Consider the following 218,713-nt stretch of genomic DNA (forward strand, 5'->3'; position numbering starts at 1 on the left):
ATAAATGGCAAGCCACTGTAGCTGGTGCTTCCCCACTGCTGTTGGCAGCTGATAAAGGTCCAGCTTCTCTTGTCATTATAGAATTGACTTCGTTTCCTCACAGCAGCATCACTCCAATAAAGGTATCTGCAATTAACTCTTCCGAACCATCTCCAGCAACGTTTGTCTCTTTACAGACCTCATTGAAATGCAGTTTCTTTCCCTGTGTGATTTTCATGGTTTTTTCTGCCTTGGGTTTGTACCCTGAAGAGGCAAGTCCAGGAGGAGGACTTCAAGAAGTCCTGGAAATTCAAGAATTCAAGAAGGTCTGGGCAACCAAGAGCAGGACAGTTTCCTACAACCCGTACCCAGGAGAGGCCCGCCCTCCCAGTCTTTCAGCAGCAAGGATTAGCTTTAACTTTGTCATAGGGACCTGTATTTAATCTAGCTCTGTGACTCAGTGGCAGGGGCAGGGAATGTCTGAAGTGAACTGAGCTGAGCTCTGTGCATCCTGGTGATGGCAAAGCTGCAAGCTCAACCCTGCCAACTGCCTCCCAGGCTCACGTGCTGTTCCCTTCAGTCCTTTCTCCCAAATTCCCACTGGGCATCGTGCCCAGACAGCTCAGTTTGGAGTAGTGAAAGGTTACCCCCTTCCCCTACATCATTCCTGGTGTACTTCAGGGATCAGCAAGAAGCCTGGGCTCCAGCCCCAGCTCTAGCTCAGCCTCTGGTCCCTTGAGGCACGAGAGAGTCACAGCAACTGATCTTGTGCCAGTGATGATGCAGTTTCCAGCAGGAACTGGGCTGACATCAGTGTGACAGACACAGATTCCAGCTAGTGACAAAAGAGGAAGGTGCTACAACCCATTTCCATGACTCACCCAGCCTTTGGTCTCAGCTGCCTCTAAATCAGCCCTTCAACACCACAGACACCTTTGCATCTGTGTGGAGTCCAGACACCATTTCCAGGCTTCTGCACTGCCAGTGGCCAACTGCTCTTTAGATTTCAATGCATGTCCCTCCTTCTTTTTTGCAATTTTCCTAAGCTCTTATCCCTTTCTGGATTGACATTACCTCCCCCAGGCTCCCCCTCTTGTGACATCTCCCAGACCCAAGTCCTGCCTGTAGCCAGGAGGAACCAGCTGGTGCTGTGCCCCAGAAAACTCTCCTCTGCTTCACTTCATAAACAGCCTCTGCTGATGCTGCATCTTGCAGCACATCTCAGTTATTAACTGGCCACCTGGCAGCTCCCTAATTGGTAATATCAGTAAAAGCACATTTTTCTCTTCTCTTAACTCTCCAGATAAAGCAGTTAAATTTGATCTAAGATCCTCACATCCTCATTGCCTCATATAATTTGTAATGACCTTGCCTATGCTACCAAAAAAAAAAAAAATTTACAGTTACTTTTTTTTTTTTTTTTCCACTCACACACTTCCTAGTTTCTCTTTAACATACACTCTGGCAGGGAACTGAATGACACAGCATAATCTGCTAAAGCTTTTTTCTATAGTAAACAGAGATAAAAACCACAGCCAAAGGGCATGCAGGCTCCGAGGAAGCAAGCACCGTGTGTTATTGTACCAAGCAGTCCAATCCGAGTTCCTGCTCGCAGGAAAGCTGTCCCCGGAGGGAGCTGTCACCACCCAGTGAGGTCATGCTCCATTCCAGCAGCTGACCACGGCCCAGCTCTGGTCCGGCACAGCAGAGCCCTCGGTGGCTTCACACAGTGTCACCTGTGTGAACCCAGTGATATCAGCAGAACGTGTTGAAGGGGCGCGGTGGCTGCCAGGTCAGATGTATAAACACGGATTTGAGGTCGTGCTCTTTCAAACGACCTCGTTTTGCACTGGAGATGGGACCTGTGTGACCTGTGACTCACTCGGTCCCCCCTGGAGGAGGCAGAGCCTCGGCAGGAGGAGAGCCTGGAGCAGGCACAGCGCCGCTGAGACTCTTCTGCTTTGGAACTCATTCCCCGCACTGAGGCCAAAAAAGCTTGGATACGGCAGGCTTTGGGTCAGGCTAAAAAGCCTAGAGTATTTTCAGACTTCCGAGGAGAGAACGTTGTATTTATAGGGAAGTTTAGTTCTTCAGTTGCTTTTGTAATTCGTTTTGTTTATGACCGGTTTATTCAAGCTGTAGAGCTGAGGAGTTAGCTGCTAGATTTCTTTTCCAGGCTCACATTTCTAACTGTTTGCAGACAGAGGACAGAGCTATTTTTGTAATATAAATCGTTACATAGAGAATATCTCACAGTCCCCACTGAAGCAAATTCCTAAGCAAGAGAGCTCTATTTTAGAAGTAAATATCTACTTTATGTTTTTTTCAATTTAATGACTGAGAAACAAGGAACACCAGTCTGACGCCAATCAGTCTCCCCATTTCTCAGGAAGACAAACTCAGTGACACAAGAGTCACTCCTACCAAGAGGAGCTGGGTGGGAGCTGCAGATGTGGCTTCCACAGCCCCGGGGGATTGAGTGCGATCCTGGTGAAGAGGCTGAACAAATGGGGACAGAACTCAGACTTCAAGGTGACACAACTTTAGAGATAAATGTACTCAAGATACTTTCAGTGCCCACCTTAAGAAGTAAGATAATATCTTCTAAAAAGGCCAGAGTGTGGGATTTTATAGAATAAGACAAACTCTGTCTCAACATCATCTCTCTGAGACTCAGGGACAAAGTTGTAAAATAAATGCTGAGAGCTTTGGTTGTGTTACAGACTCATGGATGACTTATTTTAGAAGAACTCATCCCCTGGAAGTTGTTTGAATAACTGGGCCATGACTCTTCCCAGTTAATTCACACTAATTTGGCAAGTCACAATTCATATTTATAGTAGCATCAAAAACGACATCAAACCTAGCAAGTGGACAGGGAAGGAATTAGAATTTACAGGTCTCTCCTTTCCAGCAGCGGCTTTAAGATGTAAATTAACACAGAAACAGATGTGGTCAAGCACACTTTATTCAACTGAATCTACAAGGCTTTATAACTGAGCCCAGGGCCATGCAGCTGTGAAATACAGGAAAAGTTATCCAAAGCCATTTCAATATAGCTTGTAAGAGAAAAGCTTTTAAATTATGAAACAAATTAACAAAACAGAAAAACAGAGATTGCTTAAAGCCTTTGGAAAAAAACCAATATCAATGGCAGCAAAATCCACTTCTGCTATAAAGGAACAGCTACAAGAATATGTGCAGGATCATTCAGCTGCAAATATCAAATCATGATTTGCAAAAATATGCTCAAGGTAGCTTCAGGACTCAACAGGTTCAGAGGGCCATGACTGTTTTTATGACAAAAGGTTCTCTTTCCAGTCGTCTCCTCACAGCAGCAGAGACCATTACAGCTGGTTTTCCCATTCTGCACATCTCATTAAGCAGATGTGCAAAATACTGTATCGTGCAGTAGAGCTAAACTTGCTGGGCTAAAGGGGCAATTTGCATTCTAAAGCGCTGCAGTGCTGTAGCTGAGAAATAAATGGAATTCCTGAATATTTCTGCCTTGTAAGGACCCCAGTTTCACCTGTCTGGTTCTGTTGTAGAATTCTTTCCCTCCTCTCCATTCTACGCATTTACCCTTCAGCGTTTTCAGTGGGACACAGCTCTGCTGTGGAGGAAGGCTGCAAATCCAGCTGAATGCAATCAATACAAAGGAACTGAGTCCTTTCTAAATTTCCTTCTTACAAGGAATCTCTTCTTTGGACATTAATGGAAACTAAAATCACTACACACACAGCAACACACACCATGATCTCTGCCATTCAGAGCTGAGCTTGGAATGCAAACCTGTATTCATCACAGACCGAACTAGGCTCCCATGCAAATGTCTGCTAAAATCCAGGTGATAACATTCTTCCTTGCTGCTGGGAGTTCCCTCGGGTGTCTGACTGAAAACCAAGTTCTTACAGATCAGATAGGAACACTTTTGATCTTGGGGCTGCTCCTTATATCCTGCTACATAGATAGCAGCATGTTATGTTCCTCCCCCATAATGTGCCCTGTAACTTGCAGTTGGTTGAGCAGTGCTGTCAGGGGAGATGTCCCTGCTCCTGAGCAATGTCCTGGTGTGGGTCCAGCCCCACCCTGCACCTCATCCCACGATGCCAAGAGCTCATTCTGTGTCACCTGCCATAGCGGGGGACAAACTGTTTCCACTGGCTCCAGCAAAGCAGTTTCTATGAGTCAAGGACTGCTTCAGCCCTCTCCCAAGGGAGGAAGCTTGCTTGTCCTCCTCCCTGCGGCATCCCTTTTACAGCCTTGGACTGGGGACCTTGTTAGCAACACAAATAAGTTTCCAAGCAGAAAAGGGACAGAAGTAAATCTGATCTCATCCCGGCTTCCTCCCCCACTGGAAGAACGGGAGCGGCTGTGGCCAGCACGTGACTGCCATCTTGTCCCCATTCCACAGGGATGCCATTGAAAGGTTATGAAAATACTGTGCAGGATGGAGAAAGGAGGCATCCATCTGCTCCCTTGGCTGCAAGGGCCTGCTCCCTCTGTGAGCCTGGACCAGGGAGATCTGCTGAAAAAAAACCCCTAGGTGCTCTCGAGGGGCAAAGATGTGCCAGAGCAGTCAGGACAGCATACTCTGGTGTGTGCAGGGTCCTGTGTACAATCAGAGAAGCAACTTATTTACTCAAAATTAACCTTCTGCTCTGCAGCTTGAAAGTTTCTGGGGTAGCTGTGTTTGCTGACCTCTGAGAGTGAGCAGTTTTATACAAATAAAATACCTGTGCACTTCACATACAGCTACTCTAGTGGCAGTCAGGCAAACAGGTACTCAAACTGCTGCACTGCCAGAGCCCTTTGAAATGAAAGGCTCATTATGAAGGTCTTTATCAGCCAAAGAGAAAAATTTCACCACTGAAATGACCCTTTTTCACGGTCCCTCCAGCTGCCAGAGACAGGTGAACAGCACTTTGGCCAGCTGACATTTCACAAGGCAGGAAGCAGGGCTCACACCACATCTCCTTTCACAAGAGTTACAAGCCCTGACAGCTTTGGCTGAAGAGGTTCATGCAAATCCCATGGTTCTCCTTCAGAAAGACTGTCATGTTTTCCACTGAGGGTTGACTTCTGATGACCATCCAGGTAGTGATCATGTTCCCCAAGGTGATCACCTGTCCCTCCTTGCAGTATACCTGCTGCCTTCCCTTTCTCCCACCATCTCCCCTCCAGCTTATCTGTGTGGATGTCTCTGTTGTCATTCTAAGTCAGATACTAATCTCATCCCACAGCATCTCATTATAATTAGCTCTTAATTGCCACTTAACACAGGGATCGTTTTGGAAGGCCATAACAATTCTTCCTTGAGGAATTGAGAGTTAAAAGCTTGTTATGGGCCCCTATACACCCTTTGGGTAATGAAAATGATTTCAAGAGGCAAATTTAAAATGCTGCTGTGCACACAAACTCTGCACACAAGATTTATATGGTTTCCTGGAGCACTAGTAGCATTTTCAAGGAGCAAACCACAGAAGTCAATGTGTTTTGCTACCAGTCTCCCTCTGTCCCTCTCTCTCACACACTCACCATGTCTGTAAGTCATGCCATGTAACTGAGAGTGGGAACATTTCAAGAAGCACCTGTAAAATGCAAGGGGTTAATGTCACAGTAAAGTTGCATTGCTGCTGCTCTGCTGGGACTGGTGCCCTCAGCCAGGTGCAGCACATCGTGAAGTCTGCATTTCAAGGCAGGCAGTACTCAAAGAGCCAGGAGATAAACAGACTGTCAGATAAAACTCATCCTTTGGCAGATGCAGAGCTTCAGCCAAGACTTCCTTCATTCCTGAACAAGTCAGACTCCTGAGAGACTTGAAAATGGACCATTTGCCAAATTCTCCCCAAGGGTTCCCACAGCAGAAGCTACAACTGAGTGCCAGTTCACTTTATTTCATCATCTATCTGTCAGTGAGGAGACAGAGAGACCTGATGCTTCTCGGGTACTGCCCCATCCACACTGTGCCAACAGGCACTTCAATGTCTGTTCACAGCGCTCTGGAAAACACCACACTGAAATAAAAGGGGAGAAATGGGCCTGTTGCTTTCTCAGTGTCTACTGCTTCTGTTCTCCTCCCCACTCCCCTCTTTTTTTTTACTATTCAGGAGATGTCATTATTTTTGGTGGGGACTGAGTGACTGCTGGGCTCAAGTGGCTTCTGGGGAAAGCATAAAGACTCTGTGCAGAAATATTTTTTTGGAGAAGTGCCCGTGATTCACAATCCCTATGACTAGCAAGTTTCTCTTATTTGAAACACACTTCAAGCTTCCAACAGGGCATGACAAAAATGTCCAGAAGATGCTCAGAAGACACACTCATACCCCCATACAATGACCTCTTGGGCAGCCCCTCCACCAGCAAACAGACCCAGAGGTGAGAACAGCACAAAGTTCAGGGTTCCTGAAAATCCCTCCTGTAGAAGCCAAGCCTGCACAGCCGGTTTAAATGAAGAAAAAGTCTGTAACGTGCCTGTTCATCTGCTGATGTTTTTATGCCTAAACGTGGTCCTAGGAGAACTTCCAAGAAGCAGTAGGAATATATTCCTAAATGCATTGCACAGCACAGAGAAGTCTTTTGCAACAGAAATAGAGGAATGACTCATTTCCTCTGTAGCGGCTGCTCCGGCATTTCACTTGCACAGGCAGTGGAGCAGCTCCCTGTGCCATGTCAGGAGGAACTGGAAAACTCAAGAGCAGTTTCCAGCGTGTGTAAACCTAACTGAATTTTGACTTGCCTTCGAAACCAGTGATTCCTGATTGTCATCTGGAGGAGCACAGGAGACAGATTGGCAATCCTGCCCAAACACTCCCTCCCTCGATGGGAGTTTCATATTTCAGCATTTTAATTTTGCACAGGATTAAACCCTGAGAGAGCCAAGAGTTGCCCTCTCTGTTGCCATCCCCTGAAGCAGTACACACATGGATTTGCCAGTGAATTCAGCTCCAAGTTTCTCTTCTCCCCTGCTTGAAACTGAAAGGAGTGGACTGAAATTGCTGGGGAGAAGTGGGCTATGGGTTGGACTTCGCTGCTGTCCTTCCTGTTTCTACAGCTAGTTGTTTTCAGTCAGTGCAGTGAGACTTCTCAAAGCAACACTTCGACTTTCTCCCCTAGGAACCTGTCAGAACTTTTTGGTAATTTTTGGTAACTTTTCTTCTTTAATTTGATAGCTGGCAATCTTCACAGCACTACCTCCATCAAGCCTGTCTGCTCGTTTCCTTACATCCCTTTTTCCCTCCACCTCCACCCCAGATTTTCATGGGGACTCTGTGGAAGGGATAAAAGCCAAGTATCATGAAATCACTAACAAACCCTTGTCACATCCAGCCCAGCCCAGAGAGATGAGTATTGTCTATGCAGCTCTGGTCCCATTTTTTTAGGGGTTTGGTGGTTGGTGGGTTTTGTTTGTTGTTGTTGGTTTTGTTTGTTTTGGTTTTTGTTTTCTTGTTGGTTTGGTTTGGTTTTGTGTTGTTTTTTTTTTGGGGGGGGGGGGAGGGGGAGGAACTCCCAGAGGTATCAAGAAAAGCAGCTTGTCATTGGAGTATACCAAATTCTTCCAAGTCTCTGAATCACCACTGCTATCCTTTAAACATAAAAAAAACAAGGCTTAGCACAGAGCCTGGTACACGATGGCATTTGATGCACACACGTTGGTAACAACCTTTAAGCGTTTTGCATATAAATCGTTACTTGAATCCACAGGCTGTTTACAGACACAGAACACACATTACCTAAATAGCTCTGCTGCCGATCTCTTATAAAGCAGTTGCAAATATGCCAGTTCTTGGTTACTTATTTAAAAGAGGACACCGAAGGCACATGCACAAGAGCAGAGGTAGTCTATTAATTAGCCACCTCATATGTTTGAGACACCCAGCCAGATCTAGCCATGGTCAGCCCTCCATGTCCTGCTTATTTTAGAGCTGGGAGCTACTTCAGGCCTCTCCATTAAGGACAACACAGTGCTCCAAAGCATCAGCACTGAAGGAGAATCCTTGTGCTTGAAGGGGTGCCAGTCCTTATTCCTTCCTCTACCACCAGCTTCCCAGTGCTGTTGGCCCAAGAAAAGTGGGACTGGCTGCTCTTCTGCCAGCTTATGTCACTTACCTCAGGGAAGACTCACCAGACAGACATTTAAAGAGGTGACATGAGAAATAAACCAGCCTGGACAGGAAATTTCCTGTGTCTGAAATCTTTGGGACCCTTTCGAAAATGGGATGCACAAATAAGTCTCCCTTCCCTTCCAGACAGCTTTAACTTGCATTAGCAGTATTTAATCAGCAATTCACTGCTGACCTTGGCTGCATTACAAGGAGGTATTTGCAAAAGGATGGAAAGATTTTAAACAGTTTATCCAATGAGTTGGATGCAAACAGGCTTTTCTTTAAACACCAAGCATGCAAGTCCTTAGGCCAGTTAATTTTTTGTTAACAGATTTATCACAAAAGGAAAGTACTGTGTTTCTTCCCTGTTGAATAGGAACTCAGGCTTCAAACAGAGAAAAACTTCAGAGCAAGGATTGACTGGAGACCACAAGATGGCTATTGCTTTTAAGGAAGGCATTAGTAAGAGATAATATTAGAGGTAAAGTACTAAATACATTTTCACCATGTCGACTTGGGTGGCTGAGTGTTGACACTAAATGTTGACATTTTTCCAGACTTTGCCAGCAAGAAGCCCATTAGCCACCCTGTGCCAGCAACAGCTGCCCCTCTCACAGCAGCAGCTCCTGCAGGGTAAAAGCAGGCACACAAAGACCTGGAGATAGCCACTTCCAGCCTGGCTTTGATTCAATGATTTAAAAGCTCAGGGTCTTGCTGTTATTTCATTAATAGGGAATGCCAGCACAAGCCATGTGTATAGTTCTTGCATCTTACCAAAGACTAATAAAGGACAGGTAATTTGCTGGCCCATCCACCAAACTCCAGCTAGCTTCAGCAGGACTTTTCCCATACTTAATAAAAGCATGACCCACACGGTTTGGAACGGAGATGTGTCTGGACATGCCATGCTGAAGGATCACACCAATACTGTGAAATGAAGTCCTTGCTTTTCATCAAGCACCAGAAAGAGCAGACTTGCAGCAACCCCACACTGGAGCCAAGCAAACAGGAACTCCGAGCAAGCCAACCACAAACCCCAACATGCTCCATTTCAGAAGTCAGCACCAGCACAGACAGTGCCAGCCGTGCTCCTCTCTCTCCTGGCTCTCCTCCACATCCCTCTGCACAACTCCCAAGGCGTGGACTTCCTGCTTTTCCATCATTCTGCCACTTTAGTAGTCTTCTCAAGAGCACATGAACCTGCCAATTACAGTTCTGTTGGCTGCAGGTAGCTTTTAGTGAAAAAAAAGGCAATAAGGAATATAAATCTGGAGGCACAGATGATTTTACACAGTTGTTTATTATTACAGTGAAATATTCAAACAAAACCACCAACTTTTCATGGAAACAAAGTGCAAATGTATTTTGGAATTAAATAGGAAATGAATTTATAAATGTTTCATTAAAATGGGCTGACACCTTGAGCCTCTAAACAGTTTTAAAAAACCAAAACAGTAGCAGCTGAACACTTCAGTTTTATCTTTGGTCTTTTGATTAACCAGCAAAAATTAGTTGTACCAGGAATGTCCATTACAAAGAGATACTTAAAATCTACATTACTCTGCAGAGATTCAATATCAAAAGAGGAATGTCTGCAAGATATTTGGTCAGATAAAATGTAATGCCTTTGAGAAACAGACAGCATTTTTCAATACAAAATGAAATTACATACGTGAATTTTGGTACTTGCAGTTGTGACTCCTCTTCCCAATCAATGTTCAATAAAAACAACTTCATTTGCACAGTCTTTGCAAAATCAGGTTGCAGGGAAGAGAACCAAGAGCCCATGTTAGAGCTAAATAACACTCTCTTTTTCCTGTGTTTGTGTTTCTGTTTACACACACACAGGCAACCCTACTGAATCCACGCTACATTATAACAGCTACAGCCTTAGCAAACAGGTATTCATAACCTTGTTGTGTATCCACGGGCTGGAAGAGGAGGAAGAAGGCAAAAGGGCCACAGGATTACTCGTATGGGTCAAGTCCCTCCAGATAAGGCCCTGTAACAGCTCCAGCACACAGCAGGCACCAGTGCTGTCATGTTTCTGTGGAATAAGATGAATGTTGTAACAGAAACTCAATTTCTATCAGCTCCTTTCCTCAGTCATATTCATGAATGCATGCTTTAGAGCAGATAAGGAGAATACATTTAATATCTCAGTTGTACACCTGAGCCACCAAGTGCACACACACTGCTTCATGGCAGGATGCCCCCACTTCAGGAAGGCTCACCCAAGCTTAAGGTGAGAGCACACATGCATTTTCTCCATCGCAAACCCAAAACATGCCTTGCTGAGCAAAAAACTCCCACTGAAGATCCACCTGCATAGCTAATGAACTGAGGGTTTGCCTCACTTTTTACACTGGTGGACTCAACTGCTTTGGAAATATTGTCAAAACAAAACCCACTTAAATCTCTTTACCCTACACTCCAAAACCACTTGCTTTTAATAGTTCTCCTCCAATTTTACCCCATGTCCTTTGGCTTGTTTGCAGTGCATCTTCACCAAGAGTTTACCATCATTGTCACTCACCCCTCAGCCCAACTTTCATTTTCTAAACTATTTACATTCCCCACCATCTCTTCTTGTCACGTATTTTCCAATGCAACTCTCATCTCCTGACCTTACTACATTTTAGTGAGGAGGTCCTTACCAAGTCCATTACAGGTTTCCACGTTATTGTGGCAATACTAAGCAAATGTACACCCCTTTCCAGAGAACAGATCCCTTTCCAGAGACAGGGATGCAGTGATATAAACAGACACATAGCTGACTGAAGTGATCATGATGCCAGATTTAACAGCTCAAGGGTTTTCATGTCAAGAGTTCGGGGAGCCACAATAGCCTGGGCTGGCCACCTAGTTCTTTGGGCAAAAGACTCAATGGCTTTGATTGCAGAACTGCATCTCATTTTAAATACCAAGAAACACGAACCTGCAAAAATAGTACGTATCACGGTCTGCTACAAAAAAACCCAACAACCCAGAAACACCAATGTAGCTGACTTAGTCTTAAATACCATGTGCAAAGAACATCTGATCAATACTACCTATAAATACACTATTTGTATTTGTAGAAAGAAGCACAGTGCTTCGAATACAAAAATAACCCAGCTTGTGGGTGTGACCTATGCCATAATTACCTGAAAATATGACTGCAAGAGCAGTTAAAGAAATAGACAGAAGTAGGCAAACATCTGCCTAGGGAGTGTTTCCATTTAGAAAAATAGATTTGTATAAAGCTCCATAGATTTTGAAAATGTTTATGTTCTGAGGCACAGAACTGTAAGGCACACCAATACATCAGGGAGAGGAAGAGCAGGTTAGTAACTTCAGGCTATCCTAAAGCTTCCCAGAAGTTACACTTGGTCCTTCACAATTTGAGAGTGCTCATCTGGGACACAGCATTGCCGGTAACAAGGCACATGCTCAGCTTCCTGAGCACCAGCAATTTAGCAACGCATTTTGGGACTTAATCCATCAAATACCTGAGCAGGTGACCAAAGAAAAGCAAGGACTTGAAATTCTGAATTCTCTGACACCCTGGCACACCTGCAGTAGTAGCTAAGGACACTTGCAAACCTGGCTGCATCACAACTCACCAGGTTATTCCAGCAACTGGGACATAACCAGACAAAAAGTGGCAATTATCTGCCTGATATTTATACTCAAGAGGACACCAGAATCTGTAGCCCAAGACTGCCACTGTACCACAAATCAGTGCTAAATAATTCTGAAGTACCCTGAAATCTTTTACTTCCTTCTCCCCATAATAAAATAACAATTTGTTATTGTACAGCACTAGAAAATCCCATCAAGGTTATTCGGTTCAAACACTGACACAATCAGACAACTGGTTAGGCAGTCATCTAAAGATCCCACCAAACTCCTACCAGGGAGCAGGAGGGTGCCACGGCCAACTTACGGCACGGAGACTGGGACTGGTTTAAGGTTTGTTCCAAAATATAATACAGAATTTCTCATCCTGTTGTTGGTCCTTGAGGTAAAGCATAGTCTAAGAAAATAATACTTGAATACAGAAAGAAATAATAAAGCTCAACTAGAACCCACAAACAAATGAACCTCAGAGTATTTCTTTAAAAGGTTTTCCTTGGGGTAATTCAAACATCACTCCTTTAACAAAATACTAATGCCTCCTCAACAGCAATATTTAGTGCAGCCAATTATCCTAAAAATAAGGCCTTTGTGAAAATAAAGTGCTATTTTTTTCCTTCTATCCGCATTTCAATCCTTCAGTATAACCTTCGCTTGAACACAAATGTGAAGCTAGATTCTTCATCTTGTTATCAGAGCAGTTTCACTTCTTCCCTCAAGTTTACGTTAACATGTGTTACATTTCTACTTAGCATAATGTGCTCGATTACCCAGGAAATTTAAAGCATGGCATTGAGCATTTCAAACTGTGATCCACACCCATGCTCTAGTGCTTATCACATTTTAAGAACATCTTGGTACATTGATGGATTGGGGGAGGGGGCTGTTTGCACTTAGATTTTTAAATCCCACATGGATTTTGCATCACAAAAAAAAAAAAAAAAACCCTCTCAGAAAAAGCTCTATTTTGCCACTAAGACAAAAACTTAACACGGATTTCTAAAAATGTCACTTTGAACCTTTTAGTTTACAAATCGTCAACTGGAGGCAACACTTGACGACTACGGCGCTACCCTAGAAATGTCAGAATCCTCCCACGTACAACCAATGAGAACGAGAATCACAGTCTCACTAAGTCTTGGCCTGGTCTTCTCATGTCAGGAGCAAAACCACAGAAGCCCGTTTCACCAGCCCCACCATCCCCAGGCAGAGGCAGGCTCCCGGAGCACCGGCGATGCCCCGGAGATCGCCCGGGTGCCGGCAGCTCTCCCGGCACAGCTCACTCTGCCGGGGGCTCCTGCTTGTCCTCGGCCGCGTGTCGGCACGGGGCGGGCGCCGGGCGCAGGTACCGGGGGCTGCTGTACATCCTGATGATGTGCGGGGCCTGAATCCAGGTGCTGATCAGCTGGAAGGCCACCAGGTCCAGCGTGGGCCCGTCGAAGGCAGACAGCAAGTTCACGGGGGCCGCTTCCTTGAGGAACCGCGGCAGCGCCACGGCCTCGGGGACGCTGCTGTTGCCCAGGAAGAAATCCATCAGCACCCGCTTGCGCAGGCGGTCCCTGAGGTACAGCACCAGGTCCTCCAGCCGCTCCACCAGGAACCGCTCATCCCAGGCCTCCAAGGGCCCCTGCAGCAGCAGGGAGAAGAGGGCCGTCTTCAGTAGGTAGGAGGAGAGCACTCGGCCCCACTGGGAGGAGAAGGGCTCCTCCAGGCCGTGCCTGCGGAGGTCCCGCAGGCCCTTGAGGATCTGCAGGCACTGGAGGTGGCAGGAGGCGGCCGGGGCCTGCTCCTTCAGCCAGCCCAGCAGCCGCTGCTCGTGCCGCGAGGCGTTGAGGCCCCAGAGCGCCTCGGCGGCCGGGGAGCCGTGGGGGCCCTCGGGCGGCAGGGCCGTGAGGTAGAGCGCGTCGCCGAGAGGGATGGCCGGGATGAGGCGCACGGCCATGGAGATGTGGCAGCAGACGTAGTCGGAGCAGGGCAGGATGTGCAGCGTGGGCGGCTGCCCGGGGCACGCCGAGAGGCTGACTCGGCACCGCTCCTGCAGCCGATAGCGCACGGCGCCCAGGCAGCGCTGCAGATGGCCCTGGAACCAGCGCAGCACCAGCCCCGAGGAGAGGTGGCTGCGGCCCTGCAGCTCCACGCAGAAGCCCTCGGCAAAGGGCCGGCAGCGTCGCGTCCAGCCATCCCTCGCCCGCAGGCCGCAGACGAAGGCGCCGCACGGCCCCAGCCCGTCAGCACGGCGCGGCTGCGGCTCCAGGTGCGGCGGCAGCCGCAGGGGCACCAGGATGTCGAAGCAGTCGGGGCTGCGGACCTTGTGCTGCTCGTAGGCGCTGCCGATGCGCACGAAGTCCCCGCGCAGGCTGAGCGCCAGCGGGCCGGGCTGCAGCCCCTGCGCCTTGGCGGCGCGGACCAGCTCGGCCACCACCCGCCCCACGTGCGCCTTGCTGTGCCCCAGCACGTGCGGCGACACCCGCAGCTGCCGCGCGTGGAACCGCTCCAGGGCTCCGCGCCGCGGCCCCGCCGCCCGCCGCGCCCCGCCGCGCCGGGGGCCGCCGCCCGCCGCGCCGCAGCAGCGGGCGAGCAGGCAGCCGAGCAGCAGCAGCGCCGAGCCCTTCAGCAGCGGCACCCCGGAGCCCGCCGCCTCCGTCTCCGAGTCCCCCGGGCCCCCCGCGCCCTCGCCGGCCGCGCTGCCGCGCAGCGCCTGGTAGAGGAAGACGAGCGCGGTGCAGAGCGCGGTCAGCAGCGGCCAGAAGCCCCTCACGCGGAGGGGGGAGACGGGCAGGGCGCGGCGGGGGCTCGGGGCGCGGGGGGAGCCGCCGCCCAGCCCCGCGGGCGGGGAGCGCCCGCCCCCGCCGGCCCCCTCCTCCGCCGCCCCGGCCGCCCCCAGCGCGGGCCCGCCGCTGCCCCTCGCCCCGCCGCGCCCCTGCCTGCCCCGGCCGCCGCTCCGCTCCGCTCCGCCGCCGGCTTCCTCTTCCGAGGGACGCGGCCCCGCGTCAGCCGCCGCCTGAGCTCAGAGGAAATGCCGCGGGCGGCGGCCCGAGGGCCGGGGGCGTTGTCCGACGGGGGCCGGCCCGGGGCGGGGAGCGGCACCGCCCGCGAGGTCGCGGTTTCCCGATTTCCCGCTTTCCCGATCTCCCGCTTTCCCGATTCCCCTCTTTCCCCATCTCCTGATTTCCCGCCTTCCCGCCCAGGCAGGCAGAGTCACGGTTGCCCCCGGCCCGGGCAGAGCCCCCCGCAGCCCTGCCCGTGCCGCCCTTAAAGAGAAGCGAGAGTCGGGTTCCGCGCCCCTCTCACTGCAACAACGCCCTGCAGCGTGTTTTGGTGTAAAACTGCGAGTTTCTGTACCCCTACGAGGGGACGGCGGTGTCAGGGGGAGCACTCCCGCCCGCGCTGCGGTGCCGTGCCACAAGCTCCACGTTGCACGTTTTTCCTCAAATCAGTGTTCCAGGCCAGTCCCACTGCAGGGGAGTCCCTCCCGTTCCCAGCTCCCCCTGAGGGTCTCGGTGCCAAAGGAGCAGCAAAGCCATCAGTGCCAGTGCACCAGGGTGTGTACGGGCTGCTGCTGCCGTACTAGCAGCTGCCTGCAGTCATAGAATCATTCAAAAGCCTTGGGTTTTTTACCTTGTGCCCAAATTATTAACAAATTAAGAGAGAAGAAATAACCCCGGGGGTTAAATCTACACAGATACTTGAGATAGTTTTTAAACACATAGTTTGCTGGAAGTATGTGAAAATGTCTCAATTATTGATGGGGACAGGGTCATCATCCTCAGCTTCTGTTTGCTTAATAAATATTTACAGAATTTTGAAGCTGTTTGCTGAAGTTTAAGGACCATTCATGTAAGCATTCTGCTCGGTTTAATTTCGGGTGATAAAGTTCCTGCTGCTGCATCTGCACGGTGTCCTGGGTGGCTCCACGAAGGTGAAAAGCAGTGCTTGAACACAAGAGACTGAACCCAGCAAGCTGCAAATGCTGTAACAAGGAATGGGTCAGAGAATCAAGAGATATGCCAGACAAATGTTTGGTTATGTCATTTGTGTTTATATGAAACAAAAATATGACTTTAGGTACATAAAAATCATACCTGACAGGATGTGGCATATGTTGCATAGCCAAGATGCTGCACACAAAGTCAAACTAGGTAACCAAGGTCAAGAAGCCTGAATTAATTCACGGACAACCAAACTAGGGTGAGAGTCAAGAGCACACTTGAGAGATACAAAGGGAAGTCCTAATCACTCCAACTCTGACTCTTGGAGTTACAATCAGGAGATTGGGGATTTTTAAAATTAAAAATAGAGCAGATGTAAAGGCAAGAAACCACAGGCAATTTTATAACAGCTCAGCCAGCAAAATATTCCATGCCCTACAACCGAAAGCACATTTTCTGACAGCTCCAGCCAGCTAAGTCTATAGCCTTGCTACTCAGAAATATCATCCCACAAGAGCTATATCTTGCAATGAAAACCCAGGAAATGAAAAGCATCTTTTTTCTCACTCCTTGTTTCATATTTTCCTGTATTTCTTCACAAGGCTGAATGAGGGGACAAAAACATTCATTGTTCTGCTCATTGCCTGTGACCCATCACTTCACTTTGTCCTGCACCCTCAAAACTCCAAACTGTTTAAATAACACAGCTGTCCTGGTATTAACCCGATCCTTCAAGATGTTTTATTGGAAAATATTGTTGAACTCTGTGAACCCTTGGCTCATCCATTCAATTTTTTACTAGCCTGTGGGGTTTTTTTCACCCTCAAGCCCAGCATGTTTCACAAGCCTTCAGACCTTGCTCCAGGCACACTGATTTTTCAAGACAGGCTGGGCTCTCTTTTCATGCAGGGTTGATTTGATTAGCTGCACAGCCACGCTCCGGAGACAGACAGCCACATCTGCAGCAGCTGGCACAGCCCTTCACGCCTGCTGCCCACGGGGGGGACCTGGAGCTTCCCAGCACAGCAGTGATCCCTGTGGGACTTCTGCACAGGGCACTGTTGCAGCTTCCCAGCCAGCTGTGAGCCCCAGGGGCTGGAGGAAATGCAGGTGTCACCCCAGCCAGTGGCACAGGCCCAGGGGACAGCTGGCCCAGAGCGTGTGACCAGCCACACCAGGCCTGGCAGTGCAAACACAGGCTCAGCACATGCCTCTACCTGCCCAGGTGGTGCTGGGGAAGACTCTCTCAGGCTGCAGAGCAACAGGTTGAATGCTAATAATGTGACCTTAACATCAGAACCAGAATGAGTCCACAGCACTGATTAAATTACTAGCTAGTCCTTTCTCTCCTCCTCAGCCAGAGGCAAGATGAAATCTGTAGAGCCTTGGGCTGATAAAAGATGGCCAGTGGCCTGTTTTCTGAGACCTTGGCTGCTTCATTACTCCCTGAGCACAGGGTGAGTCTCTGGGAAAAATGCTGATTATGTCAGAGCTAGGAGACATCCCAGAGGTGCTCAGCTTTATGAAGTTTTTAATAGCAATTGCGTACTCAACAAAAATAATAGGTTGTACACTAATAAACATGACCTCAAAATTGTGACCAGAGAGAATTCATAACATCAATTTTTACTACCATTGTTTGAATCACCCATTGTTTAAATTGATATTATCTAAACACTCACTCCAGAATGTCCCATATACAGGATATCCTGCTCACTAAATAAGGAATAATGTTATTCTTAAACAAGTTGAGCTAAAAATAGCTCATGATAGCTCTGGGGGACATTTTCAGAGGCCAAGGAAAGCAGTGGGTCAGAGCATCCATTAAAGTTTTTCCACAGTTGGCAGTATTTCATACATCTGTGAGACTGATCTGTTCATGCTACAGTACACCAGCCACTGTCAGATGCAGGCAGAGCACACCACATGAGGAGATATAAAGAAGTGGTAGAAAGACAAAAGGCACAAACAGGTGATGTTATTTGTCAGGTGCTTTTATAATCTACCTGAGACACAAGCCTGAGATTTCCTCCCAGCTGTCCCGGGTCAGTATCTGCCCTGCTGAAGCAGAGCTGCACAGTCTGCTGCAGGTGCAGGAGGAAGTCTCTGGGCATCCCTTCCTGCACCAGTGCTGTACAGCTGCTTCTCTACAGCAGCTGGGTTATACCCCCATCTTCTCATAATGCACTATTAAACAGTCTATAGCAGAAAAGTACAATAATTGATTGCAAAAGAATACAAGTCTGAATGGTCGGTCACTTGGGACTTCATGTCCCAGTAATTACTCTTCTAATTATTTCCTCTGAAAGCAAAGCTCCAAGGCACATCTCTCCCACAGCCCACTGGATGGTCCAGCCAAGGAGATGCTATAAATCAAAATAAACATCCTTTGCCTGCCATTCCTCTGACTCCCAGATTTTATGGGATACTATTAACTACGATACAAACCAACAGCATCACACAGACAGAAATCCGTTTTTTATTGTGGACTAATGAATCTCTGCCAGTCACAGCAGCAGGGGATGAGAAAACAGGAGAGGGTGTCTTGCTGCCACAAATTGCTGAGGGAGCCAAACCTCCAGAGCAGTACATGGACATGAAGGAGTTTGGGGGGGATAGAGGTGTTACTGCACATTCTCTGTTAAAATGTTTTCTGTTTACTAAGTCTGATGTGCTTACCACCTCTGCCAGTCTGTTTGTTCACTATCAGCAGGGTGTAGCACTTCTTAATCCGATAGCCTGCAAGCAGATTGGGTTGCTGTGAACCACCCACAGCCCAATACAGGATTTCCTTTCTCTAGAAGGATGGCTTCCTGAGTAATTCATACAACAATCTCTTGTCCAAGCCTGTCCTTGTCACAAACAGAAATACCCTGGCTCTATACTGGTGATCAGTACCAGAATCAGCTGCTTCATTTCCAGCTTATCCCACATCATTTGAAAACCCTCAAAGATTACTTTTTTTGCATAGAAACTTGTTTGAGCAGGGCATTTATACTTACCCATTACATGGCATTCAGGAAGATATGCCTATGTGTTTCCAGCTAAGCAATGAATCAGGAATGAAACCCCCAGCTCATCTGCATCAGTGTCATTGGCATGCTGAGTTCTGTCTGACGAGCTGTGAGTGTAGCACCCTGCTGTCCCATGGTCTCCATGAAGCTGAAGTGGCTCATGTTGTGAAGAATTCCAACTACAGCATCAAGAAAAGGAAACGTCTTTCAGCAAGGAGTGTGCAAGTACACAGCCATTATACAGAAGGGTTATCAGCAGTAATGGGAATGTTTCTTACATTGGAAATGGAAACATGAAAACTCTCCAGGTCAAGACCATAAGTCTTGCAAGTTGCTCTTTAAGTTCAGTTTTTGATGTAATCCACATTTGAATGACAAGAGTCACAGCTTCCAGTGCTGTATCTAAACACTCCAGCCAAGAAGGCCTGCCATCTCTCCCAGGGCAGCAGAGGAGGTGATCACGCTGTGCTGGTGACAAGGCCCCAGTGTGTCACCTTCCATGCAGGAGCCTCCTCCGCCTTTCCTTTACCCCAGCACCCCCAGGACTCAGCAGATGTTGTGGGTCTGAGGATGCCCACTATGGAATCCCCAGGTTTAAAAAGCATCAGATAGAGCCAAACCTTGCATGTGCTTGTGTTAAAATAGTTTAACAAAAAACGGTTTAATATCGATCTAATTAAACTTGGACGCATTTGTGTGTGTTCAAATGTAAATTTAATCACTGACTGAAAGAGTTTAGCTTAATTAATGGTAAGTCACTGAAATGTGAATTTGCACCATAACTTGCTTAACTAATACAAAGTGATCACATAGCTGAGCCCTAATTTACTGATTAAAGCCGAGTATTTTAAATGAGGATTGTAACAGTTTCATTATACCAGTTTGGGGTTGTTGTGCCATTTCTGTTTTTCACAACCAGTGCAAGGGAGCTGGAGAAGAGACACCAGGCTTGTCCCTCAGCTCTGTGCTGGTTTCAGCAGGGCTGTGTCAGTGTCACTGGTGGCTTTCAAAGCAGCAGCAGCTGCCCATCCCCTCCAATGCCTGTCATTACTGGGTCTTTCTGCTTGGGGTTTACGTACCCCTAAGCTTGCCATGAAATTAGAGAAGGAGTTTTGTGCCTGACATATACCCTGCAGCAGCAAGCTACAAAGACGAAGTTTAGGCACAAAGCGATGAGATACAGCTCACAGAATCAAAGCAAAGCACACAACAGGAAACAAGCTCTGTTATCGGCTTACAGCCCAAATAATGAGATGATCCTGGCTCAGCTGACACTCTCCTGATGACTCTAAGGTGGATCCCCCACCCAGGGAAAAGCAGGAAAAATACAGAGTGGGAGGAAACCTGAGTGAGGGAGGATCTGTCTGGGGAAACTGGCTTATCAGCACTCAGCAATTAGGGTGGGTAAAGCTGATGCTCTGGCTCACAGCACCTGTTCTGCAGGGCTGGAAGGCAATGGTAACCCTAGGAAGCCCTGTCCTAGACCCTCACCTCACCCTGCCAAGCACAGGGAGGGTAAAGCTAATGGTTAAAAGGAAAATGACCTGCAGAGAAGGCAAAGCAACCCCAAACTATCAAAGGACCCAAGCCAGCACTGTTTCTCACTGCATTCCCAGAGGGATTAGGAGCAGAGGTCCTTGGGCTCAGGGAGGTTTCACACCACACCCAAACCCACACCTGGAGCCTGGCAGCAATCCCCAGCTGGATTATCTCCATAAGGAAACATCACTCCAGTGACACCAGCCCACACAGGGCAATGTCCTGTGCACTGCTCTGGCCCACCTGATTTGGGTGGAAAAATGCTGCAAGCACTGCTCAGCACCAGTTTAAATTCAAACCTTGCAGCACAGTGCCTAGGAGATGTCTGCACAGGGAGTTGTTGAAATCATGGCTAAAAATCAGCTTCAGTCATTTTATCTTCCTGGTTCAAAGTAAATTCTTTACCTGCTTGGCTGCCCTGTGTGAGGATGAGCATTACAGTGATGGAGCCTGAAAGCTCACCAGCAGGGCTAAATTTGATCTCTTCCCAGTATCTCTCCACAGTGATTTCTCAGGCTGTGCCCCTTTAACTAAGATTAAACTTTCCACTGATCGATGCAAAGCAACACAATTACTTCATTTTCAAGGCACCAAGGGCAGCATACTCCTACCTTTAAGGCCATTCAGATGAGCTCACTTAATGACAGCTATTTTAATGTCTGGTGTCATAGGTTTCATTATTACAGGGTCAACCACTTGAACAGAGGTGGGAGCATCTTTCATGTTCTACCTAATTGAATTTAAATCTCTTTTTTTAAATTGATGATACAGAAGGCATCATATTTACTCCTTGGAATTGTAAAATACAAGATTCCCACATAGATACAAATGTAAAGCAAACCCACTGAAACAACAGGAATGGCCCAGGCTCCCCTAAGGGAGACTGAGGTCAAGCACAAACTGCCTTTACAACAAGCTGGTTCATGTTTGAACGTTATTTCTTTACTTCCAGAACACATTCTTTCTTCTGTTCCCTTTGCTATCCCTACCCCCTAAGGTGGTACCTGCAAACAAGGGAGGAGAATGCTGAATGCAAAAGGTTCACTTTCCCCATCTCAGCATTTGTGTGAACAGACACATCCAGGACCTGGCTGAGGTCCTACCAGTGCAAGGGAGTGGATCCCTCACAGGGGCTTTACAAACATCTCATCAGCGTTGGGTTCATCTTGCAGTGCCCAGAACCAGCCCCTTCCCTCCCCGGAGGATCACCAGTGCCCGTGGGATCTTTATAGCTGAATGGAAAAGAATATGCTTGCAACTGAAGGAGGACATAAACGTCAAAGAAAGCACGGAGCAGTAAAAGACTTGAGCCCATTGCAGCATCTCTCTTCAGGGACTGTGTATGTGGTGCTGCAGAGCACAGATGTGCCAAGCCACCCCTGCAATAATTTTCTGATCCCCAGGGTAGCATAGAAAAGGGATATCTGTGGTGGGCAAAGAATGAAGAGCGTGGATTGAAAAAAACAAAGAACTGAGCCTACCCAAAACCAAGCTTCTACTCAGATTGCATCTCTTTAAATGACACAACACTGTCCTCATATTAATGTGTTTTTCCCTCCATCTCTCTGCTCTGCCTGCTGCCACAGCATGACAGATGACAGAGGCTTGGGGAGAGCTGCCTCTGGCTGCACGAATCTCAAGCTCTCTCCGAGAGCACTTTGATACTGGAAGTTATACACTTGAAATTTCCATACCTTGTGCTCTGCTGTGGTCACAGCTTTTCTGGGATCTGCTCCGAGCTCCGAGGGGAGCTTGAACAGCTCATCTCTGTGGGAAGATTTTTAGTCATTTAAGAAGTATGAAATACTAAGGGTTGCATCTGAACTTGCTAAAATATTTCAGTTCACACAATTTCAGCACTTTAGTCTTTGGCTCTGGAATAAATAATAAACCCTCTTTCTAGATCAATTTTTTGACAGGTTTATGAATTATAAGCCAAATAAATGCATTTTAAATGTCACTTCTAAATATATTAGAGAATAATGAAATATTCATGATGATTGAGTGCTTCATGGAATTTATTTCCCTTGATTTAGCTCCCCAAGTAGATTAATATTACAAAAAATAGGTATGTCCCAAGACAGCCAGGCAACAAGTCCATTTACAACCTCTCCACTGATCAAAGACAGGGAGTGGAAACATGCATAGCTTAGTTTTAGTGCCCGTCCTCATCCATCAGAAAATGGCAAGGAATCCAGCTCAAAATACACCTGAGCATACAGTGGCCCACTACGAGGAAGCCCAGTGGCAGACAGGTTGTCCTTCCCTGTCCTCCAGCCATGCTTGCAGGTCATTGGGACAGCACGAAACCACCTCTGCAGCTCCAGGGAAACCCAGCTCCTGCTCAGCAGTGCAAGCTCACCCTTTGTCACCAGCTCACCAAGAAGGGCTGGAAGGCTTTGAGTCCAGGACAGCCATAAATACACCCGTGTGCTCCCTGCATGCTACAAGAGCCAGTGGAGAGCACCCAGCAGACATGAAGATGGGGCCAGAAAAAGGGTCTTGCCAGCCCTCCTAAATGTAAACAGCTCCAACTACAGTGTGTTCCAGCCACCACCTGTCCCCTTGTCAGCTCTCCAGGTGCAGCTGAGCCCACCCCAAACATGGCTCAGGCCATAGCAGCACTTACCTCTGTGAGCAGAGGGTGCTCTGCTCTGAGAGAAAGGCACATCGCCCACTCTGTGAGTCAGCAGAGCTGTATGATACAGAAACACACACTGATATGTACTTGCACAGCTACTTCCACCAACCCATCAATAATGACAGTCAATTGTCATGATAATGCTTCCACTTGTAATTTGTTACCTTTGGAGCAGACTTTGATTGTGTGTGTAGCTCCCTGACGCATTGCTGGGTAAGGGGCACAGTTGGACTTGCCAATGACCACATGATTCAAATAAGCAACACCTTATAAAATTATTTTAGAAGCCAAGGAAAGCAAAGCCCACAGAAAAATCAGACCCAAGTTATGTCCAAGAATGCAAAGAGAAATGAAACACCTAAAATTCATTTAAGAAGTTGATTGATTTAAGGCAAATACAGATGGGTAGTGGCTATGACTTCTGAAACCTCAGAGCATGCAAGTCTAAACACAGGGGTGCTAAGTAGGGGCATGGGTGCAGCTCCAGAGACCAAATGGACTTTGATCCACTCTGGATTCTTTCTCCTTAACAACAAACAAAAGCAAGCAAACAAAAACAGATACTGAATCAAGTCCATGCTGGTGTGCTGCAGCAATTTCAGATCACTGAGTGTTTGTATTAGAAGCAGATTAATATCTTGGTCTGTGAGAGAACTCAGGAATGAGTAAGTGTTGCCTAAGATGAACAGGGGGAACATTGAGCAAGAGCAGAGTATGGCATAATAATTGTCAGATGCAGGAAAATTTATCATTGGTTTTACAACGTGGATGAATATTCCCTAGGAAATATCCTCTGCAAACTTTTTCTCTTGGTTTTATGCAGTTTTCATAACCCATGCAGGTCATGTGCATAATTTGTTCTATTAGCTTCTCTTGGCTGTGATAATAAGGCTGTTTGAGCTTAGGTTTTTAGGGTTGTTTTTTTTTTAGTGAATCAAAGACAAATGTATTAAGAGTTCTGCTGATTATTCCTAACTCACTACAGGTCAGTACAAGATGCCACATCATCTAAAGACAAAGGCTGTAGCAGTATCACACGTATTTTGGAAAGTGTAGGGAGATAAGAAGAGGGAAAAAATATAACCACGAATTTTCTTGTCAGTTGGGAAGTCGTGGAAAGCAACACACACGGCTTTCACCACTGGGTCTGTTGAGTTATTTCTGTTTGAAAGCCTGTGGAGAATGATGGAAAGAAAGAATGAATTATCAGGTCATTCCAAAGCAGTAGCTTCATGTAAGTATTTTTATCCCAGGAGTTTGCAACATCATATCCAAGCAACGTATTGATGCCTTAAGTTTTAGCTTTCATGTTTTTGAGATTCTGTGCTGGCAAGGGGTGTAGTTCTGGCCCTCAGATTAAGTGTTAGTCAGCTCTCTTCATAGAGTAGGTAGACAAAACAAATCCTTTCCCAGATGGAGACCAAGGACAACTGTTAAAAGTTTTCAGGCCCAAAAGCATAAACAAGGGTGGACTGAAGAGAGAAAACAAGAAGGATGGGACTTCATAATCTGAAGCTGTAATTGGACAATTAATCCCCAATAAGCAAACAGACCAAAACTTATTAAAGTGTGGGACCTCATGACAGGTTGTCCATCTTGTGACCATTTTAAGTCCATCTTGTGTGTAGCCCTGGCCAGGCTCTTGTACTGGCCAAGGTGTATCCTTAAAGGACTTTTAATAACGATATTCTCTAGCTCTGTCCAGCGTCTGTTCCAGGTCAGCCTTCCCAAGGCACCAGTTTCAGACGAGTCCAGGTAGCTGCTTCAGCAGCTGCGAACTGCCAGAAATACAAGCTGAAAACCAGACCATACTTTTTCTGCCCTTTCCATGGAAAACCCCAAATGGAGCAGCAATCCACAAGAAAGCTTCAAGAATACTCATACCAGCTTACCAGGATAAATCCTCTTGCTGGTCATCAGCCTGAAACGTCCAGTGAGCGTTGGAATTCATGTCACATCTGCTGGAGAGGACCATATGTTCCAGCTTATGCTGAACTAGTGCTCTGTGCTGTCTCTGCATTTATGACAAATGATAAGCAAACACAGCCAGCTCTAGAGTCTGTATATAAACACATGTATCTGTCATCTTCCTCTGCAAGGCTTGGCTCCCTGAGAAGGCAGAACTGATTCTCATGCATTATCTCCCTAAGCATATGCCCCATGTCTTACAAGATTCTCACATTTTGTGTAAACAATAGCACTTGTGTCACTTAAAACTGAGACATAATTATTTCTCATTAGCGAGTACTGCTGTGATATTTGGGTGGGAGGAATTGAAAAGAGGACAGTTATTAATTTTTAAAAAATCACATTTCAACCATGTCTAAAGTCTTCTTTCAACCACCTTTGAAGTATTCAAGTAAACAGCATTTTTCCTGCCCAAGTCAGAACAATGAGAGCCGACAAGATGAGGTGTGGAAGACAGCTCCTCATCTGTCACTAGCAGTTACCTTTCCAGGTCAGGGCTGGAATCAAGCCATTAAACTACACTTGCAGAATAATCTCACCAGTGATTTTAAATCCTGCTGCTGTTCTTTTGCTGGATAAATCCCAACTTAGAAGCAGCAAGGTCATCACATTTTCACATACCAGGAGTGCTGTATGGTTAGGACAATAATGCAGCCACAAGGGAGATTTAGCTCCTCTCAAACTGTACTTCCAGTGTATTCCTGCCACAGACCTGGTAGGAGCATGGCTGTGCCCCACAGGAGGGGGGAAACAATCTACCATCAGCAAGATGAGACACAGCCCTAAATTAGACATAGTCTACTGCTTAAAAAGGAAGCTCACTTTAATGCAGAGATAGCAACAAAGATCAACAGGACTGAGTCATCTGCCTTGACACTGCACATCTGTCTGCACCTATAAGCAAAGGCTTTTCACTCTACTAAATGTTTCATCCATTTACATACAGTTAGCAGCCTCTGACTATACAGGTGCCCTCAAGCCACATGCTTGAGATAAATTCTTGACAGCTTGCTAAAAGATTGCTGGCAGAGCTTGTCTTCAAAATGAACTGCAAGAAAATTCAAATCCCCCTCACCCACTGCTGCCTTTGCTCTGACCTGGACAGCCCAGGCAGGTAGCTGGCCGGTGGCCACAGACAAAACAGCAAAGCACTTTTAGTGCCAGAAATAATCTATTTATTACAGTCCAGAAAAGGTATTTTAAATACGAAAGCCACCCACTGTATGTATGAGTTGCTTTCGTTAATATCTTGGGCTACACATGTCCACCTGTACCACAAAATCAATAAATCCATCTGTCCTAGGCACAAGTAACACTGAAAAACAAACCCCTGACATTCAAACAGTTGGGTGGAAAATACCTGCAAGGAGAGAAGACATCTGAAGCCTGAAGTCTTAAGCAGACAATGAGACTGTCAAGGTGGTCATTAGAGGCATCCTTTCCTTAGCTCTGTGCCAGGTCAGGAACCAGGCACTGCAAGGACAGCTAATCTGAATGATCTAATAGTTGTCTAAAACTACTCAAAGGGTATTTACCAAGATATGGAGGCAAACTCTTCTCCATGATGCTAACTTACATAACAAGCAGCAGCAGTGACAGTCTTGGAAGGTACAGGATAGATATCAGAAAAAAACCTGCCACTGGTTCATGCAGGACCAGACCAGGCTTCCCAGAGAGGCTGTGAAGTTTCTCTCCTTGGAGGTTTTCATCACCTGTCTGGAAAAAAATCATGGCTGACCTGCTTTAGTGCTGGCCACAGTCCTGCTTCCAGCAGGAGGTTGGACAAGATGACCTCCAGAGCTCCTTTCCAAGTAACACTGCAGGACTCCTGGGCTTCCATCAGAACATCATTTACTTCCAGCTAAGAACAAGCACAAGTAAAGCCAGTGCCACAGCCAGAGTTTGTGAGACAAAGACCTTCAGAACCAAAAAAACCCCCATTTTTTAAAATATCAGCATAAGTGTATTAATCTGCATCCTAATACAATGAAACACTGCTGCTGCCATAAGCTGCAGTTCTGGACACAGAAGTACCACCCCCTGCTCTGCAAAACTGTAGCAGAAGGTAATTTTTCTCAAAAACACCTGAAGTGAGCAGGAGGCTGCATTTATTGAAAGCACCTAACAACAACAACAACTGGAATTTTCATTCTAACACAGTCAAGCTATCAGAAATACATTTCCCACTGAACCTGAACTGTTAATTCATTTACTCAACATTAGATTAGCCCCAAAAAATCTGAAAAAGAATATCAGCAAGTGTTCTCAACACAAGCTTAAGTTCTGCCACTCTGGAAGTACAACTGCAAAGCTGCTATCATTCTCCTAAATCCATTCAGAATTTTCATGTCAGATACAATAGAAAGGGAAGTAACAAATAAAAAAATGGTACCTTTAAACAATCTCCTCCCTTGTAACACACATTCCTTCTTTAAACTGGCCAATATTTCTGCCTTAGCCCATTAAGCCTCCCAAGCAAAAAAATATGTGCAGAATTCAATGCAAGTGACATGCCACAACTTCGAAGCTAGAGACAAGAAAATGACTGCCATTTGAAATTATGTCTTCCCTAAAGTCAAGTTACAAGGCAGATACATATAGATTAAATAACTCCTGTAATACTAAGAACAAATAGAGATGTACAATCCATGCCATCCCCAGCACAGGGACTGTATGGCACATCCTCAGCTGATCACAAGCCTAGCTCTGTGTGCTCAAGTGAGCCACACAGATTTATTCCTGGCAAAAATGAAGCCAAACCCAGGCAATGATTTAGCTCTCTGCCAAACAATCCCGTGAGGCTCATTTTACATAATTTGCATCATAAATCACAGAATCAGAGTGGGTTGGGTTGGATGGGACCTTAAAGCTCACCTCATTCCACAGCCCTCTGCCTGGGCAGGGGCACCTTCTGCTAGCCTGTCCAACCTGGCCTTGGACACTGCCAGGGATGGGGCAGCCACAGCTTCTTGAAAACCTGTGCCAGGGTCTCACCACCCTCACAGTGAAGAATTTCTTTTTCTATCTAATCTAAACCTGCCCTCTCTCATCATAAAGCCATAAACCCTTGTCCTATCACTACATGCCCTTGACAAAAGTCCATTCAGCTTGTGTCAGCATCACCTCGTTAATCCTAGCCACGGGGATTTGATTTCTGCCTGGCTGCTGCTGAAACGTGTCCTGGCACAGCCGGAGCTGCACGTCTAAGGCATCACACGTGCCCTCTGCAGTGCCACAGACGGTGCAGAGATCCTGCTCCAGAAACAGCCCCAGTGCTCAGCACAGGGACTGCACCATCTGACGGTGTCACTCCCCTCCAAGCACCATCTCACCTTTATCTCTGACTTGGCAGCTTTGGAGAATAGGGGCCAGGTCACCCCCAGCACTGACTGCAGAAGAAACCAGCAAGAGGCAAGATGCTGTTCAAAGAGCAGGTAACAGCCCTACAGCCCTGCACACACACGGGTGGGTACCTGCTGCTCCTCCTCACGGAGAAATACAACTGCTTCTGCAGGAGAAAATTGGGATCAGATCCTGGCTTATCACAAGAGCTACAAAAAGACCTTTGAGGGGAAGGACTTCATCCCACTGTGTATCATAAAACCCAAATTATGTGTGTATTTTATCATTTACAAGGAAGTCACAAAACTCAAAGGCACAGTGAAGATGCTGTCATCCTCTCCACTCCCTGTTCTGCAAATGCAGCATTTCACAGCCTTTCTCTGATCCAAGCTCCTCTTCCTCTGTCAACACGACCAGAGTTCATTGAGGATCACTATGATAACAGACTTGTATAAGCTGTATACTTTGGCCTCTGCCTGCCATTAACCCCTGCTGGGATGGCTGATATTACTCAGCTTAGTTCTACCTCAACATAAAAAAGTAACTACAGCCTTGCAGCAGCTGTACAATAGAATTGTATAGCACTAAGCACCTCTTGTTCTTTTTAACATTCTACCACTTTCTTTAGGCTTTCAAAATCTGAAACAGGTTTTTAAACAAATAAACAAAGAAGTCCCTTTTCCATGAGAAAAATGAAAAGCAACTCCATTTTCTATGTAAAACAACAACAAAAAAAGAGTAAAGTTCCAGTGAGCAGGAAAATGCACAAGCTTTGGAAGTGGCAGAACAGCCCACCCACACTTTAATGGATGGGTAGAAATCTGCTGCTCCATTAAAGAATGAACAAACCCTGCTCAGGAGCATAAAGCAGATTTGATCTTTCAGTTCACATTTCATGCTTGCAGCTGGAGGCAGTGTTACTGTCTGACACCCTTCTCAAATGTGCAGGATGTGTTCAGCTGGTGAGGACAAAGAACTCTCTATGAGCACTTTTGATTACAGCAGATATGACCAAACACAGGCGTCACATGGCAATTTCTTGGTATTTGATGTTCTCAGCCCTTGGCCAAACGAAATACATTTAACATGAGATGTGTCTCTTAAAAGCTGTTGCCCCAAGTGAGCAGTGTGTGATGGACTCAGGGGCCACCCACATCTTGGACAATCACATGAGCATGTCTCTGTGTCACTGTCACAAGCTAATCCTGCCACTGCTGAACACCACCACAGACTTCTTTAGAGAATCTCTGCAACCACAGCCTTGGAGAACACAAGGCTTCAGCTGAGTACCAGCTCTCTAGGAAACCCCCACAGATGCCTCGTCCAGCTTTCAATCCTGATGTAATGGCTCAAAGAGCAGGAACTGTCTGGCTCAGTTTCCAGTTTATCTCACAAGACCATCGTATGTATGGGCACGCAGTGTGCAGCTTTGAGTCAAAATACACCATGCCCTGTCCTCCCTCCCCTGCAATAATGGACTTATAAAAGATGCCATCCCATGCTGCCCCCGGTATGAAAGACTTTACAGTGGACTATTCATCAAGCAGTCTTTTTTCCTTCTTTTACTCAGGTATTAAAGCCCGTGACTTACACAGCTGCACTGCACAGGCTTCCAGCAGCACTTGTTACCCCTCCAACCACTTTGTTTAACCATTCTTTTGTGCTGATTCCTCTCTCCTCCGTATTACCTGGGAATTTTTCCACATGCATATTGAGTACTTTAGAGAAAAAGGCAAGAAATCTGCTAGATGTAAGTTTTGTTCAGAGAACAGGTCAAATTGGGGAAGATATTGCATTAGTGTAATAGGACGGACCTTTAGTAAACTTGAGTTTTCACACACACTGCTCACAACTGGTGGGGGCTGAGGCAAGTAAAATGAGACTCCCTTAGAGTTATCTTCTGATTATGCAGTCCCTGAGAATCTGTGATTTAGCTCTGAGTTCCTTGAGTCAAGTTATTCCAGTGGGTGTGCAAACCAGTCAGACAGAGAACCAAATGCTACTTTGATTGAACAAAGCAAATAACATCAGTAGTTTGAGTCTAACAAGGTGACACTTGCAACAGTTTGAGAGACATTAATTTTAAAGAACATACAAAGTGACAGTCATAACAAATCAGAGAATAGGAATTTCTCTGTATTAAGATTTAACCTTCTGCCTAAGCTCCTTCACCAAAAAAAAGGGTAAATAATCCTCTTTAAGAAGCCTTTAATGTCAAATTACATACCAATCAGTACCTACAAACACTAACAGAGCTACTCAAAAAGACAAGCTTAGATGCACCTGGATTACATGCTGTCTGAAGCAAAATAAGATACGCTTGAAAGCTCTAACAGAATATTGAATGCAATTCCACAGTTCTCCAAATTGTTCTCTCCACCTGATTTATGGCAGGGATAAATTCCTTACACGCTCAGGCAAAAAAACAAAACCACAAACCAAACAAACCCAAGAAAATACCAAAAAACAAAAAAAAAAATCCCCACCACCACCACAACAAAAAAACACAGTAAGTAAAATTCTACTTAAAAGAATTTGGAACTGTGCCTGAAAAAAAGCCCACCCCAAAACACAAAGACATTTATAAGTAAAACTGGTCTTATAATACCAATTTTTATTCAAGATGGACTGAAAATAAATACTATTACTTGACTCACCCTGAGAACAGAAAAAATATTCTTCTTTGTCAGTATTAACTATTTTAAAATGAGCTGCTCCAGCTTATTTCAAGTACACATTAATTTGAAGGCAACAGAGAACGTATTTATCATTTTTATCTGTGTGCATCCACACACAAATATTGTATATATAAACCATGTATATACATATTTTGCTGCCACCTTGTGAACAGTTTCTGAATAGGGAGGTTCAGTTCACTCAATTCTGCCACCTCTATTCACCTTTAGCTCAACTGACTTTAATATGGATACTTTTTAAATGGGGACTCAGGGTGACAAAGGATGGCTAAATCAGGTGCTTAGTGCAGAAAAATTTAAAAGGCTGAATAAAATAGCTGAGTCTTCCACAATTTCCATACACTTTTGTGTCACAGTTTATTGCCACAACTATTATAGAAAATATAACTAAATTCTTTCTGATAAAAATATTGCAGCTTTACATCCAAGTTGTATGGCTGTCTTCAAAACAGAATAAGCTGGTGTCTGTAAAAAGAATAAAAGATTAAATACATCTACTGAAGTGTTTTGCTTGAACCAGACTGTGATAAAGAACAGTAGGCACTATTAAAAAAAATCAAAGTAAAAACACATGCACACCAAGAAAACCCCACGTTTATTTGCAGTCTAATCTATCCTAGAGAAAACTAAATTAAAATTTATCAGCTTTTCAGAATATCTCAATTTCTCTACAAGTATAAGTCAAGAGAAAAAACAGGAGAGAAGTCACACATTCCCCATACAGTATCCAAGGGAGCACAGAATTTAGTTCAGTATTTCACACTTCCTAATAAGATGATGCTTCCAGTTCTCAGCAATGTATGGATAGCACTTATTAGCCTTAGTTTCAAAAATATTTAATTTAAACTGAAATTAAAAGAAAATCTATAAATTTGCAGAGAACACCTCTTAGGAAAAAAATCAAAACACTTGAACACTTGACAGGAATTTGAACAGATTCAGTTCTGGTCTAGAAAAATGGAAGTTATAACATGCAGGATATTCTTATATGTATCTTTGCAAAAGAGTATCAAGACTTATTTTCTGCTTCTCAAAGAACTACATCCCAATCTCTAAGCAAGGAAGGTAAGAGCAACACATCTACATCCTCACAGCATCAATTAGTTAACATTTTACTCACAGCTTCTGCATCGTGCTCAAGCCCAATGTCGTGGTGCTCCTGCTCTTCATCCCGGAATTGCTTTATTACCTTTAAAAAGAGCAGTCACTGAGCCTGCTTTGCAGAGAAATCAAGGCAGCCAGTACAGAAAACTAGATGCTGTTGTCCATTGTGTGCACCATAGCAAGCCAGGATTTCTCAAAAACTTCTCAAAGATCTGAACCTCCAATTCGGCAAGAACGGAATTATTTACAGCATTCCCCTAACCTGAAGTTCTTCTAGTGGTCTCTAAAGAAGCCTTCAAGTTCAAACTGCTGTTTAATTAATATATCACTATCCTTTTCACTGTTTCAAAAAAACCTATAGCCATAGTAACTTTTAACACTGACTAGTTTCACATCCCCCCATTATTCTGACAATTTGAATAAAGGAATTAAGGTCCCTGCCTTGCTAATCAGTAAGGGTGCTCCCCTATAAGCTAACCAGGTTTTTGTCCATTCTAGAATACTCTATAGAACAATTGTCTTCTAATTTTTCAGCTGGGACACAAAGGTTTAGAGGATTTTCTCCTGAGATGCCTGCAGATGACCGGGATTGCTTAATGAAGAGCTCAGCACTTACAGACACCTGGGCACTGTCCTTGCCCAACAGGTTTGCACTGCTGTGTCCTCGCTAGTTCTCCCCACAGTGGCACTGTGAATACACTCACTGCCTGGAATTTTCTCTTTATTTTGTGCCATCTCTATCTATTTCATTATATCATTATCTTCAGGGGTGGTATTTCCCTGGTGGGCCTCAGCACAACCCTGGTTAGTTCACATACAATTTCTGTAACAATAGGATACATTGGAATAATCAGGTTTTGCTACACGTTACACTATGCACAATTGAACACACTGGTAGCCAGCAAGGCTGGAAATGAACCAATTCCAGGTGCTGTCTGTGGAATCAGCTCAATCTCCCACACCCACCTTACAGGAATGTGTCCTGATTTGATATCCAAAATGCCTGGAAATTATTTTCTCATAGAACTGACAAACATCAGCTCCTCACACCCTCTGAGAGCACCCAGGACTAGAACATGAACAGGGTGCTGGCTGGCAGCAGTGCCAGGAGGGCAAACCCCACCCTGGGGTGTGTCAAACACAGTATGGGCAGAACAGGGGGTCACCTGGAGCTCATCCTGAGCACTTTGCGTAGCTCTGGGCTCTACAGGTTAAGGAGCATGTGGAGGTACTCGAATGCCTTCAGAGAAGGGCAACACAGCTACAGTGCAATCAATATTGCCTCCTTTTGTTTCCCCTCTAGACCCTTCCTTTCAATTAAAATTAATCAAAGCATAATTCTCCCAGTTGAAAAGGAAACACTGCTTTACTGAAAGAATGCTGAAGATAATCCAACATATGTTTTAATTTTGGTGCTTAATCAATTTAGTGCTGCTGAAGGATAAAGCATCCTTTTACTTTAATAGCTTCTGTTGACTTCAGCATTCTAAGTGGCAGAACAAAAAGATCCACTGTAAATTCTAAAAGCATGTTATCTTTAAAAGACTAAATCACATTGGACAATTCAATCAATTTGTTAAACTGCTTTTAAGTCATGGTTAAATACCTGCAATAGCTCTTTGTACTTTTCTGGATCCTTTTCAATTAGAGTTCGGATCTGGTTGTTGTAGTGCTCTGATATACTCTCCTCCACAGCCACTGTGCAAGCCATTGCTCCCTTCTTTCCAAGTAAAGCACTTCCAGCCCCTGGGATTGGGGAACCAGACACATAAATACAGTGAAATCTGAAGCAAAACAAATAATTTAACACAACGGAAGGTTTCACAGAACAACAATAATAGTAATTATACAGACTCACCTAGAACAAAACCTGCTATGTTCCAGAAAGGCAATAAAACAGTAGGTCGAACTCTATATGCAATCATGAGCTCATTGAACTTTTTCAGGTGAACTTTTTCTTGATTCCACATTTGCTGCAAAAGAGCCATTTCACAGAGAAGCATAAAACCACCACAAATAAATATTTCCAGTAATAAAACCCAAAACAGCTCAGGCCACACATGCTGTGATAGCTGAGGCAATACTGTAACACTGTAACATCACAGAGAAGAAATGGTGCAGAAAGGCAGGTGCAGATCGCTAGAAAAAGGACAGACGAGGATAGTTATAAGAAGATAACATAGAAACATTTGCAAAATAGGGCAATAATATTAGTAATTCCCTTACCAAGTACTCCCACCACTCTTTATAAACCCGCACGTTTGGAAGCGCACAGAAAAAACCGGACAATAATCTTGCCATGAGGGCTACGATCTTCCACCGTCACCCGGCCGCCGTTAGTGAAAGCCAAATCAAACAGAAGCACGGGGACGGCTCCGAGGCGCGCTCACCTGGATCACGGGCCCCACGCTCGACCGGCCCAGCACGGCCATCTGCCCCGCATAGATGCGGTTGGCCCCGTACTCCCCGGCATGGTCCACGCGGATGATGCGGTCTATGACGGGCTTGTTGATGCCCTCCTGCTCCACCCGCGTGCTGCACAGCCTGAGGGCAGCCCCTGGGCCGGGCACAGGCCGCACACCTGCCGGAGAGACAAAGGTGACGCGAGCTCCGCCGCCGCCCGGTCCCCGTGAGGGTGGACGCTCCCACCCGCGGAGCCGAGCGGCCTGAGGCGGCCCCGAGCGGCGGCACGGGGGCCTGAGGGGCGGGCAGGGAGCGGAGCCGAGCCCGTACCCGGCCCGCAGCGAAGGGGCCGGCGCTGCAACAGCGAGCACCTCACGGCCGGGACCGCGGCCGCCGCCATCGCGCCGAGCATCGCGTCATCATCGCACGCCGCCCTCTCACCATCCCGATTGGCCCCGCGCCGCCGCCGCGTGGATAGCGCAGCTGTCAATCAAAGCCCGCGTCCCGGTTGCCATGGGAACGCGGGGCGGCCCCTGGTGGGCGGAGCGGGAGCGCTGAGGGCGGGCGGGGGCGGGGCCAGGCCGGCCCCTCACAGCCACGGCGGGATCGTAAAACATAGAGCGTTTATTGCATGCTCATTCCTTTACGGCGAGCACAGAAAACGTGCCGAACCGTTACGCAGAAAGGATGGCGTCTCTCATGAACTAAGAGCGGGCTGATGCAGATTTCAAACAAAAAACGCAGTTTTGTACAGAAAATCCTTAATTACAATCTTTAAATAAAGGACTGGGTTAGTAGCCCACAGGGACACACGGTTCTCTGAGACACGCGCTCCCAACAGTTCAGGTAAGAGAGAGGAAATGTGAAATTAAGGGGTACTGACGCACAGTCTTGCCAACCAATAATTTAACTGAAATATTCACATTTTAGAACACATAAAACAGTAGTCAAGACGTTCGTACAAGAATAAAACACAACTAATAATGACTGAAAACATTAAAAAAAAAAAAAAAGGCCCTTCCACAGCAGCAAGGCTGGTGCCCCAGCAGTGCTGTGCCTGCTGGCTTCTTCCTACCCCAAGTGTTTATTCAGAGCTTTTTTGTCAGCTTGTTTTCTCTGAACCATTCTGTGACCAGTTATCCAGTGTTCAACTGCTCTTACTGCTTCAGAGCAGCATAAATAGCAAACCCTTGCCTCTAAAAATATTTAGAATACTGATTTCAAACCCATGCCGTATTTTCTTTTCCTAAGCACTATTTCAAAATACTTCCATACATACTTCTTTTTTAAAACCAAAGCAAATGAAAGGCATTGAGAACATGTAAAAGCATACCTTTCTCCTCTCTCATGATTCTTATAGCATAATTTGTAAAAACAGTACAAAAGAGTTTCAGTTCTGATCATATTTTACCCAAACTCCCTGAAAAAACAGGGATGCAACAAATCCCAGCAACCCTGAAGCTGTATCAGCATTAAAGTATCCTTTTTTGAACAGCGCTATCACAGTGTAAATCAGCTGAATTTCCAAGTTTTGGAAACCTTAAGTCGCACTAGCTTAATCAAGACTCAGACCACAAGCACCCATCACAGAGATCACAGTCCCACGGTGCCAGTCAGCTACTCAGTTTTTAGAAGCTGCAAATGCTTCTGCTGTTATCTTGTTGTCCTGGGAGTTTCAGGAAGTCAAGTTCTTTTGGCTTGCGTGGTTTTCAAGGATTCCTCTGAGTGTCTGCTATCTTCCTGATCAGGAACATCTTGTCACGACTAGCCTGGAAAGACAGAACAACGAGTCTGCTCCACACGAACAGTGTTAATACAAGTCATCTACAACAGCTCATTTCTTCATTAGAAATAGGTGCACTCCACCACGTTGTACTCACCACATTGTACTCCTGCCACACTGAGCACACTCTCAACTGCCTGAACAATTTCAAGTCTACAGAGGCCTTGACTTCATTTATCTCACCTCAGGTCACACATTAACAGTTCTGAATTGAGCCTAGTAAAAACATCTCACATACTTCAAAATTTAAAACCATGCTTCCAGGAAGCCAAACAAGAGCAAGCAAACAAAAACAACAACAACAAAAAAGAACAGAAGAATTTTCAGAATTCCCAGCTGATTTGTGAACCTTTCAAAAAGCAGGAAGACTTTTGTTCCTAAATTCCACGCTCTTTAAAAATCTCCCCCAGTAATGTTTTTCTGCACACAGGTTGTTAAATGACATATCTAAAAGAAGCATTTATCAAGAAATGGGCTACTTCACAAGAAAGTGAGAAGTCTCACGACTGAGGCTGAGTTCTGACTCCAGCAGTTTGTCAGCTCACAGCACACGAATGCTGCCAAACCTGGCAGTGGCTTTTGATGGCCACAAAGCAGCACTTCTGCACTGGCAGTCTTCTCCAGAGGGCTGATTAGTGGTGACTTGTTCCACTTTCAGTACCTGCCTACACTCAAGAACAAGACCAGAAAAGATGCAGTAGAAATACAGATGGGAAGGGTAGGGAGTTGGGTGCCTGTTTGTGAGGGCAGAGAAGTGGAGGTTGTGCAAGATGGTGGAGGGGAGAAGAAAGACAGGATTCAGGTTCTTCTCTGGCAGAAAAAACCCATGCAGATAAGTGGGTTTCAGCAAGACAACAGATGAAAAACAGAGACACAGCTTCTCAGGGGCGTATCTCTTGCATGATATAACCAGACCCTGTTGTAGTTGCAGCTAGTACCCAAAAAAATCAACTCTACTGAGATATATCACAATGCTTTGGTTATTTTTTCCTGGGTAATTCTTCACTGCCTGTAGCAAACACCAGTTTTCAAGTATCCAGGGGACTGTGAAAACCAGTATTCCTCTGCATGCCTCATTTCTGTACCCCTAAAGTTCTCTTTGTTGTGTCAGTAAAGTGTTGGGTCAGATCTTACCAAAATCAGTTGTTCTCTCAGCTGTTCAACCACTCGTTTGTGTGCTCGAGCCAAGGCAATAACATAGAACATAATGATGCTGTAAACAACAAACAAAAAGGGAGGACTTGAGATTTCCAACATACATAATAACAAGTTCAGTTCAGGAGAACACATAAATGTGTGCTACAAAAGGAAGGGCTGGGTGGAGTCCAAAATAAGCCACATAGTTTTTCAAGCACAGAAGTTTTAGAAAGTATCAGGTAATAAGGCTCCAAAATTTGCAAACAGTTTAGTTAAACTGAAATGCAAAAACCTCCATTTAAACTTAAGAAAAAAAAAAAAAACCCTGACTGACCAGCCACAAGAACAGAGTATTGTGGAGTCTCCATATCTGTGGAGATACTGAAATTCTAACTGGGTACAGCTCCTGCTGTACCTGACCCTGTTCTGAATAGGAGAGTTGTGTTAGATTCTCTCTACAGGAGACATCTAACCTTAAAAATTCTATGATTCTACATTGAATTTCATCTTACAGAATGACTGTTTGGGGAGTTTATTTGTTTTTTCATGCTAGGGGTTGTGGATAGGAATTGAGATGACAGGGCTTACAGTACTAATTTGCAGGGGATTCACAGGTAACATTTTTGAGACGGACACTGTTGAATATGGGATGTGCAAGAGGAAATGGAACAAAGCTGATGAGTGTGAACACATGGGCAAACACATAAGGGATGAGGATTCATATGGGTTTTGATGCTTTTGACCGCAAATGGAAAATCTGGTCTAAGAGATGCTTGGTATGAGTTCAGTAAGCAAGGAAATGAAGCTGCATAAGTGAATAAGTCTGCACAGTACTCACCAAAGGATCACAAAAAAAGGCACTGCAAAGGCTTCTGATGCCATGCCATAAAGGATCTGCTGCAGACCTGTTGGAAACTCAAGAATTGTATCTGGAATAACTTCCCATGAAGTGTTGAAACTCCTGAATGGCCCACATGCCTTGGAAGAGGGGATACTGCCAAAGAAGCAGAATAGAAAGATGTTACACCAAAATGTAAAAATAAAATAATCCAGCACAAGCCCAAAAGCAGTTTGGTGATGCAGTAAAAGTGTCCTATGTCTACAAACCTGTAATTTCTCTTTATATGAACTAAGCTATAAGTTTATGTGTTATACCCTATATATTTTATTCCATTAATCATTCTAAAGTTGTGTGTCTGCTTTTACAGAACTGACAACCTTAGAGCAAGTGTCAACTTCACAGAACTTAAATTTGTCACGTACCGTGCTATGCTGACTCCCAGAGGGACAAAAGCCAAGAGGAGCCCAATCAACAGCACCACCAGAAAGAAGAAGTTGGAACTTGATGCCCTTATAGGCCTTGCTGCAGGTTTGCGTGTGTGTATCAAAACAATCTGAAGAGGGAAGGTGAGTAAAACTGTTACCAGCACATCTATATAGATATTCATCCAAATACACTTCCCTCGGCAACTGAGTTTTCCATTCTCAAACACGCCACCAGCTATCACAACATGCCACACAACCGCCTCCTTTGATGTGCATGGGCTGAGAAGGGCTAAGACAAGACTGCCTCACATTTTGGCATAAGTCAATGTCTCCTAATTTGTGTAAGAATTTGATGCAGAGGGCCTCACACACTTGCACAGAGTCAATGGAGACAGCCATTTGCACTGCCCTTGGCTTTGTTCTGCCACATCTCCACTGGATACATCCCCTCTTGCAAGACCTAAAGTATCAGCAAGAATTGGATGCACAAAAGGAACTGTGGTCACTGAGCAAAACTCCTGGTAGTCAGAAATCACACACACATCCAACCCAGCTTGGATTTTCCATTTTGCTCTCAAATTTGTAGCAGTTTTGCAAAATTCTGTCCAAGTTCTAAGCTGTGTTGCTAGTAAATAGATTACTGCAGGAAAGTGTTATAAACTGGCTTTGTTACATTAAAAGGTTTTCTTTAAAAAAAAAAAGAAAAAAAACCTTAGAAGTAGTAATTGAAATGTGGCTTTGCTTGATTCCAAAGCAAAATTCTACCTTCTGTTAAAAGTACAAAACCTTACTGAAAATGGAGTATCATTGGCTCATTCCATCCACTGCATCCACAGGTGGTTTTAGGGTTTTTTGTTTGTTTTAGATCACCTGCATATCTATATGCCTGCATTACAAAAACCAGAGATGTACTCAGTCCTTTATCAACCCCATGCCTTCATTACCTTTTTGACATAGAAGATGATGAAGTATTTTATAGTTGCTATTGCAGGGAGAAGTGGTGAAAAGAAAGTTCCGATCCAGCAAATAGTCTGCCCATAAATGATTTCCAGGACATTGTCAGAAATTTCAAATTCCTTATGTCCAAACAACTGAACTAGCTTCCAAGAGCAATGAGTAACTAACAACCTAAAACCAAAGAATATTATTAGTCTGAAATTGAAGTTGCAGAGTTTAAATGCATTCTAACACATTTGAAACACACAGAACTTAGCATTTAAGCATTAGAGAAAATGTCTGAAGAAAAAAACTCTCAAGTATCAAAACCTACACAGCCATCTGAATAGCAAACAGGTGCTCAAAACACCAGAAATATATTTATGCTTTATTTTAAAACTAGTAATTTGGTTAGAAACATGGGGAATTTAAAGTAGAAAAAAGAAAATGTGTTTCATATGTCATTTGTAAAAATATGCTCAAAAAGCTGAGATACATACTTTCTGGGGAAGTCCACAAACAGGGCCACAGCAAGAATTACAATAAAATCAAATATCATCAGTTTGTACATTTCTTGCCCAACATCAGATTCCCAGCACTATAAAGACAAATCAGGAAAAACAAGATTAGCAGTCTAAATAAACAAGTGATAAATGCGTCTATCACTAAAGCAATAACTGTCTCAGTTAACATCATGAAGTTCAAAAGTTATTGACTACAATTTCTAAAATATTCAAGTGTTTCAAAGTTCCATGCTAAGCTTTTCACTTTTTTTTGTTTTGTTTTGATTTTGCGGTTTTTCTGTGAGGTGGGGGTGGGGGGATGGCTGGATGTGTTTGGTTTGGTTTCGGTGGTTGGGTTGTTTTTTTTGTTTTTTTTTTTTTTCTTTTGAGGAAAACCATTTGCCTTAATGCCACAAAAGGCAGTAGCACAATGCCTCCAAAACACTCAGACAATCTTCATGGTGAACAGAAAGTCTGTGCACATGAATCATCTGTTGCTGGACTAATTCTAATCAGAATTTTAGACAAACAAAGGATATATATGTAACACCTGAGCAGTGGAAACCAACACCAGGTATAGCATAAATGGCAACCCCAGGGCTGATACTGAACACCTCTAGACAAGCAATTCTCATGGAAAACAAATCTCTGTTCACAAGCTCAGATGATTAAAGACCAAGATAAATCTGCTTACAGGATAGAGTTTGTAATTGTATCCACAGGGCTTACACTTGTCACTGCCACAGTCGGAGATCTGACTCCACAGTGAGAACAGCAGAACGCCAATACTGGCCAACCGCACGAAGACACACCTGGAAGAAAGGCAAAACCTAACTCCAAACATGCCAAAAAATAGCCATGTTGACACCTGGCTCACCTTGTACAGGAGTCCAAGGAAGCCTTAAAACACAAAAGGGTCATGCTGACCTTTAACAGGGCAGCCAGCCAGATAATAAACACATTTCTTTCCTTAGTAGTAAGTTAAAATTACTTTTAACATTCCCAGCTTTAAGCTACAGTCCCCTTGTTTCTTTTCTCAGTAGTGTTCTTAGATCAGTCATTTCAGTTGCAGATCTTGATGCTGAAACGAGCTGCAATTCCCTCAGGTACAGGTCTGTGTGCAGCATTTCCATTTCATGTAGCTTCAGGCCTTCTGAGGCACTTGGCCAAATCAGAAATACAAAGCATGGACTTGCAGAGTTCAGGTGCTTCAACCCAGATCTTACTGCCTTAAACTTCCAAACATCAGCTCTTACACTGAAGTATCTTTTACCCCAAAACTTTTAACTTCTGCCTTGAGCAAAGCTGTGCTTCAGTCACTGCTGCACACACACACATTTGCTCTTTCAGGGAACTGCTGCATGCAAAGCAGTGAATCCACAGCTCTGAAGCCACAAGTTCTCTACTGATTATTTATTCATGTTGAAGATGTCCAGACCACACAGCTAAATGGGACCAAGAGAAAAACTTGGACACTGAGATGATTGCACTGCACTGTCATCAAAACATATTGTTCCCAGATTTAAAGTTTCCAACTAAACACTGGCCAAACAATGCCTCCTTGGTTTCCAGTGCCAACTTCTCTGCCTCTTGATGTTTCAGTGTTTACAATATATATAGCCTACCAAGAGCAAGTTGTTGAAACCTCCAAGGCCACAATAAAAACATCTTTACCTCAAGAGTGTCAGCTTGATTTCAAAGGCTGGTGTATAGTCTTCAAATCTGATCAGAAATGAGAAGATCAGAGGACCGATGAAGTTGGCCGATGTGATCACTATGGAAGGCAAATACTGCACTAAGAGATTAACCTGGGAGTTTGCATTGTCAATGTCCTGCAGAAGAAGAGAAGAAACATAACACTTAGAGAAACACCTTCCTTTGCATGCTGTCTCCAGCTACACACCAGCCTGCCTTGTCCAGGATTCAGGCAGCATCTTTTACTCCTTCTTCATCCTCCACTGACATTTGCACCAGGCAATAGGAATCAACACCAGGTCTAACATGAATGGCAAATCAGGGCTGATTCTGAATACCTCTAGACAAGCAAGTTTCATGGAAAACAAATCTCTATTCTTTATACAAGCCTGCTCACTGCTATCTCTGCAGTTTGCTGCTACACACCCTTGCTTTCTCCTTCTCCCTTCACCAGGAACTCCCTCCCCCTCCAGGTAAGAGTATTTCTGTGTCTCCTCAAAGCTTCTGTTTAAAGAGGCTCAACTCACCAAGGTTTGTATCCGACTGTTGCTAACCAGCACCAAGGCTACCAGGTTTTACAACTATTCCAAGTGCAGACACTTTTCAATTTATTCTCACTGGTGCCAAGCAGCTCCCTTGACTTTCCTACCATCCTGAAAGCTCCTCTAACTGCTCATTAAGACAAGGTCAAGATATCAATGCTTCTACTTAATGCCCACAGTAAGTGAAGCTGTTCTTGAAGTGTTCAGTGTTGTGCAGTTCTCTCCTCTGCCCTCAAACAATACCTCTGACACAAACTCATTTAGCCCCCATTTCCTGCTTCGGTCTGCAATACTGGCAGTTTACAGAAGTTCAGAGTTAGGTCCACCATGAGCACATGAGCACAGCTTTCCTTGTGAACAGCTAAGTCCATCACACCAGCAACTTACACAGGGGAAGGAAAATTCGTGGTCCCCATTTCTACCAGATTATCAAACCCTGGGATCCTACAGAGAAGTCAATTACTTTTGTGGAGCTGTCACAACCAGAAGCTTGTCTGCTTTGTTGTGCTTCTGAACCCCTTTTTCCATCTGCTTGTCCTGCCAGAGGTGAAACTCACCCAACCTGATTCTTTCTGCTTGTGATGTAAGTACCTTTGCTTCTGAAACCCTGTGTTCAAAGCCTTCCTGTTTCCCCACACAGTAGTAACTCAAGCCACAAGACAGATCACAATCTTCACTCTGCCTTCCCCTGAAGTGCATCACTCAACACTGAGGCCTCTGCAGCAATGGGAGACATTACTGGGGAGGCTTTTTTGGCACATGGTTCTTCATCTTTCCTGCTCCCATCTACTAAAAAAAAATTTAAGTCTTTAGGAAGTATTTTCAGATCCCTGCATGAAAGGTGCTATATTAAGATACTTGACTCTTTCACAATAGTTCCTCTTGCTGTAATCGCCAGCCTTCACCAAATCTGTCCTAGTGTCATTTCTTATACTCACATTAGAGTTTTCTTGAGAGAAGACAGTTACTCTATAAATAGAGTAAAAACATCCTGATAAAATGGCAATGACAATTATATTTATAAGTATTCTCAGAGAGTAGATGCGTAGCTTTTCTTCCATGCTCCTCTCAGCTATTTTTTGCTTCAGTTTTTCTTCCTGCAAGTCCATCTACAAAGAAAAGAAAAAAGAGATGCAATTTTTTGGCACAGCGTACAACACTTAACTCCGTGTCCTCTACCCCTAAGAAGTGCAAATCTGTAGCCTGTTCTAGGAGAGTCACTCCAGTGCCCACCCAGGCACACAAAACTGAGTGTCTTTTCTTTGACAAAACAGACCCAGGCAGGAATAGAAGCCCCTGTGTGCTCGGTCTCCTCAAGCTGAGGGCTCTGTACCCAAAGGCAAGTGTCCTGCAATCCTCTTATCTCTACTGTATCAGCTACACATTTCCTTGTGGACAGACAGTTTGCCTGTTAGTTGAGAGAGACTGATCTCAGCTTGATACTAAACCCTGAAATGAGTAAACCAGTTACTTATCTCATTACTTCTGCGGGTAAGTAACCACCCCTCACCACTATGGCTCAAAATTCCTTCTACTCTTTGTGAAGGAAAATTGTGAGATGGCACTGAAAGAAGGAAGTACAGTCTTGAGCAGCTTGTCATGTAAACTTGGTGTATTTCACCTTAACTGACATGAAAATACAGTATCTTCTATGAAGGCAATTTAACATGGGCAAACCCACGTAACACCCATATGAGTCTATTTTCTGAGGACTTATGTCTATTAAACAGTAATATTAAGGGGCTAGTTCCTCTAAGATATGTGTTCTGGAGGCAAAAGTGTGGCAAGTGAAGGAGGTTCTGATTCTATGATGAAAAAAGATGTCTGTGAACTTCACTAGTGCAGAAAGCAACTCACTGTAATTTATGAAATCTGTAATTACCACATTGTGGTTTGAAGTGGAAGCATTTTCTCCAATGTAATTTTTTCACTACACAAATCTCTGCTTCCAGTGTACAGAGAGCAAAAAGAACGTCTTTGTTTTACCAAAACAGCCTTTCAGACTTTTTTCACAGCTTTATGATTTGGGAAATCTATAGCTGCATCAGCATTTTGTACGTGCATGTGTGCTAAAGACACCTGGCAAAAATCTTTCAGTATCTTCTTACTGCAACAATACTCTCAAACAGTACAAAGAGCACCATCTGAATTTTATTTCTCCCCAGACTACTCCTTACAGCACAGCACGCTTAAACCCCAGAACACTCAAGCTAATCCCTGCAGGGTTTTGCCTGCAGCTGGGACAGCTTTTCCTGTTGGACTATGCAGAAACTAACACAGGAAGCAGGACTGGAGTGTGAGGAAGAGGCAGATAAGACAAGTAGCTAACAGGCTGGCGTGGGTCCCCAGTGGATGGGGGAAGGGCCAACGACATCCCTGCCAATCCTTCTCATGTTACACCAGACTCCAGCTACCTAGAAAGCATGCAAGAGGATGTGGGCTGCACCCCCAAAACAAGTTACTTCAATCCTTCTTAACTTTATTCCCTTACCTACAAAATTACACACATCTTTTTTTAGCCATCTTGGCTGCATGAAATTATAACCACAAAAAGGCAGAAGTTACTCACCTGGAGCTCATATTGCAAGCTGCGGTGTTTCAGCCGGGCTGCATTTGGATCTGTAATGCAGAAGTCCCAGCCTGCAAAGACTTTGTTACAGTAACTCTGAAAGGGGTCTGCATCATGCACTAAGTTGTGCTTAAAGCCTTCCACAGACCTAGAGGAAAAATTCATAAGAAGTATTTTATGCACAGGGAAAACACACACAAGCAACCTGGCTGATCAAAGTAAATGACCCCCTCTGTGAGCAAACTCTCACCGTTGCTTAGTACCAGCCAGTGTCTGAGACACTTTCAGTGTGAGATTCTGCAGCAGCTGACCCTGACTGATACAGGTTACTGCCACCTGCACTTCACCAGTCACACCTCCTCACCTCACCCAGACACAGCAAAGGAAACTGAGGTGGCACAAATAAAACTCAACCAAAAACCCCTAAAGAAAATCCTCCAACAAATTCAGTATAGTTGAGGGGCTTTTACTTAGAGGTATGCATACATACGAAAAACTGATACTGCAAATGGTTTTCTTTTTCCCAGGCACACCAAAGGTTACTGTGGCATTGCATCCTCAGACAAAAGACTCCACATAAACAGCTTTAGAACAGAGTATGTTCCCTTCAAGCAGGAATACAATGTAAACTGTGCAACAAGTAACAGTAAATAAACAACACCAACATCTTTACCTCTTTATTATCCAGAGGAAACTTAAGGCAAGGTAGGCAAATGTAGCCAGCAGGTATGCGAGTGGCAAGTTGTACCTCCCGATACTGCTCCATACAGCATCTTTTACGTAATAGCCGTAAAACAAACTTGTCACTTCAAGGAATCCCTGTGAAAACGAAGTTGAAATAGAATTTGTAACAGCAGCAAAAACTGCCTCAGTAAAGCCAACCTGGCATTAAGCAATCATTTTGTAAATTTAAAATTAGGACCCCCAGCAAGCTACAAGTCTGAAGCTTCTAAATACTGGCATTGCCTCTACCAAACTGTAATGTAGGCTCTGTGTGCTTAAAATCCCTTCCCTCTCCAATCAAAGAGCTGCAGGACACAGATACTGGGACCCAACACAGAGAGCACAATAGGCAGTGTGCTCCAGAATAATAAGGGGTAGCAGCTGGGGAGGAGAGGCACAGGCTGCAGCACGTGGCCAGGCAGGCCTTGTGGTTGCCCAGTAAAAGTCAGTTTGAAAACTGCCCTTCCTAGAGATAACACACCCCAGTGATGCATACACCTTACCATTTTTCAAAATTATCAAAGCTTCATTCCACAAGTACGTGTTTTTTTTTTTTTTTACATTTTAAATGCTATGTGAGATACTTAATTAAAAAAAAAAAACAAACCAACAACTAATTACTTACAGTGCCACTGAGCAAATCTTTGAGGTAAGTATAGAAGTAAACGAGTCCCTTATTACCATTAGGTTCATAAATTGTGCAGATATTGTCTGTCAAAAGAAAGGCATGAAAAGTCACTCAAATGGTAATGCCCACTGAACTGCAGATCATGTTAATTCAAACATGCCACACTCTTATAAAAAGGTTTTCCTTTTTTTCTGGGAGATGGAGAAGAAGCTGATGGAAAGGGGGAATGTTACAACAGCTGTACATAGAGAAGATGTTTACCTATGTTCTTTGGAGAAATGTAAGCAATGGTACTGTTGAATATTCCATATTTAAAAATTATGGTGGGAAGAGTAACAAAACTGAACATCAGGATAAAAATTATAAAGTTCAGCAGGACCAGAAAGCGCAAGAAGGAGAAGTAGGACTGGATGCCAGTACCAAATTTCCCTGGGAATAAAAGAAACATATGCCAATAATTAGGATGACAAAACCATAGAAAATATAGAGAGAGAGCAGATTACAAAAACAGTTTCACTGAACCAAAGGAACATTGTTAAAGCTAGTTTTAAGTACTACAGACTTTTAGCAATATAATTGAAATGCAGGTTGGACATATTAATAATTTTTTTCCAATATATTTCCTTCTACCATAATACGGATTTTACATTCAGCAATAATAAGGGAAGAAAGTAACTTCTTAAACATATGTAGTTATATCTGAAACTAAGCTCACAAAGGTAAAAGTGCCTATAACAGAAGCAACTTTCCAGAGGAGAAATGGACATCAGACAAGAAATACCTTCTATGCTGTGAATATCATGTCGCCAAAGCACCAGGTAAGATGACAAGCCCTTGACTTCACTGAGTGCTTTTTTCAATGATTTACTGCTAGTTCTTCTCCATTTCTCCCATCTAGATAAATGTTCTGTATCAGCCTGCTGAAAGTCCCTAAGAATCCAGAAATACAGTTGCTGAGCACAAGAAACAATTTTTCACTCCCCACAGCAGGGCTTAGCAGGATGGAGCCTGCCCGCAGCCTTCAGGGGGATAGCTACAATAACACACACAAGCTCTCCCCATCTGATCCTGCTGGTAATGGCAACATCAACGCAATTCAAATAGGGCAAGCTCTCTCATGAAAAACACTCACCTCTCTTGGAGGGGAAAAAAAAAACCCAAAAAAACAAACCAACAATTCACAGCAATAGCTTTTTGAAAAATTTGCTGGATAGTGCCAGTTCCATGAATTTGAGAAAATATTTTTTGCCAACACCTCTGGGGATGCACTGTTCTAATAACAAGCTGCAAACAAACACTGAGAATGTGCCACTGTCCATATATATTAACCACTCACTTATGGATTTTCATACTCTGTGAATACATTTGCATTTTAAAAATTGCTGCCTAGTCAGCAACAGCATCAAGGAGAATTCTGAGTGGCTCAGAGTTATCATTTTGTTGTTTCTGTTAAGAAACCTTAAAACTGGACAAAACTTCACAGAAACATAGCTTGAAAATGGATTCATATGCAGCAAATTCTATTCCAGACTCTGATGCCACTGAAGAAGGGCAGCACTTAAGTAAGTACCCATGAGGACACGGTGCTGGGGCATCAAGGTTTCAGTTTTAAAAGACTCGTACTCAACCCTACTCATGTACCCAAGGGATGCGCTGCTGTGTGTGCTCTGTGTTGCCTGTTTCCTCATCCTTCCAGCATTTTGGCAGGAAGCCAGATTAAACCTATACAAACAATCAAATAGGCAGCAGATGACCTCAGCTTTAAGAGCAAATGCAGCTCCTCTCCAGAGATTTCATTCTGTGGAAACCACAGGCTGCAGTTTGCAGTGTTTTAAACTCTGCAGAACTGTCTGGCCCGTGTTCGGTTTGCATTTTAAATAGAGGCGTGGGCTGCATATTCATCTGAATTACAGAAGTCGAGTGTTCGGCTCTCAGGACGTTTATGCCAAGCACTTTGTGTTGGCAGCTGCTGCACAAATGCAGATCACCGACCTGTAGAAGCGCCAAGAAGCTCCACCAGAATCTCTCAGTGCTAACATGTGTAAACAAGTCTGGACATTGCAACTCCTCTACTCCCTCCAGTTCCTTTTTCTTGAAGAACTGAACTTTAGATACTCAACTTCAAATAAAAATTCAAGGTATCGAGCACTTTCCTTTACCATGACCTAGATCTTCTACTGTTTCTGGGCTACAGGGTTAAACTCCAGGGTCAGGCTGTTGGCCACTGCTCTTGCAATAGAGTAGTTCTTGTTCTCTCTGGAGTACCAGACATTAATTGTACTTCCACCTCTCTCCTGGTTCATGACTAAAACTACAATGTACCTGATTTAAAGGTGCAGCTATTCTCTGACAGTGCAAAACCACATCCTGTATCCTCTGTCCTCAAAGCAGCTTTCGGCCCAGCAGTGAGACATAAGACAAGCACTGAAATTCAGGCGGGGCAAAGCAAGGTCTTTGCAATCCCTCCCTCTGGGGGGTTACTACCCGGGGGGCAGGAACAGCGCACAGGAAAGAGTCGTTTAAAAAGGAATGGGGCGGGGGGAGAAGATAAGAAGCATAGGTCCTGGGAAGCTTCCTATCAACTGTACAGAGCCACAGCAGAGAGAGCACATTACATTGTGTAAGTGCAGCTAAGCAGACTCAAGAGCAGCAGCACTCGCATAGCAGCGGCGGAGGGGGGAGAGGGGGGGTGCTCATGCAGATAACTCCCAGTGACCCTTGAAAGCACAAAACACTGAGAGGAAAAAAAAAAAAAAAAAACAAAACAAAAAAAAACCACCGGAAAACAGTGAGAAACGCGTTTGTTTGCTACAGGTAATTCTCAGTTTTGACTAATTCCTTCCAGTTCAACCTACTTCTGCCCCAGTCAGCGACTCCCTCGCGCCAGCCAAGAGCACTGGGGCACCTTCTTGTCAGAATCACATGCCACCGGGCGAAACGGATACAGCCAAACCCAGTCCCGCTTCAGCCTTCCAGCGCACCTGGGCTGTGTTTAGGAGTCATTTAAAAACAAAAAACAAACCAAGGAAGAAACGCGTGAAGATTAACCTTGTTCTCCTCTTCTCCGCCATGCACTCCGGGCGCTCTCTGGCCGGGCGATCAGGCGGTTCACCTCTCTCCTGAGGCAGCGCCCGGGCCGCGGCCCCGCGGCTGCCGGCAGTGCCCAGCAGGGCCGGCCGGCGCTCCTGGGTCCCCCCGCGGCGCCTCCGCGCCGACTGGCAGCTGGGCAGCTCCTGCAGGAAATCCACAGGTGCGGCGCCGTGCGGCTCCTCGGCGAGCACAGAGAGCCCTGCGAGGGAGAGACGGGGGCTGCGGGTTAGGGGTCGCCGCGGCAGGGCAGCCGGGACCCCGCAGCGCCGAGGCGGGGGCGGCGCCGCTCCCTCCGCTCCCGTCCCTCCATCCCGCCGCCACCTGCGGGAACCGCCGGTGCCGCCGCCGCCTGCCCCGCCTGCCCCGCGCCCTCACCGCCGCCGTCCCGCTGCCAGCCGGGCCCCGCGGCAGCCCCCAGCCCGCTCATGTCTGCGGGGGAAGCCGGAGCCCCGCGCCGCTGCTGCCGTTTCCGGGCGCGGCGGGGCCGTGGGGCGGCGGCTGACGGAGCGGGGCTGGCGGGCGGGGTGAGGCTGCCCCGGGGCCGCCTTCCCCCGGCCCACGCCCGCCGGGGGCGCCCGCAGCCAGCAAGATCGCGTTTTGGGACATCAGAGTCTTTCTGTTCCTCTTAGCTCAGGCTTGTTTTAAACTTTCCGTGAAGATACATGGCGAGGTGTAAAAGGCTCCTGCCACCAGCCGGCCCTCTCCTCTGGAAGGGGCTCACGCACCCCCAGGTGCAGGGCTGGGGGTGTTCTGGCCGCTGGGCATCTCTCACCGACGTTTGGTTTGGAAATAAGTTTTGTTTCAATGTCTTCCGTCGGTATTAACTGCCCGTGTTGGGTGCTGTAAAAACTTACAAACTCCTACACTAGGTGAACTCTGATTAGGTCACAAGCCCGAACTCCCCAGCTTGTTCTGTGACTGATTCCAGTGGCACAGGCTGCAGTGGAAACCACACAGCTTTACTCTTGAATGTGAAAACTTGGTGTAAAGTCAAGTCAGTAGATGCTGAATCTTTCTTTCCCGTCGAGAGTGAGGGTGGGTTTTGTGTGAACTTGTAGTAAACGTCTCAGAGAGACTTATTCCTAGGAAAAATTCTTGCCTTTTGGGTGAAAATAATGATATGTGTGACAAATAAGGAAAGGATACCTCCAGAAGTCTCAAGAGCCTTATGTGGTGGGGAAAAATAATTTCTAGCCTTTCTTACTTTATTCTACTGATAGTTAAAAGATAGCCAGATTTTCCTGAACATTTTTCATGCACTTTCTGCAGTAGTTTTAATAATAAGTCATTATTAGGCTTCAGAATGCTGACTCAGACACAAATGAGTATGTTTCTTCCATCAGCTGTGTGTCATCAGCTCAGGTATGTGATTTTCAAATTGCTTTTATAGCAGTAAGAATCTATGTGGGTAATCTGTTTTCGTAATAAAACCATAAAATGTTGTTGATAAAAATAAAAGTTCTCAAAGTAATTTAGATGTACATGTTTCTAATCTGTGTTACCAGCAGAGGTGAAAGGTATATCTTAAGGGGAATTGTTGTGAAATACAGAGATGTGGAATTAAAGCACAGCAACTTCCTTATTGCACTGAATGACTTAAACAAACAAACGAAGAAACACACTTTGGAAGTGTGCTTGCCTTGGTGCTGGCAGGTTTGTCTTTGACAGTTGGACTTGATGATCTCAAAGGTTTCTTCCAGCCTTCATGGTTCCATGGTTCTATAACTAATATGGATTTTTATCTATTTTTGATGAGAAAAGCTATAAATTTCCCTCATCCTTCTATAAGTCACTCTGGAGGCCTATTACTTTTTTACCTTCTCCTTTTCACAGATCTCCAGGATGGTTTTTGCCAGCTGGGATTTTTTTGTATAACAAAAGCTGATGCGGTGAGAGTTTCAGCAGGATCGGGGTGTTGGTAACAGAGCTGGACACCTCAGTGATACACATTTGCACAGGTGATTGTGGTTCCTTGGTTGAGTGCCGCATCTCATGGGATTCATTTGATCAACTCCCAGGTGATCATTCTGAAAAACTCAGCGGACAGAAAAGAAAACCCCTCAGCAGCATTTCTGAAAAATCATTTAGTGTTGTTGAGCATTTGTGCTGAGTGTGTGATTCATGTGCTGGATAAGAATGTGCATTTGTACTCACTGTTACTGGTGCCTTGAAGCCACCCAGGCATGGGCTGTCTTTGTGTGGCCCCAAATAGGAATATTTATGGGGTAAGGCTGCCCTGGGGTGTCATCTGGGGTGGCAGTTTCAGTTTTTATTTCTGTTTCTTTTTTTGCTACTAAGAATACAAAGAGGAAAGGTGAATAATACACTTGAGGTTAATTAGACTCTTTCTGAAACTCTGTGTTCTAGAGAAGTATTGTGTTAATGACCCCTTGAGAACAAATTTAAATAAAGATTGGAGGAATTGAAACAAGATTGACTTCCCCAGGAATTTTGTGAGAACAATCTCTAATGTTATTTTTTTCAGTTGAGAAAGTTTATGACACTTGGAAATGTTTCAATGAATTTTATGGATCACAGAAATCCCAGGTGGAAAAACAGGAAAACAGACACGTTGAAGAGGAGAGAATGGATGATTCTACCAGAGCACAGCAGTCACGTACAGGGAGTGCAGTAAGTTCCATTTGTATATCATTTGTCCAGTGTTCCTTATCCACAAAAGCAGCAGCTTTCAGTCTGTGCTGAGCATGGAAGCCAGTGCCATCTCCTGTTTCCCAGGATGCTGGAGATCAGTCTGTGACTTTTAGCTACACCATCCATTTCCAGGACACTTTTTCTCTTGTATGGTTCCTCTTCCTAATGCCACAGCTCAAAAATGTTTCTAAACATTCAGGGAAGTTCTCAGTGATTGCTTTAATTTTGTGGGGGGTCTCATATTTGACTACTCTGGTACCTTGTGCTGTGGTGCAGGCAGCTTGTGCAGTTTGCAGGCAGCTCTGGGTCAGTACAGATCTGCAGACAGGTTCTCTGCAGCCATGCCAGGAATGTTGCTTTGGGCAAAACGTCATCTTAAAGTAGTGCTAGAAAACTTCACTTAAGTCTATGTAGAATGCTTCTGGTACAGGATAAACATGTTTTACCGAGTTTAGGAGCTGGAAGAGCACTAGTCATTCGGTAAAAGTGATCGTCAGCAGTTGCACCAGCACAGTTTCTGAACACAGAGCAAACTGATTTATTACCAGTTCCCTGCTGGAATTAATCCAAAGGCTGACAGGGGTATTTTTCATTTGTTTGTATTTTTAGTCTTGCTGACCAGAGAGGTTACTTAGGAATAGCTGGTAGAAATTTTAAGATGTGCGGTTTGCTGGGGAGATAAAATATGCCAAAATGGCATAACGAGCTATCAACACTAAAGCAGCTGGGGGAGGTCTATAATCTATACGCTATTAACAAAATGAAAAAGGCAATGGGCAGGCCACAGGCCTGGGGCAGGAGAGCCAGCCTTTTCCTTGCCCTGTTTCCTGCTTTGTATGTGCCCACCCCAGTGGTGGCTGTTTGGCCCCTCGTTCAGTTTGAGGATGCTCCTGCTCTTGGATGATCCTGCTCCTGCCTTGGCCCTTGGGAAGGGCCCTGGGAACACCCTGCCCGTGACTGTGGTGTGCTGGGTATCCTTGAGTCCAGCTGCAGGGGAGTCAGTGAAGGTGATGCAGGCATCTCTGCTAACCTGCTTTGGGATAGAAATTCCTCTAAGAGGCACCACCACAACATTTCGCTGGCTTCTGTGTGTTGCACCCTGTCTGGTGCTGAGCTGGAGCTTTGTCCAGTCTGTAGTTTTTCATACCTCTACATGAAATGGGAAGAAGAAGGGAAAGGAGAAAGGCAAGAAAAGTCAGTATCTCTGTGTCAGACTACAGGAGAAGTTCCTTCTGGTCCATGGAGAGTACAGGAAGGGCTGGTATTAAACTCCCTGCCCAGGGACTGTGGATTATCCTCTCTACTACAGTAAATTATTTTTTTTTCTACTAATTTTTCACCCTTAGAAGTGCCTTCCTTTAGTTCAAGTAAAAATATGTGAGGAAAGATCGTTCCTTATCTCAGCTCAATAAATGATTAATCCAGGAATAAAAGTAATGCATCCTGGATCTGAAAACTTCTTCTCTCTGTCCTTTTATTGTGGTGGTGTTGCTCTCCCAGAACTAAAAAAAAGCGCGCAAGTTTAAATTTGTGGGAGATGGAGAGTGAACGTCTTGGAGCTCAAACAGAAACATAACAACGTGTCGGTAACAGCAAAGAACTTCGCGGGGTTGTTTTTCTGTCTCGAGCTGAACAAGCAGGACCTCAGCTCCCCTTTCCGGCGGAGAGTTTCCGTTCACAGCCCGTTCGGGGGGAAGGGAAGGGAAGCAAAGCCGGCGGCCGCAGCGGATCCCCCGGCACGGTTCTCGAAGGCGGCACCGGGCGGCGGGAGGGGCGGCCGGCGGGGCGGGGCGGCGGCTCCCGGGCACCTGGAGCGGGAGAGCCGGGGCCGGGCAGCCTCTCGCAGCGGCCGGGTGGGGAGCGAGGTAAGCGGCCGCGATGGGCACCGCCGGGCTGGGCAGGGCCGGGGGCTGCAGCGGGCAGCGCTGGCCGCAGGGTCCGAGCGGGGGCTGCGCCACGGCGGGGCTGGAGGGAGGGAGGGAGGACACTCCGCGCACCGGAGCGGGAGGAGCCATCTCAGCCCCGACAGGTGGCTGCCGCTTACAAACGGCTGCTGCTCATTTAGAGTGATGGAACCGTGAGGGTTGGACTGCGGGCATGTCAGGGATGTACTCGGCTTCTGCTCGCTGAAAGGTGGATAACCCACCCAGCGCGGTGCCCAGAGCTTGGTGTCAGCCCTGCCGCACGGACGGCGCCTCGCAGCTTTATCGCCCCGTTAGTCACTCCGAGCTTCCTCTGCCTTCAGCGGGAAGGGCTGCTCCCGTGGGAGAACCAGCCACACTTCCCTGAGGTATTTAGCCAGTGTGTCACTCTCCCCTCTGAGGTGTGGCAGCAGCCTGCCTGGGATCACAGCCTACAGCGTGACATTTCACTGTGGTGTGGGTTGCATGCTGGTTTCTGCTAGCTAGCGAATGGATGTGGCACTGTATTTTCCAAGTGGCAGGCTGTGAGTTTTTTGTGTTACAATAGGTAACGGGAATTTGTACTAAATAGGTGGGGAAAATCTCGGGCTTCAATTTTCGTGTTCTTTGTGGTCCTTCACTCTGTCACTCCCTCAAAACACACAGACTTACTATTTAACCTTCAAAGGCTGGAACGTTTCTATGCAGAATACTTAATGCACATCTGAAAGCCAAATCTTCATGTCCTGTATTTTGTCGCTAAGCCGTTGTCGTTAGTAATGCTCTGTTGGTAAAGCAAACCTGCAGGCAGTGGCAGTGCACGGGAGCTGTGCTGACTTGTGCTTCCCCTGCCTGAGAGTCCCCACTGTCTCCTCTGCCAGCCCTACGACCTACGGCAGCCTGGCCCAGTTCTGCAGAAGCAGCCGGTCAGCGGCTCCAGAGATGAGTTCAAGGTGCGATAGTTCAGGTGTGGGTGCGTATCAGTCCCCTGCCCTTGTGACACAGCCCTAGCGCAGGATGAGGGTCAGAGCAGGCTGCGGGTGCTAAGGGATGGAGTTGAAACGGCACCTCTGCTGGGCTGATATGTCAGTACTCCGCCCAAAGCAATTGATCTCTACTTTTTCGAGGGTTTTTGTTGTTATTGTTTTGGTGGGGTTTTTTTTTTTGTAATTTTGGGTCTAGTCTTTTGGTTGTTTTTTCCTCCAAAGTAAGTTTGTCAGAAGGAGATTTACCCTGGAGAGTAATAAAGTTCTGGGGTGGTGTGGTATGGTTGTATGGGCAGGTATAAGAGGAACTGGAACTTTGCAGTGGTGTCCTCCTCATGTGTGGGTGAAAAAGTCTCTAATTGCCACTTGTATAGTCCATAGGTTGTGTATGTTCATTGTAGAATAGACCCTTAACGTGCTAATAGCCTACATTGGATTTTAATGGAGCTGCATTTTGTCTGGAAAAAGGGGTTTTCAGTTTATGCGAAATCATTTGTCAAACAATTTGAAAACTGTATATAAGAATCTTGACAAAACCAGTTCTCTTCTTTTGGCTGGTTCCTCCTAGCAATGTTCTGGTTTCTTGGTATTCCCAATATTCTGACAGATAAACTTTTTGTCTTCTCTCAGGGTCCTGTTAAATGCTGCTAGTGCAAATAGTAACAAGATAACTATTTCCTTAACAGGAAGTTATGCCAGAAATCACAAACAGAACAATGTCCTTTTTCAGTCCAAGATCCTTGAGTGTATGTAAACCCCTGTTTATTATCCAAGATGATCATATGTGCAGTCTTCATAAGCTTTTCTACTTGAACTGGTGAATGATACTCCTGTAACTGAGACTGCTCATTAAAGTATAATTTGCAGGTTGTACATGGAGAGGTATCCATTGCAAATGCAGAATAAACAGAGCTTTCTTTTAAGGTTTTAAGGCTTTAAGTCAGATTTGTTCTAGTAAGCAGTATCATCTAGACCTGGTGTTGTTGGCTGCCTTTCCACTGGAAGCAGAAAATTAATTCCAACCAGGTACTCAAAACCCACTTCCTTCTTTCCTTTTTTTTTTTTTTTTTTTTTTTTTTTTTTTTTTTTTTTTTTTTTTTTTTTTCCCCCCAGTTATTTCCTTCAAATACAAGTAGCTGGTTATGTTGGTTAATAGACTTAAAAAACTTGTTCTGCAAAGCAAGACTGAGTCCAGCTAAATGCAGAGAATGTGACAGTCTGCAGTTTGGAAATTTAGTCACAAGACTGACTTGCACTGATATGAAATGATTCTTGCTTCAGCCCTTTTTTCCCCATAAGGGTCAGACTAGGAGCTAGGTAATGTTTTCCAAGGGTTAAAGAAATAATGTAGAGTTATGTTTCTTATTCTTGCTAACCTTGCCTCTCTCTGCCAAGTATACTCTTCTTGCTCCTCAGTCCCCATTTTCTAATTTTAGTAGTTATATATCTCTGTGCTTCTGATTTTTCCAATGAATTAAGTTTGCCCTTGTGGTCAGAATTAGGAGAATAAAAACAACAAAGCAGCAAACACAGAGAGGTGCTCTCGAAGGAACCTTCAGGGAAAGGATTAGATCATTCAAAGTCATTGTCATATGTACTTCAGTCCACAGGAATTGGATCTGTGGGGCCTTTTGGGTGGAGAAGCAGGGATGTGTGTGGTAGATTAGGGAGAGTACTATGAATTTCACAGAATTAATGAAGTATCTGAACTTTCACCCACTCCATTTATACAAAAACTAAATGTGCCTCCGCTTAATAACGCTTTACTGGGCACTAAAATTTAACTACATATTGTAACGATTTTTAAGATGTTTCTGGGGGTGTTTATAATGCAGCGTTCTAAACTCAGGTGAAGAACTAGAAACCTGTCTGAGACACTGCATACACAAAGTAGCTGGCAGGCCTTCCCCAAAAACCCTATCTAAGCAACCACAGATGATACAAAGGATTTAACTTGCAAAGAAAGTGAACACGATGAAAATACTGTAGTCTTAGTATACTGTGGGGGAATTACAAGAGGAATGTTAAGTGGAAGGGATAAGGCAAAAAAGTGAGTAGGTGCAAAAAAAATAGACCAAGAGTAAATAAGGAGCAGAGCTCATGATGCTGGAGAGCAGGTGGAGGCAAACAGACACTTTTCTGCTTCCTTCTGCCTGGCTGCTCTCTGGACCCCGCTCTTACCAGGAGCAGCTGAGGGATAGGGAGAGGGGGATCTGGATCCTGGAAGGTGCCATTGCACTACAGGAGTAGGGAGTAAATCCATTTGGGCTCCAGATCCAACAAGCTGTTGGGAGAGACAGCAGCCTGCTGGCTGTGAGGAGGATGCTATCACTCTTCCTTCCCCGTTTGTTTATCTCTCCCTATGCAACAGTAAGTCTTTAGTGAGTCTTTAGTGCTACTGCGTGTCATCTGTCACCGGGAGGATCTTTTGTGGCAGAGGCACAATTTAGATTGCTTGAATTGATTTCAAGGTCTGAAATAGTAGAGTTGATGTTGGTTCCTGTAACTGACCCTGCTGACATCAATAAAAGCATAATGGGAGGCCTGTAAGAGGTGGTGTTTGTTGGTGCTGGTTGGGTACTTTGGCAATATACAGTAAAGATAAGTGGCTTTTGCTTCCGTGTATGATTCAGGCTGGTTCCATTGCTAATACATCATTTAGAGATGAGATTTTCTCCAGAGTAGTGTTTGATTAACGTCAATTCACAGGCCCTTTAGATTTTCTGAGAGGCTTTCCTGGTCTGTTGCAAAAGTGTTGAAACTGTTGGGACTGAGACAGCGGAGGGGTAGTGATCAGTACTGGAATCCAGCTGCTGATGCAGAATGTAAAACTCCAGCTTGTCTCTCAAACTCACTTTCGGCTTCCAGAAATCAGTCTGGTGTTTTGTTTTGGGTTGGTTTGTTTTTTTTTTTTTTCCATCATGAAGGTGCGTGGAACACATTAAACAGGACAAGGATTCATGAATAAAACTTGGGTAATGGTGAAACCCTGTGTAGTCATACTTAAAACTAAACTATCTTTATGGAAATAGAGCACATTCAGCCTTCTGAATCACTTCTTCCATGAGTTCTATTCCCTTCATTCACCATTATTAAGTTATCTATGATGTAGTTCTGGAATTCTCTGGTTTTATTCAATTTCAAGATGTGTGCAAATAGGATTTACTTCATGGAATCTTTTTTTTACTGAGGGATTACAGGTAAGGTGCTTGAAGGTCTAAGTGGCTTTCCTGAAACTTGATGCCAGGACAAAGTGCTATTTTGGCAAGACAGTCATGTTTGTTTTATTACACTCTACATAAGGATTAGTGTCTATAACAGAATATTACCTGTACAGGAAGGGATAACCTGGAATATTTTGTCAAGGCTGTTGATCTGTGACTTGAAGGCAGTTATTTTTCTGGGAAATGATCCAGAAGTACGAGTCTGCACTGTTTGGAGTTTCCTGGTCTATATCATTACAAGGTAGAACGATTTAAGCAGAAAGCACCCACCCTCCACAGATCTTCGAACTTATTTACGTACCAATGATCGTTAAATGCACTGATCTTAAACGCCTTTGCCCTCCAGAGAAGGTGCACAGGGTTTGTTTGTTTCAGCAAGATAAGTTGCTTGCTGAAATCCAGAAATGTAATCCACAAGTGGACGCCACTCTGTAAAAGGAAGATTTGTCAAGATCACGCTTTCTGTCTTTCACAAATAACCTCTGTCCTCCAGCTATTTTATTTTCCTTCTAAATAATTTTTAAAGGGAAAAACTAAGTCTAAATGTCCTATCTTTTCCCTGGCACTATGGTTTGCTGCATTCCATCATAGGCTGGAAGGAGATGGTTTAGTTTGAACATAACCTGCTTTGGGTTCTTTCCAGTGAGCTATGACTGGTCAGAAATGGATAAACTGCCAGATTTGAATTTGCCTCAGCATATATGGAAAATTTATTTCAAGTCCTTAAAACTTCATGAGTGGAGAAAAAGTGGTATTTTCAGATGCTGGGTTCAGTGTTAGAGTGTAAATGTCCCCGTGGATTTTCATAGTGATCCTGGCATGCAATGCATCATAAGACTCAAAGAAAATAAAGTGGATAATGATGGAGTCAACGGAGAACCCACCTTGGGCTTTTTTGAGTTTCTGAGGAAGCCTTTATGGGTACACCTTGAGGTCTCTCAAATGAGTAAGAGAAAGAAATGCTGGATGTATTTTCCAGCCAGGCTGATCTGTTTCTTCTGGTTGGTTGATGTCAGCAAGTTCATTGATATGGATGGCTGATGCTTTCTATCAGTTTGCTTCTGGGTAATGCTGAGTCTGCACCACCCATGCACTTCCATCAAAAGGTCTGGGCTCTCTACTGCTCCAATGAAGACCAGGCAAGCTGGCAAACTGTTTAGATCAGTGCTCAGCTTTCCAGCTGCCTTGCTGGCAAGCTTCCCAGCTTTTTTGGATAGCTGAGTCCGAGAAAGTTGGGTTCCTGGGAAACCAGTTTAAAAAAACCAGAAAAATGTAATTTTGCACACTCTTCAAAGGGAATTGTCTCAGAATTTTCTTCCCCCGAGAAAGTAATTTTTCCCTCTTTAGCTTTTCATTGCAGTTTGAAATATAAACCACATTTATAGGGGATGTCTAGTTTTCCAAGCAAGTCTTTGCAGAAGACCACGGCAGTCTTTTTCAAGAATCATTTCCATGCTTTTTAATAGAGTATAGGGACAGAATGTACTAATTCCTGAAGGGCTTCTACAAAAGTTCAGATATATTCTGAGCTAGCTCTCAAAAGATCACCGAGAGCTAAGTAGTTCCTGTCAATCTTCAAGAGATTCAGGCTTCTCATGAATCTCTCTTCTCTTTTAAGAGCCTTGGATTCATGGAGCGTTTATTAGTTTTTTTGGAGATAAGGAAAGAAGGCTCTGCTAATTACTCTTCTGCTTTCATGAGAATCTCACTCTGTCTCTAGGTGTGAAATTGTTGCCTGAAGAAACGCAAACGTCACTTAGGAGAGACTGTTTATGGTTTCTTTTTGGCAGCAGTCACACCCCGTCGTTTGCAGGAGCAGGGGTGATGCTTCGTGTGCTCCCATTGCCTGGTGTGCACTTACTGGATGTGCTGAATAGCTGGGCCTCAGAGCACCCTTCCTCACGCTGTGATCAAAGTGTAGTCAGTGCTCTGATTACAACGTAGGACTTCCAATTCAATCAATCCCTCGTGTTTATAACTCTTCAACTCAGGGTGCCAAACCTGGGCAGTGTTTTACAACGGTACCTCACGCTGCAAGATTTCAGACAGTGTTCCAAGCTCTTAAGGTGTGTAAATGACACAATAGTAATTTAAGAGCTTCTCTTGGCAGAACAAGATTTTGAAAAGCCCTCAGAAACTAGACGCTGTGTAAGTATCCATTTTGAAGATACTTTTCATATAATACTTCCTTTGCTGCAGTAAATATCACGAATAAAATCCACTGCAAATGAAACAGTTTGTTGAGACTCTACTGTTAAATGAGATTCAGCTCTGCTTTTCTAGGAATGGGGCCGAAATAAAAATAGGGTCCGATGGGCTTTGCCAGCCCTTTTGCCCTTTATTGTTTATTTTTCCCTTTCCTGCTGTGGAAGAGCTTGCCAGCTTAGGCAACTTGCATGGTGCCTTTAAGAACAAATGCTAAATTTTTTTTTTTTTGAATATGATTTTTGATTAATTACAAGAACTGCCTATTTAATTTGGTTTCTGTTTTTCTGATGTAACATTCCCTTTTTACTGACTCATGAGGACTCCCATTCAATAAATTCTAAGTCTGGCTTGTTTAATATTAAAATGGAGCACTCTGTAAGAAACCTAAAACTAGGCCTATTTAAAGGATTGAGGCATTAAACCATGAGGAGAGCCCTCATTAAGAATGAATCTCTAGATATTGTCAGCTCTGTACGAAACCATGGTACTGCAGGTCCCTTATTCACAACTAAGGCTTAGAGATGCCCTGCTAGCAAGGAACAGGGCAGGCTTCACGTCCTCTTTAGTTTTGGAAATGCAGTGAATTTTTTTGAGAAAATTTGTGCATTTGGCTTTTGCTGTTTAAGAAGGAGAGAGAGAACTTTGCGTTTTTTTCTTAATGCTTTGACATGCTTCTAAAACCTGGTCTCATTAGTGTTGGGAAAACTTCTGTGGCACTGCAGTTCTGTAGGTCTGGAGAGACCTAACTATAGAGAAATATGGGTTCCTATTTGACCTGCAGCCTCTGGTGATTTCCCAACGGTGATGAAGTTACAACCACTGCTGATTTATAGAGTTTTGTGTTATTTGTTAGTAGAATAGCAGAATCTTCTAAGTTGCTAAAATCTAGTTCCTTCTTTTTAATTTTTATGTACCTGCATCTGTTTCGTAATCAGGTCTGTAATCAGTCTTCCCATTAACATATTCATGAAGCAGTAGAGACAAAAATAAGGAAGATTTCATCCTTCAAACCAAGGACTTGTCATGTCTTATCATTACAATGAAGCCTTTGAAAATCCAGACTACCACTTCTCAGAGACATTGGAAATTGATAGAAGGTGAGTTTATTTAATTTTACTGTGGGACTGTGCCATAAGGAATAAAGTCATGTATATGCAGAAGATACTTCTTCTCTGGAGTTTTAATGTGTGGATTTATTTTAATCCCTCCTTCATGCTTTCATTCTCAGACAAATTTTTAAAACTGTTACCAGGAAGACAACGTTCAAGGGAAATGGTGTATTTACTTTTTACGTGTTGGATGAATTTCAGTTAAATGTATTTATGGAATAATGTTGTACATATTTTTTAGTTCCAGTAATTTTCACAATGGGCCATGACCTTGGATATCTTTGTTTTCCAAGCAGGTATTCCTGTTTAGTTAAAGTCTAAGCTAACTTCAGTTGAAGAAAATTTTAGCCTTCCTAATTCATTTGATGACCAAATCAGAACGACGGTGTTGAAGTTCTAAATACAAAATACCTCTCAGTATCAGAGTTTGTTTTATAACACACTCAATTTTGATGATAATAGGTAGCAAATTATTCAGGACACCTATTGAGGGTTTTTATGGCAGTCAGGGTTTTCTCTTTTTTTGCTTACACAGGGGGAGTTCTCAAAGGAATCCATTCTCTCACCAAACTCCTTATGATTCATCTCTGCACGGTTCCTATGGGGAACACAGAGGGAGGGAGCAGAACTACCCTGTGGCCATCCCAATGGCCTCCCTGGGACCTGCCTCTGACTACAGCCAGGATTTACCCAGCACAGGTCCATATGGGAATTTCACAGGTATGTAGTTCCTCATGTGACCAGCTTAGAGAATCCCTGGAACAAATAACAGTTGGCTCTGCCCCGAGGGAGCCCTGCAGCTCTGCAAAGCTCAGCTCTGTAAATATTTTTAACTTTTCTTTTTTTATGCAGTTCAGGTGTTTTATTAGCAAATCCATGGATTGTCTGTTGTATTAAGAGATCAATAAATATTGTCTTGTATGGACTGAGTAAGTTGTTGAGTAGTAGGATGTATATTGGAGTGGAATATGAGAGTTTTTTGAGGGAATAGGTTGCTGTGTTGGCAGTAGATCTGGATTTTGTCATAGGGTTGGCATTCTGTGTCTGTAAATAGCCCATAGCAGTTTGCAACTTTGTGTAACTCTGATTCCTTTCAACAGACAATCTTTCCTTTGAGCCTGAGCCAGAACTGACTTACACCCCACATTCCACCTTCCATCTTCTGGATTATCCCTATACTCATGGAATTTCCAGTGCATCAGAAGGTAAGGGTCGTGGTGCATCACAATATTGCATGTCAACCTCGCCCTCTATAAAATAACACTAATAAATATTTTAAAGCCTTCTTGTTCAGGTATACATATCTTCACATAATAAAAGGAGGCATAAATGGGGTGCTTCCACATCAGAGAGCTGATCTCCACACTGGGATGTGACACTGGGACTGGCCATTAGCTTACTGGGAAGGCCAGGCAAGGAAAGCTGTGGCTAAACTCATCTGTGTCATGGCTGGAAGGCAGATGCTTTTAGGGAGTGTTGTCACCTGTGTTTGAGTAAGTGGATGAAAGGAGGTGGAGAGAGCAGCTGTATTTTGGCCCCAGGGAAGTGGGAATTTGGCACATTTAACTCACTCAGCACGATGGACTGTCATTCTAAAATGATCCCCTTGAAGGCAGAGGGAGGATTTTTAAAGAAAGGTCTTGTCTACTAGGAAGAAAGTTTTGAATAATGAACATGCGCATCTGTGAATGGGTTAGATGGGATTCTCTATGACAGCTGAAGACTGGGCTCAGTTCTTCTCTTCCAGCATTTATCTGAAAAAGTGTTTGTGACTACCAAAGACAACCAGGGAAGAAGTGAGTGGGCGAGTGTGTTTGCATGAAGTTAGTGAGATGGAAGGGTAGACTTTTAACTTGTTCTTGTGAAAGTGAAATCTGGATTTCTGAAGTCAAATTGTCAGGGCTATCTTGGCTTCCTGTGGAATGTTTGTTATTTAGACAGCTTCATTCGGAGACGCAACCGAAGACCCCCTGATGAGACCTTCAGGACCTCTTCCAGCATGATTGAAACAGATCCAGAGTGCAGTGAAGGTAGGGGATTGGATAAGTGGTTCATTATTTCACAGTGTCTTGTATAAGGATGGTGTGGTTGATGCTGCTCTTAGATTCTCACCAGAATTGCATGTACGGCACTGCTGTGGCTATGGGGGCAAGGTTTGTGTTATGGTAGTGACTAATCCTTTGTACTTTCCTAACACACTCAAATCCCATGGTAAATGAAATGTATGAAGGTGTTAAATTGTAGAAAGAAATGCTAAGCTCTTTATTAGAATTTGTTTGACCAGCTAATAGACTGTTTTCAGCCCCTGTGCCTGGAATTAGCATCAAATTCCAACTATGCAGAAGCAGCCTGATTGTCAGGGCATAGAGATGTGTCTGTGGCATAGGTAGTGCTCAGTACGGGCACTAACATCAACTAAAATTACAGGAGAAATAAAGCAGAAGTTTAGCTTTCAAGTCAATATGTAACATCATAGAAGTGTAACTATCAAACAGTGATCAAGCAATGGACCAGAATCTTGGAGTCTTGTCAGTTTTTTATTTTCCTTTATATTGCAGCTCTTTCTATGAACATTATTGGACTACTTACTTGCATCTGATTTAGACTTCTGAGGGAGCTGAAGATATTCTGGGCAATATTACAAAGTCTCAGCTTGCACACCTTGGTAGCAGTGTAAATGGGGGATGTTGTTATATCCATTTCAGGTTGTGTGTAAAAATTACTGTATTCTTATCCCCAAATTTTGTTTTTTGCAAGGGTTTGATGCAGAGAAAGATTTAGTTGGAAGTCTTGCATGTATGTCCGCCAAAGAGAGGATTAAAGCAATCCAGAAGATGCCAGAGACCATGAGAAAAAAGAGAGAGATCAGGTAAAAAAATAGAAGTTTATCTGTTTTTTTTCAAAAACATTTATTTCTAGCAACATCTAGCTATCAGTTATGGGGAGTTGCCATTTGCTGAGCTTTGGTTTGTCACTTTATGACAAAGTACTTTTTAATGCACTTTAAAAAAGGTAATGTCTTGCAAGAGAAAGTAATTTAATGGTGGAGACAAGAAGAATCTCTCATGATAACATAAAACAGAATAGCAAGGTCCTGAGATTTAGTTATAAATGGTGACCTGAGATTTCTTTTCGAAGGAAACTTGGATGTTGGTCTGAGAAGAGACCACATGATCTCAACCATCCTTTTATCTCCTCACAAAATATATTTAAATTCTGCTGCCAGTATGAGTTAGTGGTGGGGTTAGAACATGCTGTCATAGCAGGGACAGGAGCCAAGGTATCAGCTAATATAAAATGAACCAGTAAGAACATCTCTGTGTTATACTAATTCTGTTCATGTGCATAGGGGTGAAACTGTATTTGCAGCATCTTCTTTGGCTTCTTGATTCAATTACAACTCATACTATAATTCTTGTCACCCCTGCCCTGCTCTTCCACAGAAATAAAGTTCTTAAAGAAATATCCAAAAAATCAAGGCACCGTGGTGCTCAGCCTTCCTGCTGTACACAGTGTCTGCAGGGAGCAGCAGTGGTAAGTGCCAGAAACTTCTGTCAGTCACAACAGAGCAAACCACTCCAGCTGCAATGTTATCACCGTCTCCAGAGGAATCTGGTGTCTTGCTTCATGTTACTTACCAAAGATCCAGTTAATTGCTGCGGTGTTCATTAATAATGACTTGCACTTTAGTAGCCCTTAGGAACACCAGTTAACCATCCTATGGTGCATGGAACGGAGCAAATCCATTCTTAACATCAAAATGAAGCTGTAACATTAAAAAGTGAAGCTTTATTATGTGAAATTGAGTCCTGTTTGCTTGCTGAGATTCATCTCTCTCCTCTTTTTCCCTCAGTCATTTCGGCGATTTGGAAACACCCTTTCAGAATATTTTAACCAACTGCGGGTGTGGCACAAGACTCTGAAGATCATTGGTGCTGAGTTTGGAACAAGTGTTCTTTCTTACTTTGTTTTCTTGAAGTGGCTGCTAAATTTTAACATCTTCTCATTCCTCATAAACTTCAGTTTCATCACAATTCCTCAGTTTCTTGCAGCAGAACCAAATAACCTTTCATTCACGGGCCTGGAGCTGTTCACTGGAGCTGTAAGTATTTCAATTTAATCACACCTATGGTTTCATGATAAGGAATAGGACAGCTCCCACCTCCAGTAATTCATCTTCAGATGATGATGCTTTCCACCACGGAGTGATAGCAAATATTCTGAATGATGTCCTTGTCTTTTCAGGGTTATTTTCAACAAACAGTGCTCTACTATGGCTTTTACACCAATGCTACAATCAGTAAAATAGAGAATGGTCCCTCTTACAACATGCAGCTGGCCTACATTTTCACTGTTGGGATATATTTTGTCATCTGTTTTCTTATCTTGTTGTTCAGGTAAACTGACTGTGAATTGCTATTTTTCTTATATTAAGTGGAAAATAGGCACACAATAAAAAACCCTATCCTGTCAGCAGTTAGAAGTAACAATTACTTGAGTATATTTCTGTAAGTCCTTATTTACAGGTGTAGAGTTTAAGTAGAAATTTCTGCTCAAAAGACAGTCTCCAGGAATCAAACCTTTATTACAGAAATTAAAAATAACTTCAAAATAGTAAGGGATATAAAGAGAATCCCACTTCAAACTGGGACTATTGTGACCCCCTTTAGCAAGCTGTTGGTCCTAACATTGTTTCTTATTGATGGGGACTTCCAGAGGTAAAGATTGTCAGCAACAATCTTGAGATGGAAATGCGAGGGTTTCTTACATTAAAGTTTATTTTCCATGTTGTCGTTTGTGACATGCTCTGACATAGGCCCAATAAACTTGTGATGGGATGGAAAATCTCCCTCCTTGCCCTGCTGTACACACTTGATGAATTTCCCTGTTACACATCTGACCAATTTAATTTTCATTGCAGCATGGCAAAATTCTTCTCCAGGAACTTGGTTAACCCTCACAAATTCTCTGTGAATGCCAGCAAGCTGCTCTGCACTTGGGACTTCAATATAACCAATGAAAAAGCTGTGAAGCTGAAACAAAAGAATCTCCACACACAAATAAAGGTACAAACCACAGGAGGCACAAAACTAATGTGTGTGAGTCATTCTTTTTAGAGACTTAGTTGTGCATGCAAATGTGTGTGAACACATCCAAGTCTCTGGCAGAGTGACACAATTGTGCTAGTCCTGTGCCTTAGAGATTTAAATCTTCCTGACTTCCTTTGTTTCATTTGGTCTGAGCTCCTGCCATTGGCTTAGCTGTTTGATTTCCTTTTCTCTTTAAGCTACACATAAATATTTATATGCTTCTGTTCTATTGAATGAATCTCTCTGACTATTAAATATTTGCCATACAGAGTACTTCTTCTGTTTTTTCTCCTTCCTACTATTTTAATACTTTATAAACAAAAGGCAGGCTAGAAATATTATCTGTGAAACCTGACTTGTAGGATAGGAACACAAAGTTGTCCAGTAAATGTTCCTAGGGTATTTCTCTCCCCATCTTCTAGAGCAATATTCTTTCATTCAGTTTCTCTGATAGTTCCTTGAAAAAAGTTTTGCCTTATGCTGTTGACTAAGAACTTCTTCATTAGGAATTGTTTCTTTACAGGAAGACCTCACTGAAGTAAACAAAGAAGTTCTAAATTTTTCTGTGATGGAGAGACTTCTTCGTATTGCTATTCACCTCATTGCTTGGGCTGCTTCCCTGGGAACAGCAGTAGCTGCTTGTACTGGTGTTTACTTCCTCTCCATTAATAACCTCGAGGTAAGGCCAGAATCTGCATTTTTCCACAGAGCTATTTCACACTGAGCACGAGCACCGGGCTGTTCACTACGAGGAGCACAGGGAAGCAGAGCTGTTGTTGCTGCCAGAGCACATACAAATTCTGCTGGACTTAAAGAGAGATTTTGCAGGGCCTGCCCCACTGGGGACTATGGCAAAAGTGTGGGACCTGAGGGATCTGAGCAAATCTCCCTCCTGTCTCCAGCAGCTGCTGCCTGGGCCCATGGTCAGCTTAGGGACAGGGCATCTGGTGACCTGGGGAGAAACAACAAGAGGCAGTTCCAGCAAAACCTGCCCCTTCTTCCCCATTTGGGCTGGGGCTCCTACCCTTGGTCTCACATACTTTAGGGGAAGGGAAGAGGGTCACTGTGCCCACAGAAACATGGCAGTCTCTAACCTGAGAACATACAGGGAGGTGAGCCAGGGGGCTTCCCTGTGGACACACCTTGAGGTAGCATTTTGGTTAAGCCTCTAAATTTGGGTTGTCTGATTATGTTCTTTTCCTTTCTAAGCTGTTTATGAAAGGGTATAGAAGTGATCTAGAGGGCCAAGCTGCCATGTTGGTGCTACCTGTGATTGTATCTCTTCTCAACACATTGATTCCATTCTTCTTCTCCTGGCTTGGGCATCTGGAGAAGTTTCAGACTCCTGGACAGCACATATATGTCACTATTACCAGGTATTTCTTGCTGCCACTTCTTAGTGCTTAAGGCCTGAAGTTGTCTGAGTTCTTTTTGATACAAAGCTGTGTCTGGGTGGTGTAGGGGGAATAGGGAGCTATGGAGGAGAATTCATCTTCTCCAAAGGCTCCTGTAAACTCTTGTCTCCGTGACCTTTTGTCTTTCATGAGCTTCTGGGATGTATGTGTCTGCATGAGGATGAGGAATGGTTTCCCTCCCAGCTGGGTGCACTGTGACACTGGGTTTGTAGCATTCCTTGATGGCCCCTCCCCAGGAAAGGAAGGGAAGTAGAGAGAGGACTGAGGTCATCTCACTTAAAAGCAGATGCCTGGAATTGACACTGTCTAACCCTGGTGTTCCTCAGCCCTCCCTCCCCTGAGGAGTCCCCACACCCAGCCAGCAGCCTGTTAAGCAGATGTTGTGCCAAGGTTGTCATGCCCAGCTCCCCTTCTGCCAGGACAATAGAACAATGCTACACCTGGCCTCCCAGGAGAGCTCCTGTTAGTCCTGGCACTCTGCAGTGCCAGGAGGAGGTAAAAAAGTGTAACCAACAGTCATCCTGCCATCACTCCCCCAGGTATGGACCCGCTTTTGGTGCAGTTACTGTTACTTCTTCTTTTTAGAAATATCATCCTGAAAATGTCATTTGTTGGAATACTGTGCTACTACTGGCTTAACATCGTGGCTACCTCAGAGTCACAGGTAAAGTTTCAAAAACACAAACCTCTGATTTGCAGTGCCAAGTTAGGAACCACTTGGATAAGTGACTTGCTTCAGCAAAGAGAAGTACATGTGGTGTCTTGGGAAGCTGAGTTTCCTACCTTAGTAGTTTTTATTAGCAACTTGAGAGAAATCAACTGTGGAAAAAAATGAATGGCCCAGCTCAAGTCTCAGCTGGACGGGAGCATTGTTCACTGAGAAGTCAACTATGATTTGCCAGGCTAATAGAATATATTTGATCAAGATTTCAGATCTTTGATCAAGTTTCAGATGCCCAAGCATTCGGGAACAATGTTTAAATCATTTTTAACTTCTCGTATGATTTTGTTTTTGTTTTCTTTTTCTTCTGTTTCTTAAAGTGCTGGGAAACTTTGGTTGGCCAAGATATCTATCGTCTTGTTCTAGTTGACTTCATATTTTGTTTGCTTGGCTCTTTCTTTGGGGAGTTTTTACGAAGGTGAGTACTACTTTTCTAATCTTGTTTTCATTCATTAACCAAAGGTATGATCCGTTTTCTCCATGTGAGAAAAATCCAGCAGAAGCATGGCTGTGGCGCCACTGAAGTTTCCTTGATTTTCCCTACCAGGCAGAGTCTCTGTGTACATGCCTTGAGTATACATTGCTGTTCCCCCTTAGAGGGAGGTCAAAGTGTCCTTTTTCCCCTTTGGAGATGGAAACATCTCCAGGGAGGGAAGGAAGGTGCAGGGAGGAAGCCACATTCTACTCTCATGGATTTCTTGAGAGTGAGGTGGCAACCAGTTGTCTCAAGTGTTAAACCCATCTTTTCTGCATAAGCATGGGCACACTGCTGCCTTTCCTTGGTGTACCCCACTGTGGCTTCTTCCCTCTCAGTTATGTCACTATAGTGTCCGCAAGTTTAAAATCTGATTTTATCTGTCTTATTAAACATATAATGAGTCTCTCAAATGTAGAGGTCTGCAGCATGACAAATGAGAAAGTATTGTGGACTGGATGTCAGTATAGCTCCATTTGTAAGAAAGAAGTCATTTGCTTCTGACATCTGCTGTGTGAACTTTCCTAGTGCCAAACATTGCTTATGGCTTAGGCAGTATTCAAGTGTTTGCCAGCTCTACAGAGCATTTAGATCCCTGGCCGTACTTTAGCGTAAGAGATCCATTGTTTGCTCTCTGCCCATGATTTGAATAAGACTGGTTTACAAGGTAGGGCTTTGTTAATTTTCTGCTAAATTAATACAAAACAATGTTGAGAAGTTCTTGAAGACTTTTGCTCCGTGGCTCTTGCCAGTATACTTTAATCCTCCTATTCTTGTGTTCAGTAGGAAACCACCTCCGAGAAAAAGGTCACAGAACTAAAACTGCAATGTTAGCTGTGATGAATTGCCTCCCCTAAGTTGGGCAAAAGCACCTGACATTGGCCCGTGAAAGGTTAAAAAGTACAATTGCTTTTATTTAATATTTTGTGCTCAGAGTAACCTCCTGAAAGCCCTGCTCTGTTGATGATGCAGTTGATAAGGTGGCATCAAGACGTGATAGTTACCAAAATCTTTATTGCTCTCTCTACAATAAGCAAAAAACTGAGTCTCCCCAGCTCAAGAAAAATGAGGTGGCTAAAAGGAATTGTTGGTCCTCAGTAGGAATCCTCTCAGTACTTGCTTACCTGTCTGTTTCAGCTCCTTGCAACCTCAGTTAGTTTGAAGTAGGATGTATTTGAGGGTACATTAAGAGTAGCAGTGTACGAATTTCATTATTTTCTTATTGAGCCTGAAAATTCTTAGGACCTGAGAAAGCTGTTACAGTTTTATCTGAGGCCCCTTGACATTTCAGCTGCTTAAGCACAAGGATACTTGAGCTTAAAGTAACAAGTAGTTACTATAGTGTAGGTATGTACTGACACAGCAAGAAATCCTTGTTGGTTTTCTGTTTCAGCTGTGTGAAATATATGCTAGGTCTTACTTCAACCCTGCTTTGTTTTACAGGATTTTTTTTTTTTTTTTGCCAAATTGTTTTGTTTTTGCTGTGCTGTCTAACAAATTAGCTGTGGCTGCTTTGCGTGACACTAATGCAACCTCTAAATAATTTGTCACTGATGCTTGTATTCAGAAGGTGATTTTCAGGGATTTCTACAGAGGACTTTGACATTTAGCAAATGCTTTTGTGCTACAGTTTTTGTTTTCCCCCACCCCAGAATTATTGGAACCACAGTCTGCGTGAGCCTGGGCCTGCCAGAATTTGATATTGGAAGAAATGTTTTAGATTTGATCTATGCACAGACTTTGACCTGGTAAGTGTTAAATTTACAGCCAAAACTTCATTTGCACATAGAAGTATCATGGAAAAACTCTTATTCTGATGTTTGTGGGTGCTTCCCAGAAAGAACAGGATAAATGACCAGGAGATGAGCTGTTCAGTGCCTTTGGCAAGGATTGTGACTTGCCAAAGTAGTTACGTGGGCAGTAACAGTAACTTCAGTCAGTAGTTTACTTGGTGGCCACCTGGTCTGGGAGAAACCTGATAGGTTCCTGCAGGAATATGCTCGAGTTTTGTTTACTTCCCCACTGGGATGATGTTCTTGTTCAAATAATCTCAGTCTTAAATGCTGCAAAAGTTGCCTTACTTCTAACAACAAGTATGTTATTCCAGTCATAAGAGGGTTCTGCAGATCTGTACATAGATATGTGTGATTACAATTGTGTATTTTCCAACGTGTACTGCTAGGGGATCAAGAGTAGCAAAATCACATTTCAAAATAATCCCAAGCTATCTGTATATGAAGTTATTGTGGTATTTTTCTGCTTTCAGTGCACTGAGAACTGAATGATGAATGGTGAATATGTAATTTTTTTCTCCTATAAATCCTTTCTTGTAGGATTGGTATCCTGTTCTCTCCCCTGCTGCCTGGCATCCAGACAATAGCAATTTTTATAGTCTTTTTTGTGAAAAAGGTAACAAACTTTACATGTATTCATCATAAATAATAAAGAAGTAAAATTAAAGGGTGGAGAACTTACAGTGGACAAGTGCATATGTCAATATAGAAACTCAGCCTCTAGCTGTGACTTTGGCCTCCCAGTTACTCCCCAGCAATTCCCCCCCTGTGAAATTATCTAGGTGTAAGCAGAGTGATTCAGCTAAAGATCATGGTGGAAATGTCTTCTTTTCAGAATTCTTTGTCTCAGTAGTATGACCAGATAAGTTGTTTGTTGGGTCATAAAGCAGTTTGTGGTGCTGAATATAGAACAGAGCTGTAGGTAGAAAGATGGATTCGAATTTCCCTGAACCCTGAGTTTGCATATGCTACAAAAACCAACCCTACCCAACAGATTTCTGAAGAACCCATCAGAACCTCATTTTGCCTCTTACTATTTTAAGACTATATTCTTGAAGTTTTCTAAAACTACACTATGTCTATCAAATCCACATAAAAATTTTTCTTGGAAACTTCTGATAGGTGCTCTTTCAGCAATTTCAGTGGGATTGACTTAAACCAAGTTGAAGTGGCAGGGAACAGCATTCCAAAGTACCTTCATCTCTTTAAAGGTCAGTCTGATGAGGAATTGCCAGCCCCCTCGCAAAGTCTGGACAACTGCTCAAATGGCGACATCCTTCCTTTTCCTGCTGTTTTGTCCTTCCTTCCTTGGAGTCCTGTGTGTCATTGGAGTCACTGTCTGGAGGTATGGAAGATCACTGGCATTCAAGCCTACTAAATTATGCTGTGTGACCTGATACTGGGCAGAAGAGTCTGCACTTCTCTATAAAAGAAATTATATTAATTGCTGGTGGAAGGTTTCAGTGTTCATGGGATGTTCTGTATTCTGAAAACAAGACTTGCTCCCTGAGCTTGCTTGGCTCACTGAGCAGCTTGTCTCATGAGAAAGTGGGGGGGAGAGACAAAGTTGCATTGAAGTTTTAGATTCCTAATTAAATGCATCAAATTTTACTTTTCTCTCCTCTTAAAAAAGTTTCTGTGACCAAGTCCTAGTTCCTAGCTTACTTATAGTATAGGTGATTCTGGGTCTGCAGCAGAAAAACACCTGGGAAAACTCAGCTGAGATCAGCTTCTGGATTATTTATGAACTTCAGAGTCTCTTTCTGCAGGCAGTGCTGATCTGTAATAATGCAGCTGAGTTGTTACCAGTATTTCAAAGATGCTTTGGTTTTGTGTGTGTTACTCTGGTCACAGGAAGAAGGGCAGCATGGATACACTTTCCTCTTGACAATAGTCAGCATCATTATTTCGATGTTTAGTGAGACAAGTGACTACACATGGAACCAGATGGGATGAAAGCTATCAGAGCTATCATTTCCAGATGGCAAGTGGAAATTTCAGACTGTCTGGAGCGGTTCAGTTTCAAAGCAAACACTTTCCTATTTCAGTCTACCTGAAAATGTTAATTCTTAAAATGGGCTGTCTTATCTTACCACATTCTTTTGTTGCTGAAGATCTTCAGTGACTCATGTCTCTGAAGGCAAGGTGAAATGACGGTTCCTTGTGGTGAAATGTTAAAAAAATCCAGTTTTTCAATTTCCTATAGCATGTGCTACAGTGGTTGATGTTATATTTATGTCAAGATTGTGCTTACAGGGCTTGGTACTGATCTATTGCAGCAAGGATTCATGTCTCACTGCATAGTCTGGGATGGGCATTTAATGGCTGGAGAGGGACACAAGTTAAAAATGACATACAGATCATGGAACTACCCTGGGAGTCCAAAGACAGTAGAGGGCTATAGAAAACTGAGGAGCATCTTGCTGTACAAAACCACAATATTAACTAATTCACTGGTTAACATAAGAGTTAAGCAGCTATTTTTTCACACTTTCAGGTTAAAACCCTCAGAAGAATGTGGTCCTTTCAGAGGTTTGTCTTCGATGTATGCTGCAGTTCCTGGGTGGATACAAACACTGGAAAGTTACACTGCCTCCAAATGGGTAGTGTGGATCTACCATAACTTAATTACGAGTGCACTTTTCTTCTTCATCCTCTCTAGTTTTGTACTGTAAGTATCTGCTAATGAAAATAACCAGGAAAAGGCCTTAAGTGGAAAAAACTGGAAATGACAGAGTCATTCTGTGTTATCTGAAATGCATCTTGTATTGTTGACTCACTTAAATGTACCTTAAATGTACTTGAGTACAAGTCCATGCATTTTTTTGTCTTTTCCCAAAGAATGTTTTAAGCAATTTCATGCATTTGCCATGTTTTAAGCAAACCCATGTGTTTGCCATCCCTTGTGTAATTGTATACATCTATTTTACGTGTGTGTGTGTGTATAGAGATACGTGTATGTATGAATTTTAATGGGTTAAAATGAACAAGATACATTTCTATCTAGACACTGACTAGAATAAAGTGCTCATATGTTGAACCTCGTTTTCTTTTGTTTTGTTTAGAATTGTTACTTATCTTTACTGGCAAATAATACAAGGAAGAAAGACCATGAGCAAACTCTTACGTCAGCAAATTACTAATGTAAGTTTGGCTTTCAGCTGTATCTTTTGTATAATTTGGCTTCTCTGTTGATTGTCTCATCCAGCTTTGTGGGGCTGTAACCTGTTTTTCCTATAACTGTGCAAAGGAGGGTGGGAGCCCTTCCCCATGGGAGTTGCAGGGAAATCTAACTAACAAATAGAGTTGTAGCAAAAGAATTTTATCTTCAAGATGTGCTGCTGCAGCTCCCTCTGTAGACAGATTATTTTAGAACAGAAGGAATTATTTTGATCACTTGTTACTTACAGGCCATGAGCCTCTCAAGGATAATTAGTGCATTCCAGCTAATGATCAAATATGTCTTGACTACAGGCAGGAAAAGATAAGATGTTTTTACTCAAAAAGCTACTGGCACAGCAAAGGGCACAACGAAGCTCATCTGCACTGGGAGGAAGAGGCCAGCAGGTCAGTCTGACTGCTCAGCTTCTGCTCTTTAATTGCTTGGTACAGTTCCATGGGGCTCCTCCAGCTGTGCAAACAGGCTGCTGGGGTTTGGGAAAGGTCTGTACTTTAAACTTCATCTAAATGTTTATTACTTAACTCCAGACAGCAAAAGGATGCTGTGAAAGTTCCCTCACTATTTGTGCCAGACTGGAATTCAACCTGATAAGGATATAGAAAAGTCCTTACCCTCACTAGACATAATTTATGGTTATGAAACTTCAAGGAAACATTCCTAATGTTTATGTGCAGTGATGGTCACCAAAGGGTTTGGTCACACTTGAACCTTGCCTAGGCTAAGAAGGAGGCTGCCTCCCTCCCTAGTTATGGATTTCCTTAGGAGATTATGATTTGTGGTTATCTTCAGCTGAGGTAAAACTGAGTGCTTTGACCTAACCCCATTTTGAATCCCATGCAACACTGATAGACATCTACTGTCCTGTTTATTTTTCAAGGCAGTCCTGCCTGCTGACCCATCAAATTAGTGTTAAAATATGGACATGGAAATTCTGTCCAGTGTTTTTATTTGGGTTGAGTAAAAACTGCTTGACCTACCTACTGATAAAGTGTTTGGTAGGTCCCTCTCCTTCCTTGCAAAGAACCAAACACCCTTGTATGACTGGCTATCATTAAAATGATTATACAAATAAAAAACCAAATATGAATAATAATTTGTATTGATCTATTGTTAACTATAAATATATGTGTAATAATACAAATAAATATTGACTGTAAAAAGGTAAGCTGAATATGAACGGGCATTTTCTGTGTGCTGGGGATTTTCAAACAACCTGTGCCCATCTTGAGTGTCACAAGTGGGACTCCTGAGAGGGAGATTTGGTCACCCACCAAGTGTGGATGTTCTTGTAGTTGTTAAGGTCAGATTTCAGAAGGAGAAGCCAGAATGATCTTATTGTGATTTAGGAGAAAGGTCATCTCCCTGAGACAAGGGGGATGAGCAGTGCTGACCATATAGTCACAGCTGGAAACCAGAATTCAGAGTGCTGATGACAAACACTGTTTTTCAGAGAAGCTCCTCTTCACACCAGCCATCCAGGCAACCTGCCCAGGAGATGCCAGCCTACCCAGGAAGGGAATTTGACAGAAACCAAAACACATCCTACAATGAGGTGAGATGGTCAAAAGAGGGAAATGTAGATTCCCCTATACAGAATCTGGGGCATGACGTAGGTGATGGGTGTATGTGTAGCAAAGCACTGTATGCATGGAAATAACTTTAAAGATTAACTTGAACAGATATAAAAATGTGATCAGGATAGCTATTGAACACTCATAATCACAGACCTGCTCAAGACTTGGTTTTGGTACAGATAACTGGTACCTTTTCAAATACAAGATAATGTACACAGGAAGGAAATAATGACCTAAACCTGCTTGTGAATTTTGTTTCCAGCATCCCTTTTCTGCTGAGATCATGAGCAACAGTGACTTTCTACCAGGTAAGCAACTATGATGAAACACAGAAAGCTCTTAAAAATTCAGCTCAGTAAAAATGTTGGAGGTACAGTGTATGACAGCTGCATGTCAGGGACACAGCATTTTAGCATCTTGTATGAAGAGAAAACAAAATGACTGGGCTTGTGGGGTGAATATTTTCTATAGGTTGTGCTTTTTGGTAGCTTGTTTTGGTGTTGGTGGTGGCTTCTAAAGACCGACCACCAGCTTCTGTGTACTGGAGAGTGAAATTCCTGGGTAAATGAGCTATTTTCTCTTATGGGAGCACCCAACAGACAGGCAAGAACTTTAAATCACTTTAGAAACAGACTTCACATCTTGGCATGAATCTCAGAAGCGATTACTAATGCTGTAGAGTCCCTAGAACATCATCATGCTCAGCATAAAATTAAGCCAGGGGATCTTGCGCGGTAGTTTGAACTTCCACGTAACTTCATCCCAAAAACTTGTCAGAGGAGATCCCTAAAGAGCGCGGGCCGTTCTGGCGGGGGCGGCTGTCCCCCAGCAGCGCAGTGACCGCTGTCGGTGTGCCCTGTGCCCGGCAGGCTCGGAGCCCGGCGGCTCCCGGGCCGTGGCGCTCGCCCTGCGCGCCCGGGCAGCGGCGCTGGGGGAGGACGGCGGATTGCAGCCCTGAGCCCGGCCGGCACCGAGTGAAGGCGCTGTCCGCGGAAAGCAACCCTCGCTTGGACCAGTGGCTGAAAGGATCGCTCAGACATCTGTTTGTCGTCTAAATGGAAGAAAAAAAATTATAAGAACGGATTGCAAAATGCGTCGGGACTTCGGTGTTTTACTGCGATAGGGAATATGCACCTGTTGGGGCTGTTTTTGCAGCAGTGACACCCATCCCCCGGGACTGGCATCACCTCGATGCAATAAGGCTCCCTCCACAGCTGCACGTGTTGTTGTCTAAATACAAGGAAACTTGTGCCTAACTGTAAATAAAAGTTCTGTTTTAAAAATATTTTTCTAACAGTTACGTTGTTTAAACAGCTTTTATCTGACCTAAACCAAACCTGAATTATTGGTCAAATAAACAAACATATTGAAGTGCAGTTGTTGTTGCTATGGAAAGAGGCACATCTTTTCTTTTGCTCATAATTTAGGCTAAAGACAACCCAAACCCAGCCACCACAGGCACAGAAAAAAAGGCCAAACTTTACACACGATGCAAGAGCAGAGATTTGTTTGCCTGCACCTACAGCTGTGGGCCTGGCTGTGGGTATTGGACATGGACCTGGTGTCTGCACGGAGGATGGTGACTCAGCAGAGCCAGAAACTCAAGCAGCAACACAGGCTGGACCTTTGGAGCAAGGGCCCTTTGCCATGAAGAGTCATTTGCCCTTCAGCCCTGTCGGGCTCAGCAGTAACAGCAGAGGCCACAGGCCTCAGGAAGGGGCAGGACAGGATCTGGACATAAACCTACACATTCTGCAGGCTGTGCACCAGGAGGCTGAGATTGCTGCTTCTGCAGTGCAGGGGGGTGAGTGAACAAATGGAAGAAGCTCTTGTCATCCTGACAGGGAAAAGCACCTCCTTTGTGCTTCTTTGTGCCTGGAAGGAGCTCAGGATACAAACAAAAAACTCAACCCCACCTCTGGCAGGTTCTAGCATGAATCTGTGGTATTCCTGAAGTTTGGATTTACCCTAATTGGGACAATCTGCACTAATTTTCACATTTTACATCAATGCCCTTCTGCACAGATGATAAAGAACATTTCCCCGTGAATTCTCAGAGACGTGTTTATTTTAACTGCAGATTCTTTGGAGTTCAAGTTAAATCTGGATTACAGCTTCCATATCCCTCTGAGTGCCCTTCAATCATGCAACCAAAGGCACACTAAAAAGACATTTCAGCTCCATTTGTTCTACTGCTTACCAGCACTCAATATACAGCTTTCTCTTAAAAATAAATACATTCATGTGCTGTGTCATTTCTTCATTAGAAGAAATAATTTCCTATCCTCCCTTGGTTCTCTTAAAAGGTCTGGAAGATAAGAAGCTACTCAAGTATTATTTGTTAATTCTCATAACCTTCACATCACAAATGGAAAGCTGGCTTTTTCTTCCTCATCAGGATTCAGCAGAGCCATCTTTCCAGGCAGGGCAGGGAAATACACTCATCTTCCATTTTGGCCCCATTATTTCCAGTTTCTGTTTTAAGAACAGTAATGCAAATAATTTTAAGGTGCTAGAAATCAACCTCAAATTAGTTTACACTCATAGAACATACTGTTAAAATTACTAACGCCAAGTTATGATTTAAAAATTTGACACCAAAATTGCTGATACAAATTTAGAACCAAAATTTTAACAAAGCCAAGGAATAGCCAGAGAATCATAAGGCCACCTGCACTGACAAAGTGCGGCCCAACGGGGTTGTCAAACCTGATCCTTTCACATTACAGTGATTTCCTCAGAGTGCGTGGCCAGTGCACCAGAAGGTTCCTGCATTTGAGATGTGAGCACAGGCAGAAGCCAACTGCTGCTCTGCCCTTCCCAGAGCTCTCCTCAGCACTGCTGGATGCCCCCACGGCTGCAGACCTGCCCCAGGAGGGCAGTGTGATGGGGCTGGGTCAGTAGTGAGGGTCACAGTCCTCCACCAAGCTGTCAGTGATGTAGCTGCAGTCAAGGACACTTTCGTAGTAGCTTTTCTCTGCAAAGGTGTTCACTGTCCAGGCAACCACTCGAATCCCTCTGGAAGACCAGTGCCTCACGTAGTCCCTGCAAGGAACACAGACACCCTGAGAGGAGCCTGGCACTACACAGAGTTAAAGCAGACAGTGCTGAGGCTACAGCTGAGTCTTGGTCTTGCACCAGCATCACATCAAGGAACAACAGTGTGTCACCTTCTGCAACATCATCTTTTTGTTTTCTCATTGTAAACAGGCAAAAGCAACAAACACATTTTGAGATTAAATGTAGGCTCTAACAGAAGGTAAAAATTCAGATAAAAAAGATAGAGGCTTAAAATCATAAAACAGCACGGAGTAAAGAAATGATCAAGACATCTTTTCCAAGACAAATGGAACATTTTGATAAGCACATACTGTGTTAATCCCACTCCATTTACTAACAGAAAAGAGTATCTCCTGATATGTGAGCAAACTTTAACACTTACTGAGAAACAAAATTTTTCTGTATGAGGAAAGCTGAAACCCCACACAATCTCCACAAGAAACTGTGCAGGCTCCAGTCCAGAATGACATCCATCACCATATACAAGAAATGCTTCCAGAAGGAATTGAATCGGGGTGTCCCATCTCCCAGGTGACTCAGCTGCCAGGGCCTGTGTGTCAGTGCTGTCACAACATTCCCGTCAGCTTGTCTCATCTGGAGGACCAAGGAGAAAAGATTGGAATTCATCCAAAAGCCCAGCTGCATTAAATACAATTTTTGAGAGATTAGATACAAAGTCCTGGTGTGCATTTACAACTCTACCAGAATCCTTCTGCCCTTCCCCTCCAGATCCTTTTATACCTCTTTCAGAAAGACGTTGATTTTTTATAGGTTTTTTTTTTCTTCAAATCATACTGAATAAGCACCAGCTCTTGCGTTAAAGAAATTACATAGCAGTCGTGCAATGTATAGAATGGGAAAAAAAATACGTAGACTTGGCAAGAATGAGGAAAGAGTTTTAGGAGTAATCTGGAATAAGAGTTTTATTTAGCAGGTACCTTGCACACAGACATCTGGCCAGACACCAACTAGAAAAGCAATGCACATTTGTCTGCACTGTTTTCAGAAGGGAGGGAATTGCTGTAGATTCCTGTTTGCATCTAAGGAGTAGAGTGATCTAATGAGACTATGCATTATGCTTCATTTGTTTTTAAAAGCCTTAGGAATTTGAAGAGCCCAAAAGTAACCTGGAACTGGGAGTTTAATACCATACTGAAATTCCCAGACAGGACTGAAAAAATAAAAAAGAAACTTTTAGGAAACATCACCTTATAAACAACATCTGGCATGAAAGAACAGACTATGCTGCTGTTGTACAACTGTGGAAATTCCTGGTACAGTTGTTTCAGGGCATCAACTGCCTGCAATTAGAGACACACAGAGATGTTATACATACATTCATATTTAATTTACACTGCAAAGTCATTTTAGAACAATCTTAGAAACACTTCCCTGTTGTGTTGCAAGACTGAAATAGAAAGGGAAAAGAAAAAAAACAGCATCTTGTTTATAGCATTAACACAGAAATGACATTTTGGTTTAGTGCAAAAGCATTTCTGTTCATTACTCTATTTACAAAAATGAGTAAAATTCTCAGTGTTTGAAATACCCTTAAATATTTGTGGATCTAATTTTTTAGTAGTACCTAGGCTTTAGTTCAAGAGGAGAATTATTTATTCCTATGTTTTGCTAGGCTAAAGAAAAAAATTATTCTAATTTATATAAAATATTAGTGATGGATCATTTGTAATGCATTTGTAATGCCTGCAGTAATGCAAATAACAGTTCCCTCGTTGGAGGCTGAAGATGAGGTTCTGACTCCCCTCAGCACAGCAGGGAATTCCCTTTGCTCTGTTTCACAGCAGTGCTGTGAGCTGAGTGCAGCACTTGCACAAGCCTTGTGCCAATTTTAAGTTGCAGCTTCCCAGGACAACTTTGGGTGACACAAGCAGCAGACCTGGGCTTGCTGATGTTAAAGAAGGGACTGTAGCACAGGAACCAGTCTGAGATAACACAACAGCAGGTCAGAAACCTAAAGAAGGGGTGAGGGGAGGTGTTATGCTGCAGTGAGCAGTACCTGATTTGCATGGCCTTTGACATCAAAGTAGATTGTAAGATTGTGATGCATAGACTCCACAACAGCTTCTCTCAGAGTTGGTACCTTTTCATCTTGGAATTGGCTCCTGTAGAAACAGAGAACTCATTGGAACCCAAGCAACATACATGTGCACACACATGGACCTGAATGTCACCAACCTCACAGGGCTGATTCAGTTTGCTGCTGCAGTGGCACTGCAGGTGGGATCCAGTGCTCACTGGCCCCACGTCCCACCCCAAAACAACAACCCCACTTCTTCACCCTCTTCCCCAACTCCCACAGACAAGCCTTCAGCCCCAACTGCTGCCTTCCTCCTGCTCCTACTGCACTCCCCAGCCCTGAGCCAGAAATGCAGATCCTGGCAGAACAGGCAAGACGAGCTGAGGATTCAGCAGAAGCAGCTTCACCCATCAATAAATCATTCCTGATGGCGTGACAGTTCATTCATTCCTGACGGTGAACAGCAGCTGCTCAGCAACCACTGCCTGTGGAAATTCCTGCTGCGTGGCCCAGGTGATCACCTTCCCAGTGAGACAGGGAAGATACTCCCTGTGCCACACATTTGCAGCTCTGGAATTCCCTAATGCACTGTCTCAGGAGTATATCACAAGTTCTCCTCTGAAATGGACTCACTTATGATATTGCACAAGTTGCATTGTTATCAAATTCTTAGTAATGTATAAAAATATTTTCCCCTGCATACCCCTAGGAAGGACCTAATCAGCCACTAGGGTCGCAGGGAGGCCCCCCAAAATCTGTCTAGCTACTCTTCAACAGAATAAACCTGATGTGTAGAATCTCCAAAACACAATCAGTCAAGAAATACATGGGAATAAAATTAATCTTATAAATAATTCCTCTAGCCAATTCTGACATATCATGAAGATCCCAGCACCTTTAGTGCCCTGCAGTCAATTCAGGACAAGCTCATGTAGAGATTGATCTGTTTCACATTAGATGCCTGTGGATTTTGTCCTGGAAAGCCAGTTTATCTTGACTCTGTTTCACTCTTTCTAATGTAGTGATGGGTAAGGAGACACAGTCTCATATGCCTCTAAAATCAAATTAGAAGTATCATATAGGACTAAGTTTTAAATTTAAAAAAAAAATTCATCAGTGATAGCTCAAATCAATAATTTTGTTCCAGAATTATTTCTCCACTATTGAGAGAGAAATTTCAGCACAGTTCATTTACCGCAGCCTGTGTTTTGCAGATGGATTGAGCTTCCTGATCTCCTCAAAAGTCAGGTCCTGCAGTCTCCCAGCCCCATCTGTTGTCCTTTCCACTGTGTCATCGTGCATGAGAATGGGGACACCATCTGCACTAAATTCAAGATCCAGCTCCACACCCGTTGCTCCATTCTCAGCTGCCTTAAAAAAAAATTTAAAAATCCACATACACAACAGAAGAGACAGCTTTATAGATTTGACACAGGTACAGCTATAATTAGCTTGTATTTCTGGTAAAAAATAATAAAATATTAATGTACTTTTCAGTAGTCTTCATCTGCAGAACAAAGCAAGATTTATCCAAGTCACTGTTAGAGCGTTCATAGATCAACTGAACCATCTAATCTATTTTACAGCTGAAACCATAATGATTCTGCCTCAGTCTTGGGACTGGAACTGTTTCAGGATAAAAATGCAGAAAAGAATCCTGCTCTCTCCTTCTGATGTAATAACCCTGGAGTCCCTAAGTTATGTTATTTTCTAAAAGACAAGAGAAGCAAATGCCTACAGTTTACATAACCTACACTTTAACACTTAGTCAACACTGTTTACCATGTGTGTACCAAGCAGTAGATGGACGCAGGCAAATCCCTGCTCCTCTCTGAGGAACGGCCTTATCAGAGAGCAAGAAGCAGTCAGACATTTCATACACCCTGTTCCTGCCCCGGATCTTTCCCAAGAACTCTTCAGAAAAACACTTGAGTGAAGTGCTACCAACACCAATTGCTCTGAAGGACAAACGCCCTCCTGGGAAAAGGGACAACGCAGCAGAAAGACAAAAACTGGGTATGAACTAGAGGTTACCAACAGGTGTCTGCTACGTAAGGATTGTGCAGCTTCTGAATTGATCAGGACTAAGAGCCCTGCCTCAGGCAAAGGTAAAGAGATCCTCAGAGCAGCAAAGTCTCAACCTCACAGAAGCACTACATTCCAGAGACTGATAATCACTATTTCAAATGATTCGCAGAAAGAGACTGTGACCCCTGGCTGTGCCTTGATGCCTTGCAGATGAGGCAGCAGAAAGTCATGGCAGGGCTGCACACAGCGAAGTTCTGCTACCAGATTTTCCCCCTAACTGTGGCTTCTCCCCACAGATCTTCAAGGTTTAAAAAAACCAAACAACCTGTTACTGAGCTGCTGTCCGTGTGCTGTTGCTATATCAACAAAACGCAGTATTTCATGATCGCTGCACTGCTGAAATATCCATCAGCACCAAGGCCGTAACAGCTCCCACAAGATTCAGATCTGATCTGAAATTCCCTTTGGGATGAAGCCTCAGCCAGCCACACAGCCTCCAGCAGGTCCCGGAAGAGCAGCCGGAGTTACTCACGGCGAGGAGGGCTCGGCGCTGGAGGGGATCAGACACAACCCGCCGGCCCCGGGGCCCGTGCTGACCTGTCGGATGGCCGCCAGCGTGTTCTCGGGCGCATCGTGCGCTCCGCCGCGGTGCGCGATGCGGGCGGCGGCGCCGCGGGGCCGCAGGACGCGCTGCGCGCTCTGGGGCGCCGCGGGCTCCAGCGCCAGGAGGTGCAGCGCCAGGTAGAGCCCGGCCGGCAGCAGGCAGGCCAGCGCCGGGCTGCGGCTCAGCGCCAGCGCCAGCGCCATCAGCGCCGTCAGGAAGCTCAGCAGGCCCTCCCCGTGGCACAGCATGGCGGGGCCGGGGCCGGGGCCGGGGCCGGGGCCGGGGCCGGGGTCAGGGCCGCTGTCGGTGCCGACCCGGAACCGCGGCCGCCGCCTCTCCCCGGGGCGCCGCCAAGGGCGACGGCGGCGCCATCAGCCAGCCAATCAGCACTCGGCTGTCACCGCAGCAGCCAATCAGCGCCCGCAGCATCCGCCCGGTGCCCGCCGGCCTCTCTGAGGGCGGGCCCGGGCCCCGAGCACCCGGTCAGGTAACGCTGGGAGAGACGGTGCGGGAATCACGGGCTGTTCCTGACAGAACACGGGGCACTGGGGAAAACAGGGGCTGTTCCTGAGAGAACACGGGGCACTGCGGGAATCACGGGCTGTTCCTGACAGAACACGGGGCACTGAGGAAAACAGGGGCTGTTGCTGGTAGAACATGGTGCGGATAAATATAAAGGGTGTTAATGGAAGGAAAGGTAGCGCTGTTCATGGAGTTGCAGAACGCCCGTGTGTGTGGAGAGTGTTGAGGGCTTTCCGCAGCTATGCCAGCTAGCTAATAAGAAACGTACACATCCACAGTGATTATTTTCCATTTAATTGCTGAGTTTGTTATAGACAACGTTATGTACTGTATGTTTTACGTATCTGACTCTGCAGTCGTGCCGGCCCACAGGCCGGGCCCGGGAGCCGTGGGAGGAGCGGGCGGTGTCTCCTGCCCGGACAGGGACCGCGGCTGTGGCCGCCCGACGCTGTGTGAGCATCCCCCGAGCATCCGGAGACACGAGCAACGAGGCACGGAAACAACCGGTTAAGTGAAGATTGCAGAAACTGGGCGTGTTTAGTGTGCAAGTGGAATAGCAAAGCCGAGGAACTAGCAGTTTGTGTTCACGTAAGTTGGGGTTTTGACCCTTTTTTTGGTGTCTGTATCTGTGGGAAGGATGGAAAGCAACTGACTTTCCAGTGAGGAGCTGTGACCGACTAGAGATTGAACAGGCACGAGGCGATCTTCTAAACTGTTGGGGTGGGTTATTTGGGGGTTGTTTTTTTGTTGTTTTTTTTTTAATTGCTGAGATGAATATTTGTCACATGGTGTCCTAGCTGGTTCTGATCATCTCAGATGCTCTGTCAGGGGTTTTGTGTTTCTGCCAGGTGTAGCTGATGAAAAATCATAGATATATATGGAGATGCACAACAAACAATGGACTGTCCAATTAGATGTCTAACATGTTTTAAAAACTCTTGCGATGAACAACAGCATTTGTTAAGATTAAAGATGAAGATTTAAAAAAAAAAACCCTCAGTGGTTGTTGAAAAGGTAACAGATGACGAAGTTGTTTTTTGAAACAAGAACGACAGCTTTAACAGCTCTAAATACTAGGAATTAGATGCTTCCATATATTTAAATTAATTATGCCTGGGCCAAGTGCTGGCAAACAAGTGCGGATTTTCCTTCCACATGACCTGCCTGACAGGTGAGTGTTACCTGCTCCTGGACTGGCTGGACCGGCAGCTGGCTGCCGCCGGGGCGGGAGGGATAAGGTGTCTGGGGTGATGCCCTCATGGATGCTGTCCTCACAGAGCACGGGGACAGGTGCGCACGTTTATCTTTCTTATCGCAGTGCGCTCGCTGAAACTGACACCTGCGGCGCCACGTCCGTGGTCCTGGGCACACAAGGACTGCACAGCCGTGCGATGTGTAATGGGATGAGGCAGAACAGCTTACACCCGTGCTACCAGGGGAATTCGTCTGCGAGAGCTATGGGTGGAAATGGCTGGAAATCGGAGCATGTCGCTCCATCGGCTCTCACGTGCCTGAGCTGGGGCTGCCTTTCCCGGGCGCTCGCCGGGACACGGCAGGGCTGTCCCGCGGCTGCGTGCGGGGACGGTGCCAGGCCACCGCCGGAGCCTGCCCGCGGCCCTGGGGCTCCGGGAAGGCGGCGGGGGCGGAGCGGCGCGGGGCGGAGCGGCGCGGGGCGCGCTGGGGGCCGTAGTGCGGCGGCCCGGCCCTTGTGGCGGCGGTTGCCGGGGAGCGTTGGGCAGCGCCGAGCCCCGCGCAGGTAGCGGGGCCGTTGGACGGGGCCCGGGGCCGTGCCGGGGCCGCGCGGGGAGCGCCGGGGCCCAGCGGGAGGCGTAGCATCGGCCCCGGCCTGGGGCGGGCTCGGTGTCCCGGGGCGGGCGGGCAGGAATCGGCCGAAGCGGCGTGCGAGGGAACAAAGCGTTGGCAGGCCTTGGCAGGCGGTGCAGGGCTCGCTCCGTTGGGGACTGGCAGTGACAGATATTTCAGATATTTGGGCGCTTTTTAGGAGACAAGGCTGTAATTTTTTTTTTTTTTTGTGGTATAAGTATTGGCATCTGTTCATACAGGAATGTATCGAGACGGAGGCTCGCGGGAGTGAGACACGAATTCCTCTCAGCCCCCGAACATGTTAAGGCTTTTTAAATTATTACTTTTTTATTATTTTTTTTTAAAAAATCCAGTTGGGCTGCAATTTTCTTTGGGCTGTTTTTTAGTTTTTTTTTTTTTTTAACAGTTGAGTGGATCTGTGTCGTTGTGGAAGATCTCAAAGGTTTAGTCTTTGATGGAAATTAAGATTATCTGTAGCTGGTGCGGTTTTGTAAATCCTGATTATTTCAATGCTTGCTCTCTTCTCTGTACTTGTGATCATCGTGTTTGCTCATATATGCAGTCTCCTTTTGTAGGGGAAGATAAAGAAAAGTTTTGGAGGCATTGTTAATGATAGAAAGAAGAGAAAATTCAGTTTTCTAATGTAGAATCTGCTTCCAAAAACATAGAGACACAGAATTAACGGTGATGTTTTCTCTTCAAGGTCTTGGAAGTAATGGAAGAGTAATGTTATTGTTCTTTGCAGCTTAGATAACATGAAGATGGAGGACTATGAAATATTCTGTAGGAAGCATCTTTCCAGAATCAAAGAAGAGGCAATAAAAAGAGAAACCTCTTTGATTCTTCAGAACAAAAATACTTCTCTCATTCAATTCTATGGAGTCCCTGTGCTTTCCCCTCTGGTAAGGCCTTTTTTTACCCCTTTTCCTCCCTGGTGTGCTAACTGTGCTATTGGCACTGGCTTTGATGTGCACATGTATGATTCTTCTGAAGGTGTCTGTGTGAGCTGTCATCTGACCTGCTGCTTAGTGTATTCTAAGCGTTCCTAGGCTTAATCTTACTAAGTTAAGGGGTAAAATATACATTTCCTCCCTCACAATGACTGCATTTCCTTTAATTTTTTAGACGTTTTCTTCCTAAGGGAAGCACAAATGTTGATGGATTTCAATAACATTACTGCTGGGCTTCATGTAAAATCATATTGACATTTCAAATCTTGAACATGTGAGTTAGTTTATTGGTGTAAAAAAAATGCAAATAAGAAATACCAGAATAGTTAAAAGCTTTTAAGGAAATTTTTCTGCATGAGTTTGCATCTTCCTCTAATGTATTCCACAGGCTCATCAATTATGTTAAGTCATTCTGTGCTAATGCAAACTGAGCTAAGCCGAAGATTGTTGGTAGTTTCTGCAATACTGCAGCTGACTTCCTTGTTCTAGTGATGGGAAGAAATGGGAGTGAGTCTTTAATAAGAATGTCCAGAAATCAGGATCGAGATATAAATTGCGGATATATTGTCATATTCTTCATTTACAAATACATGGATATTGTAAGGGTTTTAGAAAAAATGTCTGAATCCTGCATCAGATTGATACCATACCATGTAAGGTTCATGGAAAATTTTATAAATGCTGTTTTAAATTCATGTTCATTTGCATGTGTGCCAGGAAGGTATTTTGTACACCTTCCCTTAAAAAATTGGTTGAGGAGAAGCTGACATTTAACATGTGCACAAAATTTCAGGTGATTTCTGTTCTTCTGATTGTTTTGTTTTGTTGTTTTTCCTTTGAATTTATTTCTGTAAGTCTGTATTGAAATTTACATCTACTGTTACAAACCATGTTTCTTACACTCTGTTTTGCAGCTTAGCCTTGAAAAGAAAAAGGAAATGCAGCAGTATCAGGAGAAAGCACTGGACCTAGAGACCAGGAAACGGGAATCCCGGAAAAAAGCTTTATTGGATCGTGTTCAGGAGATTGTAGAAAGTGTCCAGGTAGTGTGAGTCCAAAGCTGCCTCATAGATTTACAGAAAGTCACTGCTTATAGACATTTTGAGAAAGTGTTGGGCTTTAAGTATTCCCCAATATAACCATGAAATGAATAGCAGCTAACTCTCCAGAACCAGCATTTGCTAGTATTTCGTGCTGTGTGTCCTGAGAATTGATTATTTGCTGATACTTATTGTAGTGCATGGGACTTGCTTTTCACCGCTTCTTTTGCTATGTGCAAAAGGCAGAGCTCACTGCTTCTTTTGTAAGAGTGTTGGAAACAACTAGATTGTTAAAACAAGTGAACAACTCCCCTGTGTTAGAGCTGCTTTATTTGCAAGCTTGTAGCTTAATCATAAAATAATCTATATTCAACTTTGTGATTACAGAATTAACATTACCTTCACAACAACTTGAAATTCTTTTTTGTGCTTTAAAATTTTACTGCAACATTTTTTTTTCTTTGCTGCTTCACTGATGAATTTTGTAGAGGTTTTAATTTAAAAGACTATTAAATACATCTAATCAAGGGGTTATTATATGTCTTTGGAACAGCTGTAATACAGCCTTTAGATTAAACTGTTGCTTAAACAGTTAATATTGAGTTTGTTGAGTTACCAAGGTGGCAAACAACACTTTGTAGTTTGCATTGTCTGCTGAGTGTGTGTGGCAACAGTCATCTGGTTTGGGGTTTGACCAGCAGACCAGGAAAGTATGTTGAATACAAAAATAATGTAAGTTGTTTGTTTGTTTGTTTTTTCCAAATGTGTCCTTTTGATAACTGAGACACAGCACATAGGGTAATTGTGTGAAAATCCATTTAAAGAAATGCTGGCTGGAAGTAACATGTAATTCTCACTTAAATAAAATTGGTTTTAAAGATTTCTTTTTAAGTTCAAGAGAAGTTTGCAGGAATCTGAGATTCTGAGATTTCATTGAAAATCTGTCATGTTTTAAAATTTTAATTTGCAGGTGAAGAAAGGACTTAGCATGAGTGACGTGAACACATTGGAGGCTGAGAGTTCTTGCCCTGATTTGGATTCAGAGGCTTTTATTGACATCACAGCTCTATCAGGTATCAATTCGGCATGTTCTTCTCAAAGGCAAGGTGCCATAGACCTGGAAAAGACACCAGAACTTAGACCATCAGATACTGCAGGACAAATGACATCAAATGTGACAGAAGTGGTTAAAGCAGCAGAACAAAATGTTTCTTCAAAGCCAAGTGAGAGTCGCTTCTCGGAAGCTGCAATGTGTGTGAGGGCTGCGTCTCCTGGTAAGATGTGTAACAAGCTCCCATCGCATGCTCTGCAGAAGCAGGAGGGACGAGTGGGGTCACCATCAGATGAGGATGTCCAAGATCCATGTGTAATGAGTCTTCAGAACCTGATAAAGAAGTCTAGGGAGTACATAGAGAAAGAGCAAAGCAAGCGTACCTCAAAAAGCAATTCCAAGAGGAGTACGAGTGAAAGTCATTCGGATAAAGAAAATGATGGTGTTAAAACAAGTGACTCTGTGAAAGAGAGGGCAAAGTTTACAGGCAGAAGTTGCACTGCCCAGACGCTTGATAAACCCAGTCTTAATAAATCAAATACCCTTCTCCAAGGTGCCTCTGCTCATACAAATAACACAAGTATGTCCACTTTATCCAGTTTTTCTAAAGTAGACATACCTATGAGAGTTGGAACACCCCCTTTGGTGGATTCAGATTCAGATGAGGAATTGAAAAAGAATTCCATGTTTGAGCGTGACAGTAGCATTGTCAGGAGCCTCACAGGCTCCTATGCCAAATTGCCAAGCCCAGAGCCAAGCATGAGCCCTAAAATGCACCGACGGCGCCCAAGACCTTTATCCATGGGACACATCATTATAAACAGCCCTGTGAGTGCTTATGAGTTAAGTCCTAAAGGTAAGGGTAGAACAATGGATTTAATCATGCAAGATATTGCAGATAAAAACAATGTGTCTGAATCGGTGCCAAAGTTCATGGCAGACTTCACTCCGGTTTGCCCTGGCAGAGTTCCTGGTGTCGGCAGGAATTCTTCAGGCCCTACTGATGGGTTGGGGGTTGGCAAAGCAAACCGCCATTCCTTTGGGCTCTTTGAGAGCAGAGGGATGGTGTCGGCTACGGTGGAAGGACAGCTGGTGATGGACAGCAGAGGCCTGTATAAAGTAGAGAGCAGCACGAGTGTGGCACCTCCAAGAGTGAATGAGCCCTTTGCCATCAGCCAGTCTGCAGTGACACAGAAGATCCTGGCTGTGAACGAAATGAAACCAGCTACTTTGCCAGAAAACACTAAATGTAATTCTCCAAAGGAGCTCAACAAATCTTATGATGTGGAAAATCCGTCTCCACTATTAATGCAGAGCAAGACTGTGCGACAGCAGATGGACAACACTCCAAATGTTTCCTCAGCAAATGAGCAGTTCCCAGAAAACTTTGAAAGGGTAAAACGTAGACTTGATTTGGACACTGACAACTGCCAAAAAGAAAACAGTTCCTGTGCTCTAGGAGTTGGAATGGAAGAACAAGAGAAGCAGTGGTTGCAAGAACAGAAATATCCTGTGGGATCAGTTTACATTACCAAGAATGCAGTCCTTGAAAATATGGCAAAAGGTAAGAGATTTCCTGTGCTTGAGGGTTACTTCTTAGTTTATAAATCTTTTAGGTGATCATTAGTCACTGATGTTTCTTTTCAGAAGCCTCATTTCTCTAATTTAATTTGACTTCACAATACTGATTTCCCATTTCAATCTAGAAGTTGGAATTTAGTTTTACAAAGAAAATTGTCTTGTGCCACGAGGTCTAAATAAGACTACTGAAAGAAAAGGTAGCCCATGTAAATGAAAAGAAAACCATATAGGTATTTTCTTCAAATTCAAGACTATGTTACTTCTGTATGTGTCTGCTAAATGAAGCTGAAGTGGCATAAATAATGCTAATTCACTCCAGCAAGTGTAACAATTCTTAGAGCTGTATTTTCCTTGTCCCTGTTTTAATATTGGCTTTTGGTGTTACTGCTGTTCCAGTTCACAAATATGAACATGGAAATATTTTGAAGGACTAGTAAATGCTGGGGTTTTGTGCAATACATAATGGGAACCTGATATCAAGGAAACCTGGTATCAAAGACATCTTTTTTACTTTTACTGATGATGCAAATTACCTCTGATAAAGGATGAATGTCTGTGGCAAAGATCATATAGAAGGTATTTAATATTTGATTCTCTGTTGCATATTTTCTCAGAAGATATTTTAAAAACTAAAATGCTGGCCTTTGAAGAAATGAAAAAGAGACTTGAAGAACAGCATGCACAACAACTGTCGATTCTGTTAGCTGAGCAAGAGAGAGAACAGGAGAAATTGCAGAAGGTGAGGTCAACAGGAAGAATTCTAAGCAAAGGTTTTGTGTTGTATGAAAGTTTGTCAGGAAGCAATTGGGTTTGAATGTAATATTCTGTTGCTTTGCAGAGTTAGAAAAATAGCCTCATGGTTAAATCTTCCTTTTGTAGGAACTGGAAGAACGGGACAGAAAGTTGAAAGGAGAGAAGGTTACTACAACGGAAATAGAAATTTCCAAAGTGAATATTAACAGTAGGATGGAGTTGGAGTGGAGGCAAAAGAGTGAAAGTGGCTTGCTGGAAAGTGTGCAGTCTCAGCTGGAGACAGTCCATAACACAAACTCCACCAGCATTGGTAAAACTCGGAGGGAAGAATATAGATGAAGTGTTGTGATGTAATTTGTTCTACAGTGCTTGACTGGATCATCCCCCCAGTGTGGATAAGTGCAGTGTTCCTGCTCAGGGTACACAGAGGGCTGCTGCCCTCAGCTGGGGAGAGCATTTGTGAAACAAAGTCTGTTCCATCTTTGTGTCACTGGCATTTAGCACAGATTCAGCCATCCTTCAACTGTTCCATGTACTTTATTTGTTATGTAACTGTTTTAGGGCACATCCAAGGAAAACAAGCTAAGAATAACCTCCTTTGATCAAGGATGAGGATCTGGATTTGCATCATGTCCCAGAAGGATTATCCTCATGCCATGTAGCTGCTCAGCACTGGGCCAGGTGGTCACGTTTGTGTAGAAGGTTCTGAGGGGCTCTGCCAAGGGTTCCTAACAGCAAGGCAATACAGCTGTAGCTGATGGAACGCCTCTCACCTGTTCCTGAACATTGTGAAATGTTTTGTTCTGTCTTCTGTTTAGCAAATTTTGCATGGAAATCAATCAGAAATATTCAGCTTGCTTCTTGCCTATAACTGACCTTGTAGACTAGGCCGTGAGCCCCGAGCTGAGTGTGTCCACAGACAGAAGCCTTCCTTCATTGGCACAAGTGTGTGTTCAACTGTGTGTTCTGCTTTCTGTGCAGGTTTTGCTCATACAACACCCAACACCTTTTCTTCAACAAGTGAAACTTCCTTCTATCTCTGGGGACCATCAGGTAGTGGAGTTATAAAAACCTCAGTGTGCAGGCCAAGTAGTAGGATCAAGACTAGGTGGTCTCAGGTAAGGGAAAAAAAATGATTCATTTTTATCTTAAAAGGCTCTCATGTTTTAGTAAGGCTCTGGTAACAGAAAATTTTAGTATCCACTCCTGTTTCAACTTTGATTACATAGGAGAACTGTGTAGGTTATTTTTCTTACTCATATATGCAAAATAATCATACAGCAATGTATTGCTTCTGCTAAATTTATGGTGGGTACTTTGAGCCTAGTCAAAGCTTTATCAACAGCTTTTTTCTTACCTGAAAATTTACCTCACTTGATGGATGTTATTTGATAAATAATTCATAATTCTTGCTTTTTAATAAAAAGTTTTGATTTTTTTTAAGGTTTTCAGTCCAGAGATACAAATGAAGTTTGACAAGATCACTGCAGTGGCAAAGGGATTTCTCACTCGTAGACTTCTGCAGACAGAGAAACTGAAACACCTTAAGCAAACTGTAAAAGTAAGATGAGCTTTTTTATAATAGGCAGCTTCTTTCCTGTTTGTTTTTGTTCCTGCCTTCCACTGACAGATGAAATCCTGCATTTTCTGCCCTCAGAAGATTTTGGGGCTGCACATGAACATGTTTGAGTGATGCATTGCTTAGTGTCATAAGGTCCAAGTCAAACAAAGAATCTGTTTGCTGTGTGTACCGTTTGTAATGATTGCTTTGTTATGAAGGGTTATGCCTGGTGCTTACTCTTTATTTTCCCATCTTTCCCAGGACACACTGGAGTTCATAAGAAACTTTCAGTCTGAAGCCCCATTGAAAAGAGGAAGTGTGTCAGCACAAGATGCATCTCTTCATGAAAGAGTAATGGCTCAGGTGACACGATTTAAACCTTCTCTTTTGTCTTTCGTAACTATTCTGCTTTTTTCACATAAATACATAAAACCTTGAGAGTGGCTTTGTTTAGAGTAAGATGTTTAAAGAAGAGAAGATTCCATTTTTTTTCTCGACACAAAAGTATTTGTGTTCAAAAAATTGTTTTCAAAGTTTTGAAGTGTTCTGTTCAGATTGAAAGCAAAAAGAGCTTGATGTTCAAAACCATGGGCATGTAAACTTGATTGAATATTTAATTAACATTTTAATGATTGTTTCCAGCTGCGAGCTGCTCTGTATGTCGTCCATGACATCTTTTTCACAATGGGGGCATCGGAGAGGATGAACATTCTGCGTCAAGATCGTGAAGTTCGTAAAGAGAAGATGCTCAGGCAAATGGTATGTTAGATTCCAGGGAATGTAAACTGTTCCAGGACTTTAAATACTGAGTCTTTTCACATTTAAGAGATTCTTCCTCACACTGTACAATGTTTCTTAAGTCTAAATTTTTAAGTATGCTTTTGTAGGTAACTTTCTTCTGTATCCTCGTTTTTTTTTAGGATAAAGTAAAGTGCCCAAGAGAGCGAGTGACACTTTCAACTGCTACACAGAAAACTCTGGACAGGAAAAAGTACATGAAGTATGTGCAGCTCTCCCTTGGGTGGGGAGGGGAGGTGGAAGGAGTTCAAGAGAAGGAGTAGGAGGCATAGGAAATAGGAGAAGTTAATGGGATAACAGTTTCCTTGCAAACTGGCATCTCTGCTAGGAAGAATGAGTAAAAAGCTTTCCAGGTGTGTAGTGTCTTGCTAATTGTATTTTGCTCTTCCTTCTAAGAGACTTCTTGTTTGTAAGGAGAAAAATGTTTGTTCTAAGTTGTGCATTTACCCTATAATGGAGTGGTGGATGCTTAGCTTATGGTTGATTTTGCAAACTGTAAAGAGTGCCCCAAGTGCTTTTATCTATCTAAAGTTCCTAGCAATAGAGACACTTGATAGAGTATCTCTGGCAAAGTTTTTCTGGGGAACGGTGGCAGGCATTATCTGGCAACACAGTGGACAGTTGTTACACTTGCTTGTGAGTAAAGAAGTGATAATGTGTAGGACTGCTCTGGCAGTATTACATGTAGGTGTAGTTCCTCTTGTAGGTTTTCTCTGAGTGTTTCTGTTCAAGACCTGGATGATGACTTGCTAATTGAAATATATTTCAATACTTTTGTTTCTCTAGGGCTTCAGAAATGGGAATACCAAGTAAAAAAATAATTATCAAACAAAAAGCTCCTGAAAACCGGTGGGTTACTTGTATTGAAATGCTTTTAAGAAGCTGTCTTGCACTGATGGATTCTGTGATCTGTACTGTTGGTTTGCCATCGATCAGCTCAATACCTGCTACTATTATCATGAAAATTAATGAAATCTGATTTATCATGGCCCAAGAAAAGGGTTTATTAGCTCATTATAAATTAGGAAAAAGATGTTTTCTTCAGAGTCAGTTCTGAAGTTTTATCTTCAGAAGTTATTTATTTATGGCATTAAGTCTTGGTGCTCAGGTTTAAAGTTTTTGTCTGAGATGCACTATTAAGCACTACTACTTTTCGTAATACCCCCTACTTTGCAGTGGAATTATTGGTAATGCTTATCTTTAGGAAGCTGTCAGAAAAGAAGTGGCTTTCTGTTGTGAAGAAAGTTTTGTTCCTTGACTGTGTGATTATTTGCTCAGATCACAGGAGTTACAGTGTTGAGTACATGTTGTTCAGGCAGCCAACAGCAGCTTTCTTATGAGGCCTGTTTGCACACTTATCTTGTATTAAAAGTCAGACAACTGGCATCCCTTAAAAACAGTTTTTATCCCATGTTTACCCAAAAGCTTTGAAGACATGCTGTCTACTCATAAAGTGCAGCCTTCAAGGAGTACTGTAAGCAATTCGGTCCCTTTTCCTGTGTGTTCTCATCAATGACGGGGAACCCAAGGCACTGTTGAGGGACATCTATCTGTGTGCTTTTTTGTTTCTTTGCTTAAAATAGTGGAAGTAGTAATCCTATTCTGGAATTTTAATTCCAGCCACTTTGCATTACAAAACCTGTTAGCCTTTCTGAAATTTTTTACTTGAAACAGGATGCATAATTTGGTATTTCTTGAGAGACTTTTATTTTAAAAGGGAAAAAGCACTAATAAAAGTTTGTGTTTTAACAGGATACTTCAACCAAACCAAGGACAGAATGCCCCAGTTCATAGACTGCTTTGCAGACAAGGGTAAGAGCACAGCATGTTTCCAGCCTAAAGATGAAACTAAATGCAAAGTGCAAGAACGGTGATGATGAATAATGTTTACACATAACAGTGCAACTGTTGTTCAGAGTAAAAATAATTACTTCTTTCACTATTTTGAGAGAGTGATGAAGCTTTTTTTACCTTACACTACAGGAAAGTATTTATTGTTGTCATCCTGTTAAATGTCTTCATTTACACTGTTCCAACATTTCTATTTGTAACATTCATTCCATGAAGCTTTGCTTCCACTTAATGAAATACGTGTATTTTTATATGTAGACTGTAATGCCATGGTATCTAAACTAAAGCAGTTTCTTGAATAGAGTTTTTCAATCTGTTCATGGGGAGATGTTCTCCTACTTAATGTGTCTATGTAAGCCATAATAATATCAATAGGAACTATACAGGTGCTCAGGAAGAGGCTCTGTGGGACATTGTAAAAATGTTTTCATGACAAACACATTTTGATAGTGTCTATATATTTGTATACAGCCTTTCAACTTTGTTGCAGGTGACTTATTAACTCTTTTATATTTAATTAGAACCCCTAAGACCACAGTGAATGGGGTTGAGCAAAATAGAAGGAAGGCCTCAGGGAGCAGAGTGTCTAACAGGCCTGTTACAGGTGTGTAGAAAATTGGTGCTTGGATCCTATAGTAAATAAGTTACTAGTATCTAGAAAAAATAAATTGGCAATATATTGTTTTCCTTTCCTTGTGCACCTGCTTTGCTATGCCTTAAATCTAACCTATCTCTTCAAACAAACCTGCTCTGGTAACTGAACCATCCACTTTCAAATTCTATAAACATACTATATAGAATGTGCTGCACAGCTCATTTGCTTTCACTCACCAGCTGCCCAGTCATAAAAAAGATTGCCAGATTTACTCACTGGAACTGTTGAGAAATTGATAGAAGTCAAAGGAGACTTGGATTAGAATCTTCATTTGATTCTTAGCTCTGTACACACATCTTCAGCATGGAGTGTATTGAAAGGGCAGGAAGGACAGTTTCAGACTCCTCCGTGGGTGTTCACTCATCATACAGTCCTAAAATTAATTATATTTATATTTATATTTATATTTATATTTATATTTATATTTATATTTATATTTATATTTATATTTATATATGTATATGTATATATTCCTGTAGCATCTTACAGCATGTTTGGGTCTTAATGACCCAAGTTCAAAAGTGGAGTATCTCTGTGCTACTATACAGAGATTACTGATCGGTTACCTTTTATATGAAATGTTTGATAATAGTGCTGAACCTCTAGTAAATCACTGTGAATGATCTTACACATTTTATTTTTTTTTTTTAATTAGATTTTAAATTTCTTAAGCGACAAACCTAGATTTATCTAAAGGTAAAGTCGTTGAGAGGTTTTAAAACTACTTAAGATCTGAATTACACTTCGTTCTCAAAGGCAAGTTCCACAAGTTAAGCATAAAAATTGGGCATTTTGGGGCTTAATAAGGGAAATGTGTAATTTAGTAGGATTTCAGATGTTTTCCATAATGTTTTAAATAATCTGTATGTATTAAGGATCAAACTTTTCCTTTAAGGGAAATGCTTATTTGTTGCTGCCCCAGAGCAATGCTGGCAGGGAGTCTCCGTGAGTTTGGAGGCAGCGTGTTTTCCACTGTTTAAATGGGATGTTTTCCCAGATGCTACTTTGTGAAGTCAAGAGAAGTGGCCACAGAAGTATGTATAGTGAGGCAGGATGCATAAACATAGATAACTGCAGTATCAGAGGGGGAAATAAAAGGCAGGTGATGAGATCACAACCAGAGTGTGTTCATTTATTTTTCTGTTGTTAGTTCTCTTGGCAGTGCTCTCACCACCAAAGCAGAGCAAGGCAGTTGTTTGGTTGGACTCAGTGACACTACAGAAAAATTAGCAAAGATAATAAATAATCTTTCTTAAATATAAAGCAGAAAATAAAGTAAATAATATAATTTTAGCAACCAGAGGTATCCATTGAGGCAAGTGTTCATCTGCAAGTTTGCTACTGACTAGTAAATGAGCACGCTGAAAAACAGGGACAACAAAACAATCAAAACCTCTACCACTTGCAGTATTACAGAGACTGTGAAAGAGCAGTACTGTTAGGGTGGTGTCAGAGTCAGGTTTGGCCCCATTCAAGGTTTGGATGCCATCCCCCAACTCATGTGATTCACACTGAGCTGGTAATGAACCACAGTGGTGTTCACATTGTGTCTGGCACCCGACATCCAGTGAAGCATTCAGCACTCTTCTGTGTTGGCAGTGTGTGCTGCTCGGCTAAGGAAGTCCCCGAGTTTATCTCAGTCATAACTACCAAAGTTGTGACAGGTCACACTTGGCAATGAAAAAAATCCTTTGGGGTAGATCTCCAAATTTCCCTTTGCCTTGTTGCTATTTGTCAAGTATCTGGAAAGTCACTGAAGGCCTTCTGCAGTGGCCTCCTTGGAACTTCAGGCAGATGTGGCTAACCAGTTGTATGCTGGTTAGTTCTGGTTGCTCAGTAACCTCATGTAGAGCTTGGGACATCACACACTTTCCTGTGGTGCAATACCAACACTTCTGTGTGCTCCTTCAGAAAAACCTTATACTTCTTGTACTGAATGAGTAGAAATGCATTCCGAAATTATTGCATAGGCATGAAAGAAACAATCTGCATAATTTTGCAATAATGAAAAAACTTATTTTGAATATATTTAACTAGAATATGGTTTCCTTTATATATGGATGAAATGTGAATAGTGAAAAGTCTGGGTTAATTAGGGTGGTGATTTAATTTCTTGTCTTCGTTCATTCCTGACTACCAAATTAATTGTGCTTATTAGAGGAGCAAAAAGGAAAGGAGGGCTAGTAAGATGCAGCTATTATAAATACATTCAGCTTCAATATGAGACAAACCCTCAGAAGAAAATGATAACATACTCGACCAATGTTTTTTTCTTTGTCCTCCTGATTGTTGTTTTAAATTCTATCTGCAGAGGGCTTTGTAGCTTTAATACCACTTAGACTGATTGTTGTCTTTTTCTGGCAAGAAGACATTTTGTTGAGGAATCAAGTGGCAATCCTAAACTTAATTTTTTTTGTTTTTTACTCCTTCAATCCAAAGTTCTGTGCTTAAGCGAAAAGTACTGATTCATAAATCAGTATTTTCTTTTTTAAGTTCAATTAGTTTAAATCAGAGCGAGATATTCCGTCAATAGCCTGCAAGGGGGGCCAGGCAGGGCATTTGATGAGGTCTGGTTGTGTTAGACAGAAGGTAGTTGAGATCAGGTTGCTCCTACAACAAGACCTACTCATCTCCTCTGCCCAGTTTCCTTTCCAGTGGAAAGGAAGCAGAGGGCAGGAGGCACACAGAATATCTGGGTGGTGGTAGCACTTGGCCAAGCCAAGGGCACAGCTTGCCCATGTGAGATGGTGGGGGCTGTGGAGTGTGTTGGCTGTGTTGGTGCTAATTGTTTTCAGAACTGTAGCTGTTTTTATTCTCATTTGCCTTCTGCAATTCCTTAGTCTAGATTGCAGTAGGATTTTTGCACACTCATATGCTATTACAGTAATATCCATTACTTGTGTGTGATTTTTATATAACTTGGAGGACACTTGAAGTGAGTTAAGGGGTAGTGTTAATCACTGAAAAAGCACCATGTCTGTCCTATGAGATCCCAGGTGATGGGAAGAGCAGAGCACTGAGGTGGGTTGGGCCAGTGAGAACGCCTTTTGTGTAGTGGGACCCTGGTGAGATGTGAGGGCTCTGGGCAATCCCAAAGCTGCTTTGGCCTGTGCTGATCATAGCCCCTGGACACCTGTAAGTAACCACTGCAGCTCTGATCAGGAGTAACAAAGAGCCTAAAAAGGACTGGCACTTCCTTTGTCACATTCATTTACTGCCTGGTAGTCATTTCTTTCCCATGGCTGTCTTCCATTCCCACTGCTCTGCACCCTGTGATATGATTTTCACTGCTTTGTGGAAATGTTTGCTCACACTGCTGCACTTTCTTGATAACTGCTTGAACCTAAAGAATTCTAAGTTATGCTAATTCTTAGCAGCCTGCAGTGCTGAACCTTCATTACTGGAAGATACTTGTGCCATGCATAGTATAATATGGATTTTTAAATGTTTGTATGTATATACTTGCTCCCTCTGGAAAGGAGGGAGTTTGTATATTATTTGCTTGTATATTATTTTTTTACTTAAGCATCCTTCCTTTTGTAAGGGCTCTGCCTCATGATCTTAATACTGCACTTCTAATTCTGGTTGTCTTATTGATGTATGGGAGCCTACAGCTGTCTCTTGTTTTAGTTAATCTGACAAAAGGAAAGAGTTATCTTAAGTATTCAACCTGTACAATATTTTTTGATTGATTATTTGTTTTAAAGTAACACATGGCATAGTTAAACTTACCAACCATTTCATCTATCTTGGTTATACGATAGTTCTTTTAAAAAATTGTGAATTGTGGTTGTATTGCATTGTTTTAGAGTACCAGGAAAGAAGATAGAATAGTTATCAAGTAAGGCAATAAAATGTCATTACTTTTAAACCTATAGGTAGTTTTCATAAGGCTTTTGGGGTGTAGCATTATGAAAACTGTCATTTTAAAAGTCGTCACTGAATGCATAATACTACTTTAAAAAAATTGTCCCAATTATTTTCAGCTATTTTTGTTGGATAATTTCAAACCCCATTACTATTAATTGTAATATGGTAATTTTTCTACTTATTTTTAGGAGCATATGCAGGAAGAACCCAAAGAAAGAAGCCAAATGTTGTGATAATTTGAGGAGACAACATTCACTGGGATAAAATGGCTGTGATTTAATGATGGCATTCTCAGCACTGTTTTTGATATTGCATCTTCTTTACATATATGTATATTTAGACATTATAAACTTACTCTGTCATTTTCAGGTGACACATTAACACAATCATATTGAAGCTGCTTTGAAGCTCTAATGCTTGTGGGGAAATTGCATGTTAAAATGTGTGTACAGACTAGTATTAATAGATAAAAGATTAATAATCTTGTTTATTTAAAGACTACCACAAGGCAACATGAAGGTTATTTGCGACTTTTTCACATTTTCTAATTCTAGTGTCTGACGTAGCTTTTTGCATTTTTAGATTTCAGTTTCTGTGTATGAGTGCCACCATAAGTAAGTCATGGGTATATATTTAGTTTCATACCATAAAGTTAAAGCAGGTAAGTGTGAATAAAACCCCCAAACTTAATTTAAACAAAAGTGAGCTTTCAAGGCAGTGAATTTGTCAGCAGCTGTTTTGAATGTACTTTCTGTAGGAATGAGATTAGCTCAATTTCAGTACTAAAGACATTGTACCAAATGTTTTGCATTTCTGCTGAGCTGGACAGACGTGGTCCAGATTCACTGCTGGGCTGATGGACATACTTCTATTGACCAAATCAAAAATGTGCATTTATATGTGTGGTAGATCAAACCACTCTACTGAAAGAGCCCTGGGTTTTTATTGCCCTGCTGTCTACTGCATTTTTTTATGGGAACAACATCTGTCCAATATGGAGATGTGTATGTTCTACAAACACTTCAGAAGGTAAGATTTTAACTGTCTTACCATTTCAGACTTAACTAGTTATGTCAGTCTGTAACAGTAATTCATATATGTTACATTTAATTGACGACAGTTGCAGTTCTGAGCAGTTTATCTTCGGCTGTGATCAACAGGCCCTTGCACTGAAATCATGATTTCTGCAGGTGGGGAATCCCTACCAAATCCCAACACTTCCACATTTATGAATATCTAACATTAAAGGATCATGGTCATATTTTACCTTAGTCTTCCAACTGATGGATATTATCCATCAACTTGAGGAGAGCATAATTCTCCACCTTTTAATGAACTTGGGACATGATATTAACAAAGTTCTAGAGAGAAAATCTTGGCTGTATAATCTTTGCAGAAGAGAACTGACTGCCAGAATGTAAATTAGGTTATATTTTGTTACTTTCCAGGGTCAGTACAATGCAACACATTAAACTTTGGAGGCTTTGTAATGTGTTGACATGAATGTAAGAGGAAAAAGGCTTACTGAAGATTTCATAGTGGTAAATCACGTGAAAGAGGAACATTAATAATGGGATGAGGACAGTACCTTCATGGGCAGTGATGAGTGGATTGGCTTGACTGTAGCACCAGCCTGTAGCTTTTATCTGCCACAAAAGTCTGTCCTCTGCAGCACATGATGCTGTTCAAAGCAGGTGTGTTATACCAGGCACTAAGTTACCCAAACTGCATGCTTGGAAAATGGCAAAAACACTGCCCAAGCACCTTGAGGAATGACACTGCTTGGTTTGTTTGAAAGCCTGGGGCCAGGGGGGCTCCCCTAATGGTGTAAATGCAAGAGCTACACCAGTGGAAGACCTGCCTCCTTCATACAAATGCTGTGGTGCTTTAAAATGTCCATTGGCATACAGAAAATGCCCAAGGCAAGTTTCCCCCTCACCCGGTGGGCATTAAAGCTGTGTCTCAGCTCCCAGCTTTCCTTAGGAGTGGAAAACATCCCAAGAGGTGAAGAATTTACAGTGACAAGAGTAACCTGCGTCACAGATGACAAAAGGTGCTGTTGATATAGCAGCACTAAAGATTGATGTTTTTAATGGATGTTTTATGTGCTGTAGTTATTATTAGCATAGGCAATATGTTGATGCACAGATAGGTTTAGTGTGTTAGTAGAAATGAATGTTTCCCTTCTCTTAGGGTTTCACATCTAAACCTCTTGTTCTTCAAGCATGTTTCCAGTGTGTAATAAAGCATTATAGCACAAGGGTATGTTTAATTTTTTTTAAACTTTCATGAGGCCTTTCTCTTGACAAGTGCCAGGATTTGGTTTTGTACTTGCTGTTTTGTACTTACACATATTTATCTTTTTATTTTGTGTGGAACTGTAATACCATTACAAAAGCCTATTTATTTTTGTACTTCGTTTCATTCTCACCAGCCTCGCTTTTTTCTCGAAGCATTCTGCACAATAAACCCTCAAACCTTTCCCAAGCAGTGCGTTCGTGCGCTCTCTGCGGGGCCGTGGCGGCCCGCGGGGCGGGAGCTGCCGGCGGAGGGCGCGGCCGGCGCCGCGCTCATGTGACGGCCCGCAAGATGGCCGCCTTCCCCTGGTGAGGCGCCGGGAGCTGCCCCTTCCCCCGCGGCGGGCTCTGGGGGCCGCGGGCCCCCGCGGCTGGGTGACGGCTGCCTTCGTGCTCGGCGAGCCTCGCAGCCGGGGCGGGCTGAGGCGGGGGCGGCCGCGGGTGTGCCGGAGGGGAAAGTGCGGGGCCTCTCCGGCCGCGGGGCTCGGGGCAGCTCGGGCGCGGGGGGGGGGGGGACAGGGACCGCCGCGAGCGGCGGGGGCGGCCGGGGCGCTGCCGTCTGAGAAACCCGAGGGTTCAGATCACCCTCTTAACACCCCGGCGTTACCCTGAGCTAGGCGGGTGCCGGGCCGGCGGTACAGCTCTGCTGAGGGTCGGAGCCGCAGCTGTGAGCCGGGTGGGACGCGACGGCCGCTGGCCTCCGGTTCTGTGGCCTAAAGCAAGCCGGAGCTCCCCGAGGGCGCGGCCTTTCCCGGTGTGCTGTCACGGAGCGAGCCCCGCCGGAGGCAAGGGCCGGAGCGCTCCGCCCGCCGCCCCCGGGCGGGGTCACCGCGGGCCCGTGTCCCGCCCGCCCCGCCGCTGGAGATGGAGGTCTCATGTGTGTTACTTGCGCAGTTTAGCCTCTCTTAGTTGTCTTTCTCAGGCTTTTTAGCAGCGGACAGGGGCTACAGGCAGAGCCAGAGTCAGTTTCTAGCAGCGTGCATTGACAGGAAAATGTGGACATCTCAGGAAGCTGCGCTGCGGAGGACATGGAATTACTCAGTGTAGTAATTGTTTGGTAAAGGAAGGATAGAAAAGGCACTCTTTCTCTGACAGACAAAAGCAGTTGGAAAATAGAGCGAAACCGGAGCAGCAGAGATGCTGAAAAATTGATTTTTACATAGCACAGCAATGAGGTGACAGCCTAATAAATAGGTCTAGCAACACTGGTGTAGAAGTGGGGAAATAACCAGACCTTTACCAGAGTAAGATGTTTCCGTCATGCTGTTCTCTAATACAGAAGATATTTTCATGGTTTGCGGTTTAGCAGAGCCCTAGTTATTTTTAAGCAGTATTAATGCTACAAAGCTGTTTTGCAGATTTATTGTCTGCATAGTCATCAGTCTGCATATGAGGGAAAAAATTGCACCTGTTGGTGCTGAAGAATTGTATTAACATAATATTCAAATTAAGCAGATTAAAAAAAGTTCAAACAAATTTGTTAAAGTAGTATATCAAATAATTTAAAGCGTAGGGCTGCAATGCATTTTTGTACTAGCCATGCATAAATATCTAGAGAAATTGTTTTGGTTTTATGTTTAATATTCAGATAATGATAGGTCACTGTAGGATGTGCCTCATTGCATTATCAATACCACTACATATCTAGTGTGGTAAAGGGACTCTCTTCTGTTTTATACGCCTGGCTCCTCTGTGCTCCCTGTGAGCTTTTTGAAGCACTTGCTTTAGGATAAGCCCTGGCTCTGGGAGGGTGCTGTGTGCCCGAAAGCAGTGCCAGGAACAAAGATGTTTTACCAGGAGGAGAGAAGAAGGTTGGTAGGCTGGCAGGTGTTGGAGGGGCAGAGTGGTGGCAGTTGCAGTGATGCTCATATGTGGAAAAGGTTGAAACCCACTGTTAAAAGAGCACCTGAAGCAGGGGTGTGATCATGCAGGATGCACAGAGGATGAAGCCCCAGCTTGGCCAGAGCCTTATTTTTATTTCCTCTCAAAAGTTGGCTGCTCTGCTGTGGCCAAGAAAGGAATGCTTAATCTCCTTTCCCTGGAGAGTAAGCAGAACATAATGCCAGAGCAAACTTGATCTTGTGTTCTGTATTAGCTCTGTTACAAGCTGTCTTATCACTTGAATAGCCACATTGTACCTTTAAAGACTTATTTGCAGGGTTTACAGCTCTTGTTCACTCCCACGTGTGTGTTATTACCATGTGCATTTACCCAGTGTGCTTACACAAATTGGAGTACGGTCTATTTTGGGTTGGGGATTCTGAGAGAGCTGTCAGCAGTTAAAGAAATGTTTTAATTGTGTAGCCAGAAAGAGTTTGGAAGATTTTCCACCCAGATGCTGATTAACCCATGATGCAAATGAGCAAGAAGAGTCATTGAACAATGGGACAATAGCAAAAAGAAAAGGGACTGCAGATCAGCAAAACAAATAAGCCTGTGGATTTCACTGGACTCTTTCTATTGTTTTTGCTCTGCCTCATTAGATGTCAAAAGTTTCTCCTTAGAGTGGCACAACCATAAATTATCTAATCCATAATTCATTATTAAGGATACTTGGATTTGGGGGGTTCATGGTATCTGTAGAAGAGCTGGCTGCTCTTTTTCAGCACTGCTGAAAATCTTCCAAATTAGTTATGTCTTTGAGTAGGAATGGAATTATTTAAAAGTTTGGATTAATTCTTGTGGGGAAGGTGTGTGTTATGTGGGGGAAGTGCTGTTTGCTTTTGTTAGGATCTGATTAAAGAATTTTTTGTGTATCCTCCGATTTTACTCATTCAGCTGAGGCAGCAGTGTGTGCCATAAACATTCTCAGGATCTTAAATGAAACAGAAAAGAACAAGTAGCAGCTCTGCATGTTTCAAAGGCTAAAAAAGGGTACAACGAAATGGCTGAAAGTAAAATTTCTCCAGTTTTAGTTTTATGTTATTGCAGTAGAGAGATATTTGGATCTTTATGCTTATTTTTCAAAATGCTTTGTTTTGTAAATAAGCATCTCTATAGATGTAGGATATGCATCTCCCTTAGTATTTGGTTATTTATATGCATGTATACTTTCCCTTCACATTTACTTTTTAAGGCATGCAAGATCAAGGAGCTATGTGTCAGAATCTGAAGTGTGCAAACTGGAATCCGTACCCTTGGATTTTGGTGACTACCATCCACTGAAACCCATTACAGTGAGTTTTTTTGTGCTTTTGGAAAATGAATTTGAATTCAGACTGGTTGTGTTCCTCTTTTTACATCTGTTCTTTAAAATTAAAAGGCATTTGGGTTGATGGTGGTACTTGTGAAGTTGCTTTCTGTGTTAGTGGTGTGTTTTAGTGGCATCGAGGTTTATTCTGTTTGCCCTTTACGGAAGTTTGCTGGTGCTGTCATGTGTCAGAAAGAGTCTCCTGACAAATACAACACCTTCAGCTTGTCAGTTTTCTTGGTTGTATTAAGGGCCAAATAACGGATAAATTTAAAATCAAATTGTTGCATTAGAAATGACCTGCATAATTGCTTGATGTAAGGTTTGGTTTTGGGTTGGCTTCCAGTCAGCTGTGTACTTTAAAACATTTATCATTTCTTTGATGTGTAAGAGGCTTTTAAAGATGTACAGGAAAAAATCCAGTTTCAAAGAGATGAGTTATCCACTAATGAATGATAAATGGGCAGTAGCTCCTGCTCAGGAAGGTCGGTAGGGAGAGGAGACAGGGGCCTGAGGTATGGATTTGATGTTCCAGGCTCCAGTGTCATAGGAGAAAAGATGAAACTGGCAGAGGAAATCAAATACCAAGAAAGAGTTGGGAGGACAGGGACAAACCTAGTAAAATAGAAGAGGGGTACTAGGAAGATATTCAGTGTGGTTGTTCTTAGAATTTTGTACACCTGGAATTGGAGGGGGGAAAAAAGCAGTGGGAATGCTGCTGGAGAGTGAATGCCTCCAGATTCAGGGAAAAGGGGGGGCTTCAACTGAAATGCTGGTGCTCACTCCAAAGAGTTTGTTTGATGCCTCCTTGCTTTCATTGCAACAGCACAATTTATGTAGCATGTATTTCAATAATTTATCAAAGAAAAGTGAGGGAAGAGAAAGCCTTTTTGTTTAATAGTTCTGACCTTTTCCTTTAGGTTACTGAATCCAAGACAAAGAAGATGAACCGGAAGGGAAGTACTTCCTCCACCTCCTCCTCGTCCTCTAGTTCTCTGATGGACCCACTGAGCAGTGTGCTGGATGGCACTGATCCCTTGTCATTGTTTGCAGCAGCTGCAGATCCTGTCACTACTGCTCCTCCCACGGTAACTCTGGGGGCAGTTGTCTCAACTAAGGAAAATAAAACCAAAACCAAACCAAAACCATAAAGCCAAGCCTGGATAAAATGTATTGTCTCACCACTGAAGAGGTTAATGTAGGAAATATACCATATTAATAGAATATTCTTTTGCATTTACCTGTTTTATCTGATTTATATTGACATATTTATTTAAATACAGATTATTTTTTTTTTAATATTGTAATTTTTGAAAGGATCAGCCAGCACTTGAAACATTAAGCTGACCTTTATCATCAGCCTTCTCTCCTTTTTCCAGATCTGTGTTTAACTTTTTCCCTTGTACCCCTGTCACAGGATGGTGCACGAAGGAAACGGGATAAAGATGAGAGCTCGGCAGTAGGAAGTGACTTTGAGCCATGGTCAAGCAAACGTGGTGAAATCCTTGCCAGATACACAACAACAGAGAAGCTTTCTATTGTAAGTGGTGGCTGCCACTGTTTTCTTTTTATTTGTACTAGACCTTTAATGGATTTTGGGTGTTTCTGTTTTATAATTCTTTCATGGGTAAATTCTGGTCCTCTGGATTTCAGTTTTAATTTTGTAGAAAACTGGATCACAAGCTCCCGCTTGTAAAGATTGTTTAGAGCTGAATCCAAGTCTTCTGTTATTTAGAAGCCATCACTTTGTCTTTTTGTAACAATGCAGATAACTCTTGGTCTTGTGTCTTCTTCTAAATGATTAGAGGGTTAATTAGCAGTGTAATTACCCTGTGCATTCTTGGAATGCTAGTGAGTAGCTGTTTTCTAACAGTCTGCTTCTTCTGCTTCCTCACAGAATCTGTACATGGGATCTGAAAAAGGTGAGCACTTTCTTTTCCAGTTACAGAGTTTGCTTGGGGCAGGGTGCAGTGACAGGTTTGTGGTCAAGAACAGCTGAAATGTCTTTTACTGCCTCCCCCATTCTGACATCATGCTCCTTGCTTTTTTTGTGGATGTCTGGATGTTTGTTTAAAATAATTATTGAAAATAAGCCACCCAACCACCTTGTCTTTTATTCCTGTGGGCTAATGAATTTGTGATAATTTCACTGCACTACCTTCCACTGTAGCTTAAAACTTCCTTCCATTTAAACTGAGCAATGATGTTTTGAGGATCATGTTTATCAGCTCTTCTGCTCGCTGGAAGGAAAGCAAACAAGTCCTTTGGGAACTTGTTCAGTTATTCTCTTTACATGAAAGTGAAATGATTTCAGTTGTATGCTGGGTGTTTAAAAAAGAACCAAATATTAAATATTTTATCATGTTTTCTAGCAAAGAGAAAATGGGCTAAGTAATCATAGCATAGTGAATCAGGATTTTTAAATATGAATAAACCTGTAGCATTTCAGCATCTGCAAAAATATCAAATACTTTTTTGCAATGAGAATGGTCAAACACTGAAACGGGATGTTCAGGCAGAGTGTGACATTTATATCCTTAGATCTTGTTAAATTGCCTGGATATAACCCTGTGCGACTGTTACAGCTTCAGAAGTGGACCTGCTTTGAGGAGGAGAGATGGACACAGACCTCCATGGAGCTTTTCTATCCTAAATTATCCTATGGTTCTGTGTGGTGATTCTTTTCTTACCAGTAAAGCTTGCAGGAAAATCCACTAATACTCAGTTTTGCTTACTTGTTATTGCCCTTGTTCAAAGTGGATGCACTGTAGGTATGTTTAGATGTGTGTCTTCAGGAATGGTCACTAAATGAATCAAACCACTTGTCTTCTGTCACAGAAGCTGACTGGTCCATGTCAGGCTCCTGCAGGTTTGTTTCTCTTTAGAAGTCCCAGTGTTTCAGTGTTAAACTTAAATCTGTAATTCTTTGCAGGAAAAGCCACAACTACTGGTTCAGCAGTTTCTGAAAAAGTGAGGACAAGGTTAGAAGAACTGGATGATCTGGAAGAGGTGAGAAAGTTTTCTGATGAAATTACAGCATCATTATAACAGTGAAAGGAATTTGTGAAATAAAAATCTTCTGTGAAACCTTTTAAAAAAGTCCTGATTCTGTAAGTGCAGTATTTAGATAAATATGTACTTTCTGTGGGAATTCTCTAGTAATTTTAATCCTTATTGTTACAGAATTCAGGCAGAATCATATTTTTGTACCACTAGAAATTGTCATGTGAAAATTCACCTGATCTATTGCTGTTGATTTGCCTTCTTACTTCTGTAAAATTTTGTGGAGCCCTGTAGTCTAAACATCTGATAATTCTGGTTGCCCCTGTATAGAAGCTGCATATGTCTACCTGAGTTTAATTTAAGTTACAATTATGAGCTTGATAGATAAACTGAGTACTGAGGTTATTTCTCAGGCTGCAGTATATTACTGTGCAAAGGTGAGATGTTTCATAACCTACTTTCCTGAGACCTGAAGGGAAGTTGTAATAAATTTTGTAGGATTCTCCCCCACAACATGGTGATTTGAGTCTGTAATAACAGCACTCTCCTTCCTTCCCTCCTGCTCTAATTAAGTGGGTTTGTGTTTTCTTGCCAGGGGTCACAGAAAGAGCTGTTAAATTTGACTCAGCAGGATTACATGAACCGAATTGAAGAACTGAACCAGTCTTTAAAGGATGCATGGTCCTCTGATCAGAAAGTAAAAGCTCTGAAGATAGTCATCCAGGTCAGTTTTATGTTTTGTTCTGTGCAGAACCAGGGAGTTTGCTGATATAATTTGTCCAATTTCCTTCTTGGGAAAAGAAGGATTTCTACTATTTTTCTTTTATTTTCTTTTGTTCTTCTCTGAAACACATTTCTTCCAGAGCTGAGTTTTATGGCTTCTGACAATAGTTGGATTTTCAACTTTGTTGTTATGTATTGGTTTTGACTAGGTTATGTGGGGTGGAATTCTCAATGAGTCACCTAATAAGGATAGTTAGAACAAATAGCATGTAGTGATAGTTAGCTCTTTTCAGGACATGTAATTTCGTTTCCTGTCCTCTTCCCCTTCAGCCCCTTGCTCCCAACAAATAATAGCAGAATGGCTTTTTGAACATCAGCATTTTACCCGTCCAAACTTAGTAGGGCAATTAAATAAAGGGATTTAGAACCTTAGCACGCTACCAAAAACAGCTCCAGGTTTTTAAAATTGTGTGTATGGGGTTTGTTTTTGTTTGTTTGTTTGAGAACTTGTCCACAGTCTTCCTTTGGGTCATCTGGGGTGATGTGCTTTGAGGAGGGCATGGGGAAACAGGACAGTTAAATGCTCTTTTGTTTAGCTTGGCCTTTAAAAAAGGCCTGAGGCAGAGTGCAGCAGAGGACAGATGAGATAATGACATCCTTAAAAGCTGTAAAACTGATGTAATGCTCATAGTCATCCAGTGGGGTTATATAAAGTCAGGATATTTTTTTGGTCATTCTTGATACTCCTGTGAAAACTGCTTGAAGTAATTTCATCTTAAATTGTGGTAAAGACAAAAAAGGAAATGAAACATTAATGAAGTGAGATCAAACAATTATATGTGACCTAGGGTGACTAATGTACTATTGTAATACTATGAAATCAGCACTATTATTGTTATTAGAAAAAAAATCCATATATAGGATTGTGAAGTGTGAATATTGTCTTTCGATGAGAAGAAAAGCAGCAGGGATCTACTGTACTTACAGTGTTTTGTGTCTAAACATATATATGTGTGTGTGTGTGTGTGATAATGCAGCAATAATCTATGCATTGATACTTTCATATGTTCTTTTGCAACTGGTTCACAAGCAATTTTGAAATAATAGAGTTTCTAACATGGGGTCCAGTGCTTCCTTTTAGGAAAGTGGTACCAAAGTTGAATGTGTTTTATCTCTGCGAAAGTGTTGTTCACTCAGCACTTAATGCTGCAGATGCTCATCACTAATTGAAACACTGGCTGAGAATGAAATAGGTACTTGTGTAATTAATGAATTTAAAAGTTCCGTGAAGGATAATAATTCTATAGTTACAGAGCAGGATAGGGTAGAAACCTCACTGAACTTTGTTCTTGCAGAGTGCTGTGTCCTCTGAAAGAGCTGAGCAGCTCTCTTGGCATCAGGCTCTGGTTATAGACGTAGTCAGTCATTATTATTACAGAGTAGTAATACAGTAGAGTATTACAGTAGGAGTGGGTTTAGGAACATTTCTTCACCAAAAGGTTGTCAGCCACTGGACCAGTCTGCCTGGGGCAGTGGTGGCATCACCATCCTTGGAGGTATTTAAAAGATGTGTGGATGTGGCACTTGGGGATATTTTTTTGTTGATGATCTTGGCAGTGATGGATTAAAGGTTGGACTCAACAGTCTTGAAGGTCTTTTCCGACCTAAGCAGTTCTATGATTCCTCAAGTGCCTTTTTGCAAGATGCTTTACTCGGCAAGATGGGGTATGCTAAGCTACTTAGAGTAAGCTGAAGTAAGGTGATTATGTGTGTGAGCTCTAAGAAAAGTGGTAGTGGTGAGGGAGAGAGAAAGGATCGAGCTCATAGAAAATACTGTCAGCCTTAGAGACCAGAGAAGACTCAGGGCCAGAGGCCACATTTGGCTTAAGCGAGGAAGAGGTGGATTTCTCTCCCCAGTCAGTCATTCACCTTTTTTCTTTTGGTAGAAGCTGTTTTTTTTGTGTGCATCCTTCTACCAAAGTTTCTGACTTCAGTTTAATCCTGTAAAACAAAGCAAAGCTTAATTAAATACCTAAGAAATATCTTCATTCCTCAGTGTGTATTTGGAATTCATACAATCAATGGGTTGATGTTCCTTCCTGGCCTGAACATCCAATGAAAGTAGAACTAAGTGGGTAATACATTTTCAGATGTGACTTTGTACCGGCCGTCATTATAGTCCAAATGCCATGATCAGGTTGTGTCCCAGTGGGTGATGATTGATTACAGTCCTCCCTGGAGCTGGCTGTGGATCATTCTGTTTCCAGAATGTTTGAACTAGTTATGTTAGCTGCAAAAATCCATTGGAAAGCTCATTAACTACACTTCTAGAATGGTTTCTTAGTTTAATCTATATTACATTTTGTGTTTGATATGGAGAGACAGGGAAAAACTGAACAGTGTCCTTAAAAAAAGTGATTTTAAAGAAGTGCCTTTTAATGCCTTGTCTGGGAGAGAATTTGTCTTGTCTGAGCAAATGCACAGCTCTTCATGGTCAGCTGAAACTCTGCATTGTAGATTACCCTGTATAAAGGAAAACCAGGTCTGTGTAGCTCTGGAAATGAAGAATAACCTGCAAATGACAAGAAGCACCCTGGTCTGTTATGTTGGATGTCCTTGTGCTTTTGCTTTGTAGTTCATGTTGGCTCTTTCCATCTGTGAATATTCATTCATTCCAGCTTTTCTGGAGTAAAAACACAAACTTGTGTTGGCCTCTAAAAATGTTTGTTTGTTTTTTTCTTCTCCTTCTAGTGTTCTAAGCTTCTTTCAGACACAACAGTAATCCAGTTTTATCCAAGTAAATTTGTTTTAATTACAGATATCCTCGATACTTTTGGTAAGTATCTACTGCACAATTGTAAATAAGATTATTTTTTTGTAATGTTAGAAAGCATCAAAGTTATCCAAAAAGAGCTGAAATGACTTTTAGTTTTAACATGGAATATTTCCAACATAAATGTTTGGACACCAGTGGTAAACATGGTATATAACTGTAAAAAATCTCCTAAGAGCGAAGTCCTCAAGATAAAAATATTTCATTTTGTGGTTCTGTGCTTTATGTATTAGTGAATATCTCGAACAAAATGTTAGGAAAAATCATGATCTCTGCATTTTGAAATTTAAAACACACTGTCATTATAAAAACATTTTGGGTTTTGGCAGCCTTTTGACTCCATATTTCATTATTTTTGTGTTTGAAGAGTTGAAGTCAGAAAGTTTTCTTTGGCTGAATAGGGCTATGAAATGATCAGAAAGGGACTATGAAATGATCAGAATATAGTTATTTATTTTTTAAATATATTTTTAAACTTGTAAGTGAAATTGTCATCCACTTCATGTGACTCTCTTATTTTTCTACCATGTTATGGAAAAGATTTACAATGGCATTCAAAGTTGAAGGGTATTTTGGTGCCAGCAGGATATGCTACGACAGAGATCCAATTGTTTTTTCAGGTCATGCTTCCTCTTTGTGCTCCTTCCTACTTGCTGAAAGCTGCTGGAGATAACACAATATCCAAACTCAGCAAAGTCAGGACACCAGCTGTCCTTTCCTGGCCTGGGAGAAATCTGACCTGTGTGTTACCTCTGCACTTTGGGGAGCCAGAGAATGTTTTTATAGTGGGAGAAGTGCTCAATCACACTGAACATTTCGGCCTCACTAGAGGGCAGCAAAATGTCAGTGTTCCAGGAAGTTTTTTCCATCTGGTTTCATTGTATGTTGGAAAGGGAACGTTTGTACCAACATTTTGTCTTTCACCGTTCGTTAATTTGTTTTGATTTTTAAATTTTATTTTTTTTAACCAGGGAAACTGGTGTATGAAAGAATTCTGTCAATGTGTGTGGACAACCGAGTGTCTCTGCCAGGTAACTTTGTGTTTGTTTCCATTGTGCTTCAGAAAAAAAATCATATCCAACCTTGAGGAAGGTTAAACAGGACCATTGCTACTCTGTCTCTGATAGAAAGGTTCTGATTTGAATCTAGTAGCTTTTAGTTTTTAACAGGGTAAAATCCTTTGCTTTCAGCTTCCACTATTCACAGTGTTCATGCAAGAAATACAGTTTAATTGTGAAGGACATACCTAAGATATAATAAAGTGTGCTTGTGGCTCTGCTGTTACTAAATGTTAACTGGGTCTTTCTGGGACTTGAAATCACAAAGAGTTGTGTAAGTTCTCTAATACAGAGTTTATTAGGGGGGCGGAGAATTAAACAGCAATAGCCAAATTAAATTAAGATTTTTTTTTCCTTTTTTTGTCTTAGCATCTGCCCTCTTCTGAAAGTACTACAGTTTAGTAGCTAAAATCGATGGTAGAAATGTAATAAAGCTAAGAGTCTCAGATTTTGGTAAATTGATGTTTTTGTTGCTATGCTGGAAGCGTGATAGTTTTGCTGTTATAAAAGAAGAATTTGGAAGTAGCAGCAGGCTGCTTCTAACATAATCTAACTTGGGCCCTTTTCCTTTCTTCAGTTTAAGTTCCAACACAGTGTAAAAATCTAATTTGACATTGCAGGTGGAAGAACCTCTTTAGCAAGACATTGAAATATTCCATGGAAAATACAGGCATTTCCGTGCAATTTGGAGTGCATTAAGTGCACATCCTTGCAAGATGAAACATTCTGTAGTTGGCAGTGGAACAGTACCATTAGTTTGCAGTTAAATCCATAGGATTGGAGCTGTAAACTTGAAAGAAGCAAATACTGAAATTTGAAATGAACCTAGAGAAGTTAGTTAAGATGATTTGGTTGTTGCAGACCTGACCAACTGCTTTTGCAAATATTAATGAAGGCAGGCAGTTCCCATAGCATGTCACAATTTCTGGGCACAGTTACCTCTGTTCTGTACAGCTGCCAGGGGCATTGCTGCTGGGAACTTCCCAAGCAGCTCTAAAAGTGGGAGGGAGAAGGCAAATCTGTGCTGTGCTGACTGTGCATGTGAACATTTGGGGGTTTCAGGCCCAACCTCTGAGCTTGTCCCTTGGGGAGCCAAGTGAAACCAAATTCAGTGACAGCTCCTGAGGTCCTGGATGAGAAAGATCCTGACTGAGTGCAGGAAGTTCTAACAGGTGGCTTCTCTTGTGTTGGAAGTTAGAAACTTTCTTGTGGATCTTCTCACCTTCTGGAGGCAGGAGTGGGAGAGCACTGGTGTTTTAAATAGTTTCACAAGGAGTTTGTAAGAGGATGTGTTCAATGTTCAGTTTACAGAAACAAGGTTTCTGTCCAGGTTCAGTATTTCCTACATCTTGCAATAGTATTATTTAAAATATATATTAGCCTTTTAAAATAAACAAGTTGAGTGCTTAAATCTCTTTTGTATGTTCTCTAGTTATTATAGATTTATATACAAGTGTTTGTTACAGATTCTTTATATTTTATTTTTTTCTTAATTTCTGATTTTGGAAGAGCAGAGGCAGAGCTTGGATTTCTCAGTAGCACCTCTGAGATGAGCTGTAAGTGCTTGAATTCAGGTTCTGAAATGTTATTTACTACAAGATTGTTACCTTTCCTTGTTATGAACTCAGTTCTGACTGCTGCTCAAGAGAGCTGAGAAGCAAATGTATTGCCTAGTTTATTGTTGTGCACTTAATTTCTTTGTGAATGGCAAGAGAAAAGTTTTAAACCTAACATGAAAAGTAACTTGTTTCCAGAAAGAATGTAACTATTTCTGGGTTGGTTTTTTTTCCCCCAGATAACTTTTCTCCGGAGAGTGTTAATGATACTGCTAAGGAGACTTGCTTAAACTGGTTTTTCAAGATTGCTTCAATCAGAGAACTCATTCCCAGATTGTATCCTTGTCAAATGAGACCCTCAGAGTGTGTCTGCAGGTTTTTTGTAGATTTTTCCAAAAGTGACCATGTTTGTTTCAAAAAAACCCACAGGATCTGATGTTTATACTGGTGGTTTTGTTTGTTTCAGGCTGTATGTTTGCAATGTACTTTTGAGTCGGGTTGCATAGTAAACTGAATGCTTAATTATTGGCTCTGAGCACTTTGGCAGTGACAAAATAGAGATGAAGAATTTTGAAACAAAATCTTACAGATAATTTGTAAAAATCAGCAAAGTGTAGTGACATTGATTACAGAAGGCCTTAAAATCGTTTGGACAGCATCCATTTGGTGTATGTTGTCTTCAGGTTTTTTCAATGGTGTGAATCTTAGTTTTGTTCCTTAACTTGGCTTCGATTCAGTTATGTGGAAGCAGCAATACTGAAGTGCAATAAGTTCCTGTCCAAAACGTAAGAATAATGTTAAGTATGGGAAGGAAGTGAATGGGCAGATTTAGGAACTAATTCAATGAATTAAGCATGAGAGGTCTGTGATTAATGGTGGGTAGGGCTTTAGTAGAACTGAGAAGTAGAGAGGTTTTGGAATTTTTAAGGAGAATACCATGAAAAAAATTGAAGGTGAACTGTGATACACTTTGAAAGACAACAGTGCTCTCAGTTTTCAAATGAATGTACAAATGTGATATCAGGTGTCACAAATCCCAATGCAAATTGAAAACCAATGGCTTCTGAGGGTGGAGGGGAAGGGAGATTGTTGACATGAGAAGTGTGGGAAATAGGATAGAAAACTGAAAGGAAAATATTGATGTCAAAGTAGGAGAGACAGAGTAGGAGAAATGATTTAGGAGCAGTGAACCACCATCTATTGAAGACTTTGGTACAGTTTTATTGTGTTGCCAAACAGTGCCAGCTGCTGAGGAGAAAATGTTCCTTCCCTTGTAATTGTCCCTCTTCAGTTATGTATTGAAATGAGTGTTGGAAGCCAAATTGCTGCTATGCTGACTACTTTATTATCCCTAAAAAGCAGTTCTTTTACTGGAATTAGTGGGCCTCCTATCCAGATACTAGTACACCTCTGTCTAAAGGGACCTGTGGGAAAATGAGACATGGAAGGAGTTCTGCCAGTTCTGCTTTAAGCATCTGCTTTCCTTACATTGAGTTACAGCTTTTCCACAGCTCTGCTGTTCTCCAAGCCAGAGGAGGAATTCTTCAGTTTTATTTGTCTTGCTCTGAATAGCAAATACTGCAATTTGAATATAGGATATGTATTACAGGACACAGAAAATTTTACTTATAGAATAAAGTTTTGTGCTGCTATCCTTTTTCTTTGATAGATATTTCTATAAGCCATGCTCAGCTGTTAGTCTACAAGGCAGTTACTGAAGTTACCTGTAGGTGATATAATTCTGGTTTTGACTGTTGAAGCTCATTTTCATTTCTGATAAAAACAGGGGCATTTCGGAATGTCTCCCACGGTTAACATCCATGATTAGAGGAATTGGAGATCCACTGGTTGCAGTCTATGCCAGAGCATACCTTTGCAGGGTAGGCTGTCACTTACCTCCTCTGATCTGTATCAAAGGTTTACTGCAGCCAGTGCTGCCACTGCTTCAAGGAACGACTGCTTTTATCTCAAGTAGTCAGCAGCCTGTCTCCTCCTTTCAACAAACAAACAAACAAATGATTTCTCTTCTGTTTTACGAATGGGGAATCTCTCTTTAAGTGTTTGTAGTAAGTAAGAATAATTTTATGTGCTGCTGTAGGCTGCTGCAGTGCACTGGAGTAGATGCTGATTTCCTCAGTGCTGACAGATCCTTGGAGCTGATGTTAGGATGGTGTTTAAAAACAGCTGTAACTGCCTCAGGGTGGTTGTTAGTGGACGCAGCTATAATAATAAGCAAGGCAATAATCAGTCAAAAGCATGTGATTCAATGCTGTTTGTTGATTTGATATGTGTGACTTGGGTGTATTCCTTCAGCAAATGCATTTTCATCTCACTCTGAAGGAGAATTGATAGATGCCAGTAAAATCTTTTTCTTTCAATATAGGTTGGGATGGAAGTGGCACCACAACTCAAAGAAAGCCTGAACAAAAATTTCTTTGACTTTCTCCTAACATTTAAACAAGTAAGCAAACAAGTGTTTTATTTGCAAAATCAGATAAATACACTCCTTAATCAAACTGCCACATACATAAAAAAATCTTAGAAGTTCTCAAATCTAGATTTAGGGGTGTTCCTGTATCCGGATATAGTATGGGAAGTTTTACATCCATTCTGATAAGTTGAAACTGCTCTGTTCAGCATGTTTCCAGACTTGAATAATATGTTAGGAGCTTGATATCTTTCCCCCAGCTTTGCAAGGAATGCCGCATAAATTTTGTACGTTTGTGCTGCTGTCTGTTGTCATTTCCATTCATACACAAACTTTGAGCAGTTTATCACATCTCCCGTTAAATACCTGTTCACAGCAACGTATTTTTGTCTCTTATTTCAACAGATACACGGGGATACAGTTCAGAACCAGCTGGTGGTGCAGTGTGTGGAGATCCCTTTGTATTTGACCCTGTATTCTCCTGCTATAGACTGGATTTTACAGTGTATTGCATACCACGCTCCAGATGTAAGTGAACGTGGTAATGCTCAGTACTAAAGGAAGTGTTGTGGTGAAGAATTAATTTTGCCTACTAAAGAAACCACCCCTCAGTCAGTTCTTACATGAGTGTGAAGGCAAGTAAAAAGAGCCTTCATATGACTGTCTGATGCTCTCTTCTGTGCAGGAAGAATGTTTGCTTCCACAAAGCTCAAGTGTGGCCACTTCAAGTTCATAGTCAGTATTCCTGTTTGTTTCATGCTGTCCTTTAGCTAGTTTAATCTTTATTTCCTGAATTCATCAGTTTCTTCTCTCATACAGATAGACTAATGGTTTAACTAAACTGTAGCTTAATGTAGTGAACAGACTGTTTTAATCTCTGTCGGTTTGGCAGAGTTTTCACCTCTCCTGCCAGAGATAACTGACCTGGCTGGCAAATAGTGATTACCTGGAGTAATGGCATGGATGAAAGATTGCAGATTTGACTTCCATAAAATGGTGGTTTTGGTTGAAAAGCCACTGTACCTAATCCAGAAGATGTGCTACACCATTGTTTTCTTGTGCTGTAAATATAGGGTAAGACAGGACTATTGCAATGTATTGGAGAGGTAATTAAAACAGCTTTTAGTAGATCTCAGTGCAGTAATTAAAGCTGAATATATTTGCAGAGTCTCTATTCACTAATTTTAATAAGTAATTTTTCCAGGTTCTGCTTACTGAGATGATGGAAAGATGCAAGAAGTTGGGGAACAAGTAAGTGTTGCAGAGTGTGGAAGGCAGGAGTCTGTAATGAGTACCCCTGAGTCCCTGGAATAATGTTCTCTCTCTCTATTTTGGAAACAGTCATGCATAGTGCAGCTTTCATTCTCCCAGTAGCTTACTAAATCATGATTATGAACATCTGTTTTCCAGAGATGAATTCTAAAATATGGTAGATTACTTGTCAAGCCAAAGTTAATTAGTTTTACTTGGTTGCTGCATTCTGGCTCCTAAGCCAAAGTTTAGGACATGTAATGTGTTCTCCCTTAGCCATGTCTTGAATTCCTGGTTTTGCTTCACTTTTCTGGGTTTTCCTCCCCTTCCTTTCCCCTACCCTCCACTGGCTACTGCCAGGCCATGTGTGCATTCAGCAAAGGAAATTACAATGCTGCTGGCAATCTTTGGAAGTTGGTAATACTTAGGGAATTACTTTTATCAACATTAAAATTAGTATCTCAGATGTCTCCTAGAAGTCTTTGTGCAGGGTAGTTGTGTTCAGTAGATGGTCTGCTCTGGAAGTTGGATGTACTTATTGGGTTTTGTGGATGCAATCTGGCCTGGTGATGGGCTCCTCTCTGTTCATTTTATTGGGTAGCTTGGCTGAGTTCTGTGGAAGTTTTCAGCTATCTGTTTTTTTTCTGATGTGCTTTACGCAGTCCAATTCTGCAGCAGCTGAGGAACTAAAATATGTTAATCACTTAGCTGAGGAATGCCAGCATTCTGTGACTGAGTTGAGGTGTGTGGGTAAAACATGATTTTAAAAATGTGCTGTGAAAATGCTATTGTATCAGAGTGTATAGAACAGATAAAAATAATTCACATCCTCTGATGTACAAATAGGTTTGTATAGGTGTTGATTTGTTTGTTTGGTGGAACTTACTTTCAAATCAGCTTCCTAGCCCTAGAAATGGGCTAGGTTCCTCTTCTTTGTTCCCGTTTGCTCTTTGAAGGAAGGATAAAATGTTGAGTATAATGAGGTGTTTTTTTTGAAAGAAATGATTTTGGAATATGTCTTTTTTTACTGGGAAGTTGAGTAATCCAGTTTAAAACAGTAGTCTTCTTTCAAAGTGGAGTTCTGTGTTTTGTGTCTTCTCATGACTGTCAAAACACTACAAAGCAAGAGGCATCAGTATATGAATGTTTAAATAATCTCAGTATGTTCCATGAGCTACTTTGCAGCCATGTAAGTGAACAGTGACAGCCTGCTCCTCTATATTGCAAAGCACAGACCTAGTGAACTGGAAGTGCTTGTCTAATGATAAAATGCTAATTCCAGTCAAATTGTGATGGGACCACTAAAGTTCAGGCAGAAACAGAAGCTGTTGGGTTATTTTAAGCACTCCACAGAATTTCCCTCAAGGTAAACTGCCCTGTATTCAAACTGTCTGAGACTAGTGAAGTGTTTTAGGAGGCAGCTTCTAGAGCTAACTCGTGGCTGAGTAAACTGGATGTTACAGTGATGCAGGGAGTTCAATCTTCCATTGGGGCTTTGATAGTAACACAAATACCTGTCTGAATGGTTAATCAGAAGTGTCTAAAAATGTCATTGCCAGTTATCACATGACCATGACTTTGGATTTATTTTAATCTTAACAATGCAGCTGCTAGAAATGTGGCTTTTATAGTGCATATATAATTAATGAGGAGAAATTTCAATAGGGATTCGCCCTCCCTAAGTATTCTTCTGAACTGTAGTTAAACAGAGAGCCAGTTTGTAAATGTCAGCTACTCCTGGTTTGCTTGATATTTCTAGTAAACTCCTGCTAAAATGATGGCTTCAAAAACACCTGGGTGGAAAAAGTATTTTACAGGCTGGGTTACCTTTTCCTTATCTGGTGGCTTAATGTTTTCTCGGTTTTTTTATGCATCATTAATCCTCATCAAAGCAAGCTCAGTTTGTGTGAGGGTCTTTTTTTTCCTTATTCTCTTCTTTTTTTTTTTTTTTTATTAACGATAGATGCCGGACAGTTGTTAGTCTAAAAAGTTCAGATGAATGTAAATGCAGGTACCAGTAAATGTGAGTTGGTGTTGAGCTGTATTGATCTGTGTTGTGTTCCTTGCAGTGCTTTGCTGTTGAACTCAGTAATGTCGGCGTTCAGGGCAGAGTTTATTGCTGCCAGATCAATGGACTTCATTGGCATGATTAAAGAGTGTGATGAGTCTGGATTCCCAAAGGTAACGTTTTCTATGGAATTTGTAACAATCCCTTCTCTGTGACAAAGGTCTTTGTGCTTCTAGTTGCCTACATAACTTGTGTGTCACTTGAATAAAATTATTCAAGTGGTTTGGTCGGAAAACCTTCTGCACACTGTACCTGCCAGACCAGTCTTGGATGGACATGCATTATCTACCTTTAATTAAAAATTTCTCATTAACTTTCAGCATCTCCTCTTTCGCTCCCTGGGATTAAACTTGGCATTGGCTGATCCTCCTGAAAATGACCGCCTTCAAATATTAAATGAAGCCTGGAAGGTTATAACAAAGCTGAAGAACCCACAGGTGTGTTACTGTCCATTCTGTTTCACTACTGATTCTGTGTTTAGAGCAAAGTTGTAGCCAGTTGTTCTGTAAGCATGTGCTTAGCATGACATTGTTTACCTTTTCTAAATACACACAGCAGCAAAAAAAAAGTGATGTCTGTAATATCTTTGGATCATCCCTGCTTTTCTTAGCTTTGCTGAGGCATAACTTAATTTTACATAACATTATTACACAAATGCAGCTTTTGAGTTCCAGGTGTTTAGGTCTGCATGAATCATACCTCAGGAGTTAATTCTTTTAAGTGTCATTTTTGCAAGTGTATTTCTCACAGTCTCCTGCAAATATTGGTAATGATAAGACACATGTATTTCTAGGATTATATCAACTGTGCTGAAGTGTGGGTGGAGTACACATGCAGACATTTTACGGTAGGTGAAAATTACTTTTTTTCCTTTGAATTTTTCTGATACAGACTAAGTGGCTGTGTTAAGCAGTCTGGTATTAAAGATGGAAAGGCTTTGACTATTCTGTATAAATGTATAGGGGAAAAAAAAGGGTTTTCTTTCATGAAAGATGAGTGGGGACAAAGATGCAGCTTTGAAGCTTTACTACCCCATACCACTGAAGGTTTCTTATTCTTCTGTTTTAATGGCAGATGGATCAGTTTAAGTAAAGATTTACTGGAGCTATGGTTAAAGTTCCTGGCTTAACTAGGGCTCCATAAAAAGCTGATGCTTTGGCAAATGGGAATAAATTATCCTACTCAGCTGGTGTTTAGTGACTTGATTTATGTGCCAATTTCATTTTGTAACCTTGTTCTTTGCTACACAGAAGCGGGAGGTCAATACAGTTCTGGCTGATGTTATCAAACACATGACTCCTGATCGAGCATTTGAAGATGCTTACCCACAGGTAAAGAGTTCATTTTGCCAAATCTGTAAAAATCTGATAGGCATTTTCTTAAATGGAATTAATTCTTAAACATTACTGACAACTCTTATAACAAAATAATTATTTTTAAACACTAGCTATATTTTGGGAAGCCTCTTGGAACACTGTAATGCTGTGATTTATTTCTCCTTTTTTTCCATGCACATCAGTCCTTTAATTCTGAGAAATGCTAGTTAACTCCTACATCAGCAGTGGTGTTTGCTGAAGGAAATTAGCACTCATGGTAGACTGTTTAAAACGAAGTAAACTATAAAATAGTCTATCCCTACTTGGCATTGTTAAGCCTTCACAGAATTATTGTGTCCAGTTCTTGAGACTGAATGCCAAATGAGATATGGATTAGTTGAGAAGGTTTTTGTGGTTACTTGGCGGGTAGAAAAAGTGCCTACAAGAGAATATTTAAAAAACTGGTTTGGGTTTTTTATCTTTGTTTATTTGGCTGAGTTTTTTACTGCAGAGAGCTAGAGGACATGAAGATTCTAAATGGAAAAAAAAGTGCCAAACTATGGAAGTGAAGAGCGAATGAAGCCTGGGCAGGCTGGTCAGCCTCTGTTCAATATGGGTTCTGAAGGGTATATTGGAAAATGTCAGAATAGCATAGCTATAGTTTGTCCTGCTTTGGGGAAAGAAATTATGTTGATGAATGCTTGAAGCATCTTTCAAAAGAGTTCTCTATGAATAACTAGAGAAGAATAATCTCTGGTGTGGATAGTCTTAATTTAATTCATATTGCAATCATTTCCCCTTTTTTAAAACTTTTCCTTTTTCTCCCCTTTAGCTGCAGTCAATTATTCAGAAAGTTATTTCCTATATCCATGACTTTGCTCTGCTTTTTTCAGTGGTAAGTGATATTCTGCTTAATAAATTTTAAAGAAAAACTGTTTGGCAGTTTTTCTGCAAGAGAATTTACCTTGACTGGGATATTTAGATTGTTTACAAGTTCAAAGAAGTGCAAGGACTTCTTGTCAAACTGCTAAGTGCAGAAATATTTTGTGAGCTTTCTGCTGCTTACTACTTAAGTCCTTATTATTCTAATTCCAGTTTTCTATACTGTTTTCATTAGGCTGTTAAATTCCCTAAGTTTGTTTGTTACTGTGGCCCAAATGACAATCAATGGAAGATGAAATAGCATTTATTTGTGTGTGTGTTAATGTAATTGCTGGTAGCTGTTTCTGTGTTGCGATATATAACATACCCTCTCATACCACTGACACTTGGCATTGAGACAGAGTGGAACTCAGAGAGGTCAGAGACTGTAAATGAGGTAGAAAAATAGCAACAAAGACAGCAGTCAGTGTGTGTCTAAGTACAGAAACCATTTGAAGAGTGAAACTCAGGATGGATGCTGTGGATTTGGGGTCAAGTCTTGTTCAAAAAATTGCTTGGATAATTCTGAAAAACTTACCCTCACTGTATTCTTGAGATGATACAGAAACCAAGTATTTTAGTATGTTAAACAACCTAGACCTTTGTTTTTTGAAGGAAATTTGAATGTCTTAGACCTTAACTTGCTCTGGATAGATGTGAAATAGTTGATGTGTAGACTATTTTAATTGTTTATAATATCTTGCCTTTTTTTTCCCATGGTTGTCTGAATTTGTCATGATCTTAAGCTGTTTGAAGCATATGTTTGCTTTTAAGAATAAAGTGCAACATCTGATTCAAACAGTTCTGTATTTTGTGTTCCCTTCTGGGTCTCTGCAATCAATAAATCGATACATCTTTCAGCCATACTCCATTTCCTTTAGTTCCACTTTTTCATCCTTTGAGATGAATTACTGAATTTTCAAAAAAGGTGAAAATAGCTTTACCTAAATAGCTGTGCTTATAAAACTTATCAAAAATATTTACTGTTTCAATATGTTGTTTGTAATATGCCTAATTTTACTTGTTTATGTATTTGTACTTTCAGGAGAAATTCTTGCCATTTCTGGATATGTTCCAGAAGGAAAGTGTGAGAGTGGAGGTTTGCAAGTGCATTATGGAATCTTTTATTAAGTAAGTGGAGACAGTTGAAGTGAAATGCACTCTGGAGGCTCTGAGAAACTTACTGAAAGATGGCTAGGGAAGAGGAGTCAGGATATTGGCTATTTAGTTTGTGAAGGTGTTCCAAGCTATGGGAAAGAAAAAAGAAAATGTGTCAGTTTTGTTAATCTATTGGTGGACTGTTTGACTGTTCACAAAGAAAGCTGAGTTGAAGTAATTATATTGATGCTGACTTGCTGTGGGTTAACAGAATAGTTGTTCTCTGAGGTTTTTGTTTAGTTTTTTGTTTGTTTGTTTGTTTGTTTTTGTGTTGCCTTTGTTGGTTTATGAAATTTATTTCACATTCCAGTTGCTGTGACAGCACAGAGAGTATTGCTACAGTGGAAAATTAACTTAGAAAACAAAAATATATTCACCTTTTAAAAAATATATTCACTTTTAAAAGTCCAGCAGCTCTTTTCTTTTCAAATAATTAACAGGTTTCTTGAAGCTTTTTTCTCATTTTCACCTTCCCTTCAGGTATTTCTGTTCTCTGCTGAGCCCCCCAAGCCCTCTCTCCCCTAGGGCACACAGGGCCAGCTCTCTTGGCTTTGCTCGTATGAGAGATGCTGTGGCCCCTTAATCATCTTAGTGGAGCTGCACTGCACATGTGCCTCTGTGCCTAAACCTGACACTGATCCTTCCTGTCTGTCCCTGAGTAGCTGAGAAATTGTATTTTATCTTGGTAAATCCAGGATTGCTTTGTTTTGATGTTCTTAGATTGCCTCCATATATCACATGTCCACCTTGCTGTGTCCCTTAAGGAATCAGAGTCTGGCTTGGCAGTGCAGCTGTGTATATTAAGATAATATTTCTTGGCTGGCATTTGTTGCAATTGTACACATATTAACCATGTGATCATTGGTGTTCCTGTGGTTCCCAAATGGCCTTAAATTTGTGCAGTGTCATACAGTGCTGGTGATTGAAATAATGCATTAAAAAGGTGCTAATCTAGTCACTGTTTTCCATTTTGACGGAGCAGGAGTTTTCATCACGTTTTCTAAAACTCTTTCTAGGCATCAGCAGGAGTCAACAAAGGATCCTGTGATACTCAATGCTCTCCTGCACATCTGTAAGACGATGCATGACTCTGTGAAGTAAGAGGAACTTCTCCTGAGAGCTCTCATTTATGCCAAGTTGGGCTGCCTGATGTGGTTTCGTGTTTCTGGGGCTGTTTGTTTCAAGGTGGATTAAGACATGAATCCAATTAGTGCTGAGGGAAGAGCTGTGCAGTGAAGTGGCAGCACGTACCATTTGCTCTTTAATTACTGCTGTATTTTGAATACTGAAGCAGAATTTTAAAAGGGAAGTAGCAGTGGTTTTGTAGTTTTCCAGTGAAGGAGAGACGCTTTACAATCCAATCTTCAAAACACTTGGGGAGTGCAACCAATGTAATCTTTGAGTTACAGTGAATAATAAGCTATTTCTGAGATTCAAGTGAATGCTAAAGCACAGACTGCCATACTCAGTTACACCTTTCTGTGGGTCACTGTTTTCAGTCATTACAAAGGGCTGTGAAATCTTAAAAAGGATACCTGGAAGATCTCTAGGAGCTTCAACATGGAAAGCTAGAACTGAGAAGCTGTTGAACCATCTGTATCTTTCCCCTAATTCCTTCTCTTCTGTTTTGCCCTTGACCTTGAGGGCTGAGGTTGTTTGGGATCCCCTGTGCCCTGTTGCACCCTCCCACTGTTTCAATAGCAGCTGTGCAGTGTGGAAAGCATTTTGTGGTTTGTAGGTAACTTGCAAAAATCACACCAAAATCTGTGTCTGAATGAAAACAGGGCCAGGGTCACAATGCTGCAAATTCTAGCTCTCAAGAGGACAAACCTTTTTTTCCTTCTGCTTTGGGTTGAATGGTAAGGGCACAGTCTCTTTTGCCATTCTGAGCCCAGAGCCCTTAATATGGCAGATGCTGCAAAGGAACTTAAAGCTTTCTCATCCTTGATAGGCCATGAATGCAAGATTTATTGTCAATAAAGAGATTTAGCACGTAATTTAAATTTATACCAGCTAGAGTGCGTTATTTTGGGTTAGAGTACCTTATTTGGCTGTATGTTGCACTAAAAGCCACTTCAGCCTTTAAATAGAACAATATATTGTACCTAAACGAGCTTGTTTAAAAAAATAAAGCAGTTTATAGCAATCCATATTTGGTGCTTCCTCTGACAGTTTGCCAAAACAATTTGATAGTTTACTGGGACCTTTAAAATCCCTTAAACCAGCAGTGCCTTGAGCTAAGATGGTTGTACATCTCTTGGTAAATCATCATAAATTTCAGTTATTTTTAAGTAACTCCTGCATCTGTTTTTGCATCCTGGCTCAGGAAACTCCCAGCTCATTGTGTGGGGCTCGCTGACCCCTGTAGCAGCTGTTGGAGGAGAACAGCCTTTAGACTGGTGGGGGTCTGATTCACAATTGAACTGGAAACCTATTACTGACCTGGAGATCTCATTACAAGCCTTCTGAGCCTTTCAGAGGCCATCAGTTGACTCTTTTTGATTGGCAATGCACTAATGAGCTAATCATGCTGAGGTTTTCTTTCCTCCCTCACTGAATTTGTATAGTAAAACTATTGTTCTCTTCCCATCTGGTGTCTGAGTTGGAAATTGGTAACTGATACACTAAAGGTCAAAGCTGGAGCCAAGCATATAATAGGAAAGGGATTAAATTGTATTAGTTAATTGTAATTTAACTTTCTGTCCATCCATTTTCAGTGAAACAGGTTTGACTGACTGGGGTTTTATGTGATGTAAATTTGTTTCAAATCAGATTTTGGACTCTTGGTGTAGAATGGGTATCTGTGATAGTTTTGAAAAGAAACTCCTTTTTACATATCAGTTTAGTTCAGTTCTTACTAAAACACAGGGAAAACCCAGCACTGTAGCAAGATGAAGCTAATTATTTTTTAAATTCTGAAGCAAGGTTAGTTAAAACAAAAAACCTTAAAACAAACCTCAGACTAAACAATAAACTAATGTTATACACTGTGTAATATTTAAAGGGTATTTCAAAAGCCTTACTCCTTAAATAGGTAAACTTTCTTCTAAGAATACACTTAGTAATTTCTTTAGGTTTTTAGACTTCCTTCTTACCTAAGTTCTCATGTTGCAACACAAGACTGAAGGCATTTGTTTGCTACAATAAAAAACATTAGTGTAGCTTCCTTCTCCTCATGCTAAAGTCAGTTTTTTAGAGAATCTAAAGACACTCAGCAATTTTTGCTTTTTTTTAAAATCTGGAATTTAATTTGGTTCATGGCTGACTTGGTGATATTCACATTAAAATTTGCTTTATACAGAAAAATTTATAAAATACTATGTATTATTTGAACCTTTATAGAGAAATAGGATAAAAAATATTCTAAAAATTACCAAATAATGTTTTTTTTCTAGTGCACTAACACTTGAGGATGAGAAAAGAATGTTAGCAGCTCTGATAAATGGATTCATAAAAATGGTGAGTGACAATTGTGTGCAACTCTTGGGTGCACCTTAGAGCTCAGATTTTTGTGCTCCATGAGGAGCAGGTGCCTGTGTGGCTGAATCAGAGCCCAATCTCTGACTTGCTTCAGAGCACTGAAAACCACAGACAGTGAAATAAAGTGTGTCTGTGTTCAAAGAATTGTCACAGTGCTGAAGCTGATACAGTGCAAGATGAAAGTTTAAAGTATACATGTTGTTTATTTCATCATATTTTCTGCTAGTTTTGTAAATCTCCTATAAAACAGAACATGGATTAAAAAATTAAACAGCCCCTGAAGCATCAGAGAGGTCACTGGTTTATGGGAAAGTAGTTCCACTACTTAGCTCTAAATGGAACCAATACCAGCTTTCAAAAATATAAAATAAGTGTAACCTTTTTGTTATTCTGTTTATCTTAATTCAGAAATAAGAGAATTTGTATCATTAAATTAGTAGTCCCAGGAGACCCTCCGGTCCTTTGTCTTGAAATTAGTTTTTAACCCTCACTCTTACTCCAATAAATCCTTTGTTGATCTCTGTTGGTTTTGAGATGTCAGGGTGTTCTAGGGAGACTTTCTCAAGCTTTTTGTATTCTCTAACCACTACTCTCAGTGCCTGATTTTTCTTTCACATAGAGCTGACAGGCTCTGTGTCTACTTGTCCTCTTTGTTGCAGCTCTGTGGATTTACTCTAGATGGTTGCTTCTTCTTCAGCTATAATAATTTGCTAATTCATGTTCTAATATAGTTTTGCTTTATTAAGCTTTACATGCAGTATAATATAGCATAATTTCCTTTAGGAGGATTGCCTGAATTGAACAAAATTTGATGTGTCTTGATAGTCCTGGTTTAGGGGGAAAAAAAAATCCCACAGCAGCAAAATGACATGTTATGAATTGAAACCAGCACACATTAAGATGTGGAGGGAAAAGTTACAGTCATCCTTACAGTCAGTCTTTTTGATGGGAAAATTTATATTTTTGGGTAAGTTTTCTTGAGACTAGGACTCAAGAATCTGCAGTTGTACAAATAGAGGAAAAGCAAAGACAGTTGTCCATAATGTGAGAAGCAATCCTTTGTATTCTGGTGCAGTTTCTTTGATCTTTCACTGTATGGATTAAATGTAAATTTTATTCTAATTCTGTAAAAAAAATTCTTTTGCATATGTCTTGAGAAATAATAAATAATGCAGCCTTCTATTAGAAAAAAAAATTGCAATAGAATACATAAACCTAGATTGCCTGGAGACTGTTCCTCATGCTCTGCTTTTAATTGACAGCTGAGACACTCCAGCTGACAGCACTTGGGTTTTTTTAAATATTCAGGGTTGGACGAGGGTTGTTTTCACACAAAGGTTGTTTTTTTGACTTCTTTCCTGCCAGAATGCAAGGGTACAGGCTTTTGCCTTAGCTTTTGTATAAGCATGTATTTATTAACCAAACTCAAGGAAAAGCTGCTTTTCTTACTGGTTTATCTAATTAGGAAATATGCTGTTTTCTGCTGGAGGCCCTTTATCAAGTAGAAATTAGAGGAATCTGAATACAGATTCACAGTTCTATTTTTCTGGGGTTTTTTGTCTTGCTTTCTAAGTATGATCAAAACCAAGCCTTTGCCTCTCCCATAAAGAATCAAGAGTTCTGCTAGTTTTGAAAACACTTCACAAAGCTAGGATTTAAGTTTTGTTTTTTTAAAAAATACCTGATCTGTAAAGGAGACCATCATGTGGAGTATAGACAGAGAAAACCCCAAAACAATAAAACTTTCATATGTCCCTGAAGCTCAGGTATTGCAGACAGTTATGAGAACAGAGATATTTGTTCTTACTGCTGGGTTTTCTCCTTAGCAGTATATAGGGATTTTGACTTTTGAGCATCTGTGCTTTATCTGCATGCAGTTTTACATAGATTTAAGGCTTACAGTGGTAAAGTCCAGGAGCCTTTTTTCTTTTATAGGTTTCATTTGGCCGTGACTTTGAACAACAGCTGAGTTTCTATGTTGAAGCCAGGTCAATGTTCTGCAATCTGGAGCCTGTTCTAGTCCAGCTGATTCATGTAAGCCACAGTTTATCTACGTTTCCTTAATAAATGAGGATATATTTGCAGTTCTCCCATTCCCTGCTCAGATTATTGGTCTATGGCAAAATAAATCTGAAATGTTTTAATCAGGTGTTTATAAAATGAACTTTGATCTTGTCTCTAGTTTTATCCCCTAAACACTCTGAAGTTCTTGCTTGACAGGCATGCATGGTATCATTGCAACAAAGAAAATGGGCTATCTTGCAAGAGATTTCATGTAAAATAAAATAAATGGCACTTCTGTGCATTCAGAATTTGGGTTGCCTCCTCTATAATCCTCCATCTAGGAAAGATTAGACTGTGTCTGGCTGCAGATCCAGGCAGAGTCCTGCTGTGATTGGGAAGGTTAATCTCTTTCCTGTATTGAGTCACAGGTGAGCAGTAGCTGCGTCCGATTCCTTAGCAACATTGTGTCTTCCCTTATATCCTTTTGTTATTTTGGTTTATGGTTTTTTAATCTGTGTAAGATAGAAATCATGATTTTTTTATGCTAGCAAGGAGGTGACAGCACTATAGCAGGGAAGGAAAGGATAAGCTAAAGGCTTGGATAAAACAAGTCTACTTTCACAAATTGAGTCATATTTGCTTTAAGGAACAGTCACTAAAATTCTCCCAGTAAAAAGCAAATAGTCCAGTGGGGACCCACTGTATCAGGGTTCCTTTGGACACTGGCTATTCTCTAAATGCCTGCAGTAAAAGGTGCAGGTTATTTGCCACTGAGGCTGTGCATTTTTCTTAATGGTTTGCTTTTGTTTTGTGTGTGTAGTCTGTGAACCAACTAGCAATGGAAACCAGAAGGGTGATGAAAGGAAATCATTCCAGAAAGACTGCTGCATTTGTCAGGGTAGGTCTGACTAATAAACTCTGAGCCTGCTTTCTTTGCAGTTAATACTGTCTGCTGCCACCTAAGTTTATAATTTTTGCAAAACCAGTATGTTAGTATTTTTTGGCACTGTTTGTAGTCCCATTTTTCTCTTGTTATGAGCACTCTTTCCTCTCCAAAGCCAAATGTTGCTGTTCAAGAAAAAAAAAGTCCCAAACCATCTAATAGCAGCTTTGTGCTGAAAAAGAGTGGCAAGATTGACTCCCTCTCCAAAGGAAGGTTCACCAGAGAGGTGTTCATGTGAATTCTGGAAAGCTCAGATTTTCAAATTATATTTGAAATAAAATGCCAAATTTCTCTGTAACTCAGTCACAGAGAGAATGGGAGATGGGGTATAAAATGTATTCAAACTTCTGTCTTACAATATCAATACAGATATGTTGAAATCAGGATTTGAATTTCAAATAAGGTGCTCCTTTCAGCTTTAGTGCCTCTGAGTCTATATAGAAATGGCCAAATGTGCATTAAACTGTGCACAGGCCATCACAGGATATTCAGGTTGCTTGTGTTCCCTTCTTCTAACCTGAAATGTGGCAACCAAGATGTGTCCGTCTGCTTCCATGTGGGAAGCTATTTGAGTGTGCAGTGGACTCCGGTTTAGGGCACCTGTGTGCTGTCCTGGGCAGAGGGTGGCTGGGCTGTGCCCATAGTTCCACCTGGGCTACCTCTGCTTCCTCCCAGTACACACAGGGCACCTGCTCTGAGCACTTTGGCAGATGGTTTCTCCCTGAGGACACTAATCTGCTTTTCTAGTTAGCTTTTGGTCTTGAGCTGCAAGGTGGTTACCTGAGGAGAGAGGAACTCTTTGAGCTACAGTCATATAGAGTCAGTTCTCAGCTTATCTAGTAATAGTAACAATTAAAAAAAACCCAACTCTGTAATTATTTAAAAACTTATTAGAAATTTAAAATTGCTGATTTTGAGCTTCATGTAATACTTGATTAGTATTGAAAATCTTTCCCAAAACTGATTTACAGGTTTTGATTCCTAATTGTGTATTAAATCAGTAAAGATAGTTATAACTCTGAGATAGGAATTTTATCTAATTTTTTTTTAAATTTTCTTTAGGCTTGTGTTGCCTTCTGCTTCATTACAATTCCATCTCTGAGCAGTATCTTCACACGTCTTAATCTGTATCTACACTCTGGGCAGGTTGCTCTGGCAAATCAGTGCCTTTCACAAGGTAAGGCATGAATTTGTCTACTTAAAGGCTCTCTGATTTCAGAAATATTTCCAACTGTGAATAATAACTTGGTTGATATCCTAAGTCATATGTATATTTATGATGCAATTACAGTACAGCTCTGTTTGAAACATTGTTAAAGCAAAACCGTGTCCTATTAAAGCAGCTCTTCAACGGGATCTCAAGAGCCAAGACAGCTGACTATAGTTGACATAGTCCTGCTCATGAGGTAGGTTATCCTAAATTACTTAGGAATTATGGAAAGCACGGAAGGTTTTTCTCCTGCATAATTATGCAAGCACTCTAATCACCAATTATGTGCTTTATTATAATTGAAAAAAAAAAACAACCAAAAAAAAACCAAAAAAGAAAGCATCTGTGTAGTAGTTCACAGGCTGACAAAATTCACTGATCAGCTGGAAAAGAATTCCAGGCTAGGTCAGTGACAGCAGAAACTTGCTATCAAAGCACCTGCATGATAAATGCTTAGCCAGGAAAATGTGCCACTGGATCAGAGTGAAACAATGGCATAATATCAGATCATGTGAAGACTGAAAAATGTATTTTCTTCTTTTGGATCTGAATTATTGATTGAAATGTGCCTGAGCACATTTTCAGCCGTCCTGTTTGTTCAGTGTTAGGTAATAGAAGATTCTGACAAAAAGTGATCTGGGGAAAAAAAATGGGAGCTATTCTGGCATCAGAATGAGCATTAAGTGTGTATCACCATTTGATATGATCTCGTTCATGTTACAAATGGAAGTCAGTCTATTCCAAATGTCTTCAGATACTTTTAACTGCTTGCAGTATTTTTCTTTTCCTTTTAAAAGTGATGTCATTCTACTTCATTTTGCAATTTTAATCCTGACTTTAAATGTCTGCTGTCTGATAGTAAATGCTTTTCTTTTACATGTTTCCAGTGGAGCTGTGAGGGTAATAAATTGGATTACTTTGCAACATCTTTTGTGGTTGCTATTAATTCTTTGTGTTAGCTCTGTGCTTCTTCACAAGAGCTTGTTTTTCAAGCTCTGCATTTACCAGCAAGTTCCAGCTGCACAAACAAGCTGACTTAGGATGCTGATTAAGACTTTTTAGTTCACAGTGACTGTTGTATTTCTTTGTTTTGAATCTGATGTTGCCCATACAGCAAAGCAGAGGGATTTAGAGTAAAGCCGACTGTTGTGTCCAAGTTTGTTGTGCAAATAAAAGATTTGCAAAGTCTGTTGTTGTGCAATTAGCACTGTGCAGTTTTTTCAGAGTTCACATAAATGGAATCACTATTTCTCTCTATGGTGTTTTATTTAATTGACCAGCTTACCTTATCCTGTATGGCAATTTTTGTTATTGTTGCTGTGTTGCAGTGCTTCTCTTATTGGAAGCAAATCCAAAGCAGTTTTTCTGTAATATTTGGTCTTTGAGAGTTATTCCCTGACCATGTTGAAACCCACTCTGTGATTTAATATCTTTTAACTTATAAACTGCTTTTCCACTGTTTTTGTGATCCATTTCTTCTCTGAGTGAGGCTCCCGGGCCCAACAATTGTCCATATTTTTCAGGGTGAGTGTTTACAAATGTGCACAGCTGTTGTTTGATACATGAATACAGAGTACTCACTAAACAATTACCAGGATCCCTATCCTGAAATCTTTTAAGGTAGCAGATATATACAAAGTATTATGAACTCAGTCTCTGAAATGTATGTTTATTAACCACATTCTCCTGAATTTTAGACCCACAAGCTATAGAGAGGAGCATTTGGTCCATCTCTGCTTGTGTTAAAATGAAGCAAAAGCAAAGCTGATGTTCTGTAACTTACTTCATTTACCAAGGTTTTATAGTTACTCACTTCTTTGCTCCCCTAGCAAAGCTATTTTGGGTATAATTTGTACTCAGAGACATGTCACTTGCATGAGTAATTTAGCATGTGTTAAACAGTTAGGCACTGTCTTGGGACATTTTTTGTGAACTGTCTTTCCATATGTTGGTGCTCTGAAGTCACATAATGTGTCCTTGAAAGTTACTTTTCACACTGTTTAATCTGTATCTCAACTGAATGAGTAAGAAGTAAGAAGTACTGATTAATTCATAACAGCAAATTTCACTCCAGTCAGTTAACTGAGTTAACTGGTGCCAATCAGACTCTGGTCTACTAAAACCAATGCAGCATGAAGTGAAGATTTAAGAGTGTGCCATTAATGATAGCATTAGGCCAGGAAGGGAAACTGTGCCTTTTCTGTAACTTTTATTTCATGCTGATTTGAATTAGCTTAATTGGTTTAAAATTGTGAGGAGAAATAAAGCTGAAAGGTAATGTACCTGATCTGATAGCTCAGTCAGCAGTGGTGCATGCATGAGTTTTGTATATGCACTTCCTCCTGAAAGGTTCCAGCTGGTGTTTGTAGCAAGGTAAAGTCTTGGATTTTTCTCAGTTTTAAGTTTCTATGGGGAGTCCAGCTGTTTCAGTGAGTTGACTTTTCACTTAAACACAAATATTGAGTTCCACGACTTGTGTTGGCAATAGGAAGACTTCTCTAAATTGCCAATGTATCTATCTTGAAAAAGGAGGATGTGCAGGTCATAACAATAAATGAATTTATGAGTCTGAGGATTGCACTGATAAGCTATCAGCAATTGGAGAGCCACAGCTAATCTGCTTAGAGCTGGAAAAGTTTGGATTTTGCCTCAGTTTCAAGGGTCAGCGGTCATAACCATCAGTCCTTGTGTATTGCTGCTTCCATTTCCTCTGCCCCAGCCTTGCTTGCTTGGATTTGCCACACTGTTAGTCAAATCACTTGTTTGAACTCATCCAAATACTTCAGTATTGGAAAATTGTAATGTTTTGTGGAATAGATTTTCTTTAAGACAATGAAGTTGGGTCAGAACTGTGAATTTATAGGCTCATGAAACTCCAGCATTAATACACTGATGGATGTCTGTCTGGGAACATCCAGAATGCATTAAAAATGACTGCTGTCTCTTTTGTCTCCACATCCCAAGACCTGCTTTAAATGAAATGAATCTGTAATTATGTTTAAAATGTTTTAGGTGAATTTGCTCTGGATGCATAGCTTGTATCTCTGGAGAGCCCATTAAGAGCCCATCTTTGAAAGGAAGATGCTGGATTTTGCAGAGATGAGCTTTTCATTTTTCTTAACTGAGCCACTGAGCACTGCATGCTGCCAGCAGAGAATAATAAATTCTCATTGGTCATGCTTTCTGTCATGGGGGTGCTTGGACTAAATTGAGATTAAATGTGTGCTCCATTGTGTCACTCTTCTGGACTTCTGAGATATAGGTATGATTTTCATTGCACACATTTCATTCCACATTTCTCCCTGTGGAAATGCTACTTTTGTCTGTCAGAAAAGAGACAGCATGGGTTTTTAATGTTTGGTCACAGCATTCAGCAGGTGGGTAGAGATGACATAATTTTCTGCTAATGTGTGTTAAGCAGCATTTTTGTTTTAAAGGCTGTGAAATCTTTGCCTCACTTGAAATAACATGCTGAGTGAATAAGGTAATTCAGCTGATTCTGTCTGACTAATTTCACTGGGATATTGTCAAACACTAAACTTTATAAAAATGGAGAGCCTGTCTCTGAGGTCAACTGTTGCAGACCTTTTTGCTTAGCATATGCAGATTTTAATTCTGAAGCATACAGTGCTTAATGCACTTGCAGGTATTTGTTTTGTTTTCCAGTTGTGGCTAAAACACAGTTACACCTAGTGGATTGCAAAGAAAATTTCTTTTCTACTGCAGAAAATGTTACTTTTCTATGAGTGTTCTCTACGGCTTCAGTCACACTCTGGGGAAAGTATGGTATGGAATATCTAATAAGTAATTTTAAATCATAGTCTAATAATGGTTTAGAGTATTTTCTCAGTACCATTAGATAACAATTTTTAGTATTTCTTCTTAATCTCCTGAAATCTTCATAGATCTGAAGAGTATAAATAGAGAGAACTTGAGGCAAAGAAGTTAGAGAAATAGGAACATGAAGAGATTTTCCTAATTACAGATACTAGGACTTGGCTCATGTTTCTCTGGTGAGAATGGTACAGGGTGACTCTGTTATCTTTTCATCTACTGCTTTCCTTGAAGGCAGTAAAAGAGCTTTGGGGAAAGAATGATGTCATACTGCTTTCCTTACAAGCAATGCTAAGTGTTGCTTCATTTGGACAGAACTGTGACCTCTTCTGTTACCTGGGACTTCCAGAGCTGGAGACTTCTCCCATTCCCTGAGCTTTTTCATGTTCCTCTCTTTATCCCAGCCAATCACTTTTCTGTATGATGTGACAGAGGTGACATCTCTGTCTCTGTAAGCTTTTCAGACTAGTACTTGATATCAGTCTGTCAGTTCTTCAAGTCTGTCTAGCCCATGACCTGTTTTTGAAAGTGTCTTGTAGCATCTACTAAGGAAACAATAATGTAGAATGATGCTTCTTGGCTTTCAGGTGCAGGTGGTTTAATACACCCTTCAACAAAGCTTGTGTATGGACCGGACCATGGCATTTAATAAAATAGTTGGACCAGTCCTTGGGAATTCAGTGTTTTTAATCAATTTTTACTTTTTGGCCTTTGTAACTTCATGTGATAGTGAGTTCCACAGTTACCTGCAACTTGGAAGTCTCATGTTTAGGGATTCACTTCTGTGAAATGTTAGGTGAGTGGCTCAGAGCATAGAGCTGATCTGCTGGAACAGAATTCAGTCATTCCTGATGCATATTCTTTTTGCTGTCTATTAGATAATGTAGTTGGTAAGTTCCTGAAGAATCTGCCGTCAGTATTGACATTTCTAATAAGGAAACAGTTCCATGCCCTAGCACCTTTTTAATCTTTTTATGCTTTTGGAAATGGGAAGATTAGAACTAGATTAGATTATTCCAGGTATAAATGCCCAACAGCAATATAAATGATACAAGGACGCCTCAGTTTTCCATTACTCTCCTAGTGATTCTAATAATTGCCTCGCTTTTTCAGCAGCTGTTTAGGATGTAGTTTTCAGGAAACCATCTATAATGATTCCAAAATCTTTCATGAGTGTAAGTAGCCTATTTAGAGCTTCTCTTTCTATAGTTATAGCAAAGGCTGTTTCTTTCCCCACATGCCATACTAATATTAGAGTTCATCTGCTGCTTTATTGCTCAGAATCATGAGATCCATCTGTGATGCTTTGCTGTCACGTTCCAGACCAGTCTGCAAACATTGTCACCTCCCAGCTCATCCTAAGGACATGTCTCTGCAAAACCTTAAGGAATGCAGTAGTTATTTTGCTCCACTGTGAAAACGTTTTATTCCCTCTCCTTTCCCCATCCACTCCATCCATTTTTAAGTTGTGTCATGAGGACCTTTTTCTTTATCTTCTTTCAGCTTAGTTGTTTAAAGAGCCGTTTCTATAAGAATAAAGAGTAAACGGTTTTTTAAACACTAAGTATTTATTAATGGAATTACTTTTAAACACAATCTTACTGGTTCTTTGGAAGACTTGAGAGACTTCTGAGAAATGATTTCTCTCTGCAGAAAACATATAGACTTTCCAGCCTTGTATCTTTTTTTTTTTGTATGTCTGCTCAATTGATTTTTTTTTTTTTTTTTGCCTCATAGTAACAGTAGAAACTATAGTATTTAACTGAAGCATTTATTACTTCGAAATTTTCAGTATTACTGGTGGAGCTTTCTTTAGAGTCTGCTGCTGATGTGGTACCTCACAGTCTTTAGGGATTAATTAGAATTTAGAGAGGCAGGCCATAATTTGTGGTTGGTTTTTGGGTTGGTTTTCTTTCTGGGTGAGAGGGGAGGCAGTGGGGTGGGGTGTGTGTTGCATTTACTGATTGCACCTTAAGAATAAAATATCTTGTGTCCAGTGTCCTTGCTGATACTGCCTGATGGCCCTGTACAAATATTCCACTTCTGCCTCTGTATGCCTTTGTCTCAAAGTACTAATGCCTTGTAACAATCTTTAACCAAGCTATGCCTAAAACTGGCTCTACCAAGCTTCATCCACATAATTACCTTTTTATCTGCAGCTACTTCACAGTATGAAATAGTATGAATTAGCATAGTACATTCCAGCTCACCAAGCAGCAGTGCATTCATTCCCTAATTTCAAGTTTCTTCCTTCCAAGAATTCTTGGTTGTTTCTGGATTGGAAGTGATGCGTAGAGATCTTTAAGATGCAGTAGTTCAAGGGAATGCCACATTTCAACAATGTGGCAGAACTCTCACAGTGACCTCACCAATGTGGTAAGAAGGGGATTCAAATGTTTACAATGCTTGGTTGTCAAAACAGTAATGGATTAATTTATTTAACAGAAAAAATGAGGTAACAAAACCCTCACGCTTGCTTCCCGATAGTTTTTTGCACTGAAGTACAAGCTTCATTAAATTTCCAACATCTGTTGGATGTGGAAGCAAAATCTTCAGAGTATTAAATTAGATTTGACAGTGTTGTAAGACAGGAAAGTGGTGTGGAATGCAGAAGATGTGCATGGTCCCTTTTTTTGTCCTTTGGGTGGACTTAGCCTGGTGTAATTGTAGCCGTGACTAAAAATACTTTGGGTAGGTATGTTAAACTCGCTCCCTTTTGCTCTTTGAAGGTGGACTTAAGGAGTTTAATTGTTTTCCCATCTCTGACTCTGTTCCTCCTTATTTTTGCCTGCCTGAAATCTTGAATTCATACAGTTTAATTGGCTGTCAGAGATACAGAAAATACAATGCAAGCTGAATTTTTATATGGAGAGAGATGGATACATAGAAATATATGGAGGTACATATAGTTGTGTGTAGGTATAATTAAACACGTGTGCATGTGCCATGGTGAATATTGTCAATAGCAGAACATTCAACACCAATTTCATTGGTTTTTTCTCGTGTAGGAGGCTATTTATGGAAGTGCTGACTTGGATATCCAAGATTGTTAGTTTTTGTAGCCTGAAGGTCAGCATGTATGCTTGGGGGAAAGATTTATAGGATTATGGTCAACCAAAATGAAGGAGCTGCTGTGAAAGGATGAATTTAGTGAAGCATGAAGTGTGTAACATTCAGAGCACTGCACAAGATATTAACAGCAGTCGGGGAAGGCTTCATCATGGTGATTTGTTGTAATGCACAGGCTGCTCTCCCCTTATCCAGTTTAACAGTGGTTCACTTAAGAAGCAGTATTGTACTTTAGGCAGATAAAGAAAACAGCATCCTTCATCAGAAGCAGCCTTTTTTTATCTTCTTTTTGGGTTTTTAATCAAGAACATAAGATTGTTGTGGTTTTCAGTGCTTTTTAAGTGGTTCTTTATATCTTTTGGAAGCCAGAAAAAGCAATGTATGGTTTTGTTTTAAAACATCTCTACAGTAATAGTTTTGAAAATTGACTTTTAAAGATACAGAGAAACCATCATTGCATAACCTCATAATTAATGTAATTCAGAATTAAACACTGATGCTCATTTCATACTTGAAAAAACAGCGTGTCTGTGACAGCCTTTTTACAAAGCCTTTTCTCCAAACTCAGAGCAGGTAATGTGTACTCTGACACCTCTCTGCCAGGATGGTAATGTTTGGAGGACAGGTCATTTTCTGCAGTCCGTAATAAAAACCTTTGCATTGATACACATTTATTTTTGCTTCTTATGAAGCACAAGCACGTATATCTAGGATAAATGTGCTTTTAGCCTTCCAGCATAAAACCATTTCATGGTTAGCACAGATTGGCAGGACTTACTGCAAAATGAACACATCTTCCTTTGCCAGTTCTTCTGGATGTACCAAAGTGAAACACAACTGTTTTGTGCTGCATTGCTTTTTTGGCCTGCCTTGCTGCATTGAGTGGAAGAAGCAGGGGGAAAAAGGCAAGGAACAAGGATTAAAAGCGTGGGGCAAGAGTCTCAACGGCACAGTGACAAGTGTGCGGGGTTTTCAGGGTGACCCTGCGGCCGTGGTGGCAGCAGCCGCATGGAGACAGCCCAGGAGCAGCAGCTGTGTGGCTGCTGTGGATAGGGAAGGCACAGATGGAAGCTCAGGGCGTTCGTGGCAGCCGAGGATCGAGGGAGCCCGTGGCTTGAAGGAGGGAGCTCTCCGAGGAACTCGGGGCTCTGAAGCCGCTCAGCTGGATGAGGAGGCAGCTCGCGTTCACAGCGAGAGAAAGGAAGAGTAAATTGAATCAAATTCCAGGTTTTCAAATTGAAGATAAAAGGTTCTGGGCTTGCGCTGTGGCAGAAGTTTAGAGGGGAACGTGGAGGATTGTGATTGCTGGGAGAGGAGAGCAGGCAGTAAATTAGGGTGAGGTACTTTCCAGCTCTTTTTCACTGTGATGCTGATTGCTGCACAGGTCATTCTCGTCCTGTTATGAAATAACTTCAGAAGGCAGGAGCATTCCCTGCACAGACATGGGTACTTTGGTATGCAGACTGTTCTCTAAGGCACATCTTTTCATTTGTCTGGTCACATGTTTTTATTATATGGTGATGTGGGACGTGCACTTTTTTGGGTTTTTTTTTTTTTTTTTTTGAGGAGACAACTGTGGAAGTGACAGCGATTCATTTTCTTTGTGCTAGAATGAACATCTGCTGCTGCCTTCCTTCCTCAAATAAAGTTCCGAGAAAGATTACTTACCTTCCTTTGGGTTGGCTGTCTAAACTCATAAATTGGAAATAAACATTCTTTCACCTCAAAACAAATGTGCAGAATCAAAGGAAGGACAATGTTTGATGGAAGATGTCTGCATTCCATGCACTAAAAAGTGCAGAAGGGCCTGAGGACTTAGGTGCTGAGAAGACAAGAGTGAGAAGAACTACAGTTTTTCCAAAGCACATGTTTCTCTGGTATTCCTCATAAGCTTAAATTAGATATCAGTTGGTACTATATTTAGCAAATTTGCTTGGAGTCTCAAATGAATTTTTCCAGGGCAAGCTGTGCTCCTGGAAATGCCCATGCCTGCCTGTCAGTGGTATCTCCATCCCAGCCATGTAACACCTCTTGGCTTTCACCAAGAATTCTCCTTTTGCCTTCGATAAAAGCTGATTACATGGCCTGGGTCTCTGTTCCTGTAAAATAAAGATCCGATATTAATTCTGAAGGTTGTTTTGAAGTATATGGCTCAACAGCTTGAGTGGGATGTGGATGCTTGGATATTCTGAAATGTTGCCAAGAAAGTGCAAAACAATGTTGCTGTCAGAAATTTTTTTGTGAACTCAGCATATATGGGAGGTCTTCTAGTGTCAGAGAGAAAATATTGTTGCTTTTAATTTGTGAATGTTAATAAACTGAGGGATAGATGTTCCAGTGTTTGGAGTTTGTTTTTTTAAGATTAGAGACATAATAAAGAGTTATGAAAAACTTCTTAATAGCTATTCTGCCAAGGCTGTAATGGTGGATGGTTTCTCCAATTCCTGTATTGTGATTCTTGGAAAAAGTCCTTTTATCTAGGTAACCAGCAATACCCCAGGTTCGAGAATATTAACATTTTACTTTTAGGGATTATAAATAATCAGAAATATGAAATGGTTGGTACTTCCTTAGAACTTTAACAGCCTTTTGTGAATGAACTGGTGAACAAGATAGCATGAACGTTTTCCCCTCATTGGATTCCCCATTCTCCTGTCATAAGCATTTCTTTGATAAGTCAATTTTGAACCATCTGCTAATTTCTTACTATAAATGCAATACATACGAAATGATGATGTCTCCTTGTTATGCAAAGGAGAAGAGTTATATTTTCAGAAGTTTTGATTTATGTGGGAAATTCCTTTGGAGAAACAGCATAATTTGAATTAACACAGACTTCTCAAGAATCAGACCACTGCTGAGTCTTGGGTTTCTCTACAGTCGAGCACATTCATTTTCTGTAATCTATTTGAAGCAAATTCAAAGCAACCACTGGGTCACAGGCATGGCTGCCATCACAGCTGGAGTGATATAACAGCAACTCTATTTTTATTTTGTAGCTGATGCTTTTTTCAAAGCTGCAGTGAGCCTTGTTCCTGAAGTGCCAAAAATGATCAGCATAGATGGAAAGATGCGACCTTCTGATGCCTTCCTCCTGGAATTCCTTTGTAATTTTTTTTCCACATTATTAGTTGTTCCGGTAAGTTGGGTGTGCATGAATGGCACATAGGTTAGTGTAGACTATTTTGATTTTCCTGATTAAAAATTTAGAGTAGACTGGGCTTCTGGAGTGGGAGGTGCAAGGATTAGTTTTCGGTGAAAAGATAAACTGTTCTGCTCACTGGCTGCAAAATCACTCGCCCCAGTGCAAAATGGGGAGGCAGAACAATTGTGTGGAGGTGGAAGTACAGCACTGCCACTCTCAGTAACACCTCTCACTAGAAGTGGATTTGAAGTAGAGTGACATCTCGCCATCATTTAATTGTGTCAACACCACTTACTGGTTTATTAGCTAAGTACTGAAAAAACTCTAATACATGAGGAGGGGAGAAATATAGAGCTCTAGTTTCTATTAGTTTCAGTTACTTTGGTATAGGTTGCCTAATCATTTGAATGAAAACAATAATTAGAAGATGTGTTTTGGCATGATCTTCCTCTTCTGATGAATATTTCACAAAGTACTAGCATTCTACGCCCTTCCAGTTGTTAACTAGCTGTCAAGTTTAGAGAGAGATGTAACTTTCCCTCTGAAATATTTTCAGTTATATCTAAAAGAAGAGGGAAAATTATAAATTAACCTGGGGGAACAGAAAAAGAAGTTTGAAGTATATTCATTTGTTCTTGGAGAGAGTGAGCTTTTCCTCCTCACTGAAACCTCCCTTATGGTTTTCTCCTTCCTTTTTCCTTTGACTGCCTGTTTGGTGAAGCAGCACGCAGTGAGTGCGGTGCTGTTCAAATCCTTGTTGTCAGAGCTGTGGATTCCCCCTGCTCCAGGGCAGGGCTCTCCCAGGTCATGCATGTTGAGACACGTGGAGGTGCTGTGTTAGAAGGGAAGGGGAAGGTGCCCCTGGGATGTGTCAGGCTGTGCACTGACTGCAGGAGTCAGGCTGTGCAGTGACTTGGGATCATTAACGGGATTGAAGAAGGGACTGATACAACCTCTCAGATCCAATAATGAAAAATAACTTGCAGCGAGATGCCAGGATTCAGAAAACTAGCTTCCTTAACTTTGTTCCCTATTTACAGAAGATCAAAAGGAAGTGTCCCCAGTGGACTGTGTTTTGTCCTCTGTGTCTTGGTGCCACTGATCCAACTGCCAGCTGGAATTAGCCGGGTGCAGTATTAAAGCTGCTTGTAAAAACTCCCCGCTTATGTAAAGCAGAGTGTTTCTTTTCATTTCATGTGAAAAGATTGTTGATTGTCTGTAACTGACTTCCCAGTGTAGGTGTTCTTCTGAAACTCATAATTACATGAGTAATACACTACAGCTTACTGATAGGATTTTAATAACGAAATCTACCCAGTGTTTAATTTTAGAGGCTTAGCTGTTAAGAAGCTGACAATTAATTTTGTACTGCTCCCCCATGACTACAAAACAAAGCATTCCAAAGTTTGTCTGTGGAGGCTGCCTGGATCATGTTCTGATTATGGGTCAAATGGGCATTTTAGATGGAAACTGGAAAAAAATTTTTGAAGGATTTGCAGGAAGCACACTTAAGAAAAGTAGCTGTCAGCTTTAATTATATTGTAGTTCTGCTTTTATAGAGCTCAAACTGCAGCTCTACACCACAGAATGACTGCAAATAATCCTATTTTTGTTCCAGGGTTGTGGTGTAGTTTTGACCCATCTTTTTTCTTCTCTGTAGGACCATCCAGAACAAGGAGTGTTGTTTCTTGTGCGAGGATTACTAAACGTGATCCAGGATTATACCTGGGAGGATAACAGCGATGACAAAGTCAGGATTTATACTAATGTTTTACATCTGCTGTCTGCAATGACTCAAGAAGCATTTATCTACCATGTAGATAAAGGTAATACCTAAGGGGGGCTCGGGCCCCTTGCACTCCACCAGGACGTTTGTAGTGTTGTCATACCACTATAGCCAGTTAATGAAGACTGGTGGCAATCAGTCTCACAGAATGGATTATTTTTCTATCCAGTTCCAGGTATTCTAATTTAGAATAATCCCAGGAGTTGGTTTCTGAGCAGGTGCAGTCTGTTCTTTAGAGTGAATCTGTGCAGAGTGGGTTACTTAGTTTGCTTCTGGTGATATTGGTGCAAATGCTTATAAATGTGAACTTTTCAAGTAGAGATTATGCATATGAAGGGTTTTATTTAAGTCTAAAGTATCAACTTGATTTATACTTACCGTTGGTGTTTCATCCACATTTATTAACAACTCCAGTTTTCAGAATGTAAAGCCTAGTCTTCATTATTTAAATGATGTATTTTCTCCTTTGAAGGCAGGCTTTCAGTTTTGGAAATTGCAGTGAGTTACAAAAATATTCACAATAGCTAGAAAATTTTAAAGATTTTACATTTTGTAAAATAGCTGCCATCTTTTTTGTAATAATTTTTGGAATATTTTGATATGCTCTAAAATTTGAATGTTTGTCTTCTGATTATAGATTACTAAATTAGGGTAGGGTAATAAATAAAAATCTTTTAAAGCATCCTGGAAGGTTAATGAATCAGAGAGGCCAAGATGGTTTGATTTTTTCTTTCAGTTGCACAAGACTTTCACAGAGGGGCAGGCTGGAATGTGTTCTGCAGTTCTTCTGGTGAATGATCTGTCAGATTTACCACCCATGACAAAATAGCTCTTGCAGTTAGCAGCACAGAAAATAGCTGTCAGTGGAAGTGCTACTCTGTAGTAAATCTGCTGTTCAAATTCTGTAAGGAAGTGTGCTTTAGATATTTCTTTCACTCAATTTTTTATATGACCAAAATAGCAGCATAATCCCAAGATGAGAAATCTAAATTAATTAGATTTTAATGAAGACAGGCATGGAAATATAAATTAGTTATTTTTCCCCTGTCGTAGGGCAATAGGGTTTTTTCCTAGGTGGACCTTGTACTTTAGTTTCTTAAAATGAAGTTAACTTGGAAATAGCGTATTATCTTTTATCTTTGGTGCTTTACCTAGAATACATTTAAACCTAAAAATTTCTTTTACCCACCTTCTTAATAGAACATAAATAAATTAGGGCAAAAGACATGTTTAAAATCACAGTTACATAAGCTGAAAAAACTTGAAGAGCTCTCTCCCTCCCAAAGATCCTTTAAGGCCTTTGAAACCGAAAATACACTTTTTGATTTCTGTCCATGATTTTGAGGTAACCATGGGTTTATTTTAAGGAAAAAAAAAAACTAAAATGCAGTTTCTTTTGAAAATCTGGTTATTTTTACTAAATAAAACACAGATTGTTTGGCCCAGTGCTGCTGCCATTGAAGATGATGGCCATACTCCTCTAAAGTGATGGGAGCAGGGAGTCTGTCTCTGTGGAAAACCTGAAAATTGACATGATATGTTGCTTAACATTAAATCTAGGAGATACTTGTGAGCCTGGCTGCATTCAGGAATACAGGACTGGCTTTAAGCTAAAAGATTCTTCTCAGTATTTTGTTCCTAAAATCAAAAGGACGCAGTAGGCAACCAAGTGGTAGGCACTTAAAAAACATAGTTCTGTTTGTGTTTCATGGAGGAGGATCATTTTATGACTTCCAAAGGTGGTTTTCTATCAATATCTGATGTTTTCAATAGCAAATAAATGTAGAGCTCTTTAGCCAGACCTAAGCTTGAATTCATCTCTGCAGTTGATTCCAATGACACTCTGTATGGTGGAGACTCCAAGTTCCTGGCTGAAATTAATAAACTGAGTGAAACAGTGGTGTCACAGATCCTGGATCATCTGAAAACCCTGGGAAAGGAGGAGGTATGTTCTTACTCAACTTGATTCAATACAAAACCAAAAGTAATTCAGAGTTGAAGAAACAGACCATCTTTGACCAGGACTTGATGTTTCCAAAAGCTTCAGGAACCTCACAACAAAAGGAAATTGGGGATTTTTACTTGTTTAGAAAGTGAGACCATCACATAGGCAGGCTTGTGGTGGAAACACCTAATGATGTCCAGTTCTGTAATGAGCAAAGTGAGAGTTCACAGTTAGTCTCTTACTGGGGAAAATACAATGAAAGCCACCTATAATGATAAAAGTTTCAGATCCCAGGCACTGAGATGATGTCAGGAGAGAGGTGCAGAGGGAGGAGATAGTTGTTTTGTCTCTACTCTGACTTCAGTATATTTGTTCAATATAAAATAACGAAAACTCTAGGCAGCTTATTGGATTTCTTGATTGGAATTCAGAGGCTCTGAGGGATCAAATCTAGCTTAATGGATTGTATGTGAAAGGCAGGTGACTGATGTTTACTGAAATAATGAGAACTCACTGTTCTGTTCATGTGCCTGTTTCTGAGAATGGATCCTTGCACAGCTTCCCAATCAGCCCTTACTGGATGGCTTCTATTGATAGAAATCTTGTGGCTCCTGGCCTGGAATGGGAGGGCAGGGCGTGATTGATTTGATGGAATTTTTTAGATGGGCTGTTTGCACGGCAGCCCAGAGTGTTTGCCAATACAGAATGTGTTAAGTGATACATATTGGGAGGACACTGTGCTAAGTTTAGCCTTTTCTCTGCTTTTGCTATCCTGTTTGTCCTTCCTGGAGCAATGGCAGAGCTGTAAGATGAAAATATCCTTTGCTCAAATCCTCTACATCATTGTACACATCAGCAGAAGGAACAGGAGTTCTTTTTCAGAACAGTAGCAGCACAAACAACCATTCTAGCACAGCTAAGAATGTCCAGCAAGGTCTTGGAAGGATTTGTAAACAGAGTTTTCAGGACTGTGGATTGTATATTAGAGATTTTTTTTGCATCTGACGCCTGTATGGAATTTGTGAGTAGGAATGTTTGAAGAGCTTGAAACCCATGGTTTCTGAAAGGCCTTTTTTTGTTTGTTTTCTCCTTTCAAGCCCGCTTCGAATAAGGAGATCTTACGTTAGTTCACTGAGGCTGTTGTTGCATAGAAAACTGGATTTAAGGCTAAGCAGCAGATAGAGGTGCTTGGCCTGCCTTTACCTCTGCAGCCTTGGATTTGCTCCTCTGTCCATCATTATTTACAAAGAGGGACCATTTGTTTTGCTTTGTTGAGTGAAAGTCATTGAGAGATTTAGATAAAAATTGCTTTGTAAGAAGGAATAGTTGTTTGAGGAAGGTGTTGTTGCTGAGGAAATAGAAGTGATGAGAATATTATCAGAGATCTCTAATTGTGTTAAAGCTGGTCATGAAATCACTGTGTTATTTGGATTGCTTCAGTGTTGGTGACCTTCTATTATTCATCTTCTTGGCTGCTCATTTAAATGAACAAGGCTTTAATGATTTTGTGTTTTTATTGGTTCATTTCCTTTAAAAGCTATAAAGGAAAATAAATTTTTCTCACAATAAAATCCTTTCACCAAAAGGGGAATTTGGAAGACAACAATGCATCTTATTGTTAACACAGTGTGGTCTTTTCACAGTATTAGAGAATGCTTCATTTATGTGACTGTGCTGGAATGGAAATTTTTAGTTCTGGACAGTTCTGGAAAGTTCAAGCTGTTTCTGGTCAAGAGAACATGTAGCAGTGAATCCTCTCTGCTTTGTGTGTGGGGAAGACTGCTCTTATGCTCCTTAAGGTCCCTTCTCAGCAATTTTAGGGGAAGCAGCTACAAATATGGTGCAAATTTGTTCATATCACCAGAGTTTCAGTGAAAGACTAGCAGGGGAAAACATCTTTGGTTAAACAACTAAATAAGAGTAGAATAGACTGGGGGGAAAAAAAGCCTGAAGTTGCATTAATTCAGATTGATGATAGTGGTTTCTCTAAAAATTTACAGCTAGGGTGCCCTGAGTGCAAGGTTGGTTGGTAGGAGGGTGATTTCTATGCAGTTGTTGGGAGTCTGGACTTGTAAATGTGTCAGACCTACATTCTGTGCTGTGCCAAAGTGAGATGTAGGAGTCTTGTGTAAGTATTTTATTTACAGCAGCTTATGTTGATTTACAGCTACTGCTGTTTGTTGCATTTTGAATGGAATATGAAAACTGTATTCCTATGTCTGTAACTCTTGCTGTGCGTTAGAAAATGAGAGCCCTTTGAACTTCTGAGGGTTCAGAGAAGCCGGTGAGGCTAACCTGGGCATTTTGGGATGAGTGTACGGTAATATGGGAATGTTTTGGTTTTCATTATAGACCCTGAAGAGGCAGAGCCAGCTGGCACTCTATTTCTTTAACACCATCCTGGCTCATGGGGACCTACGAAACAACAGACTGAACCAGCTTTCAGTCAATCTCTGGAATCTTGCTCAGAAGCATGGCTTTGCTGACACCAAGACCATGGTAAGGAAGGGAGACAGATAATGCAGAGGTTTTAGTTCTTATTTATTTGGGAAAAGGTAACATTTTCTTGATCTGAATAAACCTCATCTCTTTACAAGCTACTATCATTAAAAAAATCAAATTATCTTTAAAACCCCAACAACTTATTTTTTCTAAATACTTCTTAATGAACAAGCAGCTTCTCTCATTTCAAGTGGTCTGTATCTTTCTAGTATTTTAATAGTATGACAAGCATTAAGGAACCCGAAAGTGTTGGTTGTTCTTAACTTTTTGTTCAGTACAGAAAACTAGCTTTAAGAGAAATACTGCATTTTTATTTTGTGGAGGAACTGCCTGGTGAAAACTTGTGAAGTGGCATTTGAGAGCCTTTAAGAAACAAATACATAATAATGAGCTCTGGAATAAGCAATGCCAAGTGCTCACAAAACCAGTGAAATCTAGGGAAAATCCTGAGACTGGTTAAAACTCCTTCACAAAGATGAACTGATGGCTATGAAATGAGAAAACACACTGAAAATCTGCAAATACCTTTCTTTTCAAACCCAGGTGAAAACCCTAGAATACATCAAGAGGCGGAGCAAACAACCTGAAATGAGTCACTTCTCAGACTTGGCCCTTCGGCTTCCTCTGCAGTCCAGGACCTGATGGGAGCCTCTTCCAAGGTGTCACCTGCACAAGGGAGCATGGAACCAAGGCCAGAAATCACTCATCTACATTCTGACTGCAAGGACTTCAGTGTATTTTTACTTTTCTCAGTGAGACACATTTACTTGGGCACAGTAAAGGTAAAACTGTTCAGAGTGCAATAATTTAACCTGAGTTTCTGTATCCAGTTTTACCACAGTATTGTTATTTTAAATGCTGATTTACATTCAGTAAACAGTATTTTGAACCTTGCCTTTTGAGATCTGTTGTAATTCTAACAAAAAAGGAAGATAATCTGTACGTATGAGTCCACAGCCTCAAAACTTCATCCCTCTTGCAGAATAGTCTTTTTCCTCTGCAGAAAGCAGCATTTCAATGTAATAGTCAGACTAAGTTGTCTCTCTGCTTTGGGATTCTGCCAGCATTTGTCTGGCTGGTTCCAGTCTAGAGAAAAATGGCTGAGGTGTTACTGTTCTAATTTCTACATTACATTTTCACAGACATGTTTGTGTTTTCATTTTAGTCCAGTGATGTTTTGTAAAATGGAAGGAATCTTTAAGCACTGCAAAGGAAAATGGAAATTATGCAAAGTCCTCTATATTTGCAAAGTACACTATCACTGAATAAAACAATTTGCAGTTCATCTGTGTATTCTGGGGGAGTTTGTTTGTGTATACAAATCTATCACCTTACCCTTATGGAATTTAGTTACATGTACTGTTTTATTTCTAATAAAATTTCACTCTCACCACTTCTGCCCCATAGTAAGGAACCACATTGAGACCTTAAATCTATTGCTACTTAGTGGCTTTTTTTTTCCTTGCTAGGCAAGTAGCTAAGAGCTTGAATTCAGCATTTGTTTCAAACCAGAAGAGAAAACAGAACCTCAACTACCTGAATTTTAGTAAAACAAGAGCTAAACTCAAGAAGGGCCGGTGGAAGCTGGTGTTGAACACTGAGAGCACTGATGGAAAACAGCCTCACGTTGAGGTAGTGGTGGTTTTAAATGACACTTCAAAGGAGATGGTTTTCTCAAAGGCAAGTTTAGACCCTGCAGGAAGAGCATCTCCCTCTTCCCAGATACGGGAATGGATTCATGGCAACCCCTTGAGATGGATAATTTTCACTTCCTCTCAGAAGCTGCCCAAAATACATCAGAACCAAGCGCTGTTTTAAGTGTGTTTTCTGCTGGAGGCAGATGCTTTCAGGTAGAGGAATCCATTGCAGAAGACTGTTGTGGAAAATGAGGCTGTCTTAAAGAAATGTAGTAGTAGTTCTGCTGGTGCTACTCTCCAAAATGCGTATACTTTCATTTTTAGATAACAGCTGCTGATTGAAAATCCAGCTGCTAGTGCATAGTTCAAATACAGAGGATGTTCAATGCTATCCATTATTACAAAAAAGATGTTAGATTTTTAAGAACTACTTTCTGAGTTAAAAGTCTGCCCTCATCAAATCTGAGGGCACACCACTAATGTGTCTTCAAAGTAACACACCATCATTTTGTACCATTGAATATAAAAAATGTGAAGATTTTACAGAACAATAAAATCCTTTTGAATCACTTAAGATATAGATAAAACAAAGTTTATTAAATCAGCATTTAAAAAAATAACTGAATTTCAACGAATTGCAGGCATGGCACACATCTTCAGTCTTTGAAGGAGGCTGTCTTGCAGAACAAAAATGATAAAGGCTTCAAAAACTTACTGTTTGGATGAAGTGAGGACCCAGCTCCACTGGTATATGCAGTTGCAAACTTGTACTTCACGTACCTCATAAACGAAATTTCTTCAGCATTTTGTTATTTTATTTCAAGTAAAAAGAAATTTCACTCTTTTTATTACTTCTAAGTTTTAATCTTCGAATTTTATGGATCTAGATGCATATTTGTCTATGTATACTTTTTTGTTGGCAGTAGGTTGAAACCCAAGACCAATTCCTCTGTGTTGCTTCAAGTCCATTGCTTTATCGAACTCCATCTTCAGTGCCTGCTGTAACTTCTGCTCCCCTTCCTTGTTCAGAGCCATGTTTGGTTTGTTTGTAGTTGCTGAGGGATTTTGCATAGGCACAGAACCCTTTTTAAAGCCACCCATCAGTCTAAAAAACTTCATCTGTTCCTCAGAACTTTTAAAAGCAGCTGTACTCCACTGTCCAAGCTTCGTATCCTGTGAGGCAAAACAAAGTTAACAGTAAAATTAAGAAATACCAAAACCAAGGAAGACGATTTCTGGCTGTGTGCCAGGAGAACAGAACCAGCTACAAAAGCCTGACAGGGTGACAGAGAAGCTGTTATTCCACGGGCAGTACCTCTCCAGGGATGTGGTAAAAGACTGACCTAACTCTGCCTGAGTGCCCCTTCATCAGCATTTGAGGCCATTTAACCTGGAGCCAGGGGTTAATGTGCTTTGAGGATCTCCTTTCCCTCTGTCCTTAGGAATCTTGGCTTTCTGCTCTCTCTTCACCCAGCCCCAAGAGCCAGACAGCATCTCTTATTCTAAGAAAACTGTCAGACTTAATCCTCTTTCACTGTCACTTTGTAAGGTTATCTTTTCATTTTCCCACTGCCTAGTTTGGGAGCTGCTGTTTTCAGCGGGGTTTTGTTAGTTGAGGACACTGTTCAATCTGGCTTATGAGCTTTAAGTAATATTTGCATTCTCATTCCACTGATTACAGCTAGTACTGCAAGGGTGCAAAACCAGAGGGCCTCCCCTGTCCAACAGGACGAAGTGTAGTTCTCTTAAAGCCTCCCTTGCAGTTTGCTGTGTTCTTTGTATTTACTGTATTTGCATTTAACTGTACTCTGAACTAGTTCACTCCTTCGGGATTTTTCTTCTGTCTGCAGATTTTGGCTCCTTTCTGAGGAGGCAATGTCCAGCTAAAATGAGATTTCAGCTGTTTGTGGAAAACCCCAGATACACCACAGGATTTACAAAGTTCATGAACTTTTGGCTTACCTAAGAACAGGCTTCATTATTAAAGGGTATATTTGACTCCTGAGTTACAGCTATGCAGTCATTTATAAATATTTTTGGCAGGATTTCTACTCAGAATTTTTTCTTTAAAATTGGTCCTGATACTAAATGGCAGAATGTATGATTATTAATGAAATAGACTAAGCTGGCTACATCAAAGGAAAAAGAAAGGTGAATTCAGTGGTATGTTTATGTCAGCCTGAAATCCTTCCAACAGAAGAGTTGCAGCTTGTCATTCTCCAGCAGACAGCCAACATGACACACAGCACACTACACAACTGCAGGCAAGCTACAGCAGGGGTTTTTAAGGTGAAAAAAAAATGCTAGTCTGGAGTATCATTCACTATCACAGGCCAGAATACCTGGTGTTGAAAGAAAGCTACCCATAATACTTGAGCCTTTTGACCTTGCACAAGGGCAAGGTGCTCTACAAGCCCAGTCTGTGACACAGATACACGCACACAACCAGATACACACAAGACAGATAAATAAATGTAAGTCCTCCCTGTGCAATGGGAGACATCTGCACAGATGTAAATATAATTATGGCTTGTCAAAACTCTGATTTTAAGTGAGCTGCTGGCAGGCACTACATACAGCTTTTGCTGAAGCATTTCCAGCTCACTCTTTGTGGAGCTGATGAATTAGTTTTCACAGCTTCTATTCTTCTGCATACTACTAAACAGAGACAGATCAGTGCCAAAGAACTGAGATCTCCTGCCAAGGATGTCATTTTTCTCAATGACTTCAGAGACTATTAGACAGTTGTAGTTCCAGAGCTACACAGACTCCTTCCCACTATGTTAGATCTACAGAAGTTGTTTCTGGCATTTGTTTGAGGCATATTCCAGCTTTCTAGGCATTCTGGCAGTCCTGCAAAACAACAGGAGCCTGAATTACTAGCAAAGCTTTCTCTCCATCTCAATCTTCTTACCCCTGGTTAAACACTACTGCAAGTTTCCACTACCTTACTGTGAATCTGTCAGGAGCCAGGCTGAGTAGGATGAAAAAGCAAAGAATCAGGAAATCATCTTCCAAAGAGGTGGAGGAAAGATGCAGAAGCCACAAGAGAACTGACTCTAAATATCACACACGTGTGTTAACAGTTCCCACCCCCTGAATCGTTCCCTGTGTCCCTGTTGCTGAACATGTGCATTGGATACACTTCAGTGTCTGCTGCAGCCACAGCCCAAAAATTACTTGTAGTGAGCAGAAAATGCTTCTGCAGCAATTCTGGATGGCTCATTCTCCAGAGGAACCAGAGAAAATGTTGCTTTTGAGGACTGATGATGGGGATTAGAGGAATGTACAATGCCAAGGAGTTCACTGCTCAGCTCCCAGACTCCTGGCACTGTACCAACTTGTTCTATAGCATGACCTGAAATCTGCAGTCAGAAGGAACACTGTGGTACCTGAGCCACATACAAAAAAGAGCACAGTGTTTTTTCCACAGGAACTTGCCCTGGGACACAGTATTTCCATCAGGCTGAGGTCTAAACTCATACATTACCTGTCCCACTTTGGAACTGAAAGCCTTGGTTTTGCCAGATACTCTATCGATTTCTTCTTGCAGGGCCTGCCGCCTCACCTAGCGTGCAGAAAAATTACACATGCAGCATAAGACTCTTGTGTCCTATGGCAGTCAATTCACAATGAAATGATGTCAAATGACAATTAATTCAAAATTAAATAAGAAGAGAAAAATAAAATAATTAGTTATCTTCAGAATTTTGCAAGGATAATTCAAAGTTGCATGGGATCCTTTCACACACTCAGCATGAGAACTGTAATTTTTTTGTGTACGTTAAAAAAAGAGTGTTTTGCTGTACCAGGTAAGTCGAATTTTCTAACTGCAGGCAACAGCTACGCTGAAAGTGCCAACACTGATGAAAGGCAAAGAAATGTGTATTTAATTTAATAAGTTACTCAGTTCTGACATTGACTGGAGCTGTACATTTTGGACAACGCATGCATAAAGCACATTTTAAGCAGAGCTTTATTTAGGGAAATGCAGGCATAGGTGAGCAACAAAGCAGGTTTTTTTGTATCAATTCCTATGCATATGTTAAATGCTGACTTGCTTTAGGTCTTACCCAGTTAGGACAAAGCATACCTTGTCTATGCTAATTTCATCACAGTTTCCTTTCTTCTCCTGCACGATAATTACACCATCTAGTTGTTCCTGTAAAACAGGAAAAAGCTTGTATCATTATTTTTATCCATTCTGGTTAATTAGAATTTACGCAGCTCTTACCACAAAAATAGTTAAAACACCAAGCAATCAGCAGTACTATTCTGGGGCAAGACAAAGTAGTCAGATCTAAGATGAAAATGCCAATTAAATCTGTGTATTCCTATGGAAAAAACCTCACAGAGATTTTTTTCTTTTAATTATGATAAATGATTTTTAGATTTATTAAAAGGGACCTGCCAACAACACTGGCACACACGGTAATGTTTGCAGGCAGAGTAATTTCAAATTCAACCATTTTGTAAAAGCTTAAATTTATACTTGAAGAAAGGCACAGAGAGAGTGAAAGTTAAAAAAAAAAATTAGAAATTGGAGATAAAATAAATAAAGGTCTCTCTGAAACAAATAAATGAACAAAAACCAGTGAAGAGGCAGCTGCTCTGTGCTCCCTTGTGGATGACGGTCCCCAGGGAGCTCCCAGTCTGGAAGGAGCACGGGGAGAGGCAGGACACATACAAGAACTGTCTCCTACAATGGCAGCAAACAGCACATTATTATTCCACAGCTGAGAGCAAGGAACAGGGAGCTGATGGAAGAGACAGAGCAGCTCCAGTAGGGAATGGACGGGCTGGAATGGATGGCAGGAGCTAAATCTGGGCAGAGTCCACGCACAACCAGATCCTGGCCACACTCCCACAAAGCGCAGCCCTTCTGCAGCTTATGCTCCCAGTGACTGGTGTGTCTAAACCACTGCCCCCAGCCTTTCCCTTCCAAATCTGTCATTAGGAGAAGCTTTTTGGGCATCCAGTATAACAGGCTAAGTAACAAGTCCAGGACAGTGGTAAATGAGAGCCATAAGCTTTAGACCAGCCTGGAAAAAGTGGCCAAAGGGAAGATCTATTGATACAGCTAACATAATAAACCAAGCATGAAACAGCCAGGGAAACGACAAGGGAAAGATTTGTAACATACTTCTGTCAGCAGAACCTGCTGTTACCTTTTTGAGGCTTTAGTGATATTAAAAGCCATCGGTGATTTACCTCATTTTCCAAAGCTACCTTTTATGCATTGCTTTCACACGCACACAGGTACACGCACTATTAAAAATGCGAGAACGCTGTCTGCAGGAAGGAGAGCTCTTGGATGAAAAGAAGAAACCAAAAACAACCCCCAATTTACTTCTAGATGGCCTGGTACTGTCTGTTCATATCTATTAAAACAAGCAGGAAAACTGTCCTGACAGGATTCTGCAAACAACTGCAGCATATTTTTTTTCTTTTTAGCCAGAAGGAGGGAGCACCCCCATCCCTGCTAATTCCCAGCACGGTGCTGACCTGCTGAGGGCTACTGAGTGGAAAAAAATACCCCCATGGAGGTGTGCCAAGCTTCCTCCAACTCCATGGAAAAGGAGCACATTCACGTGTGGTAGGGCTGTGCTGCGGGCTGGCAAACAACATCAAAGCAGTAAACCGAGTCCTCACTCCTCCTCACTCTGCCCGAGTTGACTGCAATGGCATCCAGTGAGAAAAACACCAATCACTGATACTAAGTGGGTATCACCCCACACTGTCTTTACAATTTGCTCTTTTACTTGCAGGGCAAGCCCAACAGGATTTTTGAAGGCATGCAGAGCATGTGATGTGCTGTAGATTAAAACTTTTCAGGACTATGGCACAGTTAAATGGGAGTTAAATGCACACTATCAGCCATTTATTGGTGCAGTGTCTTTTGGCCTGGCAGGAGCTAGAACTTGATAGAACTGATTAACTCAGACTTCTCAATCTTCAGATTTTCTTTTGAGTCATTTTTTATGATTAAAGGAGCTGCCTATGGGGAAGAGGAATGAAACATGCATCGCCCTACTCCTTCTTTTTAACAGTTTGCAAGGTATTTCCTCTGGTTTCCATATTAACTGGTCATGAAAGTTTACATGTCATTGTAGGGCTTATCTTGCCTCAACACAATGCAAGCAGCTGCAAAATACAAATAATGTCCAACAATCTCAAAAAGGCAATGTCAATTTAATTAGAAAATATATCCAGCAATAAAACCACACTGTCCCTTCCAAAGGTCAAAAGGAGAAATCCAACTTGAAAGCCCCAAACATCTGCTCACCTCCGGACTGATAAGCATACACACTCCTCTCACAAACCCCTCTGAAAAAAAAAGCCTGTATCTGGGTCTCCACATGAATCTATATTTAATTATTAGCACTAGACACCAGACAGCTGCCAGGTTTCCACAGCACTTGAGGAAACTGCATCTGAGAGCATGACAAAGCAAAGCACACCATGAAGTGAGCTTGAGAAGCAGCACATTATGGTCTGCTCTATCCTTAGCTTCCAAAAATCTTCAATGACATCTTCTTAACTAGTGCTTGACATTTAAATAAGCCAAGCATTCAAAATTCTTGATAGAAAGGAACTGTAGAGCAGCTTCCCATTACCTACAGAAATAAAAACAACCTCCTAGTGACTTGCAATGTGCCATTTTTAAAGTTAAGTTTAAGCAGCTAAAAATACAGACAGATACCTATTGATTTTCTGAGCATCTCACAGCTTAATTCCCAATGGTAACAACAAAAGTTGGGAATGTGGGTACTAACTTTTGGCACCCATAGCTTTAAAACATGATTTTGATCAGATAAAGAAAAAACATCAGTAGTTCAAATATGTCATCAGTTCCTCCTCATGTTCATTTTACCTCAGAAATGGCAAGTACTGCAAGACCCTGGGATGGGATTTCCTTTACCAGTCAGTCAGGATACAATCCCAGTTACCCTCAGTTAAAATTTACAGTTCTTACGTTTATTTCTTTTCTTGCACAGATTCATTGTTTTAATTAGAACTGTGTGTTTAGGTTTTTAGTATTTCTCTATCAGAGTTTATATTTCAATGCTCTTGGCCCAGTCTACACTTAGGATTTCTAGGATTTTCTCTGAGGTTTTGTCGGAATTAGTCAACGGGCTTTGGCTAACTTTCCCCTTTGTTTCTAACATTACATAATTCCAGCACTGACAGCAGCAAAGCTCGAGGAAAGTCTAATAAACAGTTAGATGAACTCATGCTGCCACAGTTACCACCTGCTCAGGGTAAATGACATGGTATTGAACTCCTCTTCTATGAGGAGCGTTGCCACACTGCTAACAGCAACCCGACATTTATGACTGCACAAACCCACTTTCTTTTCGGGCCAATACTTGCTGCTAGTTGTAATATTTACATTTTCACAACCGAGACCCTGTGTGATTAGAGCAGCAGGCAGCAATGGGGGACAGGATCAGCTCAGCTGGAGCAGGTGCTGACAGTGCCCAGGTTTGATCCCCGTGCGGACCCTTCATTTCAGAGCTGCACCGGATGATCCTGGCGGGTCCCTTCAGCTCAGAATATTCTGTGCTCCTGGGAACTACGACCTGCTGAAACAGATCAGCTGATCCTGCCTCCCAGCACCCAGTGGGGGCCCTGGGGCCAGGAACAGGCAGAGCAGCCTGCGAAGCAGGAAACTGCTCAAAAGGCTTTCAGTCCCCTAGCAGGAAGGTGCAAAGCTGCCCTCCTCTCCACAACTTACCAGTGACTCATTCCATGGTGATTCTGTCTTTACCTTTTTTGTATCTGCTTTTGAAGCTGGTTCTTCAGCTAAGTCCTCTGGTGGTACTTTTTCCCTTTTTTTCTTTTTTCTGTCACATTGCATAGGATTATTATTGCATAATGTCCCATCTACAGTATCCCCTGTAACACACTGAGCTTGCTTCATTTCACTCTCTTTGTTCTTTTTATTTCTTTCTAATAGTATTTTTTGGCTTTTAGAGGCACTGTCATTGTTTAAAGAAACTTTTGAATATGTCATTTCCTTCTCCTTTTTCTGAATCATCTTTTTCTTCTTACTGACTTTGTTACTATCCTTGAAATTCTTCCTGTGTTTCTTTCCAGACAGCTCTTCTTGCTCAAGCTCAACTTCTTGCTGTGCTGGGAGATACTTATCAAGAAAGCTGTAACTGCAGTCTGGCTTATCTTCTTCATAGGTTGAGGAAGATGTATATTTTCTTTTCTTCTTCCTCTCTTTGATACACCCAAAGTTCTTAATTTGGTCCTCCTCCTCTCTGCTTGTCAATGAATACTCCCAGGAATTATGTTTCTTCCTTTTTCTGAAGTCACTCAATGCAGTGGGGCTACCAGCAACTTGATGTATGTTGTCCTGATTATCTGCCAGTGGTACAAAGCAGTCAGACTTACCTTTCTTTTTCTTCTTCTTTCTTCTCACAAAACTCTCCTCACCATTCTGGGCATTACCTGTGTCATTGTTTTCACCCATAAAAACCGCTTCTTGGGTGGTTTTATAAACTTTCGCATATTGCTTTTTTTCAGTGTCCTGGATGTCCTCTAATGAAAAACTGCCTTTCTTCTTTTTTTTCTTTGTTACCTCACCATCCAATTCCAAATCCAAAGCGGTTTTTTTTCTCTTTTTTTTAAAAGGCAATTCATTTTTCTTAGTACCATCTGTGTGATGATTTGAAAGCTCCACATCACTACTCTCATTATTCTCCAAGGAGAAATGACACTGGACTTTTTTTTTCTTCTTTTTGAGTATTTTAATTTGTTCCTCTGATTCTTCTTGAAGCTGTAAATCCACAGGACCTTTTACATTCACAAAGCTTTCTAAATGAGCTGCGGCTCTGAGTAATTCAGAGCCATCTTTCTTCTTCTTTTTCTTATTTTGCTTTGGTTGCCATTTGTGTAAATATTCATCTTTTAAATTTTCCCTTTTCTTTGTCTTCTTTTTTTTCTTGAGACGGCCATTGTCCTCAGTTTTACTGACAGTCTGAACATCTTCCTCAATTTCAACTATAGTCCTCAGCTTTTTCTTTTTCTGTACAGGCTCCTCATGAAATTCTTTTCTCTTTTTCTTTATTACCATTCTAAAAAAGGAAATGAACATGTTAGTGAACTGCTTCAAAGAGATGATGCAAGTCCTACTTGGTCTTCCTTTATTCTACAACCATTCCTTATCTCCCATTGTCCCTGACACTCTAATTTCAGTCTGCTTTCCATGATGGGGAACCAGAATATACTGATATACGGACACACACAGAAAATACTGTTTACTGGGGTGATCCTTTATATCATGTTGTTTAGTGTACTTTGTCCTAGTTAGTTTGCAAGGTTCGATTTGCCCGTTTCACAGCAGCAGAGCACACGTTTTCACAGAAAAACACCTACCCTCTAAAAATCTTCCCAAAAACACATCCTTATGTATACAAACACAATTAGAGTGGTTTCCCAGATACCTGAACTTCACACGCCTTGACTGCCCACTCAGCACTACCAGATCCTTCCAATGCATCTGAATCATTACCTTATACTTGCTTCTATCTGTTATTTCTTATCTTTGCTCTCCGTTTCTTTCCTCGGGACACTTACGCCAATAAACTGGTGACAACAGAGAAGCCTTTAGCACCCGCTTGCTGAGAAACTCGATTATTCCTATTTGTTTTGCAATAACTTAACACACAAGACGTCAACGGGGCATCCCGTTCAAAGCCCGTCAAGCACACCCAGCCCAGCACAGCCCCGGTCCCTGTCAGCCCGGGGCTGCGGCCGCTCAGCCCGGGCCGGGCCGGGGCACTGGCGGCCCCGGGGGCTCCCCGCGCCCACCCACCGGCGGGACCCCGCGGGCGGCGGGTGTCAGCCCGAGTCCGCCCCGCTCCGCGCCCCGGCACGGCCCGCCTGGGCGCCGCCGACCCCGCATCCCGTGCGGGCCGTGCCGGGCCGTGCCCTCCCTGTGGCCGGGCCGTGCCCTCCCTGTGGCCGGGCCGGGCCGGGCCGGGCCGGGCCGCGCTCACCTCCCGCGGCCACGTGCAGCGCCCTCCGCCGCCCCGGAAGGGATCGCGCCGAGCCCGCCCCGGCCCGCCCCGGGGCCGTCACCGCGGCAACGCGCCGCCGCGGCCATGGCGGCGCGCAGGCGGCGGGGCCGCCGCGGCGCAGGTGGGAGCCCCGGCTCCGCTCGGAGCCCCGGCTCCGCTCGGAGCCCCCCGGGCAGGCTTCCCGCGCTGCCTCCCCGGGCCCTCGGCGCCCTCCAGGCCGGCCCTCGCCGCCGCCTGGCCCGGCCCGCCCTCGGCTGCTGGGGCCGGGGCGCGGGGCTGTGCCCGCCCCACAGCGCGCCCAGAGCCGCCCCTCTCTCCGCCTCTGTCTCCACCGAGGCCGCGAGCGGTTCTGCTCGTGGGCGTTGTGTTGTTTTTGTTGTCACGACTTCCCGACTTGCCCTTTGTGTGTGCGTGTGTTTGTGCTGCGCCCAGCCGGCTGTGAGGGTGTCGGGGTTTGCCTGGCTGTGGGCTGCCCCTTGTGCTCTGCGTTGATCTGGATACCCGGTTAGATACTGCCTTGGGAAAGCAGAGAGGCCACTGTATCATCGCTGGTACAAAAGTTAAATGGATACAGAACGCCTGTTCTCAGAGCACCATTCAATAGCAAAGCGCCTTGGCTTCTCCCAAAGTCTGAGACCTCTGAGATGGGAAAGCTGGGAGACAGTGCTGCGGTTCCCCAGTGGGGTTCTTTTCATTCAGTACTCCAGAATGCCTGAAGCAGGCATTTTCCATTTAAATGCCCTTTTCCGATGTCGGAGTAAGGTTGATTATTCGAGCTCAGGACGCGTGTAGCACACGTGGAGTTGGCGATGCCATTAAACCTGACCGCAGTGGTGGGACTGAACCTGCTGCCTTTGGCTCGGGGTGGTCTGCACTGTGGAGTCTGTAGGTTTTCTCATTCCAGTTCATTGTCTTGGCCCTTTATTTTTCTTATCCTCAGTCGCTCAGTCATCCTTGAGGGTCAGGTACTGCTTTTAGTTCGTTGGTTTTTTGGTTGTTTGTGTAGGTTTGTTCGTTTTCTTTTTTTTTTCTTTAAGTGGAGACAGTAATACTTAGCAATGTCTGTAGGATTTAATTCCTTATAGAGGAATCCACTATGAAAAGCAGTCTTGTCTACTAGTAAAAAACAATGGTTAATTCTGTGCATGTGCATTTTATTTATGTTGGGATATTTTGTATGATTATTTTGGTTAAAAACCTTTTTCCCAAAAAAGGGTTCTTTTGTCAGTGAGAGCCTTGCACTTGATTTAAAGCTCGAGAGAGGCATGACGAGAGTCTCTAAAGTTGTTGCTTGTTCTAAAACGTTAAATTTCATGTTAAACAAATATTTATTGCACATTAACTTCTGTTCTTTCAAGCCTAAATAAATACCTTTAAAAATAATGTTGGTTTAGGCGGAAAATAAATATATTTTTAGGGTCTCCTGGTGAATGTTGTACGTTTTTTTACTTTTAGAGCATGAAGCAGAACACCCTCAAATTTCAGATGTTCCTCAACCAAAACAAGATCCTGAATCCAAACAAGAATCAGTGAGTACAGTTCAAGTAAAAAATCTGCACAGAGATGAATTTAAAATATTTTAAGCAACGAACTGTGAAAATTTGGTACCCACAGGGTAGACCCGTTCATAAAACGAAAACAAAACTATTGTTTTTCAAACAACTTATTTGAACCAACAAATGTAATATTCCAAATAATTGCTTGTATTTACAGCAACTTGGGTAATGCTAACAAGAAAAGTTTATTTTCTTTAAAAGGTGAATGTCAGTACTTCTGAACAATATGAGAGATTTTTAAGCTTCTGAGTGCAAAATACTTAGTCAGAAAATGCTACCAGTATTAATTTCCAAATAATTGCTATTTCTTACAATGGATGAAATATTTTAAAAATTGTGATATCTCACCATATTCTGTCAAAAGGACAGAATACCTTCTGTTAGGTTTGGATGGTTTTACTGTACTGGAAACTGCAGAAGTTTTTAAAGTGCATTTATATGTTGTCAAGTATTCAGAAAATACATAAATAATACAATATTTGAATTAGAAATCATAATTCCTTAATTTTTAATTGACTTTATAGGGTTTTTTTTCTGTTGAATAGATTTATTTATTTTTGTCTGGTCTGTTGAGGTATTTAGAGAGGATACATCTATTTTGAACAGGAGCCTGTGGAAGCAGCAATTCTTCCTATGGAAGAATTTTTTTCTGCCCCTGCAGCTGAATATGTGCTTCCCAAACTTGGGGAAGTTCCCCCTGGAGAACCCCCTGATCCAAAGAAGTGTAAGTAGGGGTATGTTGTCTTGCAGTGATTATTTTTCTTGCACATGGCAAGGGTTTGCAATTTATTTAATTTAGAGTGTTAACAGCAACGACACCTTTGCTTGTGTGGAATTGGCAGGGTTAGGCCTCTGGTCTGAAAACAGGGAGTCAGCTTGGCCACTTGGTCAATGGAAGAAATATCAAACTGCATTACAAACCAATAGCATTGAATAGCTAAGGTAGTTCTCTGCTCTTCTGAAGAAGTGACTTTTTATTTAGCCACTTAAATCAGAAATGGCAGGCATTTCTACCTCTGATTTAATAATGCGAAACTGGGATCAATAGACTAAGTAGACAATTGAATTTGAAAACTGCTGTCAAAATACTCTTCGCTCGTCTGATTACACATTAGAATGGAAACAGCTCTGAAGTGTTGTTCTTCTACATCTATCAATTCCTATACTTTATAATAAATTTACCAAGCAGCAATGTGTTTTTACTATGCATTTTAGCCCTTCATTTTGTCTTCTCTTCCATTAATTCTTGCTCATTAGGAATTCCTTATGCAAGTCAGAAGCAGTGTTACCCTTGGCTTTTATATAAATAGTGTCCTCCCAGTTATGAGCATTTTCTGGCAGTATATGAACCAAATAAAGCTGAGAATAAATCCAGTGTTTCCGCTGTGTTGCCAGAAGTGAACACTCCTATGAGTTAATCTTTGCTGATCACAGTAAAACCTGAATCCTTCCTGAGCGGAGAGAGGTGCCAGCCCAGACAGCCCTCTGGGAGGGGACAAGTTGGATACATGGAGTCATGTTTAAATCTCTGAAGGATCTGGCAAGTGTGAAGCAATTATGACAAAGAAATCACAGCACAGCTAAAATGTAACCTTTGGTTTTTCCTCTGTCTGGAAGTTCAGTTTTATGACTAACTCTGATAATGCAGATTGTAAAGGGCATGAGATACCAAAGTGGTCCAACTGCAACAGCACCGAGTTCAGCACAGGCTAATTTCTTCCTGTCAGGGTAAATTAATTCACACAGCTTTTCACTTCTGTGACAAAACTGCTTCTGGTGTCTGAGTTTATTCACTTAAAACAAAATCTGACATCTCTTAGGCACACTGAGTTTGCAGTGATTGGTGCACCTTTAATTTGAAGTTTAAAGTTTGTGTTGTGTTGGCTGAGAAGGGAAGACACACCAGTGGCTGTACGTGAAGGGAATGAATCTGCTTTGTCCAAGCTGTGATGGCGTTGACAAAATGCCTGGGACTGACTTTATGGTGTCTGTTGGCTGTGGTTTTGTGAAATCCAAGTGCTTAGCTCTAAGTGAAGGCTGTCCTGTTCTGCTCAGGTTCTCCTCGAGAATATCTGGAGTTTTACATATTCCCAGTGGTCTTACCCGGGCTGGCTGCACTTCTGCAGGAAGCAGAGAAGGAGAAGTGTTTTGAGGTTAGTTTGGAGTTTTCCTTTCAAATCACTGGCAGGAAATTGCAGCCTTTTATTTCACAGGCAGTATTTTTTTTTTTAATTTGGTCCTTTGCAAGAAAACCAGCCACAATAATGTGATATAACATGTCATGGGTTGCTTTGGATCTGGTTTTAAATGTTATTTTCTCTAGTTATTCAGTAATTCTATACATTCTACATTCTAATACGTACATGATATTCTATAACTTGTTCATCATGACAATCTCTAGCTCCCTCCAAATCCTCCTTAAATGTCTGATTGCATCTATCCTAATAGTGTTGTGTTTTAGAGGAACAGGCATCCTTTCAGATTAATACATTTCACTCATTTGAGGGTGCTCTACAGAACTTGAATTTTACTTTATAACAATTATTTTTTTCTGGTTCTGGCATTGTAATAGGGATAAATTTTCTATTTTAGCTTGTTTTTCTCTGTAAATTCCATTTAACTGGAAGACAGGGTATCCAGCATGAATGAGCTTATAAAAATGCAGGTTTAAAAATAATTGTTTGCATAAATACGTTCCTCATTGTATCACTGCAGCCTAGCAGAGCCCCAGCAATAGCTTGGGTACTGGGAGCTGGGGGGATTCCCATCAGTTCTGCTATTTTCTCAAACCATGGCAATTTGAATTTCAGATCCAAACCTGTACATTCAATACCAGTTATTTCAAAATTTTCTCCATCTTCACAAAACCCGTGTGTGTCTATAAATTGATGGATTTACAGGCGTGTAAATATGTATCTATAAGCTGTGATGAATACAGGTGAAATAGGAAAATGGGTCATTTACAGGACATCTATCATTCCTGTCTTTACCTTTACATTACCTAGCCAAGAACAGATTGAACATATGTATTATTCATCACACTTTTAATAAAATCTATATTGATTCTTTTTTTTTTTTTTTTCTTGGAAGCATGTGTCCTTTAGGAGAAAGGCATGTCCTACAAGTGGTTTAAAATGCAGGCTTTGATAGATGTTAGCTATTTCTGAAAGTAATAAAACTTAAATACAAAGGTATTTTAAAAATAATAAAATTCTTAGAAATATTTCCGTTTCAAACTCAGAACAAATCTAAGGTTACTTTGTTTTAAATCTGAGGAATTTTGCAGGTCTTCTGTGGTATATTAGAAAGTGTGTGTGCTGAAAATGGATTTTGTATGAGTCTGTGTGCTGCTTTGTAGAAAACTACTAAAACGAATTATTTTCTAATGTATAGAATCTTGATAAAGATAAGTTCAGCTTACAGAAAACACAGTTATGTGAAAAGATGCCCTGCTATTGAGGAGCCAAGCTTAGGAAAGCAAGCTGATGTCAGGTGATAGTTTTCCACTGTGACCTCATTTCTTCCTCCTTTTGAACAATAACTAGGAAAACAATAGCTCTTTATGCTTGCCATATAATTGAATATTTGTGTTCTTTTCCATTGCTGTCCAGGTGCTTGTACTTGCACATTCTGTTTCCTTATCTGATATGAATTTGTGATTTTTATTTGTCGTTCAGTTTAGTATGAAATGTGTTGTTCTGTATGGATTTGGAGGGGAAAAAATCCCAACTTGCTATAATTTTTGTTAAAATGGCTAATGAAAGAACTTGAACTGAATTTTAGGATCAAAAGCAGAGTCCTTAGAAACCCAAGGTAGGAACAAGGAGAAAGGAATTTGTGATAGGTACATTGGGAATACAGCTTCCAAAAATAAGAGGACAACAAGGATTCAAAAGATTCATGGGATTCATTAGACAACAGGACATGAAGAAGATTAATTGTGATTAAACTAACTGAAATCATGAAGGATGAGAGAAGAATACTGGGTTTGAATTCTGGCTAGACATGAGTCATTAAAGCCTGTAAAGGGCAGTTGTACAGAATAATCCAGGGGAAGATAAATGGAAGAAGCCCTGGAAGGAAGGGAGGAATACTCAAAAGTGACTACAATCAATGTCGAATGAGCCCAGGAGAAGAAAGAGGGTAATGGTGAGAGAGAATGAAGAGTGGGATTTTGATGAGAGGAGCTAAAGGTTTTCATGTTTTGAAAGGAAATTAAGATGAATGAGAAGAGGAGGAAAAGTTAAATAAGTTCAGTTTTGAGCAGATGAAATTGTGTTAAGGAAGATCAGATCCTGGGGCCAACAGGAATTCAAGGAAGAGACCAGAGAAGGTGCATCCATGTCTGGAGAGGAAGAACTGTACAATCACATGGGAAAGTCAGGAAAGGGAAATGGTTGTGCTGGAAGCAGAGATTTGTGTAAGAAAGATGTTTTTTGAAAGGTGATAAAGAAACACATCAATTTACACATTTAATTTAAAATAGGCTCTCTGGCATTATGTGTTGCATACAAAAAATCTGAAAAGCTAAAGCCTGGAAAAACCACCAGCTGATAGATATATGTGCAGACTTCAAACTGACATAAATATGAGAACAGTCTGCAGAAACTTCATTTTTAAATTAGAGATGAAAGAAACCTATTAGGTTTCCCAGTGTATTCCCTCACTGATTTTTTTTTCCTACCATAAGTTCTCCTGTGTTTTATCCCATCTGCTGTCAAATGCCTACAGGGGAAAGACTATTTTCTTAAATCTTTTCTCTCATGAGAACTGACTAATGCACTCATTTTTCAGCATTAAACTGAACAATGTATAAATGTTTTTATTAGAATAACTCTGACTTTTCTCTCTAGTTAGCCATCACAGGAGGAGGCTGTATCAGGCTCTATAATGGAATATATTGTATTTAAAATTATGATAGATCAGTGAAAGGGAATGGAAGAAGGTTTCCTAATGACTTTGCCATCTTCTGATCACCAGTATATTTTCATGATTATTACCAAGCACATCATATTTAAACTGAAAAATGGAAAATGAATTCTGAATATAAACAGTTTATAAACACATCTGCAGGTTAACAATGCACATTGTACAGATATTTCCTGTTTTTTATCCGGATTCATGCAGCATAGGAGGAATGTGTCAAAGGCAGGTCAATTTATGTAATTTTTTCCCATTATAAATGTTGACTGCTGTGCAACTAATGATTTAATTCACTAGCAAAATAAACTGTTTCCTGGCAAAGAAAATAAAATAAAAAAAAATATTCAGCTTGATTGAATTCCTCTCTGCTAAGTTCACTGCCTCTAACAAGGACAAAACAAGATGAATTTGATTCCTTTGGTGATGGCTGTTTTGACAACCCTGTTCTGACCATTTTTTCCCATTGCAAAGGAAAACCAATTTACTTAAAACAGATTAAATTACAACTGCTAGATTAAATTGAATTTTGTTGTCAAAGTGTAGAATTTATTCTCTGAAACAATTCCCTAAGTAATGGGACCCATTTTCATCCTTTGATTGAGAATAGCTTGCCTACAGATTCTGTACAAGTTGAGATTTGTCCATTTAACATCTGAGGTGACTCGTAGAAAGCTCTGCAGTGAAGGTCTCTTAAAGTTTAGGTGTTTGGCTTCTTGGAACAGCATTTGGTATAAGTGTGAAAATTGCATGAGGAGCTGTGTTTCTTTTCTTCCCAGCCAAGCACTTAATGGTGCCCTACCTGAACCCCAAAGCTTTGGTTGTCACAGAACAGATCATAAAGGCACGTGTGGCTCAGGATTAATAATTGTTTTATGATGATCTCATCTTCTGTTCTTCTGCTTTCTTTTTTTAAAAAAGCTCTTTTTTTTTTTTTTTTTTTTTTTTTTTTTTTTTTTCTCTTCTGGGCAGTCAGCACCTCCCACAATGTTCCTCTTCCACTTCACCTGTGGCTGACCCCCAAATTATGACATATACCATGAACTGAAAGAATTATGCTATGTAGAGCATTTTTTCCTGCCTCTCTGCTCACATCTGAGGATGATGCATAGAACAAAGTCGTTCTCACGCATTCGGTTTTCAATTACGTGTTTATTGTGTTTTCCTTAGCAAGTGGTAGTAGTATCTTTACTTCTTATATTTTAATCAAGACTTCAGCCTCTTTTGTGACATTAAGCAGTTTCACAAAAGCATTTGACCAGTGTGAATTGTTTTCCCAAGAAGCATTTATTACAGCCGAATCTCCTGTTTGACAGGGTAAGTGCTGGGATGGGAGCTCAGCTTGTTTTTAGCTCAGTGGCTGCTATTGTGATGAAGCACTTGGTGCCTCAGGGCTACAGGGGCTCAGTTCTTTTAGGGTTCACTCTGACTGTGTGCATCCAGACCATATCTCATGTCAGAGGGGTTCTGAAGATACTGATCAAGCTCTTCTGTTATTCCAACCACAACTCCGTGTTCTGTTCTCCACATTGTGGTTACTGGGGTTTGTGATAAGCAGAATGAGCACCTGTACTCATTTATACATTCAGTCTGTCAAGATGGAATGTGGAGAGGAAATCCTTTAAAAAAAAAGGAATTCCTAATCCATTCTGGCTTTATCAAAATTCAAGCTCTGACTGGCTGGCTGTGGTACTGGCTACATGAGTCCCTAAGGATAACTTGCTGCAAACCATTTTGCAAAATTCTCTTTGTTGGTTAAAACTGAGAACTGGGAGCAAAGGGCACAAATGTTTTGCTGTGAAGCTCCAGGCTTTGAGCTTTTTACCTGATTCTCTGGAATGTCCATGGTTTCTGTGGCTGTGGACAGACAAGAGCCTTCCTTTCTGGACCACCCAGCAGATGGTTCAGTCAGAGCAGGCACACAATACTTGCCTGTGTGTATTCATAGCGTCTTCAAGCTGGTTCCATGCAGGAGGAAACAATATCCAATCAACGTTCCTTCTGTGTTTTGGAAGAAATGAAGTATTTTGAGCATGATAATAGAAATTTAAACAAAATGGCAAGGAATTTACAACATGTTTTCATGTATGAATGAGTTCTGTAAATTTCTTCACAATGACATTGCCATTCAGAGCACCATTCAGAGATCTTTGTTCTAGATACACTGCAGCAAATATCAAGATAATATATGTAGAATTATCTCACTCATACTTTGTTTTGAAATAATTCCACAAAATTTCTAAAATTTTGGCCGAGCCACTGACTGTTGGCAGTAGCAATAAAGAGGACACAGAGTAATGGACTGTATATTTTATTTAATAAAAGCAGTCAATTTATCTTAAACACATGATCAATCCAAAGATAATAAATAATTTGAAACTCTCTTCTATCTTTAGGGAAAAAGAACCACATTTATTCCCTCTGATTTCCTAACTGAGTGGTTATACAAGTAAGTTAATCTTGTTTTTTGCTACTAAGTATGTTCAGTGATTCCAAGGCACTAATTTGCAAATTGAATAGCTGAAATTTAAATTAATATGAGTTGTTTTCCTTTTTCTTTAGCAACAATCCAAAGAGGAAAGATGAGTCATTCACAGAATTGTTCTCCATTCCTTTTGTTAAGGACTGGCTTAAGGACCAGTAAGTCATTGCAGTGCTCAGAATTATCTTTTCCCCTTTTATTCTTTTGCCCCTGCTATCCCAAAAAAAGTAATAGAGCCTCAATGTGTTGCAGCTGTGCCCTCAAAAATGCCCTTTACTCTGTGCAACAAAGAACTATGTGATAACTTCTAACTGGCTAGTGTATTACTTACAAGGTATTTTGTACCAGAATTGTTCACAGATGAATAAATTTTGAAGTCCTAAACATTTTAATTGTAGAATGCAGGACATTTGAATAGTCTGGTCGTATTGTGAACATCTTTGCACTAAGGAGTAAAGCAATGTTTTCAGTGCTGCTTCTTCCTATGGAAATCTTCAAGAGTATAGTCAAGAAATTCTTCTCTAACTGCAAGCAGCTGCTTTCGAAATACCTGTAACAATCCTTGGTGTCAGGGTGCATTTCTGCAGACACTTATGATTTTGAGAAATGAGCACTTGTTTTTGGCAGCCTCAATCGTATATTCCTTGTTATTTTTGTAGAACTAAGCAGCACAATAGTTTTGAGAGAAATGTTACTGTCCTTGAGACTGGATTTGTTTTAAAATACAGCGGCTGTGTGAGAAAAACAAAGGATTAGTTCAGAGTGAGGGAATAAGAAACTAACAGAGGTCAGATTTTAAGGAAAATTTTCAGTTTGAAAACTTAACTAGAATCTGGATTGGTAATTGGTGAAAACATAGATATTAATATATTTGTAGATATACTTACTTTGTGACACGATGGAAATTTAACTTTTTTGAATTGACGTGTGACACTTGGAACCTTGAGACACCAATGGAGCAAGAGGAAAGCTCCTTATCACAGGTCTTTGTGGATAAGCTGGCAATTGTGTCAGAAAGGTTAGCATTGACTCCCTGAGAATGTGGTCAGAGTTGTGCAGGACATTTCTGCAGTACTAGACCCCTTTGGAGAATGACCCAACTCTGATACCTTCAGCCATGGTGCTGTCCTGCCACTGCTGTTCAAACCTGCCTCTGGTGGGCCACATCTGTTTCATTCTGTCAAACACAACTCTTGCCAACAAGATGCTCGTTCAAGGCTGTGGTTTAGTGCTTTGTAAAGTGAGCGTGAACTGCAGCCTGGCTGTTGTACCCATTTCTCAAGCACACAGAAGAGCCCTTGGCCAGTGAGGCAGTTTTGATACCCCTGGTTTGTGAGGGTGGATGTTTGTACCAAAGATAAAATCTCAAAGATCACAGTTTTACAAACGTTTCTCTTGGAGGTAAAGCTGAACAAAATGTATCCTGCTCTCTCCTGTTCCTCACCCCAATCTGTTTGCAGGCACCCTAATACCACCTTGTCTGTTTGGTAGGGTGCTTGATTATTCTGATCAGGGCCCTAGTCTGAGTTAGGAATCTCTCTGCCAAAATATGTGAGGAGGGTTTGTACAGCTATTTAAAGCAGATAATTTCTCCAATCTCCTTCACCTTGGAGAGTGGCAAACCTGTGTATTGGCACAAACAAAGGATTTAAATGAAGGGCTCAGGGCAAGGTGAACAGAACAAATGAGCTGGTAAGATAGAGAGGTGATGGCAGGAACTGCTTAAGTCAGCTTTGCCAACAAGAGAAATACACTGTGGAATCACAGCCTGAATGACTCATAGCTTCTGTTAGTAGTGGTGCTCCTAAATAACGTAGTGACAGCTCCACAAGGACACTGGAGTGTCAGAGTCCTGCTTAAGTTGATATACTTCATCTTAAATCCTCTAAACAAGTAGGCCGTTAAAATAATAATTATTAAAATTATTATTAAATGACTGCTTCTAGTGAGCTTATCCTAAAATTACAGGTTTAAAAAATGCTGCTTCTGAAGTAAATATTGTTAGAGCGAAGTGAAAGGCTGCAATATTAAATAAGAATAAAAATAAGAGAATTTATTATTATGTCCTGGATATGTCATAAATAGTTTATTATTATATCCTTCCAGCTATCGCACTTAAAATGTAATTGATTCTATGCTTTTTATTGCCATTTCCATTTCTTTTTTTAAAGGAGTTTTCATTTTTTTAACAGGATTGAGAATATATGAGACAATGTACTAAAAACTGCTGGTCAAATTTTGATGGGAAACATCCTTATGCCAGCTTTTTAGATGGGTTTATCAGTGCCAAGCAGTCTTAATGCTTAAAAAAACTCCAACAAAAACCACCAAAACAAAAAAACCCCAGAGTAATATTGTTTTTGTTCTATCAGAGATCCAGCTTTTTTTTTAATATATTCCATACTTGAATATGACTTTTTTGGCTCTCCTCCAGTGCCTCCAGTTTCTTCTTTGAAGCTCAATTTTTTTTTTTTAAAGAATAGTCAAAGCCACAGTCTTATGAGCTTCACTTTCTGTGCAGTGCGTTTCTAAATGAGATCTTGCAGCCTACTTTTCCCTAATAAGGAGACCTAAATGCTGCATGGGTTTTCAGAATTATAAATGCAAACCTTGTACCTTCAAAACCTAGTTATTGAAGGTGAAGGAGCTTGTAAAATTGGAATTTGTTGCCAGCTTTAGTGTAATAATTGCTGTGACATCTTAGTAGAGGTACCTTGTCTTTCACCGAGTTCTGTACGTTACCAGGAGCGCTGACAAAATATTACATCCCTTGGGAATCTTCAATTCCCCAAGCAGATTTCCAAAGCAGTAGAAGGAGCAGCTTCAATGCTGACTGGAAATCTCCATATCACATGCCAGACATTTCTGTTGCCTTAAAGGACAGCTGCACCTTTCAGAGGGCAGGAAAGTGGAGTTTGAACACAAACCCAGCACACGTTTGCTGGGCACTTTGCTGAGATACAAACTGAGCTACCTGTTCCCCCATTCGAGGCTGCTGATAGAACCAAGTAAAGGAAATAAAATTAGAGCTGTGGATGTTTTGTAATGCTATAAATATGCTAATGAGCACCACAGTTGCCTTTTGTCAGCATTTTCCAGTGGTGTTTCTGGTTGAACAGCACTGAAGCTCAGTTGCAAGTAACCAAGCTCTGTGCACTGAATCGGGGCCAGGGAAAGTCAGTGAGCTCTGATTATGCTCTGATCTCTCTGAAATTTTACTCTTCTGGCATAGATAGCCCGAGTAACATGGCAGCATCATTTCCCAACCTGCTTTAGCATATTAATGAAAGAAATATGAAGAAACCTATAAAACACTGTACCCCTGCTCTGAAAAATGGTGATATCATAAAAGTCTGTCATGTAAATTTAATAATATGAAAGCATTGTTCAACATAACCCTTGACCTTACACCCAGTGAGAGAGAGTGGTATGTGGTATATGCACCTATGTTGGGAACAAGCATAAGTATTTCCTGGCTTTTGAAGTTCAGTTAAAAAATAATTCACAGGATTTTTTTTTTTTGGATCTGTATTTCCTCCTTTTTTATTAGAGATATTTACTTGCTACCCAGTTCAGAAGGACACATTTCCTGGTTTAATCTATCTGTATGTACCAAAACAGACACAGAGAAAATAACTTTATCATGGCTTTACTGAAGTGGGCAGCTAAGATATAAACGATTACTAAATTTGGAGTAGTGGCTTTTTGCCAGATATCTGTATACACATATATACACATTGATTATTTTTTCCTCCCTCCCCCAGATATTTTAATTGGGTGAAGCCTGCTGGTCTCAGCTGCCTTTACAGTTGACTTCATTGTCAGCTCTCAGATGGCCAATAGGGGTAATTTTGCATGGGTGACTGATTTTTTTTCTTTCCATAATATGCTCAGTTCCTACAGGCTGTGCTTTGTGCACACTGCCGTATTTCATTGGTTTGTGTCTAAACGAGCCATGTTTGGAGTATGCTTGATTTGCCTTATATATTCTTCTTTAATTTCCTTTAATAATTTGAGCTTTAAATAACATTTTATTGTAATAACCGAAAGTACAACGAATACATCTGCATGGATGCTATTCTGTGTGTTTCCAAGTAAAAACTGCCATTCAACTGTGGCAGAATTCAAGTTAACAAAGGAGAAATTTTTTATTAAAAAATTGTATGTTAAAAGACTGCAGAAGTTTTCTGTGTAAAATATTTATATTTTGCAGTGGTGCTTTATTGGGTTGAAGGTTTTATGGCTGTAATATCTGATGCATTAAAAATGCTTTAATTTATGTAAAGGTTGTCAAAACGGCAATGAGAAAACTGAAAACTTATTAGTGCTTTGTGACATCTTCCTAACGTTGCTGTTGGAGCACTAAGGGGAGTTTTTCATGTTTTCAGCATACAAAGTCTGACCTAAAGTACGCAAACATAGATGGAAACTTTCCCGTTGACATGAGTGGCCTTTGGAATAGGTCCATGTTTGGTTTCCTTCAGTGCAGGCCCACAAACACTCTCGCAGACTACATAAATACTGGTCCTACGAGAGAGAAAGCTGAGGCAATGCTTTGTGACTTCCAAAATATGTAGCAAGTATGCAAGCACAGGAGAGAGCTGAGTTGGAGCATTAAAATGGGCACGTCCTCCCAAGGGGAGCATGTTGAGGCAAGAAATCCACTGTGGTTTTCAGACAGAACTGAAGACAAAAGATTCTTGCTCGGCTATTTTTTTGGCATGTTCTCATTACAAAGACTTCTTGCTGTGCTTCCTCTAATTCCTCTGACATTCTTGTTACCAATCACCTGTTCTGCCTCGGTCTCCTGTTGGTTACATGACTCTGCCTCCCTGCATAACAACTTTCTCATGTTAGTTCCACACTGTCTTGTCTTTTTATCATGTTTTTTCTTTGTTATAAATAGATAAGCAAGTATATGCATAGTTGGTATGTGTTTAACAGTTGAATGCGTATTATCACTATGGTCACTTTGATAACACTCTCAAATGTATTTATAACATTTTTTAAATCAGTTCACTATTGACATTATAAAGGAGCTTTTATTTGGACAAGATGATAGAGAAGAAGAATTCTAGTTAGCAGCAGTCACACTTTAAGATGTCTACTTTGTTGCAGTTCCTCTTTTAAAAACTTTAAATTTGATTCTCACATTTACAGTCCTTCAAAAATGTACTCTCCACATAATGCACTAAAATGTTTTCTTGTATATTGTAAAGTTTCTTTTTTCTCAAATACTGATAATCTTATTGGAGTGCATTTAGATTGCTGCAAAAGAAAACTAGTGATTAGGAATTTATTTCTGATTATGGAATAATCGTATTAATACTGAAAACGTTACAAAGAAAAGTCTCAGTTCACACTCTGTTTGACCTGTGAAAATGTGCCAGGGTATTTTTGTCAAGTGTCTGTGGGAATATTTCCCTGGAAAGCTGAGAGGCTCATGCAGTGCCTGTGTAATATTTGATCAATAGATGTAATTGATTTTAAATACCAGGTCAGATGAATGAGTACTTCAGTGTCTGACTGATTATGAACCACCATTTCCCTGCTTTTTGGGTAAATGGCCTTAGTAGTATTTATAAGCAGAGATTTGTGAGACTTTTTCTTTTTTTAATCAGAACAATACTTTTTCATTATTGCACACTTTTGGAGATCTGGGTAGGCATGTAAAAAAGACATAAAGAAGGCAGCTGTTGCTGTAGTGTTTCTAGATTCTAAGAAATACTGCAAATATGAAAGATAACTACTTTGAGAAATTTCCAGCAGAGTTTTTTTTGGTTGTTCAGACCAGCATGTGATTTTTTTGAGTACTTCTCAAAACAAAGACTTTCTCAGAATCCTTTTTTAAAGAGCTATGCAGATCACCAGGGTCATTTACTTGCATGTTTTATATTTACCCCTATTCTGTGGTCTGTTCTTCTGGATTATGAATTTTTCAGTGACTCTGTCATTGCCTGCGTTCGTACATGATCTGAATACTCAAGAACAATAACCATCACAGTCAAACTAAAGGTGAAGTGAATGTGGCTGTGGCTGTTGCATTGAAACTTAGGAGGCCTCATCCTTTTCATTAGAGTTGCTCCAATATTTCTAGGGACGGGATTTGTAAAAGCAGAGAGAAACCCAGGCCGTTCTGTGACTGCACCTGGAGATTCCACTCTCACCTGCACACCAGAGCCCCAGGCACGGCTGCTCTCTGCAGGCACCTGGCTCTGAGGCTGCTGGTTAAATGTGAGGGTTGTCTGCTTCTGTTAGGGAGCAGATTGGAACAGGAAGAGCCATTACAAAACCCTGAATTATATAGGCTGAAAATTTTCTTGATTAATTTTTTTCTTGTATTTCGTTTCCAAGGAAAGAATCAGGCCTATTTGTAAGACAGATTGGGAATGTGAAGACAGTCAGAGTTTCCGGGCATTACTGTGTGGAAATACTGCCTGAATTCAGTGCCCATCACTGTGACTATGAACTCCCAGGGATTATTTAGTCTGTTTTGGAGACAAGATGATGAAGGGACTATTTCCCCCCATTTTTCAGAATTCATTGAAAATCCCATCTTCTGTCCATGAGGAAATCAGATACATGTCTTCATTAAGAACCTTTTTCAATACCCTGTACATTTATTTAATGCAAGACTGTTTTGTATCTTCTGGGTGCAAAATTCCAGTTGCATAATGTCATACAAGTAGTGAATATCTCACAGAATTAAGATCTGTACAAGTTTCCTCAGAAAGCAAGAAACGTTTTTCTGGAATTTAACTTTGATCAGTGCCTGCCTTATGCAGATTTTGTAAAATAAAATACTTGAGAAAAAATCATTTTTCTGATTCTCTTTTACAGGTGCAACAAATGTTAAACAATATACGTATATCTAAATAGATATCACTGTTTTGTATGTGGGCTTTTAAGATCGTGCATAATCAAGGACTAAATAAGCAGAATGTAGTTAGTGTACATTGTAGTGTCAGTTTGCATCTTGGAGGCATGCAGCTGTCCTCTGCCACAAATGACAGACTCCTTTTGCCCTCGTTCACTGCTGGGGGGTGATTGCCTCTGCTCAGATTCTATTTTTATTTGACCTGCAGACAATTGTGTATATTCTCCATTTATTCCCTTCGACCAAGCTGGACCCGGCATGACTTCTGGTCTTTAAAGCCGAGCCATTGAAAGGATTGATATCTGCCAGTGACTGTCATAGTAAAAATTAAATCCTATTTTTGCTTGATTTTTTATATTGCTTTCTCAGTTTTAGTGTTGGATTATAAGCTAGACGTTTTTATAATTTGAAAATGAAAGCAAAGAAATGCCAGGGTTGACCTTGCAGGCTGGGAGAAATCTCAAGTTGTTCTTTGGAGATGTACTTATTCTTAGAGAAAGTTCAGTGTCTTTGATATAACTGCTGTAAAATATGTAGGTCTTCCTGTGATTTTCCCTAAGTTTTGGTTTTCAAAAAGATCTAAAATAGAACAGAGGATGAAAGCCTATCAGGGAAACCAGCACAGTCCAACTTCAGATTTTTAGGTCTGATTATAAGAAGCTGTTATCTCAGGAAGCCTTGCTTGTCCAGCGCTTCTGATTTCCCCTGAGCGGGAGAAATGCTAATTAATGTTCACAGAGCTAAGACGGTTTAGCTCAGTGGAGAGACTGCTTTTTGTTTTTGCCTTATTTCGACTTTTCCAAACAGACCTAGGTTTTACTTCACATTTAAATAAATGTAGGCCAAAACCCAGCTGACATGATGATGAGACCAATTTAGCTGAGTACACAGACTAAAACGGTGGAGTCAGTGTAGCATTAGATAAGAGGTAAGGCTGTGCTCCAAGTTGAAATGCTCCCTAAGAGAAAGACATCACAGAGAACAGGAAGCTTACTAGGGCAGAGACTAATCTGAATGAAATTAAGTGAAAGGAAAATGGAAGCTGTCAAGCCTCCTAGCTTGGGCTGTAATATGCCATAAATAAATTTCCAAAAGATATTGCAGCATTTTAGCCAGAACATGTAAGACTGCATAAATAAATAGCTTCTTATTGATGGGCTTTGCAGTGCACGTGTCTGTATGATATAAATACTGTAGATCACATTCCTGCATGGGCTGTGTGTGTCTGTAGGTGGGTGCTGCATCCAAATTCATCGTGTTGTGCTCTTCCAAGTCAAGGCTGTGTTCAGTCTGTTCCCCGTGCAGGGAGAGTGGCTCTTGGCAGCCACTCTAATGCTGTGCCAAGGCTTCTCTTTAGAACTGGTGTTTTCATGAGCTGCAGTGTTATTACCCTGTAGTTCATTGGCTGCAAATTACATTTCTTATAATAGACAGAATAGGAACAAATTTTGTTTTGTCCTTTCCAGTGTGTGATTTTTTTATCATTGTGTCTGGGGAATAAATCAGCATCCCATAGAAAATGGCTTTTCAGGAGCAAGGTTTGATATAGTCATTTGAGATTTTGCTAGTGACGGCTGAATTTAATTACTAGCTTGTTCCCTTTAAAATTGGTCGCAACAGAATCACCAAATGTGCTTTCAAACTACCATATATTTTGGCTGAAACTGGTTGAGTTCACAAATGTATTACATTCTTATGTCACCAAAAGAAAGTGTATATGGTATCAAAAGTAAAATTTCAGCATTTTTACGAACTTGTTTAGACATTCCTAAACGTGGATTCACGCTTTGCAGATATGATAATCATTCTTTTTCAGCATGTTTTAATTTAAAGTGACACCATAATGTAAACGAATGTACTAAGATACGTTTATACTCTGGGTATTTCATGTAATAAACATTTACATCATAAGTCTGTTCCTTGTTGCACACACACTAAAACCTTCCCTGCTTTACAAATGGCAGGCTGCTTCCCTTGCCCACCTCCCACTGCCACCTCAAACCTTTCCATGATAGGGGGAGATTGAAATACATGCAGAAGAATAAGAAAGATAACTGTGCTTGATGTGCCATTTGTATATTATTGTTTTAAGAAGGAATTACTGTAGTGTATATAACAATATATTTGTAAAAGAAATATTCTTTGTGCATTTTGTTTTCAGGGCAACAAGAAATTGTGTCTTTCAGGCTCCTGAACGTTTCTCTTTTTGATAAAATAGACTGTTAGGGAAGAAAGTTTTACATTTATAAGCTGTCTGTTTAATTTTTTTTTTTTTTTAAGTCCTAGACCACCAATTCCTCTAACTCTGCTTCTATCAGAAGAAGAAGCAAGCATACTAATTCAGTCCTTCTGGAGAGGTTATCGGGTAAGAGTAATCTATAATTATTTTGCTTGATGTTGAAAACTGGAGGACTGTGAAGGCCCCGGGGAAAATCCTTACATAAATTTTAAGTAGGGGATACTATAAATAGCTGCTGAGACCCCTATGGTTCATTGGCTTTGGATGTTGCTCTGCCTTATGCCTAGTGACTACAATTTTTTTCACAGGCATTTATGCTGATGTAATCTCACTGTTTTCCTCAACAACAAAAAATCCACAGAAAGTCGATTTTCCAAAGTACAATTAACACTGAAAAATTTTCTTTCTTTAATTGAAAGTTGCTTTGGGTAGTTCTCAAGGATGGAGTGTTATTTTGCTTCATGCAGGGATATGTGAGTGAGTGTGGAGGTGCATGGGGAGGATTGGTGAGGTCTGCTGAGAAATGAAAGCATACAGAAAGAAAGGACAAGGAGTTGAGACCAAGAATGAGACGGGAGATTTATGAGAGGCACGAAGGCTGTTATTCAAGGAAAAGGGAAACAAAATGATAAGCAGATGTTGTAAGGCACACTATTAACACAGCACTAGTGCCAGTCCCAGTTTAAGGGGGAAAAGCAAGGTGCATAAAATAAATACAAAGAAAACTGTCCAGTGCTATTATTTTGGAGGGTAACAGCCATGCTAACCCTAGGATACTAAATAAATAATTTTGAAAATCCTGAACAAGTTCTGTCAAATACATTTTTTAAAAGCTCTAATACCTCCACACCTCAGGAAGAAATGGACTTGAAATTCAGGTGACTTTGGTGATGAAGAAATGTCTTTGACTTCCTTTATCAAAACTTAAGCTTCTAAGTAGCCTCCAGATATAGCAGCAATTTTGTTGTGATGGACGGGGAGACATCTCAGGATGTCAGGTGTTCTTTAAATAACAATCAGTATAAAACACTCCCTGTTAAGTTCTCTACTATTTTTAACAAGCATGAATATATAAGTGGCTCCTATAATGTGCTGTGCAGCCAAAGACAATGAAATACCTTGAAATGTTCTTCTTGACTGATGGGTTTTTTCGGCTCTGCTTGTTTGTTTTCCTTTATTTTTCTTTTTTTAAACAGGGACAGCATTGACACTAACATTAATTAGCACTGACAGTATCCCTGCAGGCATCCTTACAGTGGAGGCAACCATTATCCAATAACAGTTATGTTTGCTGAACACTGCAAGGTTGCTCAGATATCTTCTGCTTCTCTGCAAGCTTGTGAAGGGCACAATCCTTCCTTGTATAGATGAACTTCTGGATTTTCACACTGGTATTTATCATTCTAAACCAATTCCCAGAAACGAGAGAGAAACTCTAGCTATAAAAGGTAGGAGACATAAAAAATAATTCAGGCTATAAAAGTAGCTATTAATGTTCTACCTTATTCGAGGTGAAAGAACATGGGGTTTTAAAAATTAAAAATTGCAATCAGAATATAAAATAAAAATCATTAGTAACAGATTACTACATAGTGCAATGTGTTATCCTTGGGCTTGCAAATTAAGAGCACACTAAGCTGAAATGGGATTTCATCACATTAATGATAAGTATGTTATGAAAAATTACCAGAGAATTCAGATTATTTGCTTTTAAAATAAATAGCTCAGTCAGCTAGTGCTGATTTAATGTTAATGCTGATAATAATCGAATACTTACAAAAAATGCCTTTTTGCATTCTAAAGATATTATTGTGTCAACATTTTAAACTATTTTCTGAAGGTTTTCATTAAACCTTGTTTTATAATTCAGAGGATTTAGAACTTTGAAATACTGCTTGTGAAATAAAGATTTACGCAGTGTGATAATACTGGATAATGAAACATGAGCGCAGAGATCTGTGACACTGTGATGGAGAGACAGGGTTCTTCATCCTTAGTCTTCTAAGACACATCTTCTATGGACTCAGACCATTTTTTGAGGTATTTTGTTGACCATATTGATTTAGGCAGTAGGGTTTATCTAGTTATATAACTGACTGAGCATCATGTTCTTCTCTTGATACTTCACTTGCTTCTGCTACCTCCAGCTGTCTGAGCATGCCAGTATCAAAAACCCATGGCAAAAAATGTAAAAACGGATGAGGCAGTAAAGGTTTTTCTATGTAAAGGGGGAAAAGAAGCTATAGGTACAGAATCCTGAGAACTCTGATGCATGATCAAATCAGTAAATTCATCCTTATCTGCAGCACATTTCAGAAAAACACTTGTGTAATTGTTGTAGTAATAATTAATGGCTGCCATCAACCAAGTCCTTGCCACAATCTTTCATACAAAGACATTGATGGGCACTCTGTCAATTATTTCATGTTTAATCAAGAACTGAATTCCAGAACAAATAGCAGTGGAAAATACAACTGCTGAGTTCTCTGAAGAGATCACAGACAGGAAGACAGCATCTTGAGAGGCCAGGAGGAGCACTCAAGTAAGACTTGAGACAGCTCTGTCATCAAAATTCTCCCTTTTCACTTTCCACCATCCTTTTTTATTGAGGTTCCATTCATCAGTCACGGGCCAAGGCAGTATTCAGCTAGGTGTCAATTTTCCAGGCACTTTTCCAACAAAAGATGATATATTCCTTCACCTCTCTGCTGCAGAATCTTTGCTCAGTGCCATTTTTATGGGGTCTTTTTAATCTCTAAAATTTGCATAGCTATTCTAGACTAACAGAAATTTTTCATTAATAGAACTTCCTCTGATGTCTGTGGGTAAACCTTTTGTGTTATCCTTATCTGTTGTGCTACATGTTCTCACCTAGCACTGAAAGCATGGCGGTTTTGACTAAATCTTGTAATATCTTAGAGTTGAAATTGGACTGCATTATGTAAATATTCGGTGCACTTTTATGCACTCATGTCCCTTGAGCAAAAGTTGAAGATAAAAATGCTTCAATTTTGCTTTGTATCTTGCAAAGTGTAGTTGTGCTTTTGCTAGCACAAGTTGATATTGCTTTACGGCAAGCTGTGGCTACCAGCAAAGGCTTAAACCCAGAGGGTCACACAAATATTCACTGCAAGTGTAGGAGTGAACTCTCCCTTCAAAGCTAAGACCCCTCCAGGGCTTCAGGCAGTGCTGGTCTGCAGAAGAGGCATGTCAGTTGTTTGGACAAGATTCTTGACTCTCTCTTTATTTGCCTGGAGATTTTGCTGCTAAGTCATGGCTTTTTCATCATGCTAGCATTGCACTCTGGTTCAAAACAGAAGAACATTCTAAGGAATTATCAATGTGCTGAACTACATTATAACTATTCTAAACTGTAATCTATTAAGCATATTTGGAACGTTTTAATGTATTTTGTTACATTGCTGTCACGTTTTACTGCAGGTGGTATATCTGTGTTCTTTTTTCCTTTATTTGGTCACTTTTCTAAAAAGACACTTTGTTCTGGGAGCTCATTTTACTGCTTGGATTTAATGCTGACTTTGGAGTATTTGAGTATCTGACTCTGCCTCTATCTCAGAACTCTGCATTTCACTGTATTTCACAGCATTGTCACTGTGTTATTTGCTTAGGGAGACTAAACAGAATCTACTATATTTGCCTTCTATCTTTTAACTGTTAAGAATTATTGTCTTTATCTTCAATATACAGAGACAACCGTGGCCCTGTCATGGGCCAAAATACAGGCCTGACACAGCTGAAGTTGTAAATGGACACATCACGTTTTCAGAAATTTTATATTTAGATATAGAGGTAGTAATTTCTCTATCTCCCTGCCTCTTGCACTTCTGTCATTTATATGCTTGTGTCCCATTAGCATTTCCTTAACCCTTTCCTGTGCAAACAGACTCCAAGTAATAAGGAATTATTTGGCTTGTAAAAGCATACATGGCAGCATAAAACAAAAACAAAAAAAATCTCTTGCAAGCCTAAAGAAATTATCCTGTGTTTGGATTATATTTTATTTTTGCAAATATTTGATGGATTTAATAGAAAATTATCTTCTTTTATTTTTTTTAAATAGCTGAAGATGTCACTAGAAGCTGTAACTTCTTTAATTTTTAAAATTTCATGGCAACCTTGTAAGAAGCCCTTATGACTTTTATAGAAGATACTACAGAACCATATCAGTATAATGGAATATTATTGGAGGTCTACGATGTATCTGATCTCAAGTCACTGAGCCAAAGTCTTGGCTGTTTTTATTGCTCAAGTAACCTTGTACTGTATTTCTGCCCTGCCAGTGCACTGTCTGAAACATAGCAAGTGATCTTCTCCTAAGCGGATTGAAAAGTGCTATGGGAGTTCAGCCTCTGTTTATTGCATTCTTAGTTGCAGCACAGTGGAGAAATCCTGGGAGGAAAGAATACTTTTGATAAATAATTTATACTGTTTTCTTTAAGGTTTTGAGGTTTTCTATAACTAGTGGAAAACTAAGTCGTGCTCTTTTGCTCTGTATGTGTCTTAGCAAAGTGGGAGAAAAGCAGAGTGTAATGGAGAAGAGCATATAATAGAGTTCAAGTCACAGAGCAAACTCTTCACCATACCCTATAGGAATACAATAAATACAATTTAATTTAGAAATTTTCTAGGGAGCTTAGTGGTTATCTTCCTGCAAGCAAAAATGTCTCCAGGAGAAACTGAGCTTATTGCTGCTTGTTTCTCCCATGTTGTTCCATTTCAGACTGAATGACTAGGACACTGGATCTTAGAACCATGGAATGATTTGGGTTGGAAGGGACCTCAAAGATCATCCAGTTCCAGCCCTGCTCAGAGCCCCATCCAGCCTGGCCTTGGACACTTCCAGGGATGGGGCAGCCAAGCTTCTCTAAAGGCAGTCCTGAAACATAATGACATTTTTATTTGTAACATTTCGGGAGAAAACTCCAAACCCCAGGAACTGCATTTTTAAAATAATTCTATTACAATTAGAGTATGAACTCCAAGAGCAGAATCACCAGTGTAAGGTAATACTGGCACATCCCTTTCCACTGTTGTTCAGGATTGTGCACTGGAGGTAGTAATTGTGTGAATGCCAACAATGGGCAACACACTGCTAATTAATCAAATCCTGCTTACAAGTGTAAGTAGCAGAGTGGTAAAAGCTGTTGATGCAGAGCTAGTTCAATTCCATGCTAGTAGGAACTACACCAGTACAAAAACAATACTAGAAAAATTCAACTTACATCTAAATGAAATCAAGGCCTTTCACTGTTGTAATTCTTTTCGGGAAGCAGAATTATGCCTTTCACGGGGTGATTGACAAAGAATAGACATCATGTAATGCAGTCCAATTACTTTAAATAACAGATTAATGGCTCTCCTGTTGGTGAAAATTGTGTGGGTGGGATTGGCAGTCAGCCTATTTGCAGCTGATGGCAGGTGTGAATCAGGTTGATGGAATAAATTTTCTTCTGTATGACCCTTCACGCTCCTCTTCTGCTGTATTATTTTGGTCAGTGTTTTTCTAAAGGGACTAATACCCTTCAGCATAAGGCTTTAGATTTTAATTAACTCAAAGAATTAGCATCTCACTGCAATCTCAATCTCAGGAGTGATCTTCATAATCAAAGTGATCCCCTAATAGACGTATTTATATTTTCAACTGGATTTGTCAATTATGTGGATTTTATTTCTGTGTAAGCTGAAAACTGTAAACCTCTGGGATTTTGCTTTTACCTCAGGGCCAGCAAAGAGAATGGCTGTCACATATTTGCCCAGCCACAGCCTTGTGAAAAAAATTGTATCCTCATCCTGGGCAACACAAAGATTTATTATTATCGTTTTCTTTCCTGATTCCACTTTCACAGGTTCGTTGTGATAGCAAAATCCAAGAGCTACGTCAGTGGCAAAAGAAACTCAGGGACGAGAAGAACATTACTGAGGTAGTGAAAAAATTCTGGACTAAACAGGAAGCTAAAGGTAAATTAATGAAATTGTGGGGTGTTTTGGTTGGTTGTTTGGTTTGTTTTTACATTGTGTTGAATTTTTATACTTTGAGTTGTATTAAAAAATAGGCCACACAGTAGGACACTAATCCCCAGAGAGAAGGGAATGGCTATTGGAAATGCTTGGCTGTTTCTTTTTCAGTCAATACTTATTCTACTTGAGTTGCATGTGCAGCTGAAAATGGAAATGAAAAATACAATACAGGGCCTAAATTCAATAGTTTCAGAAAACTATGACAATTTGCTGGCACAGTATTTCCTAGGGCAGGATTAGACACCTACCAGCTACTCATCATGTAAAGCTGATTTTTACCAGATGGGTTGTAGTACAATTTTTCTGAACTGTGGGATTTCTGGTAAATATTCTATTGGCACTTTGCTGTAGTTATTTACTGCAGAACTTGGCCTGTACAGATCTTAAGAAAAAAAAAAAAACAAACCCAAACAACCTAAAAAATTGCCAAGGGAAATATGGCCAGATTGCTTCAAGAACTGGCACTGTGATGCGTTATTTTTTTGTCCTGTTTGTGGACAAGGCTTTACCGACAGGGCCAAGTTACCATTCACTTGGGCACACAAATTATGATTAATTGCCCAGCCTCCTTGTCTGTTAGTGCAGACTGGCTCTGCAACCAGTCTGCATTTTCCCAGCCTCTGTGGGCTGGCTCAACCCTGATCCATGCAGGGAAGTGACCTCCACAGCCATGGCAGGAGCTCAGAAAGTGTGAGGTCCTTCAGTTGTGATGTTCAGGTGTTGAAGAGAGGGAAAGTGATGCAGCAGTCAGCACTGTGTGCCCTCCAGTCTGATGGCAGTGTCACAGGTGTGTTCTCAGATGGCCAAACTTTGCCCTGAACTACAGGACAGTGATAATTTTTGGTGATAGGAGTTTGTTACAAGGGCTGTGTAGATTCTCCAAACATTAATTATATTTATGGTGCAGCTTTAATCTATGAAATATCAGGTTTTATTTACCAGTCCTTGAAATTGCCTAAGGGATATTTTATAGCTGAAAATAATTAATTCTGAGGTACACAATGATACATCACAACAGGGGAAATCTCTGTTTATATGTGTGTGTATATATATGGGGTGTTCATATGCAGTAAGGGAAGCAGAATTCTTGGTTTTAGTAGCTTAGACCTAGAAGATTAAATCATGTAGTAACAGTGCACAAAAATGATGAAAAGATAAAATCAGTGAGACATTAAGTTGTCTTCCGGCAGACTTGACTGACATTTAAAGAAAATTTTGGCAGAGCAACCAAAGTTTTCTTCAAGTGGGATTTCATAGCCTCTCTACTACAGTTTATTATGGGTTGACTTGGTAAAAAATGTAGGCATCTTTTCCTTTTAAAAGAAAACACAGATATCTCTGGCTTTAAGTATCTGAAAACAGAGAATTCAAATTTCCCATCATAAAATCATTCTCATTATAAATTTAAAACATAAAAGATGAATTTTTCTCTTTGTAATACATGGTTAATTCTGTCAGTGTTAATTGTTGAAAAATTGCATTCCTGGAGATAATGATAGAGGTTGACCTTGCAGGCTAATGCCTTTTAAGTGAGTGCAATTTGATGTCTGTGGCTTGGACTCTGTTTTCAATTTGTTAATATTTTTATCATCTCATCAAGGCATGTTTTTTCACACATGCCATTGTCCATGATACCAATAGAAGTTAGAGATGCATGTTTCCCACTTCTAAGAAACAAACCTATGTATTCACAACACACCGATGTGAAAAAGGATAAATATGCTATTAGATGATTACACAGTCATAGTTTGCAGTCTTCATGCATGTAAAATCTTAAAGGTGAAAATTACAAGTTGATTTTCAGAAGACAAGGTGAACCCATTCTCAAAACGCTGCAACAAAGAAAAATACGGGCTAAAAGTGGACTGTGACATTTGACAGTTGAATTGATTAAAAACCTCCTGTGTCTGAAGAAATTTAATCTTTCTATAAACTATACTTAAGTTGTTTTGGAGACTTATGTAGTGATAAGACTTCCTTTGCCAATTGTTTCAAGAGGAAAAACAAATTTCCTTTTAATCGCTCTCACAGAGCTTTCCTGTCATCAAATCATTTATTTTAGGATTCCAGGACACATAGCTGTTTCATCACTTCAAAGAAAGCTGCAAAGTTGCCCCTTTTCATTTTTTTTTTCTTAAACCAGTATAAGTTTATATTGTTTATATCAGCTTTCAGTATTATCACACAGTTTCTGTAATTCCTTAACTGAGCTCTGCTAAGTTAATTTAAGAGTATCCACACATCAAATAGCCTTGGGGCCCAGACAGATGGCTATTTGGAAACAGCTGGACTAGTCTCAGAAGTTACTGTCCAGGGGTTTTCATTATCAATCTCAGCTGTGATGGCATAATTCATTTTGTTAGTGCTCCAGCTGCTCTTTTTTTCTGCTGTTATTATCCTGCTGTTTATTAGTGTCCTTAAACCCTATTTCATTGTAAAGTCAGCAAGGTTAGTTTAACTGCTTTTACCAGTGATTCCATCCAACCCAGCTGACTTTGTGCTGAAGTGGATTGTGAACACTCGCACAATCATGAATAGCATAACACAACTACTTTTTAAGCTTGTCCTTCTAAGCATTTGGTTTAACTGAATTAATTAATTCAGTTAATTCAATTAATCCCCTTTAATTAAACCACTGAAGTCCTTGCATCAAGCAGACAAAGCATTTATTGTTACTAAAAACTCAGATCTCACAAATAAAGCATTAAGATTCATGGTCAAAGGAAAAAAGAGTAACATTTTTAAGCAGATACAGCAGTTATTGTGAAATTAACCACATTAGGAAAAGTATTGAAGGATCTCTTTAATTTGTATATAACTAACTCTGTTTATTAGATGCTGTAAACAGTGTTGAATCTAACTGTAGGGGATGAATGGTGAGCTGCCAAATAGCTTTTAGAAAATGATGACTCGAGCAGTAATGTGATTCTATTGACACTACTAGAAAGATCAGCATACCTTCCATGGAAATATCAGCCAAAGACTCAGTTAATGTGAGCGAACAGGCAGAGGCTGCTTTGTTGGGATTTGCAGCACAACGAAACCTTACTGCAAGGGTATGTTCTAGGTGAAAACATAATTTATGGAAAGGTGTTTGTGTATGATACTTCAGAAAAGAAGATAGTAAGACATTAGAAATGTAATTAACAAATCCCAAGTAATTCTGCATTTATTTTTTGGGTTTCAGAAAGTGTGTTAAAACATGTCCATTGATTTTAAAACAGGCAATTGAGTCTTCATTAGAACCACACCGGAACGAAACACTTCTGGAGGGTCTTTTCTTTTTCCAGTAGAGACCAAAAGTCTCTTTTTTTTAATGGAGTGACCCAGCCAGTTCCCCATTAAAAAGGCAGCCCTGTGCTCCCTGTGCCAAGGCTGCTGCCATCCTCCCCTCCCTTGGCAGGGACACTGGTGGCTTCCACAAGGAACAGCTCCTCCCCTCTGCTCTGCCACCCCTGGGGAGGCTTTTCTGCTGATCAGCCCGAGAAACTCACTCACCAATGACACAGTCCTTCCATCCACAACGAGGGAAACGGTGCACCAGAATCCAGGGGAGGAGAAGAGCCCATCTGTGGTGGCCACTCAGGGTCAGGGAGCTGCTGTGCCCTGGGAAGGCACGGCCACGTGGTCAGTGTGGTTTGTGGCAGGGCTCTGAGGGTGCCTCATGCAAACCCTGTCCCATAGCATGTTAAACTTCTCTGGTTTTTCCTGTGAAATTCTTTAGTCTTCTCTCAGTCCATCTTATATACTCGTTATTATTAGTTTTGCAAAGTGCTCTAGGATAGAATGTGTGGAAAAACTGCAGGAAAGTCACTTCGTGCATTAACAGCACCTTGCAGGACTGTTGACCTCTTTTAATGCGCATGCTGGCAAAATTTCTTTCCGAGTGCAAAGAAAAAAAGTGTGTTGCTTTCAGCATATATCCAGGACCATAAAACTACAGCATTCTTGGCTGACATTTTATTTGCTGTACTGCTCCACTGCTGTGTAAAATTACATTCCCCAAAATGATCTATATTTAAGGTATGACAGTCCTTACTCTGAACAATTTCATGAAAATGTAGAGATAAGCACAACACTTAAGACTCAGTTTAGTGGCTCACAGCTTTGGACTTGAAGGGAGAAAGAATTTTCTCTAATACAGCACAGCTGATGGGATAAATTTGTTCCAGAATTTTTTGCAGAATTAAAAAATTGTTTGCTTTCTACAGAAAATACAGTTATTTAAAACTCAACCTCCAGAGAATGTGAGTGAATAGCAGATTGTGGTTCTGAGAACTGTTTTGTGCAGATTTAGTACTGATAGGACAGCACTGGAAATGAAAAAGTGTCTGTCCTACAATGAAAAGAATTTGAAAAATATTTAAACTTTTAAATGAAAATACCAAAATCTTCATTAATCTCTTATGTGACCACAACACTCTGTTGCAATGGTTACTTCTCTGCTGTTGGATAGACCATGGCTGCTGTTACACAGACAGTACTTTCAGCTATGTTATGTCCTAAGGGAATTTTTAACTTCTTCTTCTTCTTATCTGCATAAAATTTGTAAAATTTCAGTTTTAAAAATCAGTATTCTTAGGTAAAATATTAAAATAAATAAATATTCCTGGGTTTATGGAAATAACCATTGTGAGCCTATTAGCTGGCAGGTCTTATAAATCAACAACAGCCTGGGCTTTGCAAGGCACTTGTGTAACAGAGGAGGCACAGTGTGTGGAGAATGTAGTTAAATCAAAATAAGACAGAAAGTAATCTTCACAGCAGGTGAGGGGGGTGATTTCCACATACAGGAGGGAATATTCTTTTACATTCAATTCAATTTTCAAGCTGTATTTTTCCTTTGGCAGTAAAAGTTATTACTTACCTATCTGGAGAGATTTTAAAAGTACCTCTTCCGTGGCAATAATCTTTTCCCTTGGGAAGATGCATCCAGCAATATTCTGAAGAACTCAAAATGGAGGTGTTCTGGAAAAATCCTTGCAAATATGAATGAGATACAAGGGAGAACAGGCTGCATATTTATGGTGCTAGAGCAGGAACAGATGCACAGTGTCAAGAAGCAAAGAAATGCAGTAACTCACTCCTTACACAGCTGTGATGTCTGTACCTGAACCATGAGGAAGGATTCAAAAGCAGTAAAGCTGAACAGGGGAAGTCTAGTCTGCATACTTTTGAAGGATGCCTGTATGCAATCATATTACATCAAAGCAAAATTAATTGGAGATGAGGAAAATGTTAAACTCTGAACCCAGAAAAAAAAATGGCTACACTGTGAAACTTCTTTAAATTCATTCCATAAACATCCTTATTATTGGGGCCATAAATGAAGTTATAACCACATGCATGTTTGTAGGACTGAGTCGTTTCCCAAAGAAAATATTGAAAAGAGGATATATTTATAAATGGGAAATCTTACACTAGGCTTAAGAAAATATTTAAAATTACTGCAGGTAATAATGTTGGATTAGGAAAAGGCATAGTCTGAATAGCTAACAGATTTCTTAAAGACTGCATCTGTGTGGTTTATTTAGGAAAATTCAGCCCTCTAAAATACAGGGAATTAATCAGTTTTATGTGAGAGTTTCTTTTTTCCCCCTGCCACTTTCACCAAGGGTGGTTGAAGTAATTGAGGAAGATTTTAAACAAAATAATTTGTTTGTAATTTAATCTTCCCTCCTTTTACTGCAGCTGTAATTCTTTAATTAATCTCATAATGGAATTCTTGTAAGTAGTAACCTCCTCAGATTCTGTGGTTTTACACTTTAAATCTTTTATATTATATAACAGATTTATATACACACACACATATATATTATATGTTGAATGTATTTTTTCTAATAATTTGGTTTCAAACTAAGCTTTAGAAACAGGTTAAAAGTGGAAGTCTGCTGCCTGTCACTAGGACACTGCACTTAAAAGAATTTCACACCCTGTTCTTTTTTTAAAACATGACTATTTACAGGTATTTGTTTTTTTCTTTCTGAAGCCAAAATGCTGCAGTCAAAATAGTTTAAAATGGGGGCAAATATATGATTGCTTTTGAATTAAAAGCACTTGTATAAAATTTGACTTACATAGAAGAAGACTTTCAAACTCTTTTTTTAAGGAAGCAAAAAAAGAAAATCAAAGAACAAAGCAGTACCGAAGGCTGAGTATGTGCTGGTGGTTTTCATCAAGCCTAATTCAAAATGCTTGAGATGTTTCTGAAAGTTTAATCTTGGCACTAACAGCTGAGAATGTAGTGATAAAAGTCATAAGACTCATGATACAGAATCCAATTTATTGGTCCACACCCTGGACTCAGACATCTTTGAAAATTTGTAAAGATTACAGTAACACTTAATTTCTGCAACTACGTTGGGAATGTTTGAAAAAATAAAAAGGGAAGATGATCTTTTAGATAAACGACAGCACGTGATCTTCTGAACTGTGCTTCCACAGGCCCAGCAGTGGGCCTGTGAGCACAAGTCTGAACTAATCCTCCAGTACCAAAGCTGTATTTTCACTCATCACTCTGCAGTTGTTAATAATCATTTGTAATGGAAAAAAAGGACAATTGCAATTTGGTAGTTTTTCAGTGATTATATAAGCATCTTTTTTGTTTTTGTTTTTTTCTTTTTTTTTAAGGAGAGGAGAAATTCTTCATGGGTTCTGCAGTCTTCTTTGTTTCCTTTTTCTGCTTTTAACCTTAAAAGTGAAAAAAACATCGGAGCATTTTTATTGAAAATGCTGCTGGTGTTTTTTGTAAGCCATTTAGATAAGCAAACCCCAAATTTCTATTTGTAACTATGGGATGTGTTGGAAGCCTGGAGAAAAGGCTGTCACCAGCTGAAGAATAAAGCCTCCAAATAGTCCTGCAGCAAAACTAGATTTGAGACTCTTGGTTAAAAAAAAGAAGGGGGGAAGTGAGGCAGGGAAAGAAAGACCACGAGCTGCTTGTGGAGTGTTAAAATATGACTGAGAGAATACAGAGAAAGGGGTGACAGATTGCAGAACACAGGAGCTGCTTGCCCTGACTCCCTTGAAACCTTCCCTGTGGCATCAGTCACCCAGATGTCTTTTCCAGTGTAACAGTCTGCTTTCTTACCTGATGCTTTGTTCTGGTCTGCACAAGAGTTTAAATTTGGTAACCTCACAGAACCTATCACATTTTGCAAGTTGGAACCATGTCAGAAATAAGAAGGGCTAATGGGTATAAATGCAGTTTTCATGAAGCTGCCCAGCAAATGTGGAATTCTGGGTTTCTGCCCATGTTGGTTCCTGCCTGTAAATCCCCAAATGCTTTTAGCTGAGGACCTGCTGCTCTGGAATTTGCTATTTCTGGTCAGCCCTTCCTGTTTTCATCATTCTCTTTTTCTATCTTGACTATTTACATTGAAAAATACTGCATTAATCAGATGCTCTGGAAATGCACTGTTTGCCTTCATTCTGGATTTTCTTCTCAGTCCAGGGTTGTGTTCCATAAACAGTTGTTTCTGTGGCTGTCTCTTCATAAATCTTAGGTCATTGAAGGATTTGGAGGACACTTGGACAACTGTAAGCAATAGTCTCCAGTACATCTAATTCTCTTTAGTTTTTTCTCTCCTAACTGAGGTGCTCATATCAGTTCTTCAGACACTCTAATACTTGTATCTTCCCACATTTCTCTTCTTTTTGTACACCTTGAATTGTAAAAATGCCATTCAAATATATTCTAATGAATTCTGAGTCTTCCTGTCAAAATACAAAGAAAGCAATGGTGCATTGCACAAACAAATTCTGCTAGAGATCTTTCAGCCCTTATTTCTCATATGCATCACTGAATGGAAGTCTCCTGTATTTCAGCTCTTGCTTTGCTAATCTGATTCTAAGCAAATTAAAAAATGCCCTGAAAGTTTTTGTCCTCTACAGTAATGAAAGCAAGACTAAGCATTTGACCAACTCTGCTCCTGATTTGGAGAATTAGGTTTGTCATGTCACTTTTAAAAATCCGTTTTGCAGAAGCCTCTTCTGCTGAGTGATCCTCTAACAGTTCCATTTCAGATTCATGACTTGCAGAAGTGTCTGTGGGTGTAATTTCCATTTTATCATTTATTTGGTTAATATATCTGTATTCAATAGATCATTTTCCTATCACTAGTGACTGAGTATTACCTGGAGTGAAAGGTTTCACTAATAATTATATACAGACAGACTTCCAATAGTAAGAGGCTAAAATTATAAACACTTTATAAAAAACCTGTCTCTTTAAAAGTCAGGTCTTATTTCAGCAAGATTGCTGGTGGCTCCAATTTCATGTTCAGGCTTCTTTGGCATTTCATTGGGAGGCTAGGGTGAAACTCCTTTCTATATATATTTTTTACTCTAAGCCCCTGCTAATAAGTTATTCCAATAGATTTTCTTTAATGGATTTTCATCTTCTTATAGTCCAAGTCCGTAGTATTTTTCATTACTGTTTTCAACTGTTTAAATTACTAAATGTAGTTTTAGGGTTCTGTGAAGAAGAAATGCGCTCTATAAAGAGTGTGGGAGCGTAAACCTTTCCTAAGCTGCTGTCACAAGCCACTTGGGTTATACAGCAGCGCACACAGTTGGTCACAGTTTATTCACTGTTATGTTGAAACAACCAAGTGTCAAACCAGAACATCAGTCCTGTACATTTAAGATGAGGGAAAATGACGTCTGCCATCCAAATTAGATGATAAGGAGGTTTGAACTTAATGCTTACATAAATTGGACAAAAGCTCCAAGTTCTGCAGAGTTTTGAATTTTCCCTTCCTGGGAGCTAATGAACAGTAAATCCAGATACATTCCAGTGCTTCCTTTAGCCATCATCTGTGCCTCAGCATTGCAGCACAGACATGATAAACTATGTCAAATGAGCTGCATTCCCAAGGAATGTGGCACAACAAGTAGTAGATGTCTTTATTGTAGGAGTAGCAAGTCAAAAATAGCAGTTAACAGTTGTGCTCCTCAAGAACGCCCCCACCTCACCTCCGAAGAAATTAATTCCAGTCCCAACTAGTGCTTATTATTGCAGTGGTGGCTCTAGTGTCCTGTGATTTAGAACCTGCATGTGACTAAAGCATAGTTTAATCAGGTTTTCTCACTATGAAAAAAATAAAAGTAAGGAGTTAAGAAGACTGAAAAATACAGTAAAGAGACTGAAACATAGTGCTAAAAAATTGAACTGTTCTGACAGGAGAAACCATATGAGCTATTCAGGTAGAAATACCAGTACTAGAAGAAATAAGTGAGATGTGAGATTTTATTTTTTCTTAACTTACCCTGTTACAGCACCTAAGGGCCTCAGTTCCTCTGTGTCTCAGGACTTCAAACAGGAGCTGATGTTTTAAAAGTATACAAAATACTGATCGTGCTGCCAGCGAGCATGATTGTGTTATTAAACTCTTATATTGTGCCTCCTTAAATTAGGGATTCTCTGTAGATAATTTTCATACATTCAGTCGCACAACCATCTTGGGATTTAAAGTGCTTGTAATTCTCCTGAATCCAGCTTTCTGTGAGAACAGTTTTCTTGGCATTGCCCCGAGACTGGCAGCCGCGCACAGTTGCAATCCCCACTGTGTAAATGGCATCCTGGGGCAGTTTGTTCTGCCCAGTTGTGTCCATTTCCCCAGCATGCAGGAAATCTCAGCAGAGAAAAGGGAACGGTTTCCACTGCAGCAGAATCACAGTTGTGATTCCCACAGTGGTGGGAGCTGGCCCTGCAGAACTGCACACAGCTGACTGTGGACACGGAGAGACACAATGGGAAGGGTGCTGTTCAAGTTCCGATTTTAATACTTGTTTAAATGCAGCTGAAAACTGAAATGGGTTTCTCACTCTGTTGAAAGAATGATTGGACTTCTAGGACTGGACTTCTAGGACTGAAATGGCTAAAATTCAGCATAAGGAATGGCACAGTTGTAAGCCAGGTCGTTGATGTTGACATTTACACTGTTCATTGGTTTAGATATGTGTTGTCTGAAAGAAACGGGCTTATCAGGTGGTAGAAGTTGTTCTAAACATCTTCCTTAGGCATTTCAAGATGTTTTAAGCAAGCTAGTTCAGTTTGAGGTGTCACAGCCTGAAAAATATATTTCTCCAATGGAAATTTCTAGCGAAAAAAACGTAGCCAGGGCAGCTCCTTTCTCCATCTTTCCAGCTTATCTGAATCCTGAGGACATCTTACTTTTCTATCTGCATAGGAAGCAAGTCTATGTCAAAAACTGTTTAAATAACTGCCTGAAATCCAGATTTATGCTGACAGCCTGCGCTTCCTGCTTGGTGTGATGTGATTGGAAATTGTTATGCTTAAGTAACACAGGTTATGATAAGACAAGGACTCTACTGACTAAAAGCACTGCTAGTAGATACCTAAAACACCTGCTCATTTTAATGTGAAAGTGTGTGAGCCCTGAGGTTTCTGAATGTTGCAGTTTTTGTTAAATATTTGCAAATGTCAGCCTCATCACATCAAGGAATATTAGATAAAATTCAATGCAATAGAAAGTATTTTGCTTACAGGACATTATAGTCGTATAGGATATTAAATCCACTCTGGACTTTTCTTCTTAACAGCTGTACAAACAGAAGCCCTAAAATCCGGAAAGGTCTTTTGCCATCGAGGCATTGGGCATGTATTGCCTTGACCATTGTAAAGCAGGGTTTATCCTGCTGCTGCAGTCTCATTTTGGGTTTTTAGGGGATTGCTGTGTCCCTCCTCATAGAGCACTTTTCCTGCGTGCTTTCCATGAGCTGAGATTCTCCAGGTTGGGAGCACACTGAGCACCTTAAATTAGCACATGGGCCTGTTGCAGCCCAGCATTCCCGGTATGTACCAAGAGGATTTTGTTTGCTGGTTTTCAGTTGCATGCCTTGGAAGGGTAACTAAGCTCTCCTGAAGCTGTACGTTCAAAAGGGGATTTTTTGGGGCTTATTTGGCTTTCTTTGCCTCTAGCATAGCTTTTATATATAAATCTCCCAACAAATTTGCTTGGTGTAAAAGGTGTGTATGGTACAGACAAATCTTCTGAAGTGTAGGAAATAGAAAAGCAGATTTTTTTTAAGTTGAAAGGCAGTTTGTAAAATTTTAAAATGTCAAAACCAGAATAAGATAGCAGAAATCACACAAGTAGAATGAGGGACCAGACTGTTGTATCAGCAAAAGAAAAACATTAGGTTAATCTGTATTAACAGATGTAACATTCTGAAAGAACACAGAGCTTTGAAAACAGCTTTCACTAGGGGGTGGGACATTTTACTTTTATGTAGAGCTTTTGTTCATTTAGAATTGTTTACTCCAGCAAGCAACCCTGTGCTCTTTGTTTGACTGATTTTTCCCATTTGGCAGACCCTTTGCAATCACATGGACAACATTCTTCTTTCCACTGAGACATAGAAAAACTATTCTTTATTGACCTTGCTTGTTATCCTAAATGACAAAAATATATTTATATGCTAGGTGAACTGTGTGGCTTCATCACTGACTTTTAATTGAAAATTCTTCAAAGCCGAAACCTCAAAGAGCTGCTTTCAAAATTTTTTTTTTTTTTTTTAACAATCCAGTGATTTCATACTAGCAAAAAAGCTCTGCCCTCAGCTACACATGCACAACTCCCACAGCTGGCACAGGGAACTGTGTGCAAGTATCTGAGTGCTGAAGCTGTGTCAAAACATGAAAAAAAAAGCCATACAAAGAAGAAATACACTTTTTGCATTGGGCAGGGGATTTGTATTTATTTATTGAACAACAGGCTATTTGCTGTGGAAGAATGGATGTTTTCTTTTTTGTTTCTGTGCCTGTTAATTTTTTTTTTTTTTGTGTTTGCAGTGGAAAGAAAAGCAGAAGAGCTGGACAAACGTACCTAAAATCCTTCAACATCACAATTTTAGTTACCTCACTAAAACTGCAAAGCACAGAGCTCATGGACTTTGTGATACTGATTTAGAAACGCTCTTAGCATTAAAGTTTTACATGTGAGGTATTGTAAATCAAAGGCAGGTTATATAAGGACCCAGCATGCCAAGACAAAATTCAGTGTTAGTCTCAGTGAGCACAATTCTGTTAAAACAGATGGAATGGTGCACATTTAGCCAAAAATGTTGAATCTGTGCTTGTGTTCCTGAATGCTCACTTAAAACCTTTTCTGACAGGAACAGAACTGGATGAAATTAAATGGGGTTCTACCCACATGTAGGTGAGTGTTAAATCTTCATTTATCATAAACTGGACTTCCCTGACTCCTGCAGAGCTGTGACAATTTACACAAATCCAGGCTCTGTTCAGAATGGTCTAAGTTGCAGAAATGCTGTGCCCCTGCAATTCCAATGGAAGGCAATGAGAGCTGGGGCTGCTCTGCATTTCTGCAGGGGAGAAAAGTCAAAGGCCCTTTTGTTACCACTTAGCACATGTGCTGAGAAAGTGCAGAATTAAGATCCCAGTGTCAGCATTTTCAGCAATCTTATGCAGGCTACTTACTTATATCAGGTCCAAGCACAGTAAAAATCAGATTGGGCCCCTTGCTAAGGAACCTTTATTGTTTTTTCAACTTCGCCCTGTCAAGCACAGTCCTATTTACGCCTTTATAATTTCACAATTAGAGAAGATAGTAGCAGAATTACAAATAATTCCATGTAAGTCAAAGGTGTAGTTGTTTTGACTGAACACCTAATAAAACATGGGTGGTCTCTAGCACTTGGTTCCACATGGATTTCTCCCATCACCTGCACAGACTTTGTCTTCACTGTTCCACCAGTACCCACCCCTTGGGTTTTTTCCTGGCTGGTGATGATGGTTCTGGAAAATCAAACCATTTGAAGAAAAAACTCTCATCCTGCACTCTTCAAGCCCAGCTGTATTCTCCTGTCCCCTCCTTTTCACAAGCACAAGCAATTGAACCAGAACAGGAAACTGCTGAGCCAACAGGGGGGAAAAAAAAATATCCCTTTTGTGTTAAGAGTTTGGCTGCTGAGCTCCTTGACTGGCTCACAGTGGGTTTGATAGGTGCCAGAGCTAAGGGTAGGAGTGGGAATGTGGCCAGAAGAGGAGGAATGTGGTTTAGGATCCCTTTCCTTTAGTTTAACTTTGCTTATTTTGAGGAACTGCACCAAGGGGCAATTCTGTCTGTAGGCACTGCTCACTGCAATGGAAAAAATCTCTGTGGATTTTAAAACCAAGTGGACGCAAACATTGTAAGTAAATAGTAAAGCCTTTATTCTCATTAAGAACAGCATTTTGAAAATAAAACATTTGCCCATGCTTTACAACCTTTGTAGTTTTGTATACTTATGTACAGTCATCATGGTACACATTGATTGTCTTGAAAATCTTTTAAAGATGTACCTAATAAGATACCAGTATGCAACAATCAGCGGAAAAAAGGGTACGTTATAAAACACACGTTAATACATTTAATAAATATATATTATCTATCAAAAATTGAGCTTTAGCTCTCATCAATTAATAAAAAGCACCTGCTTTGTAATCCTGTAAGTTGGTAGAACAATCCAATTGTTTTATTATAAAAGCTACAATGCTCCCTTTTGTATGGCCTTTGGTTAGACCCAAGGCATCGAGCTCAAACAAAGCCAGCCAAGATGCCTGTGTTTAGACTAAAAGCAGAAACAGCTAATTGTATAGTATTTCATGTACCTTGTTTATAGAAACAGCTGGATGTATTGAGAGTGTTTTTCTGAAAATGCTACATATTTTCTGGCAAGTGTCAAACACCCTCAACCCATCTGAGAGCAGGACAGGATCTGCATGATCTTGAACTCTTTTCCTGCCATTGATCAAAAGCTGGTCATTATAAATCTTGTTTGGGTAATAGATGCTTTTGTCAGATGCTTTGTGATTTCATTTTTCTGCATGGAAACACCATGAGCACATAACCATCAAGGGACAACATAGTAGCTTTTATAGTATAAAAGCTAATTATAATTAGGAGAACTGAGAAAGGCTTGTGCTTGCTTACTTATTCATGTTGTTCACAGATGCTCTACATTCTAGGAAACTTTCAAAAAAGGCAAAAGTAAACACTGTAACAAAAATATAAGTTAACATAAAGGTGCCTTTCTTCAATTACAGCTTTATTTTGGGGCATTTTACATCACAGACTAGTGACTTACAAAAAAAAAAAAAAAAGTTGCTCATTACTAATTGTATAAAGTTGGAAAATAAAGACCCTCCTAAATCTATTGCCACACTTTCACCACCACACATGAAACCCAATCCCGCTAATTTTTCGTTCAGTGAACAGTCCACATGACTAACCCAGTGAGATTAGTCACGTGAACAGCAGTTGGTAAAATCTGGCCATATCTCTGCATAAGCCCTGAAATTCCAAACAACTTCATCAGAAGCAGGATTGGGAACTCTATTTATCAATTCAGTCACATCTAGAAAAAGAAAAAGGAAGTTTCTTAAGATAACTATGTCTTGTATAGATTTTTGTCAAAGGTCTATAAAATGTGTATTAAGTCTTGGTTGTAGCATGATAAACTTTTTAAAAGAAAGCTGTCCTACCATTTATGCCATGGTCATCTTATATGTTTTTATGATAAGAGTTTTACGAGGGATTTTTTTTAAACTGTTTTTTAAAAGCAAAATTCTGCAGGCAAGTGACGGTAATAGTGTTTTTATTGTTCCAAATTACGTGTCTTCTGGGTGGCTATCATTATCTTAAATATTATCTCGATCAAAGCTCTGCTCGTAACAAGCAAAATGTATTTCTAAGTCACTGGATAGCATGCAATATCCACCCCTACCCTACTTGGTTACTAAGGCCATCTAGTTACATACAAAATGAAATAAAGGATCCCTAAAACAAGCACATGCTTCCTTTGCCTCGAGGAGGGAAGGGCAGGGGGGAGCTGACATACTCCTTCACTCATGCATGACAGAAAAACATTGCTTCTGGAGGAGAAGGGCTTTGAAATAAAACCCCATAAGATGATCATGGCAAGAATGGCAATATATAGTTTTCCATATATATATACATATATCTGTGTGCAACACTTAGGGACTGGTCTTGCAGCCTCTGTACCTGTACGTAGACCTACTGGTGTCGATGGGACTACAAGTCTGCAGGACTAGGTTCCTAATTCAGGAGAAATGGAGGTACATGAGGGATCAGGAAGACTCTTGAAAAATAAAAAGCTTGTCTTTCTTCTGCAGTATACAGCAAGTAACTTCTCTCTGTGAAGCTACTAAGCTATTCAGTTATTTGTACATTTTATCTTTTTTTAGTTTGAAAATATATATATTTTTATTACAGCATATGCAAAGTTTAATTGTTATATGTTTCCTATGCCTTCAAGTAAAAACAATTAGCTTTTAGTATTGAGGAAAGCTAAGATTAACATTGGCCAAACAGTGAGGATACAGTGATGTTTTCAATGTCCGATATGTATTAAATGTTAAAGAAAGGAATGATTGCTCGAACATAATGAAAAACCATGGCACAACAAATGGGCAATGGGAACTGTTTAAATAACCCAGAGAAAACAAAGATGAAAAGCTTTAAAAAGTCTGCCATATATCAACTCAAGAAAACGGATGGGGAGGGGAGGAGTAGGGAAGAAACCACCTTAAATAAACAGAAACAACAACAAACCACCTCCAGCACAGAGATTCTACTCTCTAGGCACTAAAATGCACAACCACATTGAAATGCACGAACAACTGCAGTTGAGGGGACTGGACTACTCGCACGACCAGGGGCTCCGGGGGTGTCACCCTCTCTGCTGCCCAGTGTCCCTGCCGAGGGTCAGCGCTGCCCAGCTGGCCCCGGCTCCTGCCTGACCCCCAGCCCAGCGCGGCCGGCTCCGGAGCGCCTTCCTTCCCTCCTCCAGCACCCACTGCTGCTGCCAACGCCAGCCACATCCTCTCCCAGCGCAGCCCCTGCACAAACGCATCCCTCCGAGGGATGGCTTTGCCTGCGGGAGCCGTGGGAGCCCAGCTTTGGGGCTGGATAGCAGGGAAACGATCCCACGAGGCCGAGGAGAGCTGGCCGTGCCGGACCTGCGCTTCTCCTCTCTGCCCCGAGGAGCTCCATAACGCACATGAAACATGCCCAGACCTTTCAGCCCTCCAGAACTGCACCTCCTAGGCCAGCTTGCGAAGAGCAGAGCATCAGCCTACAGAGCAACGGGGTTGCCACAGAGTGACGATGTCTGACTACGCACGATGCTGCGTGACTGTACAGTACAGCTAGGGAAGGAGCCAACAGGGGACTTCTCATGAGGCTGGAAACGACAGGAAAAGGAGCAAAATGGAAAGAAATCCTGCGTGTTTTCACACTCTAGTGGGCAATCTCTTGTGGCAACATGAATTAAGTTTAGGTGAGAGGAGGGTATTTTGCAAGCAACTGGCAACCACCAAAACCAGGCTGAGCCTGGCACACAAGTTACAGACAAGAGAATATCTTACACTTCAGAATACAATATCTCCTCTGCCAATTTAAGGTGTGCCTGCTTCTGTTTTAAATCAGATTCAGCTTCAGTATTACAATTTTGTTTTTGCAATTCTCCATTCAGTGGTGTTCACATTTAGGCAAAATCCTCAGTAGGATTTAGAAAGATCCTGGATGTTTTGTTGCTTTGTTCTGGTACTGTTATGGATTCCTTCCCTCAAAGACACACTGCCAGGGAACAACATCTGCAACAAGGATTCTTATTCTCTACAGCCTACAGCCTTTCACCAGAGGTGTCGTCCAGTGTAACTTGGCGGAGCAGTTGGTATCTGGAAATAAGGATAATAAACCCATAACTCAGAGATCTAGACTGTTCAAAAATCAGTGTTAACACACTACATGTACATGACAGCTTTCCAGATGGTAGTTCTAGAGCAAAGTGACACAAAGAAACTCATCTTCCACGCATACAAGTGCATTTTTCGCTCTGTAAAACCATGACTATATATACACATGAGCTTTGTATCCAACTCAGAATAAGCAAAACAAACAAAACACCGAATTCGCAAGCTTCTCATCCTTTAACTGCCTTATCCCTGAACTGCACATTCTGGTATCAGAAAACAGGCAGAGATGAATTAAAACATCAGAAGGACGCAATCTATTACTGATAGCAAAGCCAAGCCTTTTCATTTTACTCAAGTTGACACGTTTCACACAGTCTTACCCAGGAGAATTCTTGCATCTAGTCCCTCTTGTTCACTAAAATCAGCCAAAACTTTACTTACTTATAAACAAAACCAGACCTGCAATCAGTTCATGTTATTTGGTTTTAAATGTAGAGGTTGAGTTATGGAATCAGCTCATGATTCAAAAGAAAGAAAACCCAACTCACATGAGTACAAACTGGCTCATGAGTAGATTTTTAAGAAGCATGTAGATATGCATGAAAAATGTGGGGATGAAAATTCTTCTTTTTCAACAGTATGCCTCCTATATGAAATGTCTTAAGTGAAAATTATACATAATGTGATAAACATTTGTAAAGTCCGTTTGGCATCACTAAACCAATCTTACAACAACCAGGCTGCAAAAATACAGGTCTATCAAAGAATGTCATGCCAAACCATGGTCTAAGGAAGAAAAACTGATGCTAATAACATTAAAATATTCTATATTCCTCTTCTATGAATCCCGTTTCAAAATGTGTACAAATCTGTAAGTTACAAAGAATTACATATATTTTACAAGAAAAGGGAATATATGTGAGAGACCACCATTATCTGCATCAATTATTTAAAGTAATGTACTGCCTGAAAACATCTGCGTGACTCACACCATCCTGAAAAACATCAGGTTAGAAATGGTGTCACTTAATAGTTATGTTAAATACCTTAACACAAATTTAATTTAATTTGAAAGGGCCACTGAATATGCTGTCTCACAAAAAAAACTTGGTTCACTGAAGCTGCACTGCAAAATGTGAACAGCCAACTAAACAAATGCAAAATACTTGTTAATTACATATTTTCTAGAGGGAAGGGAAGCATTACATGCATACTTGCTACCTTATATTTTCATTTATAGCTTTCCCCCTGCTGTGAATAAGCTGAAGCAGGTTTTTCAATTAGCAATGGTTGTATATATCAGTACATTTCAAAGATTTCTTAAATCATCACATTTTGATACTTACAGTCCCACCATTTAGCACAACTGCCATCTCAGTTGGCTGATAAACATTGCTTCTAAAAGGAGCACTAGGCCGGCTTCCCAAACTGCCGTTCCGAAATCCTGCCGTCCTTAGCGCTGTGTTTGGAAAAGAGAGACCACTCTTAGAACACAATTAAAGCTGTGCAATCACACAGTATCTTCCTTCCAGTTCAGTTATTGGGAACCTTGCCACTGATTTAACTTCCACGTTGCTTTTGAACAGCTGTTTCTCTTGCACGTTGGGAATGGATTTCAGAAGAATCAGATTTAAATTAAACGAACTGCTTGCTAGGGAGGGAGGAAAAAGGAACCAAATTTTTGATGCTTGCTTAATCTCATTTCAGTGGGAGCTCAATGTCTTTAGTCACCAAAACTGTGAAGTATCTTGGACAAGGCGTTTTGCAAAGTGCTCCCTGTGCTGGTCTGGATACTGTGGGGTTAAGTAAAATGTGTTACATTTTGCTTTCTATCAAATTCAGTGGACAGGGATCCAAAGCCTTGCTCAAGCCAGTAAGCAATGCTCACAACCCCCTGAGCATTACTTCAGCATGACTAGCATATAAGGATTTTCCAGATGTTTCAGATTATATTTACTCTGAGAAACGAGAAAGATGGAGTAAATATTGCTTTTGAATAGCTTAAACATGGCAAAGCACTGAAGGCAAAGAGAAGATACTGATTGTCCTTTTGGATGTTTATACCGGGAATAAATCAGTTTCCCCATTAATTTTAGTACAAGTTTGGGTTCAAGATGTAAAATCTGAATGAGATATGCATAGTGAGGGATATGCTGCTCTCTCTAAAGCCGTCTGGGGATTGGCACATACAAACTCCCTCTTTAATTTTGAGGGTAAATAATGACTTCACTGAACTCAGGCATGGCCAGGGAACAGAGCTCATTTATCCGCACAACGTGCGTGGTCACAACGGGCAACGCTCATCTGTCAGCTGCTAAACAGAAACATGCCCAGTGCAGGCACCTGGGGCAAGAACTTCTCTTAGATTTAATTCAAATTACAATTCTACAGAGTCTCTGCCTGAAATCCTGAATGAGCTGAAGTTCATGAGAATTTCAGCACAGACTTTAATGAAGCCAGGATTTATCTCCAATGTAGTTGCTCTGTGTAGAAGATGATTTAAATGGATCCTACTGCCGTATGCTGTCCTCTATCCACTGCTACTCCTCTCTTTGGGAGTTGTGCACCAAGATGAAGAACAGTATTGATTTAGTATGGAAATTTAGAAATTCCACTGTGCAAATGCTCAGCTATCGACTTCAGATTCATATAGACCCTCACTTGCTCTCTATTTGAAAATTACGTATTTTTGCAGAAGACTGGGAGAAAAAAAATCATGAAAATGCCTAAACTGGAACTAAGAATTTTTTATTAGATATTTAACCATCTCAAGGTCAGTAACATTTTTTTGTTATTATTTGACTACTTCTTGTGCGATAAACACACATGACTGCACTGGTATTTGCTAGTACACACAAACACAAAAAAATCTTTATCATGCACATCGTCATTAAAATATTTATACAGAACATTTACACAAAATATACACAGTTATTTCAAAGCTATCTTAAAGAGCCAGTAAATTCAATTTCATATTGCTAAATTTTCTTTCCCTGTTATTGCAAACAGCCATGCTTTTTTTGACGTGAGAATCTGTGATAAAACTTGTAGACAAAATAGACATTTTGGATTTTTTTTTCATACCAGTTTTACCATTTTTCCTTGTCCTTTTGACATTACTATTAAATAAATCCACTTGCATAGGGTATGCATAGGTAAAAAAAAACAAGCAGTACTGAGGATATTTGAGCAAATGTGTCAAAGCTTCTTTTTAACACATTTTAAATTTTGTTCACTTTGCTTTCAGACATTGGCTGTGACGGAGACTGGTAGTACTAGAAGTTATTAAATGAAATTTAATGATACCAGAGCTGCTTAGGCTTGGGTTTCCTGACAGCTGGAGAATTCTGCATTTCACATCCAGATTTCTCTTGTTTAAGGCAAATTCCCTCAGCCTACAGAGGTTGCCCTACTAGTGTGCACTGCACTCCCAGAGAGCACTGAACTCAGTCAACTGCTCTTTGTCCAGGCTTTCTAAATACTTTAATGTAATTTTAGAAGGCACACCTATGAAAATAACTCTTCTAAAGAGATATTTCAACCTATCATATAAATATTTAAATCCCAGAGTAGTACGCTGTTTAAATGATGTTTAAGTTACTGACTTTAAAATAGATTTGCTTTATTAATGCTTAATGTTGTTCCTGGAATAGAGCAGCTCTCGTTGCAGTGCATAACTTGAAGCTACATTTTTGCTAAGAAAGAAAGAATCAAGGAGGACGTACGCTTGTTTTAACCTGAACGCTGTGCAGCTTCTTAAAATGCTGCTTAGAATCTTAAAAAGGAGCAAAGTATCTAAATTGTTTTATACAAGTATTAGTGAAATAACAAGAATAATGGAAAATATGTTCGTCCAGCCATGTTTTCTATTTAAAGCTAACTATTTACTGAAACAAGTATTACAGTCAGGGAATTGTTTTCTGCTTATCATGTCTTCCAAACTTTACAACTAGTACATCTTCTATTCTAAAACATCATTCTTAAGTATGAAGTAATTGAAGAAAGTACCCTTCTGGTAATTTCTGAACTCTTGGTGATGAATTCTCAAATTGAGTCTGATTAAATGGATGAAAGAAGAGAATGTTCTCTACATACCTGCAGAGCCAATTGCTCACAGACTCCAAGTGCTTTGCCACTGACAACCATCAACTTACTGACTTGGTTATTATTGCCTGTATCCACTTTCAGCCTGCTAAGTTTTGTCTCCAAACCCTGCTGTCCCAAGCCAGTCCTTAAAGAACTGCTGCAAAGGAATATTTAATCTGTTCTGATGTACTAAAAATGCCTATATGCCATGGGAATAGGAATGACAGGAATTTATTATGGTATACATTAATATGGGCATCGGATAAGGAAATCTGTTTTGTATTGTACTATAATTCGGATAGATTAAAGCAGAACATAAATTGCACTATAATAGACAGTATAATGATTTTATAGCTATCATACATCCATCCATTTCACAAAAAAACTTAATTATTGAATGATTAGATCAAAAAGGAGCTTCCAGTTCTTTTTTAAAAATGCATCCATGAATGGGAATGATACAGAATGAAAAATCCAATTTTGTTCTTAGATGTGCCTTAGCCAGAAATAGCTTCACTGAAGCCACTGCAGTTATTTTACTATGAAATTAATTTAACGGGGGATGCAGCACAGTAAAAAAAAAAAAAAAAAAGAAGAAAAAAAGCCTCTAAAAGCCTCTTGCTTTGGAACATTAGTAATAACAACCACTCTTTCATTCATGTGATTTTTTTGTTTTACCACTCCCGTTACAGTATCTACTCACAGAACAAACTTCCCTGCTAGAAGGAGATCTTTAAAGTTCCTGCTAAAACCTTAGAGGAAAAAGTGCCTTCCTGACCCAACATTGCGCCAAACAAAAGTGCTGTTTTCCTCCGTGTCTGGTCAGTTCCCAGGGAAACATCAAACCCAGAGGAAATCAAAGACACACAAAGATGAATAGGAAGGTGAAGTGCCTGGACCACGTGCCCTAAACCTTCTTTCAGGGGCTGCCAGAGCAATGTGGCAACTACTGCCCGAGACAGCAGGCCAGTATTCTTCTCAATTAGAGTGAATAAAAATCATTGTGACTCGTAACAAAATCCTTTCTCCAGGTGTGGGGCAGCACCAGACCACAACCCCCCTGAGAACACCACAGGGCTCCAGCTTCCCACTGCTGGTGACAGAGGCATCCCTGGCGTTTCTGACATGGGTTAAACGTTCACCAAGGGTCTGGATGTCTGGAGCACCCAGTTGTTGCTGGTCCTTTCAGCAATCACTCAAAAGCATTTCCCCTGCAAATTTTAATGATGTGTCATCACGCATCCTTCTATGACAAGGAAGGCAAATTACCTCGAAACCTCCATGAAACCTCAAGCCTTCAGAACAAAGGCTGTCTTTGAACTGTCCACAAGCCACTTGGCATTTTTTCTCCCACAGGGATACGAAGTGGCACCAAATCCATTTTAATGGAAATATAATTAATAATAATTATTTTGTTGCTCAAGTGGCTGAGCAATTTGTAACACAGGCCACTTTATTTTTTTCTGAGGTTTTGGGAAAGTATTTTGGGTTAAATGTTGATACCTGCTAATTACAAAAAATGTCATTTAAATAATTTAAAATAAAGGTTATTTTTTTCCACAATTAATTTTTTTTTTATTCTTTTGGTATTGGCTTTGCATTTGAAATTGTTCTGCTTTTCAAAGAAAAACTAACACACAGAAGAATTATCATAACCTAACATATGTCTTGTCTGCATTTTTTTCAGACAATAAAATGTCTCCCTCACTAGAAGATGTCTTAGTGAAAATTGTAAAAGGGAACAAGGTGTAGCGTGAAAATTATTGTATTTATCACGACCTTTCTTTTCAACACCTGAACAATGTCTCATACAGAGAGTTTTCTTGACACTACAAAAAAATACAATCCTTTAGAGCCAATCCTTACCTGCATTATGTTCATCCATTGAAAAGGCTTTATTTTCCATGTAGCTCCGAGGAAGCTGTATATCTTCCTCAAAAGCGGTTTCACGCATCCTCGGCTGTGAAGTATCAAAATAATTGGGGGTGTTTTCCTGCTGTGATGGAAGGATGGTACAGTGGACCTCTGGGATGGCATGGAAAATAACAAACACCCAACCACTGGACACCAGTGCAATAGCCAGAGTGGGATCACTCCATTTGTCTCTTCTCTGGAGCTCAGCGTTCCCGAAGAGGTACATAGTCATCCAGGCTACCCAAATCAGAATGGAGAAAAAAAGGGTTATAATGAGGCATACTCCGTTTTTCTTCCATTTCTTAAACTTCCCACAGAGAGTGAAAAACGAGAATCCCATGGTAAACACCATCAGGAACATGACGTAGATGGAAGCCATGGCGAAATCCATCGGCTCGTAGCTGCAGGCCAGCTTGTTATCCCTGACCACGGTCAGGATCAGCCACTCGGTCGCGATGATGACCTGCACCAGCATCAGGCAGACGGACACCCCAGCCAGGTGCCAGCCCGACGGGCTCTTCCCATGGCGAACCAGCCTGCGAAGCCTCCAGGCCTGGGCTAGCAAGCACGAGAAGCACAAGGCAAAGATAACTCCCCACAGAAACCTTCGGGTGGAGCACACCATCTCATCTTCCTGGATGATGAAAGCAAACGTCAGCCCAAACAGTCCCAGAGTCCCAAAGAGAAAGAGGAAGTGCATCCCCAGGGGGCTCTTCTTCTCTTTGTCCTTGATGAAGGGCAGCCTCACCAGCAAAATCAGCATCAGCAGCAACGTGGTCAGCACACCTGCCCCCGCCACCGCCTCCAAAACGATCCCCCAGATGGCATCCAGGTCACACAGGTAAACGTACTGAGGGAGGAGATCCAGTCCACACCCTCGAGGAGTACTGGAGTTTTCTGAAGAGCCATAGCTGATCACGAAGAGGAGGAAGAAACCAATGGCTCGGTAGGTTTTCATTTTTCTGTCTGAGACAATAAAATATTTGTTTAGCTAGAGCTGAGTTGGGAGGATTTCACAGCCACTGAAGCCCAGCTTGTTTCAGTGGCCCATATTTACAGTTTTTGCACTGGATTTGCAGCTGGCACAGCCTCCCCCCAGCCCCCTTCACTGCCCTCCCAAAAGCTGCTTTTGCCTGTTGCGCTCAGAATGCAAAATGACTCACTGCTCTGTTTGCACAGATTGAAAACATCATTTCCAAATTCTGACCCAGCAAATGGCCTAAAACACAGCCAGAAAAAATTACACACCCCGTTGCAAATATTACATTGTGTGCAATACTTAGACACTTACTACCTGTTTAAACATAATACCCCATTGAATCAAGGTGTTTAAAGCATGTTTAAGTTGCACTAGGCCTGATGGAGGTATAAGCTGTATCACAATTAGACTGTCCCACAGCCTTGCTCCTTTTACTGGAAGAAAAGCAGAGTCGAAACCACTTTTTAAATTATTACTTTTTAAAGGATAAACCAATCCAAGGAAAATAAACATTGTACATTCTTAAAAAAAGAAAAATCTTGTTTTCATGCTTGGTCAATAGGCAGTTATCATATTCACTTCTTTCATCCTCTTCCAAAGCCCAGATATTAGATTGCTTTTGGAAACGGGAATGGCAGTCTAGAAAAATCCCATATTCTGTGACAATGGTGCACACATGCAGTGTCATCAATCAACTAATCAAAAATGAATGCCTCATTGTGCTTCTCAGCCAGTCCAAAGCCATTCAAAGGAAACAAATAACAAAAACCAGAGCATCGCTTTCTTGGATCCAGAGCGTGGACAATGGTAAACTCTCCAGGAACACAACACATCCCACCTGACCATCAGGACCAAAAGCCTAGACAAATCCCAACTTAGTTTTAGGAAGAACACGGGTTAGGTGCTTTAAAAATCCACATTATGGCATTTGCTTTTATTAAGCAAAGCAGAGCAAAGGAGATGGTTAAAAATGTAACTTTAACTCCCAATCTGCCTGGGCCGCAGCCGCCCTGTAAGGGCAGCCTGCAGTAAACACTGTGTGAAGCAGATATGAAACCTGACTCTGTTAACCTTCACCAGCAGTTAGTGCTGCAGGTTCCAGCAGGATTTTCCTCATTGATGTGAGGAACGTTTCAGACTCCCACTTGTACTGTGTGACCATGAGGAAGAAAAGCACCACATAAGCAGGCAGTCATGTTAGTCAGTGTGAGTCACACAGCTCACGGGACATGTTCAGGATGCAAAATGAAAAGCAGAGGAACTATGAGGAGCTCTTTAGTAAGCCATACACCAGCCCTAAATGGTTACCCGCCCAAAGAGATTTTGTAGATTAGAACTGCTTTTAATGAAAACTTTGAAAACTTTAATGGGAGTTGAAAACGATTTAAAGTAGTGGTGCAATGTTGCATTGAGCACAATCAGTCATAACCAAGACAAAAGAACTGTTTACATAGACTGAAACTCTACTGTGTCTCTTAGAGCTGAGAACCGTGGATTTTCTCATGCATCACAACCCTGCGCTTTACAGTCCTGTAATGACCAAAGTTAAATCTTGAGGATCTCAATCTTCAAGCCAATGTTGCACTGTGTAATGACCAATGGTCTCTATCAGGAGACAGATGATGAAGCTTATGATGTTTCCTATTAGGGGCACCAAGACAGCAAACATGCCAATATAAATGTGTAATGACTCCATGGTCTTCACTCACACAGGACACAAAACATCCTGTTACAAACCTTCATCTCAGAAGTGGAAGCTGTGAAAAATAATGTGATCTGGGCTTGGACAAACAGGAAATGGGTAATGGGAGATCTTTGCCAGCCCACAGAAATTAATCTTTGCACTATTGGAAGGGCTGCAATGTTCTAACGATGCAATGACCTGCTAAGGACAAATGATTTGGTTTTTTCCTACCTATCTGTAATTTACTTTATGGTGGATTGGTAAAATATACACTTGTTTATATCTGATTTGTGTAACAGGTTCTTCAATGACTCCGTCGCAACACCCATGTTAAAAACACTGACTTTACAGACAGAAAACTAATCATCGGTGAAATATATTCATTTTTGTATTGAATATACGCTCAATAAATCTCCTCGCTCTTTGAGTACATAATTAACTAGAAGAAAACATTCCGAAGATAGTTCTCCAATTCCTTTTATGCACAGTCAATTCCTACTGCAACTGGTGAATTGCCTCTTTAGTGTGTTGGAAACGTCCAAAAAAGTGTGAAATGCTCAGCGCCTGCTGACACAAAAAGGGGAAATCCACCAGGATCTACCAAGGCAATGCTCCAAACCAGGGGTACCATTTCAAAAAGTAGGAGGTCATGTGGAAAATCATTCAAAACTCATTCCAAATGTCACCCAAACTAGAAACAATAAACAGCCCTGAAGTGAGGATCATGTTAATTTTCCACTTTTCCATCACTTACAAATTATGATAAGCATGAACTAAATTGCTTTCAATACTAGCTTTGTTTATTAGCTACTCTCCAAAGACCTGGGGGGTAATGAATTAAGTGCGAGTATCCCCAGTTCTAAGATATTTTCCAGTTTTCTGGTTACTTTATTCATGTCATGTAACCCTCATGTGATTGAGCTATTCTAGGACAGTCTGTTTCCATGGAGATTGTGCTGCATGGGTAAGCAGTCATATTGTCAGGCCATCATTTGTTTCCTCTTCCTATTTGGAAGTGTTTGGGAGGGGGAAGGGAGGGTTAATGAAATCGAGTATTTCTCCCTCCATGAAGAAGTGGTCAGTTTTGGAAAGGGGGTGTTAAGCTGTGACAAAATATATTTAGAATTCAAAATATGTGTTCTGAAATATGGAGGTGTTCAACTCAAGAGGAATTTTCCCAAGTTACTTCCTACTTTTGGGAAAGCTGATGGGACGCAATCAGTGGTCCTCTTAGAAAGGTCCTAGACAGCCGCAGTACTGACCAAGAAATCTCTAGGACTGCTGACAGTTATTCCTGGTGTGAAATAATTTCCTACCCAATGTCAGTGTGTCCCACTAAACACTCAACCCTGCCCAAACCAAAGCTGGCAAGCAGGGCTTGAAGTCTCCAAAGGAGGAATCAGTTCCTCATAACTGCTATCAACAAAGCAGTTTGTTTCTAACCTGTTTACTATCAATTTCTGCCTGACTGGGTAAGAACAGGCAATATTAATAATCTACCCCCTGAGACATTACCAGCCAAAAAAATCCTCTTTCTACTGCAGATCCTCAGCACTGAACATAGACGGTTGTAAAAACAAGGGCAAACACTGCATTACAACACACAAGTTTGGCAAGTGAATACCACAACTTTAGCTAAAACCACAGATTCAATCATTTTAAGGGAAAACTCTAAAGTTTTTTTAGAGAAAAGTTGTTTTGGAAAAAAAAAAGCAGAGAAATAGATCATTATGAGAGTTTTATTAAAATAGCATCTTCCTCAAGCCTGTGCAGTGGGGTAGGATGGCAGAGTTCTGTGCCTCTTGAGATTTTATAGTAAAAATTTTACTGCACATTCTTGCTGTTTGTTACTTAAATCAGTAACTGTAGAGGAAGAGTATTTTTACCTCTTTATGTCTAGATTAGCTCTGACTGAAGTTATGCAACCTCACAGTAGTAACAATAGCGCTCTATTCGGCTGGCACTTCACTTCTGCTGCCAGACAACTACAGTAACACAGGAATGCCACGGAAACATTCCAGCACAGATAGAGTCAGTGGCACCGACACATCCCCCTCATACTCAGGAACTGCTCACAGGGAAGAAAAGCAACTTGAGGGATTTTCCCCCCCACCAGATTCCTCTCCAAAATTTTATTTCGGTAAAGCCATTAAGGCAACATACCTGAAACCAGAGCAATCAGGAACACTTATAATCAATATTCTAATCAATAAGCCTTGCACATTTTAGGCAAAAGCAGCAAACAATTAGCAGGACAGCTTCAAACCCAGTACTTAATTTTTGGCTCAAAATCTGCTCTCAATGACAGCTGTAATAACCCCACTGTTTTCTACAGAGTGAGGTCCCCTTCATTACATTATCTGGCATAGAGTCACTGCAGAAATTGCAGACACAAAGCTGCCCCAGCGGGTACAAACTACAATTACAAGCAACTAAGCAGAAACAGAAAATCTCACAGTTGTCATCAAAAAGTTGTCATGGTTAAAAATCAATGAGGCTTTCTGTAGCTAAAGTCTTCTGACCAAAGCTTGCAAAGGGATCAAAAAGACACGGCTGTATTCATAGGTACAGAATATATATATACAGAATAAATCTGTATCGTGCAAAGATTTAAGGTTAGGCTATTCATGTTAGATGCATTCTCTGCTCCTGCACCTGGAGTTCAAATGTTAGTCAGCTGACACAGGGAGATGCATTCAATGGCAGAAAAGAAAAACAATCTAGTAAATACAAGCAATAGTAACACAAATAGTAACTTGCTCTTCCACACAGGCAGAAGACTGGTTCACTGTGCAGTTTCCAAAAGAAAACCACCCCCACCACGAAGTGTTGTGGAGAGATGAGAGTGAGTGAGGAATTAATCACAACACAGGATCTCTGCCAGCTGCTTTTGATCAGAACTGAAGAATGAGCTCCAGGACTGATAACAGAGCAGCAACAGCCAAGCTGAGATCAGACTACTCAAGAGATGTGTGTATTTCCAGAATAATAATTAATAGTGCAATTGTGCTTTGTAGGCAAAAATACAGCAGTGATTTTGACAGCCCCTGCATTAGATACACATCATGCTCTGTTACAGCCCCGTGGTTACAGAAGGCAAGACCCCACTCCGAAAAGGACATGTAGAAAAAGTATTGCTTTCATTCAGAAATGCTCTGTGATGCTGAATACCCTATGAAATTATCTTTCTAATTTTCCAGGAGCTCAATTCCCTTGGTCAGAATCGGTGTATCACGTGTGCCTAGGGACTTCTGACCACAGTGCCTGGCGTTGAATTCACAACCGACAGCAATCAATTACAGTAATTCAACGTTTTTATCTTCTTTGCTATTTCTCAGACTGTTTCTATTCATGTCATAGCCTTCTAGCAGATGGGTTCTGTCACCCGATTTCTCCTGATGCAGCGAGACAACACCTCAACCCTGATATTCCCTGCTGGTAAGCAGCAAGGGTATCCCCGTTAAACAGCTACTCGGCACTAGCGCCGATCACCAAGCTGGGTGTTTGCGTTCAGCACGCAGGAAATCCTGTTAGCCTTGGGATAAACATTAGGGCAGGTGTAAACAAAGGGTTCACGTAAGTGCTAAATCCACTCTCTGTGTGGCTTTGAGGAGAGCTAACACAGAGACAGGGCTTTGAGTAACTAGAGAGAAAACTGCTGCGCACCCGCACCCAGCCTGAGCTCCCGCCAGCCCCGGGACCGGACCGCGGCGGCCAGGGGCCAACAAAAGGCTCTTCCCCCTCCGTCTCTTCCCTGCCACTGCCCTTGAGCTCCCGCTGGGGAATGCCATGAGGTGCCGGGCTGGGCTGCAACTACCCGGCGTAGAACCGCGGTGCGAGGCCAGGCGGCCCCTCCGTGCGGCCGGCGCGCCGCTGCCTCCGCTCCGGGCTCGCCTTAATCCGCCTGCAACCTCCCTTCCTGGACGATACCTATCCCGCTTCAGCCTCCGCTCTTTTGTCCCTTCGCTCATTTCTCTCTTCGGTTTCTTTTTCCCGTCTCTTCGTCCCCCGCCCGTCCCCATCCTCTCCGAACTCCACTGCCTTCCTCGCCAGCCTTCCGCCCCGCTCCCCGCAGCGCAGCCCCCTGCTCGGAGCCCCCCCCCCCGCCCCCCCCCGCGTCCTGCCCTATATATCCCGTCTAATCCCCCCCAGGATTCCTATATCCAGCCTGTTGTCTGCTGGCTGCCACCGAGCCAATTCCGCGGGCAGCGCAGGGCGCAGAGCCGGCTGAGCGGCTCCGCCGCGTCCCCCTGGCCCGCAGCCCTACCCCGGGCGTACCCCCGGAGCCGGCCCGGCCCCGCCGTTCCCCCCGCCGGCTCACCCGCTGTCTGCTGCGGCCGAGGGCGGCGGGGCAGCTCTGTCCGCCAGCCCTCCGCAAGTCACATCCCGGCTCCGGCGGCGCGGCGGCTCCGCGGCGGGGAGCGAGCGCAGCGCCGGCCGCCCCCGCGGCGGGTCATGGAGCGCTCGGCCCGGGGCAAGCCGTGCGGAGCGGCGTCCCGAGCGGTGTCCGCCGCGCTCTGTGCCCGCCGCTCCGCCGCGCTCCGGCCCCGCGGCCAGCCCCCTCCCACCGCCCCGCCCCGCTCCGCTCGGGCACGGCTCGGCCCGGCACGGCCCGGTGGGGCAGGGGTACCCCGGGGACAGGGACGGCGCTGGGCGCGCCGAGCCGCCCGGCTCCCGGGGGAGGGGGCACGGTGAGGGTGTGGGGGCACGCTTACACACGCTCACGCTGCTCACACGCTCACGCTCACCATTCACACACTACCGCCTCCCGACGCTCGCACTCTCCCACAGTGTGCGGCCGGGCACGTATCGCCGCTGTCAGCGCGGGTCCACACAGGGGCACACAGGCATGGCCGCAGCCCTACGTGCTCAGGTGACACGAGGGCAGGACACGGCGCGGGGCGGGAGCAGGCACACGGGCGGCATTCCTGCCCGCTCCTGTCCCCGCAAATGAGGGTGACAGCGAGGGTTGGGAACCCCCTCCCGGGCAGGCTGGCGGAGCATGCACACACCTACGGCCAGGTGTGGGACTGCAGAGGTGAGGGGGTTTTCAACCCTCTGACGACGGGGGGTTTTGAAAGGGGCTGGGTACGTTCAAACCTTCTCCAGATACAGCTTCTGACCTGCCACAGCCCGAGACCACAGCTAAACAAACACTTGGAAGGGAAAACATCGGGAGCCTGTGTACGGAGCAAGTGACACTTCACGCGCAGGATGAGCCCCTGCGAGCGCGGGAGGTGCTGCAAGGGCCGTGCTGGGCACTGCTCCGTGTCTGCCTCCTACCCCCAACGGGCAGCTGCTGCCCTGCTTTTCAGCTTCTCCACAGTTCAACCCTGAGACTGTCATGACCCTCAGACAGGGCTTTCTACAAACTCCAGGAGGAGTTATTTGTAGGAAGAAAATACAGCTTCTGTATATGATGTTCATGAGCAGCAGAAACTCATGAGCCTTTTCAACAGCTTAGAGTCCATCTGCCTGACACGTCCACGACCAGCAGCCTCACCGTGTTGTGCATCCCTGGGTTACGCACCTCTGCATCCCTGGGTTACGCACCTCTGCATCCCTGGGTTATGCTTCCACTTAAACCACTAAGGACAGTCCGGGCAGACACAGCTGACACGGCATCAGCAGCAGGGAGTGCCCACAATGTGTCCTTCCTAAACACCTGCCCTTCTTGCCCGGTTTCCATATCCAGAGCCTTCCAAAGGGAAATATCTGCTCTGAAATGTGCGTTCTTCAGCGCAGCAGAACTGTAACCTTTAAAGAGACTCTTCCTAACATGCGTGGGCTTATTTACCTGTCATTTATTCTGCCTTGGGGGGTAACCTGAACTTCTCAGTGTGGCTGACATGGAGTAAATTGGATGGTGGGGTTGGACTGTAATTGCCTGTGTTTAGGAAGGGCAGCAGGCAGAGGAAAGCTTAGACAGAGGAACGATTTCACATTTCTGCTCTTTTTTTGTCTCAATTTCTCTGTCTTGCTGCTTTCAGGTTTTAGGCACTGGTTTTATTTGAGTCACATGTAAACAACATACCCTGCCCTTGCATCACTTGGCAGCTATGTTCCATTCAGAGTTAAGCAGGATAATTTTACAGAAACTGAGGTGGTGAGAGGTGAAGTTGCTGTAAACTGCCCAAGGTCACCCAGCAGTCTGGCAGAAAAGCGGAAAATACTGATTCAACAGATCTGTCTGTACCCCTGCTCCATCTTGGCAGCCTGAGCCAAGCACCCAAATACTACAGTACCAAGTAAAGACCTTTTTGTGTATAAATAAACACACAGAGTTCTCTGTGCCGTGCTGGATACAGAGAGGTAGACCAGGGGGGAGGATGAATCACAAGGATTCATGTGCTGTCGGTCTTGGCCGGCTCACAAGGGAGCAATGTACTGAGCCCTTCATCAAATGCAAATCTTGGGCATTGTTCCCTTCTCCCCGGTTCCCTGAAGGAAACAGCCTCCCCCATTTGCCTTGTACTGATAGAACAGGGAAGATAATGCCCCTCTCAACCGTTACTAGTGGATCAGTACTGAATAGGGTTGATTTCTCTCCTGCTGAAGCAGTTTTTAGTGTTAGCTACCATGAAAAAGTGTAGGACAGGTCTCCAAATCATCCAGGAAATTATAGGACTTGGTAGGGTAGCTGGACTGAATCACACCTCCTGTTGCATTACTTTCCACCTAGTTAGCTTTGCAAAATATGCTCTTAAAATTGGCTTTTATTTAGGGGACTTATTTCTATCAGGCAACCACAAACTCATCAGCACCTTCAGCATTTCCTCACCGTGAGAGAGCAGGTAGAAGGATGGAGTGGGTGCTGTGACCCACGCAGACTGTGTGAATTCCCTGATTTCAGATGGTGCTCTCTACTCCTGCATCAGTTCCTGGGACCCTGCAGTGCCAGTAGCCAGTGACTGTTCGCATGTGATCAGTGCTTAGAGGAGGCTGGGGAAGGGGTGATGTGTGCAAGGCCAAAGTAGAGGTAAAATTTAGAGACCTCCACTTATGCCATGCAATTCTGCAAGAGCTGATGGCCTAAAGAAAAGTAAGCTCAACGCTTTTGTTCATCTCTGGAATAGTGAAGAACATGCACGGTATCTATTTGTCTTTATTTTAGACTGAGTGTCCAGTATAGTCAACTTCTAAAAACCCCCCTGCTTTTCAGTAATTTTACTCCTCCTATTTCCTACAGCACACGTTTGGTCATTGAACAGGTTTTTAGCTTTCTCCCCACCAATATCTGGTTTACTGCTTGTGACAACAGGTGAACAAAGAGTCTGTGTGGTGCTGCATGTTCCCAATGTTTCTCTTCAGCAGCAGTGCTCCCAGCAGGATTTGACAGGAGGGAGCAAGGCTGATACAGCAGCACTGAGTGGACACCACTCACCATCCATGAATGCCAAACCCATATCCCCACAGACTGTCATCCTCATTTCAGCTGGTTTTCCCGTGTCCCAACCTGAGATAAAGGCAATTTCCATCCTCTGTTCTCTTCTTACCCTTCAGAAAGCCTGGCAGGTGTTGTGTTTACTGCAGGAGCAGGCACAAAAACAGTGGAGCAGTGTTTCACTACCAGCTTTCCTTTGTGCTGCAGAACCTTTTCACTGGGTACTCCGGTTTTACAGCTCCTGCCAGCATGAAACTGTGCTTGTGCCAGTGCAATTTAAGTGGAATATTTCATTAAGAGATCAGCAGCAGGCACATGGAAATGACAGCGATCATTAAGTCTGCATTACTTTGTTTGCATTAGGGAGCTGTAGAGGCCCCAGGCACAGACAGGGCTGCACGGCACAGGGGGGAGCCAGCCCTGTATAAATCACTTTAGACTGCCCTGAGACACACTGTGTGCCTTAATCGTGGGATGGCCAGGCTCTGGTGTCTGTTCCTAGATGTTGAGACGCCACAAAAATGAAGAGGACAGAAGAAAATAAGGAGACGCCAGGTGAATTTGCCCCTGGCAGTGGTGTGTGGTTGATTCACACCATTTCTGAGCCCCGAGCAGAGGTACTTTTCATTACACAAATCCCTGCAGCGTGATTAGTTTGCCTAATACTTGCCCTGCTTTTTCTCAGGGCAGGATACAAATCCTGGTGCTCCCGTTGGTTGGCAGCATCAAGGAGACAGCGAGATCTGTGTGACCGCTGTGAGATGGTTTCTGTTACTGCAGAGGGTTTCACACGTTGCTCCTGGCACTGCCCAGGGCAAAGTCTGCTCTCCACCGTGTTCTGGGAAATGGGTCTGAGTCACCAAATGGAGCTGGTGAGGAGAAGGGGAGAAGGGGAAATGAAAGAAGGAGAATCTTGAAATCACTATGAAGACAAAGATGAGTGACAGGAAGGAGATGGATGCGTGGAGGACAGAGAAAGAAAGAATTATTGAAACATTATGGAGAAACATAATCTGGAAAACATCTATCTATGGCTCAAAAGAAAGGTGCTCTCAGGACAGAAAGTGTGGGGAAATGGCCATAGTGTTGAATGTCACATCCACTTTTAAATCCAAATTATACCTGTTCTTTCAGCTTGCATTAAGCAAACCAAGGCAAGGAGACACTTTTACAGCATTGCACCTACTAATAATTCCTTTTCTGTTTGGTAATCAATACAGCCTGTCCTGTGGCTCTCCCCATCACTTGCTTGGACATACAGGGAAGGCAGTGAGTCTCCTCCACTTAGCAGTCACAGCTCTGAACACCAGCACAAGGGAGCAGCCATGCAGGTGAGATTTACAGTGCAGTCAATCTGATATTTGTTTGTTTTCTCAAGGCATTCCTTTGTCACACTAGTAATGCATAAATGCTTTCCTTAAACCATAAGGAAACATGGACAAGTTTTATGATTTAATGCAGCTGGTTGCATTCAGTTAAAACACAATTTGAATCAAGATGGTCGGTGACACCAGGCACGTGATTAAAACCCTTATGGCTGGGAATTTGCACACCTTCGAATCTTCATTTCACAAGGAAAACCACCAGAGATGCGTATTTAAATCAGCATATCTCTAGTACGTTGAGGTATTGCTACAGCCTCTCTGAAGCTCTGACCAGATAAATCTCAAACTGGACAAACCTTTTAGATTTAAAAATTTTATACTTGACCTTTGCACAGACAAAGTCCCGGTTGTATTAAAATGAATTTGATCAAGCGAATGATTTGTGGCTTTCTGTTCTGAGCATGAGAAAACTTCCTTAAAACTGAATGTGTTGGGGACATAGCGACCCTGGCCAAGAGCAGCAAATTCTGCTGGAGAACCTTGAGCTTCCTTGTGGTGTGGATGGTGCTGGGTGCAGTGAGATTTCTTAGGGTGATGGCTGCAGGGAATTGTTACAGTCACCTACAACGCACACAGAGATTCTCGACATCCTGTTCCCTCCTCAACACATTAAAGATATCAGCCCGTGCAACTGTGCCACCCTTGAATGCACTTATGTTTCAAATGAGCTTGATTTATAAGTGCTTTTATTTACATCTGCTGGTTTCACACCTACGCTGAGGTTTTTTTTCTGAATTCTGCTAAGAATGGTGCTGGTGTCTCTTGAATGTGGTGTCGTTAATGCCCTTATCTGTAATATCTCCTCAGGGAAGTGGGAAATCACATCCCGATTTTTTTTTCTGGCCTTCTTCTTTACTGGCATGTTTGATGAAAAATATTGCCCCCTGTTGTGGACTGTCTGTGTATCTAAAACCAAGAAAATAACGTTTGTATTCTCGCAGGTTATTGAACAATCCCCTCTTGGTGATGTGCTCAGGGTTTCTGTTGCTGAGACTGTCACCTGCTGGCCACGGAGAAGTTCGCCAGGACCTCGGGAACAACCACAGGGGCTGATGGATTAAATACTCGGGTTTGCCTTTAGAAATTACACGCTGAGATGTTCCTGGTTTATCTAACTCTAAACAGGATGGGAATTCTGTCAATGGAGGTAGATCAGGAAAGCTTCCTCATTTATAGAACATCGGAATTTCATGGCGTTTTAATGCAAAGGAAACCAGGTTCTCATGACAAGTGAGCATGTGGGGTAAAATGCTGGTTACAGTAAATTTAACTAAGCTTAACTCTGGCAAACTAAGCCATAACCCATAA

At 41.6% G+C, this 218,713-nt stretch overlaps 10 protein-coding genes across 27 annotated transcripts; 4 read left to right on the top strand and 6 right to left on the bottom strand.

Moving 5' to 3' along the window:
* Positions 1-12,981: 12,981 nt before the first annotated feature.
* Positions 12,982-14,863, bottom strand: ITPRIPL2 (ITPRIP like 2). Its single transcript, XM_066198474.1, has 2 exons — positions 14,761-14,863; positions 12,982-14,669 (listed from the first exon to the last, which is right to left on the bottom strand). Exons 1-2 carry the CDS (start codon positions 14,861-14,863, stop codon positions 12,982-12,984), a joined length of 1,791 nt encoding a protein of 596 aa, XP_066054571.1.
* A 16,300-nt stretch (positions 14,864-31,163) lies between these two features.
* Positions 31,164-35,131, bottom strand: COQ7 (coenzyme Q7, hydroxylase). Its single transcript, XM_066197987.1, has 6 exons — positions 34,669-35,131; positions 34,326-34,516; positions 33,794-33,908; positions 33,542-33,681; positions 31,952-32,020; positions 31,164-31,296 (listed from the first exon to the last, which is right to left on the bottom strand). The coding sequence occupies exons 1-6, from the start codon at positions 34,748-34,750 to the stop codon at positions 31,219-31,221; spliced, it is 675 nt and encodes a 224-aa protein (XP_066054084.1). The 5' UTR covers positions 34,751-35,131; the 3' UTR covers positions 31,164-31,218.
* A 98-nt stretch (positions 35,132-35,229) lies between these two features.
* Positions 35,230-49,637, bottom strand: TMC7 (transmembrane channel like 7). Its single transcript, XM_066197986.1, has 16 exons — positions 49,586-49,637; positions 49,169-49,409; positions 46,902-47,050; positions 46,382-46,549; positions 46,118-46,203; positions 45,443-45,588; positions 44,770-44,917; positions 43,139-43,309; positions 41,638-41,795; positions 40,658-40,775; positions 39,961-40,058; positions 39,469-39,652; positions 38,522-38,652; positions 38,097-38,252; positions 37,256-37,334; positions 35,230-36,107 (listed from the first exon to the last, which is right to left on the bottom strand). Exons 1-16 carry the CDS (start codon positions 49,635-49,637, stop codon positions 36,048-36,050), a joined length of 2,145 nt encoding a protein of 714 aa, XP_066054083.1. The 3' UTR covers positions 35,230-36,047.
* A 1,440-nt stretch (positions 49,638-51,077) lies between these two features.
* On the top strand, positions 51,078-77,031 carry TMC5 (transmembrane channel like 5). Of its 4 annotated transcripts, XM_066198024.1 has the most exons (24): positions 51,078-51,168; positions 51,696-51,841; positions 61,117-61,278; positions 61,826-62,010; positions 62,391-62,495; positions 63,228-63,320; positions 64,048-64,159; positions 64,734-64,824; positions 65,144-65,392; positions 65,536-65,687; positions 66,212-66,356; positions 66,904-67,059; positions 67,590-67,756; positions 68,381-68,459; positions 68,837-68,934; positions 70,644-70,739; positions 71,325-71,400; positions 71,996-72,129; positions 73,282-73,455; positions 73,850-73,928; positions 74,259-74,351; positions 75,416-75,517; positions 75,802-75,847; positions 76,409-77,031. In XM_066198024.1, the coding sequence occupies exons 3-24, from the start codon at positions 61,205-61,207 to the stop codon at positions 76,495-76,497; spliced, it is 2,595 nt and encodes an 864-aa protein (XP_066054121.1). In that variant the 5' UTR covers positions 51,078-51,168; positions 51,696-51,841; positions 61,117-61,204; the 3' UTR covers positions 76,498-77,031. The 4 variants fall into 4 exon arrangements, with proteins under 4 accessions (XP_066054121.1, XP_066054120.1, XP_066054122.1 ...); XM_066198023.1 differs by lacking the exons at positions 51,078-51,168; positions 51,696-51,841 and adding an exon at positions 53,653-53,727; XM_066198025.1 differs by lacking the exons at positions 51,078-51,168; positions 51,696-51,841 and adding an exon at positions 53,807-54,152.
* A 411-nt stretch (positions 77,032-77,442) lies between these two features.
* Positions 77,443-83,597, bottom strand: GDE1 (glycerophosphodiester phosphodiesterase 1). 2 transcript variants are annotated; one of them, XM_066198027.1, is made up of 6 exons: positions 83,263-83,597; positions 81,833-82,008; positions 80,617-80,722; positions 79,808-79,900; positions 78,982-79,193; positions 77,443-78,584 (listed from the first exon to the last, which is right to left on the bottom strand). In XM_066198027.1, the coding sequence occupies exons 1-6, from the start codon at positions 83,515-83,517 to the stop codon at positions 78,437-78,439; spliced, it is 990 nt and encodes a 329-aa protein (XP_066054124.1). In that variant the 5' UTR covers positions 83,518-83,597; the 3' UTR covers positions 77,443-78,436. The 2 variants fall into 2 exon arrangements, with proteins under 2 accessions (XP_066054124.1, XP_066054125.1); XM_066198028.1 differs by having other exon boundaries at positions 77,454-78,584; positions 81,833-82,004; positions 83,263-83,284.
* Positions 83,598-83,941: 344 nt separating this feature from the next.
* CCP110 (centriolar coiled-coil protein 110) lies at positions 83,942-100,694 on the top strand. Of its 4 annotated transcripts, none has more exons than XM_066198312.1 (15): positions 83,942-84,379; positions 86,361-86,517; positions 87,480-87,608; positions 88,576-90,220; positions 90,852-90,976; positions 91,117-91,300; positions 91,972-92,108; positions 92,435-92,551; positions 92,813-92,914; positions 93,194-93,310; positions 93,472-93,551; positions 94,136-94,198; positions 95,102-95,161; positions 95,722-95,804; positions 99,914-100,694. In XM_066198312.1, the coding sequence occupies exons 2-15, from the start codon at positions 86,371-86,373 to the stop codon at positions 99,964-99,966; spliced, it is 3,042 nt and encodes a 1,013-aa protein (XP_066054409.1). In that variant the 5' UTR covers positions 83,942-84,379; positions 86,361-86,370; the 3' UTR covers positions 99,967-100,694. The 4 variants fall into 4 exon arrangements, with proteins under 4 accessions (XP_066054409.1, XP_066054408.1, XP_066054411.1 ...); XM_066198311.1 differs by lacking the exon at positions 83,942-84,379 and adding an exon at positions 85,489-85,547; XM_066198313.1 differs by lacking the exon at positions 83,942-84,379 and adding an exon at positions 85,539-85,547 and having other exon boundaries at positions 86,366-86,517.
* Positions 100,695-102,299: 1,605 nt separating this feature from the next.
* Positions 102,300-148,730, top strand: VPS35L (VPS35 endosomal protein sorting factor like). 3 transcript variants are annotated; one of them, XM_066198315.1, is made up of 32 exons: positions 102,300-102,331; positions 105,099-105,198; positions 106,133-106,300; positions 106,630-106,752; positions 107,110-107,134; positions 108,145-108,221; positions 108,811-108,939; positions 111,690-111,774; positions 112,743-112,802; positions 114,344-114,385; positions 114,625-114,721; positions 115,123-115,170; positions 116,172-116,265; positions 116,769-116,846; positions 117,219-117,341; positions 118,018-118,064; positions 120,134-120,245; positions 120,453-120,569; positions 120,926-120,979; positions 121,383-121,463; positions 122,281-122,343; positions 123,415-123,500; positions 124,544-124,624; positions 126,923-126,986; positions 128,943-129,041; positions 129,832-129,909; positions 131,017-131,131; positions 141,067-141,206; positions 142,873-143,038; positions 144,825-144,943; positions 147,296-147,442; positions 147,989-148,730. In XM_066198315.1, the coding sequence occupies exons 1-32, from the start codon at positions 102,315-102,317 to the stop codon at positions 148,085-148,087; spliced, it is 2,934 nt and encodes a 977-aa protein (XP_066054412.1). In that variant the 5' UTR covers positions 102,300-102,314; the 3' UTR covers positions 148,088-148,730. The 3 variants fall into 3 exon arrangements, with proteins under 3 accessions (XP_066054412.1, XP_066054415.1, XP_066054413.1); XM_066198318.1 differs by lacking the exon at positions 114,344-114,385; XM_066198316.1 differs by lacking the exons at positions 102,300-102,331; positions 114,344-114,385 and adding an exon at positions 103,793-103,833.
* A 922-nt stretch (positions 148,731-149,652) lies between these two features.
* KNOP1 (lysine rich nucleolar protein 1) lies at positions 149,653-159,183 on the bottom strand. 4 transcript variants are annotated; one of them, XM_066198320.1, is made up of 5 exons: positions 159,093-159,183; positions 156,821-158,168; positions 153,176-153,244; positions 152,573-152,650; positions 149,653-150,255 (listed from the first exon to the last, which is right to left on the bottom strand). In XM_066198320.1, the coding sequence occupies exons 2-5, from the start codon at positions 158,165-158,167 to the stop codon at positions 149,944-149,946; spliced, it is 1,806 nt and encodes a 601-aa protein (XP_066054417.1). In that variant the 5' UTR covers position 158,168; positions 159,093-159,183; the 3' UTR covers positions 149,653-149,943. The 4 variants fall into 4 exon arrangements, with proteins under 4 accessions (XP_066054417.1, XP_066054418.1, XP_066054416.1 ...); XM_066198321.1 differs by lacking the exon at positions 159,093-159,183 and adding an exon at positions 158,671-158,893; XM_066198319.1 differs by lacking the exon at positions 159,093-159,183 and having other exon boundaries at positions 156,821-158,364.
* A 377-nt stretch (positions 159,184-159,560) lies between these two features.
* Positions 159,561-196,425, top strand: IQCK (IQ motif containing K). Of its 5 annotated transcripts, none has more exons than XM_066197913.1 (8): positions 159,561-159,617; positions 160,569-160,642; positions 161,276-161,393; positions 167,986-168,038; positions 168,152-168,229; positions 177,229-177,313; positions 183,055-183,166; positions 195,045-196,425. In XM_066197913.1, exons 2-8 carry the CDS (start codon positions 160,572-160,574, stop codon positions 195,080-195,082), a joined length of 555 nt encoding a protein of 184 aa, XP_066054010.1. In that variant the 5' UTR covers positions 159,561-159,617; positions 160,569-160,571; the 3' UTR covers positions 195,083-196,425. The 5 variants fall into 5 exon arrangements, with proteins under 5 accessions (XP_066054010.1, XP_066054006.1, XP_066054007.1 ...); XM_066197909.1 differs by lacking the exon at positions 159,561-159,617 and adding an exon at positions 159,895-160,078; XM_066197912.1 differs by lacking the exon at positions 159,561-159,617 and adding an exon at positions 159,930-159,998.
* Positions 196,404-213,138, bottom strand: GPRC5B (G protein-coupled receptor class C group 5 member B). Of its 2 annotated transcripts, none has more exons than XM_066197907.1 (4): positions 212,958-213,138; positions 205,926-206,935; positions 201,320-201,432; positions 196,404-199,955 (listed from the first exon to the last, which is right to left on the bottom strand). In XM_066197907.1, the coding sequence occupies exons 2-4, from the start codon at positions 206,929-206,931 to the stop codon at positions 199,911-199,913; spliced, it is 1,164 nt and encodes a 387-aa protein (XP_066054004.1). In that variant the 5' UTR covers positions 206,932-206,935; positions 212,958-213,138; the 3' UTR covers positions 196,404-199,910. The 2 variants fall into 2 exon arrangements, with proteins under 2 accessions (XP_066054004.1, XP_066054003.1); XM_066197906.1 differs by having other exon boundaries at positions 205,926-206,939.
* Positions 213,139-218,713: the final 5,575 nt, after the last annotated feature.

Source organism: Chamaea fasciata, unplaced genomic scaffold, assembly GCF_029207755.1.
Source record: "Chamaea fasciata isolate MVZ Bird 193981 ecotype frontalis unplaced genomic scaffold, bChaFas1.0.hap1 SCAF_16, whole genome shotgun sequence".
NCBI classification, from domain to species: domain Eukaryota; kingdom Metazoa; phylum Chordata; class Aves; order Passeriformes; family Sylviidae; genus Chamaea; species Chamaea fasciata.

Bases quoted from the DNA above. Each gene is read 5' to 3' on its own strand.
- ITPRIPL2 (XM_066198474.1), bottom strand. From the start codon at position 14,863: ATGGGGAAAGAGGGGAATCGGGAAAGCGGGAGATCGGGAAAGCGGGAA. The intron at 14,670-14,760 runs GTCGGACAACGC...GTCCCTCGGAAG, and splicing joins CCCGCCCCGGGCCGGCCCCC to AGGAAGCCGGCGGCGGAGCG.
- GPRC5B (XM_066197907.1), bottom strand. From the start codon at position 206,931: ATGAAAACCTACCGAGCCATTGGTTTCTTCCTCCTCTTCGTGATCAGC. The intron at 201,433-205,925 runs GTAAGGATTGGC...TTCCAAACACAG, and splicing joins AATGGATGAACATAATGCAG to CGCTAAGGACGGCAGGATTT. The intron at 199,956-201,319 runs GTAAGTATCAAA...CCTTATTTCCAG, and splicing joins TTGTGCTAAATGGTGGGACT to ATACCAACTGCTCCGCCAAG.
- TMC5 (XM_066198024.1), top strand. From the start codon at position 61,205: ATGTCTTATCATTACAATGAAGCCTTTGAAAATCCAGACTACCACTTC. The intron at 62,496-63,227 runs GTAAGGGTCGTG...TTTGTTATTTAG, and splicing joins AATTTCCAGTGCATCAGAAG to ACAGCTTCATTCGGAGACGC. The intron at 70,740-71,324 runs GTAAGTGTTAAA...CCTTTCTTGTAG, and splicing joins TATGCACAGACTTTGACCTG to GATTGGTATCCTGTTCTCTC.
- CCP110 (XM_066198312.1), top strand. From the start codon at position 86,371: ATGAAGATGGAGGACTATGAAATATTCTGTAGGAAGCATCTTTCCAGA. The intron at 86,518-87,479 runs GTAAGGCCTTTT...TCTGTTTTGCAG, and splicing joins TCCCTGTGCTTTCCCCTCTG to CTTAGCCTTGAAAAGAAAAA. The intron at 93,552-94,135 runs GTATGTGCAGCT...TTGTTTCTCTAG, and splicing joins GACAGGAAAAAGTACATGAA to GGCTTCAGAAATGGGAATAC.
- TMC7 (XM_066197986.1), bottom strand. From the start codon at position 49,637: ATGAGCGGGCTGGGGGCTGCCGCGGGGCCCGGCTGGCAGCGGGACGGC. The intron at 47,051-49,168 runs GTTAATCTTCAC...CTGGATTCTTAG, and splicing joins GCGGAGAAGAGGAGAACAAG to GGACTTTCAGCAGGCTGATA. The intron at 45,589-46,117 runs GTAAGTAATTAG...TCGTTTTCACAG, and splicing joins AAGATTTGCTCAGTGGCACT to GGATTCCTTGAAGTGACAAG.
- GDE1 (XM_066198027.1), bottom strand. From the start codon at position 83,517: ATGCTGTGCCACGGGGAGGGCCTGCTGAGCTTCCTGACGGCGCTGATG. The intron at 82,009-83,262 runs GTCAGCACGGGC...TTTTTTTTTAAG, and splicing joins CGCTGGCGGCCATCCGACAG to GCAGCTGAGAATGGAGCAAC. The intron at 78,585-78,981 runs GTAAGTGTTAAA...TGTTCCTTGCAG, and splicing joins CAGAAAAATTTTGTTTCTCA to GGACTACGTGAGGCACTGGT.
- KNOP1 (XM_066198319.1), bottom strand. From the start codon at position 158,188: ATGTTCATTTCCTTTTTTAGAATGGTAATAAAGAAAAAGAGAAAAGAA. The intron at 153,245-156,820 runs GTAAGTTGTGGA...CCTGTTTTACAG, and splicing joins CACCATGGAATGAGTCACTG to GAACAACTAGATGGTGTAAT. The intron at 150,256-152,572 runs GTAATGTATGAG...TTTGCCTCACAG, and splicing joins TCAGTTCCAAAGTGGGACAG to GATACGAAGCTTGGACAGTG.
- COQ7 (XM_066197987.1), bottom strand. From the start codon at position 34,750: ATGCTCGGCGCGATGGCGGCGGCCGCGGTCCCGGCCGTGAGGTGCTCG. The intron at 34,517-34,668 runs GTACGGGCTCGG...TCTCTCCGGCAG, and splicing joins GCCCCTTCGCTGCGGGCCGG to GTGTGCGGCCTGTGCCCGGC. The intron at 31,297-31,951 runs GTGAGTAAAATG...TTCTTTTTACAG, and splicing joins TTGAGCACGATGCAGAAGCT to ACACCAGCTTATTCTGTTTT.
- VPS35L (XM_066198315.1), top strand. The intron at 106,753-107,109 runs GTAAGTGGTGGC...GCTTCCTCACAG, and splicing joins CAACAGAGAAGCTTTCTATT to AATCTGTACATGGGATCTGA. The intron at 117,342-118,017 runs GTAAGTGAACGT...TAATTTTTCCAG, and splicing joins TTGCATACCACGCTCCAGAT to GTTCTGCTTACTGAGATGAT.
- IQCK (XM_066197909.1), top strand. From the start codon at position 159,923: ATGCCATTAAACCTGACCGCAGTGGTGGGACTGAACCTGCTGCCTTTG. The intron at 168,230-177,228 runs GTAAGTCATTGC...TTTTTTTTTAAG, and splicing joins AAGGACTGGCTTAAGGACCA to TCCTAGACCACCAATTCCTC. The intron at 177,314-183,054 runs GTAAGAGTAATC...CCACTTTCACAG, and splicing joins CCTTCTGGAGAGGTTATCGG to GTTCGTTGTGATAGCAAAAT.